The following is a 242500-nucleotide window of genomic DNA, read 5'->3' as shown; positions in this document are numbered from 1 at the left end:
TTCGTTAGTCCAGTGTGGCGAGGAGGTGTTACGTCACTAAACATACTCTACCTCCTGTTTCGTTAGTCCAGTGTGGCGAGGTGTTACGTCACTAAACACACTCTACCTCCTGTTTCGTTAGTCCAGTGTGGCGAGGAGGTGTTACGTCACTAAACAAACTCTACCTCCTGTTTCGTTAGTCCAGCGTGGCGAGGTGTTACGTCACTAAACATACTCTACCTCCTGTTTCGTTAGTCCAGTGTGGCGAGGTGTTACGTCACTAAACATACTCTACCTCCTGTTTCGTTAGTCCAGTGTGGTGAGGAGGTGTTACGTCACTAAACATACTCTACCTCCTGTTTCGTTAGTCCAGTGTGGCGAGGAGGTGTTACGTCACTAAACATACTCTACCTCCTGTTTCGTTAGTCCAGTGTGGTGAGGAGGTGTTACGTCACTAAACATACTCTACCTCCTGTTTCGTTAGTCCAGTGTGGCGAGGAGGTGTTACGTCACTAAACAGACTCTACCTCCTGTTTCGTTAGTCCAGTGTGGCGAGGAGGTGTTACGTCACTAAACATACTCTACCTCCTGTTTCATTAGTCCAGTGTGGCGAGGTGTTACGTCACTAAACATACTCTATCTCCTGTTTCATTAGTCCAGTGTGGCGAGGAGGTGTTACGTCACTAAACATACTCTACCTCCTGTTTCGTTAGTCCAGTGTGGCGAGGAGGTGTTACGTCACTAAACAGACTACCTCCTGTTTCGTTAGTCCAGTGTGGCGAGGAGGTGTTACGTCACTAAACATACTCTACCTCCTGTTTCGTTAGTCCAGTGTGGCGAGGAGGTGTTACGTCACTAAACAGACTCGACCTCCTGTTTCGTTAGTCCAGTGTGGCGAGGTGTTACGTCACTAAACATACTCTACCTCCTGTTTCATTAGTCCAGTGTGGCGAGGAGGTGTTACGTCACTAAACAAACTCTACCTCCTGTTTCGTTAGTCCAGTGTGGTGAGGAGGTGTTACGTCACTAAACAGACTCTACCTCCTGTTTCATTAGTCCAGTGTGGCGAGGAGGTGTTACGTCACTAAACATACTCTACCTCCTGTTTCATTAGTCCAGTGTGGCGAGGAGGTGTTACGTCACTAAACATACTCTACCTCCTGTTTCGTTAGTCCAGTGTGGTGAGGAGGTGTTACGTCACTAAACATACTCTACCTCCTGTTTCATTAGTCCAGTGTGGCGAGGAGGTGTTACGTCACTAAACATACTCTACCTCCTGTTTCATTAGTCCAGTGTGGCGAGGAGGTGTTACGTCACTAAACAGACTCGACCTCCTGTTTCGTTAGTCCAGTGTGGTGAGGAGGTGTTACGTCACTAAACAAACTCTACCTCCTGTTTCGTTAGTCCAGTGTGGTGAGGAGGTGTTACGTCACTAAACATACTCTTCCTCCTGTTTCATTAGTCCAGTGTGGCGAGGTGTTACGTCACTAAACATACTCTACCTCCTGTTTCATTAGTCCAGTGTGGCGAGGAGGTGTTACGTCACTAAACATACTCTACCTCCTGTTTCATTAGTCCAGTGTGGCGAGGAGGTGTTACGTCACTAAACATACTCTACCTCCTGTTTCGTTAGTCCAGTGTGGCGAGGAGGTGTTACGTCACTAAACAGACTACCTCCTGTTTCGTTAGTCCAGTGTGGCGAGGAGGTGTTACGTCACTAAACATACTCTACCTCCTGTTTCATTAGTCCAGTGTGGCGAGGAGGTGTTACGTCACTAAACATACTCTACCTCCTGTTTCATTAGTCCAGTGTGGCGAGGAGGTGTTACGTCACTAAACATACTCTACCTCCTGTTTCGTTAGTCCAGTGTGGCGAGGAGGTGTTACGTCACTAAACAGACTACCTCCTGTTTCGTTAGTCCAGTGTGGTGAGGAGGTGTTACGTCACTAAACAGACTCTACCTCCTGTTTCGTTAGTCCAGTGTGGCGAGGAGGTGTTACGTCACTAAACAGACTCTACCTCCTGTTTCGTTAGTCCAGTGTGGCGAGGAGGTGTTACGTCACTAAACATACTCTACCTCCTGTTTCATTAGTCCAGTGTGGCGAGGAGGTGTTACGTCACTAAACATACTCTACCTCCTGTTTCGTTAGTCCAGTGTGGTGAGGAGGTGTTACGTCACTAAACATACTCTACCTCCTGTTTCGTTAGTCCAGTGTGGCGAGGTGTTACGTCACTAAACATACTCTACCTCCTGTTTCGTTAGTCCAGTGTGGTGAGGAGGTGTTACGTCACTAAACATACTCTACCTCCTGTTTCGTTAGTCCAGTGTGGTGAGGAGGTGTTACGTCACTAAACATACTCTACCTCCTGTTTCATTAGTCCAGTGTGGCGAGGTGTTACGTCACTAAACATACTCTACCTCCTGTTTCGTTAGTCCAGTGTGGCGAGGAGGTGTTACGTCACTAAACATACTCTACCTCCTGTTTCATTAGTCCAGTGTGGCGAGGAGGTGTTACGTCACTAAACATACTCTACCTCCTGTTTCATTAGTCCAGTGTGGCGAGGAGGTGTTACGTCACTAAACATACTCTACCTCCTGTTTCATTAGTCCAGTGTGGCGAGGAGGTGTTACGTCACTAAACATACTCTACCTCCTGTTTCGTTAGTCCAGTGTGGCGAGGAGGTGTTACGTCACTAAACAGACTACCTCCTGTTTCGTTAGTCCAGTGTGGTGAGGAGGTGTTACGTCACTAAACAGACTCTACCTCCTGTTTCGTTAGTCCAGTGTGGCGAGGAGGTGTTACGTCACTAAACAGACTCTACCTCCTGTTTCGTTAGTCCAGTGTGGCGAGCAGGTGTTACGTCACTAAACATACTCTACCTCCTGTTTCATTAGTCCAGTGTGGTGAGGAGGTGTTACGTCACTAAACAGACTCTACCTCCTGTTTCGTTAGTCCAGTGTGGCGAGGTGTTACGTCACTAAACAGACTCTACCTCCTGTTTCATTAGTCCAGTGTGGTGAGGAGGTGTTACGTCACTAAACATACTCTACCTCCTGTTTCATTAGTCCAGTGTGGCGAGCAGGTGTTACGTCACTAAACATACTCTACCTCCTGTTTCATTAGTCCAGTGTGGTGAGGAGGTGTTACGTCACTAAACAGACTCTACCTCCTGTTTCGTTAGTCCAGTGTGGCGAGCAGGTGTTACGTCACTAAACATACTCTACCTCCTGTTTCGTTAGTCCAGTGTGGCGAGGAGGTGTTACGTCACTAAACATACTCTACCTCCTGTTTCGTTAGTCCAGTGTGGCGAGCAGGTGTTACGTCACTAAACATACTCTACCTCCTGTTTCGTTAGTCCAGTGTGGTGAGGAGGTGTTACATCACTAAACATACTCTACCTCCTGTTTCATTAGTCCAGTGTGGCGAGCAGGTGTTACGTCACTAAACATACTCTACCTCCTGTTTCATTAGTCCAGTGTGGTGAGGTGTTACGTCACTAAACAGACTCGACCTCCTGTTTCGTTAGTCCAGTGTGGTGAGGAGGTGTTACGTCACTAAACATACTCTACCTCCTGTTTCGTTAGTCCAGTGTGGTGAGGAGGTGTTACGTCACTAAACATACTCTACCTCCTGTTTCATTAGTCCAGTGTGGCGAGGTGTTACGTCACTAAACAGACTCGACCTCCTGTTTCGTTAGTCCAGTGTGGTGAGGAGGTGTTACGTCACTAAACAGACTCGACCTCCTGTTTCGTTAGTCCAGTGTGGTGAGGAGGTGTTACGTCACTAAACATACTCTACCTCCTGTTTCATTAGTCCAGTGTGGCGAGGTGTTACGTCACTAAACAGACTCGACCTCCTGTTTCGTTAGTCCAGTGTGGTGAGGAGGTGTTACGTCACTAAACATACTCTACCTCCTGTTTCGTTAGTCCAGTGTGGTGAGGAGGTGTTAGGTCACTAAACATACTCTACCTCCTGTTTCGTTAGTCCAGTGTGGTGGAGGTGTTACGTCTAGGGATGCACCGATCGATCGGCACGTGACCGGAAATGGCCTATTTTCACGTGATCGGCCTCGATCGGTGATCTGTTCCGGTCACTCTAAATAGCCGATTCTGTGAGCCGATTTTCACATGACGTGCGCGCACCCCAAAGCACCGAGACAGGCACCCAGCCACCACACCACACACGCCAGCATACCTTCCTCGTTGTGGATTTTTTTCACCGTCAGTGAAGTAGACAAAGCTCGCAGTTTGTCACACATGCAAGTCGAAAATAAGCCGTGGAGACAGAGATGCGGCCGAGTCCCGCTCGGCTGGAGTCCAGTCTGAGCGGCTCGCTTCACCTCACTGGCCCCCCTCTCTCTGCTCTCTCTCCCCGGGAAGCGGTGCTCCAGCAACCCGCCACCGCGCACAGCCGGCTTGGCGAGGTGAACGCGAGCATTGTGTCCAGTATGATAACCATTCCCCGACCTGCTTTTCCATTCCACATCAGCGCTGCTGCCTCAGCCTGTCAAGTCATGTTGTAACGTGACGTGGATACAGGAGAGACTATTTGTTTCGTATTGCAAATAGAACGACATGAGAACGACGGACATAATAAAAATGCATCGGACTCACAAGTGTGCAACGTTTTCTGTGCGTGACGATATTTTTTCGGATGGCAGATAAAAATACGCATACCAAACTTCGGACTGTGTGTAAACTCCGCCTGATATTCAGACTGAAGATCGTTACTGTAACTCATAAACTCATTTCCCCTCTACTCAAGAGGACTGGTCTGGAGCCAGTCTATAAACTCCTTGTCCATGGATCATTTTGATGTTCTGTTGCACCTGTTTTCTTTTGGAAAAGTAAATGCATGATAGCTGTGGGATATAGGCTATTGGATTTAATTTAATTTTTGTATTCATTGTATTTGCACAAAAAAGCTCTGTCCAGTAGCCTAACCTGGAACACTTTTATTTTGAGATGTGTTTGAGTGAGAAGGTCCTACTTCATGCAAATGATAAGAATTGTTTATTTGTTTATTTGGATCCCCATTAGATGTAAGAATTGTTCTATGAATCTTAATTTTTAAACAAAGTTACAAAAACGTTTGTGTAAGCTGTCAATTGTTGTTTTTAGAAAAAAAAATCGGAATCGGCAAAAATCGGTATCGGCAAGTCAGACTATTCAAAAATCGGAAATCGGAATCGGCCAAGAAAATGGCAATCGGTGCATCCCTAGTTACGTCACTAAACATACTCTACCTCCTGTTTCGTTAGTCCAGTGTGGCGAGGAGGTGTTACGTCACTAAACAGGCGAGGTGTTACGTCACTAAACAGGCGAGGTGTTGCGTCACTAAACATACAAAATGAATACGAAGACAGAAAAAAATCCCTTGTATGAGTGTGAGTGAGCAAGTTTGAAATTAGAACTCTAAATTTATTCACACACAGTACTTGATTCTCCACACAAAATGCTGTGGCACTCAAAATGGGTCAAAACAGCCCGTGGCAGGTAAAACCAAAAAGTTTATTTTAGACAATTAAGTTCTAACCTACAAAACACTTGTTTTATAAAGCACATGTGGGCTCTGTCAGCTGGGCTGCAAGTCCCAGTGGAGCGCCGTGAGTTCAATCATTCAGACTCTTAGGTGAGGCTTTCTTTATCCAGCTAGAAGCATTCGATGATGGACCAAAGAGTTGAGAGAAAAATAATAGGCCCACAAGTTAAATCTCAGCTTTACCCATTAGCTTGTAGCTCATTGAGCTACCACAGTTAAGAATGTGCTCTCACTGCTTCTCAATCCAGTTAGGCCATAAGACATGTGATCAAATCATACACAAATCAATATATTCTGAAACTGGCAAGACTGGTTTCTGCTACGCCCCCCCCCACCACCACCACCACCCTGATTTAAAAGCAATGGCACCCATCAACACATGTTTTATGATTCCTTTTTATACCTTATGTGCCCGTATGTTGCTGACTGTTTCACCATTGGAACATATGACTGAATTGTATTTGTGTATTTTCTTTGCCTTGTTTAGGAATGCTTTCTGTTCTCTGGCCACTCTTGAAAAATAAACCTTGATCTCAATGAGACCACCTGATGAAATAACAGATTGAGAAGAAAATGAGCTGTAAGTGGGCAGGATGTGACAAACAGGCGACAGGCATTATTTGGGGACATTGCAGGGCTACAATACTAATGACATTGGAAACATCTTGTCACCCTGATCAATTCTGTTGTGTTTTGTTGCGTGTCGCAGTTCACATCCTCCTGTCAAAAACTATCGCGGCTTTTCACAATATTATTCCCCACCCCATTTTAATTAAACATAGATATGGCCCATCCAAAAAAACAACCTTTTCAAAATAACAGCTTTTCAAAATAACAGTCCAGTGGTTAGTTTGTCAATGTGGAGGTAAATGACAGAATTGAGTGCTTTATTGTTTGAGGGGGACATTTTAACCATCTTTTAATATCCCCCTGTCCCCCATGCTTCCTACACCTGTGCGTTGTGCTGACATGATCAGGTAAGCGATGAAACACAACGTTTCTTGTTTACCGGTATATGCTTTACTCTCAGGTGTGTGAATTGACTGGATATGAAGCGTCTGTTATATAAGGTTAGTTTCTAAAGAAACATAGCAGGTGAATGCATATAGGGCAAACAGTGAGGTGGCAGATTACTGTATGAGAGAAGGGATGGAAAGAGACAGCATGCGAGCTCTCACAGTTAGACTGCACCTCATAGAGATGACTCTGGAGCGACGGCCCATCTCATTCTCTTAACTGACAAATTATCTCGAGGAAATTATTAAGAGGCAAACACACAAACAAAAAAACGCTGGACTAAATGAGACCAGTCTCAGCCACCGAAGTCACGTGTGGGATTGTTAGCAGACCAACCTCTGCTTTACATGTTGACCCGCGTCCCGCGAACTCAACACCGCGCTCCGCTAACTCAACATGGCAACGGAATGAAACTGCGCCCAGCTGTACCCATGGCCTTTCTCCCAATGCCAGTGAAACAGCAGAGCTGCCAGTGAAACAGCAGAGCTGGGGAATGCACAGTTATTATTAACACCAGCATGTCAGAGGCTAAATGACGCTCTTGCATAGCACCAGGCACGAGCCGCGGCCATCAAGAATAGCCGGGGACACGCAGACGCGGCCGTGACACAAACCCTGGACTCCTCCTCCGTGGCAAAATGTCACAGAGAGAGACACAGATGAGCACACGTGTGTACTATGGACAACACACAGAGAGAGACACAGATGAGCACACGTGTGTACCGTACTATGGACAACATAGAGTACTAGCTACACACATCACTGAGACAGAACAAGCCTCATGACTGGCAGGCTGCCTTCATCAAAGTGTCATAAAGCCATATTCCATTTCACAATCAGACGTGAAAAGCTGTCATTTTAAGTTTATACACACAAATAACTAAGACTTCCTGCAGCATGTCAGTCAGGGGAAAAGGACAAAAAGGCTCAAGGCTCAATCCATATTTTATATAATTTATCAAATGCTAGTAAAAGTAGGCTGTGGCTGCTGCTAAGTTTGTCTCTGTCGTCTACTAGCCACTTTTGCAGGTGATCAACCACCATTTGAAGATATTGCCAATTCTCAAACTCTAGCTGGCTGGGTGACCAAAAGGTTGTGTTGCTGGCCTGTTTCCAAGGAGTGTCTGTCAACAGGTACTCTTTGATAATCCTGCCTCTAAATAGCAATCTAAATTCTCAGGGGTGGAGTCATCCAACATGGCTCCTTTCTGACAAGGAAACCCCCCAGTGGACAGCTGTGAGAAACAGCGAGTCACAGTCAGTCAAAACCATAACAAACCTCACTTGCGTCAATCCCTGACAGGCTTTCCCTCCGGCAGTTGTGTAACAAGTTGAGACAATGAAAGCGCGCGGCACCACGGCCCACCACCTGCTCTCTCAGTTTCACCTGATTCATCACACAATCTCCACAGAAACAGAACGTCATTGTGTTATTTATAAATGTGATGTTGCTACATGGCTAATTCTATGGCTGGTAGTTCTGCAGGCACTTTGTTGTACCATTGGCTTACCTCAAGACCCTTCATACACATTTTGCTTCAAAGTTACTTTGCACAAACTTAGCGAGTGAATCTGTAGAACAACTTTAAAATGTCCTACATCTACTTTGCACCACAACAGAGCCCTGCCCACTTCAGGCTGTGACCCCCTCTTCACCTCTTACAAGCCCCAGCCACATCAGGACAAAATGTGTGCTTGTGGGTCTCATCGGAAAACATTGTGGGTATATATCCAGGGAACAAACCTTGTCTTTTCAGTTAGGAGGCTGTAGCAGTGATTGATTTATACCTTTTTGAAAGAACACAGAGCCAAAAGGTTGAGAAAACAGAAAATAAAAGTATCAGGGATTGAGGGTAGTTTTGTTTTGTGCTTTCGCAACAGGTGATGCAAGAAAGGGGAAAGAGAGACAGACGAAAAGCCTATTATTGACTAAGGCTATGCAACTGAAAACGTTTCTTGCTTTGAAAGCCTCAGTTAGGTTTGTGAGGATGAGGTTGCCTCCACTTGGGGAGGGGGGGGAAACCTGACGTCAATCCAGCCTTAAACAGCTGCACTGGGTCTCTGCTCTGCTAAGATGAGACATCGCTGCTGCCATAACCAACGAGGAAAACATCAAGTGATCGGCAGCAATACACACATTGCTAATGATGACTGACAGTGCATTTCATCTACAGGAAGAACGCAGTCCCACGACAGCTTCACTAGAAGAAGGTGTCATCTTGACTCAGGCCCGCAACTTAAAAGACAGAAGCAGCACAGACTGGCACAGTATAGCTCAAAGTTATGCAACACTGTCAGTAGTTCAAGTTACTGTAGTGTACACACTGGTTACAATTAACCTACTTCTTCAAAAACATGATGGGAAATAAAGCAGTAGAGGGAAGTTGGGGAAGAGACTGTTGAGAAAACAGACGTGTTACACTGCAGACGGCCACTGAAAAGAAACAACCGTTTCAACATGGGTAAAGGTCTGTTGTCATCAAGGGCTGCTTGTGTGGGAGGTCTTGTTGTTTTGACAACACTGGTTGAGGAGTGTATGCTTACTAGCGATAGGAGAGTGTGAGTGTGTGTGTGTGTGTGTGTGTGTGTGTGTGTGTGTGTGTTATAGATAGTAAGGTGCCTGTCAAGGAAATCAGTGCCCCGTACCATTCATTCCCCAGTATGGGATACGTGTATAAGATGATTAGATATGCGGCTAGACTTCAAATGCTGATTAAGGTTAGTTTGACAACAACTCCCCCGTAATAAACAACGTGTTGGCGTTTACCTTTCGTAAAGCTTGCACGAAGAGGCCTCTCCATTTGTGACTGTTCTCGTCACTTGAAAAGTCATAGATCTGCTGTGGCTGCATGGCTGTGGCGGCTCCTGGCGTTGCCGTGATCCGGGCTGAGTTGTCAGCATCGGCCCCGGATAGTCCTTGTGGGTGGGTCAGTCCAGGCACAGTGAAAAAGTCCACTAAATACAGTCTCACTAAACCAGACGGCAAGTCCGGGTTCGAATCAGGTTGACTAGCGAGCTGTTAACGTTAGCTACATGGGGGAAAAGCACATGTATTAAGTTAACTCGCTAGCTTGGTAGCTAGTGGGGCTAGCCCGCTGCTGTAAACAGAGGACAGCAGCTAACTAAAAATGGCTAGCTAATTAGCCAATAACAATGTCGCTAAATGTTATACGGCTAGGGTTTACTTGGCGTTTGGCTTTTTACGTGACCAGCAAACGAGCTAATAACAACAGGCACACTCACTCCAGCTCGATGTCACGCCATGGAGAGCACAAGTTGTTGCTAACTAATTAAACAAGTTACGTGTTGGTAATCTCTCGCCCCAACACCTGTAACGTTAGCAGGCTATCCTTAGCTAGCTAGCTAGCTAACTACTGCTACAGGCTGCTGTTGGCCTTGATGCACTCCCGAGTTATGTTGTGGCACACGACCCATTCAATTCCAAAGAAGGCACACTTTCTCCTCCGCTGTTTACTTCAAATTCAGTCATCTTCCCCGCAGCGATCAGCCGTGCAATCCAACATAAATCCCAAATATCGAAAAGTCCAAGGCATATCTATCCACGGAGACGCAGCGAAGCGCAGTTGAGATGTGTTTTTTTGTTGGTTGAGTTTGTCAAGTCGCAGATGTCCGTACCAACTCTCTGCTGCCTGGCCTGGCCTGCCTCTCTCCTCTGACGGCTATGGGCCTTCCCCTCTCTCTCGCTCCTGCTGCTCTTTGCGCGCAGCCAGACAGCTGCTGTCACGCACGCTGCGCGCATGCGTCATTTCACATTTTATTGGACAGAAAAAAACAACGCTGGACTTTTGTAATGTGTTTGACTGCGCTTTGTAGATATAAATATGCTCAGAGGGATTCTAATTATAGAAATACATTTTCGGGACGTTCACGTTTAATTTGTCAAGCATTTTATGTTGGAAAAGGAAAGAAAGGGGGGGGGGGAAACAGTAGGCTATGTAGGCATAACCGGTATTAACAAGACAAGTAGACCAAATTCATGAAAAAGTCATTTTATTTTCATGCCACTGTATAAACATCAAGTAGACGTAGTTAGAAAGGATCGAATTTTGATATATACTTTTTGCTCATATTTGTTTCTGTGGGTCTGCCCCCTTCCGGACATCCTGTATAAGTGCTTTGTTCACATGCAAAATAAATGATATATATTATATTTTTTGCTCACTCATTTGTTTCTGTGGGTCTGCCCCCTTCTGGACATACTGTATAAGTGCTTTGTTCAAACGCAAGATTAAAAAGTAACCCACACAGTGCAAGAGACAACAGACCAAGGAGTCTACATAAAAAAAAAACATGGCATAAAGCAGACATTGGTAAATTTGTTATTCAAAAATACATATTTATGGCAAGAAAAACCTTCAACATTCATGTGTCAATGAATGGGCTGTCAAAGAATGACGGTAAGACAAGCTAATGATAATATTTGACTATTTGTAACATCTGAAACTAAAATATAGTAGAATGCAGATGCAGAATTACTGTACATGAGATTGACCCCTCTAAACACACGCACGCGCACACACACAAAGCATATAAGACTATAACGACCACACCCCGGTTTATACGTCCGCCAACAAGTGCGACATCCATGTCTGTTCAGACTTTGACGTTTGAGCCAAATGTAAAGAAATTCCGTCAAGGTGTTACTGAGGTATGGCATTACCAAGCTTGAAAATGGTGTTCGTGAGGTCACAGTGACCTTGACCTTTGACCACCAAAATCGAATTAGTTCATCCTTGAGTCCAAGTCAACATTTGAGCCAAATTGGAAGAAATTCCGTCACGGCATTCCTGAGATATGGCGTTAAAGAGCTTGTAAACGGGGTTCGTGAGGTCACAGTGACCTTGAACTTTGACCTTTAACCACCAAAATCTAATCAGTTCATCCTTGAGTCTAAGTGGACGTTTGAGGCAAATTTGATGAAATTCCATCAAGGCATTCCTGAGATATCGCGCTAACGAGCATGAAACAAGCGGTCGTGAGGTCACAGTGACCTTGAACTTTGACCACCAAAATCTAATCAGTTCATCCTTGAGTCCAAGTGAACGTTTGAGGCAAATCTGAAGAAATTCCATGAAGGCGTTCGTGAGATATCACGTTAACGATCATGAAAATGGTGTTCGAGAGGTCAGTGACCTTGACATTTGATCACCAAAATGTAATCAGTTCATCCTTGCATGCAAGTTGACGTTTCAGCTAAATTGGAAAAAATACCATCAAGGCGTTCCTGAGATATTGCGTTAACAAACTTGGGAATGGTGTTCGGGAGGTCAACTTTGACCACCAAAATCTAATCAGTTCATCCTTGAGTCCAAGTCACGTTTGAGGCAAATTTGATTACATTCCATCAAGGCGTTCCTCAGATACCACGTTAACGAACATCGGACGGACGGACAACACAAAACCATAATGCCTCCAGTCTGGCTATCGCAGGCGGGGGCATAAAAATCTAATATTCTTAGTTTATCATAACAAATGTCAAATCACAAAATATATTTCATGATGAAATAACTGTCAAATGAACTTAGCACAACCCGTATTTTTGTCTATTACTTGTAAACTGCAAACGAAATATTCAAAACCACAGATCATTCTTACACTTCAGGGGACTTTTACTGTCCATTATTTACCTCTGGGGTAAAACTACCTGTTGTCATCCAGTCAGTGGTGGAAGAAACACACAGATCTTAAATACAACTAAAAGCCCTTTCCAGACATGCAGTGAACTTCTGAAGATATCCAGACGTTACTCAGATGGGGAGTATGTATGAACCCAATTGTCTGTTGCGAGCGCGCGGCCGGGCAAACAGATCTTAACCACCCAAGCCCCTATAGTACAGGGCCTATACTGTCCATGTCGCTCGGAGAGCAGTGCATGTTTGAAAACGACAGCATAATGTCCAGAGCGAGCAAGTGGGCGGGTTGATGACAACTTGTGATTACTTCTGTTATATTGTTAAATGGCACTTTTACAAACCATTAATGTTCCAGTGCTATTTCATTTCATTTCATGAACATATCGTTACATGGCTGGATTATTTGGAAGAGAGCCAAACTGGTGAGTAAAAAAGTGCAAGTTGAATGGTTTCTTTTTCTCCCGGTCTGTCTGTTTGAATCCTGAAAATGCAACAAGAAAATGATAGTGCTGCAATAGGCTATATATTCGAGAGATAAATTTTGTGGGGAGAAATACATTGAAAACGGGTCAGATATGACTTGAATGCCACTTGTAACATCACCTTTTCCAGCATTTAATGTGACCGCCATCACTATTTGGCAGTCGACGTTTGGGCGATGTGCAAGCTTTTTGACACATCGCAAGCCCACGTTTTTTAACCCTGAACAAAACAAAGGTTTTTTCATGGGGAGAATTGCTTTCTGAAATATATCTCTGATGTCGTCTACATTGAAAAATGTAATTAAAAGTCTGCCCCCCCCCCCCCCCCCCCCTACCTCTCTCTCTCTACATACGGGAGGACTTCGCCTCCCGTGTGTGAAAACAACAATGCCTCTTGTATGAAACTTATGAAAGGGTAACTCTGGGGAATGTCCAGACCGGGTGATTCAGTGGACATAGTCCAGAGTTCATGTCTGACACTTTCTGTCAGCGATCTTATGTTTGGTTGGATGCTTCATATTGGTAAATTCAATTAGTAACTTCCCTTTCTTTAAATGTAGTGTAGAAAAATGTAGTGATGGAGTGGAGAAAAAGTATAAAGTAACTTAAAAAGGGGCTACCTCACAGCTGCAATTGAGTAAAGCAGTGACGTAAAAGATACAGTGCATTACTTTATCCTCCTGAATTAAGGTCATGTCTGTTGTGAGGTGGCCAGGGAAACGGAAAACAGCGATGCTGAGGCAGTGTGACAGTACAACACAGCTTTGACGCTGGGATGTGTGCTGTTCTCTTTCCCTCCGTTTCTCTACAACGAGAAGCGTTTCTCCACCTCGTCTGCGACCATCTCAGCGATGGCGAGGGAGGAGGTGGCTGCCGGCGAGGGAGCGTTCCGCACATGGAGCACGCGGCTGCCCACGTCCCCGACGCCGCCGTCAAACACAAAGTCATCCACCAGGTTTCCATCCCGGTCCAGAGCCTGGGCTCGGACCCCCGCAGGGCCCCTGGGAGAGAGAAAACAACATGAAATCATCTTAACCAATACACACATACCAATACACAACTCACACATGACTTGGATTTGAGTGATCATTTTGATTGCTTGAGACTTGACTGTCTTGACTTGTACTTTGATGACTTGAAAATGTTTCTAAAGTCTTGACTTGAGATCTTCCGTTTGTGTAAATGACTTAGATTGAAAAGTGATGGGATGTGTTCCACCGGACAACTGAATTTGAATTGTGTTTTGAGAATTTCTATGGAATGATTGAATTTATTGAAGTTGAAACTGATTATAGAAATCAAACTCATAATGAAAAGTCCTAGATATTTCGTTTTTAAGATATTAAATTGATCCTGGAATCTTGATTTGTTCCGCCTTGACTTGGTGTTCTACATTTAGACTTAAGAATGACTTGCGACTGATTTGGTCCCACCTCTATCACAGATGTTTGGTTGAGTTAGACCCACTTCCAGATAATAACACCTTAGAAGAAATATTACAATTGTTTCCCAATTCTCCGCCATTGGCGTCTCTAAACGTTATTTAAAGAAAAAACGCTTCCCCGCCATTGATGTCATCGGACGGCAATAAGTGTTTTCACCGTCATGTGATAGATGGCTCTCTTACTCACCTTGTGAAACATTACAGCACGTCTAAAGGTGTTACAGGATCGACCACGATTGTCTAACAAAACCAGGAAGCAGAAAAAAGCAACAATCTCCCGTCAGCCTCTCACTCAAACGTGAAGGATTTTCTTTTCACCACGCTGCAGGCGCTGACAGTAATCCAGTTCCTAAACTCTTGACACCATGTAAATTTCAGCCGGTAGATTGCTCCTGACATACAGTAGGCTACACAGACAACCAGTAGCCCCCCCGCGCAAGACGAACACGCGACCCGGGCTCCCCTCTCTCATAGCGGGGTGAATCTCTTTCTCACACCGGTGTTACAGTGAAAGCTGTGCGCACGGGCGAGTTTGACCGGAAGGGGAAACAAAATCATTATGGGGATCATAGTTGAGTGTAACACTGGCCAGTATCTGCCATCAAAGGCATTTATTCGGGTCAGGAGCCATGAAGATGACTTCATTTACAAAAATGACATTTCCTCCACTTTCTGGTCACAGAGTGGTGTTTTTGGTGAAAACAACCTACATTCAGGTGTCGATAACTAAAGAACGGATGAAGGTAGAATCAAACTTTTTTTTTCATATGAAAGTCGAGGCTCTCTTCTTTCTTTTGGGATATTCAGTCTTTACGTAGTCATAGATAAAATATTCTGTGGGTCTTGGAAAATTAATGAAAATGATCAAAAACCCTGGCGGTGGCTAGTGACTTTTTCTGAAAAACTCTGGCGGCTAATGAGTGAAAGACATTTTGTGTATTCTGACAGCATACTGTATGTGCATTTTGAAATCCTGTTTCATTGCTTTACCTGAGTACATCACTCAGAGAGAGTTTGTTTCATTGCTTTACCTGAGTACATCACTCAGAGAGAGTTTGTTTCATTGCTTTACCTGAGTACATCACTCAGAGAGAGTTTGTTTCATTGCTTTACCTGAGTACATCACTCAGAGAGAGTTTGTTTCATTGCTTTACCTGAGTACATCACTCAGAGAGAGTTCAGGAATGTACTTCTGCAGGATTTTAACCTGCGCGCTAATGAAAACGCCTCTGTACATTTCCCCGACTCCATAAGAAATGTTCTTCATCACCAGCCTCTGCAAGCCTCTGTAAAATAAAGACAGAGAGAAATATATCAGTCATCTAGCATGTCTGCATCTCCATCACCAGCCTCTGTAGGCATCTGTGGAATAAAGACAGAGAGAAATATATCAGTCATCTAGCATGTCTGCATCTCCATCACCAGCCTCTGCAGGCCTCTGTAAAATAAAGACAGAGATAAATATATCAGTCATCTAGCATGTCTGCATCTTCATCACCAGCCTCTGCAGGCATCTGTAAAATAAAGACAGAGAGAAATATATCAGTCATCTAGCATGTCTGCATCTCCATCACCAGCCTCTGTAGGCCTCTGTGAAATAAAGACAGAGAGAAATATATCAGTCATCTAGTATGTCTGCATCTTCATCACCAGCCTCTGCAGGCATCTGTAAAATAAAGACAGAGAGAAATATATCAGTCATCTAGCATGTCTGCATCTTCATCACCAGCCTCTGCAGGCCTCTGTGAAATAAAGACAGAGAGAAATATATCAGTCATCTAGCATGTCTGCATCTCCATCACCAGCCTCTGTAGGCCTCTGTGAAATAAAGACAGAGAGAAATATATCAGTCATCTAGCATGTCTGCATCTCCATCACCAGCCTCTGTGAAATAAAGACAGAGAGAAATATATCAGTCATCTAGCATGTCTGCATCTTCATCACCAGCCTCTGTAGGCCTCTGTGAAATAAAGACAGAGAGAAATATATCAGTCATCTAGCATGTCTGCATCTTCATCACCAGCCTCTGCAGGCCTCTGTGAAATAAAGACAGAGAGAAATATATCAGTAATCTAGTATGTCTGCATCTTCATCACCAGCCTCTGCAGGCATCTGTGAAATAAAGACAGAGAGAAATATATCAGTCATCTAGCATGTCTGCATCTTCATCACCAGCCTCTGCAGGCATCTGTGAAATAAAGACAGAGAGAAATATATCAGTCATCTAGTATGTCTGCATCTTCATCACCAGCCTCTGCAGGCATCTGTGAAATAAAGACAGAGAGAAATATATCAGTCATCTAGCATGTCTGCATCTCCATCACCAGCCTCTGTGAAATAAAGACAGAGAGAAATATATCAGTCATCTAGCATGTCTGCATCTCCATCACCAGCCTCTGTGAAATAAAGACAGAGAGAAATATATCAGTCATCTAGCATGTCTGCATCTCCATCACCAGCCTCTGCAGGCATCTGTGGAATAAAGACAGAGAGAAATATATCAGTCATCTAGCATGTCTGCATCTCCATCATCAGCCTCTGCAGGCATCTGTGGAATAAAGACAGAGAGAAATATATCAGTCATCTAGCATGTCTGCATCTTCATCACCAGCCTCTGCAGGCCTCTGTGAAATAAAGACAGAGAGAAATATATCAGTCATCTAGCATGTCTGCATCTCCATCACCAGCCTCTGTGAAATAAAGACAGAGAGAAATATATCAGTCATCTAGCATGTCTGCATCTCCATCATCAGCCTCTGCAGGCATCTGTGGAATAAAGACAGAGAGAAATATATCAGTCATCTAGCATGTCTGCATCTTCATCACCAGCCTCTGCAGGCCTCTGTGAAATAAAGACAGAGAGAAATATATCAGTCATCTAGCATGTCTGCATCTCCATCATCAGCCTCTGCAGGCATCTGTGGAATAAAGACAGAGAGAAATATATCAGTCATCTAGCATGTCTGCATCTCCATCACCAGCCTCTGCAGGCATCTGTGAAATAAAGACAGAGAGAAATATATCAGTCATCTAGTATGTCTGCATCTCCATCACCAGCCTCTGTGAAATAAAGACAGAGAGAAATATATCAGTCATCTAGTATGTCTGCATCTTCATCACCAGCCTCTGCAGGCCTCTGTGAAATAAAGACAGAGAGAAATATATCAGTCATCTAGCAAGGATGTGTTATTAGTGGTTCTTCTGTTATGCAACAATTACATGGTAATTAGGCGATTACCGGTAGATGATTTCAGAATCTGTGAGAGTACTTAGCAAACTGTAACACTTTTATAAGCATCATAGAGCCACAGAATCTTTCATTCTTACATTAAAATGTACATATTTTATTTCTATTTTTGAGTAATGATGTTCATCTGAGCGTAAATTAAGTTACTCTGATTCAGAGAGAGTGGCAAGTGCTACAAGGTCTTCTTTGTACTAATCATTGTGTACAGCACTTCTCAAAACACAGTTCCAAAATGCTTTACTAAGGAATACATCAAAATAGAGATGACTTCCATACCTGAAGGACAGTGCGTCTGCAAAATCGCGGAGGTTGAAGTCGTAAACTTTGTAACCTTCCCGTTTGAAGGCCAGCACGGCGTTGGGGCCGAGCCAAACGCTGCCATCCATCCGCGGGGTGAAGTGAACTCCAAGGAAGGGGAACCGAGGGTCGGGCACCTGCAAACAAATGTGTATAAGAATCAAATAGAGCAGCAAAAACTAAGTACATATGCAGTAACTGAATCCCTCCAAGAACCAAATAATTGAATGCTTTTTCAGTTTGAAGATGGCCTGCTTATCTCCTGGGTGCTTTGAAAAAGACCTAACTCTCAGCGCTACCTTTTTTCTTTACTCTCAGCACTACCTGGGTTCGACAAAGTGTCCCTAGTGCAGTTTTATGACAGTAGATGTCGTACACTTTTAACTAGAGACCATCTTGCGATGGGATTACATGACGACCATGACGCCCACAACTTGAGGGCCAGGGCTGTCAAGTGTGTGTGTGTGTGTGTGTGTGTGTGTGTGTGGGGGGGGGGGGGGGGGGGGGTTAGTGGGCGGCTTCATTTTTTTCTGTCACCTACACACCTGTAAAGTTTCATGACTGCATCTTGCACGGTTTTGCTGCTATCGTGCTAACAAAATCTGTCCGCAGACAGATATAGACAATAGGTGTCTCCATGTCTCCAGGACCACATTTTTCCATGACACTGATTTTTTTATTTTATTTTTTTATTTAGCCTTTATCAGGTAAATCACATTGAGACCGAGGTCTCATTCACAAGTGAAACTGACTCACAAGGTGAAAACAATACCGACCACGTGGTGTTGCGGCTGGTAATTATTTAGGTTTACTACACTACACAACTGATCACATTCTAAATGGACTGTTTATGGGAGGACTTACCGGGTAGATATTTCCCTTGACCAGATAGTGTTTCTCTGGCTTCAGGACCAGGTAGTCTCCTCTGAAAGGCACAATCCGCGGCTCCCGGCTGCATCCAGATATCTGGGACAGGCGGTCTGAGTACAGGCCCCCGCAGGTCAGGACGTACCGGCACCGCACCTCGTTGCCCTGCCAAAACAATGCCATGCAAACACTGCAAACAATGCAAGAAATGGAAACAATAGCCTCATTCACACCGGCCTTGAAAGCGGTAAATGTTACGGAATATGTGATCCGCGTCTCCGATGTGAAAGTGATGAAAGCGGAGTCGTGGATAATTGTGTTACGCCTTTTGTTCCGCCAGTGGAGGTAGTCATAGCGCCGGATCAGCCTCCACTCCGCCTCCACCTGAAAGCGTAGGAGCGGCGACACACAACACAGGTGCGAATGGTCAGATCATTCATAAAAAAATTACAGGGGAAACCACCTCACACAGCAAGAAAGGCATAAGTGAATGTAAAAAAAAGTAGCCTATACAATCATGACTGCAACAGGGGCACCAGGAGGAATGCTCTGTGCCTAACAGTTTATGAGTAAGTAGGATAGGCTATTTATGCTCAAACGATGTTGACATTAGTAGGCAAAATTAACGGATATAATAATAAGCTTCAGAGGACGTCTCGTGCATCTTGTCTGTGGTGAGTCGGTCTGAGGATATTATTCCCTCTGTTCTTCAGTCTCTCCTCAAAACAATCCCAATGTTTGGGAAAAGCAGCTCCAGACCTGCGATCTGTCTAGCCTGTTGTGCGTTCACTTACGAAAAACAACTAACACTATAGTAGGTTATTCATGTGCATTTATACTATTCCCCCGACGACGAGTAACGTTATGCAGACTGCAGCTGTTTGACATGCGGGCGTCCGCTTTCAGAATGGACGCCAATTAGGCTACTTCATGGGAATAATTTGCTTTACAAAAAACTGGAACCAAAAGGTAAGAATGAGCCTTGTACCTAAAACATGATGGTGCATCTGGGATCCATAAAGTCGATCAGATGAATATTGAAAGCCATGTGTTACCATGCTGCCTTGTGGAAAACACTCGTCTTTTGTCCTTTGATCTTAACGACCAGCTGCACGTTGAGAGCTGCGGGCGTACATCGGTGATGTTTGGTTGTTGAATGAATTCGTAGCCTACACTATTACCTACTTATGAAAATATTCATTTAGGCTACTAGGAGGAGCTGGGTGGAAATGCCTCCCCTCGCCTCATTTAAATCCGGGAGGGGTGGATGTAACCTGAATGCACACCCTGGGGCGGAAATTTGGTGGTGCTGCTTGGTTTTGTGTGAACGCAATTTCTGTCGCGGGCCTTCTGAACGGCAATATTGCGCGAGCTCTGTGTGAAAGTGGCTAGAGTAACACAACAATGTGCAGTACAAGTGAAAGGATCAGCATGTTCAGATCAAAGATAGCTTTGTATCTTGACCACATCTCTTTCACACACAGGCATCTTACCTTTGTGTCTCTGATTGCTATTGGATACTTCATTCCTGAAACGTGATTAAAAAAAAGAAGAAGGTGATAATAAGATGGATGTATAATAACTCTAAGGGGGCTGCATTACGCAGTAGAGCACAGAAGCTGTTTGTTACCTTCAGTGCTCCCGGCTTGGCTCTCCTTGGCCATGGTGATGTCGTTCACCTCGTACGCCGTCACCACGGTGCCACCCGCCTCTTCGTAGTCTTTGCCGTACCTGAGAGCGACCATTCGCCAGTCCACGATGCCAGTGTAGGGCGAATCCAAGGCCATGATACCCTGGAAGGAGGAATTGACAGTAAAGCCTTCACAGCGATCTTCTCTCTTGTCTGATGTCTGCCTGGCTCTACAGCGCTAACATTTTGCTAGCATAAAAGGTAGGGACGGGCATCTTGGCGCGTCTTACCTTGCAGTACGGCTCTCGTTCTCGGATTCCCTTGGCGTCGATGATGGCCAGGTTGCGCACGTTGTTCTGCATGCCGCGCTCGTACAGAGCCTTCAGCCTGGGGATCTCCTCATGCTCGAGAGCAACAATAAGCTGTCAACACAGAAATACCTCTGATTAGTACTGACTTCGAACACAATGATCCACCTTGCAGACCTGTAAAACATGGCACTAACACTTCCAGGGTTATGAGTTTGGGGCCAAGCCATACTAAAACTGTACCTACTACCGGTAATCATACTAATTTAGAAACAATTATATTTTGCCTTCCTAGTGCTGCATGTAAAACTATTAATATATGCATAGATTGCATGATACAGGGGGAAAAATACATATCTATATCTATATCTATACATTTATAAAATACCCAAAGTAAATGTAATATAACAGCATAAAGTATTGGGCTAAAAACACTAAAGCACACCTTTCCACATCTCTTGTAAGGGAGGTGTTTCTTGTCGCAGTACTCGTAGGCTAACGTGGCTCCTCGCACACACAGACGGGCCTTCAGCGACCCCGGGGTGTAGTAGATCCCACTGTGAATGACTCCACTGTTGTGCCCACTCTGGTGCACAGCTGGTGGATTAAAACAGGAGACACACAGATACATTACCGTAATTAAAGGAGGAGGAGGAGGAAGAGGAAGTAGAAGAAGGAGGAGGAGGAGGAGAAGGAGGAAAGAGGAGGAGGAGGAGGAGGAGGAGGAGGAGGAGGAGGAGGAGGAGGAGGAGGAGGAGGAGAGAGGAGAGAGGAGGAGGAGGACCCTAACAAGTCCATTAAGTAATGGTCTGCTAAAATAATTTAGAAAGAGCACTTGTACTTCTGGTGCCATAAAGATCCACACCATTTTTTATTTTTTTTTAATTATTATTATATATCAACTGTGATGATCAATCAGATATTTTTGATCAAGTATTGTAATTGGCTATTTTTTTGTTTACATACTTTCCATATTCCAAAAACCAAACCATATTAGACTCCCAACAAACAAAGTAACCAAATTACCTCAGCAGCAAAGTAAAACAAACTCAAACAAGTCAACCCCCCCCCCCATTTCAGATGTTGATCAATTCCTCTTTCATTGCATAACGAGTCCATATCCGGGGATGCAACTCGTTACAGACTTGCCAACAATGCTCACAACAGGAAACAGCTTCAATTTGGGAGAATGGAAAAACCGACATTGTCAGTCCTTGCCGATGCCAATGCTCAACGCCTGTGTGCAGTTTCAGGTTGATCGGCCAACCGGTTGGTGATAAATGGATGCAGACAGGCAGAGTTTTCCTTATTCTATAGTAGGATATAATTGGGTTTCTGCTCTTCTATTCTCTCTCGCCACAACATAGCAGCAGCAGCCTCCTCCCAAAGCACAACTCACAAACTCACACAGCTCCTTCTCCTTCTCCAGCAGGATGAAGCTGAGGGTGGGGTGTCTCAGGATGAGCTCTCTGGCTGTAGCCAGGCCCACGACGCCGCCCCCCACCACGGCCACGTCATACGAGCTGCAAAACACATGGGAGGTTAGGCTTCAGCCTCAACATATAGGATCTGCTAAGCGACTAAGCGTTTGGCTTCACAGGTTCATTGACTCTAACAGGGCAGAAACCAGTAGAAACAGTAATCATGTAAAACCAGTTTTAAACCAGTTGGTGTGGCCTCATCTACGTAGCCCGTGCAGTTTTAGTCCCACAAATTGATCACTATTGAAAACCATGTAGTTCAGTGATTCTCAACCTGGGGGGTCGCTCGCAAGATAATTGTTGGGGGTCACAATATGATTTAGGGGATAGTATTTAAAAAAAACATTATACAAATTTATTTTCATAATTTTTGTCAAATGTTTGCCTTTTTCTTATCATAATGAATAGGTTCCTGCATCTGTCAGGCCTCCTCTAGTCTCACTTACCAGACTCTCCCAGCAAAGGGGCGAGGAGAGTCTGGCTGGGGACGCTTTCTATTGTGGACTAGAGGGGAAAATGGCTGTTTACAGCCATCCACCAAATGTACCATGCAGGCTGCTTCATTGCATAATCCACATCAATCGTTTTCAGCGTGTAGCAACTAGGTAGCGATTAGCACTGCTGTTGTTATTGTTTCAAAGGCAGCGGCGCAGGCATTTGAGCTCGGCAGATTCAACACTACAGCAGCAGAGGCAGACAGATTCGACACGGGGGGGGGAGGCGTGGAAAGGAAATCCAAATGTGGTCGCAGCCACAGTCAGAGTGGGTCGGAGCCAATGCAGAGCTTGCAGGGAGCGGAATGGGATTTCCATCCGGCACCGACTGAAATGGTCGACACCAATGAGAGAGCTAAGTCCACCATGCTGCTTCAACGGAGTCAGACTAGGCCTCCTCTGATAATGAATCTAATGAAGCAACCTGAGAAGGGAAAATCATTTGTTGTCTAGTTGTTTGGGCTGAGTATGCAGCCTGTAACAGGGTTCTGAATAGGCATTGCTTCCTTTTTAAGAAGGGTCAAAATGATCCAAAAAGGTTGAGAACTATGCAGGTATACAGAGAATACCAAGCTGTTTCACTCACTGCATTGTTTACTAGCCTATAAAGCTCATTAATAGAAGAGGTGAAAGAAAGAAAGAACATTTTTACTGCTGCACTCACAACTCCGCAGGACCTCGGGAACAGTCAAACATCTTGCTTTCATTATCTATATAGGCCTAAATTATCTATAACCGCAAACAGGCAAAGTATTTGGGGAAACACACCTCAGTCAACAACACAGTATGGAATGGTATGGAATATTGTCACCCGGTTCCCAGTAACCTGACGCTGTGTGATCTGATCTCATGATCCCGCGTGAATCCAGCTGCCTTGCAAGGTTAGAAGAACCTAACTGGATTCATCATTTCTGAACTAATTTCTGAACTTTTTTCTGAAAAAAGTGAAAATGTTCTCCTAAACTGAAATATCGCTTCAAGGGCTTTGGAACAGGCAGAACTCGCAACGACTTGCTCATGATTGCTCTTTCTTAAACCGGAAGAATAAATAATCTGTCAAGTTTCAACCATGTGACCTCCATACATATGTTACAGGCATAGTCTGTGACGTCACGTTGAAGGCTGGGTTGACCCAGGCTAGGGCTCGTGGGCTGCATATAGAAGGTTACAGACAGACAGGTGAATGAAGACAGTTATCCTGATTGAACTGAAACAATACTTCTGAGATCAAACATCTGGGTCACCTTAAACCTGGCAGGAAATTCCCAAATGGCCCCAGTTATGTAAGCTGAGCTCCATACCATGTTCCTAGAAGGGACTGTTGTTTGAACGTACAGCTAATGCACAACACACTTGGAACTGTATGGGGCATGCATTCCCTCCTAAAGGTGCAGTTCACCCAAAATCAATTGTATTTTTGGTCACTGGCACTACTATGGAAATGCAATTTGTCAAACTAGAGATGATTTAACTCGAAAATAAATAACATTCTACTGGTAACCCTCCGAATCTCCGATAAACTATAAAATACATTGACTGAGAAGTTTGAATGCATGCAAACAGCACAGAACAGCAGGGCAACACACAGATAGGGAGACATTATGTTATCACATATTTGTGAATGACTGAAACAAAGTGGTCCAGTCCAACAGAGAGAGAAAAAATACTTGAAGCAAGAAAATTTTTGAAATTCAAAAGGTTCTTTAACGCAACTTATTTTTGGTTTGTTTTTCTTATTTATGTATACATTTGGTTAACGATATTTTTACATATTATTATTTTACAGGTTTAAAACAAATGAATTACTTACAAAAAGTTGTAACTGAGGTTACAATAATTGTTGTTTCAGTTACAACTTTTTCTTTTTCCAACTCAAACATATTGGCCTTGATTTGGCAGGAATTAGGATGAAATTAAATGAGGTAAAGCTAGATGAGTAGCTCGTTATGCAAATGTAGAAATGTAAATGCAATATCTGCTTCGTGCTGGACTGTCCTTGACAATGGGATCAACAGCAGTTAGCCTAACTCTCTTTGTCTTTTCTTAACATTAACTATGCAAACTAAGTGAACCAGGCACACGTGCAGCTACTATACACATACTGTCAGTTGCAAGCCGTTTTGTTTTGCTTTCGGTATTGTAATATTTAACTTACCTGTGGAGGTTTCTGGCTGTAATGCTCCTCAGCAGTTTGGGCTGCACTGCAAAAACAGCCGCAAACGAAGCGCGGCTCAACATCTGGACCATTATCACAGCGTTGATCACAACGACAATAACAAAACGCACCTTACATTAGTATGGACATTGTACAGAAAGCGAATTCACCCTGAGTTGTCTTCGATTGTCATTAGTCTGAGCCATCCTGCTGCTACTTCGAAGTGGAGAGGTTACCCCCGCCCCCCTCGACGCGTCACCACGTGGACGTTCGCCGGTAGAACCAATGGGAGGGCACGTTTTCGCACGTCGTAGGGTCGAAGGTCACACGGAAGGACGCATTTCTAATGTAAACAGACTGGAGGATAGGTGAGAGTTTGTCTCTGTATTTATCTAGTTTGCCGCTGTCGCTCCTGTCTAGTCTCAACAGACTCGACTGGTTTTGTGTCGATACAAAACTAAAAAGTCAGATGTTTGTTTTTGTGTTTTTCAGCGCTGAGACATGAGGCTTTTGTCCAAAGCTGCTGCTGTGTGTCAGAGGAGGCAGTTCTGGGGCTGGCTCAATGCAGTCTTCAACAAGTGAGACACATCATTAACAGATTAGCTACACCTGACCTGTGTGCTGTAGCTGTAAAACTGTAGCAGGCCATGCATGAGCAGACAGATGTGGAGTGACTTCAATACCAGAGAAATAACACACCCTGAAGAATTGTATGTTGATTTGGTCGTTTAGAATACATGGTCATTGACGTCTAGCTTAAAATTTGCTACCTAGGGATTAAAGGTTAAAGTTTAGAAGTCTATATATAGTCTTGGGTATAAGACAAACATAATAAAGCCTTATCTTGCACATAAGGACTTCTCTTGTGTGTATTTGTGCAACTGGACTATTAATGGTATTCCCATAACATATACATTTGATTATACCTGTTAATTTATCACCTGTTGATTTCTTACCAAACTGGCCATGTGGTGATGGAACAGAATACTATGAATATTAGGGCTAAAATCATGTCTAGTGCTCAGATCACATTATTAATGCCTTATCGGCGTGCTCAGTGGGTAATCATGAGGTAAATGTCAAATATAATTTTATAAATGTATTTCAGGTTAAACAAGAGGACAGGTGGGCATGTTAGTTTGACCCACATTTCCCTGTAGTTAATTATTCTTTTTATAAACCCTCTTTATAGGCCCATTTCACAACAACCATTTTGAGGTGGTAAAGCAGGAAGTAAAGCATGTAGCCAATAACATTATTGAGGGCCCTGGCACTGGAACACTTAAATTCATTCATAATACCATCATTAATGGCATTGCTTACAGTTACACCTGCTTTACTACCTCAAAACGGTTGCTGTGAAATGGGTCTATCTATGGCCCCCTCCTCCTGCCCTCTAATCAACCACCAAATGTGACCCATAATATTACATGTTATCGACTCGGCCTGCCCTGCAACTAACGCCTATTTCCGTGATCGATTAATCATTTAGTCTATAAAATGTAAAAAAAATAATGACAAATTCCCATCGCAAGTTCCCAGAGTCCAAAGTGTTTTTTTAAGCGTGTTTACTTACCAGAAGCCAAAAAATAATAAAAATCTTAGCATCAAAATTAGATTCTACGAATTTTTCGATTATTTGACTAGTTGTTTCAGCTCTACTATCAACATAATTTACATTAGTTCAGTAGTTGCTGCTAAACTCCCTCTGATCAGAACTTCTCACTCTGACTGCAGGGTGGATTATGAGCGGATCAAAGCGGTCGGGCCGGACCGCGCGGCGGCAGAGTGGCTGCTGAGATGCGGAGCCAAAGTGAGGTTTCAGGGTTTTGACCGCTGGCAGCACGACTACAACGGCCTGCCCACCGGACCTCTGGGCAGATACAAGATCCAGGCAATCGACGCCACGGAATCCTGCATCATGCACAGAGGGTTCGACCATCTGGGTCAGTGTGGAGATTATCGTGACTTGGCCTTGTGACCCGTCCCATTCTCATTTTCATTCTCTTCCATAGTAAAGTGTGTTCATGTTTTTCCTCAACTATTTAAAAAGACAAGATTGTTGTGAGAGACAAAATACATACAGGAGAAGCCGGCTAATTATTAGAACATAAAAGGGAAAACTGTTTAAAAAAATATGCAGTCTGCCATCTTTTCTGGTGTGCTTTGACATGTATATGACTATATTATATATATATATATATATATATATATATATATATATATATATATATATATATATATATATATATATATAAACCGCAAATATGTCAAAATGACTCTGATTTTGCATTTACAGTCTATTCTTAACCTAACCACAACTTGACTGTCAGTTGACTTGTCTGTTCACCTGAACGTGATACCTGCCCATGTTAACAAGAAAGGAAAGGTGAGGGTGAGACTCAGACTCATTACCTAAATGCGATGCAAGTGGCAGGGATGTTTTACACCGGGCAGGGAGAGATAGCACACTGTCTGTCTGAACTCGATGTCCGCTGCACTTTCCAGAGTCCACACTCACGTTTCTGTTGTTGTTTTTTTGGTTGGGAGGGGGGGGGGGGTCTTTTTCTATGTACATGAATTGACCAAGACGTTGCTAATCACTGCTTTTTGTTGTGTTCCCACCTTTTCTAGACGACTTGAAATACCTGGAAGAAATAAAGTTCCACAAGTGTATCTATATTGAGGACATCTGCATGGAGAGGTTGAGCTCAATAGAGAATCTGCAGGAGAGTATGTCCACAATGGAGATAGTGTCATGTGGAAATGTGACAGATAAGGGTGTCATCGCCCTGCACAAACTCAGGTGGGTTTTTATTCCCAAAGGTGGTTCATTTCAGACCGTCGCTGTCCTAATCTGGAGTCAATCATGTCATTGTCAAATACCGGTATTTCTATTCATTCCCAAAGGAATCTGGAGCATCTGTTTCTCAGCGATCTGCCTGGCATCAAAGACAAACAGAAGACAGTTGAAAGGCTTCAGACGGCACTTCCTCGTCTGGACATCACACTGGACCTGGAGTGAAAACAGCTTTCTGTTCAGGAGTGTTAGATGTTTTTTAAGTATGGCCGCCTTCGAAGGTTAGAAGACACAAACTTGAACAAGGAAAGACTTTAGAGCAGGGGTGTCAGACCCATATTAGGTAGAGGGCCGGATTTGTTCAACTGAGACCTCATGGGGGCCGGATTTTTTTTTAAACTAAAATCAATTCGACTCAACACATGGATATTTAGGCTACACGTGGATTTATAATTTGGAATCATTCAAGAACGCCTGCGTCACAGATACCCATCAATAACAAAGTACATAAAGCAGAGAACTGCAAAAAAAGTGCAAGATGCAACATATTGACAAGAAATACTGCTCTTTCCATTTCTCTTGAAACTGCCTGCATTCCGTGTCAACCTTTCTCTTTTTCGACAGCATCTTGTTGATTCCTTTGTTTTTTGGTAGGTAGCCGAATGCGCGATTCAATTTCAGCGTGGCATCATGGCGGCTTTGTTTATACCTGATGACCTACTGACATACTTCCTTGTAGTGCAGGTTAATTAACTTATGAATGAACTCTTAGCTTGCTTATTAGCCACACGTAGTTCATGATAATGGGGTGCAAATTTAATAATAATATATATATATTTTTTTTTAATATTCCAAAACATCTCGCGGGCCGGATGAAACCTGCCGGCCGTATCTCTGACATTCCTGCTTTAGAGCATCGCAGGACTTTTTGTTGTTGTCAAACATGCAGAATCCTTTGCTTGAAAGGTCCAGTTTATTTCCACGTTTATGTGAAGCCTGCTTGAGTCTTTATTTTTCAAATGAGTGTGCAGCACTATTCCCATTATGGGAGCTACTAAATGAAGAGGCCAGTTGATCTTGCAGCTTTGAGCTTTAAGTAGAGTCGAGGCTATAAAGAAATAGAGCAAGAGCAAAAGTTGAACAGCACTTTATATTGTTGACATCAAAAAAATGTTTCAAATAATTATCTATTCTATACTTTATTATATTCTCAACATTCAGGGTATTAAAGGTTACTCATATATGGGTATAGAGAGAAAAAAATATGTTGAAAAGTTGAGGAATTCAGGAGTCTTTGAATTATTTCCCTATAGATTAATTTGGCATTCGTAAAACATAGATAGATGGCTGTGAACATCCTTAGCACCAACGTTCCAGAGATGATGAGTTTTGTTTTGTTTCTACTGGGCATACTAGTCAATGTGGGTACAATGTATTGTTAAATGATTGTTAGGTACTGTATTCACTCCTGACTTCACATAAATATTATTTTCAAAAATGACAATAGCTTCTCTGTGATTTCAAGCTGCTCGGCTTGCTTTTCATGTGACAAAAGGTGCATCCTACATTATAACTTAGTTGAGACAATCAAATTGACAAACAAAACAAAAAAACTCTACCAGACATGTCACTCGTACAGAGTCCATCGTTATATAAAAGTACATTTGGCAAACCAGGCAAGGCAGTGTCATCGTTTCATCCCCAAAGTCTACTCAGCATCTACAAGCAGAGCAGCAAATCGCTCCTTGTCTTTACACAAAGTCAAACAAAATACAACAAAATCAGCTTGAAATATAGGCAACATACATAAACCAGCTGTCTTTATATAGGCAACATACATAAACCAGCTGTCTTTATATAGGCAACATACATAAACCAGCTGTCTTTATATAGGCAACATACATTAACTTTAGTCTTTAGTCGACATTGAGAATAGTGCATAGACTGACATGACAATCTGCTGCATTTCCTGAGATTTCCAGAAAACGTTGATTGTTGGAGTTGAGGAGCGCTGCGTTTAGATGTTGGGTAGGTGATAGTTGAACTTGCGCAGGTTGTTGTAGTACTTCTTGTTGTCCAGAGCTGGAAAGATGCTGCTGCCGGTGAGCTGTGGCAAATGCTGGAGCGACAAGAAAAAATTGAACAGGTTTCAGAGACAATTTTAAGAGCAATCGTTAATTTTCACATGAATCAAAATGATTTAAAATGTACAAAGCAAATTAAATGTCGCTGCAGTTTTCACAGTGTTTTTAATCATTTAAAACCAAACCTGTACAATCGATTGGATGTGGGATTAAGTTCACGGGGTGGGAGAAAAGTGTCTTTTCAGATCAACCACTCACACTGTCAATGTTGCTGTTACATTATATTCACTCACACTGTCAATGTTGCTGTTACATTATATTCACTCACACTGTCAATGTTGCTGTTACATTATATTCTTACATAGTTTATTTGAAGATTATTTGTTATGTCCTGTCTGCTGCTGTTTTGTTTTATTTTTTGCTTGGGTGTGCACACCCAATTGTTAACGGCACTGAACCGATGTCTGAAAAAGAAACAATAAAAAAGATGAAATTCAAAAAGACTGTTTTAGGTGTGATTGACAGGTCGCCTGTCCAATGATCGCGCAGATCACCGATCACGGACCAATAGCAGGCGGAGCTGCGGCTCTGTGGGAAACCCCTGGGATAGTGCAAGCTGCGTGAGAACCAAGATGGCAGCAGCCAAAGCAGATGCTTTAAAACAAGAGATCACAAACCAATGGGTGACGTCACATTCACTCCATCCATCTCTTTTAGACAGTCTATGTTCTGATCTGACTCATAGCATATCATAGCAGACTGGACTATTGGCCTTGGCGGAGGTCTGCACTCTCTGAGTGTCCTTCTAGTTATGTAGCTGTGATCATGGAGGAACCTCCACCATACCAATATCTGATATTTAAAAACACAAAGAAACATATCTGTCTAACCCTCATGGTTCATAGTGGTGTTGCTCACCCTGTGAGGCAGGTGTTTGCTCACCCTGTGAGGCAGGTGTTTGCTCACCCTGTGAGGCAGGTGTTTGCTCACCCCATGAGGCAGGTGTTTGCTCACCCTGTGGGGCAGGTGTTTGCTCACCCCGTGGGGCAGGTGTTTGCTCACCCCGTGAGGCAGGTGTTTGCTCACCCCGTGGGGCAGGTGTTTGCTCACCCCATGAGGCAGGTGTTTGCTCACCCTGTGAGGCAGGTGTTTGCTCACCCTGTGGGGCAGGTGTTTGCTCACCCTGTGGGGCAGGTGTTTGCTCACCCTGTGGGGCAGGTGTTTGCTCACCCCGTGAGGCAGGTGTTTGCTCACCCCGTGAGGCAGGTGTTTGCTCACCCTGTGAGGCAGGTGTTTGCTCACCCTGTGGGGCAGGTGTTTGCTCACCCTGTGGGGCAGGTGTTTGCTCACCCTGTGGGGCAGGTGTTTGCTCACCCCGTGAGGCAGGTGTTTGCTCACCCCGTGGGGCAGGTGTTTGCTCACCCTGTGAGGCAGGTGTTTGCTCACCCTGTGGGGTAGGTGTTTGCTCACCCCGTGAGGCAGGTGTTTGCTCACCCCGTGGGGCAGGTGTTTGCTCACCCCGTGAGGCAGGTGTTTGCTCACCCCGTGAGGCAGGTGTTTGCTCACCCCGTGAGGCAGGTGTTTGCTCACCCCGTGAGGCAGGTGTTTGCTCACCCCGTGAGGCAGGTGTTTGCTCACCCCGTGAGGCAGGTGTTTGCTCACCCCGTGAGGCAGGTGTTTGCTCACCCCGTGAGGCAGGTGTTTGCTCACCCCGTGGGCCAGGTGTTTGCGGGGCAGGCGTGTCCTCTTGTTGGTGGAGCGCTCGTGCTCTCTGGCCGGGCTCTCACTCTTTTCCCGCAGGCTATCGAAGTACGGCTGCTGAAGGAGCTGCTCACAGGTCAGCCGCTCCGCTGGGTCCATCCTCAGACAGCCCTGTAGGGGGCAGTGTGGGGACATAGCGGGTCAGGGCTGACATCTACTATTTCCTTGACAAGGCTTAAAAGATCGACCAGCGGCTGCCATGAAGAATTATGCAAGTGTGGAAAGAGTCAACTTCAAAATATTCATTATTAATAAGTATTAGTTCTGGTTATTTACATTACATTACATTACATTACGTCATTTGGCAGACGCTTTTATCCAAAGCGACTTACAATAACACACTTTTTGTCAGCAATAGAGAGCAATCAACTATGGAGCACAGTCTATGACAACTACAAATTCTGAAGGAACAGTGGTACGAGTTTAGTTTAGGATTTTTTTTTTTTTTTTTTTTAATAGAAAGAGAGAGAAAGAAGTTAGATCAAGAAGGGCCCAGATGGAGCCTGAAAAGGTGTGTCTTTAGTCTTTTCCGAAAGATCGGCAGTGATTCAGCAGTCCTGACCGAAGGTGGAAGCTCGTTCCACCATTGAGGTGCCAGGGACGAGAAGAGTCGAGATCGGGATGAGCGACTTTTGAGCGCCCGTAGCGAAGGAGGGGCGAGGCGCCCTGCACTGGTGGAGGAGCGAAGGGAGCGGTGAGAGGTTTGGAACCTGCCCATAGATTGCAGGTACAGGGGAGCTGACTGGTGTACTGCCCTGTAGGCCAGTACCAGTGTCTTGAATTTGATGCGAGCTGAGATGGGAAGCCAGTGGAGGTCCCGGAAGAGGGGAGTGACATGAGAGAATTTGGGTTGGTTGAATACCAGACGGGCTGCAGCGTTCTGAATGAGCTGAAGCGGTCGGATGTCGGTGGCAGGTAGGCTGGCCAGGAGCACGTTGCAGTAGTCCAGGCGAGAGATGATAAGTGACTGGACCAGGAGTTGAGTCGCTTCTCTTGTGAGGAAGGGACGGATTTTGCGGATGTTGTAGAGGGAGAACCTACAGGAGCGTGCTGTCGCAGCTACTGTATGTTGGCTGAGCAAGACAGCTGGTTGTCGAGGATCACCCCAAGGTTCTTAGCTGTTTGGGAGGGCAGTACAGTGGTGTTGTCGATGGAGATGGAGAGATCTGCGAGAGGACAGTCTTTCCCTGGTAGGAAGAGTAGCTCTGTCTTACCAAGGTTGAGCTTGAGGTGGTGGGCAGACATCCAGTCGCCAATGTCCTTGAGACATGCAGAGATGCGAGCCTCGATTTGAGTGTCGGAGGGGGGGAAGGAAAGGAAAAGCTAGGTGTCATCAGCATAGCAGTGATAAGAGAAGCCATGAGAAGAGATCACATAGGCAAGAGATCTGATATAGAGAAGGAAAAGTAAGGGGCCCAGGACTGAGCCCTGGGGGACACCGGTGGTAAGAGGACAGGATCTGGAGAGGGACCCTCTCCATAAGACCTGGTATGAGCGGTTCGAGAGATAGGAAGCAAACCAGGAGAGTGCAGAACCTGAAATGCCGAGGTCAGACAGAGTGGAAAGAAGGATTTGGTGATTGACTGTATCGAAGGCAGCAGACAGGTCAAGGAGGACAAGGACAGAGGAGAGGGATGAGGCCTTAGCAGTGTGAAGGGCCTCTGTGACAGCAAGAAGAGCTGTCTCAGTGGAGTGAGAAGCCTTGAAACCGGACTGCAGAGGGTCCAAGAGGTCATTCTGGGAGAGATAGAGAGAAAGTTGTTCGGACGCTGCTCGTTCGAGGGTTTTGGAAAGGAATGAGAGAAGAGAGACAGTGTTTATTTTATTATTTATTTTATTTTATATATTTACAGAGGAAAATATGCCAATTGGTATTCAAAATCTTAATGAAGAAAACACATGTACATTATGGGAATCTCAAAGGACTGATTATAGCATTTTCTCCAAAATATTCTAAAAATCAGTTGAGACTATTAACTTTTAAATTGACTGGGAACTCACTGGTTCTCACTGCTCAATTGTTTATCTGACTTAAAGAATTAAAGCCCCATTCTGTAGTTTTTCTATTTGGAGAAACAGCGCCCCCACCTAAATGCTACACTTCCCTGTTTGTATGTTCAGATATCAGCCTTATTTTACTGTTTCTGTGTTTAGAACTGGTTCGCTGGGGGGAAAAGTTGAGTTTTAGGGAGTTAATCGTGCTAATCGCTAATCTGTGCAGGAAATGGACTTAAAAGTTGCAGGCAACTTGACACCGTCAAGCCGCTCCGGGACACAGACATACATCAGATCGGCAATATGTCATTTTGTAGGTGGCTCATGGTCCCGCCCCCTTTTAGGGGGAAAACACAAGCCACTCGCTGTTGACTTCAATGTAAAATAGCAGTACCAAAAAAATTATAGAAAAATAACAATTAATGACCCAAAGACACTATGACATGACAATATATTACAACTCAGCCGGCCACAGAATGCGCAAGATACATCGGAAATATTACTTTTAATATTACTTTGAATCATGTGACATGAGTCACATGATTTTAGATGGGTCAAAGTAATATTTCCGGTGTATCTTGCACATTCTATGGCCAGATGTGTTGTAATGTATTGTCATGTCATGGTGTCTTTGGGCCATTAATAAACAAAATTAATTCTGTTATTTCTTTTTTGGGTACTGCTTTTTTACATTGAAGTGAGTGGCTTGTGTCTTCCCCCTAAAAGGGGGCGGGACCATATTGCTGATCTGATGTATATTGTATAGTGCAGGAACAAGGCGGTGTGGGCATGACAGAGCCGCTATGCTCCCTATTAGGAGTCACTATACCATCAAAATGTCTATCAAAATGTGTATTGCACTTTAATGATAAACCAAAAATTGTGGAGGATTGGGCTAGTTATACATACAACTTCATTACAATTGAATTTTGTTCCCCCTGGTGCTCACATGATCATATTCTATATTACAAATGAATTCACAGATAAGCTCTCTTACTCTCTATCCTGCTGCATGAAAATGGAGCCAGATCTTTCAAGATATATTACATCTGCATACAGCTTCACAACATCAACTCCAGCACATTTGAGGTAAAAACGATGACATTACCTTCATGAGACTTAGTGCTTGGTGTGAGAGATTTGGATATTTCTGCTCCAGAGGTTCCTACAGAAACACAAAATGACAAAGATATATACTTTTGATTGTACTTTTTTAAGATCAGTTTGACTATGTCTATTTACGTTACTTAAACTGATTGAAAACCAATTTCAGAAATGGAACAAGGGGTCTTCTCAACTGGTGAATCAGCTAGTTTTCGCAATTCCAGAAAAGTGTCATTTTGGGGGACACAAGATTATTATCGGACAGTATCAACAGACAAATAATGTAATTTAAACTATATTTGAGTAAGCGAGAACAGCTACAGCCTCTGATAAAAGGAATAGAGATTTCAAACTAATGACAATATCAGTCCCTGTGATTGAGATACATGGAACACAACTGCATTCTGGGTCATATTTCCTCCTTACCATCTCTTGTGGCTCTGGGATGGACACTCCGCTGAAGAACTGGTTGTTACTGAAGACCTGCTGGTGTCGAGGGATCAGATCTCCTGCAGAGGAAAAACAGGAAATAACTTATTTAGATATTTTACTTAGTTTCAGTCAAACAATTGATTTGCTCTCCAACTGTGCTGCTGAAAAGCAAATTAAATTAGTTTCTATAACTTGTTGTAACCAAGGAGCTATTTAGCAACTTTTCTTGCCTTCTCTGTTTTATATTGCAATGTATTTATGAAGACGACTGCAAAGGAAACTTTTCTTAAACTAGAAGGGTTCTCAGAGAGCACAGTCCTCCACCAACTTGCGCCAAGGCTAAATAGTTTGTGCTATTATTGCTTGTTGGGATCCGGATCCACTCCTAAATGTAATGGGTTCTTCCTTGGCCCAATACACCCTTCCAACAAGTTGAATGAAAATTGGCACAGTAGTTTTTACGTAATCCTTTTTTATTTTATTTAACCTTTATTTAACCAGATAAGTCAGTCAGACTGACTGACTGACTGACTGACTGACTAACCAGATAAAAGCTTGAGATCAAAGAACTCTTTTTCGAGCAACACCCGGCCAAAAATGGCAGCATAAAAACAAGAAACAAAAAAAACAAAAACAAAAAAACAGACCAATAAAAAACACAGATGGACAAAACATCAGGATGGACAGTGAACACAAAAGTAGGGAGGTAAATAAAATGGAGCAAGCAGAAGCCAAGTTTTGGGGGGGGGGGGGGTTTAGACAAAAGGGATGAAGGGGGGGTTATAGGGGACGCCGTTGGAGGGAGGGTCAAGTTGGATTAGCAATTACACACTCCCAAGTCAGCTGTTAAAAAGTCTGTGAGTTGTGCTTTAAAAACGTGCACTGTTACAAGCGACTGAAGCTTCAGAGTTTTTTGAAGTCCATTCCAGGAAGAGGGAGCAGAAAATGTGAGGGCCCTCTTCCCAAACTCAGTGTGAGTTCTGGGGACCGTGGCGGTTAGATAGTCCTGAGAACGCAGCAGGCTATAAGATACATTCAATGTGGGGGTCAGATGTGAACAGAGATATAAGGGTATCCTGCTGACAAACAAACGGCACCGAATACATAAGCACCTTGGTGGAGGTAAACACACAAGCTTTGGTAGTTGTTTGTTTTATGAAAGCAGTAATCATTTAAAGACCGTTCTTCTCTGTGATTATGAGTGAAATTAACATCGTGATACTCGATTATTTCAATATATCATAGTAAAGTTGGTGTTAATTGAATTGAACACCAATCATTATTTTCAGATCTAATTTTGTAGGAAATGATTAGTATTTGCTTCTTATCTAAATAATTTAAGGGTTTCATGATGTTTTGGACATTATATATCAATTTCTGGGAAGAAAAAAAATGCTATCTGAAATTCATCAAGGAAAATTTGAAAAACAAATCTCTCCTCAAAAACTGAAGGTTCATAAGCAGATGTCTGAAGATGCTGCAGTCAATACGGAAGAGAGGGTGTCTTTTCTTTCTTTTTTCAAAAAGGTAGATATCTTATTTTGGGATGAAACAACAATTGTGTATCGCGATAACTCCATATCATTATTTTATCATGATATGATTCTATTGAAAGACGATAAACGATAATATTGATTACTGCCCAGACCAAGGTCTCACGTATAATCACAGTAAATAATTATTGTTCTTACATTCAATTATTATGAAACAAAGTTAAATATTTTCCACTAAGTGAAACTGCCAACATGCATTTCCTTCCTTCTAGACAGGACTAGCGCTCTGCTCATCCAGTCTTACCCAGAGTCTTCCTGATGAGATACAGCTGGTCCATGTCAGACTTCCCGGGCCAAACCGGGATCCCGGACAGCAGCTCGGCGAATACGCAGCCGATCGCCCACACGTCCACCGGGGGGCCGTACTGAGTGTCACCCACCAGCAGCTCCGGGGCGCGGTACCAGCGGGTGGCCACATAGTCCGTGTAGTAGTCACATGGACCGGCTGGTGTCACACACAACACAGGGACACAGCACTTCATGGAACAGCCAAATGAGCTTTCATGTTAAAGGTACAGAAAAATAAAAATTTGTCACAAGATGAGATGACAATAAGTTGATCTTTGATCTTTTTATACAAAGCACATAAGCAATTGATTGTACGCTTATTGGTAGTGGGGCTTCCAAGGTATATAGAAATATTGGTTTGCTAATATTGGCCTTTTATTAAACTAGGGATGCCGCCCGTCCTGCAGCTCGCATTCGCAGCTCGGCCGCTGTGCGGCTTTGCCCGCAACTCGGCTGCTTTGTGGCCAATGAGACCAGCATCACTGATGATGTCATCAGTGGGATTTATGACATCACTGATGATGTCACAGTGGGATTTATGACATCACAGTGGGACAGAGAAACAAACAAACAGAGAAACAAACAGCCCCAGCTCCCATTATATACTGATGATGCCAGATGCCTAAATGTGATGTCCTTGTCTCTGTTCTCCTGTGCCACTCTTCCCTTCCTCTTAAATGCTGCTAAGCTACCAACGTCTGCTGAGGAAAGAGCAAGAAGCTGACCAGGGGCAGGCAAGCCGGAGAAAATGAAATGTGTTGTGTTGTTAAGCTTTGTGTTCACTCTGCTGGCCCTGTGTGTGTGTTCACTCTGCTGGCCCTGTGTGTGTGTGTGTGTGTGTGTGTGTGTGTGTGTGTGTGTGTGTGTGTGTGTGTGTGTGTGTGTGTGCATGTGTGTGTGTGTGTGTGTGTGCATGTGTGTGTGTGTGTGTGTGTGTGTGTGTGTGTGTGTGTGTGTGTGTGTGTGTGTGTGCGTGCGTGTGCGTGTGTGTGTGTGTGTGTGTTGCTGTGAAAAGGGCCTATAGGTCTAGCACAGTCTATTGAATGGCCTTGAAGGCCCTTTTTCACAGCAACTGTTTTGAGGTGGCAAAGCAGGAACCAGTACTCTGTCTCATATACATACATGCACATGTCACTTTCCCCCCACAATTTATGACAACTTGAGTTTGTGTGTGTGTTGGATAAACCACTGACAGGAAGAAGCACACTGACAACACACAAGCGTTTCAAAATAAAAGCCAATTTGGGTCATCTCATTCGATTTTCCTAGCTTCAGAAGTAAAATGGTGTGGTTTGTAGACCTCCCGGGCCAGGCAGAACCATCAAGAGGGCTGGTTCTGGTCCCTGGTCATATAATTCCCAGGTCTGGTCTAAATGCTGGTTCAAGCCTTTTCCACCCTGACACAAATGTAACGTCCTGGGGAAAATACTGAATCCTTGACTTTTTTGTGTGTGCATGAAAACGGACAAATTTGCGCTAACGAATATCGGCAGCTTCAACACAAAAACATTGACCTTCCAAAACTCAGTTGAACCCTAGCATTTCCATACCTCATTGGTATTTGATGTAGTGTATGTGCTAAATGATTTGGGCCTTGAAATACTCAAAATGAGTGAAAAAGTAACAGGACAGCAGTGTCCACCAGGTGGCACTGACGAAAATGTGAAAGCAACGCTTGGTCCATATCAGATCTGATTCAAACTCACTGAGTATCCTGGCAAAGCCGAAGTCACAGAGCTTGATGACTTGATGCTTGGTGATGAGAATGTTCTCCGGCTTCACGTCTCTGTGAATACACTGTCGGGGAAAAGAGAAGAGTCAAGTCAAGTCGCTGGGATCTCTCTGTGTTTGGGGAGATGCTGCTGACAAAGAGGCTGCAGACAGTGAAACCTGGACTTTAGCTCAACACCCAGTTAAAAAGGAGGCCCTGCCGTGCTTGTTGTGTCTAGGTGATACATTAACTGCTGGTCAGCGAAGGGGGAGGAATTCTTGTTAAAAGAAAAGAGCTATAAACCAGTGGCTTGGGGACGGGGAGGAGACCATAGGAATTCAAAAACACGTGGGGAGAGAGAGGGTAAGAGACAACACTACCACTTTTAAAAGAGACTTCCTGAATTTTATAATATTCTCTTGTGCAAGGGACAAATAAGAAGAAACTCATGCAAGTTGTTTAAAGCAGTGGTTCTCAAAGATTCTCTACCAGGGTGCCCCATCTGATAAGACTTTTGCTTTTAGATGTTTTATTACAGAAAGTGTATGAAACCCATGCCCAAAATAGTCATACATTCTATACATTCATACATTTTCTATAGTGGAAAATAAATTATTCTCCTTTTTGGGGACCCAGGTCCCGGACCCCACTTTGAGAATCACTGGTTTAAAGGGAAGAGGAAATGTTATGAAACAGGATGTCAGTCACTTACGTTCTGTTTGTGACAGAAGTTGACGGCTTGGAGCGTCTGCCAGGTTATGCTTTTTACAAGATGCTCAGGAACGCTGCAAGTCAAGGAGGAAATCAAGTTAGATTTTCACATATTTAAGATCCATAATATATGCAATTTAGGGGTCTATAGGTCAGAGACAAAATGTGTCTAGCTGAAAATCTCTGGAACAGACTTTATTTCACTTATTTTAGTTTGATCTCGAGTCTTGTCTGTATTTCTCTTATCGAGTCGTGTGTATTTCTCTGATCTATGCGTCTGATTTCATTGCCTGTCTTGCCGTTATCTCACAATTTCTATGAAGTTTCTCCTATATTTCTGTTGTTCCTCATGTTGTTGTGAAGCACTTTGTAACCCTGGTTTCGAAAGATGCTGTTTAGACAAAGATGTAATTGCTAAAACTGGATCTATTATAAAGAGCATCTTCTTTTTGGATTATGGGGAATGACCCACTTTGAACTGCAATTACAACAACAACAAAGAGCCTCATGCTTGGAACAGGAAATCACTCTGTTCTTACTCTTGTTGACTTCCTGCCTGCCCTTCTGTTTCTCCTGTCATCTCTACTCGTCCCTCTCTGCCACTCGTGCGGCTCTAGCTGACAGTGGAGCGACCTGCCTTTTCTACGCTCAACACTGGGCCTTTGTTGCTTCAGCCACCATCTATCAGTGTTGCCGGGGAAATGGCTAAATCCAGCCTTGTGACCGGCAATTAATAACAATCTCCACCCCCCCTCCCCCCCCCCCTTCTCTGAACCCTGTGTGTCCAGGAGGCTGTGGGCCAGGGTGAGAAACCAGACAGCAAAAAAACACTCCATATAAAAAAAGAGTCCCGACAACTGGCTGCGCAGCAAAGCATGCTGGGAGTGCATCACTGTAAACATTCCATGATGAGCAGGTCAGCTCGCCCCGGAGACCAGCGCTGTGCCCATCAGGGCCCAACAAAGCACAGTGTGTAGCGGGGCATGGATGTAATGTAGGAATAATAGAATGTACACAGCGCTTGGTTTAATGAAAAGTGACCGTACAGAGATTTATGCTCCTAGTATCTCAGTGAGCGACTGTACACAGACACTCGGTGAGCGACTGTACACAGACACTCGGTGAGCGACTGTACACAGACACTCGGTGAGCGACTGTACACAGACACTCAGTGAGCGACTGTACACAGACACTCAGTGAGCGACTGTACACAGACACTCAGTGAGCGACTGTACAGACACTCAGTGAGCGACTGTACACAGACACTCAGTGAGCGACTGTACACAGACACTCGGTGAGCGACTGTACAGACACTCAGTGAGCGACTGTACACAGACACTCTGTGAGCGACTGTACACAGACACTCAGTGAGCGACTGTACACAGACACTCAGTGAGCGACTGTACAGACACTCTGTGAGCGACTGTACACAGACACTCTGTGAGCGACTGTACAGAGACACTCAGTGAGCGACTGTACACAGACACTCAGTGAGCGACTGTACACAGACACTCAGTGAGCGACTGTACACAGACACTCAGTGAGCGACTGTACACAGACACTCAGTGAGCGACTGTACACAGACACTCAGTGAGCGACTGTACACAGACACTCTGTGAGCGACTGTACAGACACTCAGTGAGCGACTGTACACAGACACTCAGTGAGCGACTGTACACAGACACTCTGTGAGCGACTGTACAGACACTCAGTCAGCGACTGTACACAGACACTCAGTGAGCGACTGTACACAGACACTCAGTGAGCGACTGTACACAGACACTCAGTCAGCGACTGTACAGACACTCAGTGAGCGACTGTACACAGACACTCAGTGAGCGACTGTACAGACACTCAGTGAGCGACTGTACACAGACACTCTGTGAGCGACTGTACACAGACACTCAGTGAGCGACTGTACACAGACACTCAGTGAGCGACTGTACACAGACACTCAGTGAGCGACTGTACACAGACACTCGGTGAGCGACTGTACACAGACACTCAGTGAGCGACTGTACACAGACAATCAGTGAGCGACTGTACACAGACACTCGGTGAGCGACTGTACACAGACACTCGGTGAGCGACTGTACACAGACACTCGGTGAGCGACTGTACACAGACACTCGGTGAGCGACTGTACACAGACACTCGGTGAGCGACTGTACAGACACTCAGTGAGCGACTGTACACAGACACTCAGTGAGCGACTGTACAGACACTCAGTGAGCGACTGTACACAGACACTCGGTGAGCGACTGTACACAGACACTCGGTGAGCGACTGTACACAGACAATCAGTGAGCGACTGTACACAGACACTCTGTGAGCAACTGTACACAGACACTCTGTGAGCGACTGTACACAGACAATCAGTGAGCGACTGTACACAGACACTCAGTGAGCGACTGTACACAGACACTCAGTGAGCGACTGTACACAGACAATCAGTGAGCGACTGTACACAGACACTCAGTGAGCGACTGTACACAGACACTCAGTGAGCGACTGTACACAGACAAAATGTCCAAATGATATCGGCTCATCATTGTCGGTATCGGCCGATAAAGGCGTTAAAAATGAAATGTCAACATCGGCCCGAAACAAATATTTCTGACGATATGACAGGCCGAAAAAATTACGCTTTGATTATGCCCAAATGCTCAATGCTTGACTAAATACTTGAGTACTGAATGCTCAACGGCATGTTTTACATAAGTTTTCTTATTTTGCCCAGTGAATGTGTACATTTTGAAAAGCATTGTTTTTATGTCTGCATCTGCCAGACGATAAGAGTAGGCATAATGATAATGTGTTAATTTCACTACAGGAGAGAATTTATGTTCTCGGAAATTAGGTGGGAAAAATGTGTGCATACCGTATATCGGTATTGGCATCGTCTAAGAGTTGTAAAATATCATATCAGTTATGGCCAAAACATCCAATACCATGCATCCCTAATCCCGAATACTTTCCAAATATTGAGCTGCAGCCTCTTTTTTCATAATCTGTCTCAACGATTTTCTGTAATTAATCTCTTGTCCTTCATCCTCATCTCTCCTTCATAACTGAAGTAGATTTAAAAGGTGAAGTCAATTAGGAATAAAAGCGTTTAACTGGATTATTATTAGGGGTCTCCTAATATTTTGCGCACTTAGTACATATCATCAACTAAAACAACAACAGAGTACATCAAACTACCAGCACATGCTATCATATAGTACTAGGAATAGGACGATATAGGGGTGTCACAATATATCGTCCCACGAAATTTCGCGATAGTAAAACGTCACGATATGTATCGTTGAGATGAAATCTCATATCGCAATTTTTTTTTTTTTTTTTTTTTTTTCTCCAAAAAATAGACAAAGAAACGTCTTTGTTTGTTGAAGTTCAATGTGTGGAAAGTAGTTCAGTTGAACAAGTCTCTGAAGAGACACATGAGAAGTTATACAGGAGAGAAACCATTCAATTGAGTTTCTGGCAAAACTGTTTACTTGACAGGAAAAACTGAAGATGCATAAAAAATAGATTAAGAAAAGTCTTGTTGTTTGAGTTTGAAGAAAAACTGAAGATGCATAATGAGAATTTATACTGCTGAGAAACCTTTTAGTTCAAAGTAAATCTAAGTGACGGTGTAACTCATTCTATTTCAAGATAAGCCTTATCTCCAATCTCATGTTTTTTCTAGTTGTTATTGTAATAACAATTTCCCACAACAGCATGTTTTGTATTTGTGCATTTCAAATAAAATACTACTTTTCCAGTCATATATTGTCATTATTCAAGTTTAAAAAAATATTGTTAAAATCGTATCGTATCGTATCGTTATCGTGAACCCAGTATCGTGATACGTATCGTATCGTGAACTGAGTGTATCGTGACACCCCTAGGACGATATATATCAAAATTCAATACCGGTATATCACAATAGAGAAATTTGACAATATATATTGTGGGGAAGAAAAATGAATGGTGATATTATCTCCATTTTATTCTGCTGTAGTAATCATAATGGAGACACTTGATCATCACACTTTCACAAGCTCTCCATTTAAATTATATTATTTGCACTTTGTAGTGACATTTTGAAATTGCTGTTTACCTTCTAGCGAGCCAATACCACTGCTGGAAAGATTGTGGCCCAGAAATAAACATAATACTGCACAGTATATGTATTACATTGTATTGTGGTTGTATTGAATCCTGAACCTCATATCGCAAATCATATTGTGAGACCATCACATCGTATGATACAGCTGTCCACATGTGTAGAGCACAGACTCAGAGGGACACCCACCCTCGGGGGTAGCGGTCCAGCTCGTTGAGGACGGTGTGGTCACAGTACTCAAAGACCAGATGCAGCTTCCGTTTACGCCGAAATACCTCCATCAGATTCACCAGGTTGGCGTGTTTCAGTTGCTGCAGAGACGGAGCACAAAGAAAAGATGTGCCCGTTTGTAAATGCTGCACGGTATCAGGGACACATCCAGTCATATCTGCTTCATACACAACTGTACAACAGCCATGTGTCTTATCAGACAGAAATGCACCAGCAACAAAAAAAACAATCTGAACAGATGGTAATAAACATGTTGTTGCCCCTGACAACCAGTCCTCATCCTATCCTATTTATGAGGCTGGAGGCCTGGTCGGTGTCCAGGACACCACTGAGGAACACGCCCAACTACTGCATGACTAACTCAACCACTCAAACTACTGCATGACTAACTCAACCACTCAAAACTACTGCATGACTAACTCAACCACTCAAAACTACTGCATGACTAACTCAACCACTCAAAACTACTGCATGACTAACTCAACCACTCAAACTACTGCAGGACTAACTCAACCACTCAAAACTACTGCATGACTAACTCAACCACTCAAACTACTGCATGACTAACTCAACCACTCAAACTACTGCATGACTAACTCAACCACTCAAAACTACTGCATGACTAACTCAACCACTCAAAACTACTGCATGACTAACTCAACCACTCAAAACTACTGCATGACTAACTCAACCACTCAAAACTACTGCATGACTAACTCAACCACTCAAAACTACTGCATGACTAACTCAACCACTCAAACTACTGCATGACTAACTCAACCACTCAAAACTACTGCATGACTAACTCAACCACTCAAACTACTGCATGACTAACTCAACCACTCAAACTACTGCATGACTAACTCAACCACTCAAAACTACTGCATGACTAACTACACCACTCAAACTACTGCATGACTAACTACACCACTCAAACTACTGCATGACTAACTACACCACTCAAAACTACTGCATGACTAACTACACCACTCAAAACTACTCCATGACTAACTCAACCACTCAAAACTACTGCATGACTAACTCAACCACTCAAAACTACTGCATGACTAACTCAACCACTCAAAACTACTGCATGACTAACTCAACCACTCAAAACTACTGCATGACTAACTCAACCACTCAAAACTACTGCATGACTAACTCAACCACTCAAAACTACACCACACATCTTTGTTGACAAGCATGCACATTTGAAAAAACTTTTGAAAAACGAACCCCAGGGGGGACGAAAAAATGTTTGTGCCTTTTAGACAAACTTGAAAATACACATTAGAAGAGACAGGACAGCCTGAATATTTTGATGACTTTATCTAAGACAAAATAATGACAAAGCTCAAATTCAAGGACTTTCCATGCCAAATTCCCTAAATTTCAAGTACCCTACACAGCTTACTTTGAGACACGGATCAAGGTTAATTACTGTTACAACCCTGAGAATTTTATAATGAGAACTAGCTGGCCTTACAGAAGCTCACAGACAACAATTTGTCAACAGATTGAGAGAGAGGAAGCATGGTGCAAGTCTTGGCTCTCCCGATTTGGCCAAGTACAAATGGGGAGAAAATAGGGAAAAATTCTGAAGAAGAAATAAATAAAAAAAGAGAGAGAGTGATGAACACCTCTCAACTGTGCTGTGCTACATGTTAAGTAAAAGAAATATCAAAAGAGCTTCAATTTCAATTATTGCACAAAATATATAAATTAAAGTAATTTGGTATTAAATTTAACAATGAGAAAATCTTATCATATACAAGTATGGCCTTGCATTTCTGACATTAATTAAATTATTATAGCATCACTACTAACAAAATGACTGGGAATGATTTCCTAATAGGAAATATTTTTGTTGGGTGTCTTCCAGGATGAGAAATCCTCACCAGCCAGTGATTTAAGATCATTTAAAACAACATTGAAATGACTGATTACAAGAAGACCACAATTACAGTCACACAGTTAAAACATAAATAGACATTATGACAAGTGTGACAATGGTGTTAACCTGCCGCCAAAGCCTTCTCTCTTCTTACTGAACATTGTTAGATGATTCAGAAACATTCCTATACAGTCTATGAAGAAATGATTGAGAATGCAAAATAACACAAAGTGAGTTCTATTGACATTTCACATTTTCCAATGAGGTACTTGAAAGCAAGTGGGGCTCGACCCTGCGGGGCTTCTCCACACCGTTTGAATCCTGCTGGTTTTTGCTCCGCTGATCCTCCGCCCCTCTGTGGGGGTTTCTGTCCACAGCACAATGGAGTGCTATAAAAACACTTCCCATTGTCTGTAGAAGTAGTTGCACGGTGTCACTCCCACTGAGACAAGACTGGATATTTCATGCCAATTAGAAAAGCATTTGCATTTTGTATTTTTAACGCACTAAAGTCTCAAAATGAAGCATGAGACAAGAAGCTTTTCCTTGAGAGACCGTACCTACACATTCACTCATGTTGAATTTTTGCCCAGGTATTGAAGCCCTGTTTGGATGGGTTTTGCATTGTCCTCATCACATCAATTGTGAGACCTTTGTATTCCACTTGTGAGATTAGACTGATTTTTCTATAAAAAAAAATAATAATAATTTTTAAACTTTTCCATTTCTACTACTGTCAAATTAAATTTGATTATTTAATCGAATTTTAGTAACCTACTGTCTATTTAGATGTATATTGTTGGGGTAACCACCTACACTGTGATATTATGTTTCCCTGATATTAACTCTAACATTTGGAGAGACACTGCTTTGACAGTGAGCGGTTACCTTGAGCATCCTGATCTCTCTTAGGGCAATCTTCTTGATGATGGGGTCGTCCTCGGACTCCACAAACTTCTTGATGGCGACGATCTGTCCTGTGTCTTTGTTCCTGCACTTGAACACAACGCCGTAGGAGCCTTCTCCGATCTTCCCGATCTTCTCATACTTCTCCATCCTCAGCAGTCAGCAGTCATCAAGAAGAAGACACAGTTTCCAGTGAACCAGGACTGCTTTTCAAACCTAAAGACAAGCAAGGGAAGGCAGGTGAATGGCTGTAAACACTCCATTTTCCCACTATTTTATTCTCTGGATAGAGTTCACCCCCTTGAGTGAAATATTCAAACCCATGAAACCTTTTTATATCTGCACCATTACAGCAAATAGGGGGGGGGGTCTAGATGATTGTATAGGACATTTCCCTGTAATTCAGCATGACATATTTGGTATCCTTAGAAACCTTAGGATCTCGACTAGAATATAAAATAAAGTGCTGACGAGAGACATTGGGGCAGAGGGGGAAACATATTATATACATGAAAATATAATTTATTTGTGTTCATATTGCTGCATGTTTGTCTTATGATGATCACCCACTGCACTGGAGATCAGTTCACACATTTACTTAGGCTACTACATCATTACATTACTGACAGAGTCATTATGTTACTGTATGGAAAACAGAACAAACAACCATATCTGAATATGCTGAAAAGGGATTACTTACCTGCTACAACTTAATCTTAAGTTATCAAACGTCTACATCAAAGCACAGAAGTGGTCTAAAAACAGGTGGACAAAATGACCAAACTAAACTCCTACTGTAAACTGCCTCCCAAAGGAACACTACACCTGTCTCCCAGTTACAGTTAGATTGCGTAACGAAAACATTTGCAATGCAAAGTGTATTAGATCATTTCCCTGAGGAGACACGGGCGAAAACAAATAACGGGGCCCAGTAACCGGGCAGGGGAGTAGCAGGGGAATACAATCAAAGTGCAGCATTGAAAACAATGTGGGAATCACATCCATGGTGGAATAACTGGTGGTGAGGAAACATGACAACCAGGAATATAAAAAAAATAAGTTTTGTAAGTTATTAGGCTTATATATCAAAAACCACACAATAGCAACAAGTTGCCTCCTGATCTTAAAAGCAGAATCATGTTATCATGTTTTTAATTTTTTATAGGAAATCTTTCAGTAACAGCAGCCTATCTAGATAGTCCCAGTTTGTCCTCCTCCTTAGATTATCTTTATCAAGTTACTTACAGTGAGTCGTCCTCAGATGTTTCTCAGTAGGAGAGGCAGGAGAAAGCAAAATTGCATCCAAACAGCCTGCAAGGTGGACGATCTGCTGCACACAGACAGACACAACCCTCACAACTCCCCCAGTCAGTCTCCCTGCAAATCCAAGGCTCACCCGTTAAAAACAAAAGCGTCAATCTATCAGAAAGACGGCACAAGACATCACTTCCGGGCACAACTTTCAAAATAAAATCCAAGCTAGCGAGAAAGTACCCTACTGTAAATAAATTGATTATATGTTTTGTTTGACAGCACCCAGAAACAAGGATAATTTACCAGGAAATATGAACAATAATGCATATATTTTATTATCCATTATTTACACTAGATTCGGAATTTATATTTAATGCAATGATTGCACTGAACATTATGAATTTTCACCATCAATATTTAAAGGCCTACATCAGTGGTCAGACATTAAAATCTTTCTTTGTGCAATCTAAATAAAGGCTTTTTAACTCTATCCCACCTTAGCACCTTTGCTGTTGAAGCATTAGTTTTTCAATAATCTAAACCCCTTTTATTGTGAAAAACCAAATCGCCTAACTTCCCATCTATCGGTTTGCTTGAAGCGGTTCTCTCCATAGATATAAACATGGTTCTCTTCCAGGCTGGTCCTCATAGGAACTGCTAGGCTGACTCCACCCGCAACACACACACACACAGGTTGTTGTTGATGGGCTGTACACTGCACAAAGCAGGTTGTTGATGGGCCGCTCCATCCTTTATTTTGTAGAATTATGGATGTGCTGTTTTGTTTGTTTTAGAATAAATATGCTGTAATGGTTGAATCAGTGAATGGATAGTGTAAATAGACAGTAAATATCAAAAGGGAAGCATCCACCAATGTAAACAAAAATAAGCATTAATTTGCACTTTTCCACCTTGAAGAGACACTATCATTATACATCTTATATCAGTTTCACACGACTTAATATTGATATACTATAAATTCAATGAATCCACGACTTGACAAAGGCCACCAGGCGTTACCTATTTGACGTTATCTGTCAAATAAACGTTATGTCTTTGCATCTAAGCCAGAGTGCGCGGTTACCTCTTTTTCTCATCATACTATAAATTCATGTCATGTACATTTGTCAGCCAAATGAGTTTGTGTGGTTTCATCCTGCACTAAATTGACAGATACATTTGTAATATTCATGAATGTATAATGGCTTAAGCTGAATATCATTAAGGTTGTAATGCATATGGATGATTTCTAACAGCGTAACCAACCACTGACACCCAAATTCACCATGTGTTTGACATCATTGAGCATGTGACAGTGGCCTGCACATAGGAAAAGACTAAACTGACAACTTGATCTGTCGCACTGAGACCAATTAGTGCTGGATGGTGAAGTGAGAGGAATGGCAGGCAGACTAAACCCAGAGATCACGTCAACTAATCACTGCTCTCCCCTGTTCATCTCATCAGAGACTCATCAGGAGAGCAGCGGCCAATCCCATCGCTCCATAAACACAGCAGCAACACAAACAAAAATCACGCTCAGGCCATTGCCCTCATCTTGTTAACAATAGCCTTTTTTATTACAAAAAAACAGCATACATTAAAAGTTTTGCGAAGGGAATGCAAAGATGTTATCAAAACCAAGCATTGTCCCTCATATTGTCATTTTAAATTAAAAAAAATGTACAAAAGTGCTTACACGGTGCAAATAATAAGTAAAAGGTCTATAAAAGAGGGGGTAAAAGGAAAAAAAAAAAACATTTGACATTATATTCAACTTGTAAAAATGCAGCAGAGCAGGAGCGATGTGACTATATTACATAGCAGTAAAAACAACCCAAAAGCTGCTCAGGAAAGCTTCACTAGCTAATCCTGTTGGGGAGCGGGGGTCCCGCTCGCAGCAGGGCCGCACCTGTCTGTTAACACAGTCTGTAAATCCAACATACCCTAACGCTTAGAGATTAATAAATAATGCTTAAATAACCCACGTGGAACATGGGTTTCTGTTTAAACTTGATCTATTAGTCTGACTATAGAGCTTGTACATCTTCTCCCGTCGAGCCTATTGACGTTTCAGCGACGTGCTATAAGACTTGGACATTAAAATCTCCCGTTATTTGCTAATACTAACGATCACAAATACCTTGTGAATTTAATTTTAATGGCACTTTACCCCCCAATAACACCTCTAGATACCACATTTCTAACAGTCCACCATCTGTGGAAAAGTGGGGGGACAGGCTGAGTTAACGATGTTCATTTGAGCTTTTATTGTTTGTTTTTCGCAACATTGGGCTCAAGAAAAGTTCCTCAGCGTTGCAGTGAAGGTGTTGCTGGTGTAAGGCGACTTATAGATCCGTACTGAACAGAGAGCTGCTTGGAGTAAACCCCGTCCTCTTTTACTGACCTGGGCATCCTGTGATCGGTAACAAACGCTCTCTGTAACTTGTTCTCCAGTCAGTTCCCCTTGACGCAAAGCTGCCTTCTTGGTGCAAGGCTGTCATACTCTCCCAAAAATCGAGTCGTCCGTCAAAAATCTCTGAGGAAGCTTCCAGTCTTCTGGGATAGGATCAGTAACTGTTCTCATCTCTGGGAAGCTTCCAGTCTCTGGGATAGGATCAGTAACTGTTCTCATGACCTGCTAAAATGTAGAGGTTGCTCAGGGCTGTGGGGTTGTCCGTTGGCCGGCTCTCCAGGACCACCACCCTGTCAGAGAAAAAGAGGTGCGAGGGTCAGGAAAAATCTGTTAAGACGTACACAAAGAGGGCGGCTGTGTCACCATTACAAATGTAAACCAAAGTTGGAGAGACTGGTTGCACCTGGATAAATATTCACTGTTAAATTGGCAGTAGAGCTGAACAATTACTTTAAAAAAAATCAAAAAACTTGTCAAGAAAAACTTGATGATATGAAATGCAGTTTTAACTCGTAATGACTAATGGCCAACTTTGGTATTGTTATTTGTAGAAAAGTAATCTGCTTTGCTCTTCAACAACAGAAAGTGTTTCAGTAGGAAACCTGCTGATCATTCGATTGCATTGAAAGCAAATCAGGAAATTTAAGCGTATTAATGGACATGGAAAGCCTGCGGACAGGGACCTGCAAGCGAAGCGGCACGTTACAGGACAGTGAGATGACAGCGAGTTCATCTCCAGATGCCACCCAGCTCATGGAGGTGACAGATGAGCAGGGGTGAGGAGAGGAGCTACAGTCCTCCATACTGTCCCGTTCCATCAGATGAAATTACAGAGGCATGGAGAGACACTCAAACCAGGCTGGCAGTGCCCAGGTGGCGGTGAATAAAACATGGGAGGCTGGGCAGAGCGCGGCGCCGCTCCGGTGCCACGGGCTGGGCCGGGTCCAGGGACCAGCACCCAGGGGAACCCATCTGTAACCGGGCTGGTGAGAGACTCCTTCTCCAAGCATGCTGTGAGTGTGTTTGTGTGTAGGGAGCAAATCATAAAAAATCACAACCATCGCACCTTTCTGCCTGCTGGGATGACAAGCAATCTGTGCAGAGGCAAAGCTGATGTTAACTACTCCCTAAAGCGTCCAGGTGGCATCTGCACTTCTGTAAATACATGTTGGGAAAATGTGTCCTCACTGGAAACGTGTGTCATTCTATTATGACAAGTGTCAAATGGTTAAAATCGTATCTCCCACATTTGCTGCTTTGTAAAAGACAGAACTAAGTGCCAGGGAAAATGTATTTTCTGATATTGTGAGAACGGAGAGAACGTGTCAAAGATTCCTTCTTTCTCAAGTGACCTTGAAATGTTGCAAACTGGGAGAAGTGCCTGCAGAGAGAGAGGGGTCTAGCTCGAGGAGTGACCAGAGGGACATCAGGGGATGATACGTGTGAGACCCAGGTGAGACCCAGGAGGGTCGTAGCAGCCTGGGTAAACCCAGCCTTCAACGTGACATCACAGGCTATGCCTGTAGCGTAAGTCTTCCGTGACTGATAGTACATAGAGGTCACATGGAGGCTGGGTTTACCCAGGCTATCCTCTGTAGAAGTCTGAGGATTTTGGGCCTCAGCCCAAATGTCTTTAGGCGTCTTGAGTCCGTGTAGTCGCTGTTGGGCCTTTTTGACGACAGTGGCGGTGTGGCTGGCCCACGTCAGGTCCTGGTGGATGTTGACTGCCAGGTACTTGAAGCTGTGCCGTTGATGGTGACTGGAGGGTGAGTCTCCCTCCTCTTCCTGTAAGAAGATCTGGGATCTTCTTATCTAAATCCCATTTCTCTGAGATCCCATACTGGGATCATTCCTTCCACAATGACCTCCTTGGTCTTATAATACACGAGTAGTAGTGCTGATTTCAAAGACAGTTAAACGAGACAAGTGATGGGTGTGGAGAGAGCCTACCTACCCAGTTTAGTTCTTGATTTTTCCCCCTTTGTATCTTACGAGATGAGATGTTTTAGTAAGTCTCTTTGTTTTGTTTTCATCTCACCTTCACTCTGTGTTTGATTATTTTGTATGTGCAATAGCTTATCATGCTGCTGCTCAGCGGCTCTCCCTCTCCTCTCTCGCATGCAGGCAGGCAGAGTGAGTGAGTGAGTTGCTATGGTTCCGGGGCGGGCTCTGTGTTTCTGCCCCAGAAGCCGCACTTCAACGTGAAGTCAAAAAGGAACTTGTCGTAATAGTTGTCAAACTAGGCGAGAAAATACCAAAAAGACTGGCATGCTAGTCTTTTCGTCGGGGCGTCGTGAGGCGTCCCAGATGCCAAGATGCTGGTCTTTGATGATGTCACACTACAAGGAGGTAAAGACGGCGTTCGTCGTTCCCGACGTTCATATATACGGGCCCCGACGCTGTAAATGTGTCGCCGGCGACCAAATCATTTGAATATAGGTCTGACTTTGTGTCGTCTGAGTCCGGCATTAGCTCAACTACAGATGGAAATATTGGTACCAACCTGTCAGATCCAAGGAGGCGGAAGACTCTGCTTGGATCAGAAATCTCCTGGGTCACCTATGAATGAAGAAACACAATTTGCTTGAGGCTGGGTTTTCTGAATCAGAGGTAGTGATGGTGATGGAATGTTGAAAAGCAAGAAAGATGACATCATAGATATTACAAATGTGCATTCTCAGGGCTGTACATTAACTTGTTTTTACACATACTGTAGCATGGGTGCTACAGAGGTTGATAGTTAGGCCATCAAATTGGAGCACGCATATAAAATGTATGTTGGCATGTCTAAAAACAACCACAAGTAGTGACTTGATCACTTAAACAGGTCTGTGACTGGCAAAGGAGATTCATGTTGCATACAGGGCTCACAAAATCCAAAAATTAACAAGAAATGCGTTTCAAAACAGTATCGCACGTGTGCTATTGCGCTAAATTAATTCATAGCACGGAGCGATTTTTTGGTAGCACGGTGTACATGTATGTAGCACTGTACAGCCCTGATTCTGTTCTTTTAACTAGAAAATAATGATTATATTCCTGTAATTGGGAGCCTAATCCAACAGATATATTTTTTTTAAGACTGCAGGTGACTGAGTGTCGTCTCCAGGGACTCCGTTACTGTGTGTACAACCCTGGAGCTTACCTGTCTAAGTCACAAGATGTGGATGATAATAGCACTGACACTTCCCGAGAGGAAGGAGGAAAAAAGCCCCTTGAAAAACCACTCCGTCACGTGATGACAAGTCACCAAACCACTCCGTCACGTGACGACAAGTCACCAAACCACTCCGTCACGTGACGACAAGTCACCAAACCACTCCGTCACGTGACGACAAGTCACCAAACCACTCCGTCACGTGACGACAAGTCACCAAACCACTCCGTCACGTGACGACAAGTCACCAAACTGCACCAAAACGTGTTGACAAAGGGCAAGGTCATCCACGTGCAAAACACCTGCTAGGCGTGAGTCCTTGGCGTCTGGGAGAGATCTGATCCGTTTAAGTCCCGTGGAGAACAAGACCTCAGGTGTTCAGAGAAGCACCCACCGAGGCAAGCACGGATCAATAGGCCCGCCCCCCTTGAATGCCTCGGCTTTTCAGAGGAATCATAACGAGACGTGGGCTGAATTATTTAGCACTGCTGCCTGTTGTGCCACGCCTCTCATTTATGATCACGCATTAATTTTTCATGGCAGCTGACATTTCAAAAATCCACGCTGTGGGGGGAAACTGCCAAGCAGGGACTCGGCCAGCAGACCTTCTGTTTCACCCAGGACCAAGTCCGACACGGCGAGCTTTGAAAAGGGTGGCCCCTATCGCCGTATCACTTTTCATAAAAACAACATGCTTCACCTCCCCGCGGTCTCTTGAACTTGTATTGTGCTGCCGAGCGCGACGCATGATCGGGTTAAGGTGAAATCCCCCCATGAAAGGTGGACAAATTCATTAGCTCGGGTCGGCACACAGACACACTTTGTCTAGCTCCACCTGAGGAGCTAATCTCCTGGGCTCATCTACAGCATGTAGCCATGCATGTAAACAGCCAGCACACTCAGGGTCAGCATTGACAACAGCACGTGTAGAACAAACACTCCTGTATTCAGGAGGTGGGAAAAACTGCATTCACCGGGGCCGGTAGACTGAAAAATGACACCTACCTATTTTTGGTGTCAATATTGTTTTTCAAGCATCAAAAGCTGTTGAAAGGCTTAGAAAAGCTTGACCACGTTGGATTCTTATAACGAAAATACATTTTCTATGAGTCTAATGACAAAGCCAGTAGAGTGTAGTCTGATAAATAGGGCACCCTAACCCTAGATATAAACTTAGATCACTGACCACTTTCTCCATGTGCTCTTGTCCATCACAGATTCATTCTATTATTCTGACTCACTCCCCCCCCCCCGCCCCGAGAGACTATTGTCTCTCGGGAGACTATTGTCTCTCGTGATTCTGAATACAGCTGAATCGCGTGTTCGTCCAAGTAAAACTCTTTTTACAAGGATTTTACAAAAACATCTGCGGGGAAGTGATGGGAATGACATCCCGGAAGAGGGCGTGACTTAGGCACACTTGACCTGGCTTGTTGGGCGTGGAGCCGGGGGTAGGGGAGGGGCTTAGGCTACATCCTCTCACGCTCCTCTCGTACTCATCCCGTGCCAGAATGCACGGACCCACGTCACTTAAAGGTCCCATTCCGTGCAAAAGCTGTTTTTACTTGTAAATGCATATATACTGCTGTCAGCCCTCCCTGTAATGAGTGGTCACACGCTCAGAACTGCCACAGTTGGATTTGTCCCTATCCAGCGTCCCCCTGCAGTCTCCTCCAAGCCACACCCCCAAACGCGTCGTTTGCCCAGAGAGGAATCTGGAGAGAATATCGACGTCACTAGCTTCCTCCTGCATACTGCGCGGGTCCCTCTCACACAAGCTACCTGCACCATTTAGTCTATAGCCACAAAATTAACACTTCTAGCTGGAGCGACGCCAACTGTACGTGATCCAGCAACTGCAGAGGTGCATTCGGTAAGCCTAGGCATTTTGAGATGTCCTCTTTAGCGTAGTAACCGTTAAGTTAACGATAACTCGCAACCTAGCGTGCTGGTCCACAGACGCTAATCTGATTGGCCGCTGGGAGCCTGGGGCGGGCTCTCCCTCAGCGGCCAATGGGAACTGTTAGTTCTGAATATATTATAGAAACAGGCCATTCTTGGGAAGCGACCAGATGAGGAAGTGAGAACTCCGTCACAACAAACGGGGTTGCAATATTTTCGACAGATTAATCCAGAATCATGTTTTATGGACCAGAGACACACGTTTTTAAGAGGTTACAGCTGCACGAATTGGGACCTTTAAAGAAACGGCGGCACCACTTAAAAAAAAAAAAAAAAAAAAAAAAGAGGTAATCTCACACAGAAGATCATTTACGGTACTTCCTTGCACACGCAAAAAATGTAAGCAAAGAAACGTATCAGGGGGATTTTTTTTTTTTTTTTTTAGTCAGTATGTCGATTGAAGTATTAGAACCAGCGTTTGTATAAAAAGCATTTTGTAAGGAGTGGACACAGCATGCCATGGGGTTATGGGCTATTTTACCTCGTTGGACTTGAAGCTCTTTCCCTGCATGCCATGTTTCCAGAAAGCCAGGACGCTGTCCTGAAGGCACACTGTCACACAAGAGAGGCCATGTGTCAGAAGAGAGGCCATGTGTCAGCACACAGAGAGAGAGAGGCCATGTGTCACATGTGTCAGCACACAGAGGAAATCAAACAGCATTCAAAGCAGTCACCGGAAGACATCCAACTCAATGAACAAGCACAGTATGTGTAAGCAGCACTATGCTATATACAGTAGGCTGAGTTTTCACAAGCCCCTTTCAGTTTCATAAACAGAATAAGCAAAATTACTGGATCAATTTCCCACCAAATGTAGTGGTCCTCCAGACTTGTTGATCATGTGATTATGTAGAATATGTACACAGTATTTTTTTTTTTTTTCCCTTTAAAAGAGAAGGGATTACAGTTTCTGTTGTCTGGTCTCATTCTGCACATGAACAGGATATATACAGTGGGTTCAGGCAAAACGGCAGTCTTCATGCATACTAGAGCTGCAACGATTAATCGATTAGTCGATCGACAGAAAATTCATCAACAACAATTTTGATAATCGATTAATCGTTTTGAGTACAATTTTAAGAGAAAAGGTCTAAATTCTCTGGATCCAGCTTCTTAAATGTGAATATTTTCTGGTTTCTTTACTCCTGTATGACAGTAAACTGATATTATCTTTGAGTTGTGGACAAAACAAGACATTTGAGAGCATCATCTTGGGCACTGGGAAACACTGATCATCATTTGCTACCATTTTCTGACATTTTATAGACCAAACAACTAATCGATTAATCGAGAAAATAATCGACAGATTAATCGATTATGGAAATAATCGTTAGTTGCAGCCCTAATGCATACCAAAAATTGTCTGAAAGCTTACCAACAGATCCAATGCAGAAATCAAAGCTGAGCTCAGATGCCAGTTTTTTGTTAGACTTCAGTTTGCCCTGGAGATTGACAATCTTCAAATTTTCTGGAGGAAACATGCAGAAGAGAAGAAGATTTGTACATGTGGAGTAAACACAAACTGAGACAGAATTGGTTCTGTTAAATATCGATGTCATTGGAATAGCAGCTTACTTGCTACCAACAACAACCGTCCTGACAACTACAGTACCAGAGATCGGCATATGATAAAGCTATATTAGCAACTTTCCCCCGCAATACAATACAGACAGTTGGTACATGTGGAGTGTACTTTCATGTCCTTAGCAACTCTGAGGTTGTACTTACGGTCCAAACACACCAGAACTGTGTCTCTCTCCAGCTGGGTGACATGGATTGCATCCACCTGCTGATTGGCTGTGGGAAGACATGTCCAAACAGTCAGACCCCCTGCTCGGTAAAGTCCCATGGAATGTACCCCTTTCTTTACGGTTTCATTCATTACAACATCTTTACTATTATTACATTTGACCCTCAGAGAGAAGGTTCTCTGTGCTTCTCATGTGGAGATGGAGACCGCAATAGTGACAGCATATTTCTCAGGTTGAGAAAAAGTTAAGAGTGGAGAGAAAACAACACTGTGCCAACAGTGTTGAAGAGTCTTAGTATGGAACGTTCCTAGATAGTACCCATCTCTCCGTCTAAGTATGCGTGTGTGCACTGTGACTTACTTGCTCCCATCTCTGTGAACCAGGAGGAGCAGGAGTTGAGGTTGATGGTCTCGAAGCGGACCACCTGGCCTGGCTCTGTGCCCTTGCTGATGGCCACACACACCATGGGGTACTCCTGCTCTGGGACCACCAGCATCTCAAACACCTTCAGCGGGCTGGGAAGAGGGAAGTCAAAGTGCTGCAGCAGGAAGAGAGGGCACACATCACGCTTAGTGTCAAGAGGTGTTCTGAGGGAAGATTCCAGCCTTAGACATTTCTTTTCATTGTGTGTAAAACAGTACAAGATTCTACAGTCCTATGTTTTAGTAGCATAAGCTTGTAAAGTTCTCCTTCATATACAGCTAGAATGTGCTCTTTGGGGGCAGGGGGGGGGGGGGTTGTATGGTACAGACTTGCAGTACAAAAGAAAAGACATGTAGGCCTATGAGGACATTTGCTGGAGTAAAAATAGTTTTTATCCCTTTGAGCAAAATAACAAACTGACCTTGATGAGCATAAACCTCTGCATGGGCTCATACCACTGCAGCAGGACGATGCCAGACTGCAGCGCTCCACACAGGTACTTGTGGCCTGTATAGGGGTTCCTCACTGTGAAGTAAAGATGGGAAGGCGGGAACAACGTGAGTGAATTAACAGTTGATATCGGAGGAGACATACATTTAAAAAAAACTGAACTAGGAGAAACTTGATCCGTTAACAAGTCCGAGTCTTTAACTTCCGAGTCCGAGAAGCTTGAGTCCAAGTCCGAGTCATCAGTGCTCCTGTCCGAGTCGAGTCACGCATCCTGAACATGAGTCCAGGATCGGCCTGGAGTCGTACAAACCTGCTCCAAACTATGTTTGATTAGTGAGGAGACGATGGCCATAGTGTATTGACTTAGCTCACAGACCATTGATAGAGGAAAAAAGAAAGATGCAAACAAACAGCGGTTGGGAAGGAGAAGCCACTCACCGATGCAGCACTTGTGACAGCCCTTTGTGTCCGGGATCTTGGTTGTCAAGGCAAACCTCCTGGGGACAGAAAACAGTCAACTTGTGACCACAGTCTTCAAAGAGCTGATGACGTCTAGAGTCAGGGAAGTGGGCCAGTGGCTCTCATTTTCTTCCTGATTTTCCATTCTACCTCAGTAGTTACTTGGTTGTTCCTTGTTGCACAGTTTGTCAAGTATTTGACAGTATACAAGTAAAGCAGGTTGTTGCTGTTAAGGTATTTGACAGAATACAAGTAAAGCAGGTTGTTGATGTAAAAAGAGCATGCATGTATTTGACAGTATATAAGTAAAGCAGGTTGTTGCTGTAAAAGGAGCATGCATGTATTTGACACTATACAAGTAAAGCAGGTTGTTGCTGTTAAGGTATTTGACAGAATACAAGTAAAGCAGGTTGTTGATGTAAAAAGAGCATGCATGTATTTGACAGTATATAAGTAAAGCAGGTTGTTGCTGTAAAAGGAGCATGCATGTATTTGACACTATACAAGTAAAGCAGGTTGTTGATGTAAAAAGAGCATGCATGTATTTGACAGTATATAAGTAAAGCAGGTTGTTGCTGTAAAAGGAGCATGCATGTATTTGACACTATACAAGTAAAGCAGGTTGTTGCTGTAAAAGGAGCATGCATGTATTTGACAGTATACAAGTAAAGTAGGTTGTTGCTGTAAAAGGAGCATGCATGTATTTGACAGTATACAAGTAAAGCAGGTTGTTGCTGTAAAGGTATTTGACAGTATACAAGTAAAGCAGGCTGTGGTTATAAAAGGAGCATGCATGTATTTGACAGTATACAAGTAAAGCAGGTTGTTGTTGTAAAAGGAGCATGCATGTACTTGACAGTATACAAGTAAAGCAGGTTGTTGCTGTAAAAGGGCCACCCCACCTACGCACATGAATGAGGGGGAAATAAAACGTGTATATATATATATATATAGCATATATATATTTTTTTTATGAGTGAGGTGAATATTAGATAGTGAGTAGCCTATATAATCTGCAATAAATATGTAGATTCATAATGATCTACATGTGTACTGTTTTGGGTCAACTACTTTCTGCCACGGACGCCGACGGGCACTTCCGGCTTCCACCAGTGCTAAGCCAGGATCTGTGTAAATTGCACATGCGCTGTTCGCTCTCAAAACAAAGGGATTCGGGGCGATTCGGGGCGCTGGTAACTAGCGACCAGGTGGAGGTGGGGCCAGGTAGAGCGACGGCAATGCATTCTTGAGGACTCTATTTGCATGCACGAACGTGCTTTCCTCATAAGTAATGTAATGTAACTCATTCACATGCTGTGGCAAGTCCTTCTTCCAAAGTGTTTATGCCATGTGCTTTTCAAGTAAATATGGATGCTAAAGGGAAGTTTGATGTAGAGATCAGAGGGCTGCTGACCAGGTTACTGTCTATTTCTGTAATCTGCTCCGTGATTTATATGCCTACTAATCTGTTGCCCATATGATTCAGAAGTAGGCTACTAGTAGGCTAACGTCCGTTACTACTTGCTTGATTTAGGGCTGGAGTGGATGATAATTCAATAGCCTATTATTGTTTGTTGTCTTTCAGTAGAATCATCGTGATGATATGAAGTTATTTTAATAATGACATTTCTGCTGTCTAAATTGATGATGACAAGCAAATGTTACTTAGGTATGGCAGGAATATTATTTGAAAATGTAAGGTTTGTTTGACATCACCATTCAGTTCAATGAGATGAACACTGATTTTGAATACGTGAAACATATGATATTGATATTGAGAATAATCCTTATGATTATCATATTGATTTCAACCCCATTGTCCAGGCCTATATTTGGTATAGCCCTCCCTGGACAAAAATGCACCAGCCACTACAGTATACAAGTAAAGCAGGTTGTTGCTGTAAAAGGAGCATGCATGTATTTGACAGTATACAAGTAAAGTAGGTTGTTGCTGTAAAAGGAGCATGCATGTATTTGACAGTATACAAGTAAAGCAGGATGTTGCTGTAAAAGGAGCATGCATGTATTTGACAGTATACAAGTAAAGCAGGATGTTGCTGTAAAAGGAGCATGCATGCATAGAAAACCTTCTAGCCAAGACTCTCAGCTGGGATCTCAGATCTCACCTGGGTAACATTCTGTCTGGGAAGCGGTGAGTCTGGAACTGAGCAGCCAGGCCGGGCTTCTTCAGCTGCTCAAACAGACCGATGAGATTGTGCGAGTATAGCTGAAAGGTTTTCCCTGGAGCGGAGTAGAAAAATCATCAGTTTCATGCATCAACAAACACATTTAACACAATTAGTAAGACAGACAGACAGACAGACAGACAGACAGACAGTACTGACTATTCCTCAAGTATTTCCTATTATATGTTTGTGTGATTTGATCAAAGACAGAAATAACACATTTAAAATTGTGACAAACACCTTTATGGAGAAAAAAGATTTAGATGATAAAGATGCAAATGATAAAGGCAGGGATTTGGTAGACAATTTGGGCAAGAAATAATTGAGGCAAAGAATGAAAATGTTGATCATGTTACAACAACAAGAAGACAAAATGGAGATATAACAGAAGAACCTCTGAAATAGAATTGCTCAAATTTGCCCAATAAAACCTGGAACCCCCGAAGCAGCGTTCATGTTTAGAAAGGTTAGAGGTGAACAGAGGGTAAAAAAACAAGTGTGATGATGTGAAGCATGATTACCTTCTGATGAAGCCAGTTAGTAGAATATCAAATCAAGCCAGACCAGAGGAGGATGGACAGTGTCCAAGGGAGAAGGAGAGGAGAACAGAGGTTAAGTATACCGAGGGGTAAACTGCTGAAGGTAAAACCCAAAGTAGACCTGAAGCTTGGTAAATAACCCCGTCCCAACTGAGAAAAGGCTTGGGCTCTTAGGATAACTCGGGTTAAGACAGCTTGGAGCAGATGCTTTGCATCATCAAACACTGAACTTGTAAACAGGTTTGTCTTTTAGTGCAGCAAATTGAAGACAGCTCGTGTGCAAATATAAGAGGATTGCAAAGCTTTCCGCTCATCTGTCAAAACAGAAGCTACGTTTGGCTTTTGCAGCAGCAGGCAGGTCATCGTAACCTACCAAGATCAATATGTGAGCCCTTCTCCGGCGGAAGAACAGGCTTTAAAGACGGATGTGTCACTCACCAGTCAAAGGACAGAGGTTTTATTGAGGCTCAGACAAACAAACTGTTCTTTTATTGCCACAGATATGGAGAGATTGTGTTGCAGCAAGATAACACAGACAAAGAAGCAGCAGGTTATGGCAGTGGCCAGTGAAGCAGGCGGCAGGTGATAAGTCCCTCACTTACCCGATAAAGACATCAGGTTGTTGTTGATAATGTACAGCCATGTACACTTCCTTGGGAACAGCTAAAAGGGGAAGTCAAAAAACAAGCTGGGGAGTCAGAATACTCTTAGGCACAAGTTCTTCCTGAAAGGGGGTGGGGGGTAGGTGGAGGTGAGAGACTATAGATTTGACAATTGCAAGTGTGTGTGTGTGTGTGTGTGTGTGTGTGTGTGTGTGTGTGTGTGTGTGTGTGTGTGTGTGTGTGTGTGTGTGTGTGTGTGTGTGTGTGTGAGGGTGAAGGGGGAAGGGGGCTTAGGTAATGTTGGCAAACCCTGGCCAGATCAAAATGTGGGTGAATGATGAGTCTACCTATTGAGTTTCTTTCTGCATTTACAACTGTATAGTGATTCCTATTGGGCTGATTACAAATACAACATTTGATGTTAAAAAAGGCCCTTCAATTCTGTACAGTGTAACAACAGAATCAGATGGAAAACATCCTCCCATTAGATAAAAAAAACAACAACAAAGACACAATGACAATGTTTATTGTCGTCAGTGACTACATTTACATGCACACAATATTCCACTATTATTGAGAAAATGACAATATTCTGAGTTGATAAGGGTCATGTAAACAGCATATTCCAGTTGCATTTTCTGAATTTGGCCTTTTTCAGAATTGAGCATTTTCCGATTAAGACATGTGGGTTATTCCAGTATTATTCGGGTTTTAGGAGGATTCTTTGATCATGTATACAGCGCATTCGGAATATGCATCTCAATCAGGGTTTTTACTGCAGTTTGCGACGCATGTTGCCTGTTTGCAGTCAGCTGATGTGTGCTAGAAAGCTCTAGAAGAGGCGATATAATCATATAATCCATCATCTCTGGGATGCGAAAGAAAAGCCCACATATCTGATCGGGAGGAGATGAGAAACATCGATTTAAAGAGAGATATTTAAAGAGAGAGTGTTGGCGAGTCTGCGAGGTAATAACATAGGCTACTAGCCTACTTTTTATCAAAGACTTGGATGTGCAATTATCGCAACGCCAAACTTTGTAGCAGCAAGCTCCTGAAATGGACCAAGTGATGCTGGTAAGAATAGTGCTGCTCTGTTTATTTTCAACAGAAAAACTCTGCCTACCTGCATCTTTCTCTCTCTCCCTCACGTGTCAGGGAGGGCGAGCTACGGCTGCATGTAAATATTAGTGGATTATTCATTTAGTCGGAATAGTCATTTTCCGAATATGGGCAAAAACCGGAATATTGTGTGCATGTAAGTCAATGATTAGCCCATAGGGGGCAGTATGTCATTCATAGGAACCTTGTTGCTCTCACCTGCTCCATTGTGGCCTCATGCAGCTCATTAAGGTTCAGCGTATAGATGCCATCCTCCGTCCCAAAGATTAGGTATTGGTCTGGGAGGAAACGCAAACAAAAACAAAAACTGTGTGGTTATGCTGTGTGTGTGTGTGTGTGTGTGTGTGTGTGTGTGTGTGTGTGTGTGTGTGTGTGTGTGTGTGTGTGTGTGTGTGTGTGCGTGTGCGTGTGCGTGCAGTGAGTGTGTATTTTGAGTACAGATGGTGGACTTTACCTTTGGTGTCTGGATGAATCCATGATGTGGCACAGTTGATCTTCAGCGGGCAGCCGTCAAAAACCTTCGAGAAACAGGCGCCCATCTGCAACGACAGGCAGACTGATTAGGCAAACTGACTAGAATGTCAGGCAGAGGTTTTATGAAGCTGGAGCTGAGCACAATGTTCATCAGACCACAGGCACCAGAAAGAGGAACAAGCCAGCAACTTAGTGGATCTCAAACTTCTCTGCTCAGCAGCAGTTAAGAGAAAGTTTCATAATAACGTCCATGAAACAGTCCACCAGGAATGAGTGAGGAGGAGTGTGAGGGACAAGACAGCAGAATCACTCACCAGTACTTTAGGAGTGGGTGGCAGGCCATTGATAGCTGGTTTCTAAGGAGAGAGGGGGGGGGGGGCATTGAATACATGCAGAGCACATTTGCAATTATATTAACATGAATTGGCTTATCAATGTTAGAAACAGCTCTAACCTAACAATGTACCAAACAAACAAAACAATCTAAACTGTGTGTGTGTGTGTGCGTGTGTGTGTGCGTGTGTGTGTGTGTGTGTGTGTGTGTGTGTGTGTGTTCTTTCAAAGTCAATTAAATGTTTCAAAATGTATGGATGCCAAATCCCCCTCTTTAACTGTCAGTTTCTGGACCAAACAAAGGGAAAAAACATCATACTTGAGGTTTCAGTGCTCGGTCAGCCAGTTACTTGGACACCGTCCACATATAAAATACAGGCTTCCAAGACCACAGATGACATTTTCCTCCCACAAGCCCCAATGAAAGTGAAGATGAGACGTGTGGCTGGCTTGATTGGGACGCATACTGCACGGTCCCGTAATGTTATGGAATGTGTTCCAAACTCACAGGGAAGTCCTTCTTCTCCTTCCGGTGTGGTCGGTTGGGCGGCGGCTTGGGACTGCCTCCGTTCACACTGCCGTCTGAATCGTTATCTGTGGAGAAAATGAGCAGGCGGAGGAGCGTCACATTGCCAGCAGCCAAAGCATCACTCATATTGTACGATAACACGAAGCATCTAAAGAACAGACACATTTACACATCGGGCTCCCTTACCTTCGCATTTAGATTTATTGGGAGCTTGGAAAAATAAAAACAAGATGCTCATTTAGAGAAATATACTTGATTCAAGAAAACAGAAAGCAATATGAAAAAGGTCCTCGCATGTACAAGTCAATCTAAGACACTACGGGGGAGACGAGAAGCACTGGGACTCACCAGGGTCTGAAGCGTGAGACAGAAGGCCAGGGCTGCTGACGCTGGCGGAGAGGAAGTCTGGGGACGCGTGCTCCTTGTGGCCCTGCTCGGGACTGCTCTGTCTGCGAGGCGCCGCCGCTGCGCTGGGCCCGTTCTCGGAGCTGGGGAACCTCCGCACCGTCAGACAGCTCTCGTCGGTGAGGCCCACCTCGTCTGACGAGCTGTTCAGTCGTGGCTGAGAGGGGATAGAGGTGACGACCAAGCCAAAGTATGAAAACAGAGAGAAACACGGCAATGTACACAGTATGTTTCCCATGTCTTTATGCTGCACCTGAATTGCCCTTCAGGGAGCAGCAGAGATGTATTCAATTGAACTGAAGTGAACATTATGCCATTTGTTTATCCGAGTAGCTACAGTGCGCATACACTTCTAACACGGGCAACCTCTATATGGAATCAACCTAACGCTGGCAGTGTTAGTAATATGTTAAAAACACACATCTAATAAAGCAGTAAGCCCTGAGAGGCCGTGCATTACAGTTCTTAGGATCGAAACCCCCTTAGCTGTTGTAAAATCACTGTAAAGCACAACCTCTCGGGGCTTATTGCTTTTATACAGCCGCTTTTAGATTGGCCAAAAATCCCACTAATATCCACAAAGTACTGGCATTTTTTTCAGTCTAAAAGTTGCCAAGCCGCGCCGTTTAGCCGATAGAGCGACCCTGCAAGTGAGGCGGGTTTTAACGCAACGGCTCTGCACACCATGGTGATGTAAAACTTGACGGTGGTCCAACACATTATTTTCCGACCCTGTTTCTCCTTCTCTTTGAGTTTCTGCCCCTTTTCCAGCATGAGTCAGTGAGATTCAGTGATTCCCACAGGCTGAAATTGGACTTTCTTAACAGTTAATGACTTTACATTGACGGGATATGCCGTCTCTCATGCACAAGTGCAGCCCACACAGCCCAGGCACGTGGACTGCGTCAAGTCATCCAGAATCTAAGTAGGTCGTCCGTTTTAGCGCTTTCAAAATAAAACTAATTCGAGGTCTCACCTTCGGAGGCAGAGGAGGAGGAATTCCTGGCTTGAGGGTTGACCTGAAATGGAAGTAATTGTTTTTTTAGAAAGCTGTGAACTACAGCGACGAATGTTCAGCATGACATTTGAATGTGTAAACATTACTTACAGCTCGACGTCTTCAAAGGCATCTTCCAGGTGGGCGATGTGTCCCCTGGAGGAGGAAAACATGACACTCAGCAGGGAAAACAACAGTCATCAGAGCCAAGCAGACCAAATGTTTATGAAGCGTCCCTTCCTTAGAGAGAAAGGGAGGATGAGTCAGGGGGGGGGGGTGTACTGCTAAATAAAAGGGTGGATCAACTAACTACTCCAGGTGGTGATCACCACATTTTTGTCCATCTCTGATGTCTGCAATTGTTTTACGTTAATGCTTACTATGAGGTTATTATAATATAATAGTGTTACGTTTTACATCATTTTTAAATGGTGGCTGAACCTTAAAAAAAAAGAAAAAGGTTTCACTGTGCCTACTCTCCATTACATCTTTAGGAGGGAGGATTCAAACTTTTGGGATGATTAATTTCTTTATTCTAAAAGGGTAGAGGATCAGATACATGCACATTCTCATCATCAACACTCTCTTACAGGTGCACAAACATTTGCATCGGGACAAAAAAAAGGTAAGTGGACACAACCCTCAGAACTGTAAATGCCATCTGTTTAGCACTATAACAGCAGCAGAGCAGACTATTCAGTAACACATAAAACCAAGCAAAGCTAGCAAACGCTTTGCTTCAAGTCGGACTTGAAGCAAAGTGTTTGCTAGCAAAATCCAGACTGTCTGGTTTGCATGGTTTAAGCCTGCATGAACACGTAATTTTTACTTCAGGTTTGCATTAACATGAGTTGAAGGGCATGTCTGTCTCTTCTTCTAACCCACTGCCTTTCTAAGACTACAAGCATGTATGTACCCCAGCATGTATGCAGCGTCTGGGACTACAGCTATATCACATGCTTCACACCACACATAGCAAATGGAGGGGAGCCAGAGAGGGATACTCATGAATATGACGGGCATTGAATGTCCCGGTGAACAGAGCCGGGGCCCAGTGACTGCCAGCTCTGACACACACACAACCAGCAGTGGAGGGGTGGGTGGAGTGGAGTGGATGGCGTACTACTACAAGATACACAGTGCTAGTGTTACCGTTGGAACAATTCATCCTCAACGCTTTTGAGAAGGCTCCTTGGAGGGATGAGACAAGAGAGGGACGGAAGAGGACAGAGACAAGTAGAAGGAGAAACAGTCAAAGCACAGGGACAAGTGAAGAGGACCTAGAATAGGCTCAAGTCAGCTCATGCATTGGACAGGTGAGATCCAGTGATGCCAGTTAATGGACAGTGAGTATAAAAAGTGTTCTAGTAGGAGTGTTAACAGATTTTCACACAGAAATCACACAATCACACAGAAATACAAGCTCAAACACAGTACTTAAAACGTACACTTTATAAAAAAAGTCTCACCTTTTTATAATATACTTTTTATTTACATGATTCTATCTTTCACTATACTGTATACTAGAGCCCGACCGATATTATCGGTCGATATTGGCCGATAACCAATATATCGGTATCGGCCGATATGTTGGCCGATATTGCAGATATTTTTTATTTTTCGTATTTTTTTAAGTTCTAGACAGCATGTTGTGTATTTTTGATATTTTTTCTTAACTCAAGTTATACTTTATTTATTCTATTTGTTTTTTTGTATTTCTAGTTATTTATAATTAAATTCCCAGTGAAGTTTACCGTTTCATTGCATTGATGTCATTTTGGACAATAAAGTTTATTGATAAGCTGTAAACTATTGTCAAGTCATGTCAAGTCATATTTTTGTCAAGTGTTTGATATTTGAGGGATCATCACAAAAAAATGGTGTAATATAATGTGTATTATATAATACATATCGGCCTCGAGATATCGATATTGGAAATGTTTTACTCCCTAATATCGGTATCGACATCGGCCTTAAAAAATCCAGTATCGGTCAGGCTCTACTGTATACTTTAGTGTGATTCTATGGATGTTTGGATTTTGCGACTGCTTTTAACACGAGTCCACACACTGAGGGAAATTCCTACCAATTTTTTTAGATCAGAGCAATAAAACTCAAATCATGCATCTGTGCTGTCATCTCTGGATATTTATTTTCACCAAACGATCCTCCTTGCAAGCTTATGTCTGTGCGTGCGTCACCGTTTCCCCCAAATCTCTTAAAGAACAGAATTCAGCCAGGTGAAGAAAATAAAGCAGGAATCTGTTCCCATGACAACAGTTTCCATGGATTATTTACCTGGCTGTTATTCCTCCGTCTGCAAAGGGACTCCAGGGGGAAGGGAAGTCATTCTCTTTACTCACATCCTGTGGAAAGAAAGAGAAAGAGAAAAACAATCAAAAAAAGAAAAAGGTGCATTCTTTAATGTCAGTGTATGAATGTTTGTTCCACATAGATGGCAAATTAATTTGATACACACGGAGAAGGGAATACTTGAGAAAAGCTGTATAAAATGATGGGGAGGATTTCCCTCAAATTGGGACTAAAGATGATCACCATTTCAGAATGAGCCTCGGTTTCCTTCCGGAGTGGAGGTTCAAACTGGACCTTGTCGACTGTGAATGACAAACATTGTGCTGTTATTGATTGATTTATTTTCCCACACACATCTTTGGCACTAGAGGGCATCAGTGCCCACAATTTCAAGACACACCACGCTTTAGGTGTATCAGTCCCAAGAAGCAGCCGTGGCTCTTTGCCATGAATCCAACAAGTGGCATGAAAGAACAGGTCTGTGGCTCGTCTTGAGATTTGTACTGATTTATGATGCTTCCATTTGAATCTTTGGTCTGGAGGATGCAGAGCTTACCAGAGACTAACACAGATCATACGTTGACAATGACCAGAACCTTTCACTTTAGGAAAATATTGGTGAGAGGACAAGAATTATTAATACATGACGGAACACAGATTCCCTCTGAGTTTAGGTTTCAGGTCAAGGGCTGTCAAACAGTCGGTCCAATAGGGGAGACTGGTTCAGTGTCTACTATAAACATGATATGCTGCTGATCCAATAGAGGAGACTGGTTCAGTGTCTAGTATAAACATGATATGCTCCTGCAACTCACCAAGGCAAAAGAAACCCAACTGCTAATAAATACCCCCACATAATCAGCTTCTCATTTGTTTCATTAACAAAGGAAGTTTGTGTTTAGGAATTAGAGCACAGATTTATGTCACAGTCATTTCTCTGCTTGAGGTATGCTGATAATGTGGATGTATTTGCAGTGCTTAAGGTGGCCGTGAAAGTGTGGCTGAGTCACAACCAAGTTTAGTGAAACCAACGCACAGTGCAAACATTTCACAAAGTCAAGTTGAGAAATCACTCGCTTGTTAGTGTTCGATTAATCACCGACAGCTTGAGATTATTTCGGTCAGTCTGACAGGAACCCGGACATCACAAATACCAAATTAGTTAACCACTGAAGCCAAAGCAGGTAGCCACCCCCATGCTGCGCTGCGGAACCAACGCTTTAATTTTCACTTCATTATCAAACACAAATATTGTATTTAGTGTTACAACATTATGCTATTTCTCAGGGACTCTTTAGGTGTGAGATTGAAAAGGTATGCATACACATACTGTCTCACTACACTGTCCCACTAACCTGGGTCCCCCCTGGGTCCCTCAGTGAAGCTAGGACTTGAGCATGGCCTTCCTTGGTCTGTCCCATTGTTTGCTTCATGTGGGGGAAAGTCAGACATAACAGTGAGAAATAGCAACAAAATCAAACAGGAGATACTCCAGTCGAAAAACGATCACAAAGACTCGTACAAACACACGCACATATAACAAGCACACACTATAAAGGATGTACAGCTACAAATGAAAACAAAAACTAATGTCCGACACAGACATTTATCCTACCACTGGACTATTACTACATCATCCCAAGCTAATTAAATTACCAACAGTCACTCACAGCCTTCTGAGAGGACAGTCACAACACAACACAACACAACACAACACAACACACAGCTGTATCCACAACTACTAAGTACAACACAAAGTAACACATAACTTACCTGAAGGGTTGCAATCAAAATAAATACACATCATCTATTAAGTTGAATTCTCTGTGATTCTGTGCTAACAACTGTTGGTTTAAAAACAAATTCCACAATAAAGCTCGAGGCCTTTCATTGACACTTCAGACAGCTATTTGACGCGTACTTGCTACAACACATGCTAGGCCGTGGCAGCATGGTAGACAGCACTACAGCTAGCATTCTAGGCCGTGGCAGCATGGTAGACGGCACTACAGCTAGCATTCTAGGCCGTGGCAGCATGGTAGACAGCACTACAGCTAGCATGCTAGGCCGTGGCAGCATGGTAGACAGCACTACAGCTAGCATGCTAGGCCGTGGCAGCATGGTAGACGGCACTACAGCTAGGATTCTAGGCCGTGGCAGCATGGTAGACGGCACTACAGCTAGCATGCTAGGCCGTGGCAGCATGGTAGACGGCACTACAGCTAGCATGCTAGGCCGTGGCAGCATGGTAGATGGCACTACAGCTAGCATGCTAGGCCGTGGCAGCATGGTAGACAGCACTACAGCTAGCATGCTAGGCCGTGGCAGCATGGTAGACAGCACTACAGCTAGCATGCTAGGCCGTGGCAGCATGGTAGACAGCACTACAGCTAGCATGCTAGGCCGTGGCAGCATGGTAGACAGCACTACAGCTAGCATGCTAGGCCGTGGCAGCATGGTAGACAGCACTACAGCTAGCATGCTAGGCCGTGGCAGCATGGTAGACAGCACTACAGCTAGCATGCTAGGCCGTGGCAGCATGGTAGACAGCACTACAGCTAGCATGCTAGGCCGTGGCAGCATGGTAGACAGCACTACAGCTAGCATGCTAGGCCGTGGCAGCATGGTAGACGGCACTACAGCTAGCATGCTAGGCCGTGGCAGCATGGTAGACGGCACTACAGCTAGCATGCTAGGCCGTGGCAGCATGGTAGACGGCACTACAGCTAGCATGCTAGGCCGTGGCAGCATGGTAGACGGCACTACAGCTAGCATGCTAGGCCGTGGCAGCATGGTAGACAGCACTACAGCTAGCATGCTAGGCCGTGGCAGCATGGTAGACAGCACTACAGCTAGCATGCTAGGCCGTGGCAGCATGGTAGACAGCACTACAGCTAGCATGCTAGGCCGTGGCTGCATGGTAGACAGCACTACAGCTAGCATGCTAGGCCGTGGCAGCATGGTAGACAGCACTACAGCTAGCATGCTAGGCCGTGGCAGCATGGTAGACAGCACTACAGCTAGCATGCTAGGCCGTGGCAGCATGGTAGACAGCACTACAGCTAGCATGCTAGGCCGTGGCAGCATGGTAGACGGCACTACAGCTAGCATGCTAGGACGTGGCAGCATGGTAGACGGCACTACAGCTAGCATGCTAGGCCGTGGCAGCATGGTAGACGGCACTACAGCTAGCATGCTAGGCCGTGGCAGCATGGTAGATGGCACTACAGCTAGCATGCTAGGCCATGGCAGCATGGTAGATGGCACTACAGCTAGCATGCTAGGCCATGGCAGCATGGTAGATGGCACTACAGCTAGCATGCTAGGCCGTGGCAGCATGGTAGATGGCACTACAGCTAGCATGCTAGGCCGTGGCAGCATGGTAGATGGCACTACAGCTAGCATGCTAGGCTGTGGCAGCATGGTAGACAGCACTACAGTCACTTTCTTCTCCGCCAATCCCCGGGCTATTTTTAGACGCAGCACGACATGCTGTGGCACTGGAACTGTGCCAGCACAGGATTAGTCAGATGACCCACAGACAAGCCCCTAGAAAGCTATCGACCTAAACTGCTAGAGGACGACGCACTAATCAGCCAATGAAGGGACAGATTCAGAGCGGTGATGCGTCCTGGGAGGGGGCGGAGCTTGCTGGCGGTTGTGACGGCTGTGGGCTTTTTTGCTTTGCTGACAATCAGTGAGGGTAGAAATGGGCTGGTCACTCACAGTTGATCTCTGAGCGTGTCCTCTCAGCTCTGGCTTGTTTGTTGGTGGAGCGGATGGTGTGTCTGACTGCAGAGAGGGGCTGGAAGAAAGAAAGAGTGGAAGAGATCATTTAAAAGATGGGTAAAAAAGTAGAGGCTATCTTGGAATGGGGGGAGGTCTACTTCCGGCCCCCTTGCTCCTATCACACCCATCTTGGAACTCTGCCTTCAATGTGATGTGAACTATTCACACCTGTCAAGTTTTGTGACGGCATCTTGCACGGTTGTGACGCCATCACATTGTCAAAATGTGGGCCAGGGGGTGTAAAGTGGGGGCCAGGGGGTGTAAAGTGGGACCAGGGGGTGTAAAGTGGTGGCCAGGGGGTGTAAAGTGGGGCCAGGGGGTGGGGCCAGGGGGTGTAAAGTGGGGGCCAGGGGGTGTAAAGTTGGGCCAGAGGGAGGCCAGGGGGTGTAAAGTGGGGCCAGGGGGTGTAAAGTGGGGGCCAGGGGGTGTAAAGTGGGGCCAGGGGGTGTAAAGTGGGGGCCAGGGGGTGTAAAGTGGGGGCCCTACTTCCGGCCCCCTTGCTCAGACCACACCCATCTTCAAACATGGCTTTCATTTCAATGTGAACTACACGCCTGTAAAGTTTCGTGGCTGCATCTTGCATGGTTGTGAGCGCTATCACGTTCACAAAATGTGTCCACAGACAGACAGACATAAACACCTGGGAAGAAAGCACTCAAAACGGCTTCTGTGGTAGTTCCTGCTACAATAGTCAAATTTTGCCTTGATGACACACACACACTCTCACACACACACACACACTCTCACACACACACTCTCACACACACTCTGACACACACACTCACAAGGTGAAAACCACACGTCACGGCTGGTAGAAAATCGATCAGCAACACTTGAGATTACCAAGTTTAGGTGGAAGTGTTTTGATCACATTATACAACACTGAAGTAGCATTGAGCCATTTGGCACAATGACTCCTTATGTCTTTCAAAATGATCTGTGGCAACAACAACAAAGTGAAGCAGCGCATGTCAAGTCAAAGTACAACCCAGAGCTACTTGTGCTACGTGTGTGCATCATCACATTACTATGCAGCCCAGAGGCTGTCTGGAGAAAGCAAGCTGCCTTCCTTGTAGTCAATAGCCTTCAGGGTTTTTTTCATTCATCGTGGCCAAGACAGTGCTACTGCTGTCAGGGGGAGAACAGCACAATGGTCTTTGAAAGGCGCTGGTACCACCTCTTTGGCTGCCACATACATGTGATGTTGATGCCAGTTGGAATAATAACTTAGAGGGAGAAAATGAAGACAGGGAAGACGCGAGAATCATTTCAGAGGAACATGAGAATACACTGAAGCTGAAGCACTTGTGTCACTCCAATCCTGGCGTTCTCCTATGTCGCGTGCATGGTTGCGTGTTGCACAAAAAGATCGTATATACGGAAGATGAACACTCCAACTTACTTCCTTGACAGCTAGATCCACATTTTTCTTCTCGCCAATTCTCAATGGCTTCCTTGTTTTGGAGTACAAAAAAACTTTAACTGGCGATTTTTTCCATTTGTTGTCTGCGCAGCCCACCACACAACAGCTTTTAGCTATGTTTAATTCAAGGAAAATGACGCTGGTGTGTGGAAATGAACAGAGCTTTTCCCCCGTGATGGGCGTGGCCTATTTCATGCAGTGTCTCTATGCTAATATTTGCATTCAGCGCTGATGCAGAGGCACATGGGGTACGTGTTTGCGTAGAGCTCTTTTTTCATACAATGTTTGTATCATTTTGAACTGGGACAACAACAAAAAACAACTGCCTTTTTGTTTAAATGTCATGTCATGTTTTCGCCCCCGTTGGTCTGTTTGTCCACAAGATATCTCCAAAGGTTATGAACGGATTTGCACAGAACTTTGTAGAAAAGTAGGTCATGGGCCAACTTAGGACTGATTCACTTTCCAGGGCCACTGGCCAAATCACAAAACATCAACAAGCAAACCACATATTTCTCAGATCTAGGTATGTACTCCTAATATTATTCATATTCATATTTTTGATGACTTCCAGTCTCCAATTTTTGATTCCCAAATATAGTTAGATTTTTTTCTGGTGTTCTTTTTGACACGTATACCTAATGGAATGGGCCATTACCTCGAGGTCGTCGTCATCCACCTCACTGTAATGCTGGTGGTTGTCTGGGTTGTTCATCTTATCCAGGAGGTCGACGGCGAGCCTCCTCGTCAAACCGGTCTGGGCCACAAACACATGCTACAGGGAATACAGCAGGGTTACAACTTGTTATAAGTTAGAATGTCACTTGAGAATTGTATTGTTATAAAGTGTTTATTGATATTAATAGTCTGACATCCCTGACATAATGCGACATTCATGCAAACTAGGTATTAAAACTTTGACATCCCTGAAGAAAGGGAGATGAGAGGCCTGGTTTCACTGACACAGACTCATTAAAACCACTGTATTGATCAACAAGATCCTGGATCTTTACGCTGAGAAAACGAGCCCCAGAGAAATGCAATGTGTTAATGATGATTTTTTTTTTATCGTTGAGTTTAACGGTAGAATTGTTTTTAAGAACTGTGTTTGACAAGTAGTTTGTGTAGTTTGACTGAGGCCTGCAAATGAAAGCAAAATGGTGACCTAAAATCAGTTTCCGCTAAATTATGAGGCAGATTCTAACTTGTAAATAAGTAAGAAAGGTTTTTGAGCAATATTTTTGGACCTGACTCTGACCCAAACAAATAGAAATTCAGCAAAACCTGGCATAATATAAGCCTATTGGGCCAGTTCGGATCCTGCTCTCATGTGGTCAGACCCAGCATCTTACATCAGCATGCTTCCAGTGAGTGAGGGTCTGAATCACAAGTCAGCATTTCCGGATTTTGCCAGGAGAAATCCCCTGGCAAAATCTGATTGGCTGGGCTGTTACGGAAGGCCGGCTCTCTGCGTGCATTGGTGCATCGTTCAACATGTACTGCCCCACGAGTTGAGTGATGCAGTCTGTGGTTGGTAAATTCACATGTCTGTCACGCATTTAGTTTTGGTCTTAGCGGTCGTTAACCACTTTTCAAGAGGTGTGCACCAGACGTAGATATTTATCTACATGTGGCTACTGCAAAACTAGGTCCTGCAGGACTTAAGCAGAATGTCTAACATGCTCTACTTGTTTGTCTTCAGGATTCAGAAATTATCATTTGATGAAATTGGTACAATAAGCGAAAGATGGAGCAATGTAATTCCAATAGAAGTTAGAAATTACTGGAATTAGGTTGTTGATAAATTGCAAATAAAGACTAGATACAGACAGAGAACATTTGAGAAGTTGCTAGCACGCACATTTGAATACGTTCTGGTCAGGAATGGCAATGAGCTTCTTTGTTTCAAACATTTAATTCTCCCAAAGACCTGGATCTAAACGAGATCCTAGCATACTTCTAACTAAGACAGAAATTAGATGTATTACTGATAGAAGCTTCTCCGCAGTGGGTCTCTTCTTTGGGTTCTTTGTCAGGGACACTTTGACAAAGTTATGGAAGGCCGTGGACCTGGGGGAGGAGATCATCTTGTTTTAATACAGTGATCATTCATTCTATCCTCCAACAGCTAAATATGTTAGAACCATACCCGGCAATCTCAGAATGGCAGCAGACTGAAAGGCTTGCAGCACTCACCACTTGGTTTTGTCTTTTAGCTTGGGAGGCTGAAAGCTGCTCTTCGACATCAAAAACAAGGCCCTGTGGAAGACATATATTCAGTGTTAAAATGTCAACAGAATGCAAGAGGAGAATTTGATCAACTTCCTTGAATAAGAGTAAGCCAATAATAAGGAATGCAAAGGCATGTAACCCTGCACCCAGATATTCCTGTATCCCTAGTCTGTCCATGTTAAAACAAAGAACTTCTAATTATAGCCTGAGCATATTTTCCAATAAAACAGGACAGCCTTTCAAGTAATCAAAGGACCCGACGAAACATTACAGGAACACAAAAGGAGGAAGTCAGCCTAAGAGTCATCTGAGGAAGCTCTTATTCATGGAGGAAAGTGAAGTGTACCTCATTGGGTGCAGGTCAAACATGAGGAAAGTGAAGTGTACCTCATTGGGTGCAGGTCAAACATGAGGAAAGTGAAGTGTACCTCATTGGGTGCAGGTCAAACATGAGGAAAGTGAAGCGTACCTCATTGGGTGCAGGTCAAACATGAGGAAAGTGAAGCGTACCTCATTGGGTGCAGGTCAAACATGAGGAAAGTGAAGCGTACCTCATTGGGTGCAGGTCAAACATGAGGAAAGTGAAGCGTACCTCATTGGGTGCAGGTCAAACATGAGGAAAGTGAAGCGTACCTCATTGGGTGCAGGTCAAACATGAGGAAAGTGAAGCGTACCTCATTGGGTGCAGGTCAAACATGAGGAAAGTGAATCGTACCTCATTGGGTGCAGGTCAAACATGAGGAAAGTGAATCGTACCTCATTGGGTGCAGGTCAAACATGAGGAAAGTGAAGCGGACCTCATTGGGTGCAGGTCAAACATGAGGAAAGTGAATCGTACCTCATTGGGTGCAGGTCAAACATGAGGAAAGTGAAGCGGACCTCATTGGGTGCAGGTCAAACATGAGGAAAGTGAAGCGTACCTCATTGGGTGCAGGTCAAACATGAGGAAAGTGAAGCGTACCTCATTGGGTGCAGGTCAAACATGAGGAAAGTGAAGCGGACCTCATTGGGTGCAGGTCAAACATGAGGAAAGTGAAGCGGACCTCATTGGGTGCATGTCAAACATGAGGAAAGTGAAGCGGACCTCATTGGGTGCAGGTCAAACATGAGGAAAGTGAAGCGGACCTCATTGGGTGCAGGTCAAACATGAGGAAAGTGAAGCGTACCTCATTGGGTGCAGGTCAAACATGAGGAAAGTGAAGCGTACCTCATTGGGTGCAGGTCAAACATGAGGAAAGTGAATCGTACCTCATTGGGTGCAGGTCAAACATGAGGAAAGTGAAGCGGACCTCATTGGGTGCAGGTCAAACATGAGGAAAGTGAAGCGTACCTCATTGGGTGCAGGTCAAACATGAGGAAAGTGAAGCGTACCTCATTGGGTGCAGGTCAAACATGAGGAAAGTGAAGCCTACCTCATTGGGTGCAGGTCAAACATGAGGAAAGTGAAGCGTACCTCATTGGGTGCAGGTCAAACATGAGGAAAGTGAAGCGTACCTCATTGGGTGCAGGTCAAACATGAGGAAAGTGAATCGTACCTCATTGGGTGCAGGTCAAACATGAGGAAAGTGAAGCGGACCTCATTGGGTGCAGGTCAAACATGAGGAAAGTGAAGCGTACCTCATTGGGTGCAGGTCAAACATGAGGAAAGTGAAGCCTACCTCATTGGGTGCAGGTCAAACATGAGGAAAGTGAAGCGTACCTCATTGGGTGCAGGTCAAACATGAGGAAAGTGAAGCGTACCTCATTGGGTGCAGGTCAAACATGAGGAAAGTGAAGCCTACCTCATTGGGTGCAGGTCAAACATGGGCGGCTGCAGCTCGGCCAGCTCAATGGACGTGATCCCGACCGCCCAGATATCACACAGCTGGTTGTAGCCCCCGTTCTTCTCCACTGCTGCTACTTCTGGGGCCATCCTACACAAATGAAGGGCTAGGATTCAGTGATTCTCCAAAAATGAGTGAAAGGTTAGGGAGGAGCAAAAACATGGCTGGTTCATCCAAAACTACTACTAATAATGGGATACTTTGTTCATCCCTGTAGGCCAGAGGTCTTCAACCTTTTTCAGCCCAAAGTCCCCTTGGTTGATAGAGACACAGAGCAGGGACCCCCTACGATTTAAAAAATAAGATTGTGCTGCATTTTAAGCATGGCCTATAATAACACTTATAATCCACCACACACCAGGATTGACACTTATTTTTATTAATGCTTGGAGTTTACTCAATATTATTTTTAGTCTAAAAAAAAAAAAAAAAAAACATTTCACAAACTACTTTGACAAAACGTTGGCGGAGCCCTGTTGAAGAGCACTGCTGTAGGCGGCTGCTAACTAGCTACTATTAGCTAAGATACTGTGATACAATGCACCGGGCAGCAGTTGATTGCAAGATGTCCTTGAGTCTGGTTGCATGTGGCGCTCTGAATCAGACTAACCCTTAACTGACTAGTAGTGATTATCACAAGTATCCTGAAATGAATAAGAGAACACGGTTCCTTCAATCAATTCAACAAAGCCTTTCACATGCCCACTGGCTCATTCCATGAGGGTGACAGACTCACCAATAAGGTGTTCCGATGAAGGACTTCCTTTTGGCAATGGTGGCAGTTATTTTGGCCGCAACTCCAAAATCAGCTGCAACAAGGAGTGACAGACGGGGCTTTTCAGATGCTGCAATCCACACACAAGGCTGAAAGCTGCGAAAGAGTTCAACCCCTTAGAATGAAGATGCTGTAGAGCAGCTTACCTAACTTCACATCGCCGTTGTCTGATAGAAGTATGTTGGCCCCCTGTTGAGAAAAACACCACAAATCACAAAGGCCTACTTACCTATACAGGCTTGCATCAGCCACGTATTATGCTAAGAATTTACAGAGCAGAAATGTGTATTTAAATGAGAAGAGCATGTGACTATCATGAGACCAATAAGGTTTATCAAATTACTATTATCATTTGTTGTAATGCCAAATAGAGTCACCCGCTTGAAGGGTGCTAATACATTAGGCACTTCTTTTAGGGCAAAGGATGTGGGCAATACCTCGGAGCAACAGGCAGCACAGTCAGACGCACTTTAAATATATATTCTGTGACAATAAGACCTTCTTGTCTGGTTAAAGAATTCATTGTTCATAAGGTTGTTGCATGTATCGTGTATCACTGCTTTTTGACAGTTGCACTGACGGTGTTTCTGTTGGCCATGACTGACAGTCTGTCTGTTGGCATCCTGCGGTGAGAGCACAGGAAACAGGAAGTGCACACTGTGTAGCACAGAGTAAAGATAATAGGCCCAGCCCTGACCTGCGATAACACGAGACACCGAGGCTACGGTCTATGTGACTACAGCAGAGATGTGACTACAGCAGAGATGATCAACTGTGGCTCAACCTCAAAACTGCCATTGGTCACATGCTTCCGTGTGAGCACATCCCCGGGCATCCTTTTCCTCTGACTTCAGTTCACACCTCTCTGCAGCTCCACTGCATCAGAGCAAAGTCACACCTCTCTGTAGCTCCACTGCCTCAGAGCAAAGTCACACCTCTCTGTAGCTCCACTGCATCAGAGCAAAGCCACACCTCTCTGCAGCTCCACTGCATCAGAGCAAAGTCACACCTCTCTGCAGCTCCACTGCATCAGAGCAAAGTCACACCTCTCTGTAGCTCCACTGCATCAGAGCAAAGTCACACCTCTCTGTAGCTCCACTGCCTCAGAGCAAAGTCACACCTCTCTGTAGCTCCACTGCCTCAGAGCAAAGCCACACCTCTCTGTAGCTCCACTGCATCAGAGCAAAGTCACACCTCTCTGTAGCTCCACTGCATCAGAGCAAAGTCACACCTCTCTGTAGCTCCACTGCATCAGAGCAAAGCCACACCTCTCTGTAGCTCCACTGCCTCAGAGCAAAGCCACACCTCTCTGCAGCTCCACTGCATCAGAGCAAAGCCACACCTCTCTGCAGCTCCACTGCATCAGAGCAAAGTCACACCTCTCTGCAGCTCCACTGCCTCAGAGCAAAGCCACACCTCTCTGCAGCTCCACTGCATCAGAGCAAAGCCACACCTCTCTGCAGCTCCACTGCATCAGAGCAAAGCCACACCTCTCTGCAGCTCCACTGCATCAGAGCAAAGCCACACCTCTCTGCAGCTCCACTGCATCAGAGCAAAGCCACACCTCTCTGCAGCTCCACTGCATCAGAGCAAAGTCACACCTCTCTGCAGCTCCACTGCATCAGAGCAAAGTCACACCTCTCTGCAGCTCCACTGCATCAGAGCAAAGCCACACCTCTCTGCAGCTCCACTGCATCAGAGCAAAGCCACAACTCTCGACTGCTTTCAAGTCAACCGTGACAATTGTGGTGGTGACATTCATTGTTTCAGGGTTGTGAAACTGTTTCTCCTTTCCGTTTGTTGAACACTTTTTTTTTTTTTTTATCTGCTGTTCTCTTTCTCTCATATTTTTTCACAGATTAGGCCTATTAGGGATGGGAATCGAGAACCGGTTCTTGTTGAGAACCGGGTCCCAGTGGATCAATTCCTTGGAATCGTTAGCCAAAATCCTTAACAATTCCACTATCGATTCCATGCGCGATGACGTCACACGCTGCGACACGCACGCAACGCAGCCTTGTTTTGTTTAGACCGCAGCCACCATGGCGTCTAGGCAGAAGCAAAACGATGACCACAGTGCCACTTGCAATGCTTGCAAAACCTCTATTTCGTCAAAGGGGGGAAATACTAGCAATATGCAGAAACATTTGTCCACACAGCATGCAATAATTTTGGAGGAATATCACGTTTTTGATGTGCTACGGAGTGACGATAACGTGGCTAACAGCAGCGCGGCTAACAGCAGCGTGGCTAACGTTAGCGCGTCATCTGTTAATATGGAGAGTAAACTCCTCCAGACCCTGTCTATTGTGTGTTTAGTGTTTGTGCCACTTCTTTCATTGTGTAAACCAGATTTCACCGATACTCCATTTCCATCCATTTAATTAAGAGGATGATGACGTTCAGAGTCAGACTGGTTCAGAGGCTGGTAGTCGCTCTGGGTCAGAGGCTGCAGCGAGTACTTCTTGTGCTGCGCACTTCTAGCCCCTCCATTCACCCAGGCAGGGAAGAGTAAAATGACCGAGGCGAGGGGAAACGAATGTCATAGAGCAGTGACTAAGTTTGTCTGACATGCCAGCTAAAGTAAAATGTCAAAGTTGCATGTTGTCATTCTAACCACTAGTTCTGTTTCCTTCATTCCCACTATATATTTTCTATAGGGAGATGACAAAGATGCTCAACCCAAAATACAAACCCCCAAACAGAGCCAGTTTAACAGACACACTGATCCCTGCTTGGTATGGGATTGAAAAGAGCAATCTGATCTCAGAGCTGAATAATAATACATAATTATAATTATAATAATAATAATAATATAAAAGACAATTAATGTTAATAAACCCGTTTGTACTCTTTTTTCCCCCTTGCCCAATGAGAATCGATAAGGAATCGGATCGATAAGCAGAATCGAAAATGGAATCGGAATCGTTAAAATCTTATCAATTCCCATCCCTAAGGCCTATATGACTTTTTTTTTAATCTGTCTGTAATGAAAGGAGCTGCTACTCTCTTAACCTTGAATCAGTGAGAACCCGATTCTCAACGTTACTAACCTGGTTCAATGAGAAAATAACAAATGACAAAGTGTAAAGATGTGGTACCTTGATGTCACGGTGCATCTTGGCCTTCACGTGCAGATATCCCAAACCCTGTGAATGACAGCTCGTATTCTGTCATGGATTCATTCAACACTGGGCCAACTTTGAAATATTCATTTGAAATATGAAGGGCAATTCATTACCTGTATGGTCTCTCTGCAGACATAGGCTATCTGAAGCTCTGAGAGAGGGCCCGTCACTGTGACACACACACACACACACACACACACACACACACACACACACACACACAAGGTCAGGATTACCGTAAATTCCGGACTATAAGGCGCACCGGTGTATAAGCCGCACCTTCAAAGTTGACTATTTTTTTCTTATATAAGCCGCACCGGACTATAAGCCGCGGGTGTTTTAATGGTTTTTTTTTTTTTTTTTTTTTTGTGTTTTAATGTTTAATTACCGTAAATTCCGGACTATAAGGCGCACCGGTGTATAAGCCGCACCTTCAAAGTTGACTATTGTTTTCTTATATAAGCCGCACCGGACTATAAGCCGCGGGTGTTTTGATGTTTAATTACCATATGTAAGGTTTCGTGCAGAGGGGATTGTCGGGAAAGAGATGGCTGTTTGGGGAAGCTCCCATTTATTAACATTTCAACAAAACAAGTTGCATATTTGCATAACGTATTCAAGTGTTACCATTTAGTGCAATAGTAGCTACAGAACATGTACTGTGCTGTGTAAATTTAGGGGTCCTTGGCATGAAAAAGGTTGAAAACCACTGATCTACATTATAGCCTACAGTAGTACCATAACAAAAAACAAAGCCTACAGCGCTTGACGAGGCAATATCAATGGCTAAATTAAATGTGTTTTTTTTAAAGTGCAAAATAAAGTGCCTGTAACACGACAGTAAGCGCGTAAGCCTAAAGTTGCAGTAACACCGCTGCTTAAAATATACGGTAATCAGCCTACCAGAAAAGTCATTAATCCTCGTCTTCATCTTTTAGGCTAAGGTGCAGTACACGGCTGTAACCAGAAAAGTCAAGTCATTAATCCTCATCTTCGTCTTCTTCCTGCGTACTAAAACCACCAAAGTCCTCATCTTCAGTGTCGGAAACGAACAGGCTCAGGGTGGCTTCGTCAGCCACTCTCCTCTCTCCTTCGTTGTCGCTCTCAAAACCAACGAACTCCTCTTCGTCACTGTCGGAATCGAACAGCCTCTGAAGGCCCTCAGCTGTGGCGGCGTCCTCCTCTTCATCACGCAGCAGTCCAGCCTTTCGGAACCCGTTGGTGATCGTGGATGTTTTGACACTCCTCCACGCTGTCAGGATCCACTGGCAAACTTGAGCCTTCAGTCGGATCTGAACGGCACCTCGGCCGTCTGCTCTCTGTGTCAACACCCTGATGCCAAGGTTACGTGCTGCTGCTCGATTTCCTTCTTTCCTTCTTCTTCTCGCCGCCATCGTCGTAACACAGCCGTAACACAGCCATCTTTTGAAGCATGATGTTAGATTACAACGAGCTAGTTGTGTGGCTTAGCCTTCCAAAATGTTGCCGTTAGTTTTTTAGAATGTAATACATAGAATTGGGAATGTTACATTCAATTTCATTCAGACTGTCTTTCAGGCTCAATCCCTGCCATTTTCCCCCCGGAGCGAGGGAGGAGGGAGGGTGTTTTACCGTAGTGGCTGAGAGAGAGTAGTGGCACAGTGCTCCAATCAGGTCGCGAGGCACATTTTTTGCAACATCATCCAATCAGGGTCTCGCTCTCGTAATGTCTGTCTTGCTCTCGTTCTGCCTCATACCAACATCCATAGATTTTGGAGGTTCCCGAGTGGCCGTTTGCTGAAAAAATCCATAGATAAGCCGCACCGTTATATAAGCCGCAGGGGCCAAAAAAGGCCAAAAAACGGGAAAAAAGCCGCGGCTTATAGTCCGGAATTTACGGTACCATATGTAATGCTCCCATTTATTAACATTTCAACAAAACAACATAACACAACACCACCTGTGTTGTTATTTACAGTGCACACAGTGTCATACAGTGTCATACAGTGTCATACAGTGTGGTGAAAAGAGGGCAAGAGAGGAAATTAAAACAGAAGTGGATTTATAGTTAGAAAGAGTGCTAAAAAAGAGAGTTTTTTTTTTTTTTTTTTTTTTTTTAAATCCATAGATAAGCCGCACCGTTATATAAGCCGCAGGGGCCAAAAAAGGACAAAAAACGGGAAAAAAGGTGCGGCTTATAGTCCGGAATTTACGGTATTCAAAGTAATTCAGCCTAGTTGCCCAGACTTGCCACTGCCTGCAGTGTAGTCAAACAATAGGGATGGATTTAACAATGTAAACAGTAATAAAACGTGTTATGACTGCAGCTGACCACTTATGAATAAAGACAAAACAACTCACCATGATAGATGTCCTGCAGAGATCCTCCGCCGCAATACTCCATACATATCCACAGCTTCTCTCGACTGATCAAAGCATAGAGAACCACAGTTAAAAACTGTTGCTTTGGGCCAGCTGGCTTAGATACGGTTATATAGCTTAGTCGCTAAATATTTGAACAAGTAATACGATATAATTGTGCTTATTAAGATTCACATCAATAGTAGAAGACAAAGAAATACAGAAAAACAATCACAAGATTTAAAGTGCAGTCCTTTAAAGTGACATAATGATGATGGGGGACCAGGAGGGGGGTAGGATCATGTCAGTGGGGGGGGACCCCAGCCCGTTACCAAGCCGGCTGTGCTCAGGGGGCATGGGGGGGGGGACCCCAGCCCGTTACCAAGCCGGCTGTGCTCAGGGGGCATGGGGGGATAAAGTCCTTATTCATGGGGGCTTTCGGGTCTCGTTGAAGAGGCGGATGGCAGTTGGGAAGAAGCTGTCCTTGTGACGAGAGGTTCTGGTTCTGACAGACCTCAGTTTCCTGCCAACTAGGGGAGTGCCTCAAAGAGTTTATGGCCTCGGTGATTTGATACGATTTTCCGAGACCACTTCAGCATCCTGGCAGTGAGCAGCTCCTGAAGGGATGGCAGACTGCATCCGATCACCTTTTGTTCTTGAGGGCAGGAGCAGCGTACCAGACGTGATGGAGGAGGTGAGGATGGACTCGACGGTGGAGGTGTAGCAAAGCACCATCGTTTGGCACTTTGAACTTCCTCAGCTGCCACAGGAAATACATCCTCTGTGGTGAGAGCTCTGATGTTAAGCTCCCATTTCAGCTCGCGGCTGATGATGGACCCCAGAAAGCGAAAGGACTCCACAGTGTTGACTGGGGAGTCACCCAGGGTGATGGGGGAAGGTGGTATTACACAGCCTTGTTGAATACTCGATTCTGATTGGTCAATCATTGCATCCTATGGTCTGGTATTTCTGTATAGCAGACCACTGCTAGGTATGACAGACCATTGCTATTATGCATGCAGTTCTGTATGATCACACACTCTGGAGCAGAGATGGGGACTTGAGACTTGGTGACTTGGACTGGAGTTGACTCGAGTCCCTGGTTTGATGACTTGCAAGTTGACAAAAAATAAATGACTTGAGATTTGACTTGGAAGTTAAAGACTTGTGACTTGACTTGACTAGAGACATGATGACTTGTTTGTGTTCATCAATTTAAATATTAAATATAACATATTCATTTGTTTAATGTTGTCTGTAAGTGTCTGTAAAGTTATCCGGTATGCGAGTGCAAGCTGGAATTGGCATTGTCATGACTGGATGTCCGTCACGCTTCTCTCGCTGGATTGTTTGCTCAAGGAGAAGGCACTTACGTTAGTCATTAGTCATCGTTACTCGAGTTGTTCTAACATTAGACTATTTCATATTTCTGGTCGGACGTTAACGTTGATACACAGTATTATCATCAGATCTTAATACGGTCTAAGGTTCAGATCACATCATCGTCATGGCATCACTATCAGACAGGTCCTAATAGTTTATCTTTTTTTCTTTATAAAAGGAAGGTAAGACTGCAATATCTTGGGTGGAAAAAACTGACTTGATTGGGACTTGACTTGCTTTAACTAAGGACATGACATGACTTGACTTGACATGATCTGTGACTTGACTTGCCCAAAACAAAATGACTTGGGACTTGCTTGAGACTTGGATCAATATCAATCCGCTTCAATATCAATATCAATCCAATTCTTAATAATCAAATTAAGAACAAGAGCGCCTCTCCTAGTTGCCTATTGATGGATTGAGTAAGTAACCATGTAATAAGTGGGATAATGTACAGCAAGCCGGTCATTGTTGCTAAATGAATTACATGAAAATTAAATGAAAATGAATACATTCTGACATGGCCAGTAAAAGTGAGGATATTGCAGACTGCAACACAACACAGTGTGTCACCTTCTTAGTGGGCACGGAAGCAATTTTTAAATCAGGAAACCAGTTGAAAGAAACTCCGAACTTCCGCAAATAAAGGTGTGGTTCTTTTGATACCATTAGTATAGTTTTTAAAATCATTAATGCGCGGCAGGGCTGCTTTGAGCAGAAACAGTTTACAGTCAGTCACCATTTGTGCTTTGTGCAGTGAGACGTGCCTGCTGCGAGAAGACCTGCGTCTCTCTGGAATAACAGGCATATAAAACAGATCACAGGCTCATATTCCAGTTAAACCTGCTGGAAGTCAGCAGGCAGCGGGGTGGGCGTACTGCTTCCTCCCAGATACCAGCCACAAAACATGGGCTCCATTAACGCTGGAGTGCTGCATCCTGGCACTGAAGGGCCTCGTCAGCACCAGGCGGCCCTGCTTTGACAGTTTGACTCATACGTTCACACACACACACACAGGTGTGACTAACTTGTTCAATAAGTCATGTGACTTTCAGGAAGCTGCTGCTTAAAATGTAAAAACCCTCGTGACGGAAAGATATGAATTCATATTTGTTGGACTGCCTGCAAGAGAGGAGGAAACGTAAGAGGATAAAATGACAAAGACAGCGCGAGCATTTGGAGCTGGCTCTTACCAGAGGTAGCTCCCAAAGTAGGCCACGATGTTGTGGTGCATGCATTCCTTCACCATGAAGATTTCCTGCTGTATGATGGAAAAGTCATCCCCTAGACGCAGAGAGAGAGAGAGAGAACACACACACACACACACACACACACACACACACACACACACACACACACACACACACACACACAGTTTCATTTTCACTGCCGGGGAGTATTTAAAGAGTGTAATTCCAAAATGAGATACCTAAAATGTGGGTTAATCGCTGGCATCAAATTAAAGCATATTTTGGGTCACTTTGGTAACATGGGTCATCTCTTAAGCCCTTTGATTACAAGATAGTTGTGTTTCTTTGTGCCTTTTCAGTTAATGAGATTTTCCAGAAGGAATATGTGGTATTTTGGAATGTAGCCCTTCATTTGTAGAGTGGATTCTACTTGTTCTCCATGTGTGGAAGTGAAACGACACTACTGAAGCTCATTTGTATCATGTATGAAACGTGCCTTTAAGTTGAGGTTTTAGGGAGCACTTTGAGCACCTTGAGGAGCACCTTGTGATTTATGTTATGTTATGTTATTATGTAGGGCTCCTTTCCAGTTGAGCAAAGCACTCAACACATCGTATCGGTAGGAAGTTAGAAGACAAAAATATGTCACCCAGCTGCTTCCAATTGTGCCTTGAGAGTCTGAGACAAGGCCCTGGATACATTAACATGAGGTTAAGATCTATCAGATTGTGCCTGTTCTTATTGCCCCATCATCAGATTGTCACCACAGGCATCAATCCAGATCTAGCTCATTGAAGGGATACAGCCTGGCCTAAGTGCCCTTAGCCAGAAAAACATCCTCATCCAAACACCAGCCTAGGTAGAACCTGGGTGGGACACTACATCAGCCTAGGTAGAACCTGGGTGGGACACTACATCAGCCTAGGTAGAACCTGGGTGGGACACTACATCAGCCTAGGTAGAACCTGGGTGGGACAGTACTAGCAGCTAAACAATGTGTTTCTCTCTGTGGCTGGTTAAGTTTGGCAATGCTAACAATCCACTTTGGCACGTAGACAAGCATCATAAGGTCTTATTCTGTTCCAAAAATCTGGATGACAAAGCAACTGGCAAATGTTGGAATTTGCTCTGCACATTACCGCATCACTCCTGATACTTGGTAGCAGGCGGTTCTACAGCCTAATTAACACATTGAGTGCCACAGCGCTTCAGTAAAATTGTCTGGAGCCTGTGCCAGATTCACTTCCATTCAGTTGAAAACAGCTATAGAATTTTTTCTATTAGGGCTATATGAACAGGGTTGGACTCTAATGAAACATTGGACACTCCTACTTCTTTCAAAGAAGAAATTTTGTTTCTAGACAGTTCCATTATGAAATGACAGCCTCGGAAAGAAGCGCACTTTCAAGGGTTTTCTGCTGTCTTTTTTTACTTTTCAAGATAAAGTCACTTTTATGAATACTCTAATTTCAAGCGCATTCACTGACTCTGGCTGGTGTTTTCTGATGTAGTGACATGGTGTGGTTCTGTGCAGCCTGCGTGACCCCCCCCCCCCCCCCCCCCCTCCACCCCGGAGCTGCGGGCTCCTCCCCACACGCTCAGTCTGTCTTCGCAGCCTCAGTTTTTGCCCCGGGCGGATTTCAGTGCAACAAGGAAATGGCAGGCGGGACTGAGGGAGAAGGTTTAGCCGTTCGGCTTCGGGTGCTGCCTTTCTGGCGGGTGGTCGTGTGGAGGGGCTGTGTGGAGGGGCTGTGTGCAGGCGGATAGACAGCGGCGGAGGAGCTCAGTTGTGGGCTCGGATCGCAGCCAACTGTCGGCTGCGGACAGAGCAATCTGTGTGGCTCTGGCTGCAGCATGCGTCGGTGTCTCTCTGATCACGGCTTTCTCCGTTTTCTCCTGCACAAAGTAAAGGATCTGAGGTGGGTGGCGCAGCTCCCGTATAGAGTTTTAAGGTGGCGCCGTGTGATCCCTTGAAGGGATTCATGCTCACTGGCTGGGTACGACCTTAAACAGCAGAATTATGGAATAATATGAATTATGATTTTAGGACGTCCACAGACGTCCTTGGCACTCAATGTGTTAAAGTGGGGGATTCATAGTTATGCGATGTGAAGTTATGCTTACTGCCGCTAGGGGGCACTGCGTGAGCAGCACTGCAGTTACGCTACAGTTAAGAGATGGTAGACAAGACACTGAAGAAGACTGTTCTGGGTTGTTGCATGTTTGAGCTAGCTAATGACAGAAGCAGCACATTGAGCTCTCTGTGACTACTCAGCCTTACTAAAGAGTCAAGTTAATAACATGACCGTTTGGTGCTCATGACATAGGGTGGAGACTCTGGACTGGAGAAACAACCTTTTCCCCAACTCAGCCTTGTCCTCTTCTCCCTATACTCCCACCACCACATTATAGCCTCGGCCAGGAAGGATTGATTACATCACGACATCACAATTGCTCAAGTGACATCACTAATGACATCACAATTGCTCAAGTGACATCACTGATGACATCACTTCCAGTTGAGTGACATCACCTCCGTCACAAGTCGTGACAGACACCGCTCAGCCAGACATTTGGCCAGTTTTAACTATGATGATGATGCAGAAAACGTGTGTCTGTCAGAAGCTCATGTGAGAATGTCAGACATGTAAAAACAGCATGTATCTGCATCCCTCTTGAGTGAACAGAACATTAGAAGTGAAAGTTGTGATCTCCTGGCTTGGTTTCACCTATTGAACCTACTTCCGTCATGAAGGGCGGATGCAGGATGCAGGCCTATCAAGGGCAGAGGTTGCGTTAAGACTTACTTGTTTATCATTTTGAAAGACAGAGTCATACACATTCTGTCATCATCTATTATTAGCTGTGTTCAAATGACAGAGAGACTTCAGATGTTTCAGTCATTGTAAAAAAAAACAGTAAAAGATGCGACAACTGATCAAGAGGAAGAGACGGGAATATTTTCAATCAAGCCTGAAGCAACTTGAGACAATGTTTGTGGAGTGAGAATCCAACAGGTTTTTAACTTGGAATGCTGCCAATAATGGATGGTTAAAAATAGCTCAGGGAAAAATACCACAGGTCAAGGAAGCTTGACAAGACAAGGTGCCAAGATGATTCACTTCATGATTATTTGTGTGATAAAAAATGTCATTAATCTTCCGCCATTTTCTCACAGATGCTTCAGGGCTTTAGCAGTCAGCTTTAATGATCACAAATGTGAAAAGAATGATTTCCCCCCCGGTTTGCCTGTCTTGCCGCCATTACAACGTGGTAACACAGGAAAATCACACTTTAAAGGCACTCGCAAATTAGGTGGTAATGATGCGTTACTGCATCTGTAACTGCCGTGTTACTCATTCCCGAAGTCACTTCACATTGGGTGGGAGGTTACTGCTGCTGGTCAGAAAGAGACGTCTTCACATATCTTCACGTATCTCTGACACCAAGCAAATGGTACAGGGAGCCACAAACATTTGAGCAAGGATCACTTCAGCATGCGCCCCCCCATCCCCCCCCCCACCACACACACACACACACTCTATCTTCTGATGCCCCCCCCCCCCCCCCCCCCACACACACACACACACACACTATCTTCTGATGGTGACTTGAGGCCTCAAAGCGTAGCCACTTCCTCTCACACTGAACACTTCCCTCTGCTCTCTGCACAGCAACACATTCCATGCAGGCTTCACTTCACTGTGCTGGAGACATTCAGATCATTTCACCAAGCTCATACCAAGACCTTTTGTTCCCAGTCACTTTAGCCTTCAACAAAACACAACAACAATACACAACAGAGAACTGTCAAGTGCACAGTACAGTACATACATTAAAAGGAGATTCCGGATTTCTAAGAATACTTTCCTCGATCATTAACCAAAGCCCCTCTGGAGGACGTTTCAAAACTATTTCTGAGATGGCTATGACTTACAGCTGTTTCTGCGATGGCTATGACTTACAGCTGTTTCTGCGATGGCTATGACTTACAGCTGTTTCTGTGATGGCTATGACTTACAGCTGTTTCTGAGATGGCTATGACTTACAGCTGTTTCTGTGATGGCTATGACTTACAGCTGTTTCTGTGATGGCTATGACTTACAGCTGTTTCTGTGATGGCTATGACTTACAGCTGTTTCTGCGATGGCTATGACTTACAGCTGTTTCTGTGATGGCTATGACTTACAGCTGTTTCTGAGATGGCTATGACTTACAGCTGTTTCTGTGATGGCTATGACTTACAGCTGTTTCTGTGATGGCTATGACTTACAGCTGTTTCTGAGATGGCTATGACTTACAGCTGTTTCTGTGATGGCTATGACTTACAGCTGTTTCTGTGATGGCTATGACTTACAGCTGTTTGGGATGCTATGACTTACAGCTGTTTCTGAGATGGCTATGACTTACAGCTGTTTCTGTGATGGCTATGACTTACAGCTGTTTCTGTGATGGTTATGACTTAGTTATTTCTGCGATGGTTATGACTTACAGCTGTTTCTGAGATGGCTATGACTTACAGCTGTTTCTGAGATGGTTATGACTTAGTTGTTTCTGCGATGGTTATGACTTACAGCTGTTTCTGAGATGGCTATGACTTACAGCTGTTTCTGAGATGGTTATGACTTAGTTGTTTCTGAGATGGCTATGACTTACAGCTGTTTCTGAGATGGTTATGACTTACAGCTGTTTCTGAGATGGTTATGACTTAGTTGTTTCTGCGATGGTTATGACTTACAGCTGTTTCTGAGATGGCTATGACTTACAGCTGTTTCTGAGATGGCTATGACTTACAGCTGTTTCTGAGATGGCTATGACTTACAGCTGTTTCTGAGATGGCTATGACTTACAGCTGTTTCTGAGATGGCTATGACTTACAGCTGTTTCTGTGATGGCTATGACTTACAGCTGTTTCTGAGATGGCTATGACTTACAGCTGTTTCTGAGATGGCTATGACTTACAGCTGTTTCTGAGATGGTTATGACTTAGTTGTTTCTGAGATGGCTATGACTTACAGCTGTTTCTGCGATGGCTATGACTTACAGCTGTTTCTGAGATGGTTATGACTTACAGCTGTTTCTGAGATGGTTATGACTTAGTTGTTTCTGAGATGGTTATGACTTACAGCTGTTTCTGAGATGGTTATGACTTACAGCTGTTTCTGAGATGGTTATGACTTACAGTTGTTTCTGAGATGGCTATGACTTACAGCTGTTTCTGAGATGGCTATGACTTACAGCTGTTTCTGAGATGGCTATGACTTTACTTACAGCTGTTTCTGCGATGGCTATGACTTACAGCTCACGGAAGTAAATGGATTAGCTTGCATGCTTATGTTGAGTAATTGCTTTGTCATAACACAGTGGCTTGCTGACACAATGCTACCAGGCTGTAGGTGGAAATTTCTCTGAGACAGACAGACCAGCACAGAGTTGTAGTGATATGGATGCGGTTACGTGTCGCCCGTATCTAACTGTGTTCTCTGCAAAGACAGGAAATGCTGCTACATAATCAAATGAGTCTTTGAAGATCCCTCTCTAAATGAAAGTGGTGAAGCTGCCCCTCAATAGTCCCTGAGTGAAGACCAACTGTAATTGGCTTTATGATAATGGTCATTCATTGCAACGTGTCACAGCGGTGTGCTTGTGCCTCAGAGTCACTGAACCCTGAGGGTTAAAGCACTCCTAGAGCTCCTTTCTCTGGCCTTTCCTTCATAGCAGCCTCGCTCCTCCTGGTCCAACCTGTTTGATTCCAGGCTCCGCCCACAGCTCTTTACCTGAACCATACGAGAGAGTCACGCTTGCAGGCTCCGCCCACAGCTCTTTACCTGAACCATACGAGAGAGTCACGCTTGCAGGCTCCGCCCACAGCTCTTTACCTGAACCATACGAGAGAGTCACGCTTGTAGGCTCCGCCCACAGCTCTTTACCTGAACCATACGAGAGAGTCACGCTTGTAGGCTCCGCCCACAGCTCTTTACCTCAACCATACGAGAGAGTCACGCTTGTAGGCTCCGCCCACAGCTCTTTACCTCAACCATACAAGAGAGTCACGCTTACAAGAAGAGAAGAGTAAAGAGTCCGGCTCAAACAGGATGCCCTGGCTGGCTTTCTCAAACACATCTTGAGACCAAGTTCATCTTTGTTCCATCTTAAGTGAATAGAGCAAATATGAACTTTGTCTAATGCTTATGGGCATGGGACCATGGGTCTATTTGGACTAGAAAGTCTTCCCTATCCCCCTCAGCAGCGCCCCCCTCTATCCATTTTAAACCCAGTTATACTAGAGGAGCCATTTTTCACTGTCCATCTATTTATCATTTCTGCCCCCCTTTTCTTACCCGATACTGTAAGTGCTCAGAGATTCAGGCTTCCGCAAATGATGAGCACTATAATGATAAGCTCTATGAATGATGAGCACTATGAATGATAAACACTATGAATGATAAGCACTATGAATGATAAGCACTATGAATGATAAGCTCTATGAATGATAAGCTCTATGAATGATAAGCTCTATGAATGATAAGCTCTATGAATGATAAGCTCTATGAATGATAAGCACTATGAATGATAAGCACTATGAATGATAAGCTCTATGAATGATAAGCACTATGAATGATAAGCACTATGAATGATAAGCTCTATGAATGATAAGCTCTATGAATGATAAGCTCTATGAATGATAAGCTCTATGAATGATAAGCTCTATGAATGATAAGCACTATGAATGATAAACTCTATGAATGATAAGCACTATGAATGATAAGCTCTATGAATGATAAGCACTATGAATGATAAGCACTATGAATGATAAGCTCTATGAATGATAAACTCTATGAATGATAAGCACTATGAATGATAAGCTCTATGAATGATAAGCACTATGAATGATAAGCACTATGAATGATAAGCTCTATAATGATAAACTCTATGAATGATAAGCTCTATGAATGATAAGCTCTATGAATGATAAGCTCTATGAATGATAAACTCTATGAATGATAAGCTCTATGAATGATAAGCTCTATAATGATAAGCACTATGAATGATAAGCTCTATGAATGATAAGCTCTATGAATGATAAGCACTATGAATGATAAGCACTATGAATGATAAGCTCTATGAATGATAAGCTCTATAATGATAAGCACTATGAATGATAAGCTCTATAATGATAAACTCTATGAATGATAAGCTCTATGAATGATAAGCTCTATGAATGATAAGCTCTATGAATGATAAGCTCTATGAATGATAAGCTCTATGAATGATAAGCACTATGAATGATAAACTCTATGAATGATAAACACTATGAATGATAAGCACTATGAATGATAAGCACTATGAATGATAAGCTCTATGAATGATAAGCTCTATGAATGATAAGCTCTATGAATGATAAGCTCTATGAATGATAAGCACTATGAATGATAAGCACTATGAATGATAAGCTCTATGAATGATAAGCTCTATAATGATAAGCACTATGAATGATAAGCTCTATAATGATAAACTCTATGAATGATAAGCACTATGAATGATAAGCTCTATGAATGATAAGCACTATGAATGATAAGCACTATGAATGATAAGCTCTATAATGATAAGCACTATGAATGATAAGCTCTATAATGATAAACTCTATGAATGATAAGCACTATGAATGATAAGCTCTATGAATGATAAGCTCTATGAATGATAAGCTCTATAATGATAAGCACTATGAATGATAAGCTCTATAATGATAAGCTCTATGAATGATAAGCAGGGCTCCAAACTCGTTTTTTTCCAGGTAGCACTAGTGCTACCTACTGTTTCATTAGGTAGCACAAAAATAAATTAGGTAGCACCATATTTTTTTACCGTGTGACAATTAACACATAACCTTTTCATGCCATGATGCCGATGATACATTTATATTCCAAATACCGTAGTATTGCCGTGATCTGATGTAAAAATTGACTATGACTCAAACTTGACATTTATCAAATGTTTTAATCGATTGATTAAACACTGCATGAGCAGTTGACACAAGGTCTTCTTATATGAATAATAAAATCAAACCATAAAATAACATACATCATGTAATGACATGAGGAACTAGTGCTGGAGATGGCGGAGGAGATGAGGAGGTAGAGAGAAACAGACAAGTCGATTCTGAGTGTTTCCACAGCACAGACAGCATCCTCAACTTATCCAACAGTGCAACAGCCAACTTAAAGTGACACTCCACCTGACCACAGCAGCATTAACACATTCAGTTCAAATAAGCTCCAGTCAATAAAACTGCACAACTTACAATAAACATAAACAGCAGCATACATTTACTCACTGTGTTTTGGATCACATTCAACATGTGTTCTATGGCAGCATGTCAGAGCCAAAACAGACAATCTAGAGCTTACAGCTAACTGTGAGCCTGTAGATTGCCTGTGATGCTGCCATTTCTATGAGATCCAAAGACTGGAATCAGTCCTGGCCTGCATGGACACTGGCCAACTCTTAAAGTTAGGCCTCCTGGGGGCCTTTCCCTTGGAGAACCACACCTTAACATCCTGCCTGGCATCATAGTCCTCCAGTGCTGGACCCTCAACACTAATACGTAGAGATGCTCCGATCAGCTTTTTTGAGGCCGATCACCGATCACCGATCACTGGAAGCAGTATCTGCCGATCCCGATATGGCCGATCACCGATCACCGCGTCAAATCCATCAATTCAAGCCTTCTATTTATTGTGTCGCATTATTCATATATTTAATTATTCTTAACAACATCGACATTGTATATTAAGTATTAAAATTAGGAGATGAGAAAGTATCATGAGTTGGCAACCGTTTTATTATTATTTATTACAGAGTAGACTGTATACTGTAACTTTCCTGTGGAAAAATAAATAGTCTTATAAAACAAAAAATATAATACTATGTACACAACATGTGCACCAACACAGCTTGGAACATGTCTGTGAAAGCTGCAGCGATAGCCTCCGCGGTGTGTGACCCAGAAAACTCTTGTGAGTGAAGTACAACTTTGTTCAGGTCGAACTTTTCATCAATAAACTGCGCAGTTAGGCTCAGCATGGACATAGGACAGACACTCGAACTCCAAATGTCAGTCGTGAAGCTGATTGACGTGGTGTTGTCTTTCATAAGGCTCTCGATGTGCTTGTAAACAATTTGGTATAATTCCGGCAGGCAAACGTCAGTTAAATATTTACGTCCTGGCAGCGTGTAACGTGGATCCAAGCAGGATATGAGGCGTTTGAACCCGAGGTCTTCCACAACAGACAGCGGCTGCTGATCAAGACATATGAATTCCATTAGCTTTGCATTTATTTCTTTTCGTTTCTTGCTGTCGTTGCTGACTGTTATTTCCATCAGTCTTTGTGTTGCTGACTTCGCCTCTGGTGAAATAAAGTCGTGGCGGTGGTTTCAATTGTTTTCAGAGTGAAAAAAGTCCGCTGCTCAGCAAGCTCCTGTAGTTAGTTGAGCTGCAGCGCTCCGCTAGGCCGCAGGGTGTTTGGTGAAGCCGCGGTCTTGCCTGGTGAGAGGCCGCGGGGTACAGGGCAGGCTTCACTCTGTTGCGCCTCTTCCCTCCGTGCGCAGCGCAGCGCATGCCTGAGTTTGACTAACTACAAAGTGATATCCATTCTCCTGGCGGATTGTCACATTCGCCCATGCGGTATCTCCTTTGAGCACACAATGCAAACGGCAACAAGTTGTAAAATTGCCAGACAGGCGACGCCATGTTAGCTGCTCTGCTGTTTGTTCTCGCCCAAGCTGCTTTCGCTATAGAGAGAGTGCAACTTCCAAACACTTTTTCGCCACTACCCGGTGTGTGTATTGTGAGTGAGTGACGTAACCGCTGTCTTGCAGCACAGAGGCACGCGCAGGCAGACGGGGAGCAGAGGGGACAGAAAGATGCGATCTGAAGCAGGCGATTGGTTGGGGGGGAAAAAAATATTATCCTCTCTCATTCTCCCAAGTCGCACGAGTGCGACCTGATTGCAAATTAACTCGCACATTTTGAAATTAGGTGGCACATGCGACCTAATAGGTCGCACTTTGGAGCCCTGATGATAAGCTCTATAATGATAAGCACTATGAATGATAAGCTCTATAATGATAAGCTCTATGAATGATAAGCACTATGAATGATAAACTCTATGAATGATAAGCACTATGAATGATAAGCACTATGAATGATAAACTCTATGAATGATAAACACTATGAATGATAAGCACTATGAATGATAAGCACTATGAATGATAAGCACTATGAATGATAAGCTCTATGAATGATAAGCTCTATAATGATAAGCACTATGAATGATAAGCTCTATAATGATAAGCTCTATGAATGATAAGCTCTATGAATGATAAGCACTATGAATGATAAGCTCTATGAATGATAAGCTCTATGAATGATAAGCACTATGAATGATAAGCACTATGAATGATAAGCACTATGAATGATAAGCTCTATGAATGATAAGCACTATGAATGATAAGCTCTATGAATGATAAGCTCTATGAATGATAAACACTATGAATGATAAGCTCTATGAATGATAAGCACTATGAATGATAAGCACTATGAATGATAAACACTATGAATGATAAGCTCTATGAATGATAAGCACTATGAATGATAAGCACTATGAATGATAAGCTCTATGAATGATAAGCACTATGAATGATAAACACTATGAATGATAAGCACTATGAATGATAAGCACTATGAATGATGAGCACTATGAATGATAAGCACTATGAATGATAAGCACTATGAATGATGAGCACTATGAATGATAAACACTATGAATGATAAGCACTATGAATGATAAGCACTATGAATGATAAGCACTATGAATGATAAACACTATGAATGATAAGCACTATGAATGATAAGCACTATGAATGATAAACACTATGAATGATAAGCACTATGAATGATAAGCACTATGAATGATAAGCACTATGAATGATAAACACTATGAATGATAAGCACTATGAATGATAAGCACTATGAATGATGAGCACTATGAATGATAAACACTATGAATGATAAGCACTATGAATGATGAGCACTATGAATGATAAACACTATGAATGATAAGCACTATGAATGATAAGCACTATGAATGATAAGCTCTATGAATGATAAGCACTATGAATGATAAGCACTATGAATGATAAGCACTATGAATGATAAGCACTATGAATGATAAGCTCTATGAATGATAAGCTCTATAATGATAAGCACTATGAATGATAAGCACTATGAATGATAAGCTCTATGAATGATAAGCACTATGAATGATAAGCACTATGAATGATAAACACTATGAATGATAAGCACTATGAATGATAAGCTCTATGAATGATAAGCACTATGAATGATAAGCTCTATGAATGATAAGCTCTATGAATGATAAACACTATGAATGATAAGCTCTATGAATGATAAGCACTATGAATGATAAGCACTATGAATGATAAACACTATGAATGATAAGCTCTATGAATGATAAGCACTATGAATGATAAGCACTATGAATGATAAGCTCTATGAATGATAAGCACTATGAATGATAAACACTATGAATGATAAGCTCTATGAATGATGAGCACTATGAATGATAAACACTATGAATGATAAGCACTATGAATGATAAGCACTATGAATGATAAGCACTATGAATGATAAACACTATGAATGATAAGCACTATGAATGATAAGCACTATGAATGATAAACACTATGAATGATAAGCACTATGAATGATAAGCACTATGAATGATAAGCACTATGAATGATAAACACTATGAATGATAAGCACTATGAATGATAAGCACTATGAATGATGAGCACTATGAATGATAAACACTATGAATGATAAGCACTATGAATGATGAGCACTATGAATGATAAACACTATGAATGATAAGCACTATGAATGATAAGCACTATGAATGATAAGCTCTATGAATGATAAGCACTATGAATGATAAGCACTATGAATGATAAGCACTATGAATGATAAACACTATGAATGATAAGCACTATGAATGATAAGCTCTATGAATGATAAGCACTATGAATGATAAGCTCTATGAATGATAAGCTTTATAATGATAAGCACTATGAATGATAAGCACTATGAATGATAAGCACTATGAATGATAAGCTCTATGAATGATAAGCTTTATAATGATAAGCACTATGAATGATAAGCACTATGAATGATAAGCACTATGAATGATAAGCACTATGAATGATAAGCTCTATAATGATAAGCACTATGAATGATAAGCACTATGAATGATAAGCACTATGAATGATAAGCACTATGAATGATAAGCACTATGAATGATAAGCTCTATAATGATAAGCTCTATAATGATAAGCACTATGAATGATAAACACTATGAATGATAAGCTCTATAATGATAAGCACTATGAATGATAAACACTATGAATGATAAGCACTATGAATGATAAGCACTATGAATGTGGAATGTGTTAATGAGTATTTCATAACATTCTCGTATTTCCAAGAGCCATGAGCGCAAGAAAACAACCTGTCGTGTCCCTCTCAGGCTTCCTTCCAAGCCCCCTGATCTTCTGCTTCAAGTTCATACAGATACACACGGCATTAAAATATCATCCATAGGCTACTCCTGCTATATTCCAGCTAGCAGACTATATTTTGGGTTTCCATCCAAAAGGTATCGCAAATTTTAATCGAATTTTCAGAAAGTCGGCAAAAGAAAAGGCAAAATAATACGCGTTTCCATCTGTTGCTATTATGCGAATTATAGAGCCGTCAATCACCTGGTGTTTGAGGCTGTCTGCCTCTGCTGATCTGCTGCTAGACCCGATACATGCGCCGTCTTGGAGGCAGGCAGCGACCAAGCTCTATTAAACACATCTAACGTTATTCATTTGAAAGTTTCTTGATGATCTACAAAGGCACATACAGTACATAGACCATAAGATGCCATTTCTGGATTGCCCAGGTGCCACTCTTCAACTGCAAGCATAACATTATAATCCATGGATCAATTAACAGTAATCCCAGTCTTCTGTTTAAACACACAACGGCGGTCTAACAATTGTACTGCTTATTTACCATTATTTACCTTACAAGTGTAGCCCTATTTAGTGTGGGCTGACATGTCAACATGAAACTGTGTGCTTTTTGAGACAACAGAAGATTCGCTTAATCTGTTTCCACTGCATTTACCTTTTATCTATACACCCAACTTTTCCACCTTCCCCGAAGCATGAGAATTCTTTTGCGATATTTGGAGGTTTTTTAGAATTTTGCAGCATTCCACTCAGGTTTTTTATGCACAAATTGAAAATTTGCATAAAAACAGGTGGACGGAAAAACCCAACATGTCTAGGCTTTATGTAACGCTCAAGGCCTCTTCTGAGTGATCAGGAGAAAGAAAAGAACAGAATCAGTGCAGTGATGATATCTTCATCTGCCTCATGTTGAGTTGACAGCTCAAACAGAGGAGAACACTGGAGGAAATAAGCACGTGTGTGAACTCAATAGAAAAACACAACTCTAAACCCCCCCGCAGCGTAACAGCAACAGTGACACGGTGAATGAAAACAAACAAGAGGGAAATCTCTTCCTTCAATGACTGGTAATCATCTGGGCTTTGTCTGCTTGCCGGTGGTACAAAGCCCTCTCGTAATCCTACTAATCTGGATCACACCAACTCATCAGCAGTCCAGACCCCCAGCAGAGCCTGCTCATAAAGATCCTCCTCTCCTGCCCTCCCCGCCCTTTTTTGAGAAAAAAAAAAAAAAAAAAAAAACGGACACGAGCCACAGCTGACTGCTGCCTCAGTAGTAACGTGTTGAGTATCACTTTAACACACGTGAGTCTCTCTCTCTGCCTGGGAGGCGGTGAAGCTGGTGGTGACATCGCCGTGAAGAGTTTCACAGTTTATTGTATTGTGTTTTCCTGTGATATGGCCCATAATATGGATTTTTTTCAAGACCTTAGGGTGTATTCACACCTGTAGGTCGTTTGCTTTGTTCCGATTCAGGTACTTAATTGATACAATTGTTGCATTTGTGCCTTGGTTCGTTTGTGTTCACACAGCCACAAATCAAACGATCCAAATAGTATTGTCAAACTTCCTGGATTGGCCAGCAGACACTCTGATAGGCTAATAGCCTCTCGGGATGGACAAAATAATTCCCAGAGATTTTCCTATATGATTATAAAAATGCGTTTTGTTAGACCTACATTGTAGGCTATGTCGGGCGTGCGCCGTGCGAGGAGAGAGAGAGAGAGAGAGAGAGAGAAAGAAAGAAAGAGGGAGGGATCGGGAGAGGGAGAAAGTTCTTTATTTATTTATTAATATATGCTATGTAGCCTGTATGTATTTATTTAGCCTATTTAGGCGATAGCGATAGAAGATCAAAGACCCTCGCAAATTCTGCTATTAGGCTATCACGGATATGAGGATTAGCCGAGACATATAGCCTACCGGTAGGCTATATTAACACCTGTCCTGTCAGGAATAAAATATTAATAAATAATTTAATAATAACGGACATTTCGAGGAAGACATGCAATCAGTCTCATTGTTTGATTGAACCAGACAATCTTATCACAAAGAAGGCTGGCTCTGATTACCACGATTTGTTTTCATTTATTGAATGGAGACCAGAGAGAGGGAGGGAGCAGCACCCGCTGCGCAGCAGCACACCGCACACAAAATACAGGCAAAATCCGTAGAGATTCAACACATTAACGTTGCTTCCCATGGTCCGAGGTAAGTTGATTGAGTTCAAACTGCTGATGTGATGATCCAAAAATCCCCCAAAGTTTATCGATGCAAGTCACAAGTCGCCAAAACAGGATCTGAAAGATGTTGTTAATTTTAAACGATAAAAATGCTCGTTCTTCAGGGCATTACGCACAGCGCAGCTGACTACGGCAGCTGGTTTATCCAAAAATGCACACCGTTTACTGCAGTTGTGGCGGATCGAGGACGGATCACGTTCTCACCACAAACGAACCGCACCAGAGTTCGTTTGGAAGCAGACCGAGACCACGCTTTCTTGGCGATCTCGGTCCGCTTGTTTTGTCCCGCATCCGAGTGCGATTGCTGTGTTCACACTCCCCCAAACGAACCGCACCAAGGGGGAAAATGCTCTCCGTTTCGGAACAACTGCTCCAAACGAGATAGGTGTGAATACACCCTTAATCTCTCAGTGGCTTGGGTATTTTGATTACTATTCAATATGATGATTGCTAACAGGCGGGCTGGACAGGGACAACCAGGCCCTAGCAATCTATAAACAGAGATTATTCTTCTCATAACAGCAGATACTGTCACTATACAACAGCATATTTTCAATATTTGTAATACTTTTTGTGCATTCCCAGATTTTTCAAAACCAGGAAATGATCAAATTTATTTTCCTGACTTTTCAGTCGCCACATCTTAGGCTAGGCATCCAAAAACAGGCTATTTGTCCCAGTGAGATGTGAAAAACAGAGAGAATGAGGTAAGCATCTTACCTGGTTCCAACTTTATAATCTTCACAGCAGCAAGCTCTCCTGTTTGTATGTTTCGAGCCTGAAAACACAAAACACATCACTTTGATGCAAGGCTGAAATATCACACAAATGTTGCTATCAGACTAAATCATAGCTTGCTGTTCAACTGGTCAGTCAAACCATTAACATGATGCAATACTGGGACATCAGTTAAAAGGAGAATTTCTATATTTTTCAAGCTGGACCCTATTTTCATAATTTTGTATGTATAACTGAGTAATGTGAACAGAAAAATCTTATAAATTGGTGCAGTATTGACCAATATGGCTTCAGTTGGCACTTGGCAGCTGCTTTTCCCACATGCGCCCCAGCCGCCCCTAGCCCTACTGCACTAAAACAAGCTTGTTTTGACTAACTGACAGGATCAGATGATTCCATCGTGACATTATTATAGAGAATTATAATCTATTAATCATTTACCTTCTGCTTGATCCAACTCTCGCGAGAGTCTCACGAGAGTCTCACGAGAGTTGTGTTGTTTGCTTGTTGTTAATTTTCTCTCTCTCTCTCTCTCTTTTACAATAACAATGATTATGAACAGTGTTGATTACATTGTAGCCATTGCAGCTGCTGCCCGGCTGATGCGATCTGGCTCAATACTGCACCAATTTCAAAAATGTCTGCTCTGACTAGTTAGTTAAACATAAAAAACAAACAAACAAATAAATAAATAAACGAATAAATGAATACCGGTAAATATAAAAATAAGGTCTAGTTTGAAAAATATTGAAATTCTCCTTTAACAATGTAGCCTACATGGGCATGAGAGCGATGAATGTCATCGGGACGATCAGAGTGGAAACGATCCATTACACTCAATGGGAGAACATGTTATTATCATGCTGCTCTATTTGACATGTTCGACATTATATTCACACTGAGAGAACTGAAATCAAACCAAAAGGCCTCTTTACTGAGCATCATCAGCAGAGTTAATTAAGTCAAACCATGGCCAGAGAGTTAGTCAGCAAGAAGGGACTCAACACACTCTATTTTATTATGTCAATGACAACGCCTCAATTTACCCAAATAGATTTAAAATGTATCTCTCCATCATCTATGACATTTGTGAAAGTAGGTTGCTCTGACTTCTAAATCCAGGTCAAGAAGACTGCATGATGCCTCCTAAGCCGTGAGAGTGATGCATCATCAGGCTGAACAGCTAAATCATCTGTAAACCAGAAAACCCTCCAGAAAAACCCACCACCTTCCAACACTGAGACTGTGCTGTGGTGACTCAGACATATAAACAGTCTCCCACACACCGTTTGGAATTGTCCGGCCACTGATACCGCACACACACAAGCACATAAACACATAACAGACAATTTTACAATAATATTTTACTGTTGGCACGCTCACTACTATGCTGCATCATAACATAGCACATATATTGGCCTTGGAGCTTTTCAAAATGTGTATTTTCAACTTAGGAACAGGAAGTCAGTGAATCTAACTACGGTATGTTCAGTTATCAGCTAAACAGTTACTCACAACCTGGTGTCGTCGAGGCCTACATTTCTCAAGATAGCTAAACCAAACCTGAGAACTCAACCTAAAAAGGAGAAGTTCAAAAGACAGTTTAAGAAAAAGTGTTAAACTACCAGACAGCAGAGCTTTAACAACCTTAAGCAACCTTTGGCTAAAGTCTGGCATGCTGCAGAGTACAGACCACTGATACACAGTGCAAAGAGACAAGATCTGGCATCAGATCAATCATCTTGTCAGGAGTAAACAGGTGTGCCTGATGTTGAGGTCTACTTAGTGAATGCTCAACTAATTGTCGTGAGGATGTGGGCACAATTGAAACCAACAGAGTTTGCAATGCATCCAACTTTGACATAAATACTAGGCTGCGACTGGTATTGGTGCTCTGTGCACCTATATTGGCACAATGAACTAAAACTTCAAATTTTAACACACCCGTTAAAAATTTGAAGATTGAAGAATTAAACAAGATTCCAGACTACATACGAATTATTGTTGGAAATTTGATTGTTTGGTTTAGAGGGGAATTACAAATTACATTGAGTACGAATGATATGACACAGTGAGTAATGAAGAAAAATCAACAACAAATCTAATTTTGCATGTGATTTCCAAATGATAGTATTTAGATCATCTCAGCCAGGCCCTAATATTGTCATGCAATGAAATAAGGTTAAGATGTCACTCATGATCCCGTCAAACATAGTAATAGACAATCAGCTACATTAATCCGATGCAAGGAATGCCATGCCTATTCAAATTCAACTATGCAAAGCAGGCCAGAGGAGGACTTTTCCCAATTTCAAGTATTTCCGCTGTCAGTGCGGCACAGAACACACCCATAGCCAAACGCATGTTTGGACAGGGGCCTGATCGTATTTCAGCCCGCCGCAGCCCTGAGCCTGTGTGCTCTGGGAGAATACCAGGCGCAGCATTCCACCAGCGGCCTGTCTGGAGGGGGGCTGCTTGCCAGAGATGGCTTTGTGGGGCGAGGAGCCATGACAGGCAGCCTGAACTATCGCACATTACATCAAACTGGCCGCCTAGTCATCTGTGGCGGATGGATGAACAAGAAAATTCTCCAGCAACACAATACACCTCACTTGATGTAGTCTACACTTGATGCAACAGACAGGAGAGAAAAAGCCTTTTTCTCTACAACTAGTTTACTTTTTGATAAGTGATGCTAAAGACAGGAGAGCAACATGGCCTGCTCTCCAGCTCCATGTCAATGAAACATGAGTAACTTTCCTCCAAAATTGCAACCACCTGAGATCAAAGTGGATCAACAGCTAACAATGCAACATCACATCAACTGCAGTTATTTCAGCCAAACACAGTTTGTTTTTAATCTCACTGAAGGAGGCAAGTAGAACGGATGTGTGGAACTTGGTCCTCATTCAACAGCTACTGTCAAATATGTTAGCCTATGCTGTCATGCCTCAAACAACACTCTGCCTTCAATTCGGATTACAGCCCGGGGTTGATTAGTCATGTGATGCTGGTATGCACATGGGTGAAGATACCTGAAATGAGACTGACAGGCTGTGGAAGCCAGTACTATACCTTGTACACGTCTCCATATGTGCCGCTTCCCACCCGTTGAATCAGCTCAAAATCGTGCTGAGGGTTTCTTCTCTGAATTTCACCGCTTGGCCGGGGAAAGATGTCCATGGCAGCTCGATGGTTTGTTGACACAAATGATCCTTTACATTTAGTTGGCTTGATCAAATGTGGCGAGAGTGGTTTGATGAGGGGAGGGGGGGTCTTTAGTAACTGTTACATAGACGGTTCTTCCCCTGTTCCATGTCCTGATAATGAGACGCATAAGAAAAGTTTAGAAGGAAGCATTGTGTAAACACTCAAAGGGAACACGCTCAATCATAATAGCACACATAAAAGTTTGGCCTATTTAACAGGAGAAGTTAACAGACACGGGCACGGATTATTATAATTTTATGGTGTTTACGGATTATATAATCTATACAGTAGCTTCTGTATGGCAGAGACATCAATTCCAGCAAATAGTCCGAGCCAAGTGTGGACAGGGTGAGTGAGGGGCTTTTAGCCTTCAGGCTAGAAAGATAATGCTAACTAGCTAACGTTAGCTTCGTAGCTACTGGTTCTAAATTCCAAGTGAGCCTACCTTTCACAGCATAAACACGGCGGATGAGTAGGTCTTGCATGTTAAATGTTGTTTGAAGCATGTAACTATATTATGGCGTCGAACAATCATCCAAAACAAAAGCGTCCCTTTGTTCTCGAGGAAAGTGTAAACTTCACTTGGCTGCTGCTGCTGTTCACTCTCTCTTCTTCTGTCCCGCAGCGGCAGACGTTGCAATTGAGTTGACTCGCAAGAATTCCAGCATCAGGTTAGACGTTGACATGTCATTTCCCCCTGCTGACAGGTTTAGAGAAGCTAATCAGAGGCGCTTCTCTAAAACATCAAGTGGAAAACCACACAATGATCAACTCCGAAATCACTCTATTCCAAATCACTCCAAAACACAACAGTCTGCGACTAAGCTTTTTGAGTCGCAGTTCCAGCCAGGGTTCTGCTCCTGCTATGTCCAAGTACTCCTCGTAAAGTTCATGTTTTTTTTGGTAGCATGTTATTGAATTAAGGTCAGAAACAATAACACATTTGAACTGATAACAAATGTGTTTTTGGTATAGCATCAATCAGTTAAATGCTCTAGCGGCAGAATAAAGATAACAACATCTGCAGCATGTTGTAATTAGTTAACTCGGCCATCAACCAAAAGTTGTTGTACACCTCACTTTTGTTGCTGACAGGTCCATCCCATAAAATGTGAACATTGAGTATCATCATAGAACATTTCAACGTTCACTACCCACTACCCAGTCCTATTTACCACCATCGGGCCATTCATGCAGCAGACCGAACTAACAAATAGGAAATTTCCGACAATACACGAAGGCAGCATGTTATGTCTATGGCCAAAATATGTGCAGCTACCGCCACCTACCGATAAGAGTTGATAATAGCTTTGATCTATTTTCATATAATCGTAAAATGAGTGGCCAATTAGAACAGCTATGCCCAACGAAAATATATTTAATGAAAAAATATAGATTTCACTCATTGTAAGTAATAGCACAATATGACTGTCTGTGTCTGCCTCACGTCGCTGTACAGCTGGGGAAAACAACATACAACAACGCCCCCTAGCGGCAAGCAGGCTATAAATCCCGCACACTTGGAATAAAAGCTCCATCATCCTCCTGATAACAAGAGCATCGTTTTAGATAAGGCAGGCATCCTCCCTATCCCGACATGACTACCGACTAGGGTCGTTCATTAGCAGCTATAAGAGGGATAAGGATATAGCATTATGGCGAAGCACCGTAAAGACAGAGACAGCTGGGGTGAGTGTATGTACAACATTTTATTTTATTTGACGCGCATACGTTACAGTTTTATTGACGGTTACTGGCGAGGCAAGGGGTGTAATGCAGCTAAATTGCACATTTATTTTTAGCTTCCATGATGAAATAGTTGTTTTCATCGGGCTTCATAACCGTTGAATTGCCCCGATAATTTACGATATTAGAAGGAGATAGAACGCATTTTTGGATTTCTGTTGTAGTATGTAGCCTACATTCTATAGGCACACATACATTTTAAATTATTTTGGACCAATAACAACCATACAGTGCTATGATTTTGAATAGCTAATGGCAAATAAAAGGAGCAGCATCCTGGGATACATTGGAGTACAGGCCCCAAAAAGGCCTGGAAATAACCTCCTGATTTGTGTGTTTGCTTATAACATGGAATTATTGATGGTACATCTAGCATGATGGAATGATATAACGTTGCATCAGTAAACACCCCATTGTTATTGTCCTCCTCCTCCTCCTCATCAGTACCACTGATGATGATGATGCTCACCTACATCCCACTTAGCACTTTCTGATGTCTTCTGCTGCTTACGAGAGAGCAGCAGTCTCTGTGCTGGGCGTGTTGATGGGCAGCCAGCAATATGATCAGGTTAACCAGGCTCAAACATGGAGGAGAGGCCTTGAGTCAAACTGACAGTCCTCTCCTCCACGTCTCTCAGCTGACCCTTCCTTCAATGATTCACCAGTGCATTCTGAGCACCATGCAGTCATCTTTAATGCACCCCCAAATGTTGCCTGCAACACCTTAATCTGTCACAGTGCCTTGACTTTGTGAGACTTGTTAAGACATCATTTGCAGCCACCCTATTGAAATCATACTTGATACTTCCTTTTCTCCAGAGACCCTATTTTGAGATTGCAAGAGTTATTAGTATAATGTGCATCCATGGTAAGCGTTGTCTCTGTGCAGGAGGCTCATGCAGCGTGCAGGCTCTACATGAGGCAGCAGAGAGGAGAAACAGACATGCAGGCTCTACATGAGGCAGCAGAGAGGGGAAACAGACTGAGTCACTGCCCAGAAAGAGCAGGATCTACTGTAGCTGATCTCACTGGATATGGACAGATGGCTTAGCATGGCATCATTCATTAGTATTAACAAGCTCTTCCGGCCTGTGCTAACATCTAGCATGACTAGATAGGCATAATGGACTCATCTTCCCTGTTTCTTTGTTTAATGGAGATGAATTCTCCCATCAGCACTGAGAAGTTGTGGCTATATACACACGCACACGCACACACACACACACACACACGCATGCACGCACGCAAGCACGCACACACACACACACACACACACGCACGCACGCACGCACACGCACACACACACACACACACACACACACACACACATAATGTATGCTACAACACATTATTGTATAGTTAAATTCCCAGTTATAATTACTTATCCATCAAAAATTCTATGAACTTCAGGTTTTATTATAGCTGTTCTGAAAAAGTGTGATTACAAGTAGTGACATAGAAATGGATCATGGAAGTATCATTATACAAAACGGCAGAGGTCGTGACCTAAAAAGTCAACTTTGCTCGAGTCCCAAGTCAGTCTCAAGTCTAAACGTAGAACACCAAGTCAAGTCAGAACAAATCAAGAGTCCATTATCAATATAATATCTTAAAGAAAACTATCTAGGAATTTCCAATGCAATATGGGTTCAATAGGATACAAATGTAAGAGTATCAAGAGTTTGATTTCTATAATCAGTTTCAACTACAATAAATTAAATCATTCCATGCAAATTCAGAAAACATTTAATTCAGTCGTCTGCTGGAACTTTTGTCAAGACTTTCGAAACCTTTTCAAGTCATCAAAGTACTAGTCCCAAGTCACCAGAACACTAGTCAAGTCTCAAGTTAAGCGACATCCTGAGTGAAGGCTCTGTTTGTTTCAGATTCTTCCCTCTCCATCTCCTGAGTTCAGACCTGTTTCATTCTGGTGTCTCTCTGACTTGTCCCACAGTCTCCTGAGTTCAGACCTGTTTCATTCTGGTGTCTCTCTGACTTGTCCCACAGTCTCCTGAGTTCGGACCTGCTTCAGTCTGGTGTCTCTCTGACTTGTCCCACAGTCTCCTGAGTTCAGACCTGTTTCAGTCTGGTGTCTCTCTGACTTGTCCCACAGTCTCCTCAGACCTGTTTCAGTCTGGGGTCTCTCTGACTTGTCCCACAGTCTCCTCAGACCTGTTTCAGTCTGGTGTCTCTCTGACTTGTCCCACAGTATCCTGAGTTCAGACCTGTTTCATTCTGGTGTCTCTCTGACTTGTCCCACAGTCTCCTCAGACCTGTTTCAGTCTGGTGTCTCTCTGACTTGTCCCACATTCTCCTGAGTTCAGACCTGCTTCAGTCTGGTGTCTCTCTGACTTGTCCCACAGTCTCCTGAGTTCAGACCTGTTTCAGTCTGGTGTCTCTCTGACTTGTCCCACAGTCTCCTGAGTTCAGACCTGTTTCATTCTGGTGTCTCTCTGACTTGTCCCACAGTCTCCTGAGTTCAGACCTGTTTCATTCTGGTGTCTCTCTGACTTGTCCCACAGTCTCCTGAGTTCAGACCTGCTTCAGTCTGGTGTCTCTCTGACTTGTCCCACATTCTCCTGAGTTTAGGGCTGCAACTAATGATTATTTTCATAATCGATTAATCTGTCGATTCTTTTCTCGATTAATCGATTAGTTGTTTGGTCTATAAAATGACAGAAAATGGTGGCAAATGACGATCAGTGTTTCCCAAAGCCCAAGATGACGCCCTCAAATGTCTTGTTTTGTCCACAACTCAAAGATAATATCAGTTTACTGTCATACAGGAGTAAAGAAACCAGAAAATATTCACATTTACGAAGCTGGAATCAGAGAATTTAGACCTTTTCTCTTAAAATTTACTCAAAACGATTAATCGATTATCAAAATAGTTGTCGATTAATTTTCTGTCGATCGACTAATCGATTAATCGATTAATCATTGCAGCTCTACCTGAGTTCAGACCTGCTTCAGTCTGGTGTCTCTCTGACTTGTCCCACAGTATCCTGAGTTCAGACCTGTTTCATTCTGGTGTCTCTCTGACTTGTCCCACAGTCTCCTCAGACCTGTTTCAGTCTGGTGTCTCTCTGACTTGTCCCACATTCTCCTGAGTTCAGACCTGCTTCATTCTGGTGTCTCTCTGACTTGTCCCACAGTCTCCTCAGACCTGTTTCAGTCTGGTGTCTCTCTGACTTGTCCCACAGTCTCCTCAGACCTGTTTCAGTCTGGTGTCTCTCTGACTTGTCCCACAGTCTCCTCAGACCTGTTTCAGTCTGGTGTCTCTCTGACTTGTCCCACAGTCCCCTCAGACCTGTTTCAGTCTGGTGTCTCTCTGACTTGTCCCACAGTCTCCTCAGACCTGTTTCAGTCTGGTGTCTCTCTGACTTGTCCCACAGTCTCCTCAGACCTGTTTCATTCTGGTGTCTCTCTGACTTGTCCCACAGGGTCCCTCAGCGACAAGAACGTGTACGACTGGAGCTCGGAGGAGGAGGAGCCAGACGGACGCGCCCGGCCGGTCCAGGTGCTGCTGGTGAAGGACGACCACACCTTTGAGCTGGACGAGGCGGCGCTCGGACGCATCCTGCTGGCCGAGGAGGTGCGCGACCGCGAGGTGGTGGCCATCTCTGTGGCTGGGGCCTTCCGCAAGGGCAAGTCCTTCCTCATGGACTTCATGCTGCGCTACATGTACAACCATGTGAGTGAGGCTGCTGTGACCTTTGACTCTGCCCTCAGAAGTGCACCTGCAGTTTATTCTAGCTGTTTGAGGTCAACTGTAAAGTGTAGCTGTGGTCAGGGAGAAACCTCCATCTCCATCAGATCAACTGACCAATATCCAATATTTAATAAAAGGACAACAATGGCCTGATATAGGCTATTGGCAGACTGATATATCTGTCTAACGTTAATGTAGTGATCATTCTTTTGTAACTCATCACAGAAGCTGACCCTGTAGCAAGGAGCGTTACAGGAGGTCTTTCGTACCCACCGCAATAACAATTTACAATAACTCCTGGACACGCAGAGAGAGGAGGGCCCTCCTCTCCCTACCGCCCCCTCCCCTCCCGCCCTCCTGAACATTGAATCCTATGCACTGTACACATGCCCACATTGCACACTCACTATGTATAGTATGTATAGTCATATCAATCATTATATAAATAACAAACTGTACAGCTTTAGTTTAGTTTGAGAAATAATATAAATATAAATAATAGTATTATTCAATACTATTTAGGAGTATTTTTTAGTTGATTTAATTTAATTTACCTACAGTTTCTGGGAAACGTAAGATGTAAAGGCGGTATTAGTAAAGTGGTATATATTGTATATTGTATATTTTCGTATTGGTTTGTTTCTTTTCTTATTGCAATATTTTAATACTGCTGTTTCTGCACCTTACCTTAGTTGTGTAACTTTTTTTATTTTATTTGTGTAACTTTTTTATTGTTTAATTGTTTAATGTCATTGATGCTCTTGTCATTGATGCTCTTGTCACTGTCATTGATGCTACTGCTGCTGTAACGCCAGAATTTCCCCTCGGGGATGAATAAAGTACTCTATCTATCTATCCATCTATCTAATGGCTCATGTAGTGACCGTTGTGACTCCTTTGTGTTTAGGCGTCTGAAACCTGGCTGGGCGACCCGGACGAGCCTCTGACCGGCTTCTCCTGGAGGGGCGGCTCAGAGCGGGAGACCACCGGCATCCAGATCTGGAGCGAGGTCTTCCTGGTGGACAAGCCAGACGGACGAAAGGTGCAGTCTTTCTACCAGTCTATAGTCGGATAAAGTAGAATGTCGGTGTGTCTATAGTCTCTCAAGCCAGACTGTCTCTTCTGGCCTCGTCGGGGCGGCTGTGGCTCAGCAGGTAGAGCAGGTCTCCACTAATCGGAAGGTTGGCGGTTCGATCCCCGGCTCCTCCAGTCCGCATGTCGAAGTGTCCTTGGGCAAGACACTGAACCCCAAATTGCTCCCGATGGCTGTGCCAGCACGCAGCTGGCCGCCCTCGGTGTGTGGATGGGTGAATGTAGGCACATTGTAAAGCGCTTTGGATAAAAGCGCTATATAAATGCAGTGTATTTACCATTTAGCATTCTACATTCTGCGAATGCATCATATACACTCTGTACTTCACGCCCACAGAACCTGGGACATCCCCCCTATATCACTCATTATTTTCCCAGAGTTTCCCTTTCTGCTTTGACCAAGTTTCCCCTGCTTGAAGTACAGACGTGTAGCAGAAGCATTTGAAAATTGCGGGAGCCAACTCGTCTGTTTTAAGAGACTACTGAGTGTCAAAACCCCACGAGGTACAACATGACATGATTCAACGTGACACTGCTATACTCTCTTCCACCTGGCTTTGAATTGCCTGTTCTGTGTGTGTGTGTGTGTGTGTGTGTGTGTGTGTGTGTGTGTGTGTGTGTGTGTGTGTGTGTGTGTGTGTGTGTGTGTTGTACCTTCATCCAGGCAAGAGTTTTGCTGAACATTAGGCCTTTTTCATATTTCATATTCACACTTAGCAGCTGTCCAGGAAGACCATCGTTTCTGACAGTGATCTGAATTTGGAGGATTGGTAGAGCGGTCCTGCTTATTTCAGCTAAGGAACATGTTAGATATCAAAGTGTCTTTCTCCTGGGTTGGCAACTTGGCATGCAGAAAGTCATTCATGCTTCTATATCATATTGTCTCATTGTAGCTAGCTCTCTTTGCACCTGCATCAGCTTCAGCCTGTACAACAATGCACATAGGCCTGGGCGATATAGCCAAAGAATGTATCGATATAAAATATGTCATATCGGTCGATATTGATCATTATTGATCATTTTTAATTACCTATGTTTTTATAAAGACCATGAGAAAAAGGGTTGAATTTAACCACTATTTGAACCGTTGCTTATTTATCAAGGCACACAGGTAATAATTTTAATGTTAACACAAAAATTTAAAATACACAAATTGAGTGTTGCAGCTGTGTATTAAATATGCTCGGTTGGGAACTTTAGTATTTGTCTGTTTGATTGGTTGTTTGAGTGTCACTCGTGACACACTCCATTATCAAGGGACATATCGATGAACTATTTTCTTATTGTATTGATGAATTGTCTATCACCAATATATATTGCTATTGATTTATTGCCCAGCCCTAATGCAGCAGCAAGGATTTAACCTGGTGCTAAACGCCAGACCACAATTTTAGCATCATTCCTCTGACTAAACTTTACCTAAGGTTTCATGCAAATCCCCCTAACAGACAGACAGACAGGCAGACAGACAGACAGACAGACAGGCAGACAGACAGACAGACAGACAGACAGACATGCAGGCAGACAGACAGACAGACAGACATGCAGGCAGGCAGACAGACAGACAGACAGACAGACATGCAGGCAGACAGACAGACAGACAGACAGATAGACAGACAGACAGACAGACAGACAGACAGAATATCTTATACTCTCTCTCCTTCCACAGGTTGCCGTTCTGCTGATGGACACCCAAGGCACTTTTGACAGCCAGTCCACCCTGAGGGATTCAGCCACCGTGTTTGCACTAAGCACCATGATAACCTCCATGCAGGTACAAAGTCATCTCTGCCACAGATTGGATTTAGATTCAAATATTTAAACAAACAAACAAATAAATAAATAAATAGCCCTTGTGTATATTGTGACAACCCCACCTACGTTGTTTGCGTGTTGGCGGCTGTGTCTAACCAACTCTGTGTCCTGCAGGTAGGCAGAGGCCTAGTTTACACAACCACGCTCCCTGCATAAAAGGAAGTGATTGCACCTGAGCTGGCTTGGTCAAAGAAGCTGCTCAATGCTCTCTTTCTCACTCTCCCTCGTTCTGCTGCAGGGCACCTGGAGCCAGGTGTTCTGCTGCAGGGCACCTAGAGTCAGGTGTTCTGCTGCAGGGCACCTAGAGTCAGGTGTTCTGCTGCAGGGCACCTAGAGCCAGGTGTTCTGCTGCAGGGCACCTAGAGCCAGGGGTTCTGCTGCAGGCACCTAGAGCCAGGTGTTCTGCTGCAGGGCACCTAGAGCCAGGTGTTCTGCTGCAGGCACCTAGAGCCAGGTGTTCTGCTGCAGGGCACCTAGAGCCAGGTGTTCTGCTGCAGGGGAACCTAGAGCCAGGTGTTCTGCTGCAGGGGAACCTAGAGCCAGGGGTTCTGCTGCAGGGCACCTAGAGCCAGGTGTTCTGCTGCAGGCACCTAGAGCCAGGTGTTCTGCTGCAGGCACCTAGAGCCAGGTGTTCTGCTGCAGGGTACCTAGAGCCAGGTGTTCTGCTGCAGGGCACCTAGAGCCAGGTGTTCTGCTGCAGGCACCTAGAGCCAGGGGTTCTGCTGCAGGGCACCTAGAGCCAGGTGTTCTGCTGCAGGGTACCTAGAGCCAGGTGTTCTGCTGCAGGGAACCTAGAGCCAGGTGTTCTGCTGCAGGCACCTAGAGCCAGGTGTTCTGCTGCAGGGCACCTAGAGCCAGGTGTTCTGCTGCAAGGCACCTAGAGCCAGGTGTTCTGCTGCAAGGCACCTAGAGCCAGGTGTTATGCTGCAGGGCACCTAGAGCCAGGTGTTCTGCTACAAGGCATCTAGAGCCAGGTGTTCTGCTGCAGGGGAACCTAGAGCCAGGTGTTCTGCTACAAGGCACCAAGAGCCAGGTGTTCTGCTGCAGGGCACCTAGAGCCAGGTGTTCTGCTGCAGGGCACCTAGAGCCATGTGTTCTGCTGCAGGGCACCTAGAGCCAGGTGTTCTGCTGCAGGGCACCTAGAGCCAGGTGTTCTGCTGCAGGGCACCTAGAGCCAGCTGTTCTGCTGCAGGGGAACCTAGAGCCAGGTGTTCTGCTACAAGGCACCAAGAGCCAGGTGTTCTGCTGCAGGGCACCTAGAGCCAGGTGTTCTGCTGCAGGGCACCTAGAGCCATGTGTTCTGCTGCAGGGCACCTAGAGCCAGGGGTTCTGCTGCAGGGCACCTAGAGCCAGGTGTTCTGCTGCAGGGCACCTATAGCCAGGTGTTCTGCTACAAGGCACCTAGAGCCAGGTGTTCTGCTGCAGGGCACCTAGAGCCAGGTGTTCTGCTGCAGGGCACCTAGAGCCAGGTGTTCTGCTGCAGGGCACCTAGAGCCATGTGTTCTGCTACAAGGCACCTAGAGCCAGGTGTTCTGCTACAAGGCACCTAGAGCCAGGTGTTCTGCTACAAGGCACCTAGAGCCAGGTGTTCTGCTGCAGGGCACCTAGAGCCAGGTGTTCTGCTACAAGGCACCTAGAGCCAGGTGTTCTGCTGCAGGGGAACCTAGAGCCGGATGTTCTGCTACAAGGCACCTAGAGCCAGGTGTTCTGCTGCAGGGCACCTAGAGCCAGGTGTTCTGCTGCAGGGCACCTAGAGCCAGGTGTTCTGCTACAAGGCACCTAGAGCCAGGTGTTCTGCTGCAAGGCACCTAGAGCCAGGTGTTCTGCTGCAGGGCACCTAGAGCCAGGTGTTCTGCTGCAGGGCACCTAGAGCCAGGTGTTCTGCTGCAGGGCACCTAGAGCCAGGTGTTCTGCTGCAGGGAACCTAGAGCCAGATGTTCTGCTACAAGGAACCTAGAGCCAGGTGTTCTGCTGCAGGTCACCTAGAGCCAGGTGTTCTGCTGCAGGGGAACCTAGAGCCAGGTGTTCTGCTGCAGGGCACCTAGAGCCAGGTGTTCTGCTGCAAGGCACCTAGAGCCAGGTGTTCTGCTGCAGGGGAACCTAGAGCCAGGTGTTCTGCTGCAGGGCACCTAGAGCCAGGTGTTCTGCTGCAGGGCACCTAGAGCCAGGTGTTCTGCTGCAAGGCACCTAGAGCCAGGTGTTCTGCTGCAGGGCACCTAGAGCCAGGTGTTCTGCTGCAGGGCACCTAGAGCCAGGTGTTCTGCTGCAAGGCACCTAGAGCCAGGTGTTCTGCTGCAGGGGAACCTAGAGCCAGGTGTTCTGCTGCAGGGCACCTAGAGCCAGGTGTTCTGCTGCAGGTCATCTAGAGCCAGGTGTTCTGCTGCAAGGCACCTAGAGCCAGGTGTTCTGCTGCAGGGGAACCTAGAGCCAGGTGTTCTGCTGCAGGGCACCTAGAGCCAGGTGTTCTGCTGCAGGGGAACCTAGAGCCAGGTGTTCTGCTGCAGGGCAAGTGAGGGATCCCGGGGCTCATCCGGGATCTAAGTTGGGACAGAGAAAGGGGATTCAAAACATAGCCCCAATGGGTGTCCAAGAGTGGTGCCTTTCTGGAGTGGTCTCTGTGACAAAATACGAGAGATCTTGAAATTACAAATACCAAATACTTGCCTTACCCTGTGCCTAGGGGACATTCCGGATGACATCCCGAGGAGTGATGCTTATTTACTGAAAGTCTTTATAGTGGCAGGGAAAAAGGCCATCACACGTAAATGGCTGCAAATGAAGCCTCCAAGCTTGGAAAATTGGTTTCAAATAGTCACTGACATTTATCAAATGGAAAAGCTCACTTTCATCTTAAGACTAAATGCAGCGGGATTTGAGAAGAAATGGGGAAAATGGATCGACTATGTAGAAGAAACGACTAAGGGCACTTAAAAAATGGGGGCCTCTCCCTCCTCTTCCCCTTCCCCCTTTTTTCTATAAATCTTATTGTCTTAAAGCCTCTACCACCTTTAAATGAAGAAAGCTAATTTAACCATTATTTGTAACTCATGTATAAAACTGGAACTGTATATGTGAATGAATGCTGATATGTTTGTACAAAAAATACCATCTGTTTTTATGTTATCTATGTTTTTTGTTTGCTTTATATGTTTATTGAAAAATCAATAAAATCATAAGTATAAAAAAAAAAACATAGCCCCAATGACCAATTCAACATTGAAAAGAGAATGGAGTGTGGCTGTCTGTGGTATCAGTAGTGAGGTGCAGCATGGTTGTTTGTGGTATCAGTAGTGAGGTGCAGCATGGTTGTTTGTGGTATCAGTAGTGAGGTGCAGCATGGCTGTCTGTGGTATCAGTAGTGGGGTGCAGCATGGTTGTCTGTGGTATCAGTAGTGAGGTGCAGCATGGTTGTTTGTGGTATCAGTAGTGGGGTGCAGCATGGTTGTTTGTGGTATCAGTAGTGGGGTGCAGCATGGTTGTTTGTGGTATCAGTAGTGGGGTGCAGCATGGTTGTTTGTGGTATCAGTAGTGGGGTGCAGCATGGTTGTCTGTGGTATCAGTAGTGGGGTGCAGCATGGTTGTTTGTGGTATCAGTAGTGGGGTGCAGCATGGTTGTTTGTGGTATCAGTAGTGGGGTGCAGCATGGTTGTTTGTGGTATCAGTAGTGGGGTGCAGCATGGTTGTTTGTGGTATCAGTAGTGGGGTGCAGCATGGTTGTCTGTGGTATCAGTAGTGGGGTGCAGCATGGTTGTTTGTGGTATCAGTAGTGGGGTGCAGCATGGTTGTCTGTGGTATCAGTAGTGGGGTGCAGCATGGTTGTCTGTGGTATCAGTAGTGGGGTGCAGCATGGTTGTTTGTGGTATCAGTAGTGAGGTGCAGCATGGTTGTCTGTGGTATCAGTAGTGAGGTGCAGCATGGTTGTCTGTGGTATCAGTAGTGGGGTGCAGCATGGTTGTTTGTGGTATCAGTAGTGGGGTGCAGCATGGTTGTCTGTGGTATCAGTAGTGAGGTGCAGCATGGTTGTCTGTGGTATCAGTAGTGGGGTGCAGCATGGTTGTCTGTGGTATCAGTAGTGGGGTGCAGCATGGTTGTCTGTGGTATCAGTAGTGGGGTGCAGCATGGCTGTCTGTGGTATCAGTAGTGGGGTGCAGCATGGTTGTCTGTGGTATCAGTAGTGAGGTGCAGCATGGTTGTTTGTGGTATCAGTAGTGGGGTGCAGCATGGCTGTCTGTGGTATCAGTAGTGGGGTGCAGCATGGTTGTTTGTGGTATCAGTAGTGGGGTGCAGCATGGTTGTCTGTGGTATCAGTAGTGAGGTGCAGCATGGTTGTTTGTGGTATCAGTAGTGAGGTGCAGCATGGTTGTTTGTGGCATCAGTAGTGAGGTGCAGCATGGTTGTTTGTGGTATCAGTAGTGAGGTGCAGCATGGTTGTTTCAGGTATCAGTAGTGGGGTGCAGCATGGTTGTCTGTGGTATCAGTAGTGAGGTGCAGCATGGTTGTCTGTGGTATCAGTAGTGAGGTGCAGCATGGTTGTTTGTGGTATCAGTAGTGGGGTGCAGCATGGTTGTTTGTGGTATCAGTAGTGGGGTGCAGCATGGTTGTCTGTGGTATCAGTAGTGAGGTGCAGCATGGTTGTCTGTGGTATCAGTAGTGGGGTGCAGCATGGTTGTTTGTGGTATCAGTAGTGAGGTGCAGCATGGTTGTCTGTGGTATCAGTAGTGAGGTGCAGCATGGTTGTTTGTGGTATCAGTAGTGGGGTGCAGCATGGTTGTTTGTGGTATCAGTAGTGGGGTGCAGCATGGTTGTTTGTGGTATCAGTAGTGAGGTGCAGCATGGTTGTTTGTGGTATCAGTAGTGGGGTGCAGCATGGTTGTTTGTGGTATCAGTAGTGGGGTGCAGCATGGTTGTTTGTGGTATCAGTAGTGGGGTGCAGCATGGTTGTCTTGTCTGAAATGAGTGCGAGGTGTTGGGAGGGTGGAAAGTAGTCATCAGGCCACACAGTCCAGGATGGTGCTGGACGCTCTGGTGCCCTGCAGCAAAATGAGGCAGAGAAAGAGAGGAGCGAGCAGCCTCTTTGAGCAAGCCAGCTCTAAGAATCACTTTATTAAATTGAACTGGATGGGAATTATGAGCATGCATTTGGGTTTTAAAGGCCATGACAAAGGATAAAAATGGTCTATTCTGGGTTCAAAAGAAAGTTCTGGATTCATTCTCAGAATGGCTTCAAACAAAATTAAATGTGGATTTTTTTTTAGGTATACAACATCTCACAGAATGTACAGGAGGACGACCTTCAGCACTTGCAGGTAACTGTGACATTACCTGAATGCACAATAGAGGGCTTTTAGGGCAAGATCCAAATTGGAATAAAGAAATAAATGATCCCTGATAGAAAAAGCTGTATTATTTATAGATGATGATTTTGTCTTGATCGGTTTTATTTCAGCTCTTCACTGAGTACGGCAGACTAGCAATGGAGGAGACTTTCCTCAAGCCGTTCCAGGTATTTTATTCTCATTTCTTGGATTTGCAACAATTGGGTAAAATAATATCTAGAAATGATTCTTAGTGTTTGTTTTAACCAGCTTGGTGTATTGGATAGGTGAAAGTTGTTATAAAGGACAATGTAATGAGTACTAGAATGTTTAGACAACCACAGAAAATGATTTAAAAGTGAATTTATTCCACTTTTTCTGTGATTGAAAATTTACCTGACACTAGTCTGTCAAAACAAATGCTGAGCATTACAGGAATCTATTGTAACATCAGATGAAAACTATCCTTTTGCCTAATTCTGGCATATTTGCAGCAATGTTCATTAATATGCACTGTCCCTGTCAAAATAAATAAATAACTTTCAATAGCCTATATGTATATTTTTCAGTCCATGATTTTCCTAGTTCGAGACTGGAGCTTTCCATATGAGTTTCCCTACGGACAGGAAGGAGGCATGAAGTTCCTCGAGAAGAGACTCAAGGTCAGTTCACTTTCAGTTAAATCGGCAAGTTATTTTTTCTAAATCCAGTCCATAATGACATATTGAAGATCAAAGAGTGGATATTGCCGTTTCAATTAGCACTCATTAAAGTACAATTACCGTAAACGTCCCTCCCTATGTCAGGATATTAAATATCACACTACAAACAACAGCATGACAGTGAAATGAAGCTGAATCTGATGTGTCATGTTTGTGTTGCAGATCTCAGAGAACCAGCATGAGGAGCTGCAGAATGTGAGGAAACACATCCACTCCTGCTTCACCAACATCTCCTGCTTCCTGATGCCTCACCCCGGCCTCAAAGTGGCCACCAACCCAAACTTTGATGGAAGACTAAAAGGTGCGCTCTCTTACAACATACAGCTGTTTTATTTGCCCTTTCATGAATGCAGAATAGCAGTGTGTTCTTTGGCAGCATTCCTTGGTTAATCGTCCAAATTAGGGGGCGTCTGGTGTGGGTAGCGTAGAGGTAAAAGCACTCGCCTTAGTCGCCTACCTACCACCGCCGAGACCCCCAATTAAATTCCTGGCAGCGGTACTTCCGGTCAATGCACTAGTGCCTCCTCTGGTCGGTTGGGGCGCCTGTTCGGGGGGAGGGGAACTGGGGGGAATACCGTGATCCTCCCATAAGTCCAGCCGGTGAAACTCCTCGCTGTCATCTGAAAAGAAGGGCTGGTGACTGCACATGTATCAGTGGAAGCATGTGCTAGTCTACGGCTCTCAAGTGTTAAAAACTGTGATAAAATTCCCAAATTGTCCCCTGGGGATCAATAAAGTGCAATCTTATCTTATGTATAAAAACAAATCAAGAAATAGTTTTGTTATTTGTACAGTCAGTGGCCACATGTTTCTCTGTCAGAGCCTGACTGATTTGACTGATAGGAAGCTATATGGAAGCTGGTAATAGAAACAAAGAATAACATTTTCTTACACAGATTTATAAAGCTCTAGAGAACACTGCCCTGGTTGGGATCCAGAGTATAAATATGTAGCTATAGAGCTGAGTATAGAACCACTGTGCTGGACAGCAGCAATACAGTGCTGTTGTCCATTGTGGTGCAGTGGGGCTGTGTTCAGAGGGCCAGCGCTCGGCAGAAGGAGCTGCTTGTTTTTCTTCACATTGTCGGGAACCGCTTGTCTTAGAAGACATGGTGGCTGGCTGGAGTGTCAGGTTTTGGCGATGATCTTTCCCACGTGCTTCCCGGACCACCACACACCACACCACTGCACGGACCACCACCACACACCACACCACTGCACGGACCACCACACACCACACCACTGCAGTTGGGGAAAAGATTGTTCACTGTTCTTGTTTTAGTACAAGAACTTGTTTTAGTACCCTTTAGTCTAAAATCATCTTATCTCCATCTCCCATCTTCCTCCTTGTCTAGAGATCGACGGCGAGTTCATAAACAACCTGCAGGTCCTGGTCCCCTGGCTGCTGAGCCCTCGAAACCTGGATGTGAAGGAGATCAACGGCAGCAACATCACATGCCGAGGCCTGGTGGAGTACTTCAAGGTACTTCAAGGTTCAACTGTTGCTGTGTGAGATGACAGATGAGGTGTGACCAAGTCAGCTCCACTCCAGTCCCAGGCCAGTCTCACGTCTTGAGGCACAAGTCTCAAGTCGAGTCAAAGCGCTATTCCTTTTAGCATGAGCATCATGAGTTTGATTTCTATCATCAATTTCAACTTCAGTAAATGCAATCATTCCATACAAATTGAGAAAACAATTTCAATTCAGTCATCTGCTGGAACAAATCTAATCACTTTCAATCTAAATTATTTACACAAACACAAGATCATTTGTCAAGACATGAGAAACCTTTTCAAGTCATCAAAGTACAAGTCAAAGTCAAAGTCCCAAGTCACCTGAACTAACCAAGTATTCTCTTCATGCATCAAGTCAAGTCTCAACCAATTAAAATTGTGATGAAATGTTTTCGATGCGATGGCCTATATTATTAAAACCTTCCATTTAAAATGTATTTTATATTGCTTGTATTTATATAAGCTCAATCACGTCTATAAATCAGACTTCCACTAGTAAATACTATAGCAGTGATTCTCAACCCTTTTCATATCAAGGACCTCATAATTTAGTCTCCATTAGAGCCACGGACCACCAGTTACTACTATTGTTAGATATGATTTTTGTCCAGAATCCCGTGACTACCACGTCGAGAGATAACAGTGAAACTATGATCACAACAGTCTTTCTTCTACACTCTCCAACGGTAGATGAAATAGTGATGAAGTTGAACAGTTCATGCATTTGCTGGGGACCCCCTGGAACGCCCTCACGAATACAGAATATTACATGTTGACTTGTATATTTTAACATTAATATGTACATGTACATTCTACTGCCATCATATTCCCTGTGCTATCCCTTTACACTGCATATGAGGTCTTGTTTACATTTGATCATGTCTATCAGGATGAACTGTGAAACTCTGAGTTGCCAGTATGTCTCTGCACCAGGGTCGCCAAGACAAAGTTCTATACATTTATTATACTTACCGATTTAACCAATTCCGATTTTTCAATGTCTTAATTTCAGGCGTACATCAAAATTTACCAAGGCGAAGAGCTGCCGCATCCAAAATCCATGTTGCAGGTACATACCTTCCTGTTGTATTCATAATGTAGAGCATTGTGTCTAACACAGTGCGTCCTTATTGCTGACCTATTCCTCCTATTATTGTATGTACATGTATTGTATTCACATATATATATTTCCTTCACATATGCAGATTTCTTCCTCAGGAACTACTAGTACCACTTTGGAACTCACTTAAATTAGCAGCACAATGCATTTGTGAGTGGTCCTGCTTTATCTGCTACTTATGTATTACCTGTATATTTCTATTACTGTATCATTCTGGGTAGCTTTGGTGTATGCCTATGCCCAGGCCCACTTTTTGTGGGGGATGTGTGTTTCTTTCATGGCCACAGACTTGGCTCCGTCCACACGAAAGTTGGAAGTATGGCTAATTTACCACTAACTGTGCTGACTTCACTTTTGATTATTTTGTGCTCACTACGTGTAATTGTATTTGTATGCAACTTTCTTGATTCTAAGCTTTTCCTGTCACATGACCCTTACTTGACTGTGTCATGTGACTGCATCATGCAGGTATTTAAAGATGGCGTCTTTCCTATGTCAAATTGTCTGAGGAAGGGCAGGGTGCTGCCCGAAACGTAACCTTTTTAACCAGTGTAAAAATAAATACACTCAACTTGGAGCCTTGCACTGTGCGAGTTTTCCTTTTCTCATCTTATGGCTGACCAAAACATGTCCTCTCTCTCTCAGGCCACAGCAGAGGCCAACAACCTGGCAGCAGTAGCAGCAGCGAAGGATCTGTACAACAAGAAAATGGAGGAGGTGGGTGAAATGGCAAAAGGAGGAATCCAGGGAAAGATTACACTGATAACCAGCTGTATAATCCTCCTACATCCACCCTCCCACCCCATCTTTCTCCAGATCTGTGGGGGCGACCGGCCCTTCCTGTCCCCCAGCGAGCTGCAGGCCAGGCACGGAGACATCAGAGAGGAGGCCCTGCAGGTGTTCCGGGGGGTGAAGAAGATGGGAGGCGAGGAGTTCAGCCGGCGCTACCTGCAGCAGCTGGAGGGAGAGGTGGACGAGGTGTTCGTCCAGTACATCAAGCACAACGACTCCAAGAACATCTTCCACGCCGCCCGCACGCCGGCCACACTGTTCGTGGTCATCTTCGTCATGTACGTGGCGGCGGGCATCACGGGCTTCGTGGGCGTGGACATCATTGCCAGCGTGTGCAACATGATCCTGGGCCTGTCGCTGATCACGCTCTGCACCTGGGCCTACATCCGATACTCCGGGGAATACCGAGAACTGGGCGTCGTCATTGACCAGGTGGCCGGCGCACTGTGGGATCAGGTACAGTGGTTTAACAAAATCCAATAGAATAGAAAACTTTAATGTCCTGATTGAGGCGATTTGTTTTGCAGCTTAAACCGTTACAGCAGACACCACTTATTTCAATATTCAGCACACAATCAGCATGGAGTCAAACACACGATCTGACCTAAAGAATATTTAAACCAATCAGCCAACCAATCAAATTAATCGGCGGCAAAAAAGAAAAAAAAAGAAAAACACACACAAAACCCCAGCTAGACTGATTAGAGCAGGGGGGGGTCAGCAACTTCTGGAATATTTAAACCACTAGGTGGCGACAATCGCTTTTAAATCAGTAGCAGAAAAACAATTCAGGGAACCAGTGCAGCAACAAACGCATTGTTTTGGAAGCATCTTTTATATTCTTACTTGTTACATTATTGTGTGTGTGTGTGTGTGTGTGTGTGTGTGTGTGTGTGTGTGTGTGTGTGTGTGTGTATGTACTTACATTGTCTATGTATTTCCCCACTTCTATGCCTTTCTACAGGGGAGCACAAATGAGGTAAGCGTGCCGACCCAAAGGCAGCAATTGTTGGACAGCTTGGATGGCAACTGTGCCTCAGCCTTTCCTGCACATTGTTACTTTACTTCCCCATGAAATTAAATTAACTCCCTTTATGTTGCTTCATGGAAAACATGGTGACCTCATGTTGCATTATTGGACATAAATATACATTTCTTACCAATGAAATTGACCCTGAATCATATTTCATTGGTTTAAGACTTTTGAATGATCCCTCACTGCTTCGTTCCTCCCCAACATCTTTCTTTCATAACAACGCATCAAATCAAAGATGAAATTATGCCATTTCATTGGGTCTTCAATGAAACTAGAAATATTGTGCGCTTTGCGCAGTCATTTCTCGCGTGCTCGTGCAGCTCGCATGCTGCGCGTGCAGCTCGCATGCTGCGCGTGCTCGCCTGCCCAACTGGCATGCGCAAAGTTGAGCAATTGTGCGCCGTGAGCGGAACCCCTCGCCTTATTATAGTAGTGAGATAGGAATGTCTGGTTGCCAGGAAAGATCTGAATGTATTTTTCACTGTGTGTGACTTTGTTGCCTGTTTCCCATCAACTTTACCCCCCCAAAAGTGCCTAATTGTAGCCCTATCCTAACACTTTCTGCAGTGCCATTCCAGTGATTGTGCAGAACAAAAACCCCTCACTGTCGCCCCTCCACTCCACAGGCTCTCTACAAGCTGTACAATGTAGCGGCCAATCACAGGCACCTGTACCACCACGCCTTCCCTGGCCCTCAGGGGGGCGAGCAGCCGGACAGGAGGAGGGACTGACAGAGCGGGACTGGACCAGACGGGACGCGAACACAGCAGGGACTTACTTACTTCCTGGTGAGGCAGCGTAGCATGATGGGACAGAGACGGGACGGAGAGGCGGAGGGAACATCCTCACCTATCTGGCACTCCTTTATTCTGGTATTGGCTGGCACGGTCCACCAATGCATTCACTACTTTAACCCATTGATACCTGATGCAGCATTTGTGTGTGTATCCCTTTAAGACCGCGAACCGCGTCAACGCGGTTCGCGGTCTTAAAGGGATACGCACACAAATGAGGGATATACACGCAAACGCTGCATCAGGTATCAATGGGTTAAAAGCTAAATATGGGACTATATAATGTTCATGTAGAGGCGATGCCAGGGTATCCCCTTGGTGCCAGGGTATCCCCTTGGTGCCAGGGTATCCCCTTGGTGCCAGGGTATCCCCTTGGTGCCAGGGTATCCCCTTGGTGCCAGGGTATCCCCTTGGTGCCAGGGTATCCCCTTGGTGCCAGGGTATCCCCTTGATGCCAGGGTATCCCCTTGGCGGGAGCCTGCTTCCCTAGAGACGGCTGCCATGTTATCATTGTCTTTCACTTTGACGTTTATTTGTCTGTGAAAAAGAAAGCACCTGTACAGATAAGCGCTCTGACAGAGACCTCGGCTAACACAAACTCCTGTACTGTTTTATCCAACCTCCAGTCAGCTGCCTGCTGTCCTATCGGCCGCTTTTCATCATTTGTTATTGAAGAAGATGATTTAAAGTATAGCCAAATCTGTGCTCCGTTTGTGACGATTGTTCTGTTTTTTGAAGTTCAGTGCTGTTTATAAGAATATCTACGCCATGTTTGAAAGCCAAACTATGTACTGTATGTTAAATAATGAAGCATACACGCATCATCAGCATGGTAAAAAGATTAGTGTCTTGTCATCTTAAGCTCTTGAACCAGGGTACACTTTTCTTTAAATTGAGCGTGTTTTGAGTTTCAATGGTTGTGACGAAGTGGTACTGTGCCATAACATGTAAAAAAAAAAAAAAAACATTTTTTCCACATCTGTAGCAAGCTGGCTACATGCAGACTTGATGGCATAGTGCACACATTTATTAGTTGTATAGCAGTATTTTGTGTTTTGTTTTGGAGGTTGGTGGTGTTACTTTTGACAGTGTTCTGGATCAGGGAAAGGTTTTGTGCTGGCATGTATTTTGAAATAATAGCTCCGGGCGGGCAGCAAGATGTAAGCTGCAAAACAGTCAGAGCAGGGTTCAAAGTTTACACACAACATAGCTGACACGAGCTCTCGCTTCATAGCCTGCTTGCACAGTTTTGTAACGACGCAGTCGAAACCGGTCCCGATGATGCTTTCTATGTGTCCGGCCTTTATGAGGGTGAGGGGGAAATGTGTCTTGTTTCCATGGTAACACAGAGGTGGGTGAAGCCATTGTTGCGTTTTTCTCTCTGAATGTTCGAGCAAATCCGTGGAATGTAGCTATTCTGTGGCCAGCGAGATGTCATTAGGCGGCGCTACGAGCTTTGCTGTGGAGAGAGGGGTCTTCATACCAGACCTTCCTCATCTGTGGAGAGAGGGGTCTTCATACCAGACCTTCATCTGTGGAGAGAGGGGTCTTCATACCAGACCTTCATCTGTGGAGAGAGGGGTCTTCATACCAGACCTTCATCTGTGGAGAGAGGGGTCTTCATACCAGACCTTCATCTGTGGAGAGAGGGGTCTTCATACCAGACCTTCATCTGTGGAGAGAGGGGTCTTCATACCAGACCTCCTTCCTCATCTTTACAAACATTTCTTTCTATTTATGCATACGGGGAAAAAGCATCGCATGGTGAAAGAGGACAGTCCCAAATGTGTGTTTCCAAACGGCTTGCATTTGTAAACGAAAGGCTTGTGTTGGTGGCAGCGATCTTTGTTTGAATACTTTGGCCTAGTAGACTTATTACTGTACATTTGTATAACTGCTTGTTGATTTGTTTTGTTTTTTAGTTCATTGAATAACAGCAGGATCATCATTATAGTACTCAGTGTAAAATGCTTACATCACATACAACTGCAGTATCAACATGTCCCCCCCCCCCCCTCATGTTGATCATGGTCATCTTCAGTACAGGATTACGGTTATTGATACTTTAGCAAGTTTCTACTGAGGTTTGACCTTAATGATTTGAACTTTGACAAGACAACACTGCAGCCGAGTGGCTTCTCTAGTCTTTCACAACGTTGATCGACATCAGTGAGGCCTTCAGACATAGAACCATGTAAGTCCATTTGAAGTGACTACGTTGGGGAGCGTTGTGTGCATTCATTGTTCACAGGAGTTGCATATGTATTAAGGTGATGTGCTGCATTCACACTCCAAATTAATTGAACAAAAAAAAAGTTATTTAAGTCACACTGATCAACGTAATCTGTAATCAGATGTGTCAATGTGTGGAGCCTCAGTGTACTGAAAGGTCATCAGATGAAGCAACCTCTCAAGAACAAAGAGTTCTCTAAGTGAAGACTAAGTTTCAGCACACGCATTGCCAAATTTCAGTTACAAACCACTAATAAAGCTGGACCAAATTAATTAAAACCAGACTTGAGTAATTTATTAATAAGCCTAATACTAGTTAAGGAAAATTTAGTGGCATATGCAAAAATCTACAATATGCATTTTCAGTATTTTTGTTCTATAAACTCAGTTTAGTACAGCTGCTATTTTCCATGAGAAGCTCTGTGTTGTCAGGAATGTGTAGCAAGAGGCAACAGTAAGTGGCATTCTTCACAGCAGACTTTATTGCTTATGTCCGGTCATGTATCCACAAAATTCGATATGTACAAAAGTCGTGACACCATTCTGAAAAGATGTGATTGAGATCTTCTTGCATAGCAACAGACTCATTAAAGAGAAGGTTGAGGGCTTTTACACACCTATTCTGTTCCTCACCAATCGGTCAATCTTTTAGGACATTCAAACATATTTGGATTTGCAATCGCTCACATACGAGTCCTTTAAAAATGTATATTCTTGCCATGACTATAATTATGAAAGCATACAGAATGACTTGCATGTAAATTTGAGATTTGAGAGTAGTGGTTTCATAACCCATTGAAATTCTGCAACACTGCCAACTGCTACTATTCTCTTCTAGAGTAAACACTTTTTGAATATCTGAACAGGGGAGTGATTAGTGATTAATCGAATATGCTTGTAAAATCTGAACCTTCCCTTTAAGCTCAGAGGAGCCCATGTCAATCCATAAAAATAAGGCTTTACATACAAATCCAAGAAATATTCAGACAGAAAAAATAATTGCACTTGTTTGGCAAAATCGATGCATCTTCTGAAGTGTGAAATTGTAACTTAAAAAGTTCCAGTAGCTTATTGATGTTTCATTATACATAAAAGAATATTCCTGACTTAACAGTATTGTCGAGAGCCAAGAGATGCTCAAACCACTGCATCAAATGTGATGCTTCTTCCAACAAGGTCTTTAAATAAAGACATTTTTCATATATCAAAACTTTAAATATCTGTTAAAAGTTTTGGTGGATTGTCTTATAAAGGATATGTCATAAAAAAAAGAACAATACACACTTGTTGAATGTAGAAGAGTATTCTTTCAGTTTCTGGAGGTTACAAATACCAACAAAGCATCTAAAAAAATCAAGCAATTCATACAGAAACAAATTAGGAGAAGCTGGCTGTCTTTTTATCCCATAGGGAAAAAAATGACAGCCGTTTTCTACGCGATATGAGCAGATTGTACAAATACTGCCCTTATGATGAAAAGGCACAATTACAGGATGCTCTTGAACGGTCAAACAGAGAACCAGAGCAGGGTTTTCCAGACTCCTTACCTCTCCAGTTACAACAGAGATCCATACAGGAATTCACTTTTTAGGAGCGTGGCTGTAAATGGCACCGAAAACACTCATTTCTGTCTCTCCCCAGATACAGCACATCATATTCTCTTTTTCTGGTCTTTTTTCAGTCACATGGTCATTCATAATTGGACTGTCACAAGGGGGGGGGGAGGGGCCTCTGCCGAACCCGCAGCCAATGTGCGTCTCGACCCCTGGCTGATATATTTGGATCAAGCGAAGGCACAGATGTGTTTGGTAAAGAGGCAATTAAGAGTCAATCATGATTTCAAAAAGAAACCCTGACCGCTCCCAAACTGTGGAAACCTCAAGAGAGGTGTGGCCAGACTCCATATAGGCAACGAGAAATCCCCGCTGCGCATAACAGATCACATGTTCCCTGTGAAGTTCTTGTTGGGCTGCTGGGAATACCACTGCTGCCGCTGTTTGCGAGCGTCCACCTCCGACAGCAGGGCCTGCCGGTAGGCCTCGTAGGACTTGACGATGTGCTCCAGCTCCTTCATGAACAGCAGCTTCAGCATACCCTGGTATGTGTCCAAGTCCACCAGCTGGAACAGCTCCCACTTCAAGATGTGGTCATACCTGATTTAGGAGAGATTCATGGTGTCTTAACGTAAAACAGGTTTGCGAAAGGAGCCGCGAGTAACGCTGTACAGCGGAAGGAAGATGAGCTTGTAGGCCACATCTGGTGTGTTAGCGTTAGCCATGCCAATGCAGATTCTCAGCGACGCAAGATCCAGTCTGCATTGCACGCAAGCCATTGAATGATCGACATTTAGCATGTCCAGTTACATCGTACCCTCTGTTCACTGACAGGAGAGTGAGCAGTGTTAAACAAATAATTAAATCACATGGTTTGTTTTTAAAACTTTTAGAAAAACGTAACAAATCTGAATCGTAACGAATCTGTCTTATGAGAACGTTTTCCAGATGTGACATTGACTTCAGGGTAACCTGGATTACAAACAAAGCCATAACAGGGGGTTCTGTTTAATACTGGATTGCAGTAAAGGCTCATATAGGTGTTGTCGACGCCACATGCTCAGTACTCACTTGAGTGGTGCGCGGGCATACACCTGCAGCCAGTCTGGGATCTCAGCTGTGTGATAGGGGTTCGCTGGCACCAGTACAGGATGGTTCCTGTCCACGGGGCGGGGCTGATAGGTCACCGGAGGAGGCAATGGTGGGGGATGATCATAGCGAGGCACGCTGGAATGGAGAAAGATACACATAGTATATATCCACCTGCAATATCTAGGATACATTTTGCCAAGTTTCGCCATTCAAATAAAGAAAGAAAAAAAAAAAAGTCAAAAGACTGTGCTGATAACCTAATGTCAAACTCTTTTTCTGAGAAGCTTCCTAGTGGCACAGAGGCTAAACTGAAGCCAGGACGGTCATTTGGGTGGAACAAATGGACCAGTGAGTCTATTCTACTAATACTTGAATACCTTGGGGCACACGGGTGATGATATTGTGCTCTTTTGTTGATGTGATCCACGTAGTAAACCCCAAACTCGACTGACTCCACCTTCTCCCAGCCAGGAGGGAGCCCCTCCCTCTCCAGAGGGTGGCTCCAGTGAGTCGTGTTAGTGTTGTGGTCGATGTAGTACTTCCTGCCACGGATGGTCCAGTCGAGGGTCCAGCCGCCCGGAAGGGGGACGTCCTCTCCCGTCAGACTGGAGAGGTTCCCCAGGGACTTGGCCTGCATTTGACCTATGCCTGAGCAAACAAACATTTCTTTTTTAGAAACCTTGCTGGAGAGAGAGAGAGATGTCTGACCAAACATACAGTGGACCGGCCGCCAGCAAACTGTGCCTCTGGGAAAGAGAAAAAATGTTTTGGGAAAATTCCTAAGAACGGCATGGACGGTATGGGAAGATGTCATTTATAGGACAGAAATGTCCAGCATTTAAAAAGGTCAAGGGAGAGATGCAATGTCTCGCAATTTAAAGCACTGCTTAAATATGCAGTTTTAAAAATGACTATCTATGATACCATGACTACTTTTGATTTGGATTACTATGCCTACTTTGATCAATTTCAGACAAATTATGGAAAATTCTCTTCTGAAATATCCATGTTTTAGACTATTCCATTTTTATTAACAAATTCCATGATCCCGTCCGTACACTCTGTAAGCACAGTCAGCAGAATAGGCTCATTCAATTGGTTCTGTACTTCTTGTTCCGATGGGGAAGAATGTGGTGGAGGAATGTCAGGCCAATAGAGTTGTGGATTCATTGAACTGAGTGAGGAATATCAAGTGTGCCGACTTCAAATGAATGAGCCAGAAAGAGTCCAGAACTGGTTCCACTTCCAACTGCTGCAGCAGCACATATTAGCAACACAAGAGAATGTGTGGGAAATGGAATATCTCAGGAAAATGGCGGGTCGAATCTGATAAATTCTGCATGAGAGTGACAGCAACAGAACTGCACTTCTTTGCCAGCTGGTGAGTGAAGGGCTGGAATGTGCGAGTGAGCGTTCCACAGAAATGCACTCCTCCTCCTCCTCCTCCTCCTCCTTCACCTCATCCTCTCTGCCCTTTTCAAAAGACAAATGCCTTGAGCCATACTCACTGCACTGCTGAAACTCAACGCATATTGAGTTTATATATATATATATATATATATATATATATATATATATATATATATATATATATATATATATATATAAAAAAATATATATATATATATAAAACATTTAACCAGGATTGAAAAACCTGGCTAAGAGAGCAACACAAAAACATACGGTACATCGTTTGCCTGGTTCTTTAAAAACATTACAAAAATGTAGGCTAACATTGTACTAATGCTGACTGAATAAATATGGGGGGAAAAACAATGTTTCGATATATATACGGTATATATATATATAGATAGATAGATACAGAACAGATATATAATAGAAAAATCGAACATTAATTTTCATATTTGAATATTCTTTTAATTTGAATATTCAAATATATATTCGAATATAGAATATTCTTTGACAGCCCTACTGCTGAATCTCAAAGCATCAGAGCCATACTCACTGCAGAAACTCAATGCATCAAAGCCAAAGCATACTCAGTCACTGCACTGCTGAAAGTCAATGCATCAAAGCCATACTCTCTCTGCACTGCTGAAAGTCACAAGACATTTCTTCACTGGAGGCAATCAAGAATAGTCAGTCTGCTGTGCTGTGCTCAATACCGGTGAGTGAGTGGTGACAGTGTAGGAAATTAGCCAGGGGCAAGGTAAAAATGCCCCAAAGAATCTCTGAATGCCACTAAAAATACACTCTGCACCCAAAAGCTTGTTGCTAGGGGAAGACGACAAAGAACACACCCACTACGCTCTAGCAACTTTATGCACCAATTACTACTTTTTTAAAGTGCCTCCAAAATTGTGTAAATCCTACACTGAATGGTGTGATGATGCAGCGCAGCAGTTGCTAACAAAAGTGGGTCAACTAATGCAATAGTCAGTCAGTGATCAACAAAAACAATAACCACCACCAACACCAATTATTGACAATAAATTGTGAAATAGTTATATAGTGTTGGGAGGGAGTAACATTTAATTTGTTTAATTTCTTGTAAATACTATTTTTGTGCAACATACTTGTGTCATAGGCAGTTACTGTACCTAACTAAAATGCATGCGATGCTATGATTTTTTTTCTTTTTTTAATGAAAACATATAGCTGCCTATAAAAGGGGAAAGTTACTCATCCACTACAACTCTGCTTACAACGCAATGCATTAGGCTAACGTGTGGCGTGCATTAAGAGCAGTACCTAACTTAAGTACACAGATGATTCATAGTGGTGAGTAGTGTGAGGTTGAGACATTTGACAGGGGGCGGTCTGTAAATTGCTAGTTTACCACCAGAAAGATTTAGCAAACAGAGAGGCGAAAAATGCAGCCCCCTAATGCTTGTTTAAGTTCAGTCCAAACACAGCTGTATGTTATGTGATAGGCCGGCCCAAGAAGACACTAAACCAGGGGCACTCAATTAAAATTCAAAGAGGTCCAGTTAGAGAAAATTTCCTCAAGCAAAGGTCCGGAACATTGTAACGTAGCTTGCGCTATGATTCAGTGCCATTGAACTCAATGATTGAAGTAGCCTAATGGTACAATGTCTGTATGTAGTCAACAACTGACTGTTAAATCAAAATAAACATCAACAATGCTTATTTACAGTTTTCATATTTAACTGGATTAATTATACATAACTAGCCTACTATAATAAATAAATTCTCTTTTCTCATTTCAAGTAAAATAATGCATTTAAAAATAACATACAACAGAGTGCTTTGGAAAAATGTGCATCTTAAAATGAAGTGCTTAAATTTAAGAGAAATAAGTTTCCCCTTTTCTAAACTCCATTTCACATTTAACACTCTCAGCCAACAAACAACCTTTTCTCTTGAGAGAAGTGAGCTCCCTATACCTATCTATCTATCTGTCTATCTGTCTGTCGGTCTGTCTGTCTGTCTGTCGATCAACCTCGCATGCTGTTGCGTTGGGCAGTGAGTGTGCCCTGGTGTGTGTATGTGTGTTTGCTCATGTGTGGCGCTTCCATAGACCGGTCAGGATCGCACCGCACTTCACACGAGACATACTGGTTTTTAATCTGCCCGTAAGAACAATGAATGGACATGTAAGAGTGGTTTCTTTTGAGCACACCATGTGAAATTACTATCTCAGTATCTCTCGCCTTGCGTCGCCTCCCCTCCGTCCGTGTGTCTCGCAGCACCACTCGAAGCAAAAGAGAGAAACGATTCGCTTATTTGATTGGCCGAGTAGCATCACGTGTGATGATTTACAGCGCGTGCATTGGTCTGTGAGCTTCCTGGCAGATAAACCAGTAGTACCGTAAATACTATAAAAGCATGTGCCGGTTAAAATAGAAACGCTCCGTGAAAATGTAAGTTATCAATGATTTGTAGGTTATAGGGCTCGGTCCGGATAGGAAGGTGTCTCGGTCCGGATGCGGACCGGAGTCCGGACTTTGAGGATCGCCGCACTAAACCATATACACCAAGTTGACAAGTCAGCCACAAAATAAAAGGTTCTCCCTCTTTTGGGGTGGGTTAGAAAATTCCTGTGAGCCCTTTACATTTAATCTCATGGAAATTGTACACACACATCATACTGATGTTTACTACGTAGTGGACTACATAGAGCGTAGGGATGCACCGATTGCGATTTTCTTGGCCGGTTCCAATTTCCGATTTTTGAACAGTCTGACTTGCCGATACCGATTTTGGCCGATTCAGATTTTCTTTCTGAGAAAAATAATTTGATAGCTTATGTAAACATTTTTGTAACTTTGCTTAGAAAATTAAGATTCGTGTAACAATTCTTATCATTTGCATGAAGTAGGACCATCTCACTCAAACACATCTCAAAATAAAAGTGTTCCAGGTTACTGGACAGAGATTTTCTTTTTTGTGTGCAAATACAATGAATATTAAAAAAAATTATTCCAGAATATCCAGCAGCTATCATGCATTTACTTTTCCAAAAGAAAACGGGTGCAACAGAACATCAAAATGTTATCCATGGACAAGGAGTTTATGCCCTGGATCCTCCAGACCTTCAAAGCCATGGCCACGCTACAGTTGTAGATTTGGCTGTTCTGAAGAGGAAATGAGTTTGAGTTGACGATTCAGTCTGAATATCAGAGTTTACACACAGAGTAACCGAAATTTTGTATGCCTTTTTTTAATCCGCCACCCGAAAAAAAATCTGTCACGCACAGAAAACCTTGAACACTGAGTCTGATGCGTTTTATTATGTTCGTCGTTCTATTCGCAATACGAAACAAATAGGATTAGTCCTCTCCTGTTTACTGGACACAGGGCTCCATCAATGCTCACATTCACCTCACCAAGCCGGCTGTGGTGCGCTGTGGCCAGGTGCTGCAGCACACCACTCCCCGGGGAGAGGGAGAGGGAGCAGAGACGGAGGTGAGCGAGCGGCTCAGACTGGACTCCAGCTGAGCGGGACTCGGCCAGTTGTTCCTCCGCGGCTTATTTTCGACTTGCATGTGTGACAAACTGCAAGCTTTGTGTCTTCTTCACTGACGGTGAAACATTTGCAAACTGAGGAGGATATGCTGGCGTGTGTGTGGTGTGGTGGCTGCCTATCTCGCTGCTTTGGGGTGGTGCGCGCACGTTACGTGAAAAAAGGGGGGGGGAGCCGACCGGCACACAGAATCGGATACGTAGACTGACCGGCGCAGGTCACCGGTCACAGCCGATCAATCGGTGCATCTCTAATAGAGCGCAACACAAAAATGTTTCGTTGCTCAGCCTCAGACTGAAATAAAGTTGCTCTTTTGTGTTGGTTAGTAAGAACCAGCAGCCTGCATTGTTTTGACTGTGGCCTCTGTGTGGTTTAAAGGCCATCCACAATGGTTTGACATTTAAAAATAGCAATCATAGTTATATCAATTTAGTTCAGCTACAGTTTTTTCTGGGGACTCAATTTTCATATTACGGACCCCCAAAGTTGGAAAAGTTTGCCAATAACCTTTCCACCTGAAAAATAACATTTCCATTTAGAGCTGAAATGTTACCGATGTAGACTAGCCAGTGTGATTTCATCACCCTTATCCTCAAACACAGTTTCTACCTCTCTCTTGTCACTGTCGTAACATCTAATAAAGCAGGAACCTCTTAATCCTAATCATCCCTCCATATCCAATTGCCACATTCAGTCCTCAACTCTGCTTAATTATACCTCAGAACCTCTCTCTTCTTGTCACTCTGTTGTCACTATCTATAGGGCCATATGATTTGCACAAAACAGAATCATGGACTTTGATACTAAAATTAGAATCAACTATAAAACATGGAATAGTCCAGAATTTTTCATAATTTGGTTGAAATTGATAAAAAGTAGGCCTAATTATCAAAATCACAAGTAGACTTAATTATTGTAGTAACCTAAATGATCAAATACAAATAGGCCTAGAGAAATAATTCCGTTTTTGATAGGGGTGTTGTGAGGGGGGGTCAGACTTGCGTGGGACCTTTACATCAACCCACAACTTGGTTGTCACTTTGAGAAACAGGTCGAAGAGGCTGTATGAGACAGCCAAGTCATAAAAAAATAGATATATCGATCTAACCCCTTAAAATTTAAATGGAAAATAAATAATTTGGGGGAAAATAAAACAGAATTTGGGAAAAAAATAAAATTAAACAGATTTCATATCGTCCTACTATCTAATAAAGTAGGAACATCTCAAGAATAATAAAACACTGATGAACTAATACTGTAATATTGATCTTGCTACTAAAACACATTTCATGTTTACCTGCAGGGGGTCTGCTTGGAGCTGGGGGAGTGTGTTGTGGTGGTAGTCTTTGGAAGTTGTGTTCGCTGTGCTCATAGTATCTATAGTCCTCAGGAAATCGGTCCGGGACCCTCCTGGGCTGGCGCTGTGGTTGGTGCTGCTGGTTGTCATAGTAAGGTTCAGGGGGGTAATAATATCTAGCAGCATCCCCGTTCTCAGACATGGGGCTCACGTCTGTAAGGAAGGACTGTGAGGAGCCTCCATACTCGTGGGGCAGGTCTCCCAGACTACGGGGCAGGTAAGGAGGTGCTGACATGCGGTGACTCTCTCTGCGGGCCACCTCGTGAGGAGGCCTCTGCACTGGGGTGCGGAGGAAACTCTTGTTGCGGGCCACCACTGGCTCCCGGCTGGGAGCCACAGGATAGGCAGATGGTCCCATGTCTGGCAGAGGGACCTCAGTGCGTCTGGGGATAGTGGGTCCATGGCGGATGAATGAGGGCATAAGATCTGTAGGTGAATAGGGTAACTGTCAGTGCCAGTCTACAGAAAAGAAAAAAAATGAATGGGACATTTTCACAGACTATTTGTCAACACAAACAGGCAGACAAATGTTAGGTAAGAGGTGAAATTGTTTACTTAGTTTGTCCAATTGACAACAGAATAAAGGAAAACCATCACAAAACCATCCAAACAGTCAACAACAGATGACAACACTCATCTCAGCTCTGCCCATGGACAAATCAAGCTAACGTTAGTGACAAACCTGGCTCTTTGGTGAATCACACTAACGTTACTGTGTTTGTAATAATTAACGTTTTTAACATGAGTGAAAACCTGGTGTGATGTCGTTAATATAACGCTAACATTTTATTGTTTTGCTTGTATGCTATCTATCACAGCTAACGCTACTTTAAAGCTCAGCACTTTCCCATAGGCTACCGAGTCTATAAAGCTAACGTTAGCAATTAGCATTCAATTGTAACGTTAACGACACTATCGGTACACACAATCACGCTTATAAACCGGGTCTGGGTCCATTAGTGACGTTAGTGTGGCAAAAATGTGTCCACAAATGAACTTTGTCTGCTGGCTATATTAGTTAGCACTGAAGTTAACTTTAGTTTAGCATGCTAAGCTAACGTTAGCTCGCTACTTGTTGCGCTTACTTCTCAGGAGCGGTGATGTTTCCTTCTTCACATATTTCCCGTGTACCTCTGCTGGTTTCGACGCTTCGTTTTTACTTTTCTTTCGTGAGAGCATAACTCAAGCCTAGGAAACATCAATAACACGGCGCTGTCATTTCATGGCACATTCCTTGAAGTTTGCAACCGTCCCTTTCGATCTGTAAAGCGTAGAAAGGGTACATTTTAGGCTTTAAATTGGCTAGCAGCTAGCTAGCTAAGCTAACTTTAGCGACTGGATGCGTCTCTCCTCCAGCAGCCCAGCCCAGTCGGGTCCGTATATATATAGGGGGTCCGTCGGCTGAGCCAGAGGTCCCTGAACCACTGGAGCGTCTGTGGAGGTGGGCGTTGCAACAGAAATGGGTGGGTCCAGAGTAGTCGTCACCAGGCTCTGGAGACAGAGAGCCTGGCTGGTACTAGCATGAACTATAGCATTATGTGATAATCCTATCACACTTGGGGAAATTAAAGAGGCAATTAATCTTCTAAAAATCAACAAATCACCAGGTACTGATGGACTGACTTCAGAATTCTACCAATCATTAATGATGAACTAGCTCCTTTTTTACTTTAAGTTTTTGTAGAAAGTAATTTATAAAAGAACATCTTCCAACCACCATGACCCAAGGGTTGACTATTTTTATTCAGTACACAAATTCCTTTGGATAAAAGTGGCCGGTGGTTCGATCCCCGCCTCCTCCAGCCTGCATGTTGAAGTGTCCTTGGGCAAGATACTGAACCCCAAATTGCTCCCGATGGTATGCCAGCCATGATGCCAGCACCCTGTGTGGTAGCGTGCCGCCATCGATGTATCAATGTCTATGTGAATGGGTGGAATGTACCTACTCATTGTAAAGCGCTTATCATAAATACAATGCTTTTGAAAATGTACACATTCACTGGCAATCACATGTCCTTAGTTAATTGTTTGTGTGTGAGCAGGTATCATGCCCAACCTGGAGTCCAAGGTGCTCCTGGTGAAGATCTTCGGGGAGAAGAGCCACCCTATTAGGTACAGTATTTCAATAAAATGCTCTGTTTCTATCATAAAGGGCTTTAGGATAATTTCAGCCTTGAATGCTGCTTCATTACAGAGAGCATTTGACATGTTGTCTCAAAGGCCACACTTGATAATTTCAGGAAGGGTGTAAGAGCAAAAGTGGGGAACTATGTACAGTACACCCAGTGGTGTAGTGGAGGGTAAACACGGGTATACAGTCTACCCTAACCCACTTATTTTTAAACAAGTAAATGTAGAGGTAAAAAAAACACTAACACTATATACGCTGTAAGCTCCCATCTCCCATCATGTTTTGCGGCTGCTGGCTGAAGTGCTCTCGCTCAATACTGGACCAATTTCAAAAATTGTTGTCCCGATTACAGACATAAAAGTTGGGGTAATAGGACCCAGGTTGAAAAATACCAGCTACCCTTAATAAACCCTTGACTAAAGCGGAAGAGGTTGAAAAGTTCTTCCCAAAACCCAAAAGAGACTGAATGAACCCAACAAGAACTCAAATGAAAGGGGTTACGTGTATCAAAAGTATTTATTGTTACCTGTAACACAAACGCTACCCTGTATTCAACTTTAGTGCTTTCTTTTTAAATTACAAATTACAATTACAAAGGGAAGGTCTTTGATTTGAATTTGGGACATATAATGGCACATGGAATCTTCAAAATACAGTTTTTGAAACTTAACATATTGCAACAGATCATTGGATTTTACTTCAATCCAATATATTCATTTACTCATACAGCTTGTTCTGTCATTTCTCATTTGACAGACATTTAAAGTGAATGTCACTTTACGTAGTGTTTTCCTTCACAACGGCATATATCCTGAAAAGGTCACGATTATTTGATGATGTTCAAATGGCTAATCTCTTAGCAAACAGATAAAAGAACACTGAACACAGAAAGTGCACTTCAGTATGGACATCACAGTGTGAGTAATATTTTTCTCTTTGGAAAGAGAAATATAGTGTTACTAGACATCTCGCGCGCCCGATGCCTAGGCTCGGCAGCTCACCTGCCGGAAAGCGCAGGTGTGTGTTGCTCACTAAATGTTATTGCATCAGTGATGTCACAATACCTCCTTGTGTGTGCCCCATTATGATATCACTGATGGCATCATCAGTGTGTGTGCCCCCCTATGACATCACTGATCAGTCTTGTCACAATGCTCATATTAAAATATCAATACTAAACTTCATAGTAACTTATGATAGCATGTGTTCTCACATTCAGGTCTCTAGAGCAGTGGTTCTCAAACATTTTCACGTCAAAGACCCCTAAGACAAATTATTATTAGACCACGGACCCCCATTTGATAAAATTTTGTCCCCAGGGCCACACATCTGAAAAGATTTTAGCTTGTAGATGTTTTATTACAGAAAGTGTATGAAACCCATGACCAAAACAGTCATACATTCTGTCATTGTGTTAGCCTACTTATGGATGGAATTATAGACTAGTGAAAATAAATTATCCCCTTTGTGTTGGAGACCCCCTGGAACCCTCTCAAGGACTCCTGGGGGCCGCTGGCTCCTGCAGCCCAGTTTGAGAAGCACTGCTCTAGCCAATTATTGCCTAGATAAGACAAAAGACCAAATAAAGTACTGGTGACTCAAATACAAAAAATGTGGTTAATACTTCTTAAAACACGAGGCATAAAAGGTTTTGACAAGATCGTGCATAACTGAAGATGAGTAGATGTAAAGTATGGTCTTCTTTTAAAGTATTTGTCTTGTACACTACCAGTCAAAAGTTTGGACACACCTTTTTGTTTTTGTTTTTTTACTATTGTCCACATTTTAGAATAATAATAGTAAAGACATCAAAACTATGAAATAACTAATTAATGGAAGTATGACCAAAAGTGTTCAACAAACAAAAACTCTTATCTTATATTTTACGTTCTTTATTAACTCATTCACTGCCAATATCTGACTGGCATTTTTGGCACAGGCCAAGTATTTCCATAATGTTTGGTCATCTTTCAAGACCCACAGTAAATTCTGTACTAGGACTACAGTGATGTCCAATACCTCGAAATGAAGATCTAAGTCTCTACTTTCACCCCCAAAAAGAAAGTTAGCTTTTAGCATGTTCTGTACTCTACTTATAACCCTTTTTATACACCCCATGTTCACCAAAAAAGCCTGTCTGGGAAGAGAAAAGGGAGAAAAAAGCATTTTTGTAAAAGGGCACAATCTCAGGCATAACTCACTCTCAATTCTTTTATTTTGAACTGTATTGACATCAGACATGTAAATATTATTCGTTAGGACACAAATGACAAAAAAAAAAAAAATATATATATATATATATATATACACACACATGAAGTGCTTTTTTTTTACATTCAACAATACAGTTTACTCGGTGTGAGTGTGCAGACAGACAGACAGACAGACAGACAGACACACACACACACACACACACACACACACACGCACACACACACACACACACACGATCCCCCTTTTAGATTTCTAACCCAACATAGGATAAGCAATAACCACGCCCTGTGGCGCTGGGATTGGCCAGGAGCAACACTGGAGGGCGAGCAGCCCAGCGATTTCATGAATCAACTGAAGAGCTCTTGAGAAGGACAGCGGGCTGCTGTGAGTGCCTTCTGCCCGCTGCTGCCTAGCTGTTCCTGTGTTTATTTTGATTTGTTCTGGTACACCGTCCTCGTCCATGTCTCCCTGTCATATCTATGATCGTTCCCGTTTTCCCCTCGGCTATTCAACACGTCCTCACCGCCCTCGCAAACTGATCGATCATTTCCTCATTCCTCCGATGATCAAACACATCTCTTGATTACTTTCTCCCGTTTTCTCCTGGCTGGCACAGAGGAAGGCGACTCCAGCTCGCTGTTTCAATGGCGTTTCTCCTGTCTGCACAAGGAAGCGTTACCCGTTCTCTGCTTTCCCTCTTGCTCAATTTCAAAACAACAGCTGCGGTATGTGTTTGATCGCGTGCTGTCGGCTACCCTTTGAAGGCAGGGACCTGTGTCTGTGTGACAGGCTGGGCAAGTGTTTGCTGCAGGCGCTGCACCAATAAAAACAAAAACACGTCAAACACGTCCTTGGCGGGGAAGGCCATTGCTGATAACACGTCAAAGACGTCATTGGCGGTGAATGAGTTAAAGTCACCCTTTGCTTTGATGGAAAAGCATTGAAATGCTTTGGAAATAAATTCATACATACTGTAGGCACTATATCGATTTGTCATTTTGTAAAAAAAAAAAAAAAAAAAAAAAAAAAAGCAGAGACTTTGACTGGTAGTGTATAATGTGCATTTGGCTGGATGAATTGCACTAGGGTTCAAACAAAGAACAGAATTATATATTCCGGGATATCAAAAAAAATAAAAGTTAAAAATGTACAAGAGTTTTCAATAAATAGAGCTGTAATGAGCATTGGGCTATGAGCATTTGAAGTGGTAAGGTACCGGGGAAAGGGTCGAGGGGTTCAGGTCACGCACAATCTTGTTGAGGCTGGAGATCTTCTCTTCAAGCAGATAGTTCTTCTTCTCTGCGATTTTCTGCCGCTGCGTGGTTGTCTCCAGCGCCTCCAGCAGGTGGGAGTTCCGCTGCGTGGTTGTCTCCAGCGCCTCCAGCAGCTGGGAGTTTTCCATATACAGATCTTTGATCAACATGTCCGCTTTGCCGTTCCTGTGCAGCTAGACAGGACAGAGTAAAATCAGTGATTGGTGTTTGATCATTTCATTGAATAGAAATCATACAGCTCGCCTGTTCCTCACATTTCATGAAGGCTACAATGTGAAAATAAATCACTGCTTTTGTGTGAAAACATAAGTAAGACTGGGTTCATTTCCATTTTTTAACGAGGAGAGCGTAGCTTGCAGCATGGGAACAATGGCAATGTCAGGTGATACGATAGAACGGATAATTGGGGACGGATACTGGTGGCCTCTAGAGGGCGGCATAGACTACGGTAGTCTGTGGCTGTACCATGGCTGCCTGGTGGGCACCCCCAGCATGTACAGGATCTGTGCTCATTGATTTCAATGAAAGTTACGTGGCCATTCATGCAAGATACTTTAAGTTCCATGACCTTAATGCTGTTGAATCCATTTCAATTTCAAACCAAACCATTTCATGCAGTTTCAAAAAGGCATGATCAACAATTAAATGAATTTGACTTTTTAAAGTCCCTGGAAACCAAAATCCACAAAAACCTTCTAACTATTAAATTTAGGGTCTTATGTGAGTAATTGTGTGCCTCAGAAAAGAGAGAGAATTACTTTCAACCCTAACCCCAAAAATCAACACTTTTCTACAAGGTCTGGATTTCCATTTCCTCATTGAAGAGAGCGGAGCGCGCGGTGCTAAAATGCATGATCTTATCACGTCATAAGATTTAATCGAATCACACACACGCATGCACGCACACACACACTGACACACACACAGTAGCTCTGTGCACTCGCAGCGCAGCGGCGAGTGTGTTCGCCGAGCAACGCGCGAACACACACACACACTCCATCTCTCATTCCTTCTCTCTCTCCTCCGAGCAGTCTGCTCCGAGAGAGAGAGGAAAAGACCTGCTGCGGACGGGACATGCCCACACAGTCCGCGGGAGAAAATACACTCTAAAATCGAATTGATTCTCATTACTTTTGCCATGACTGTCAAACCTAAATTTATATACTTTGCGACGTTCATCATCGTTCAAATTTGGCTGGTGGCTTATTAACATAGGTTCCTGTGATGTGATGAACTCAAAATGCTAAATAATAAAAAAAATATTTCTGGTTTCCAGGGACTTTAAGTGTTTTTTTTTTTAACTGACCTGGTCTTTCAGCTGAGTAACCTTCTCTCTGAGCAGCAGCTTGACATTGTGCAGCGACAGTTCAATTTCCTTCATACGCCCCTCCATATTCCTCATCTTCCTCTCCCTGTCATCCTGGTGAGAAGAAGGTAGAGGGTATCATGAAATTGCATTCAACAAGCATGGCTATGTTACAGATTATTTAATGAATTTAAAAATAACGAAAATTCTGGATTTTTTGCCCTCTGCAAATTCACAGGAAAAACGATATTTCTTCTTTGAGCTGTTGCAAATCAAAATACAGAGACACACATGCTTGTATACTAGATGCTTTATTTGACCTCGATTACAGCATAAAATGCTTTCTGGGGAAAGGCCACTTCGCTAAAAAAAATAAATTAATGAAAAATAAATAGGTATAAAATTGTGCTATGTGCTATAACCTCTACAAAAAATAATTTAAAGAATAAATAAAAATAAAATTAAACCATAAGATAATTCTATTAAAATAGAAGAAACAAACATGACCAAATAAAATAGTTTACAGATTGTACAAAAAAAGACAATCCCCAAAAGACAGAAAAACACATGACACTAATGACTACTGCAGACAATCATTTTCTAATAATAAATATGAGATAAACGATGAAAGCTCAAAGTTGTGTAAAGATGTGTTTGAGCAAACAAACCCACCTAGAATCATGTATGACAACATGCGATTCACTTTGGTCGTGCAGCAGCAAAACAAAGAGCAGCAAAACGCAGTCCCAACATTACAACACAGGCTGCAAAACTGAACTTTGGTGGATTTAAGAGCTTAAAGAAACGTGTGTGTGTGTGTGTGTGTGTGTGTTAAATGAGGTGTAATCAAACAGAAAAACAGGCTGGTTACACTGAGAAGTGAACATTTAACTAAGAACAATCTGTCATTAACAAATCCCTATAAACCTTGACTGGTGGACACATGGATAATCGGCAGTAACGGCTTTACCTACAGTATGTAGACATTTTATTCGTCACATATTTGCCGATTGGCTCAGAAGGCTGTTAGGCACTGACCTCGCCCAAATGTAACACTCTTCAGTTATCATAAGGCAAACTATCACACAAGATTGAGCCTCTAATGACATTTACCCTGTCTCAAACATTGTTAATTTGTGCAAGTGCATAATAGAACATTCCCAGATATACATTCTGTTAAAATCATTCCCTGTAATCAAGACAGCTACTCAAACTACAAACGCTTTTAATGCATGGAGCATTTTATATATAAGAAAACGCTTTTAATGCATGGAGATATATATATATAAGAAAAAAAAAGTTTGTCAGAATATCACAGTATAGTCAGTGTAGTGGGTGTAGGGCTGGACGATAATTCAATATTATCGTATTTCAGTGGAATAATATTGTGATGATATGAAGATATTTTGATATCGTTCGTGACATTTCTGCTTCTCTGAATTGATGACAAGCAAATGTTACTTAAAACTGATCAAATGAGGTATGGTAGGAATATTATTTGACAATTTCAGTTTTGTTTGACATCACATCACCATTCGTTTCAATCAGATGAACATTCATTTGATTGGTTAATGTGATTTTGCATTAGTGAGCCATATCATGTATATTGATAGGGATAAATCCTTATGATTATCATGATATTGATATCAACCATATCTCCCAGCCCTAAGTTTGAAATACGGTATGTCTAACAAACTTAAGATTTTCTGATGACAACGATAATAATAACATCATTGTTTTGATCAAACTCCCTTTAGGAAAATAACGGGAGGCTTTTCTGTGTTTTCCTGCCACCTAGCGGCAGTGAAACACATTACGCATTCTTGCCTTTTGAAATATAGACAAGACTCAAGATCTTGGTCACATTTGACCAGGTTTCACAATCTCCTATGAGGATTCAGAACAGGGCGGCTGTACATGTACTGTACAGCGCCCGGCATTTTCACTCCCAGTGTTCAAACCCAGGAGAGGAAGGGCAGAACGGGGGGAGCAGTCTCGGAGGAAAGATGTTAAAGTGGAGAGCAGGGTAAGACGCGGGGTGTTACAGTCCACCGATCCGCCGGTAGCTGTCCGCGTGAGCCGCCCTCTGCTCCGGCGCCGCCTCCTGGAGAGAGAAGGCAGGTACACTTCACCAAGGCTCCACCCCTCTCCTCTCGTCCTTACCACCCACACAGGCCCACTCACATAACAGGCCTTTACATGGGTATTTGTGCAGGGCAGGGGTCATTCATGGCACATTCCTGGAATTGGAATGTCACAGAATTCTAACTGTATTGGAATGTCAGGAAACAGAATGGAATTCCATTCAATTCTATGAAATGTCATTTGTAAGCGTGGTTGTCTTGACTTGCTAAACATTATAAATAAAACATTATGAATGAAATAAAAGATCATAGCGTATGCATTACAATTGCGTTATGCATCAAATACTACCTGAAAGGTAAGGTACCTTTAATATTTTATGATATTCAGTAGTGATAATACATAATACTATGTGAAATCTCAGTGTGGTAAGTAATAAAAAAAAGGGGGGGAGGGGGGGACTTCACAGAATTAAATACAACTTCCAATTAAATTTCCTGTAGGTTATTTCAAATTCCAATTCCAATTCCTCAGTCTACGGTAATGGTAATTGAGGAGCTAATTCATGAATTGACCCAAACCCTGGTATTTTGGGCCTTTACATAGATCTGCCTTAGGTAATTCAGTCACTGATCGAGCTTCAGTCATGTAGTGGCAAAGGGAAAGGTGGGTAAACTCAGACTGGCAGTTGGTGACCATGATAAAGCAAACTTTTTTTTAAACATACTGTGATGTTTATACTGTATGTTATGTTATAAAAAGGAGGATATTTGGATGAACTATTCCACAAAGAAAAGTGTGGCTAAACCTTGTTTAGGTGGGTTTACCCTCCTGCCACTACATCCACTGGTGACATACTACAAAAGACAACAGCAGCAGCTCAACAAGTCAGCTATGACTAAAAACATGGTGGGATGAGGCCATCTACAGCTAAAGCAGGACAGACTACAGTGAGCCTCAGTAGTAGTGGGAAGGAAGAGGAGCTTTCTGACCCTGTCACGCTGTGGAAGGTGACAAGTGGAAAACCGTCGCCAAGGCCACACCCAGGAGACACACACCACTTCAGTCCCGACATGGAAAATGTAATACGTAATGGTGGTGAACTCAGAATCACAAGGAAGAGAGACACACAGGAGGCACAGTCTAAATACCAAACCCAAAAAGTAAACAGTCTAAACACACATGGCATTAGGACACAAGGATAGACGGGTGTCGAGATGAATTTGTGACAAGCAGCAAAAGATGGACCAAAGCAAACCCAGCATATAGATGAGAAGGTGTCATGGATGGAAAGGGCAACACAAATGAGGATTGTCACCCTCACGTGTAACTCAGCTCAAGTGTTGCAAAATGATGTGAAAACAAGACCGACAACACATCCAATGAAAAATCCATTTAGCAGCACCTGAGTTGAGTAATTCATTTGATTTGAGTGGGTACATTCTCCACCAAATTGAAAGTGAAAGAATTACAATGGGTGTATTTATGTTGACATACCATTATATTCCAACATATTGCCAATTCGATATAGTCAAGTATTCTCTTCTTAAAGCTTTCATGATTTATGCATTTATAAATCATGACAACAAAGCATTACGTGAGCAAAGAAAGAAGTGATGGAGATAGAGAGATGGTAGGAGGACTGCTACTATACTTACCTCCTACCATCTCTACGTCACTCTCACCTCTAGTCCATGGTAGGATAAAGCGAGAGATGACCAATGGCGTAATGGCACCAAGTACTAAGCTACTGTTTTGGGTTTATAGGTGTGAGTTAACTAAAGCAGACTTGGGCAAAATAGTGGTTGAGAACGTTCCAAACTGATTCCAAACAAGAAAAGCGTTGAAAAGCGGTAGTAGGAGCTCTTCATTTGTTTATCTTCGTGATAATTTAAATTTGGCAGACCTTCATGTGAAAGGTTTAGTCACACATATCTCAAGTACGGTAGTTTAAATATTGACAGATACTTTTTTGCCCAGGTCTGCTATGAGACAAGGCTGTGGATGTTCTGTACCTGCATGTTGTCTGGATCTTCACCATGATGCTGTCTGCGAGGCATTCTGTGAGGCGACGGTGGCAGAAGTCCAGCAAAGTGGCCGTGAAATGTCTGACAGCAAGAAAAACGGTGAGGAGAGAGGAGTGAAATGTCTGTGTACACAGCAACAAAAACAAACAATCTGAAATGTCTGTTCACAGCAAGAAAAACAGTCTGAAATGTCTGTTCACAGCAAGAAAAACAGTGTGAACTGTCTGTGTACACAGAAAGATAAACAGTGTGAAATGTCTGTGCACACAGTAAGAAAAACAGTGTGAACTGTCTGTGTACACAGAAAGATAAACAGTGAGGAGAGAGGAGTGACACCTCCAGGAAGGAGGGGTGCACAACAATATTTTTTTATTTAACATTAATCTAATCAGACAGTCCCCACTTGGAGAATTACAATGTGGGTTTTCCAAGACACACTTGGCCAAGAAAGTAGGTTAAAACAAAATCACTCAATATACATAAGCAAACAGCCAATTTAAATCACACAAGTGCAAATTGAGGCATTTTCATTGAAAGAAAGAAATCAAATGAAAGCTGAAAATTGGTACCAGGACTGACCTCTATCACATGTGTAGACAGATGGGCTATTTGGTCCTTTAGGTCCTCATTTTCTTGCTGAAGGCTCTCCAGCCGTGCGTGTCCTTCCTCACCCTCACAGCCCTGAAGCAAATACATCAAGCCATGAGAATACACAAGGACAGCACATCATCAGCGTGTTCAGAAAAGCACAGGTATCTGGTTTAGGGATGCACCGATATGAAAATTTTGGCCGATGCCGATAACCGATATTAACATTGCTGTTATGGCCGATAACCGATATTTACCGATGTCGATATGATCTGTATAAAACCACATTTTTATGATCATCACATTTTGTACATACTGAAAAACACATGTTAACTCATTGAGTGCCAGCCACTTTTGGAGAACGGACGCTCCCAGTGCCAGAGTTTCAGAGCTTTTTTCAGTGATTTCTCGAGGCCCACAGAATATTGTGTGATATTACTATGTAAACACTGAACACGCAAAAAGAACGATGAGACTCTCTTCTATCATCAGCAAAAACAGGTTTATTGATATAATTTTCCGTTCTTTAGTTATCAGCCGGAGAAGATAGCTTGATTTAACCAAAAACAGCCATTTTTTTCTAGAAGCTGAGATAATGACCCTTTTGTGAAATTAAACATTTCAAACACATCACTGACTCTGAAGCTAATTTTCTGATGTAGTCACACCTCAAAAATAATTTCCTTCAATAAAACAGTGAAGGCCAGGGAATTTTGTTTGGCAGAATAATATTTTTTAGCTGCAACCAGCAGCGCTGGCCCCTGCGTGTGCTGCTGGTTGCAGCTTCTTGCTGGTCTTGATTTGCTGCTGGTGGGCATCGGATATTCTGGCTTGCGTTTGCCAATCCTGTCCTGCTGTCTGGGTCTGTCTGGGTGTTGTGTGCTGCTCTGCGTGCCCCACCCCCCCCCACCCCTCAACTGCACACTCCTCCTCCGTATGGGAGTGTCTCTGGTGGCTCTCTGCTGAGTTTGCTGTGCACAGTGAAGGGTGCGCGACATCCAGCTTTTTTACAGCGTTCCGCGTGTGTTTGTCACCGGCTCCCATGCTTCCAGTTGAGAATAATAACAACTCCACGGCTGATCATGCGGATGGGCTGTCACAGCGGACACGGAGGAGCTCAATTGTGGGAGCAGATTGGCTGCTGCAGGCACAGCTAACGTTATGCTTCAGCATATCGATGCATACGGATGCGATGCGATTTCCGTTTCCCCAACGACTTCTTCTCTGTTTTTCTCTGCCTTTCTGTTATCTGGAGAGCACTGTCGCCACCCAAGGGTTCTGTAAAATAGGTTATAGACCTCCAATAGCTACAATATTTGTACAGGAGATGCAGAAGGCTTTGATCGACGTCCCACCATCAAAAAACGCATTGGACGTCGAAAGACGTCCTTGGCACTCTACGTCACTATTTAATTGGACGTCGAAAGACGTCCTTGGCACTCAATGAGTTAACACTGAATTTGAAAAAGTTATGCATTTCTTTATTTGCAAAGCCTTTGGAAAAGCCCATAAATCATAGAGTTACTGCATTATTTCATATCAATGTGAAGAATTTGGCTGATAATGATAACCGATATTAACATTGCAACATCTGACCGATACCGATATGACCGATATGTTAAAAAATGACTAACATCGGCCGATATCGATATGATTGCCGATATATCGTGCATCCCTAATCTGGTTAGATTGATACAACTCGTACCCTGGCCAGCTCTAGCTCCTGCTTCAGAGAGATGTTCTCCTGCTCCAAGGCCTTGACCAGGCCAGACTGACTCTGCTGCTTCAGGGCCACGATGGTCGCCTCAAGGTGCCGCACCTGTAGACACAAAATAAAGGCGGAACAATTTAAGGTAAAAGATATTGAAACGCTAATATTATCTATATCTATCCATCTATCTATCTATCTATCTATCTATCTATCTATCTATCTATCTATCTATCTATCTATCTATCTATCTATCTATAAAATTGAGTATGTGGGCACTGGGCAATGTTTGTTTGTTTCAAGTTCTGTGTTCGGCCACAGCTAAAGGGCACCCTGACCTGAAGGAGCCGGATCTTTTAATTAGGCTAATTAGCTAGCAGCTTGCCAAGCTGGCCCTGCAGCTCGCATTCGCAGCTGGGCCTATGGGCCTATGTCGTTTTCCGTGGGATCGGGCTGAAACTTTCAGGGGGTGTAAAGAGCACCCATGTGGGTGACCTGACGGAGCCAGATTTTTTAATTACGGCAGATTTATTTCCCTAATTGGCCTAAGGCTGAGGCTATAGTTCAGTGATGATGTCATCAGTGACACACACACACGAGAGAGACTGAGGGAGAGAGAGGAGAGGGAGAGGGAGACTGGGAGAGAGACTGATGGAGAGAGAGGGAGACATTGCGCGCACGTCAATAGGGCAGGCGAGGCCACGCAGCAGCCGAGCTGCAGGCGAGGACGTGTAGCAGCTGAGCTGCGTATGCGAGGGCCAGCTCAGCGAGCCTAGGAATCGAGCCCGTGAGATGCCTAGGTTAGAGGATACTACTTAGTTGTCCCCCACCAAAGAGGGGGACTATGGATTGGTCTCGATCCGTTCGTTAGTCAGTCACGCTGTAACATTGACAATGCCTTGGGACTGACCCGAGGCTGGATCGATCACTGTTGGGGGACATGTTCAAATGAGAAAATAGCTCATTATAGAAAGAACAGTTAGGCCACCAATTGGGCCATCAGAGCCATCATGGCTATTTACATCACTATATTTGAAAGCTAGCCAATTTGGCTGTAGCCATAGTCTGCAGCTCACCTTTTCTTTGGAGTGCACAAGGTCTCCTCTGCTGTTGTGCCCCTCCGCTTGAAGCCTCTCGTTTTCCTGCCTGAGTCGTTGCTGCTCCTGTTCCAGCAGTCGCGACATCTCGTCCCTGTACAGCTTCTTACTCGGACTGTGGAATCCTCTGGAGTGCAAGGCCAGCTCCAAAACATGGCTCTGAGACAGAGGGAAAGGTTAGTCTACTGAAGAGACATGCACGATTCAATGATCTTGTTTGAAAGACATTTGAACAGCTTCAAACAAAGTCACATTATTTCCTTTTTCTCTGTGGTGTTGTACTTGACCATTATTATTCTGTCAAACTCTGCTAAGTGCCACAGGTCGTAAATGGCTTACTTTATCAGTGGCATTCTGCAGTTGTTTGCGTAGCGAGACAACTTCATGTTTGAGGGCATCCCGGTCTTGCTGCGACACAGACAGGTCTGCCTTGAGAAGAGCACTTTGAAGGTTGACAGCCTGATGAGTTTCTTCCATTGTCTTGGCCTAGAGTGGAAAAAGGGGTGAATGCTGTATAAATAAAGGTTTTATTGAGGAAAAACCACACTTTGGTATTATTTGAAAAAATTCGTATTTTTAATTACAATTAATCGATTGATTGATCGTTAACGTTACCAATGATCGATTCCAGAATTTGTGGAAAATGTGCATTCCTAACTGCCATATATCAATTTCAAGTATAGTTGACTGCAAACTCCTGCTTTAGGGCTTACAGTATATTATTATCTTGTCTGAATATTATTCCAGCCAATAAGTTAGGAAGTTCCCTTTTGATTTAATTTTACTGTTGTTTTCAAAGCAAATGTTACTTTAGTTGAGTTCTCCCCTGGAAGTGATTTTGGTATATGGATCATTGTATTATTTAAGCAAGCAGAATTCTACCATATACCTGTATGCAGAATATATATATAGGGAGACAATTATTTTTTCATCATTGTAAAGCCACAGAACAGTAAAGAGGATATTAATGTGATGTGTGTAGTTCTTCATAGATCTAGTCTCTTCATTTTGATCTCAAAGTGCACCAGATTGATCCATTTTTACTTTAAAATGTACACAATGTTCTCACGGGGGGGACTGACGTGTCCACCAAATGGTAAAATGTTTTGTAATTTCCCCCCACAAATTAATTTAATAAAACTGAAAGTTAGACCAGACTAAACAAGAGTAATTCCAACAGCAAATATGGTGAAATGTAAAGTTTACTTTTACTTTAATCCCAGTTCCTAAAGAAGCCTTTTGTCTTTCACAGGCAGTCAATGGAAATAAAAATGTATTATTAATTGAGCCTCCTGGATTTAATAAAGGCTGCAGCACAATGAGAATCCTCAGCAGGTTGCGATAAACTCTTACCCTCTCGCGAGCTTTGGCCAGCTGGCTGCGCAGGCCCTGAGTCTCTTTGGCCAGCTGGCTGCGCAGGCCCTGAGTCTCTTTATCCATGCTCGTCCGCTCCTGCAACAAGTGGCTGAGCTCATTCTCCATAGTGTCCATGTCGACCACCTAAGGACAATATCAAGAAAACAAACAATGCTTAAAATACCTGTACTGCTGGCAGTTGATCACACCAATTATACAAAATATGAATCCTGATTAATTAATCATATTTTAATTAACAAACTTTCATTGAGAGCCACCCGGTCATTTAATGAAAAGAGTAGGTGGTCTTAATACTTTGGGCACTTAAGTGTATGTACCATGCATTGATGTACAGTATGAGGTTCATATTAGATTCATCGTGGTGCCCATGACCTGCTCACCTTCTCCCTGAGGCCAGAGAGCTGCAGTGTTAGCAGGGTATTCCTCTCCTCCAGCTGTGCATTACCCTCCAGAGCTTTGGTCAGCTCTGCCTCCAGGTCAGACACACAAGCTGCCATCTAACACAAAACAACCACTAATTAACTACCCACCATGGCCAGCACCAGGGGCAACCATCAGCCTTTCAGAAAACATTGTTTTACCTGGACTCTTTCTTCAGCAGACAGCGCCTCTCTCCTGTCCTTCTCCTTTGTCAGCTCAGCCAGCTGCTGCCGTAGCTCCTTCCCTCTGGCAGCACTCTGGGCATGTTTTGCTGTCAGCAGCCGGTTCTCGTCCTGCACCTTCTGGCTCCGTGAACGCAGCTCTGAAATCTGCAGAGGAGGAGATACAACGGTGTCTCTGAATGAAGGAAAAAATAATCGGGTGGCAAAAATAGTTTTACTGGTTTATTTATTTTAACAAAAAATGTTACCTGTTTCTTGAAATTCTCTGCCACCTTTTGAGCTGCGATCTTCTCTTTCCTGAAGCGCTCCAACTTCTTTCTAAGATGACACGAAAAAAGAAAATGTCAATTTCACATTAGAAAAACAATGCGTGGAAACAACATTTTGAAACGTGAAGCTCCCTACAGCAAGTGTTCCTGTGCCTCTTTCAAGTCCTCCTCCTTCAACATGGCAATCTTATCCCTGAGGATGAGGTTTTCTTCGGCAAGACGACTGGCCTCTGATCTATAGAATATAGAAGATAAAAAGTCAGACAAAATAGATTCCTACAAGGTATTAGAAACCATAATACTCACAATTTATGCTTCTAATTAAATGCAAAGTTTCGAAATAATATTACAGTAAAACAACAAATTAGATTTATAACACATCCAAGGGTAAAGGCAAACTACACCACAGACTAGATTCAATGTCACAGTGAACTAGCCGTGTTGTTGCTTTACAAGGGTGATCTACGGGGATCGAAGCGGCTCAGCCACAAAAGTGTACAAGATCTGTAGCATCACACAAGGTTTCACAGCCTGAGGTGACTAAGATCTGTAGCATCACACAAGGATTCACAGCCTGAGGTGACTAAGACCTGTAGCATCACACAAGGATTCACAGCCTGAGGTGCCTAAGACCTGTAGCATCACACAAGGATTCACAGCCTGAGGTGCCTAAGATCTGTAGCATGACACAAGGATTCACAGCCTGAGGTGCCTAAGATCTGTAGCATCACACAAGGTTTCACAGCCTGAGGTGCCTAAGACCTGTAGCATCACACAAGGATTCACAGCCTGAGGTGCCTAAGACCTGTAGCATCACACAAGGATTCACAGCCTGAGGTGCCTAAGATCTGTAGCATGACACAAGGATTCACAGCCTGAGGTGCCTAAGATCTGTAGCATCACACAAGGTTTCACAGCCTGAGGTGCCTAAGATCTGTAGCATCACACAAGGTTTCACAGCCTGAGGTGCCTAAGATCTGTAGCATGACACAAGGATTCACAGCCTGAGGTGCCTAAGACCTGTAGCATCACACAAGGATTCACAGCCTGAGGTGCCTAAGCATAGGGTGGACAACAGCACTATCTTCTGCTTGGGAACAGTATGAAGAGTCCTACTGATAAGCAAATCATGACAAGAGGGATGGGATAACAGAGGCCACTGCAGACAAGGAGGGGTGGGATCCTACAGTCGTTTTCCTCCGTGTTACCTATGGGTCTGCATCCTTTCACTTAATGCCAGCGACTTGTCTTGTAGCGCTGCGATGGCTCTGCGAAGTTTGTCATTCTGCTTCTCAAACTCCACGCAGCAGTCCTGCATGTCGGTCAAAGCCTGAATCTTCAGCTCCTCCTGGAAAGATTCCTCTGTTGGCGTCTCAAAGGGTCCAGCGTCTGGCTCCATGGCCGAAAGCATCTCATCCTGCCTCTCCAATTCGCTGACGAACTCTGACAGCTTGGCGTTCTCCAAGCTGTCAGAGTTCTCCAAGCTGTCAGAGTTCTCCTCGCGCACCCTGCCGAACTCGTCCACCAGCATGATTTGTTGATCTTGGAAATCGTGGATCATGTGCATTCTGCTTTCAAAGCCCCAAACCCTCTTGTCAAGTTTGTCGTTTTGATGCTTCAGCCTGGCGTTTTCACAGAGACAATCTTCATATCTAATCTGAAGATCTGTTGTCTGTAAGGCCTTCATCTCCAGCTCTTTGGCCTGCTCCATTAAAAACAGCATTTTAACTTTGAGATGATAGTTTTCCTCTAATATCTGGTGGGCAGTTTCTCTCTTTTCATTGTTGTGAGCCAAAATATTCTCCAGCGTGTTTGTTTTCTGCTGAAGCAGATACATCTTCTCAAGCAGGAGATTGTTCTCTTCTGTAGCATTGTGATACAGGGCCTGTAGTTTAAGGAGAAAACTGCCCTGGTCACAATCACCATTTTGCTCCAGAGGTTCCAGATAATAATGGGCACAGTCAGCTCGCTCCTCGTTCATTTGAACTGTTTTCTGTTCACACTCCGGAGAAACTAGCTCAACATGAGAGTTTGGTAAATGATTAACCTCAGCATCCTCTGGGATCAGATCATCGGGGTCACCCGTCTCCTCCAGGGCTGAGGGATCAACCGCAACCTCGATGCACCACTCCTCTTCATGGGACAAGGTTTCATTTCTCAAAGCTAGGACGTATTGAGGTTTGTAGTTCTCTTCATATGATTCAAGAGCGATTTTTTTCTCACAGTCCGTTGCATCTTCACGTTTTGACGGCGCAGGTGTTGAGGCGGATGCATTACATTCACGTAGCCTCTCTCTGGAAAAATCCTCTTTTTTCTCATCATCTACAGCATCAGCATATTGATTCTCATCTGGAACTGGGGATTCTGGGCCATGGTCATAAGAGGGTTCAGGAGGACAAGAGTCTTCTGGAACAGCGCTAACTTGATTATCAGATCCATTTTCAGGGAATGTGTCATTATTTTTTGCCATCCTATCTTCTGCAGCAGCTTCATCATCTTTTTCTTGGTTCTCAATGGCACCGGTCTCCGCAGGGGCTTCATTATTATATTCTTCAATTATATTCTTCTCTACATCATCATCATCTTGTTCGCTAAGGTTGGGTGATAAACAAACTGCTTCCCTATTAGAGGATTTGGTATCCATAATATCATTTTCCAGACAGACTTCACACTGGTGGTCATTGCAGTCATCTGAGATACCTACTGCTTTATCATCTTTATCATCACAAGTCTCACAACAAATTTCACTAGGTTTTGGCTCTTCCTCCATGAGCGTTTGTACTTCATTTGACTCTTCTAAGCGCTGACCGAGTTCCTTCTCTATCTCCTTAATTCTGATACTAAGCAGGTCTCTCTCTGCTATAAGCTCTACTCTCTCATTATCTTGCGCTTCACAGCAAGAAAGATTATCCATTAACTTTTCCTCAAGTAAGGCTATATTTTCCTGAAGCTCTTGCCTTTCAAGCTCAAAGTCCACCGCTGCCTGTTGAAGAAGCATCTCCGCCTCTTCAATCTTCATCTTGAAATCATCGCGCTCCGTTAACAGTTCAATCCTCTCCTCAATCAGACGATCAGACATGGAAAGCACCTCTGTGTATTCTGCTGCAAGTTCTGAAAGGCTATCCTGAAGTTCTTCCCTCTCCAGTTTAAAGTCTTCCACAGTTTGATTTAGCAGAAGCTCAATGTCAACCGCTTTCCTCTCAGACTGGGCCAGAAGCTCATCTTTGGTCTTCAGGTTCTCCTGAAGCTTGTTGTGGAGATCATTCAGCTGTCTACTCAGCTCTATCTCTTTGGTCTGGGCTGAGCTAACAAAATGATCCAGCTCCTTTTGCAGCTCCTGGTTCTTTTTCACCAGTGCTTCCATCTCTTCCTTGCGGCAGCTTTCTAGCTCGCGCTGCTCTTCTGTCCACACCTGATTAAGGCTCTTTCTTTCTTGCTCCATGACCTCCTGCATCATTCTCCTTTGTTCCTCGGCCTCGCCAAGGGCCTCCTCCATCACTGCCTCCCATTTGAGTCTGTGCGTGGCATGGCTTTCAGAAAGAGCCTTCAGCTCACTTTGGTAGTGCTGTTCGACTTTCAACACATCAGCCTGAAAACGCTCTGCAGCAGATTCTTGATCAACTGAGAAACGATTTTCCACTTCCTTGATTCTCCGGGTGAAGTGGATCTCGACTTCCCTCCTGTACACGGTTAATCAATGACGGTTATGGAAACAGCATCCGACTCTTAACAGTGCAACAAATGTTAGCTTTCTTGATCAAATTTCCTTTTTTAACATGTTATCATATTCTTAAATATGCACCTTTCGAGACAAGTTTAATTGATAAAGATGTTCCTGTGACATGAATGCAATCAAATAAATATAAAGAAAATTACAATACGCATCCCTCAAAAGTAAAGTATCTCACCTCTCCTGAGCGATGTTATCTCGTAGTTTGTCCAACATGCTGCCGAGTGTCTCCCTCTCCTCACTGTGCTTGGCGGTCAGCTCCTGCATGGCCTCCCTATGGCTCTCCTCCAGGTGAACCTTCTCCTGCTCCACTAACTGCTCCAGCCTCTTGTCCACCTCTTCCTTCTCAGCTTCAAGCTTCTCCCTCTCTTCATTCAGTCTATCCTGGAGCATCCCTTCGTAATCCTCCTCGAGCTGCAATCTTTCCCTCTCCCACTCCTCCTTCAGCCTTCTCTCCCTCTGCTCGTGCTGTTGCTGTAACTGCGACCTTTCTTCAGCGGCTCTGGTCCTCAGAGCTTCCTCTTGACGCTCCTGAAGCTCAGCTCGCTTGACCTCCCACTCTTCCCTGAGCTGGCTCTCCCTCTCTTCATGCTCTTTGACAACTCTCAACATCTCTCCCTCGAGTACCGCCTGCAGAGACTCATTAGTCTGCTCATCCATCTCAGCCTTCTCCTTCTGCCACTCCTCTGTTAGGCTCTTCACTAGCTCATCACGCTCTTCTTCAAACCTCACGCTTGCCTCCTCTAGTCTGGCCCTCAATTCATCCTCATGGCTTTGCTGCAACTGCTCCTTCTGCCTTTCCCAATCCTCTAACAATCTCTTCTCCAACTCTTCCTGCAGTCTCATCCTCTCCTTTTCCAGTCTGACATTCAACAGCTCTTCATGCCTCTCTTCTACTTTCTTTATCTCCAAGGCATGCTGTGTCTTAAGTTCCTCCATCTCTGTTTCCAGGTTCAGTTCGGTCTCAGCCTGCTGGGCATCAAGGGTCTTCATCTGCTCCTCCAGGTCGGCGACATGGGTGTGGACCTCCAGCAGTTGTTGCCTGAGGGTTCCCACTTCCTCCTCTTGCTGGTTCTCGAGCTCTTCCCTCTCCCCGGCCTGCCGCTGCACCAGACGGGCCCGCTCCAGCTCGACCTGCTCTAGCTGGCTGTGGAGCTCCTGTGCGTGGCTCTGAATGCTGGCCATCTCCTCCTTTAAAGCCTGAACCTTCACCTGGTACTGGAGGGATAAGGCAACCTTCTGTTCCTCACGGGACGCCCTCTGCTCTTCTACCATCTGATCAAATTCAGTGATCTGTGATGACATGAGAGAGTAGCCATGTTACCAGGTGTTAATGGACAGAAGATTGTTCAGCGTCCCCTCTCTAGTACTTGCAGGTGGTATGTATTGTCGAACTTGTAATTCTCTGTCAAAACGGATGTCCTACGAACACTCCCTTCAATTTGGTTTGATGTTTTTGTTACAATCACATACATTGTTTGCAGAGAAACAGTGGATCTGCTACACTCACCTTGCTTTCCAGCCGAGTTTGTAAATCCTCCATCTCCCGAAGATGCTGCTCCTTCAGCTGCTCGAGCATCATCTCTGCCTCCAGGCTCATGTGGAATGGCTGAACCTCCTCTGAGCCTAAACCTGGACAAAAAAAAGAAAAATCCTAAGTTAGAAGGTTTGTGGGTGGTGAAAATTGACACAAGGTTGACTTGTTTCTGTACAAAATGTCCATGTGCCAAGTGTCTTCATGATCATGAATCCATGTAGTTAGTGTATTGTAATGAATTCTCCAGTGATTGATTCTGTACATAATCATCAGGCCTACCTGGATCGGACTCCATGCCAGGACTCTTGCTCTCCAGCTCCTCAGACAGAGGCTTGTTGCAGAGCAAATGAGCTCGACCAAGACTATGGAAGTCCTGCAACTCTGACTGCAGCTCATCAATACGATCTTGAAGTTCCTGCCAAATAAGAATACTTGAGGTAAAACTATGCAAATGCTATATATCCATTTCCAAAAAACATTTATGACCTGAGGTTCATCTGGTCTAAAATGCAGAGAACCTCATCTGGAACGCTTACATCATTTTCACCTTATCTTACATGTTCCATAAAAAGGGCTAAGTAAAATCAAATCAAAAACATTCCAGAAAAACAGAGTGCTTTAGTGATTGAATTGCCATTACCCTGCACTGCTCCTCGTAGCTGCTGCGTAGCTGTTTGATCCGTTCCTCTTGGAGGAGGAAGTCTGCACTACCAGGGTCCAAGTCGCCAAACTGAAGGAAATAAGATCATACATAATAAGATCATACATAGTTTATGTATGTACTGTAGCTGACCTAATCAAGAAAGACTTGCAATGAGAGCAACACTATAAAAAGTCTGTATTTTATTAAATAAAAGGAAAATGAAGAGCAAAGTGCAAATACAATATAATAACATCCTGTACGTCTTTGTACCTTTTCTTTCAGAATGTTGTCCAAACTCGCTTGGAGTTTACAGATTTGGCATTCTGCCTCCAGTAATTTCTCAGTGCTGTCCAGCAGCTCCATTTCAAGACGTCTATTTTCCTGAGAGACACAGAAGCCAATAACATCTCAATCATCTGTTCTATTTGATGAAGTGGAAGATGATTTAGTGAGAAATGTCAAATGTCAAGCCATGTCATAGTACCAGAATAAACACCCGCACACTGTCTCCACATGCAATCAAACGTTTAATAAGAATAACGTTTCGGTCGTGAGACCTTCATCAGATTCTCTTACAGAAGAAGAGGGTTTTGCCCTTCTCCGACGCACCTGTTGAGCCTAGGTGTGCAAAAGCTTTTTTCCTTCAAGCCATGTCATAGTAACATTTATTTATATGACATTTTCTAATACAACATGTCACCAAGTGTTTTGTGGAGCAACAACAAACACATGAATACTGTATAATTTAGATAAAAACAAGAGAGAACAAATACAGCAGAAATATTAAGATACTGTATGAGGCTTGTGTGTGTGTGTGTGTGTGTGTGTGTGTGTGTGTGTGTGTGTGTGTGTGTGTGTGTGTGTGTGTGTGTGTGTGTGTGTGTGTGTGTGTGTGTGTGTGTGTGTGTGTGTTTTAGAGTTCATTACAGGTTTGAAAGACCCAGACTCTTGTTCACATTCAAGGTGAGAGGCTCGGTAGGACCTGGTTGGTCGAAAGGCAGCCAGGGAACCATCATCAGATCCAAACAGCGTAGAGTCTTTCTCCACCTGTGGCGATCAGGCTTTCCCTCTCAAGGGTTTGCGAGTTCAGCGAACTCATCAGCTCTGAGCCTGGCTCAGTTCTTGAAGCTCGCAATGTCGCAGCCACACTGGCAAGAGTGTGATGGAGGCCCATCTTACCCATAACCCGCTGGCCAACTGGGTGTTGACCAGCACCTCCTAAGCTGTCTTGGGCTGAAGCCCACCTTGGATTCCTGTTCCATTCATACTGGTTGTCCTCTTCCCTAATCCTGGATATCAAAGACGTCTAGCATTGTCTAGCTGATTATGACATCGTTGGTCAGGAACACCAATGCTGTCTGAGGTCACAGGCAACATTGTCAAGGAGAAAACACGCACATCCAAGTCCGAAATGGGCAGGTGCTGAGCTCAAAGGTGAACAGTGAAAAAAATAATTAACAAGCTCGCACACTGCATGGGCTCCAGTTTCCAGTGATTTTATTTTAACACCCAAAACGTGACATTTCAAGCATGAGACACTTCGAGGCGCCTCCATAGCTTAGTCCCACCCGTGATGACGGCCTTTTAGCCTGACGGTGGTGTCTGGGACACCCTAGTGAGGGTCTTAAGTTTTATTTTTACTCTCGTCTATTCACATTTGAATGATACTCGCTGTCACTGAATCTCCTATGTAGTACTCTTCTTACTCTTTATCATACATGGTTACACTATGACTGTTTTGTACATGGTATCTTATACCAAAATGTATTTATTTATGCAAAGAACAACCTTGACATTTGTCATGTGTTATAGTCTTAAGTTGTTTTCACATTTGTGTATTGTATACTATTAGTTCTCCTGAGAAGTTCTATTTGACCTTTGGCCATGTAACCACAGCTGTAACCCATCCTGCATGATTGCATCATGTGATTGTATCATGTGACTTTGATATATGCATTTAAGATGGCGTCTCACAGTCCTACACCAGTCTGATGAAGAGCTTGATGCGCAAAACGTCACTTTTTGGGTGTTAAAATAAAATCACTGGAAACTGGAGCCCATGCAGTGTGCGAGCTTTTTATTTATTTTGTCACAGACAACATTGTCATGTCATGATTGTCTATGACATCATCGGACAAAACATCACATCTCACATGATGTCACAGGCAGTATTGTGATGTCATCCACACGATGACGATGTCATGACCAGAATGTCATCCAGGTATAGTTTCCAGGGACCTAGCTGGACCCAGAAGCCCAGAATCTGCTCCGGGGGCCAGCCAGCCTATAGGCACTGACGCAAAGCCTTTATAACAGTGTGTGTGTGTGTGTGTGTCTTCCTTAAGGTACCTTCACAGAGATGGAGAGGTGGTCTCTGAGAAAGGTTTCGTCATCCCTGATCTTCTCCATCTCTGCCTCCAGCTGCTCGCGCTGCAGGCCGGCCTGCTGCTGCATCTGCTCCATCTCTCGGATCATCTCCGACCTCACTGCTGCCAGCTTCTCTCTGTGCTCCTGCTCAAGCCTCCTGTACACATGTAGGCAGAGAATACAGAGTAGAAGAGTTCAATACTATGAGATAAAATACTCTTCATTTAAACCGTCATGTAAAGTTAGTACCAGTGAGTGCTCGGGGGAGCTCCCAGCTCGCGTCTGTGGACAGTTCACACTTAACAAGCGAACGCCGATTTGCGAGCGTCGAGCCAACGTGATTTGCCTCTGATCAGGAAGGGGGTTTGTCGCCGAGCTCCAAAAACAGCTCGCCGAGGGCTCGGAGCGCATAGTCTGAACTAGGTTTTAGGCATTAAAAATAAATGAATTTGTGCATTTCAATCATGAGAGCATATGATAGAAAAGTTACCTGATATTGAGGTTATTTGTGCGTTCAATGGCAGAGTGGTGCTCATCCACCTCAGTTGCCAGCTGACTTTTCAGCTTCTCTGCTTTTTCCAGGTCAGAACAGATTTTCTCCTTCTCCCTGCGCTCTCGGTCGACACGCTCCCTGTCAAATAAACACATTCAAACACATCCATGAGCTAGTCGAAATGGTCAAAACAAACAAGCAACAAACCAGCGTGCAAGTGTGTTTAGACAAATGCAAACAAACAATGGATATCAATTTAGCTAATCCATTTTCAATGAATGTGTTTAGTTCTGACTGAGTGGCATTACAGTCACAGACTCATGTACTCACAGGAGATATCTGATCTCAGCTTTGAAGCTGGCCAGTGCCGCTTGGTGAATCCCATTCTTGGCAACAAGTAACTCATTCTCCAGAGCCATGGTGAGGTCACTGACATTCACTTTTCCATTCAAGCTGAAATCCAAGGCCTACAACAACAAGAACAAACACAGCTAAGTTTTTTGAGGTGTTTACAAGTTTTCTTTCCAATCTCACCTGCACAATCGATAACTTTGTCTCTTCTTCCTGTCTTTCATCGTCTGTCTTTTATTAATTCGACATAGCCTATAAAGATGAAATAAATTTACAATATTCCAAATGCTAAATTTTTTTAGAGTAACGGCTACAGGTAGCCTGGAAGAAAGAAGGTACCTGCAGGATCTCAGTGCTATTTTCAATGCCCTGCTCCATCCAGGCATCTAGGATGTATTCGACTGGCGTGTAACCGCTCCCATCATCCAGGCTGGAGAAGAGACGCATGCCGATGGTGCTGGTCATGGCAGAGGGGGTGGTCATCCTGCGCCCTCCCTCATCAAAAGGCTGTAAGGAGAATTAGTGTCTGTAAACTGGATAAATGCAAATATATGGAGGAAATATAATAACGGATAAAAAATAAAACGGTTACAAAACATACACTTTTACGGGGAAGAAATTTGTTTCTGATATTCACCTTTAATCTCTCTAAAATATCGAGGAACCAGTCTGGAACAGTGTTATGATTTTGCCAAACAAGAACTCAAGTTACATCAAACTTTTCACTTGGTCACTTCTCTCACAAAACTGCCTATGGAACCAACATCTATGTTAATAATAAATATTATTATAACTAAATAAAAAAATATAAATAAACAGAGCAATAAAGAATTTAAATTACCTGAGTGGAGTGATGTCTTTTAAGCTGTCTGTAAGGCGTGAAGGCAGAGGGTGTGGGGGGGTTGATGTGGTTCACAACTCTGGAGACAAATTCCTGAACATGCATCACCCCATCACCACTCAGACTCTGGAGTACATCCCCGTTTATCTGAGAAAGACATGCATGAGTCAAAAAACACAAGTGTTATTGAGACTTACTCCACATCTGACTCTCCATTAGGGGAAATTATTTTTCTGAAGCAGCAACATTCTCTTTCACGTCTTGTGTGGAAAATGTAGTCTTAACTTGAGTCTCATTTGCTTTCATTCGTTGACTTATTTATGCAAATTATGTCCAATTCAGTCATCAACATAAATATAAGAATTTATAAGCAGAAATAAAACATGGATGTTGACAGATGAGAGCTGTGGAAATAGCTGAGGGCACGGTAATAAAAATCTGGGAGGGTGTCATAACCGTTACAGCAGGGGTTTTCCAAAGTGGGAGGTGGGACAAACAGTTTCAGGGGAGGCTCAGTGAACAGAAGTGGAAGAAAATATTACATTAGTTATCTAAACGAGATCACTTAGAATAGCCTAAATGTGTGTGATTTGGTTAAAGAGATAGTTCAGAGATACAGTAGTTTTGAGGAAGTTTACTGTGAAAGAAATTAATGACCTTCAGACAGACCTTTTTTTATGTATTTGGTGTAGTCTGAAGCATGTCAACAGCAAAATCAGACTACTGTATCTTGGCTCAATTTGTTGAGTTGCAGTGGGATCAAATAACATAATCGTGATATGGGAGGGGGGGTGCTTTGTCCGAATGAGGAGAGACCCACAGTCTCAGACTTTGAAAATCCCTGCGTGGCAGTGTTTTACTACGATATATAATCATCTTGTCTCATCCCTACCTCCAGGCCCAGGTGTTCACAGAGGTTGAGCAGCTCAGAGTGAGTGGCACAGCCGTCCCACGGCATGACCAACTCATTGCAGGCGTCCCGCAGCCTCTCCTCCAGCTGGTCCGACAGAGGAGGGAGCGATCCCCGAGGGGTGCCGGGCTCGTCTGGGTTCCACAGGTGCATCTGGCCTGCGCACAGGTAGAGAGAGTAAACACACAGGTGCATCTGGCCTGCGCACAGGTAGAGAGAGTAAACACACAGGTGCATCTGGCCTGCGCACAGGGAGAGAGAGTAAACACACAGGTGCATCTGGCCTGCACACAGGTAGAGAGAGTAAACACACAGGTGCATCTGGCCTGCACACAGGTAGAGAGAGTAAACACACAGGTGCATCTGGCCTGCACACAGGTAGAGAGAGTAAACACACAGGTGCATCTGGCCTGCGCACAGGTAGAGAGAGTAAACACACAGGTGCATCTGGCCTGCGCACAGGTAGAGAGAGTAAACACACAGGTGCATCTGGCCTGCACACAGGTAGAGAGAGTAAACACACAGGTGCATCTGGCCTGCACACAGGTAGAGAGAGTAAACACACAGGTGCATCTGGCCTGCACACAGGGAGAGAGAGTAAACACACAGGTGCATCTGGCCTGCACACAGGTAGAGAGAGTAAACACACAGGTGCATCTGGCCTGCACACAGGGAGAGAGAGTAAACACACAGGTGCATCTGGCCTGCACACAGGTAGAGAGAGTAAACACACAGGTGCATCTGGCCTGCGCACAGGTAGAGAGAGTAAACACACAGGTGCATCTGGCCTGTGCACAGGTAGAGAGAGTAAACACACAGGTGCATCTGGCCTGCACACAGGTAGAGAGAGTAAACACACAGGTGCATCTGGCCTGCGCACAGGTAGAGAGAGTAAACACACAGGTGCATCTGGCCTGCACACAGGTAGAGAGAGTAAACACACAGGTGGATCTGGCCTGCACACAGGTAGAGAGAGTAAACACACAGGTGCATCTGGCCTGCGCACAGGGAGAGAGAGTAAACACACAGGTGCATCTGGCCTGCGCACAGGGAGAGAGAGTAAACACACAGGTGCATCTGGCCTGCGCACAGGTAGAGAGAGTAAACACACAGGTGCATCTGGCCTGCGCACAGGTAGAGAGAGTAAACACACAGGTGCATCTGGCCTGCACACAGGTAGAGAGAGTAAACACACAGGTGCATCTGGCCTGCGCACAGGTAGAGAGAGTAAACACACAGGTGCATCTGGCCTGCACACAGGTAGAGAGAGTAAACACACAGGTGCATCTGGCCTGCGCACAGGGAGAGAGTAAACACACAGGTGCATCTGGCCTGCGCACAGGGAGAGAGAGTAAACACACAGGTGCATCTGGCCTGCACACAGGTAGAGAGAGTAAACACACAGGTGCATCTGGCCTGCGCACAGGGAGAGAGAGTAAACACACAGGTGCATCTGGCCTGCGCACAGGTAGAGAGAGTAAACACACAGGTGCATCTGGCCTGCACACAGGTAGAGAGAGTAAACACACAGGTGCATCTGGCCTGCGCACAGGGAGAGAGAGTAAACACACAGGTGCATCTGGCCTGCGCACAGGTAGAGAGAGTAAACACACAGGTGCATCTGGCCTGCGCACAGGGAGAGAGAGTAAACACACAGGTGCATCTGGCCTGCGCACAGGGAGAGAGAGTAAACACACAGGTGCATCTGGCCTGCGCACAGGTAGAGAGAGTAAACACACAGGTGCATCTGGCCTGCACACAGGTAGAGAGAGTAAACACACAGGTGCATCTGGCCTGCACACAGGTAGAGAGAGTAAACACACAGGTGCATCTGGCCTGCACACAGGGAGAGAGAGTAAACACACAGGTGCATCTGGCCTGCACACAGGTAGAGAGAGTAAACACACAGGTGCATCTGGCCTGCACACAGGGAGAGAGAGTAAACACACAGGTGCATCTGGCCTGCACACAGGTAGAGAGAGTAAACACACAGGTGCATCTGGCCTGCACACAGGTAGAGAGAGTAAACACACAGGTGCATCTGGCCTGCACACAGGTAGAGAGAGTAAACACACAGCTACGAAGGAGAGGTGTGACCAAGTCTACTTTGTTCCAGCCCCATGTCAGTCTCAAGTCATGAGGCCCAAGTCTCGTCTAAATGTAGAACAAGTCACAACAAATCAAGAGTCCAGTATCAATTTAATATCTGAAAGAAAAGAAAATATCTAGGACTTTAATTAAATATTAAAATATATGTTTTTTTGACCCCCCCCCCATTTTCTCCCCAATTATACTTGGCCAATTTTCCCCCCTCCTGCCCCGGTCACTGTGCCACCCCCTCTGCCGATCTGGGGAGAGCCGTAGACTAGCACCATGCTTCCTCCGACCTTCCTTCCTTCCTCTTTTCACCTGACAACGGGGAGCTTCACCGGCAGGACATAGCACGTGGGAGGATCACGCTATTCCCACCTAGAACAGGCGCACCGACCGACCAGAGGAGGCGCCTATGCAGCGACCAGGACACATACCCTCAATCCGGCTTTCCACCTGCAGACACATCCAATCATGCCTGCATGGATGCCCGACCAAGCCGGAGGTAACACGGGGGCGCGAACCTGTGACCCTCGTGTTGGTAGGCAGGGAATCTACCGCTACATGACCCGGATGCCGAAATATATGGTTTTAATAGGATAAAAACTGCATCATGAGTTTGCTTTCTATTAATCGTTTCAATATCGATAAATTCAATCATTCCATACAAAAATTTTTTTTTAATTCAGTCGTCTGGTGGAACAAATCTCATCACTTTCAATTTTCAAGTTATCAATGTACAAGTCAAAGTCAAGTTCTCAGTCACCAGAAGAACCCACGTCACTGTCAAGTCAAGTCTCAAGTATTTAAAATTGCTACTCGAGTCCCCACCTTTGAAGTGAATTTATACATACCTTCTGCCTCATACTCCTCTGTGGATGTTTCGTGAGCATTCCAGCGCTGTCAAGTGGAGAAAAAACAGAAGTTCAGACTAATAATATTAGTATTATTACTACATTATTATTAGAACAATAATATTATTATGAAGAGCCCATAATATGGCCTGCATTTATATGTATAATAAACACTTCAGCAGTTTAACTACAGTATTAATTAAAATACTAACGGCAACAAAACCATCTTCCTTTAGCTGCAATACAAGGGATCAGCCGAGCAGCATTTTGGTAAACAAACTGCGTCACTGCAATGGAACCCAATGGAGCCTGAGCTTTGGGAGGCTTGAGGGTCTGACTCTAGCCGGCTGACCCCGTTTACATTTTAAAAACAGCAACAGTTCACACAACTTTAACAACGACATGCATATATTATACATCAAACTCTTGAGCTAATTCTGTTCTCACTCAGAATGTCAAAATATAAGCGATGTGATGTATAGTTTTTGAGATATTAACGTTTGTTTGGCACAACTCATACTAGTTAACCGCCGCGGGGTTCCTCATTTCTGGGTGGCAAGTGACGTCACGCTGATTCGTTCTATAACAAATTATGAAAATAAAAAAATGGGAAACCACGATACAATCACAGCATTATGTGTGTTAAGTCAGCTGCTTATAAAATTAAACACGTTTTTGAATTGGCCAAGGGTGCGAAGGGGGTGGGGTATGGGGGAGTGAAGGGGGTGTGGTCTGGGGGAGTGAAGGGGGTGGGGTCTGGGGGAGTGAAGGGGGTGGGGTCTGGGGGAGTGAAGGGGGTGTGGTCTGGGGGGAGGAGGGGCAGCTGACAAAAAACACAAGAGAAGCATTGTGACGGCACGGGCCCTAGGGAGGGTCAGCGGTCAAGACCAGGAACGGCGATTATAAAAGACAATCAAAATGTGTGACATCACACACTTTCCTTTATTATCCTCCTCTCTGACGTGTTCATAGAATAACTCTTACAACCAGTGCAATATTGATACGAATGAGAGCAGGGTGTTGCTGAAAATGAGAAAATAAACAAAAAATGTTAGGAACCTTTTCTAGGTCAATAAAATGTTAAAAATATGAAAACGTATTTTGGATGCACTGCAAAATGCCAATTTGGGAAAAAAAAAATACACAAAAATCTTCAAAAGCTATCCCCACAACACGTTTGCTTCAACTTTTCTGTGCTCGTCTAGAAATATGAAAGGAGGAGGAGGGTTCAGTCGGGTGTGACCCACTGTGATCCAACCCAATCCCGGCGTGGTCTTCTATTGTTCGGGAGGCAAACAGTGAGGGAATGAAGAACAGATGGGATTCTGCAATGTGGGTTTTGGGATAGGGGGTGCTGCCTGCATAGGCATCTAGCAGGGTGGGGGTAGCAGGGGCCTTATTGTTCCTCTGTCAGACTCCTTGTCAGTCCTCCTCCCAAAGCAGCGAGCCTCCGCTCACTCCAGCAGAAACCCCTGACCCATCCCCATCTGCTGCTCGCCAGGCCGGACATTGTGCCATTGTTGCAACCTAGATTAGTCAAAACCAAGACACGCTTCAGTTCAGTGTCTCAAATAGCGCTCTGGCATCTGGGGTCCATCCATCCATGTAAAGGCAGAGCCAGGCGTCATGATACCGCTTCTGTGACCAGTTGGGCACTTTTGTTTTGTCGACATTAATCCCGACGGCGCACATGCATTCACGTTCATGGCTCGGCTAGCTTCTACGGGTAAAGCTTTCCATGAGTGAAAGAAATTAACCTTTTTGTCAAGAGGCCACAGCAGCTGGTAAACCAAACCTCACACGGCACTTCCACTGCTTTGCCAGCCAACTCGATTTTTAGAATAGAATAGGAGGACCTCTAATGGTTTTTTTGCTACCTGCCAAACTGGCTGATAGAGAGGACATGTCACTGGTGTTCATTTTCCCATCCTGATTTCATTCATTTGCAGGCCACAGATTGAGAAAAGTGAGTGCAGGCCAGAAAGACATCAACCTTAAAGACCTCCCTCATCTCTGAGTGCAGGCCAGAAAGACATCAACCTTAAAGACCTCCCTCATCTCGGAGTGCAGGCCAGAAAGACCTCCCTAGTCCTACTTTCTCTCCAGTCAGCAGCAGTGAGAGCAGGATTATCCAAGAGAAGATCAAGCTGATGAGCACGGCTGAACCAGCGCTACACAAACCTGTGACACAGAGGCACATCGCACTTAAAGGCCGGGTTTACCGTGGGGAATATGAATTTTTTTTCATTTATTTTTTTCTCTGGCTGTGAACAAGCAATTTCAAAAATTTCAACGGATTCGAAATTTAAGATTTTTTAAGAATTAATATATATTCATATTCCCCACGGTAAACCCGGCCTTTAAGCCACTGCAATCCTGTGGAGACCAAGCTAGGCACCTACTGTAAACTCCAACTGAAGACGCATGTTAAAAGAAGATTGAATAGCAATCACTGGAAACTAGGGATGGGCATTTCTAGCAAAAACACTATTCGAAATTCGCTGGCCAAAGTCGACTTTTAATCGAAATTCGAAAATAAAAATAAAATGTAAAAAAAATAAAAAATGTAAAAAAAAATTTTTTTTTTTTTTTTTTTTTGTTTTGTTTTGTGAGTGAAATGTTGCATTGTCTCCCCTGATTCTAAGTATAGTCGAATCGCTTGGTTTGAGCAAGGGAAACAATTTTTATAAGCATTTTAAGCAAGGTTTATGGAAAAATGAATGGCGGATGAAATCCCATGAAGAGGGAGAGGTTGCTTATAAAAATTGTTTTACTTGCTCAAACCAAACGATTCGACTATACTTAGAATCAGGGGAGACAATGCAACATTTCACCCACCAAAATTTTTTTTTTTTTTTTTTTTTTTTTTTTTTTCAATAAACGAATTTCGAATTTCAATAAAAAAAGTCGACCTTGATAATAACAACGATTATTCGAAAATTCGAAATTCGATGCCCATCCCTACTGGAAACATGAGCATTGTTGGCAAACGTAGACACTTCCTGATCTGCCTCTGCCTCTCTCCTTATCTACTGAAGGCTCTGGCCTGCCTGGACACAATGGTGCTGCGCTGTTGCCGTGACCACATCACTGCCAGCACATACACTGAGGGCAAAGTTCACTGAAACCATTCAAGTCCATTTTCACAGCCTGATCATCACGCAACATTAAACTGACAACATTGTAACATTGCTGCATGAATTGTGTCTTTTAAATACTGAAACTTAACATCAAGACTGAACAAGCCATGCAAGCACGCACTGGGTCCTATCTTGGTACAGGTGATATCCCCTATTTGCGCTTGCGCAGCCGTTTGCGTGCCTTAACGATAGCAGACCGCCTTACGCAGGTGTCCAGGTGTTACGCCGAGTTTTGCACCCCCGCCCGGCAGCAGCTAAACGCATCCCCACCTCACGGGAGCATATTGTAATGATTTATACAAAAACATAACATTTAAAAATTATATAATTGTTTGGGTAGACGTGACCTCCCTGTTTTTAAGTTAAAACAGCCCCAAAGTATGGTGGAGATGCAATTACTCGCGGGGGAGCATAACTCATCACAACAACGGGCGCAAATGCAGATTAGAGGCGTGCCAAATCATTTATGCACGGTGCAAATGGGATTTGGGCGGTGTTAACCACCAGAATTATGGTGGTAATTAAAGTGTGGCCTGGAAATGCCTGCGCGTTACATCAATCAGATTCCCGTCTTGCAGTCCATGTAATACAGTTTGCGTGGGGCATGCTGTAATTCTCCTCATGTGTAATTTGGATAGGTGTAGGCCTACTGTATTGACTGTATATATTATCCCTATCTCATAACGACACCATCCCATCATATACCTGTTTAAAACATCTGTGTTTTGATGCAATTCGGGTTATTTTGTTGACTGGGGTGGAACAATAGAAACGTGTTTGAAGCAGGTAAACGGCAGAGACAAAAGAAAAGATTGGAGCATTTACAGTGGACTCAATTCAAACACTGAGCAGCCGACTCGTGCCGAGGACAGAGAGAGATGGAGAGAGCTTGTGACAGATCGGCTGTGGTGCCAACGACCCTCTGGGTTATAGCAGGTGAAGGTGAATAGCCTATTGCAAGTAGGCTACAATGTACAAGTGTTCTCAATTAATTTACCATAACCCCTCCTTGCGATGTGATAAAAGTTTCTCACTCAATTATAGTTGATTGCCTCACCAAATAATCTGCTGGTGGTTACCCAATTTTAGCAGCAGAATTGTATGTTCTGTGCGTGGCACGTCCGTGCGTAATGACGTTTCTGCGCTGCGCAGCGTGGAGATTATGGTGCGCTCAAGCGCAGCAAGTATTTTAGCGCCTAAGGTGCTTTTCTAAAGCTCTTAGCTTAGTAATTGCGCGCTGCTGACGATAGGATAATGCCATCTATCCCCACATTTTTGCGCTGAAACGTCTGCTTTGGCATGTGGCACGCCTATATCCAGTAGGCCTACAATTATAACAGCGCTTGTGCACAGGGGCGGACTGGGATCATAATTCAGGCCGGGCATTAGATACCAAGCAGGCCAGGCCGATACGGGCCGACGTGCGTGCCGGCGTCCGAAGGGCGGCGGCGAAAAATTTGGGCCGTTTGAAGCTCAATTTGGGCCGTTTGAAGCCCAATTTGGGCCGTTTGAAGCCAGATTTGGGCCGTTTGAAGCCCGATTTGGGTCGTTTAAAGCCCGATTTGGGCCGTTTGAAGCCCGATTTGGGCCGTTTGAAGCCCGATTTGGGCCGTTTGAAGCCCAATTTGGGCCAAGTCCAATTTTACAATGAGATGCACCCACTTTAACCCTGAATAAAGTAATAAAACCACTAGTAAACCAGTAGGCGGCGCCTGGCCTGCTGTTCAGTGAGTGGCCTGGCCTGGCCTGCAAAAAAAAAAAAAAAAAATTGCAGGCCAGGCCAGGCCAGGCCACCGGGCATTTGCCCGACGTGCCCGATTATGCAGTCCGCCCCTGCTTGTGCACACCCCCAATTTGCCTTGTGCGCGGCGTTAAGCGCTAAATTACCGCTTTTGCGAAGATAGGGCCAGTGTCCTCTAAGGTTGAAATGAACAACCTATTAACTACATGCATGTGCATTACCTACGGTAAGGTCTGTTAAACAATACTTAATATGCACACAATGTTATTTACAGAGAGTAAGGTGATGTTATGCAATGAGCAGAGCCATGTGAAACCTGTGTGTCTATATTACATTTCAGGACCTGCCCTGCATACCGCTAAGCTGATTAGCTAAGAATAACACCTTGCAACCAGTGTGTGGCTGCTGATAGATACAGGACATGCACGGCAGCACGGCAGGCCAGTAGGAGATAAGGACAGCTTCCTTGTGTCTGGCAAGGGCCCTAAAAAAGAAGGATAAGACATCGCTCACGTCACAGCGTTCGAACAGTTCTATTGAAGTGAATGGGGCGGGCATGGAAAGTCCCACTATAAACCATCATATCTGTGTGGTTTCATCTTGGATTGAAAAATGCTTCAACCAGATGAAAGAAAACACATGACATGATGTTGACTGATGCATCATGATGGAGTTTAGCTAATCCAGCTCTATTTTGGACCAATCAGGGGCTTGAGTTGAGCTATATGCAGCTGCTGGACAGAGCCATGATCTGTTTGGAGACTAATAATAAGAAAACAAATGCACATATTTACATAAGATTAAAACATCAGTCAACATCACATAATGGAATCATTTCATCCATCTGGCAAAATATGTCTTCTCTAAAAAATTACAAAAAAAGTTTGAAGGAACATTTGATAATTACATTGTAAACTCCTGTATTATAATGTATCTTCTGTAATCAGTGTTTGGTATTTTAACCTGTACTCTCAAGCTTTTACTATACACTCTCTCTCTCCCCCGCACGCACGCACGCACGCACACACACACACACACACACACACACACACACACACACACACACACACACACACACACACTTACATCATTCACATCCTACCTATAGACGGTTTTAACTTGACAACAAAAACATTCTAAATTGAACCCCCGCTCACTTCCTGTTGCAGTGTTTGCTATGGACATAAAAGAAAAAAAAACATTCAAGTGCAGGACTGACCATTCCGTGAAAACCGTCTATACAGCTGAGCAGTGAAAACAAAAGTAACAATGTTGAGTGAATATTTCTGCAGGTTGCCGAATGCTGAGAAAAAGGAAGTGCTGTGGGGTTGCGCTCTGGTGAAAACCGTCTATACTTCCTTGACTACTATGTAATGTATATTTTTGTTTATTTAGGTGGAGGTTCCCTATAAGCCCCCTGGGCTTTTTTACCTCTCCCTGCACAGTATCCTTTGACAGTTGTCATTGCTGTGTATATTTTATTGTCTTGTTTTTACTGTGCGAATAAATAAACTAAACTAAACTAATGTATTTTCTTTAATCTGGTGGGGGGAATCAATCAAAGGTGAAACGACACAGATGATGGTTTATAGAGGCGTTTACCATGCCCTGGTGTACAGGAGGGTTCTGGAGAACAACTCAAGAGAACAGTCTACCTCACCATGCCCTGGTGTACAGGAGGGTTCTGGAGAACAACTGAAGAGAACAGTCTACCTCACCATGCCCTGGTGTACAGGAGGGTTCTGGAGAACAACTCAGGAGAACAGTCTACCTCACCATGCCCTGGTGTACAGGAGGGTTCTGGAGAACAACTCAAGAGAACAGTCTACCTCACCATGCCCTGGTGTACAGCAGGGTTCTGGAGAACAACTCAGGAGAACAGTCTACCTCACCATGCCCTGGTGTACAGGAGGGTTCTGGAGAACAACTCAGGAGAACAGTCTACCTCACCATGCCCTGGTGTACAGGAGGGTTCTGGAGAACAACTCAAGAGAACAGTCTACCTCACCATGCCCTGGTGTACAGGAGGGTTCTGGAGAACAACTCAAGAGAACAGTCTACCTCACCATGCCCTGGTGTACAGGAGGGTTCTGGAGAACAACTCAGGAGAACAGTCTACCTCACCATCAGTGTTGGGGGTAACTCATTACAAAAGTAACATATTACATGTAATATATTACTTTTAGCAGTAACTCAGTAATATAACTTATTACTTATAGGATGTCAGTAATATTATACCAGTTACTTTGTCAAGTAACTCAAGTTACAAATTGAGTTACATTTTTATTAAATCAAAGCACATATTTAAAAAATTTCCTAATCAAACTGTGTGTTTTTATGCAAATAACCACTATAGATGACAATAACAAAGGAAAAGAATAACATTTAGAATTTTGGATTGTTTACACTGACTTCAAGGCGCTTGATTATTTTTCGGGATGGTTCTGTGGCGGCGATGTCATTCTGCTGCTGCTGTTGTTTTGGTAAAAGTAATGCAAAAGTAGTGAAATAAGTAACGAGTTACTCTACACAGAAAGTAATATTGTAAAGTAACTTATTACTTTCAAATGAAAGTAACTAGTAATATGTAGTATATTACATTTTGAAAGTAACTTGCCCAACACTGCTCACCATGCCCTGGTGTACAGGAGGGTTCTGGAGAACAACTCAGGAGAACAGTCTACCTCACCATGCCCTGGTGTACAGGAGGGTTCTGGAGAACAACTCAAGAGAACAGTCTACCTCACCATGCCCTGGTGTACAGGAGGGTTCTGGAGAACAACTCAAGAGAACAGTCTACCTCACCATGCCCTGGTGTAAAGGAGGGTTCTGGAGAACAACTCAAGAGAACAGTCTACCTCACCATGCCCTGGTGTACAGGAGGGTTCTAGAGAACAACTCAAGAGAACAGTCTACCTCACCATGCCCTGGTGTACAGGAGGGTTCTGGAGAACAACTCAAGAGAACAGTCTACCTCACCATGCCCTGGTGTACAGGAGGGTTCTGGAGAACAACTCAAGAGAACAGTCTACCTCACCATGCCCTGGTGTACAGCAGGGTTCTGGAGAACAACTCAAGAGAACAGTCTACCTCACCATGCCCTGGTGTACAGGAGGGTTCTGGAGAACCACTCAGGAGAACAGTCTACCTCACCATGCCCTGGTGTACAGGAGGGTTCTGGAGAACAACTCAAGAGAGCAGTCTACCTCACCATGCCCTGGTGTACAGGAGGGTTCTGGAGAACAACTCAAGAGAACAGTCTACCTCACCATGCCCTGGTGTACAGGAGGGTTCTGGAGAACAACTCAAGAGAACAGTCTACCTCACCATGCCCTGGTGTACAGGAGGGTTCTGGAGAACAACTCAAGAGAACAGTCTACCTCACCATGCCCTGGTGTACAGGAGGGTTCTGGAGAACAACTCAAGAGAACAGTCTACCTCACCATGCCCTGGTGTACAGGAGGGTTCTGGAGAACAACTCAAGAGAACAGTCTACCTCACCATGCCCTGGTGTACAGGAGGGTTCTGGAGAACAACTGTAAGAGAACAGTCTACCTCACCATGCCCTGGTGTACAGGAGGGTTCTGGAGAACAACTGAAGAGAACAGTCTACCTCACCATGCCCTGGTGTACAGGAGGGTTCTGGAGAACAACTGAAGAGAACAGTCTACCTCACCATGCCCTGGTGTACAGGAGGGTTCTGGAGAACAACTCAAGAGAACAGTCTACCTCACCATGCCCTGGTGTACAGGAGGGTTCTGGAGAACAACTGTAAGAGAACAGTCTACCTCACCATGCCCTGGTGTACAGGAGGGTTCTGGAGAACAACTGAAGAGAACAGTCTACCTCACCATGCCCTGGTGTACAGGAGGGTTCTGGAGAACCACTCAAGAGAACAGTCTACCTCACCATGCCCTGGTGTACAGGAGGGTTGTGGAGAACAACTCAAGAGAACAGTCTACCTCACGCTTCCTGGGAACAGCCGAGTCATCATTGTCCTCCTCCAGATTCTCCTCCTCCACCGGGTTTGTGTTGGCGACCTCGCGAACAGGCTCGATGAACTCTGGGTTGGAGCGGCGGCCGTAACGTTTACTTCCCTTCACAAACTTTGGTTGGATCTCTGTCGACTCTGAGTAGGATAAACAATGAGAATGAACTGTCAAACCAAATCAATGACTGAATAGGATTAACGATGAGAATGAACTGACAAACCAAATCAATAGCCACAGGTTCCATTTTATTTGGATTTAAATCACACAGATAGGAAACTACTCTGTCACAGTGTTTCACAGGGAAACCGTTGGCACAAATGCATCCCAGACATTCACTGGAACTAGGTACAACACTGACTAACATTTTAATTTGTATTTACTTGTGATAACGAGACCTAAAGAATAAAGATTGACAGTGCAGCATTTATTTACACAATGATTAGTTTGATTTAAAGCCCTTGCTATCTCTTGCACCATGTACCAAAGTGTGTCTTCTTATTTACCCAGTATGTTCTGAGTGTTGACTTGTGTGAGGTGTGACACTCAAGAGGTCAAATAACTCGATGCTAAAAAGATCGCTGGCATAATCAAATCAACCAAAACAGTCATTTACGCTTTCAAGAAGATACCTAAGAAAATGGACCAAGAGTTGTTTCCATGACAGCAGTACACAAACAAACATTTGGTGGTAATGCCATATGAAATAAAACATGACAGTAGCTGAGTTTCCATTTGACTGTTTTTATTCACATTTTGAATTTGCGCATCAAAAAAGTTAATGGAAACGCTTCAATTTGCGGGGGAAATCCTCTGATTTGCAAAAAGGTTTTATGCTCGTTTGAGGTGGATTTAGAGACTAATGCGAAAAAGAGTTAATGCGCATAATCTTAAATGGAAACACCTTTTTCGAATAAACTGACATCTGCAGTCTTCCTCATCAGACTGCAGATGTCAGTTTATACGTTGTCAGTTGTTTATACGTTGTCAGTTTATACGTTACGTTGTTTATACGTTGTCAGTTGTTTATACGTTGTCAGTTTATACGTCAGCCATTGACGGCTGACGACGTGTCAACAGCTGTTTTGAGCAGTCTGGCCTGGCCTGTCAGATCTGTCAGGCCTGACACAACGACAACTGGGCCAAGTTAGAGAAAACGTGTTAAACCAGAATACGGGACTATCTGGAGAAAACAAAACGTATTCACCTACGTCACGTAGCCTACGTGCATTGTTTATTTGCGCTTCAACCCATTTAATGGAAACCTGATAGAAAAATGCACCTAATTGGCATTTTAAATGGTAAACATGGCTAGTCGTGCTAACAGTCACTGAAGTCAATTGACTTTGCAGGCCTGCACTTTTGGTGCTGAGCCTCAGCATGTAGATTTATGTCTGAATTAGCATGGAGGTCATTCCACTTATTCAGCTTTTCCTTCTCAGCTTGGAGGACTTTTTGAATGGAGAACACCTCCTGCAATTTCAATCATCATAAACTGATGCTGACATGAATGATGGAGGTGGCTAATGTGATGGCGTCAGTGCCATGGCTGTGTACTCGTCTCCAGCGGGACACAGCAGGCATCGTACAGACAAGATACTTGACTGTGTGTGATGATGTCTTCTAAATATACAACGCGAGTGTCAACAATGTTACCTGGTTGAGGCGAGGTCTCCTGTTCTGCTTGGAGTTGGTTGATGGTCGACGACAAAACCAGAATCAGTGCATTCTTGAACTGGTCAAAGTCAACCTGTAACAAGAAAGAAAGAAAAGAGTCTGGATTCTGCATGCAAGTACCACAGTCCATGTGAGGATTCCTTGTATAGAACTCTCATAAATGTCATGTTTGGTATGTAGCAAAGCAAAACAATACTGAGATTGAATTAGACAAACAGGTTGGTGAAATTCCTCAGACTGGATGCAGGGTGCAGGCTGGGCGTCCCTGAGTGGCTGGGGGGAGGGGGGGGCACACTTCAACAATCAACAGCTGCTAACCCTGAATATGGAGATGTTCTTTGTGCTCTGAGGCTGCTGGCTGATGGAGAAGTGGGGGTTTCTTCTTTTGGACTTTATTGTGGGGTGCCATGGGTAGAAGGCAGAGGCAACAGACTTTATTGTGGGATGCCATGGGTAGAAGGCAGAGGCAACAGACTTTATTGTGGGATGCCATGGGTAGAAGGCAGAGGCAACAGACTTTATTGTGGGGTGCCATGGGTAGAAGGCAGAGGCAACAGACTTTATTGTGGGATGCCATGTGTAGAAGGCAGAGGCAACAGACTTTATTGTGGGATGCCATGTGTAGAAGGCAGAGGCAACAGACTTTATTGTGGGATGCCATGTGTAGAAGGCAGAGGCAACAGACTTTATTGTGGGATGCCATGTGTAGAAGGCAGAGGCAACAGACTTTATTGTGGGATGCCATGTGGGTAGAAGGCAGAGGCAACAGACTTTATTGTGGGATGCCATGGGTAGAAGGCAGAGGCAACAGACTTTATTGTGGGATGCCATGGGTAGAAGGCAGAGGCAACAGCCATCCATCCGTCCTTATGCAAACAAACCTAATGCGTTAAAGAGTTTGGAGGTCAGCAATTCTGAGTACAGCTCCTCTTTCTACTAAAAGGCTCTAAGCCAAAGACCTACATACTGAAGACCCACTGATGTGCAATGCATAAAAAACCCACTGGAGTCCATTTGTATAGATTTTAGACTGTGTCTTCACAATTTGCTTGACACATTTCCGTGCAGAACCTTCATACAAACGTATTTGTGAATGGTGAGTAGCTGGCTTGGTTGTCCCGACGACAGACACCTGGGATGCGGGACGATGGGGCACTCGACAAGATGGCTAACAAAGAGTCAAAAGCCTAGAGACACAAAGACCTGAGAGCTAGAGTGACTCAACATAGACCTCAGCCAAATTCAAAGGACAGCCAGCTTTTACCAGCAAATTATTTGGTTCCAAAAGTTGCAATTGCATGCACACAATTTTTCCCATCGCCATAATTTGTCAAACAGAATCTGTTGAATCCAGGGCTGGGTATTGTAAATTACAATACCAGTTCCCTTCAAGTCATATTGTGCCGATACTTCATTGGACACATTTTGGCAGCATCTCGGCACGCTGAACTGCCAACTCCGTCACATACTGTACACTGCGCTCGACTTCGCTTGCTGTGATTGGCTGCGAGCAAAACCATACAAATAAATCCCATACCATAAAAAAAACATAAAAAAAAATTCTAGTTCTGTGTACAAAAATGGTTGAATGCAGGTATCATTTGATTGGGGAAATGTTGATACTACTTGGTACTGGGTTATTTCAGTCAATACTAAAAAGGTATTGAGTACCGATACCTAACCCTACTTGAATAACAAGAGTGCAAAAAAATGTACAAGAATTTCCTCGGTTTTAAAGTTGATTAGAGCAAGGTGTGTTTGGTGGCGGAGCAGGAGGCTTACTTACCCTGTGGGTGAGGCAGTCGTGGTTGTGCAGCAGGGCGTGGGTGAGGGCGGGTGTGGCGTCGCCCAGGTGCAGCGACTGGCACAGTTCAGACAGCTCCTCCGGGCACAGCGAGCCTGAGCCGCTGGCATCAAAACTGTTAAACACTTCTTTCAGGCGCTCCTCGTGCTGGTCCTGCTCCTGGCCTTCATCCATCCCACAGGACAGCACCCTGCGCGCGCGCACACACACGACAGCAGAGTGAGAAGAGCAGCAACAAGGAATAGCAACTTAGCCACTAAAACATTTGCCAACTGCCAGTGCCAACACTGCAAGCAAAGGTCACAGCCCCTTCACCCTAAACTACAGCATCGATGTTATAAAGCAAGACACTCACAAGATAGAGTGGAAACAGCCATCAGACCAGTTGTTTTTTAAAGTGAAATGTATATTTTTTATGTTATTTGTGTGTATCTATGTATTTATGTATGTATGTTTTTCTATGGACCATGAGTCTGCAATAAAGCAATCATTCATTCATTCATTCATCTCAATAAACAGTCTCAACAAAACCCTATGACTGAGCGTTTGAGCTACCGCCACACTGCATCACTGTCATGTGTGGTGGAAAGGGAGGATTTAGGCTAATCCAGTTAGGATGATGAGAGGATAAATTGATAGTCCCAAAGCCAGGTCTGCCATTGACCATGAGGAGTCTTTTATTCAGGCTTACTGACATTTCATCACTGCGCTAATATGGCACTTGATGCGTGCATTGAGAAAATATAGTTGTAGTGACTTGAATCTAAGAATTGTGACTTTATTCTCAGAATTCCGACAATAATCTCAGAACTCAAATACATTGTTCACACGTGGCCCTAATCCTCTTGCGTAAATTGCCTACGACATGCAAATACATTTTGCTACTTGACTTTGTTCAATTCTGAGGGTTGATAGTCTGATGTTAATGTAGTAAAAATGATTACCACCCACCACCAGCAAGCAATGTGAAGTTTTTCAACTAAATGTCATTCAAACAGGTGATAAAGACCAAGGACAAAAACAACAACATTTCACTGCCTGAACCAAGTGGAACATTCCAGCAAGGGACTCATTGAGAAGGTTATTATGAGACAAAGCCTTGTGCCAACTAGTCACTGGCAGCATCAGTTACAGAGACATGTGTTTCTCTCCATTGGGGCGGATCATTCACATCATTGGAAAACAATAGGAAGTGCTCACAGTCTGAGAAGAAAGGCCGTTTCTGAGGTCCCAAACACGTGTATATAGAGTTCAGTGCACATCGGTCTCAACTCTCAGCCCATAATAGAAATACCAAAAATGAATCCTGCCCTGGTGGGTAATCATGTGGGAGGCTGATCCTTTTTTAAGAGAGGAACGCTCATTTTAAAAAGAAGGGCGGAGTCAAACTGACATAACCGTAATAATGACATAACTCATACGCGCAACAACCGCTGCACCTCGGCCATCCACCTGAAGCTTAGGGCAGGTAAATGTAAGTTAACATGACTGGAAATAGCAGTGTCACTGAAGCCTGAGCGGAAAGCACATTAGATTGGCTTATAAATGCACTACACAAATGTAATGTCTGTTTGCTGCACTGCTTTTTCCTCGGGACACATTTCTACACAATCTACTGTAAGTGTTGAAATTGTCTGTAGTTTTCCTCCATATAACATCAATATGGACCCCCACTAAAAACATGCAGATCATCTTCTGACCCGCGGCGGTTGGAAGAAGTTGGTCTCGGGGCGCTTCACTGCAGCTGCCCAGTGCTCCTGGCCTGAACCATGGAGGATGAGCCAGGATGGGTCAAACAAGGACACATTTCACAGCGCCTCCAATTGCATGTGTGTGTGTGTGTTTTGTGTGTACTGGCTGCTGTGGCCGTACACATGTATTGTGTACATGATTTGTGTGTCGTCTGTGACTAAATAAAGACGGGTTTTGTCCGTCCGGTTTCTTCTTCTTTGTTGCTCTTTTCTTAGGCCATGTTCAGACTAGGAGGCCAAATCTGATTTGTGAACTTTAGTGACCTATTAATGACTTCATCCAGATTGGTTTTATGAGTCTGGATGCTCCAAGTCTGATTTGTGTCACTTGTCCCAAACCACATATGGAGGTAGTTTCCAATCTGCTTCAAATGTGCTTTTGACTGATGTGACTTGAGTGCGGACGCGCAGATCCACCAAATCCGATTTGAACGTCACTCGCAACTCGTCATCAAATGCTTCTGCACAGGAAAACCACGTCACCAACATACGTATTTACTGATGCCCACGTCGTTACCATAGCAACCCATGCAGATAGGCTGTTTAGGTCTGGACACACAGATCCGACTTGAAAATCAGATTTGTGGCAGTGCGGACACACTCCCAAATCAGATTTGGGAAACCAATCAAGATAATGATGATTAATGACTTTATCAGCAAATCAGATTTGCCTGTAATGTGAACATGGCCTTCCCCCAAAAAATGAGCCTATCACAACACAGCAGATTACGGCCTGCTCTAGTCATCAGCCTATCACAATACTTTGAATTTGTTGAAGCAAAAGATACCCACCAATGACAGGGAGGGACAAATCAGTGCTATGTTTGATTTATCATTAAGAGAAAGCACTGCTGATATTGATACAGTTGCAAATGAGTATTGTATCAATTTCAAATTTTTTGTATTGATACTTATCCATACTATCGATACTTTTGACAACCCTACATCTTACCCCCTGCTGTTCAGTGAGTCAGACCTACACATCTAGCTCCCATCTTAACCCCTGCTGTTCAGTCAGTCAGACCTACACATCTAGCTCCCATCTTACCTCCTGCTGTTCAGTCAGTCAGACCTACACATCTAACTCCCATCTTAACCCCTGCTGTTCAGTCAGTCAGACCTACACATCTAGCTCCCATCTTACCTCCTGCTGTTCAGTCAGTCAGACCTACACATCTAGCTCCCATCTTAACCCCTGCTGTTCAGTCAGTCAGACCTACACATCTAACTCCCATCTTACCTCCTGCTGTTCAGTGAGTCAGACCTACACATCTAGCTCCCATCTTACCTCCTGCTGTTCAGTCAGTCAGACCTACACATCTAGCTCCCATCTTACCTCCTGCTGTTCAGTCAGTCAGACCTACACATCTAGCTCCCATCTTACCTCCTGCTGTTCAGTCAGTCAGACGTACACATCTAACTCCCATCTTACCTCCTGCTGTTCAGTCAGTCAGACCTACACATCTAGCTCCCATCTTACCTCCTGCTGTTCAGTGAGTCAGACCTACACATCTAACTCCCATCTTACCTCCTGCTGTTCAGTGAGTCAGACCTACACATCTAGCTCCCATCTTACCTCCTGCTGTTCAGTCAGTCAGACCTACACATCTAGCTCCCATCTTACCTCCTGCTGTTCAGTGAGTCAGACCTACACATCTAGCTCCCATCTTACCCCTGCTGTTCAGTGAGTCAGACCTACACATCTAGCTCCCATCTTACCTCCTGCTGTTCAGTCAGTCAGACCTACACATCTAGCTCCCATCTTACCTCCTGCTGTTCAGTGAGTCAGACCTACACATCTAGCTCCCATCTTACCTCCTGCTGTTCAGTCAGTCAGACCTACACATCTAGCTCCCATCTTACCTCCTGCTGTTCAGTGAGTCAGACCTACACATCTAGCTCCCATCTTACCCCCTGCTGTTCAGTCAGTCAGACCTACACATCTAGCTCCCATCTTAACCCCTGCTGTTCAGTCAGTCAGACCTACACATCTAACTCCCATCTTACCCCCTGCTGTTCAGTGAGTCAGACCTACACATCTAACTCCCATCTTACCCCCTGCTGTTCAGTCAGTCAGACCTACACATCTAGCTCCCATCTTACCCCTGCTGTTCAGTCAGTCAGACCTACACATCTAACTCCCATCTTACCTCCTGCTGTTCAGTCAGTCAGACCTACACATCTAGCTCCCATCTTACCTCCTGCTGTTCAGTCAGTCAGACCTACACATCTAACTCCCATCTTACCTCCTGCTGTTCAGTCAGTCAGACCTACACATCTAGCTCCCATCTTACCTCCTGCTGTTCAGTCAGTCAGACCTACACATCTAACTCCCATCTTACCTCCTGCTGTTCAGTGAGTCAGACCTACACATCTAGCTCCCATCTTACCTCCTGCTGTTCAGTCAGTCAGACCTACACATCTAACTCCCATCTTACCCCCTGCTGTTCAGTCAGTCAGACCTACACATCTAACTCCCATCTTACCTCCTGCTGTTCAGTCAGTCAGACCTACACATCTAGCTCCCATCTTACCTCCTGCTGTTCAGTGAGTCAGACCTACACATCTAGCTCCCATCTTACCTCCTGCTGTTCAGTCAGTCAGACCTACACATCTAGCTCCCATCTTACCTCCTGCTGTTCAGTGAGTCAGACCTACACATCTAGCTCCCATCTTACCCCTGCTGTTCAGTCAGTCAGACCTACACATCTAGCTCCCATCTTAACCCCTGCTGTTCAGTCAGTCAGACCTACACATCTAACTCCCATCTTACCTCCTGCTGTTCAGTGAGTCAGACCTACACATCTAACTCCCATCTTACCCCCTGCTGTTCAGTCAGTCAGACCTACACATCTAGCTCCCATCTTACCCCTGCTGTTCAGTCAGTCAGACCTACACATCTAACTCCCATCTTACCTCCTGCTGTTCAGTCAGTCAGACCTACACATCTAGCTCCCATCTTACCTCCTGCTGTTCAGTCAGTCAGACCTACACATCTAACTCCCATCTTACCCCCTGCTGTTCAGTCAGTCAGACCTACACATCTAACTCCCATCTTACCTCCTGCTGTTCAGTCAGTCAGACCTACACATCTAACTCCCATCTTACCTCCTGCTGTTCAGTCAGTCAGACCTACACATCTAACTCCCATCTTAACCCCTGCTGTTCCAGCTGCTCTTTGTCAGTGAGCTCATCAAGCACTTTGAGCCAGGTGTCCCCCGGCCACAGCTCAGACTCGGGGTCCCCCCCCCCCCCATTCAACACAGACAATGGGCCGTCCACACAACAACCAAATTATCTGCATCTGCACATTTTAGCGGCTAATAAAATCCAAGAAAGAAAAAAAACATGGCTCAGCATTATGACAGCCAGTCATATGCAAGTTAATAGTGGTGTCAAGAAGCAGCATCAAAGCCAAAACAACAAATATGCCTAATATAAATGACACAAAGAAATAAAGGAAATGCATTTGATCACAGCTCCTCCCTCTCCAGCATTTGACTAAACAAGTGTTCACTGCACAGTGCACACACTTTGCTTATCGAAATGTTGTCACTCCAGAATCAGAATCAGAATTATTTTATTTACCAATGTATGTTTTCACATACTAGGACATTGTCTTGGTGTGATTGGTGCTTATGTAACATTGATAAGAACAAATAATATGAGACATAAAACAAATAAGATATAAAGAATCTAAAAAGATTCAGTTTGCTTTCTTGTAGCAAGCCACTTCTCCTGTTGCTGTGGACTGACAGCTGCTGTGGACAGAGAATCGGACCTGTGCAGCCGGGTCATGAGAAGGAGGTTCATCCAATTCCCTGCACCATCCCAGTTGATTATCATTTGACAGCTGCACAACACTTAAATTATAAAACGGCTCTCTCAAATCAAGCAATCTGATTGGTTCACAGCCATTGTATAATTCCAGTAACCGAGTTCAATAACCCATGGCCATGGGTTATTGGTTGCCATGGCAACTCTCTTACTAAGAGAGTAATAATAAGGCTTACCTCAAATGACAACGTAGAAAAAAAAATGGCGGAGACAGCTGTCAGATCCTTGTGAATCGATCTTCGCTTATAACTTTACTAATACTTCGCAGAAAATGATGTTTTGTACAAGAATAGATGCGGGCTAATGTCTTCTTTGCAAAAGAAAGGCTGTTAACCCCGCTTTTAACCCCGCATTTAACCCCGTAACGTTAGTTGGTGTCGGGCTTTGCAGAAAGCATTCAGCTTCTCAGCAAGCGCTGAGAATGCAACGCTGCGCTCGAGCTGCCTGTCGGTAGCCTGTCGGGGTTTCCAGAAAGCTCTCAGCTACTCAGCAAGCGCCAGGATTGGCCAATGTCAACTTCAGTCTCCAGAACGATCCAATCAAATCACCCGCATGTTCTTGCGGTCCCGCCTTACAGTAGTGTTTCAACTGACTCTATCAGAATGACATGCCAGTCGGAGTCGGACTTATAGTATTATTATTATTATTATTATATTATCATACTTGGAAACCGTTTTATAAAAGCAATATAGCACTCGAGCTGCGTGTGTTGTGGAATATATCCCCCTGCTCAGCAGTTATCCCACGAGGCCGCAACAGCTGATCAGGGGGATATATTTGGCACAACACACTGGCTCTCATGCTATATTGCTTAAATATACATTTTCATCACTTTGCTTCTTAGCAATCGGCCTGGCCTGGATATGTTTGGTCTGGCCTGGGTATGTTTGGTCTGGCCTGGGTATGTTTGGTGCGGGAGAGATTATGTCAAGATTTCTTCAGATCTTGCATTGTTATGCATGTAAATTAACAGAAAAAAAACATTTGGAAACTTTGTGCATTGTACAATGGGCCAGACGACAGCCCAAGTTATCATTACTCTTATCCCCATTTCTACAGTAGGCCTAGGCCATAATAATGATAAGATGATATCATGTGAAGTTTTGATCCCATAAAGAAAGGTCCAGAGAGACAGATGAAATTGACTATCTGACTGTCTTATGTTAAGTCAAGTACTTGTTTCAATGAGATCGATTCATTTTCAACAACTTCTCCATATTATATTCTCAAGACAAGGTTTTCAATCAATGAGCTTCAATGTGAACAGGAAGGATAAAAGTCAAAACCCTGCAGAAGTGAACAGGGGATAATTTCCATAATGTTACAACGAGATTATCGCACGATAATCATTGGAAAGTGAAACATTGTAACAGTTGTCTCTAATGCCTGAATGCAGTTTGATACTGTAGCCCGCTACGATCATCATTTGTGAAAGTGAAACATTGTAACAGTTGTCTACAACAATGCCTTAATGAATGCAGTTTGATACCGTTTACAGCCCAATAAACTGGAGCCTAAAAAGTCTGGGACCTGAAGAAACCTAACTAACAATGAAGCGATCTAGTTAAACGAATCAGGTCATCCATATGAAAGTAATGGGCTAGCTAGGCTAAATGGGCTAATTATCCATGCAGGCAGGCAGGCGTGCTGGGAGGAAGGCTGTACGCTACCGTTAACTGATTCTCTGGTTTAATCTCATCTTTAAACACAGAAGGCACAACACTAGGCAGGCAAGTAAAGAAATATGATTCATGTTGAGAGACAATACTCACCAAAGTCTGGAACCTGGAAGATACCCCCTTTTTGGTTCCAATCTGGTGATTATACGCGGGTATTAAAAAAAAAAGTTGTACAACATTTCCATAATCACGTCGTGCTTTCCTCGCAGGTATCCTCTCTCCGGGTAAGTGGAGTTGTGATGTAGACAAGTTGGTCGAGGCTTTTGGAGATGCTTATTTTATTGTATTTTGACTGGTAAACATCCTGTTTGTTACGAGGCTCGGTGGGAATTGCTTTGTGTGTCCTGCGGGCGCGGCGGCGGCTGCATCTTCTGTCTTGTAGCGGATTTTGAAAAGCGCTTGGCGGAGGAAGGGGCGGTGACCAAGATGGCCACAGTCCGGCCCACTGATAACATCATCACCATCATGTATTCAGCCATGATTTAGCCCAATAACTCATATAACTCAGATAACGTTTTTTTTTGTTGCCTCAAACAAGAGACAGTCGTGGTAATTCATACCCAGGGATGGGGCCATTCATTAATTGAAATCATATTACATGATGGTAACCAATTTCTGCTGGAGCTGGAATTGCAATTGCAGCCAGCTCTAAGGAAACCAAATTGAATTGAATTGAATTGAATTGAATTGATTTGAATTGGAATGACAGTAAACTGAATTGAATTCCCTGTAATTCCAAGACATCTAGGACATCTAATCTCTAATCTCTAATCTCTAATCTCTGATGAGGAGAGGAACGGTAATACTGATTGGCCCATAGGGGGCGCGCTATAATCTTCTGCTCTTCACAGAGATGTGAATATTGATGAGCTGGACACATGCATGCTGGACAGCTTTGCCTTCGGGATAATGTCTGCCATTTATTTTTTATTTATTTTTACCTTTAAAACTATTCTCATGAATCGCAGGTCAGAATTAGTTGAAATAATATGGTAGTAGCCTTAATTCCGTCTATAAAACATTCATTCAATGGAGCAGCCACTGATTTTTTACATCACAGTGACATCAAAGGGATCATTCCAAACATGGTCAAGCTCTTCTAACATAGCATTTTTCATTCAAATCAACAAACTTGAAATTCACAACAAAGTAGGCTAATCAATTGACTTGAAATTCGACAGTTTGTTCAGAAACATAACTTTAAATATATCTGCTTCGCCATGTGTCGATATGTTGAGATTTGTAGAAATACTTTTGAACTTCTGTTGCGTTGTGATGAACAAAGACTCCAATGCCCACAATGCACTGCAGGGGTGAGATGACAAGTTTCCTGTATTTGTATCAGGTTTCAGGAAACGTCTCCATGGTTTATTAGCCTAATGTTGTTAGCATCAGTTGTACAGGCTTGTTGGACAGTTGTACTGCATCACCCCCCTTTATTTGTTTGCATTTATTTATTAGTATCCATTTTTGGGTTATACCACTTGTAAAGACTTGCACTTCCTTCTCTTGCAATGCATGTTTGAATCTCTGGTTTGCATATGAACCAATAGCAGCAGCAGCAGAGGATAAGGTTAGCCCCACTTGTCTTGAACATTGACCTAATTTCTCTATATTTCACAACGCTCATGTTGTCAGCAGGAAAGCCCAGCTGAATTCCTCTTTGGTTCACACTTCAAGCAAGGAAGCGTGAGTCTTCAGGCAGCAGAGCCATTTTCTTGTGCTGAGACAAAAAAAACCATCCTGCCTGTCCCAAGAATGAAGAGGGCTGTGTTATTTCTGATCAGTGTCTATGTCTCTGCACCTGTCCTTCTCTACCTCTTCCCCTGGATACTGGGCCATGTCATATATGCCCACTTTGGTAAGTAGTGCTTTTCAATCTGTTTCTTTTTAATGTACAATCACTGAACCTCAGATCAATGTGAATCAATCTTTATATTTTATCCATTAAGTGTCAAGAAAGACACAATGTTACATTTGTTCCATGTGAAAATAACAGTATTATATGTTATAATATACTATTATCATGCAAACTATGTACTGTATACTGCAATATGTGTATATTGCATTATTCACTATGTATTCACTAATGTTATGTGCTATATACTATTCTTGGCCTATAGCCTTTCACTTTGCACTGCTCACTGGCACTTTAAACTGCTACTTTGTACTTCTATTGTGTTTAACTTTGTCTGCACTTTATGTTTATGTTTGGATCCTTTTATGTTTTTATCCAGGATGTTGTGTGATGTTATGCCTGTTTTCTATGTTTTTATATCTTGCTGCAACCCAAAGTGCCCTTCTGGGACATACCAATAAAGTTGAACTTGAACTTGAACTATTCCCATGCAAAATCGGTATGTGTCATGTAGCGTTTGCTGACCATGTGTATGTTTTGTCTACTGTGGCTGCAGTGAAGATTCCCTTCTTGGTGCATCTTGACAGACCTGAAGAGCTGCTGAACCACACCTGTAACTTCTACCTCACTACTGAGGAGGGCATCTCAGTGGGAGTATGGTAGGTTATTTCAGAATCAGAATCACTTTCATTGCCACAATATGCAAGATTACATGTGTGTGCAGGGGTCTCTCTCTGTTATGTCTATATACCTTACAACACCATGAGCAGGTTTGGGGTCAATTCATGAATGAAGTCGAATTGGTATTTGAAAAAAAAAATGAAATAAACAATATCAGAAACAGAATTGGAATGTAATTCTGTGAAATTCCATGTTTTTCCCCCTTCCCATTTATCTGAAATTACCCATAGTGTTTTACATGATCAATACTGAATATCATTAACAACAACATATTCAAATGAGCTGCGAATTGATCATGCATAACATGTAATGTTAGTTAAGAACAAATTCTTATTTACAATAACGACCTGGCAATTACGACTGAATTCATTTGATTTGCTTAACTGTCTTTTATTGGATTCATAACGTTTGATTTACAGTGGTCCAGCAAGTCAAGTCCAGTTCAGTTCCATTTCCCCACCCTGACTTCTTCTTCTTCTTTTCGTTTCTTCAAAGCGATGTTATACGACAGTCTCCCATTTCTTGACACAGATCTTTGCGTGTGTGAATTCTGTAAGGTCTTTTTGGCTGCAGGCGTTGGGTAGTAGAGGGCAGATGAGGCAGTGCTCCGTGGTGTGGTCTGCTTCACCACATTCACAGGTGGTTGGTCCAGTCTTGTAGCCCCATTTTTCCAGAGCAACCCTGGATCGTCCCGTTCCCACCCTGACTCATCTCCAACCCTACTCAAGAAGACATCTCTCAAGTGTTGTGCTGATTTCATCAGGGATTGTAACATCTAGTCCTATTAAGCATTCATTCAGTATCAGTGCATGCATACATTTGATGTATGGGTGGCCCCGGAGTGAACATGGCAACATACAAGACCACGCACATCTCTATCTCATCACACACTCTTTGTTTGTGCTATGTGTGTGTGTCTCCCAGGCATACGCTCCCTGCCAGCCAATGGGAGGCGTCCGCGGGGAGAGGCCCTGAGTGGTACCGGGAGACTCTGGGAGACGGCAGCCCTGTCGTTATCTATCTCCATGGCAACGCAGGCACCAGGTGGGACGAGTGCAGGGAGGCTAGAGACCCTTGAATACCCCCTAATGGAGTCTAGTGGGTATTACATGATCTGTCAGGCCCCTGGGTTCATATTATGTACTGTCAATGGTTCATCCATATAGGCACAATGCACACAGGCAGTTGTGAGTCACAATAAATGAGCCTGAAAGCCTCTTGTGTGTTTAAATTCACTCCTGTCATTTCATTTCTACAGGGCTTTTCATCACAGAGTAGAACTGGCAAAGGTATGGTTTCTATTCTAATTTCTAATTCTATTTTAATCTTTTTTGTATTATGTGTATTTGACTGTATTTTTGTATGGACCTTGAGTCTGCAATAAAGTCTATCTATCTATCTATCTATTCTAAAACATGACAGATTTTCAGCTTTTGCTTAATATAACAGTTTTCACTTTCAGTGTTGGATGAGATGTTAAAGTTTGTGTTCTCTCTAGATCTTAAGCGCTGTGGGGTATCACGTCTTGATTTTAGACTACAGAGGTAAAATACCCAACATTGCTTTTCAAGCGATTATTTTTCTACTAAACAGATAACATGATTAGATTTCTAGAACATAACAGGTGGAAAATAATTATAGCAGTAGATAGATGCTTATCCAGAGCTGAAATACAGTAAATATAATTTTTATTTACATATTGTCTTCTGTGTCTTTACATGTTGTGATGTGATTCTGGTGAGGTTTCTCTTCTTCTTCTTCTTCTTCTGAGGTTTTGGAGACTCCAGTGGGGAGCCCAGTGAAGCTGGCCTGACCACTGACACCCTCTATCTGTACCAGTGGGTAAAGACACACAGCAGTGGGAGTCTGGTCTGTCTGTGGGGACACTCCCTCGGCACGGGGTCAGTCAGTCCCTGCCCGCTGTCCGGCCTCGTTCTGTTAATGAAGCATGTCTGCTGTCCATCACACTAAATATGTCCTTCTTTTTTGTACAGTGTGGCAACCAATACTGCACTGAAATTACAGGAGCAAGGTCAGTTGAAGGCATTTGTAAATTATTATACTATAAATTGAGTGTAAATTAGCCCACAACAGCCCCCTCAGTGTGGCGTGTGGTCATGAAACACTGACTTCACAAGTCTCTCAACTTAAATTAAATAACTCCCATATACTTGTTGTTTTATACTCTGCCTTTTATTCCACTGTCTTTAATATCAGGGTCTTCTGTGGATGCTTTGATCCTTCAAGCTCCATTCACCAACATTGGAGAGGTGGTAGCCATCCATCCAATCGCTAAGGTGAGGCCGTCTGTGGCATTTCTGTCGTCTGCAGCCCTCTGGGTGTTTAGCAATATTCTGCTATTGCACTGAAACACAGCTGTCTCAATTTAGGCTTCTTCTTCTTTCAAAAGAGGAATGTCTTGTGCAAATGGTTGACAAACAAAAGGGATATGACTTTTTTTCTTCTTTTTTTTTTACTTTTGTTCTGCAAGGGGTAAGATCAGCAAGTCAAGTCAAGTCAAGTCAAGTTTATTTATATAGCCCTAATTCACAAGCATGTCTCAGAGGGCTTCACAGAAAGTATGTCTAGCTGATTCTAGCTGACACAACAGTAACAAGAATATACAGAATAAAGATAACATTTGAACAATTGATAATATAGAAAATATAGAAATGAAGAGAGAGCAGAGGAGAGAGCAGGAGAAGGGGGAAGAGCAGGGGGAATGTGAGAGAGTGATGGGGTGGGGAGGGAATGGGAGATGTTGGAGGGTATAGGAGGTGGGGAAGGAGCAAGAGGAGAGAGCAGGAGAGGGGAAGGGGGGGGTGTGGGGGAGAAGAGAGCAGGGGGAGGGAGGAGGTGGGGAGAGAATGAGAAATATAGACGCACATCTTGCAAACGGACATATGTCAATTTCTAAGCAACCAAACTATGCCTAATTTAATTGGCTGCAAGCCTTTAGTAGTGAGTCCTTTTGCCAAATAAGCACATGTTCACATATAGAGCTTATGGGTGCCAGCATGATTTTATTCGGCGTGTGAAGTGTGAAGCGGCTTTCTATATCTAGAAAAGCGCTACATGTATATAAGTTGAATGTATTATTATTATTAACTTTTATTTGTTACTCTGGCCTCTGAGGGAGGGCCACCGCTCGACCCAGCCAAGTCTCGGCCAAGGTGCTGGAAAAATAACTAGAGTTACAAGTGTGCGGAAATTCCTTTTATGTTTGTTACTCTGGCAAAATAAGTGTGAATTTATTTGTAAGAAATATTTCCTATGCATACATAAGGTTAGGGGGCATGAAAGTAAAACACTTTCTGTAGCCAATAGACCCTTCTCACGGGGGCCATTTTGTGTCGAAAAGGCAGGGTAAACACAGGTGCAAGCAAAACACTAATGAGGGTTTCCAACTTCCATGATTGGAATTTGGAAACCCCCATTAGTGTTTTGCTTGCACCTGTGTTTATTCTGCCTTTTCGACACAAAATGGCCCCCGTGAAAAGGGTCTATTGCTGCACCCCAGCTCAAGGAAGTAACAAAAGGAGGGAGTCACACATGCCAGAGTAAGAATTTAAACATATAACTAATAAGGTCTAAACAACACAAACTACTACAAAGCAAAAGAACAGAACAAAAAGGTGCACACAGGTGAGGAGGGAGAGAGACACGGAAATAATACTTACTCACTCACTGACCACTTTCTCCATGTGCTCTTGTCCATCACAGATTCATTGTTATTGATTTATTTGCATGTTATTATATGAGGTGATTTCTAAACAATTCTACATAATTTCTAACGTCTTTTTCCCCAGATGTATATGTTCTTCCCAGGATTTGAAAGCTTGCTTTGGAACATTTTGGAAGTGAACAACATAGTATTTCCTAATGATAAGAAGTAAGTACAGCAGGACTATGAAAACATGCCTGTCCTGTTGAAGAGAACCATGGCTTTATGCTAGTTGGTGGTGCATTTCTCTAACCCAGGGATACTCAACTTGCTTTGCTCGGGATCATGTCTATGTTCCCCGGGTTCTATATTCCCCGTTTTTCACTAAGAGGGTTCTATGTTCCCCAGGTTCTATGTTCCCCGCTTTTCACTAAGAGGGTTAGGGTTAGGGTTAACCCTAACCCAAAGAACCCTTTTGCTGAAAAACGGGGAATATAGAACCTGGGGAATATAGAACCCGGGGAACATAGGGATTGACCCCCTTTGCTCGGGGGCCACTTTTGTAAAATGATAGGAGGCCAGGGGCCAGTTAATAAACAAACAAACACTATTATTTTTTTCCTGTAGCGGATTGTAGGTTTTTGGGGTGTCAGCCAGAGTTTAGTATGATAATTTTGTGCAAACAGGATAGTTAGTTAGGTTAAGTTAAGTTACGGTAGTTAGGTTAAGTTAGTTAAGTACATACAGTATACACTACATGGGTGGCGAGCAGACGGTGGTATTTGACAATTTAGCTGGAGCTCAGTCAAACGTTATTTCACGTTAGTTTTCATTGTGAATTAGAAAATGGTCGGGGGGCCACTCTGCATCCTATCGCGGGCTGCATCTGGCCCCCAGGCCGCAAGTTGAGTATCACTGCTCTAACCGTTATCAGCTTTAAAAAAAAATAACTTATACTTTGAATACAATTGTGCCTCATGAATTTTATACAGCTTTATTGACCAAAAACGGTGGTGCTCATATAAACTAGCCTGGTCTCATATAAGCTAGCCTGAGCTCATATAAACTAGCCTGGTCTCATATAAGCTAGCCTGGTCTCATATAAGCTAGCCTGGTCTCATATAAACTAACCTGGTCTCATATAAACTAGCCTGGTCTCATAAACTAGCCTGGTCTCATATAAACTAGCCTGGTCTCATATAAACTAGCCTGGTCTCATATAAACTAACCTGGTCTCATATAAACTAGCCTGGTCTCATATAAACTAGCCTGGTCTCATATAAACTAGCCTGGTCTCATATAAACTAGCCTGGTCTCATAAACTAGTCTGGTCTCATATAAACTAGCCTGGTCTCATATAAGCTAGCCTGGTCTCATATAAGCTAGCCTGGTCTCATATAAACTAGCCTGGTCTCATATAAACTAGCCTGGTCTCATATAAGCTAGCCTGGTCTCATATAAACTAGCCTGGTCTCATATAAACTAGCCTGGTCTCATATAAGCTAGCCTGGTCTCATATAAACTAGCCTGGTCTCATATAAGCTAGCCTGGTCTCATATAAACTAGCCTGGTCTCATATAAGCTAGCCTGGTCTCATATAAACTAACCTGGTCTCATATAAGCTAGCCTGGTCTCATATAAACTAGCCTGGTCTCATATAAGCTAGCCTGGTCTCATATAAACTAGCCTGGTCTCATATAAGCTAGCCTGGTCTCATATAAACTAGCCTGGTCTCATATAAGCTAGCCTGGTCTCATATAAACTAACCTGGTCTCATATAAACTAGCCTGGTCTCATATAAGCTAGCCTGGTCTCATATAAACTAGCCTGGTCTCATATAAACTAACCTGGTCTCATATAAGCTAGCCTGGTCTCATATAAACTAGCCTGGTCTCATATAAACTAACCTGGTCTCATATAAGCTAGCCTGGTCTCATATAAACTAGCCTGGTCTCATATAAACTAGCCTGGTCTCATATAAACTAGCCTGGTCTCATATAAACTAGCCTGGTCTCATATAAGCTAGCCTGGTCTCATATAAACTAGCCTGGTCTCATATAAACTAGCCTGGTCTCATATAAACTAGCCTGGTCTCATATAAACTAGCCTGGTCTCATATAAGCTAGCCTGGTCTCATATAAACTAGCTCATATAAGCATAGAAGCCTGGTAAAACCTCCGCTCGCAATTGTGTCCACAGAATGAAACCGAATGAGAGTTCACAGATACAGATGGTTTTAAACAGGCTACATATAAGCTACTATGGTGGTGTATGTTTTGGGTTTGTTATCCATTTGATCAAATCCACTTGTAAATTTGTTTTTTACCTCAATGTCTACACAGTTTAAAGACTTTGACCAGTCCCCTTCTCCTACTGCATTCAGAGGATGACAACATTGTGCCCTATGACATGGGGCTCAAGGTACAGTAGATGCATGCTTCTCTCTTGAATGCTCAAATGCTTTGCTCTGCTTCCATGTTGAATTTCTTTGCCCACTTTCTTGGTCCACAGCTGTACCAGATATCACTGCAGACTCAGAAAGAGCGTAACACAGAGGTCCAGGTTCAGATGATCTCCTACAGTGCAAGCCTGGGATACTTACACAACAAAATCTACTTGGATCCCAATCTGTCAAGTGTGGTTGTGTAAGTTATTGATCATTAAAATGTCTACTTTTTAAAAACATCTTAATGTATTGTAGTGGGTTAGGGTTAAAACTAAAATCAAACGTACAGGACATATACTGTATGAATCAATATAAATGTGCTCATTCCCCCCCCCCCCGACCCATGGAGGTTATATTGACTCAGTCTGGTTGGATCAAATGAATGTTTGTCCCCATGGTATATGTTGGGATTTGTTATGTTTTGTTGAGTTTGTGTTTTTTTATCATCTAAACCATATTTCCTTCAGCAAACACAAGTTTAAAAATGGATATGAATTGAATAATTCATCTGCTTGTCATTGCAGGAAATTTCTACAAAACCTGAGCCAGTGAAGCAGCATTCCAGAGAAGTGAAATCTGTCGGGACAGTTTTCATATTGGTTTTATCTCATCTTCTCCTGTTGGCCCTACATATTGCAAGACAAACTTAGACATTCTGATGTATCTTTCCACAACATAGTGCATGTACCTCTAAAACCTGAAACAAGAGCACTTCACATTCCACTATGCATGCAGTCTTATTTTTATTAACACTGAGAAGAGATACAGCACAAATGAAGTAAACCAAGAGACATAGTGGATAATGATGTCAAATATTATTTCCAATTCATTCTTGATGTTTGTTTTAACTTGCAGTGAGTAAAGGATGGGTGGGTTTTTCTACATGACATGAATTTGGTTGTCAAGTCGACTAAATTGATTTTCAATTGTTTTACTGTGACTAAACTTTCTTTTAGCAAATTGTCCTTGGTGACAAACCCCATCCATACTCCTTACACAGATTAAAACAAATTCTATAATTTATTCTGAGATCCTATATGACCCTGGTCTGGCAGTTCCTCGAATGGCCACTTGAGGCTGGCTCCAAAAGGGAGTCATTCCCCTAGACCCCCCCCATGTTAAAATACCCAACTTTACAGTATAAATAAACATGTTTACAGCCTGGTACAAAACACAGTTTTGGTCTCTATAGCTAATTTCTCCATTGATGACAACTGTATATGGGGGGGGGGGTGTTGTTTATGTGTGCGGCTGCACTGTCTTTGTCTGACAGTGAACCAAGACAAATTCCTATCAACTATGTTGACATGGCAATAAACTTATTGAATCTTGAATCAATAAGTCAGATTGTATAGAAGTCAATGGGAAAATGACCCTACTTCTCTCTTGATTTATTACCTCAGTAAACACTTTCCTAATGACTTTATGGTCTCTCAATCGCTAGTTTCAAGTCTTCTTCAATACAACATGATTTTAATTTGGTAAATGATGGTCCCATTTCGAGGAAAATAAGACTAAACAGACTATGTTTTGGGGCGTGATTGACAGGTCGACTGTCCATTGATCGCGCAGCTCACCGATCACGGACCAATAGCGCGTGGCGCTGCGGCTCTGTGGAAAACCCCTGGTCTTGTGCGAGCTGCGCTAGAACCAAGATGTCAACAGCCACAATGCAAAACTCAAGGCTTCAAAACGACCAATGGGTGACATCACACTCATTACGTCCATATTTTTTCCCTTTTTTAAAAACAGTCTATGGTCTGGTCACATCTTGTCTTTTTTATTATTGATATAACTTGAAGGCAAACTTCTGACAAACGTACTGTTTATGTGTCAGCGCTGAAAGACTGTAACAGACATGTATTGATGCAAGTGATTTGGCTGAAATGCCTTGAAAATAAAAAGCGTGCAGAAATGAAAGAGCTGTGCAAAGAGGGTGTTTCTCATTGTCAATTGTAAACCTAAGCAGTGCCATTTGGTCTCCAGTCAACCTCACATTTTCTTCAAAGCCCTGGCGGTCTCTTCGATGGCCTCTCGGGGTTCGCTTGGAAGCGGGATCTTCAGATCGGTTGGCTCCACCCCCCACACCTCCGTTGCGTAATCTGTGATGGTACGGTCGCTGGAGAACTTGCCTGTGGCCGCGATGTTCCTGATCACCATCTGCGTCCACGCCTTTGGATTCTTTTCAACCATAAAAATAAATGCATGTAAGCAGACGTTAATTATGCACAGATTCAACATGTTTCTGTGAAGGTTTATGTGAAACAAGTTCAGTTTCCTCATAATTCTTGGCTTTTGTAACCTGCTTGGAGTACCAGATTTGGGGGGGGGGGGGGGTGATGACATCCGGACAATTAAGGTCAGCTAAGTTGTCAATCATGTCAAATATAATACTGTAACGTTACAGGCGAGGCTGCTATCCAACCCGGGTCTCATTTACAAGTGCAACACATTAACCATCAGACCCATTGCATCAGACCAAAGGGACAATCCCGATCGCTACAATACCATTAAATGCTCTCCTGTGGGTGTCTAAAGTTTCTGGCACTCTTTGGCAAAGCCCACCCATCTGGCACCAAAGAAGACTTAATACAAACCATAAAAACGATTCGATTCGATTCATGTCTGTGTTTGAGGCAGTTGTTACCTGATACAGTTTGCTGACTTTCTCTTGGCTTTTCACATAGTCTTCGAAGTCTGCAAATACTTTGAACCTGAAGAGAGAGCAGGGGGAAATGAGCGAGCTCAAGTCAAATACAACAAAGACCAAACATAGAGATCCACCATTTTAAAAAACAAAACAAACTGACACCTAAGGCAAACTGAATGATTGATGACCTCACAGTAAAACATAGATAAAAAAAAACTAAAGGAAACCCTAACTAAGTAAACCCTAGAACACTCATGTGGTTTTGCTCCCATCCAACTGTTCAAATTGTGCTATTGCTTTGCAATTGCCATCTGTTATTGGCTGATCTTTGGTGACAGGTGATGTCACCTTCTAATAACAGATGGATTTGCAATCGCATGTTTTTACCCATTAGACGTTAGCAAGACCCAAAAAGTAGTCTAACACTTTTTGCGTAAATGATAACATTTTTGGAGATGGAATTGAGTGATACATTTCAAGTACATTTTTAAATATGGATACATAGTATTTTGAAATGGAACCGAACCAAATGCGGAATTACAGTAATTGGCTGCATGTTGCTCACCGGTCGTGTTTGAAGAGCATGTCGGTGACGTCATTGAAAAGCTCTGGATTTTTGGGGCTGAAAAATCCACTCGTGATCTGGTCCATGACTTGTTTCAGTTCTGGAATCTTATGGTAGTATGTCATGGCATCATATCTAAGGGAAAAGATTCGGGGTATTTTATAAGATACAGAAAAGATTATTACAAAATTACAAAACTGTAATAAAAAAGATCGGAATAAAAGTGAACCCTTTACCCCTTTTTGTCCAGCTCAGCCACGTCCTCCACCCTCATGCCGAAGATGAAGAGGTTTTCCTCTCCTGCCTCCTCGGCCATCTCCACATTGGCTCCGTCCATGGTGCCGATGGTGAGCGCTCCGTTCAGCATGAACTTCATGTTCCCTGTTCCTGAGGCCTCAGTGCCAGCAGTGGAGATCTGCTCCGATAGATCTGTGGCAGGTATCACTGTAGGAGGAGATAATCACAATCAATGTGAATGATTTTTATCTAAAGAAAATACTCACATCACAACAAACAAACAAATCAGTTACGTCCTACTGCCAATAATTTGTATCCGACTACCTGTCTATATGATTACCTGTATTACTATTAGTTTATAATACATCATAATTAAATATTATTGATCAGATCCTATCAGAAGCAGGTAATAAGGACGGAAGACATTGTAGGAATTAATTAATTAGAATTGGGCATTTTCAGGAAGATTTTCTCGTAGCCGTCAAGCCAACAAATGCAGATTAAAGTAAATGGGTCAACATGTACTTGTTTGTGGTCTTGTTATGGACAAAGAAAAGATGCATAATGTGAAAAAGTGTTAAAGTCCATTCGTGGCATGGTACCTTTCTCTGCAAGGGAGACCCTGTAGTTCTAAGTGTTAAAGTCCATTCATGGCATGGTACCTTTCTCTGCGAGGGAGACCCTGTAGTTCTAAGTCTTAAAGTCCATTCACCGCATGGTACCTTTCTCTGTGAGGGAGACCCTGTAGTTCTAAGTCTTAAAGTCCATTCACCGCATGGTACCTTTCTCTGCGAGGGAGACCCTGTAGTTCTAAGTCTTAAAGTCCATTCACCGCATGGTACCTTTCTCTGCGAGGGAGACCCTGTAGTTCTCCAGGTAGATGACCTTCAGCTTGTTGCCCACCGCCGGGTCGTTGTTCACCACATCAGCCACAGAGGTGATCAGCTTGATGATCTTCTTCGCCATGTGATACCCAGGAGCGGCCTGCAGGGGGAGAAGGTGGATAGTTCAAAAGACTAAAGAAAAATCACACTCTTCCTGACACAGTATTTTGGTGTCTCTGCAAAAGCTTTTCGATCATGTTTGGTTGAGCTGCTACCTTGCCACCGATGATCATCGTCCGTGGTACAAAAGGTGCAGACGGGTTCTTCTTGATACCTTGAAAAAAGCGGGGCACACATTGATTATGAGTCATAGTTAGTGTTCATATTTGTTCAACACATTTTGGGGGAATATTCCCAGCAAAAAGAAATAGATTTATATGCGGAGAAAGTCTGTACCAAAATACCAAAGCTCAGTAAGATAGATAAATAAATAAATAAAATAATTGTAATTATTATACATTATTGCCCAGACCTGATGTGCTTATAACAGTCTGTATATGGGGTTGACTGTTGTGGAGAAAATGCCACACCTGACTGAAATGGCAGTTGCAAATAATGTTTTTGTTTTAACTTGCTTGGAGCACCAGGTGGGTGGGGTTTCCCACACCAGAGGACATGTCAGATGGAGTCAGGTAGGTTATCGCTATCGACCTGCAATGACTTGTGAAACTCTTGTGGCCTGATGTGATGCTGCGTGAGCAGTTGGCCTGATGTGATGCTGTGTGAGCAGTTGACCTGATGTAATGCTGTGTGAGCAGTTGACATACGGTTGTACATGACGATGATGTGCAGGCAGTTGAGGAGTTGACGCTTGTACTCATGGATTCTCTTCACATGGACATCAAACATGGAGTCTCGGTTGATTTCTACCTTGTACTCGTTCTCCAGGTACTGGGAGAATTTCACCTTGTTGTCCTATTGAGAAAAAATGAGAAATACACTGGATAAGGCGGAGCTTTGGCTTGTGACCTGTGCCGACATGTACTGGCTTTAACGCAGCAAAATGCAATGTTACAATCCACTTTCCACTTTGCCTGTTATGACGTGCAGAAATATCAATGACTGAGACATATCGTCATGTGTGAAGCGATGTGTAAAGAGACGCACTAGTTACACTCTCAGGGTTAAGAGGATTATATTCCCACCAAAGCCTTCCATGTTCCAGATGCATGCATTCATGCCACTGCAGGGCACTTTGGACAAGGCATGCACCAAATGGCACGTGCTATAATGTATAGACATTCATGCAGCCATAACAGACACCAATGTGCTACGGAACATTTATTCTACCAATTTGGCAATTTATCAATGCATTGCTCTAATTTCATAGCAAGCCTTATTTTTCCTGCTGGGCAAAATACAATTCCACCGTGTGGATATTGCCCTATTCTCCTCACTGCAGAATTGTTGGTGTCCAATTAATTTGTGTCTTTGTTTGTCATCTGGATTTTGAGGTGGGCTATTTTCCTGCTGGTCTTTTTCTTGAGTTTGTATTTCTTTCATTCATCTCCTCTCTTTTTGTTTTTGGCATGTGTAACCTGCATTGTGTTGACAGTCCGCACTGGGAATCGAACTCGGAACCTTCGGCATGGGAGGTGGACACTCTAACGAGGGGGCTACAAAGCCATTATGTTCTCTAGCATCTGTCGCTAGCGCCCTCTTAAGGCGGTGGGAGGGAGGTTTACTCACTGCACAGCACGACCACTGGCTACTGTTACACTCACCCCTCTAAACCTACTCTCATCCGGGTCACGGCACCAATGTAACCTGCGTTGTGTTGACAGTCCACACTGGGAATCGAACTCAGAACCTTTGGCATGGAACACTCTAGTGAGGGGGCTAAAGACATCTGGCTCTAGCGTCTGTTGCTATGGGTGCTAAGGGGGAGGGAGGTTTACTCACTGCACAGAATGTCCGCTGGCCACCGTTACACATGTACAAAGGAACTGAGCCTGAACCCTACCTGTTTGACTTTAGAGACATCCCAGCCTGAACCCTACCTGTTTGACTTTAGAGACATCCCAGCCTGAACCCTACCCGTTTGACTTTAGAGACATCCCAGTCTGAACCCTACCTGTTTGACTTTAGAGACATCCCAGTCTGAACCCTACCTGTTTGACTTTAGAGACATCCCAGTCTGAACCCTACCTGTTTGACTTTAGAGACATCCCAGCCTGAACCCTACCTGTTTGACTTTAGAGACATCCCAGTCTGAACCCTACCTGTTTGACTTTAGAGACATCCCAGTCTGAACCCTACCTGTTTGACTTTAGAGACATCCCAGCCTGAACCCTACCTGTTTGACTTTAGAGACATCCCAGCCTGAACCCTACCTGTTTGACTTTAGAGACATCCCAGTCTGAACCCTACCTGTTTGACTTTAGAGACATCCCGGATGAAGGCAGCATCATCCACAAAGTCATTCAGCTTCCTTAGCTGGCTGAGGTCTTTCACATAATCCTCTCCGATAACCTAAACAAGATATTAAAGGTCACAAATAAATCTAGATGTGCAAAAGAAACCTGCTTTTTAGAAGGTGTGTAGTTCATTCTACTTCATATATATATGCTGTATACACACAGAGCTCTTAGTGCTCGATGAATGTATATATATTTGACTGAGATATTTGGAAAGCTGAGTGGAACAGACTGTAAGAGACACAGGAGAGAAAGCTCGTGTGTTTGTTGCTGTGTCAGTGTGGTCAGACCTCGGCTAGAAGCTCGGCCAGCCCGGGGTTGCAGAGTAGCAGCCAGCGTCTGGGAGTGATGCCGTTCGTCTTGTTCTGAAACTTCTCCGGTTCCACCTCACTGAAATCACGGAATCTAGACAAGAAAAACAGGAAAATGTTCTGGTGCAGGAACTTCAACTGATAACGTAGAGGGGACAAAATATTAGAAACATCTTTATATATATATATATAGAAGAAGAACTAGATGGACAATATATGTATGAATCTATTCAATCACATATATATGAATATCAAGTAGCTGATAAGGAGTGGCTGACCTATCAAGACCATAAAAGCTAAAACCTTTAAAGCTAACAGATACTGCCAATAGAGTGCCGCAGGGATAACATTTTTGTAGGCCAACCTGGAACTTAGCATTGCACTGGGTTCCCAAACTCAATTGGGTTTGGTTAGATGCCTATAAGTAAGCAAGTAATACGTTTATGATACTTTGCCCTTTTGTTCAGCAAGATCATCTTCACAAATGAACCTCACTTTTATGATTTTTGAAGCTTAAATGTGATCGCCAGAAATCACAACCATTAGTTAGTAGACTGTGTTTCTGTTATTCCTGTGTTTCTGTTATTATTATCTGTTGTCCCCCTCTGTATGTCTTTTTACCGCGGTGCTGGACCAGCGGTCCCGCCGGGGGCATGAGATGGAAAAGTCAGGACAGTCAGTCAGTCACTCACTCATGGGTGTTTAGTGAGTTTAGTGGGAAAATGGCCGTAGCTCTGGATAGGAAGGTGATAGAGAGTCAGGATTCGAGGGGTGGGTAGGAATAGTGGCCGTGGTCTAAGAGGTTTGTGCTTGTTAAGCTGGGTGTGGTCAGCAGCAGAGGGCTTACTTACACATCAGTCTTGATGATGTTGGAGTGGATCTCAGCGACTCCGTTGACAGCGTGAGATCCCACAATGCACAGGTGAGCCATGTTGACCCTCTTGCATCCATCTTCCTCAATCAGAGACATTTTACGCAGCTTCTCCGTGTCGTTTGGAAAGAGGGTTGCAATCCTCTGGAGTGAGAAACCACACACACACACACACACACACACACACACACACACACACACACACACTTGGATTTAGATTAAAAATAAAAACATTCTTGGTGGTGTTATTAATCATGACGACATCCAGACTTAATTTTCACCATATCATCTGTTACTGATTGTACACGATATCAGGCTTGCCTTCCTGACAGTGAGTTGCATATTTATCAGTTGTCTCAAATCTTAAATCCTCTCCACATACAGCTACATGAAGGCATGGCTGAATTAGATCTAACAGGTGAGAGGACATGGCCTCCACTTGTCTGATCTGTTTGAATGAAAGATCAAGTCAAGTGTTTTGTGTACCTACGCTAGGTAACAAAACCAATCCTCTCATGTTTGAGCTAGAGAATTATTACCTTGCTCTGCCACTGCCAGCTTATTATCTTACCTACTCATCAGCTAAGAGTTACAGATAAACAAAACCACATGATAACAACAGTACCCACATCTACAGGAAATGCATATTCAGCATTACTGTTTGTACCTCCTGCAATAAAATCATCAAATTTGTCAACAATATCCACAAACTAGAGACCATCTTGAAATGGGATCACACCAGCCTCGATTCCCTCAACCTAAAATGAATGCGGACCAGGGGTGTATCCTTGCTTCCTACCCCCTTCAGGCCCCCTTGCTCTGACCACACCCCTTTTTGAACTCTGCTTTCATGTGATCTTAACTACATGCGTAAAGTTTCATGCTTCTATGCATGAAACTAGCTTCTATGGTACTTCCTGTTACAGGTGTCTCCAGGATCACATTTTGCCATGACACACACACACACACACACACACACACACACACACACACACACACACACACACACACACACACACTTGGATTTTAGATAGTAGTTCTTAATCATGACGACATCCAGACTTAATTTTCAGTCAGACTTAGTTATCATAAACATTTATCTTTACTTCATTCATTGATTGAAATCAGTGTTATCCCACTGAGGAAGTTTACATTGATTAGCTAAATGGTTATACATGTTTAAGCTAAAATTGGTTACATAGGACTTAAAAGTGAAAGTTTAGTGAAAGTTTAGTAGACGCTCACATCTTGAGACGATGTCTTCTGAGGTATCAAAAATAAACCTTATCTTTTACACAGACTCCTCTGGAGCATCTTTAAAAAAATATATGTAATCATGTCTAGGCTATTTACTGCTCGGTCTAAACCTCGACTACACATCACCAAAAACGTCTTGGGCCATACGAGACATCTAGTCTCGCTATACACTTTCTTATGGTACTTTTTTAATTGGTGCAATGAGACATTACAAAAAAGAACAGGACAAGTGGATGGAGTTAGAACATTTCTTCCGGGCTATAGGTGCTGAGATGACAGAGTGTGTGTATTAAGCTGCAGTACGTACATCAAGGTGGTTCTGGTTGATCTGGTAGATGATCTGCAGGTGTCTGGGCAGCAGAGTCTGCAGCAGCTCCACAGGCCAGCGCTCCAGCGCCTCTGGCAGGACGGTGTGGTTGGTGTAGGCAAAGGTGCGCTTGGTGAGGTCCCAGGCCTGACGAGGAGGGAGGAGTTTAATTACTCTCCCATTTGTTCAATATCAGTATCAGTCTGAGATATGAAGTTCATTACATGTCAACAATGAAAATGCAATGTTATGTTATATTTTTTATATTGAACAACCTTCTCTCTTATACATGAAAGTATACAGAGAGGAATGTTTGTTATATCATCATCTTGGCACCATGGCTTCTAACCTTGACCTCCTTTGTGTTGGTTGCTTGCGATAGCGGTAATGTAGGAATTTAAGCCTTTTCTACTCGTGTGCTCATTCTAAATCTCTCTGGATAAGCCTGCCAGCTAATATATGAATATATAAAATATAATATAAAATATAATGCAATGTGCCATATCCCGTTCTCACCCACCGTGTCCCAGTCGAGTTTCTCGATGTCCACAAAGATCCTCATCAGTTCAGGGATGGCCATGGCCGGATGAGTGTCATTCAACTGGATGGCAACCTGTAAAATACAATATCCTGTATAGTGACTGGGTCATCAAACAAGTATACACAGAATAGTTTCTGCCACTTTACCCAAGAACTGACATTGCTAAGAGCTGAAGGCTAAAATCTGCCATTTTGGCCTGAAGGAGACTAACTTAATGACGCCACGCCAGTAAAACGTCCCGCCTACAAAGTGCTATACAAAGGTGCCTCTACCTAAATGGCCTGTGTTCTTCCTTGTCATGGCGAGTCTCTCTGTCATGGTTCTGTGCTGTTTCCCATTGGCACAAGGAGGCGTTTTCAAGCCAAAATGGTGGCAGCTGTCAAAAAGAGCACCAGAGTGTCGACTCTTGGCTTCTATACTCTTTGACATTACTAGTCTGGTCATTCGAGGTCAGATTAGTTCTCATATCCATTTGAAACAGACATTCAGCTCTTCAGCCTCCCTCTCACTGCCCAGGTAACTGTTGGAGCTCACTGTATATATATATATATATATATATATATATATATATATATATATATATATATATATATATATATACGGTATATATATATATATATATATATATTAAAAACTGTATATATACAGTATACTTGACTCTGAAGCCTACTTTTTCTGGGAAGGTCTCAAATGAGTTGCGGCCGGCGGTGCCCTTCTTGGTGGTCTTGAAGCGACGGATGATGTCTTGGAGTGTGGCCGCCACCACAAAGTACTCCTGCTTCAGACGAAGCTCCTTTCCCTCAAAGAACTACAGCACAGAGGAGAGAGCACAGTGAGGGTACAGGCTGAACTACAGCACAGAGGAGAGAGCACAGTGAGGGTACAGGCTGAACTACAGCACAGAGGAGAGAGCACAGTGAGGGTACAGGCTGAACTACAGCACAGAGGAGAGAGCACAGTGAGGGTACAGGCTGTAATACAGTAGGCAACCTTTTGAGTAACACAGATGATCAAAGTTCCCAGCAACAGGGGAAACATGAGACATTGGATAAAAATATGTACGGTACTGTATTTAATATTAAGTAACTGATGCAAAAATGCTTAGCCGTGATTATTGCTGCTCATTGGCATCACCCAAAAATCATATATAAAATCATAAAAAATCATAAAAATATAAAATCATATCACTGCCTTTAGAAACACATACACACCCACGAGCTGAAGGAGTCAATATTGAACTTACATTGTCATTGGGGTAGAGCACGCGAGAGATATTCTCTGCCAGATTTCTGTCCAGAACAGCCTGGATGTAATCTCCAACATTAACTAGAGACAGTTAAAGTACATGTCAGTTTCCTTGATACAGCAGGGATCTGTCTTTCATTCAAGTGAAACACTAGAAACTCTGCAGGAGAGGAGGAAACTGCATTGGTGCCATTTTGCAACTCAGACTCATGCTGCAAGGGCAAGGTTGCAATGGTTTCCTTCTCGTTTAGCTTTTTGAAAATCATCGTGAAATTCGTCATTGCAAAAAAGTGAGGTTTGGGTGACAAAACTGGCTTCGGGGCCACTTACAGTCTTTCAAGTTGAAGTCATTGGGAGCACGAGCAGACCACAGCCTCATAGTGTTCACAGTGTTGTTCCTGTAGCCGGGGATAGGGGTGTCGTAGGGCATGGCCAGAACCACCTGCAGCCACAACAACAACAAACAAGAACGAGAAGACAAAGCATAGTAAGGAAGGACACACAAGGTGATCATACAGAAACAGGAGGAGAAAACGGACTATTTCTCTTATTGATATACTGACACAGTGTTATGACAAATAGACAAAGCTTGCATAGAAATGCCCTGTTTTCAGAGCACAATTGTTTTTTTGGAGCACCGGAAAGTTCTGCCAGATCTGCAATGGCCATTTCTACTTTTTCAACCGGATGACCAGCTTTTGGCCCCAGACTAGTTGTAGACTAGCACCATGCTCCCTCCGGTACATGTGCAGTCGCCAGCCGCTTCTTTTCACCTGACAGCGAGGAGTGACCCTACTTTTCAAAGTGATATTCACAGGGTTACAGTAAACTTGCCTATCCATGCCTAATTAACATACATTACCTGAGTGTCCACCCATTTGGGGCCTTCTTTTGTATCCTCTACTCGTCCGTAGAAGTGAACTGGTAACATGTACTCAGGACGGGCTTTCTCCCAGGGGTTTCCGTGCCTCAACCAATCATCCGCCTCCTCCACCTAGGTCAATAAAGGGTATGTTTCAGTACAATGTAGCACTTTAGACACTGTGCAGTACTGTAGCACTTTAGACACTGTGCAGTACTGTAGCACTTTAGACACTGTGCAGTACTGTAGCACTTTAGACACTGTGCAGTACTGTAGCACTTTAGACACTGTGCAGTACTGTAACACTTTAGACACTGTGCAGTACTGTAGCACTTTAGACACTGTGCAGTACTGTAACACTTTAGACACTGTGCAGTACTGTAACACTTTAGACACTGTGCAGTACTGTAGCACTTTAGACACTGTGTAGTACTGTAACACTTTAGACACTGTGCAGTACTGTAACACTTTAGACACTGTGCAGTACTGTAACACTTTAGACACTGTGCAGTACTGTAGCACTTTAGACACTGTGCAGTACTGTAGCAGTGCTGATTGGATGTAGGGATGCAGCGGTATGCCGTTTGAAGGTATACCGCGGTTTGAAAAAGTCACGGTATCAAAACCACTAAGATTTGCCGTCATACCTTCCCCACGGTATCAGCTGTTTCCCCAAAACAAAGTGCCCAGGTCGCTTGTAGAGTGCAGCTTACACGGCCACTCCCCCTGGCATGGCTGCATGCCTACCTAGACTAGAGCACAGTAGAGAGGAGCTGTCCCTGACTGTGTTTACAACAATGTGTGTGATACTGGCTGAAGCAGGAGAACGCAAGGACCCCCCTGAACTTTCCCCCATCTAAAAAGATGACGTCGGCTATATGGGAATATTTCGACTATTGTAAAAACAGAAATGGTCCGCAATACCGCGATACCGTGAAACTGGGTATTTTTCTCCAAGGTTATCATGCCGTCAAAAACTCATACCGCTGCATCCCTAATTGGATGTGCAGCTTCAGCCATCACACAGAATGAACGATGAACATAAATCCAGTTCAGTGTTCAAAGGTGCATGTTTACACTGAGGGGTTGACCTGCAAATAGCCAGCTTTAGTTGTGGGAAGTCTTATCACAAAATACGCAATCACGTTTCTTTTTTCTAAAGTCAACCGCCACCAGCTAATGCAAATAAAATTGCGTCACTCCACAGTGCTAAAGGGGGCACACCACAAGCTAACTTACTGTTAATGATTAGATTGTGATGTAGTGTCCTACCTCATCGGTACTTATGGTCCCATTTAAGCATGAACATAAGCAGAGTGGAAATCATTTCCATATCCATCATTTCATAATTAAAGATAAAAAAAAGCATGAATTCGCAAGAGCTGCGAACGTGTATGCAGATGCATCCACATGTTCTCCACATGCATTCTCACACCTACAGTATAGAGCTGCTGGTATAGAGCTGCTGGTCCTATAGAGCTGCTGGTCCTATAGAGCTGCTGGTCCTATAGAGCTGCTGGTCCTATAGAGCTGCTGGTATAGAGCTGCTGGTCCTATAGAGCTGCTGGTCCTATAGAGCTGCTGGTCCTATAGAGCTGCTGGTCCTATAGAGCTGCTGGTATAGAGCTGCTGGTCCTATAGAGCTGCTGGTCCTATAGAGCTGCTGGTCCTATAGAGCTGCTGGTCCTATAGAGCTGCTGGTCCTATAGAGCTGCTGGTCCTATAGAGCTGCTGGTCCTATAGAGCTGCTGGTCCTATAGAGCTGCTGGTATAGAGCTGCTGGTCCTATAGAGCTGCTGGTCCTATAGAGCTGCTGGTCCTATAGAGCTGCTGGTATAGAGCTGCTGGTCCTATAGAGCTGCTGGTCGCAGCTAAAAAGGATATGACCTTAAAAAGAGAAGTTGTGGTGTTTGTTTGTAACTGAGTTCGAGCTAAACCCTTGCAGCATCATATACATTACATTACATTACATTACGTCATTTGGCAGACGATTTTATCCAAAGCAACTTACAATAACACATTTTAGTTAGCAATAGAGAAATCAACTATGCAACAACAGTCTATGACAGCTACAACTTCTGAAGGAATAGTGGTAAAGTTGTTGTTTTTTGAGAGAGAGAGAGAGAGAGAGAGAGAGAGATAGAGAGAGAGAGAGAGAGAGAGAGAGAGAAAGATGTTAGTTCAAGAAGGGCCCATATGGAACCTTAAAAGGTGTGTTTGATTCGGCCGTCCTGACCGATGGTGGGAGCTCGTTCCACCATTGAGGTGCCAGGGGACCAGAAGAGTCGCGAACGGGATGAGCGACTTTTGAGCCCCCGTAGCGGAGGAGGGGCGAGGCATCATCATAAACAATGACAATGACAAGCATGACAACTAAACTGCGACTGATGGTCTTTGGGGTTTTGAGCTCTATGGGAAAAGGGGGATTTAGCTGCAGTTACCTGCCAGCCGTCTCTAATGGTTTGGTTGAAGATTCCATATTCGTAGCGGATGCCATAACCGTACGCTGCAAGACCCAAGGTGGCCATCGAATCCAAGAAGCATGCTGTGTTGAAAAAAGAAGTCACAATCAGATATAGAATCTAAAACACATCAGCTATTAGTGCAGTGGTTCCCAAACTGGGGTACGTTGCCCCTAGGGATATGTGGAGGTACTACAGGGGGTACTTGGGAGAAAGGGGAAAATTGAAAAATGTAAGAATAAATCATGAAAAGACATGAAATGTTAAAGTAAATCTGCTCAGGAGGCACTAATTGAAACTCTTTCACTACATTTCTTATTTTGTAATGTTGGGTCATATCATTCATTCATTGCATCATATCCTTTCTCTTGTAGTTTTCTCAGCCAAATGTTATAGTCGGGTAAAGGGGGCACTTGGATTCAGAAATCAAGGAAAGTGGGTACTGAAATCAAAAAAGTTTGACAACCACTGTATTAGTGCTATAGAGTCCCAAACTGGGCTATGTGTACCCCTAGGGATACGTGGAGCTACAACAGTCAGGGGGTACTTGAGAGAAAGGAGAAAATGGAAAAATGTAAGAATAAATCATGAAAATGAATAAAAAGTTGAAATAAATCTCCTCAGGAGGCACTAATTGCAACTCTTTCTTATTTTGTATTGTTATTCTTCTTCAAAAGATGGGCTATCATTCATTCATTGCATGCGCTAGAGTTTTCTCTTGCCGTTTTCTAAGCAAAATGTTATAGTTGGATGAAGGGGGTACTCGGATTCACAAATCAGGGAAAGGGGGTACTGAAGGCAAAAACGTTTGAGAACCACTGCGATAGAGCAATGAACAAGGATGGTTCATAATGGGGAAATCAGTGTGCTTGTGCCATTTCACACCGACTCTTGCAACATTGCCGTGACTAAGGAGTGCAAGTTGCTACAAATGTTTGCACACAGAGCAGAGTATTTGATGAACAACTGCCTGCCAAGTTAGCTGAGGAATTCTTCAATGGTGCATTGTTTTAATGGAGACAATAAAGTGTTTGCCTTCAAGCAAAGTAACTGGTATACATTTCCTGGTTTGCACAGTAGCTACTTTCCAGTGTCAATTTAAAAAGCATGTTGTTTTTTTCTTCTTCTCCATTTTCTCTATCCTCTCTACTGTGAGCTGGAGATACCATAAAACTCACTGTCTCTCTCACGGTCTCATGCATGGGTTAAAAAACGTGCAGCCAGATACCTGCCAGTCTGCCCAGACCTCCGTTCCCCAGACCTGCATCCTCCTCCATCTCCTCCAGGTCCTCCATGTCCAGGCCAAGCTGCAGCAGAGCAGAAGAAGAAGGCAATGCTAAAGTCTACTACTGCTTTTCAGAGAATGGACAATGACCGCAGCAATGGTTTTCTGTGCAGGGAGCGCTGGTGGTTTGTGGCTTCTGTGTTTGCAGTCTGGTTGTTCTGTCTCACCTGGTAGATGGCCTCATCACAGGCGTTCTGCAGACCCAGGTTGATCATGGTGTTTTGCAGCGTCCTGCCCATGTAGAACTCCAGAGACAGATAATACACCCGCTGGGCAAGGAGAGCACCATGTAAAGACAGACACACACAAAACAAACCTTTTCATTCAGTCAGAGAATGGAGAGAGCTACTTCTCAACAAAAATAAAAAAAGATTGGGCACAAACAAATCTTTCTGCTGTTATTTTTGGATTATGTCTTTATTAAATGGAGTTGCAGATGATGTAATACAGAATTCATGAATATATGTGTTGGATTAAGTCAACATTTTCCTGCAGGAAATAGCTGTGTACACATTATGCAACTACCTAGAAATGTCTCAGCAGAAACTTTGCGTGTAACTAAATAACAAAACAAAAACATGTCACATATAGCCTACTTCAGGATATGATTAGGGATATGCCTCAATATACAAACACTGGCCAAACACGTAGGCTATGCATGTAGATGGCATTCATTTGACATTTGTTTTGAGTGGCCAAAGCTTATTTGTATGTATACTTGCAGATACCAATTCAAAATATAGTTTAGAAAATGTATTTCCACGGTCCAAAGCATATAGATATATATTTAAATAGTGAAACATCATACTCTATATTTTACAGTAGGCTATATTTGGCAGATAGGCTACTAGATAGATTGCAATGACAAATCAAAAGAATGCCATCTACATAAACATAACTTTTATAACAAACTTTATAAGGGCGTGTCTAATGACCATTTTTGGACATTTTGGAACACACCTCCAAGTCCCTTCTAAAAGTAGGAAATGGATTTTCTATTTCTACAGTGTGTGTTGACCTGCAGAGCAGGATTCAGCTGTGAACCTGTCTGGACTGGACCATTGACAGTAATGTATTGACTGGCTGGCTGACGGGTGAGCCTTTACCTTGGGGTCTGCTTCATAGTAAAACTGCTGCGTCCTGATCCAGCGGCCCACCAGGTGATCTCTGACCGTGTGCGCCAGGGCGAAGTAGTAATCCCGGGGCGTCGCGATGTTCCTGTCCTTCACCAGAGTGAAGTGCAGATGGCGGTTGAAGCCCTTCTTGATCTCGGCGACATTTTCCACCCCGACTATCCCCCTGATGCTGATCTGCTTGCGCTTCTCCTGGTCGCTCAGTGGGGTCGCCATGTCCTGCAGGTTGCCCGCGTTGACTGGGAGTGAGTGAGGGGGAGTGAAGTTGAAGGGTAACGTGGAGGCGGTTTTGATGCGGGAGTCTCCTCCTCTTTCAAGTTGTGAGAGCAAGGGGGAGGGATTTCCCGTGCCACTTTCTGCTAACTAAATAAAGGATAAACCCAACTAAACACTCTAAAACTATTATAGTAAGTAGGCTATATAGCACTCAACTAATGTGAGTATTATGAATATCTTAAAAAGATCTGAAAATCTAAAAAAAAAAATCTAAAAATCTAAAAAAAAAAAAAAAAAAAAAAGCTTTTCTGAATTTTTGGTTGTTTCAGTTTTATGAATGGGAATAAATAGATAGATAGATAGATAGATAGATAGATAGATAGATAGATAGATAGATAGATAGATAATTCAGGCACCATGACACCTTGTTGACACCTATTTATTGAATATTCTCACATACATAAAACACAGAGGCTCATATTACACGTCAAATAATCATAATAATAGCAGTAATGTGGTAATGATAGTCATATAATTCATAATCATAGTAATCATAATAAGTGTCAAAAAACATGGTAATAATTTCATAGTCTCCATAAAAGTCTCCCTAGACATAATATCTGAGTAGCATTGTAAATAACAGAACATGACATTCCATCCTCAAACAGGGCAACAATTCAACAAATCGCTTTGGAGTTAAAATGAGGTTATAATGTAAATAACACACACACACACACACACACACACACACCTGTTCAGTGGGAGAAATAACATCCTGCGTCGCCCAGCGACTATGTGTAGCTTTCTAATCATTCATAAGAGTTTGCCAGGTGCTTATAAGCTCTATGACTTCAGATCTCTCTCACTAGTTTGACCGTTAACAACATTAAGGTGTTTTTGGCTGGTTCAGAAAAAAAATTACAATCACACTGTTGGAGAAAGATAGGACTAGGAGGATTCTTCAAATAATTTCTCATTTTCAGCTCATCTCTGTGATTGGAACAACACACAATTATATTATTTTCCAACAAAACAAGTCAATACCATCACATATTAACACAGAATGTATCGTGTGAGTATACGTATACAGTATATTGAGTTGAAAAGTAACAGAAATGTGTGGCACCCCAAGCTAGACATACTGTATATGGATTTTGAAAATTACAACCCCCCCCATTAATTGTTGTTCTGCTGTTGGATTGAACCCAGCGTGTTTTTGTCCTGGATTCTTGTCCTGGTTGTGTAATGCTGTGATAATGGCTGCACTTGTCTCGTCTCGGTATGAGGAAGCTCCCTGCTCACTGACCCGCTGGTAAACGGCCTGCTTTTGTACTCGAAATATTTCAGAGAGAGAGTCTAGTGTTTTAATTGCAATCAGACAAAAGGCTTATCTTGGAAAAACAACCAATTAACTGTTACATACTTTGAATTCAACCTTGCAACCTGGGCAGCAGCCTTTAGCAACATGCACTATACTAGAACATGTGATATAGGTTACTGTGCACAGCCATTTGACCAGCCATGTGGTATCAGTCCCAGATGATTTACAATCATTGTGATCCCAAAGGAAACAAAATTCACAGAGGAATCAGAAAATAAGAAGACCTTGCCACACCTGACTGTATATTCTCTCAAAGGGCCACTTTGCCGATTTGTAAGCAGCTTTGTATCATTACGAAATGAGTAGTTTGTGTGCAATAAACAACTTCCCTCCATCTTCTCTGGACCGAGAGCTCCCCATTCATTCACAGAATGATGTCCTGCTCTAAATGATGTCATAACGATGTCATTTTCTCCAGGGAATTCTACAAATGAAGGTAGAAAGAGCAATAATGATAATGATAGTGATAGTAAATGGTGACAGTAGCCTAATAGTGACACCATTATGACATCATTTGGACCAGGAAGTTCTGTGAATGAACAGGGACCTCTCGGTCCAGGCAAGATGGAGGGTTAAACATTGTTCATTTGCATATAATACCTATTTTGTAATGATACAAAGCCAGTTGAAAATCCGCAAAGTGGCCGTTTAAATACTGTGGTTACATCCATAGGAAACATAATTAGCGTTGAGTTTTGCCCTTTACTATAGTAAAAATATGTAGCAGCAGGGTGAAGTCAGGCATCACAGATGTTACAGGAGACTCTGCTGAAGCAATGAATCTAGTTTGTAGCAAAGTGATATTAGTCTATGGGGTATTGGTGGGAAAAGGCACACCCATGAAGCTTCAACACAGGATAGCACCTTAAGTATATGTTGGACATGTAAGTCTCAGGGCAGCAACACACACGGCAAACATTTCAGCAACTCAGATGGTCAACAGCCATTTGTATTTTAATCACTTTGGGACATTTGGTTGCCAACATCTGCTGCCTGTTGCAGGGACTGTTGCCCATATGCGTTGCCACAAACATTGCTTCACACATCACTGTTCTGGCTGTTGCTTTTGGAGAACATAACCTGGTTCTCACGATAACTGATATTACTCTCCAGTTTGAGAACACAATCAAAACTACTTCCGTAAGCATGTACATAAAAAGATTTCATTTGGACCACATTTCTTTAATAACTATATATCAAATAAAGTAACAATGATGAATTATCATTGGGGGAAAAAAACGGAACATCAATAACTTATTTAGCTATACACCTCTTTGCAATAGATTCATTTCAATAACAATAGTACAAAACTACCAGGAATCAGTCACCTACAGTAAAAGAGCTATAATAACTAAGCAAGTTGCAATAGCACCTTATTCAAACAGAATATCAATCCAATCAATAATGTCAATCATCACATTGTCACCATATAACCTTCATCACCGTCGTCATTCACACTGTTCATAATAAGCAGGATACTATAATGTATATTAAACAAAATGACACCCTCTCCTTTTGAGAGCTGCTCTGGTCTTGCTTTCCGGTTGCATTTATACACCGATGCTGTATTTTTTTACAAACTATATAGAAGGTTCACACAAGCTAAAGCCACTATAAGAGTGCCTCACTGACACTGACGAGAATACAACAGGAACACAGTTGAGGGACTATTGCTCTCTTCCCAGGATCAGTGCAAGCCGCTGCCCGCTCCTCCTCTGCACACACCAGTTAACAAACCATTTGTTTTCAAGTTGTGCTCGCCTTGGCGTTTGAAATATATGACAATGTTCGTGAGCAAATGTAAGGAAGAAGTACGAAAAAGAAAGAGTAATATACAGGATATTGTGTTTGTGTGTGTATGAAAGAGAGAGAAAGCAGTAGAAGAAGAGATACGTGTGTATGTGGATGGTCTGACGGTGGCTCATTTCAACTTAGTCTTGATGTCATTTGCCAAAGGAAAGGAAAGATCCTTTAAGCACAGCGGTTCTATCGCATACCTTATTTTCAGGAATAACGTTCACAGTCCAGTAGTTTTGTGTCAAGAGGATTTTATCTGGTGGTTGGATGCACTATAGTATCTTCAACTATAGTTGATGTGTATCGTGAAGATACGACGTACAGATGGCAAAGCAGTTGGTTTTGACAATGACCTGCAGATGGTCCGTGTGTCCAAGGTTTCCTTTCGGTATGATGAAGGCATGGATCAGCGCTGGATAGGCCTCAAACAGGAGTCAAGGTGTCAGTTGGTCAGGAGAGGGCTGGGATTTGGTGTTGGGGGGGTTCATAGATCAGCACACAGAGCCAGTAGGGTCGGCCTCTCCTGGGGTGTAGAAATCGGGGATGGGTAGACCAGTATGCAGAGTGACCTACAGAGCATGAGAGAAATGCACAGTGGTGGAAAAAACACTCCCGATTCTTTACTAAAGTACAGTAAAAGTAGCAATATCATAATGGAAAAATAGTGGAAGAAATGACGACTCTGTGTTAAAATATTGATGCATTAATATAACCTGTCAGAAGTATTTTAATGTTGTAGTAGGTGGTCCAGGTGTAACTAGGTCTAACTACTCCATACCATAGGCGGATGCATAAAGGGCCCCCCTCACAGCGCACATATACCCAAAATTAAGGCCAGAATAATAACTAAAATTCACCTGCATCTCAACAGGATTTACAGCACAGCCACCTGAACTCTCAAAGCCAACAGCACAATAACAAGAAATAAACTCACCTGTATCTAACACAGGATTTACAGTGCAGGTACACTCAATTAAAGCCAACAGCACAATAACAAGAAATAAACTCACCTGTATCTAACACAGGATTTACAGTGCAGGTACACTCAATTAAAGCCAACAGCACAATAACAAGAAATAAACTCACCTGTATCTAACACAGGATTTACAGTGCAGGTACACTCAATTAAAGCCAACAGCACAATAACAAGAAATAAACTCACCTGTATCTAACAGGATTTACAGTGCAGGTACACTCAATTAAAGCCAACAGCACAATAACAAGAAATAAACTCACCTGTATCTAACACAGGATTTACAGTGCAGGTACACTCAATTAAAGCCAACAGCACAATAACAAGAAATAAACTCACCTGTATCTAACAGGATTTACAGTGCAGGTACACTCAATTAAAACCAACAGCACAATAACAAGAAATAAACTCACCTGTATCTAACACAGGATTTACAGTGCAGGTACACTCAATTAAAGCCAAGAGCACAATAACCCTCTAATTATCCATAAACTTATGGAACACTTTGTCAAAAATAAAGGGTTGGGCCCTACTGTAACATCCCTACACATCACATCCTACACATCACATCCTACACATAACATCCTACACATCACATCCTACACATCACATCCTACTGTAACATCCTACACATCACATCCTACTGTAACATCCTACACATCACATCCTACTGTAACATCCCTACACATCACATCCTACACATCACATCCTACACATAACATCCTACACATCACATCCTACACATCACATCCTACACATCACATCCTACTGTAACATCCTACACATCACATCCTACTGTAACATCCTACACATCACATCCTACTGTAACATCCTACACATCACATCCTACTGTAACATCCTACACATCACATCCTACACATCACATCCTACTGTAACATCCTACACATCACATCCTACTGTAACATCCTACACATCACATCCTACACATCACATCCTACTGTAACATCCTACACATCACATCCTACTGTAACATCCTACACATCACATCCTACTGTAACATCCTACACATCACATCCTACTGTAACATCCTACACATCACATCCTACTGTAACATCCTACACATCACATCCTACTGTAACATCCTACACATCACATCCTACTGTAACATCCTACACATCACATCCTACTGTAACATCCTACACATCACATCCTACACATCACATCCTACTGTAACATCCTACACATAACATCATACACATCACATCCTACTGTAACATCCTACACATAACATCCTACACATCACATCCTACTGTAACATCCTACACATCACATCCTACTGTAACATCCTACACATCACATCCTACTGTAACATCCTACACATCACATCCTACTGTAACATCCTACACATCACATCCTACTGTAACATCCTACTGTAACATCCTACACATCACATCCTACACATCACATCCTACACATCACATCATACACATCACATCCTACTGTAACATCCTACACATCACATCCTACTGTAACATCCTACTGTAACATCCTACACATCACATCCTACTGTAACATCCTACTGTAACATCCCACACATCACATCCTACTGTAACATCCTACACATCACATCCCCACACCAGCTGAATAAAACTGGTGCTGGACTAAAAGTGACTCAAAGTAAAGCAAGGAATGTCCGTCCACACCAGTATTGAATAACTAAGTACCGTAAATTCCGGACTATAAGACGCACCGGTCTATAAGCCGCACCTTCAAAGGTGACTATTTTTTTCTTCTATAAGCCGCACCGGTCTATAAGCCGCGGGTGTTTTGATGTTTAATTACCATATGTAAGGCTTCGTGCACAGAGGGGATTGTCGGGAAAGAGAGGCTGTTTGGGGAAGCTCCCATTTATTAACATTTCAACAAAACAAAAGTCAGGTCACTAATCCCCAGACAAAATCACACATTGTGGTATTTTTTGTTTTTTTTACAGTGCACACAGTGTCCGCGGTGTGGTGAAAAGAGGGCAAGAGAGGAAATTAAAACAGAAGTGGATTTATAGTTAGAAAGAGTGCTAAAGAAGAGAGAATTCCGTTTTTTATTTTTTTATTTTAGTTACTCACAGTACTATTGACCAGTCCAACTCAAAAGATATTCGGCAGTTTCACTTTGAGCTCTTGTTCCGCCGCTGGGCACACAGTGTCCGCGGTGTGGTGAAAAGAGGGCAAGAGAGGAAATTAAAACAGAAGTGGATTTATAGTTAGAAAGAGTGCTAAAGATAGTCCGGTCTGGTTATGACGAGTCTCGCTGGGTACAGTACGCCAAAGCGATATCCATTGACTCGATGATGCTGTTGTATGTTGCGCGTTTCTGTTGCACCAACGCGGAGAGGTCCTGCCGACGAAAAAGCGCGTACCCTCCCAGGTGAGGGGCTTCTTCCCCGCAGCCTGGAGGATGAGTTGACGGTCGGGCCAGCGGAGTAGGCAGATGAAGATGGCCCTCGGTGGCAGGCCGGGGTCTGGACGTGGCCGAGGCGCCCGGTGTGCCCTGTCCACCTCTGGTGGTTTCTCGCCTTCCTTCAGGTCCAGGATGTAACACAGGATTTTGCCACAAAAGCGTCCATGTCACCAATCTCAGCTCCTCTTTTACATTGATCAGGCGAATGTTATTTCTTTTACTCCTGCTGATTAAGTCATCAACCTGCGTGTGCAGGGTTTCGATTTTGCATTTTATCCATTTTCGGACTCACTGTGTTGTTTTTGTCCTCCAGTGCGCGGATGCGCTTTTCCGCATTATAAACTCTGTTCACGGTTGCCTTAGTTTCTTTAGTGAGTGAGTGGATGGACTTCTGCACGTTTTCAAACTTGTTTTCAAGCTGCTCAAAACCTCTGAGCGATGTCGGACTTAATCGATAGTGTTTCACGGAGTAAAAGTTTAGCCCAAGCGTGTATCTCCAGCCTCCAGCAGGTGAGTCATTTCCTCATTCATGGCGTGATTGCTTCGTCTTTTTCTTTCTGCTTACCTGTGTTGTGTTATGTTATGTTATGTTATGTTGTTAAAAGAGGGCAAGAGAGGAAATTAAAACAGAAGTGGATTTATAGTTAGAAAGAGTGCTAAAAAAGAGAGATTTTTTTTTTTTTTTTGGAAAAAATCCATAGATAAGACGCACCGTTATATAAGCCGCAGGGGGCAAAAAAGGCCAAAAAACGGGAAAAAAGCCGCGGCTTATAGTCCGGAATTTACGGTAGCTTATTTAGTGTTTGGTAGCGTACAGTTATTATAAAGTGTTCCTGACAAATATTGTTTCTCAGCAGTAATTAAGGCACTAATGAGAAATACACCAATGCATGAAAGGTGTGACCACATGCCCTGCTCTCCCTTACATAAAACAATCTTATTTAACCATTCAACTTCCTGTGTAATGCCTTGTCACTACTGTATACAAGGTGACCATTAAGACACAGTCAGACAGTTTCTGGGTTGATTTGTCTTACCGCCTGGCTGTGTGCCAGGGTGAGACCTAGCCAACTGAAACTGGAGACTCCTGAGACATGTGTGTGTGTGTGTGTGTGTGTGTGTGTGTGTGTGTGTGTTTGTGTGTGTGTGTGTGTGTGTGTGCGTGTGTGTGTGTGTGTGTGTGTGTGTGTGTGTGTGTGTGTTTGTCAATGTGCTATCTGTGCACGCAGGCAATGTGTGTCATAATATCCGGAGGATGATGAGAAGCAGATAGAGGAAGGAGAAGAGGCCCTAAAGTGTGACAACTCATTTATCAATCTCCTTTCTTTGTTACTTCTTCTCATCCACCCTTCCTCTTTTTAAGTTCAACCCCTCTGCTTGAAACCCTCCTCCCTCCGTTCATACTTGCCTCCTTTTCTTTTGCACCACAGGTTTAAAAAATGTATTAAACATGGGTAATTTACAGCAGGGCGATGTGGGGATTTAGGACTTTACTCATGAGAGAGATGAGATGAGATGACATGATGAGATCAACTTTATTGTCCCCTGGGGGAAATGTGTTTTGGGCAAAAAGTGCACACAGCCTCATCACAACATTACAAACAACGTCAAACGACCACAAACAAAGTGACACAGAGACACTACACAGGATTGCTCTAAAATCAGTGCTAAATGCACTGCAAGACGTGATAATTGAACAAGCATCATTGCACAATTTGTTCAACTCAGTTGGATAAGAAAAGACATCTCAGTACAGTACCCGGGCGAATGATCCCGTTCATGTCCAAGTACAAATTGAACTCCACCTTGTTGGGGTTTGGCTTGCTGGTGTCAACATGAATACGGACCCCATTGCATTCGTTGGGCCGCTCCTCAGGCTAGCTCCTCAGTGCAGTGCAGAATAATAGATGCATATTTTCAACCGAGCCAACGGAAAAACGCTGGGACTCCAGCAAAGTAAGTTATCACTTAATGCTCAGCTTATGATTTTTTTTTTAATGCGTACGAAAGGTAGTGTTTAAAAATAAGCTAGAACACGACAGTTGAGGATGGAGCTAGCAGTTTGGTTACATGCTGCTCGCCATGGCAAAACCGAACCCAGTGTGTTTTTGTCCTGGAATGAGGATGTGTGATAATGACTGCAATTGTCTTGGTATGAGGAAGCTCTCCCTGCTGTCAAGTTACATGTAAACCTTATTCTGCAAAGTAACTACAGCTATCAGATAAAGTAGAAATGTGCAGGCGAAGGGTGGGGACTCTGGAGAGCAGTGGCAGACTAGGATCATCTTTCAGGCCGGGAGTTTGACTCCACCCAGCAGGCCAGGCCAACACACGCGGACACACACATGCCGGCAACCTTTGGTCGCCGGCGAAACATTTGGGCTGTTTGAAGCAAGTTAGTGAATATAATGCTAACGTGATGTTACATGTTACCTATTTGTTCACTAATATAATTCAACATTGCCTAGATAACTGCAAGTATAATATGAAGACATAAAGCAAAAACATGCCTCTGTACAAAAGCTTCACAGCAAACTTACGGTAATTTAAGGAAGAGTGCAGTGTCCTGTCTTGTCTGAGGTGAAATGCAAATAGAAAAATAATAAAATCAAACTGCTTCATCTCCACTTTGAACTGTATTGTGCAGTCCTACTGATAATCTCATAAAGCACATTAATGTGAAAGCAATAAGCATTATGCTTATATTTATGTTCTGAAATTGTAGCCTACCTGAAGATTCCTGATTCTGATAAGTTCAACACCACCTCCAGCTCTGCAGGAGCACCTGCTGCAGTGCTAGTGCTGCTTCTGCCTCCTTCTCCACTTTTGTGAAGAAAATCCCAAAAGCAATCCAACCCATACTTTCAGTTTAGCCACTACTGTTTACATTTGACCAATGGGATTTTTTTAAATATAGCCTAATATAAATAAATAAATAAATAAATAAATAAATAAATAAATAAATAAATTAGTGTTATTAATTTAATTTCTCTCGAATATTCTAGAGGCAATAGACAATTGTCTACCACTGTAGTTTAGGCCAAGACACAACATAGGCTCCTCTCTTTCCACCTCTCTGCACCTCTTTTCTTCTCCATTTTGCCAAGCCCCGCCCACCAGCGCTGGGGTCTCTCTCTCAGCAGCTTCTGACCAGCTTCTGACTGACAAGTCAACTCATTCCTACCTGCCTGGCTGCCTGCAGCCTGCCTGCCTGCTATCCGTGCAACTAGGAACACTTATACATACTGGCCTGCCTGGCCTGCTGTTCAGTGAGTGGCCTGACTGCGCTGCGGGGAAAAAGAAATAAATAAATACATTTGCAGGCCAGGCCAGGCCACCGGGAAACGGCCCGCCGCTCCCGATGGTGCAGTCCGCGCCTGCTGGAGAGGATGTGCCATGGGCGCACTTTTTTATGACCAGACTCGTGCAAACTCATGTGTTTAGCTTTGGACGCTCAAACCGGTGTTTCTCTGGCTTGAGCATGTTCTTCTTCTTCTTTCCGGCAGACTGGATGCCTTGCAGCACATTACTGCCTCTCACAGGTGGGGAATATTCTTCTTCTTCTAATCTCTTCTTCTTCTTCTGATGGCTTTCCGGCAGACTATATGCCTTGCGGCACACTGCTGCTTCTCACAGGTCTGGACTATTACTGTTCATGGTGTTTCTACTTCCACAGGAGTAATCCTGCGGCGGCGACAAATTCAAGGATTGCTTTCACAGTCTTTGCCTGATTCTCGGGGGGATTCAGTAACTCTTCATTGAGACAGTCTTTGTGCCCATCCAGGCTTAACACACTGGCTTGAGCATCAGTGATGTCACTTGAGCAATTGTGATGTCATCAGTGATGTCACTCAAGCAATTGTGTGCCGCGTGGAACCGGGCCGCCTTATTATAGCAGTAAGATGTAGAGGAGTAAAAAGTACAATATTTACCTCTGAAATAATATAGTACTGGTATATGAGTAAAAGTCTCACAAAAATACCTGAAATACCATACCTGAAAACTTTACTTATGTAGAGTACTTGAGTAAATGTACTGGGTTACTTTCCACCTTATATAGTTAAATACAAATATAAAGTAATTTTATTGATCTATTACAAATACATTTACTTTAATAACTGTCTATCTTTATTTTACTCATAGTTTTAATTTTACTCGCTGACTGTGAAATACTGTAAGTTTGCTTTTGAACTGATTGTCAGTGTGTTTAAAATCCCTCTTGCTGCCTGCAGGTGGAGATGTTGAGCCATTGTCTAGTAACTGAAGGATTTGGAGCATTGGATAGTAGGCACCAATATAAACGTCATTAAACATAAGAAAAATGGACAAGGGCAACAATAAATTCAAAGCTACTAACTGTTAGCTGACTCTTTGAAAGTCTTGTTTTTTCAAGGTTTATTCTACCGTACTCACATATTTGTAAAACTCACAGTTGGAATGCAGACTTGAGGCCAAATTAGCAACTTTGACCCAAATAATAATATTAATGTGATACTTTATTGATCCCAATGGGTAAATTCTGTTTGCTCGCCCTCCTTCACACGCCACTCCACTCCAGACCACTTGCTGTGCTGTGTTGTGTTGTATACTGTGATTAAATGATGATAAATGATGATAAATATGATACAATAATAAACACAGTGTCTTTGTGTACCTGGACGTTTCGGTTGAGGCTGATAGCTGGGTAATAGACGCCCTCCAGGGCTTCGAATGCCACCGGCCCCTGCTGCTCATCGTTGATGAGGAAGATGAGGATCCCACGGCTGAAGTCAAGCAACACTCCTATTGTAGCACCTTTACTGATGCCGCCATCCGTCCTTCATCACACACAGAGACACCAAAGAAAGAAGCAACCCTTTAGCAATAGACCCTTTTCACGGGGGCCATTTTGTGTCAAAAAGGCAGGGTAAACACAGGTGCAAGCAAAACACTAATGAGGGTTTCCAAATTCCAATCATGGACGTTTGAAACCCTCATTAGTGTTTTGCTTGCACCTGTGTTTACCCTGCCTTTTTGACACAAAATGGCCCCCGTGAGAAGGGTCTATCCATGTGCTACCCTCAATAATAATACAATAATAATAACTTTACTTATAGGGACTTAAAAGTTACAAAAAGGACACCACTACATATTAAAAGCTAATTTCTGTTATGATTCACATTGAGAAACACAAAGAGACTGACAGCACTCTTAATAAGTTGAGTAAGCTGGGGGAAGGGGGGGATTCTCCATTTCCTCCCCAATTGTACATCGCCAATTCCCCCATGCCGAGGTGTCCTGGTCGTTGATCTGGGGAGAGTTGTAAACTAGCATGTGCTTCCTCCGATACATGTGAAGTCTCTAGCCGCTTCTTTTCACCTGACAGCGAGGAGTTTCACCAGCAGGATGTAGCGCACGGGAGGATCACGCTATTCCCCACAATCCCCCCCCCCCCCGCCCGAAGCGGTGTCTGACCACAGGAGGCGCTAGTGCAGTGACACACCCCATTAATCCGGCTTCCCACCCGCAGACACGGCCAATTGTGCCTGTATGGATGCGATGCCCGACCAAGCCGGTGGCAACACGGGGCGTGAACCTGCGACCGTTGTGTTGGTAGGCAGGGAATCTACCGCTGCACTACCCGGACGCCCGCCAAAAGGTGAGATGTCTGCTTTGGTTCATGGAAGCAAGATGATGAAGCATCAATTCCCTCCGTTACCTGTTGGTGTGCGAGTTGTTGTGCATGAACCAGGAGCGGTTGTTGTCCACGTACATGGCCCAGGCCTTGTCGTCCTTCCCCAGCATCACATCCTTCAGGACGTCGGCCCGGGCCACCCCGAAGGCGGGGTCCGGGTGGTTGTCGTAGCGGTCGAGGGTCATCTCCCAGTAGTGCACGCCGCGGGAGAACGCCGTGTTGCCCATCACCACCCGGTCGTCGTAGCTGTTGCACGTCACCGTCTGGTTGTCGTTGGTGAACATGATGTCCGGGTGAGCAGAGGCCGGGTCAAACGTGAACCAAGCTACTGCGGAGACACACAGTTTAGCATCAATAATGACTTATGAGCAGGATACAATCAGAAGGTTATTATGAGCAGGAACTGTGGCGTGAATAGACTTCACAAAGGTGATGTGAGACTAGAGGATCAGGTTGAATGAGGTGAAGTTACGTCGGAAAAAAATCATTTTAATGTTAGGAAAAAACGTGACTATTACAAACGCCTATGATTGACTATAATTGTTAGCAGCATACTAATGGTGATAACTATTCAAATGTTTCTGTAAAATACCTCAACTGGAAACAGTCTGCAAATGAGTATTGTCATTTGTTTGACATGTAAACTGCTTGGAACACCAGATGGGTGGTGTTGATCACATCAGGATCATTCGGTTAGTGCAAAGTACATTCTCAATTACAGAAAAGATAATAAACTGGCTTTATGATGATTATCTTACATTTGTGGGAGTATATAACATCCAAGTAGACTATTTTGCAAATACTATTTCACCCAGGGTTTGGAAAATATAATACCAGCATAAAAACGACCATAGTGTGGGCGCTTCCTAGAGGGGCATTGGCTATTTATATGGGCTCCACTACACTTACTTATCCAAGGCTTTCATTGTTGTCACTGTGTCCCGTAAAGTTTCATTACACAGCTTTATTTCCCCAGGGAAATAAACAAGGTTTATTAGAAGGCTGTAGTGAAAGCTTCATAATGGAGTAACGAGCTGCCCACTAGACCACATGGATGAAGCAGGCAATGATGGCCAGGAGGGGGTTGGAGCAGTGCAGACAGTACCTGTGCCTATAGATTGCATATCGCATGGGGGGAGTCCAGCTGAAATGTGAAATGAAGGGTGGGGTAGAGAAAGAGAGAGAGGGAGAGGGGCAGAACGGAGTGAAGCGGTAAAGCGGGGGAAGGGGAGGGTGGCAGAGAAGGTAGAAGCAGGTTTGATCAGGGAAGCTGGTTCAGCTCAGTGGCCGAATGACCAGAGAGGAGATCCCCCCCCCAAAACAAGAAGACTGAGATTCACTGTCCAGCCAGAGAGCTCCTAGAAAATAGACCAGGGGGGAATGGGGGGGGACTTCAAAAGAACAAGGCATGTCAACGCCCTTTCTGATCAAGAAATTCATGCTTGATTTACTTGAGAAAAAAACATTGCCTTCTTTGGGGGATAAAGCTCACAAAATCCATGTACTTTACTGTCAGTGTCAGAGGCTGTCAGAGCTCTGCAGAAAGAAAGAAAGAATCCTGGGGGGATGCTGGCTTTCAGGTCCACTGATGGATGACAAGCTTCCCCCTCTATACAGAGCAGCATAAGTAATGGGAACGCAAGCACATACATGGGTGGATTATACATACAACAGATTATACAACAGCAGCTGTTACTGTATGCACTGGTTTTAAAGTGAAAACACACTCTCAAACAGAATTCATATCCAGTACCACAGATTTTTTTTGGGGGGGGGGGCAGCTTGTAACTTTATGTTGGTGATGTTGATGTTTTTGCGTGAGCTGAAGGTTACATGCTGCTTTATAGGTTGTCAATGTGACATGAGCTTGTTTTTCTACATTGCTGAGCAGTTGACTTTTTGTTGACACAAGGCTTTTCGTCTGGCAACAGCAATATATTCTTCTTATGATCCTCTGGAGTTTAGTCCAGATGTGTGTGCTGTTAATGACCTCATCTCTCACAAAAGCACAAGAGATTGAGCCAAGACTCTCTTCTGCAATGTCATCAAATGGGCGCTTATTGGAGCGACTCACTCCACTGACAATAACTAAGAAAGTGACGTTGGGGACACTTTGTGATTTTCCCTTATCAGCACTGCTATCAAATCATCGTCAACTGTTTGCTGCAGCACAACAAACGATCTAGGATCCCCCCCGTGTACCTTATCATGGGAGATATCGGCTTGTATTTGGATCGAGCTTCACTGCATACAACAAATCAAAGTAAATGCACCCAAGATGCTTTGAAGATCTTACATTTAGAAAGTCTATTTGAACAGCAACACAGACTAGAGTCTCATCTCTCTGGATTCTAACTGTGGGGAAGAAAGACATTCTGTGCTCATAAATACTGAGCCGACTATCCCAGATCACATGGAACAAATGCAGAGATTCTGTTTGAGGATGGGTTTTCCCTTCAGATCCGCAGCCATACGAGGTGGAGAGACGGCGCTGGACCTACTCTCGGAGGTCTGCATGATCAGTGTCTTGCTGTACTGGCCCACGCCGCTGCCGTTGAAGGCCTTCACTCTGGAGCTGTAGGTGCTGTTGAAGTGGAGCCCGTCCACTGTGCAGATGCTCTCCGGCCCCACGTACACCTCCTGTAAAGAGACCAGTGTCCAGTGACCACACAGGCAGACATGTGTCACATGACCACACCAAATGGACATACTACATGTACTGTACGCGTTTCTTTGTCAACGCGCCAGGCTCGTTCCAGCCGCAGGCTCGTTGCAGGCTCGTTACAGCCGCAGGCTCGTTGCAGGCTCGTTACAACCGCAGGCTCGTTGCAGCCGCAGGCTTGTTGCAGGCTCGTTACAGCCGCAGGCTCGTTGCAGCCGCAGGCTCGTTGCAGGCTCGTTACAGCCGCAGGCTCGTTGCAGCCGCAGGCTCGTTGCAGGCTCGTTACAGCCGCAGGCTCGTTGCAGGCTCGTTACAGCCGCAGGCTCGTTGCAGCCGCAGGCTCATTGCAGGCTCATTGCAGGCTCGTTGCAGCCGCAGGCTCGTTGCAGCCTCGTTGCAGCCGCAGGCTCGTTGCAGCCGCAGGCTCGTTGCAGCCGCAGCCTCGTTGCAGGCTCGTTGCAGCCGCAGGCTCGTTGCCGCAGAGAGCGCGCCCCATTTGGATTAGTGAGTGTGAGTTTGTACAATGGAGCGTGGGTGAGGCAGCCATGCTGTGGAGTATAAATAGACGCATGCAGGCTCCTCTCTGTCAGCGCAGTGTGCTGCCGATCCACAATGAGTCAGATAGGAGCAGAATCAAACAAAACATCCCTCACTATTTGGACTATTGTTCAATTCTTTCTTTTTTCTCCAAATTGTACTTGGCTAATTTTACCCTGTCTAAGCGGTCCCGGTTGTTGCTCCACCCCCTCTTTCTGGGGAGGGTCTCTAGACTCTCAAATGCCTCCTCAGATACATGTGCGGTCACTTCTTTTCATCTGACAGCGAGGAGTTTGTGATGAGTGGTGAGTGTGCGGAGGAACACGTTATTCCCCCCAGTTCCTCTCCCCGCTAAACAGGCCGACCAGAAGAGGCATCAGTGCAGTGACCAGGACACAAACTCTTGGCCGGCGCTTCTCCCCATAGACACGCCACACGGCCAATTGTATCTGTAGGGATGGCCGACCAGGCCGGTGTTGCTAGGCGAGGGAGTAGACAGCTACACCACCCCGCCGCCCAACACACAACATAACATTTCTAAATGTATTTCATGCTTCTGAGATGCTGTATGTTATTCTGGATTGGTTTTACTTCTGCATCACTCACTCAAATATGTGACCAAACTGACTCAATATGTGACCAAACTGACTCCAATGACTCCAAGCTGCGCAGCAATCATGCTGTCTGCCAATTAGCAGTTAACAGATACAGCCGGTGAATCTGCCGCAGATTGTACTTTAACCCATTGATACCTGATGCAGCATTTGCGTGTATATATCCCTCATTTGTGTGTGTATCCCTTTAAGACCGCGAACCGCGTGGATGCGGTTCGCGGTCTTAAAGGGATACACACACAAATGCTGCATCAGGTATCAATGGGTTATGGTAATGGCCCTCAGATGCAACAGTTGTGATGAAGACAGAGAGATATTGCACATATACAGACTATTACAGTCGAGGGTGGAGGGGGAGAAATGACGGCCAGTTGACTTGACTTTGACTACTTTGGCTGGCAGTGAGTGAGCCTGCTTTCCAACTTAAAGCTGAGAGCGTGCCTCTAGATCCTAGTTCCTCATTGCGCGGTTCGCGAGACGCTGGCGGCTCTCGAAGCTTTAGTTGGCGGCTCTAAGAAATTGAAAAAAATAATATATATATATATATATATATATATATATATATATATATATATATATATTTTTTTTAGATTTTTTTAAAAGATTTTTTCCCCCCTGCTCTCCCCAAAATTTCAATAAACCTTTATGGCATATTATTACAATACAACAATACTGGTGTTGACAGTAATAGAAGGTGCCAAATCATTCAAAACAATAATCATTTTGCTTTTAGGAGTATTGTGCCAGCGTGCAGCGCTGTTCCAAAACGTGTCAACGTGTGTCGTTGCCTGGGAAACGCACATCCCATAATACAACTAATCGCATCCCATAATAGTATGATGATACTTGGGATGCCATTGCCAACATAGATGCGAACAGGTTAGCTAAAACTTCAGCGTCGCCAGCGACGGGCCCCCACCGTTGCAGACGGGGTACGTTTCGAAATCCCTCCAGGCCTGAAAGATTTTCTAGGGGAAACTGGTATATATATGTGTGTGTGTGTGTGTGTGTGTGTGTGTGTGTGTGTGTGTGTGTGTGTGTGTGTGTGTGTGTGTGTGTGTGTGTGTGTGTGTGTGTGTGTGTGTGTGTGTGTGGAAAACAATAAAACAAAAAAATGGTAGGCAGATGTGCTTGGTTGGGGTGGCTTTTGGTGTTTTGCGGTAAAAGTGGCTCTCCTATTGACTTTGTCCTGCCAGTGCGGCTCTCATCGAAGAAATAGTGAGGATCACTGCTCTAGATGCTACACCATTCACTTTACATTAAGCTGAGAGCGTGTCTCTAATGCTACACCATTCACTTTACATTGTCAGCATTTTAGCTGACTGAGCCGTCTACTGTATAAGTCTGCAGGGGGCGTTAAAGGAGTAGGTCATCCCAAAATGAAAATGCTGTGATTATCTCCCATGTCAGTTGAAACTCCATTAAAGTTAGTAGGACCACCAAACATCACCAAATCCTCCTAAACTAGGTAATGGGGCCATCGTTTTACAGCTCCAAAAACAGCATTTCTCCTAACAATCCAAGTGAGTGAATAAAAGACTGTTGGATTGATAGTTGGGAGAGTCTTTACAGGTTTAAGGCTGACACAGATACTGCCCTCACAGACACCCCCCTGCTATTGTAGCGAGGGCGTTGTTCAGGAGGAATAAGTTGCTGCTGCAACAAAGCCAGAGGGCCCCGCAGTGTGGGGACCCGGGGAGGGTCTTAGGAGGATGGATTACATGGCTAACCTCTGGGTGGGTACGCATGACGCTTTGATCCCGGATCACACATCCCGCGGGATCAACCCAACGGACAGCTGCGTTACCGCCCGCACCCTCCCTCCTGACACGGTGTCATTCAACTACTACTGCTATACCACATCACATGACCCGCTACCATGTCACATGACCCGCTCTCATATGGAGTCAGCAGACACACATCCACCCCAAGGGAGCTCCATGACAATGCCCTGCTTTCACACACCCACCCGCCCCCCCTAGCTGTGCTGGTGTCCTCCCTGGCACCGAGTGAAGGCATCTTTGTCGAGCCAGTCGCCAATCAGAGAGAGGGCTTGTGTTTGGTAAAGGTGACTTATTACCCTGGGCATTCCTGTTTTTCCCACAGCGCTGGCAGTATAGTAGGCCAGGGGGCAGAAGACACCAAAGTCAGGACACTCAGTCAGTCAGTCAGTCAGTCAGTCACTCGACGTTTAGTGAAGGGGCGGGGCTAGGGAAGAGATTAGGGCCACAAGTGAAAAATGTAATCTGAATTTAAAATCAGGATTCTCAGAATAAAGTCTTAAATAAAGAATTCTGAAAATAAAATGACCATACTGTGTTAATGTCAGAGTCCTGAATTTAACGTCAGAATTTTGAGGGCGAAAAGTCTGAATTCTGAGGAAAAAAAGTCAGGATTCTGATTTTAAACTCAGAATTCAGAGAAAAGAATCTGAATTCTGATTTTAAAGTCAGAGTTCTCATATTAAAGTCAGAATTCTGAGGGGAAAACATGTGAGATCATTGATGATGTTACTGATGATGTCATGAATGATATTATTGACTGATGTACTAAAATTTGAATGTCTGGATTCCCTAAGATCTTTGTGACGTCACAACGTGGGGTCACAAGCCAAACAAGGTGACTCCTGGGTTAGGGGGGTGTAGGTGGTGGGAGGGGAAGTGGGCAGGGCTAGGGGAGAAGGGCCGTAGCTGGTGATAGGAAGGTCGTAAAGAGTCAGTCAGGATTCACATTCCTCCTCGCTGTGCTGGTGTCCTCCCTGGCACCGAGTGAAGCCATCTTTGTTGAGATCATCACCAATCAGAGAGAGGGCTGGTGTTTGGTAAAGGTGAGTTATTACCCTGAGCATTCCTGTTTTTCACATGAATGTCTGTACATGTAATCTAAATGCAAATCTAACAAGGGTCCCCCACCAGGGAAAATAATGTTGGACTCGACAGCAGACCGATAAATCCCAAGCAGGGAGCAGAATACCTGGAGTGAGGGGGAACCTAACTTACCCTGAACTGGCCCCCGGTTCCATCGTCCAGCTCCAGGATGTACCCGTCCACCACGATGGTGGAGAGCGGTGGCTGTTTCCATGACAACGTGGCGCTGTTGTTCTGAGTGCAGCATTCCTCCAACTGGAGCATGGGAGCAGCTGGGACTGAGGAGGGGAAACCAGGCCAAATTACAGCCCACTGAGATATATGCACAAGGCACGCACGCGCACACACACACACAGGCACGCACGCACACACACACACACACACACACACACACACACACACACACACACACACACACACACACACACACACACACACACACACGCACACAGGCACGCACACACACTCCCACTGGATACGACTCTGCAGTACAGGAGGATCTTTTCAATAAGTGGGATTTATAATTTATTAATTCCGCTTATATATTTATCTAACGCATTTATCAATGTCTTGTACTTCATGAATATTCATATTGTACATAATCATATTGTACACCCTCCAATATCCACACACCTCCCACCTTTGCCAGTATATTTGAGTATTTCATAGAATATATTATAAATCACCTATCTAATTGAAACCATAAAGCAGGTACAGAATTCCACAAACCAATGCGTGAGCAGAAACTGCTGTCTCTATACTGCAAACAAAAACTCATACTATAGGCTGCTGCTATACCAGACCTGCTCATACTATAGGCTGCTGCTATACCAGACCTGCTCATACTATAGGCTGCTGCTATACCAGACCTGCTCATACTATAGGCTGCTAGATTTTTACGGATACAGTTTTTGTGGTACTCTATTAGAATTCATCGTCTTGCTCACGGACATTTTTGTACCCATGACCTCCCCGGGCCGGGCCTGTACCTTTCATCTGCACAAAGTCCAGTTGGTGGATAGTCTGCAGGAGGGGCCCACTGTCCAGCGTGAGGTCAAAGTCACTGTTCATCCTGGGGGTCAGGGTCCCCTTCCCCCACTGGCTCTCCGTCATGTGGACCCTCCGGATCAGGGCATCAGAGATCTGGGAGGAGCACAGGACCGTTCAGCGTTAAAGGGAACAGACTGAGCTGAAACTAATATCAACTTTATTTATATAGCACCTTTCATAACAGAAATGCAACTCAAAGTGCTTTACAGAAAAAATGATTAGTAGTTTTAGTAGCAGTAGTAGTAGTTTTAGAAAGATAATCCTGGTGCATTACCTGCTATGCTAAAAATACTTGCAGAATAATTTTTATTTGACTCAAAATGTTCCATTTCACTAAACAGGCAGTGTGTTTGCTCCTCATCTCCTCAGCTCTTCAGTCAGAGAGTGTCGGAGAGGCACTGACACAAGAGGGAGACTAGCTGACACCAGCTCACTTTCTAGATGTAGACACTAAGACTCAACTCAAGATGATGAATAAGCTAGGGCCGGGCCGTGGAAACAGTTTGCATTAGGAAAAGTCAAAAGTCAAAAACATTTCTCTCTCCCAGCAACACATCTACAGTACTGTCACTTTACTGTCTTATTTATTTTTCACATGACAGTTTTTCACATCACAGTAAAGGCAACTTTATCTAAAAAGTGTGAAGTGTCTGTGAGCAGAATTGTGCTCGGCCACAGCTATGCCATTTTGCATGCGATCAGGCTGAATCTTTCAGGAAGTGTAAAGAGCACCCATACGGGTGACCTAACGGAGCCAGATTTTTTATTCGGTAATTAGGGATTAATTGCTGATTAATTGCCAAATGTGCAACTTGCTGTACAATGGCTGCGCAGCCTCCATCGCGCGAATCAGCCGGGGGCGGAGCCTCTGCAGTCTGGCTGCCTGTTGTTGAGGTGAGTTGAGGAGCTGTCAGAGGAGCAACCTGCAGCTCCACGGAGAAGGAAATCATGATTTTTTTAAATGCGTGTTTCACAAATCCGGTTGCGGCAGTTCTTTGTATGTACATCAAACACATATGCTCATGTTTTTGTATCTGTTGGGGAGCTATTTTCGATGAATTTTACGACATTTATGGAGCCGGGGAACAAACAAGACGCGGAAATGTCTGTCTGCGCTGGCCAGCCTGCAGCATAGGGGTTGGACACTCGATACACTGCACGGGATGGGTATTCCGCCAGTTATATCAAAAGCACAAAACTCAAAAGCAAACATAACATTGCCAATGTGAGCGTCAGCTTTGATTTTGAAGACATTTTGCCTCCCTACTCATACGCGTTCAGTTGAATTAACTCGGGGAGGCAAACTGGGGGGATTTACTGTGGCTACCCATAAACGGAGAGACGTGACTCATGACTCTGACCTGCAGGAACCCGCTGGGGTCATTCTCCTTGATGACCTCCAGACAATACTCCATCAGCCCCGTGGTCTGACGCAGCTTCACCGTACAGTGGGAGATCTGATCCCGCACCACCTGGGACTCAGGTGAAGAAGACAGAGAGGAGAGAGACCAGGGTGGAGTCGGGGTTTAGGGGGTTATGGAGGGAGGTAAAAGGGAGAGGAAGGTAGAAGAAGAAGGAATCAAGTTACGCATGTTTTTCAACACCTACACAAATACATCAAGCATGCAAAAACCTATGCTCAGATTAACATAACCATATCATATTGTAATCTTCACCCATTTCTAGCACTAGAATCACTCTAGACTGGACCATCAAGGAAATGCAGAAACATGGTTTAATAATGAATATGGTCAGTATCGAGTGCTGCACAGCACAACTGACTTGCAGCATAAACGGATCTGTAGTGTGACGACCCTCCCACTCTCCTGACCCTGTCCTGCAAGAGCCTGCTAGTTGGGGCCATTAGTCTGAAAAGGACAAGATATCTGCATAAAAGGAGTTCAAATGAAAAGGAGACGGAGGCAGAAAAGGTTGACAGATGAGGGAAGGAGAGGAGAGGAAGAAAGAGAGAATGAGAAAAGAGATAAGAGGAGAAGATTGAGGATGGAGAGAAGAAGACAAGAGGGGGAGATTAAACAAGGATGTTAATGGGTGAAGGGGAGGGAAACCAATACTGTGATTAGCAGCAGGATTATAGCATTGATAAATTGGTTTATTTGACTCTTGAGAGTTGGACAGATTGGGGGGAAGAGGACCAGAGCCACGGTTAGCAGACATCGGTAACCAATTGTGTTATTGACGTCAGTCGAAGTAAACAGGCCGTGTGAATTTGAAAATTCGTCAGCATCGCCGGTAGCATGTGCCAGCTTGTTTCTCAAAGGTCAGATGAATGGATCAGAGAGAGGGATGAGTCGAGCGCTTTAGTGCCAGATTGCTCCAAGATGTCCACTTCACACTTATCCAGCATCCATTGAGCGAAAGGCAGGTAAACACCGTGTACATCACAGAGATGATCACAGAGAAATCACTAGCGCTGATTTATGGGGAATTTGGAGTCTGCAATCCACCTGACTTGCATGTTGTTTCAAACGCAAACATGCAAACTAAGGCTGCCACTAATGATTATTTTTGTTATCGATTCATCTATTGACTATTCTATAGTCTATAAAATGACAAAAATAATGACAAATACCCATCAAGTTACAGCAGCCAACTTTTATCTGTTTATCATTTTAATTATGTGAAACAGAGGAAATCAACAAATCCTGTGCATTTGTGAAGCTGTAAGCAGCAAATGCTTGGTATTTGATACAGTACATGACGACAAGGAGTAATCGATGATCAAAATTATAATTGTTAATTTTTCTGTCATTTCAGCACTACAGTACAAACTTGACAGAAAGGTCTTGGACTGAGGATTGAACCCAGATGCTTCTAACTGTGAGCCATGCTGTCCCATAACAGCACCGCACCTGCAATCCATCACCTACAACAAACACAGTGGAGGGAAACATAGCTCTATATTGACAGCAAACATCCTCCTTATTGCATTCAGAAGCAGGCCTATGTCAAGCTGATGTTTAGGTAAAGCAGAGGTTAGATTTGGGAGATTCCCCCTCCCAAGGCTGACGCTGTAGACCTGCTGATGTCCACAGCCTCAACAACAGTCTGAAATGTGCAGAGGTGCTGGACCGAGGGTTGCTAGGTAACAGTAACTTCACTGCTTCTATCCAAAGGGTTTCCAAGGCTGAGTGGAGAGAGAGGAGAATCCTTTCTGCAGCCATTTACAGCCTGGCAGTACAGTATACATGTATACATGCACTACAGTATACATGTACTACAGTATACATGTACTACAGTATACATGCAGTATACATGTACTACAGTATACATGCACTACAGTATACATGTACTACAGTATACATGTACTACAGTATACATGCAGTATACATGTACTACAGTATACATGCACTACAGTATACATGTACTACAGTATACATGTACTACAGTATACATGCAGTATACATGTACTACAGTATACATGCACTACAGTATACATGTACTACAGTATACATGTACTACAGTATACATGCAGTATACATGTACTACAGTATACATACAGTATGCATGTACTAACTACAGTATACATGCAGTATACATGTACTACAGTATACATGCAGTATACATGTACTACAGTATACATATATGTATTGGCCAGAATGACATGAACATTTGGACACTCATTCAGCGGGTATCTTGTATGTTGCGTTCAGGTAAACTATAATCTTTTTTGCACACAGGGGGCGCTCGCGGGGGTGCCAGTTGCCCTGGTCTGTTATAGACCATTATGGATGAAGCTACTGGTATTCCAATCATTGCCCTTTTCAGAGATGCAATCTGGACTAGAGCCTGAGGGGAGTATCCACATATGATGTATTAATGATGTCTGACTGATATGTAGCATTCATACACATACACAGTTATTTGAAGGGCCATAATCTATTTAGAGCATGAAGGAAGTACATGCAGATTTCATGATGATTGAAAGATATTGTTCCAATGATACAGTGTATCATAAAGATCTGGAGATAGATACAGCTAATTGATACAGTGTATCATAAAGATCTGGAGATAGATACAGCTAATTGATACAGTGTATCATAAAGATCTGGAGATAGATACAGCTAATTGATACAGTGTATCATAAAGATCTGGAGATAGATACAGCTAATTGATACAGTGTATCATAAAGATCTGGAGATAGATACAGCTAATTGATACAGTGTATCATAAAGATCTGGAGATAGATACAGCTAATTGATACAGTGTATCATAAAGATCTGGAGATAGATACAGCTGATTGATACAGTGTATCATAAAGATCTGGAGATAGATACAGCTAATTGATACAGTGTATCATAAAGATCTGGAGATAGATACAGCTGATTGATACAGTGTATCATAAAGATCTGGAGATAGATACAGCTGATTGATACAGTGTATCATAAAGATCTGGAGATAGATACAGCTGATTGATACAGTGTATCATAAAGATCTGGAGATAGATACAGCTAATTGATACAGTGTATCATAAAGATCTGGAGATAGATACAGCTAATTGATACAGTGTATCATAAAGATCTGGAGATAGATACAGCTAATTGATACAGTGTATCATAAAGATCTGGAGATAGATACAGCAAATTGATGCAGTGTATCATAAAGATCTGGAGATAGATACAGCAAATTGCACTCTAATCCTTGACCCTTTTCAGGTTGTAATCAGTCTTGACTAGAACACAAGGGAAGCACATGTTTCAATCATGCTTTCTGTCAGAGTGGCTTCAAGTGTTCCAGCACTGTGCCACACTGACACATCATGATCGACATACCTTGACACAGTGATGTTCTAATCATCATTAGCCCTTTTTCAGTAGGCTAACGCAAATCAGTTAGGACATTAAGGGCACTACATCAAGGATGACTGCTGAGCTTTATTCAGATTCCGGAGCGTTGACTTTAGTTTGGTTTGTTTGAGCCGGTGAGAAGAAGAACAAGGCCAATCGACATCGAATGCCACCAAAAGACTGAACCAAGAGGCCTGGAAATGCAGGTCTGGGTTTCCAGGTGACCTGTGGTGCAGTTTGTTCACCTTGAGAATGTGCATGTAAACCTACCCAGCAATTACTGTGCGTGAGATGACTCCAAAATCCATGGTTTGACGTGTATAAGGAAACAGATGCTGACATCTGATAGCCAGCAGTTACTCATGCCTGGACAGCCTAGCAGAACAAAAACAATCAAGGGCAAACGGCAAATCTCCTCTGATCCTCATATTGCTCAACACTTTCCTCACGTGTCCCTAACGAGTCTGAACACCAGAGAAGGTGAATCACGGTAAAGATGGCAGACAATTTGACTCTCCACACTGGCAAAATCTGTGACGTCAGGTTACCAAACCTCTGGCCAATAAATGTGAGAGTCCATATGCCTTTTGTTTACAAGCTCTGGTTCACTTGTATTAATTGGGCAGCGTGAACCTGAATGAACCAGATAATACACACGCTAAGAGGATTCAATACCTCCTGCAGTCAGAATAATATCAAGCAAGCATTGAAGACTTCCACAGAGACGCGACTAATCGTATTCTAATTATTCCCCCTTTAGCGCTGCAATCGATCTAGACCTGGAGTCAGCGTGAAGAGCGTGTTTCACTGCTCTGCGGGGGGAGACCTGTGGACTGACCTCACCCCAGCACACATGAGGGGAGACCTGTGGACTGACCTCACCCCGGCACACATGAGGGGAGACCTGTGGACTGACCTCACCCCAGCACACATGAGGGGAGACCTGTGGACTGACCTCACCCCAGCACACATGAGAGGAGACCTGTGGACTGACCTCACCCTGGCACACATGAGGGGAGACCTGTGGACTGACCTCACCCCAGCACACATGGGGGGAGACCTGTGGACTGACCTCACCCCGGCACACATGAGGGGAGACCTGTGGACTGACCTCACCCCAGCACACATGGGGGGAGACCTGTGGACTGACCTCACCCCGGCACACATGAGGGGAGACCTGTGGACTGACCTCACCCCAGCACACATGAGGGGAGACCTGTGGACTGGCTTCACCCCGGCACACATGAGGGGAGACCTGTGGACTGACCTCACCCTGGCACACATGAGGGGAGACCTGTGGACTGGCTTCACCCCGGCACACATGAGGGGAGACCTGTGGACTGACCTCACCCTGGCACACATGAGGGGAGACCTGTGGACTGGCTTCACCCCGGCACACATGAGGGGAGACCTGTGGACTGGCCTCACCCCGGTGCACATGAGGGGAGACCTGTGGACTGACCTCACCCCAGCACACATGAGGGGAGACCTGTGGACTGACCTCACCCCGGCACACATGAGGGGAGACCTGTGGACTGGCCTCACCCCAGCACACATGAGGGGAGACCTGTGGACTGGCCTCACCCCGGCACACATGAGGGGAGACCTGTGGACTGGCCTCACCCCGGCACACATGAGGGGAGACCTGTGGACTGGCCTCACCCCGGCACACATGATTTGCTCTATATTTGCCTGGCTACGGGCCAAACTCTGCGGTGACAAGCCTGGACTGTCCACACTGCTGCAGTGGCCTGGCAGGACCACATGTTTCACACCGCTGTCACCGCTCACTGTCCCTGTGGGGGGGGGGGGTGCAGAGACACTGCAACAACTTGGACAGTATCTTGTCTCCCCCGCTCATCTTATCTCCCCACTCGACCCAGACAGCTTGTAGTCACGGAGCACTCTGCAGTTTCTCTCAGTATTCCAGTCACTTTTGCCTGAAATCTGCTGGAGAATAAAGATATGATGGCTGCTGCCGGCGATTTATCTCTTGATAATCGATTCACGGCCGATTCGTTCATCTGAATTTACCAACGGGGAGGGGGAGGGGCCGACAGTTTCACCTGGGATGGCCTCAGAGAGAATTCAATGGCTTCAGGTGACGTGTGGGGAAGTGGATAGAGACGCAGAGAGAGAGAGAGAGAGAGAGAGAGAGGGAGGGAGAGAGACACTGGAGGACAGTGGTAGAGGGCAGAGCTGGCTGTGTAACTGGGCCACGGTCTCTGCAGCAGCGGGGGAAACCAACTTCATCCTCTCTCCTCTCTGACATAATGTGGTTGTCATGGTGATTAAGCACATCATCACACCGACGATGGCACGGCTAAAACTATCCCAGACAGGGAAAGCAAAAAACAATATAGCCAAAAAGACCTTCAGAGTGCTGAGACATACAGTAATGTGGTCTTTGTTTGGCACAGGATGAGTTAGCCAACTTCTTCATCCCAGGAGCCAGGTGAGAAATGTATCCTCTCGCCGTGAGACACAGACTCATTAAAAGACATTACGAACTCCACCCGCTAGCTGCTACTGCTACTAGCTACAACTTGATAGTCTCTTCTGTGTTGTTGCAGTGAATCAGGCATAGCGCACAAACATGAACATTGTCCATTCATTTAATTGATTTATTTATTTGAGGGACAATGCACATGAATGAACATTACTGTAAATGTGCCAGCGTCCCTTGGAACTCGAGGTAGAATTGCCAGTGCCACACACACACACACACACACACACACACACACACACACTGACAGGAGTATTAACCCTAACATACATGTATTTGATGGTGGGAGGAAATCCAAGGGCCTGGAGGAAAGCCACACATGCAAACAGAAAGGACCTGGGACGGACCGGGGGTTCGAACCCAGGACCTTCTTGTTGTGAGGCAGCAGCGCTAACCACTGAGTCAGCCTTGACTGACTACAATATCATCCAATCCTATCTGTTTGTGTTGTAATGAGTAGGTCACTGCAGCACTCTCCTGGCATCACAGTGTGTTGTGTGGCTGCAGTCTACTGAGCCCTCTCTTTTTAGCAGCACAGGCAGACGACCCTAATATAAGATTGGGAACCTTCAGCTCATATCTCTACTGCTTAACCTGTGTTGTGTGTCACCTACAACTGGGAACCTTCAGCTCATATCTCTACTGTTTAACCTGTGTTGTGTGTCACCTACAACTGGGAACCTTCAGCTCATATCTCTACTGCTTAACCTGTGTTGTGTGTCACCTACAACTGGGAACCTTCAGCTCATATCTCTACTGCTTAACCTGTGTTGTGTGTCACCTACAACTGGGAACCTTCAGCTCATATCTCTACTGCTTAACCTGTGTTGTGTGTCACCTACAACTGGGAACCTTCAGCTCATATCTCTACTGCTTAACCTGTGTTGTGTGTCACCTACAACTGGGAACCTTCAGCTCATATCTCTACTGTTTAACCTGTGTTGTGTGTCACCTACAACTGGGAACCTTCAGCTCATATATCTCTACTGTTTAACCTGCTTTGTGTGTCACCTACAACTGGGAACCTTCAGCTCATATCTCTACTGTTTAACCTGCGTTGTGTGTCACCTACAACTGGGAACCTTCAGCTCATATCTCTACTGTTTAACCTGTGTTGTGTGTCACCTACAACTGGGAACCTTCAGCTCATATCTCTACTGTTTAACCTGTTTTGTGTGTCACCTACAACTGGGAACCTTCAGCTCATATATCTCTACTGTTTAACCTGCGTTGTGTGTCACCTACAACTGGGAACCTTCAGCTCATATCTCTACTGTTTAACCTGTGTTGTGTGTCACCTACAACTGGGAACCTTCAGCTCATATCTCTACTCTTTAACCTGTTTTGTGTGTCACCTACAACTGGGAACCTTCAGCTCATATATCTCTACTGTTTAACCTGTGTTGTGTGTCACCTACAATTGGGAACATTCAGCTCATATCTCTACTGTTTAACCTGCGTTGTGTGTCACCTACAACTGGGAACCTTCAGCTCATATATCTCTACTGTTTAACCTGCGTTGTGTGTCACCTACAACTGGGAACCTTCAGCTCATATATCTCTACTGTTTAACCTGCGTTGTGTGTCACCTACAACTGGGAACCTTCAGCTCATATCTCTACTGTTTAACCTGTGTTGTGTGTCACCTACAACTGGGAACCTTCAGCTCATATCTCTACTGTTTAACCTGTTTTGTGTGTCACCTACAACTGGGAACCTTCAGCTCATATATCTCTACTGTTTAACCTGTGTTGTGTGTCACCTACAACTGGGAACCTTCAGCTCATATATCTCTACTGTTTAACCTGCTTTGTGTGTCACCTACAACTGGGAACCTTCAGCTCATATCTCTACTGTTTAACCTGCGTTGTGTGTCACCTACAACTGGGAACCTTCAGCTCATATCTCTACTGTTTAACCTGTGTTGTGTGTCACCTACAACTGGGAACCTTCAGCTCATATCTCTACTGTTTAACCTGTTTTGTGTGTCACCTACAACTGGGAACCTTCAGCTCATATATCTCTACTGTTTAACCTGCGTTGTGTGTCACCTACAACTGGGAACCTTCAGCTCATATCTCTACTGTTTAACCTGTGTTGTGTGTCACCTACAACTGGGAACCTTCAGCTCATATCTCTACTCTTTAACCTGTTTTGTGTGTCACCTACAACTGGGAACCTTCAGCTCATATATCTCTACTGTTTAACCTGTGTTGTGTGTCACCTACAATTGGGAACATTCAGCTCATATCTCTACTGTTTAACCTGCGTTGTGTGTCACCTACAACTGGGAACCTTCAGCTCATATATCTCTACTGTTTAACCTGCGTTGTGTGTCACCTACAACTGGGAACCTTCAGCTCATATATCTCTACTGTTTAACCTGCGTTGTGTGTCACCTACAACTGGGAACCTTCAGCTCATATCTCTACTGTTTAACCTGTGTTGTGTGTCACCTACAACTGGGAACCTTCAGCTCATATCTCTACTGTTTAACCTGTTTTGTGTGTCACCTACAACTGGGAACCTTCAGCTCATATATCTCTACTGTTTAACCTGTGTTGTGTGTCACCTACAACTGGGAACCTTCAGCTCATATCTCTACTGTTTAACCTGTGTTGTGTGTCACCTACAACTGGGAACCTTCAGCTCATATATCTCTACTGTTTAACCTGTGTTGTGTGTCACCTACAACTGGGAACCTTCAGCTCATATATCTCTACTGTTTAACCTGTGTTGTGTGTCACCTACAACTGGGAACCTTCAGCTCATATATCTCTACTGTTTAACCTGTGTTGTGTGTCACCTACAACTGGGAACCTTCAGCTCATATATCTCTACTGTTTAACCTGTGTTGTGTGTCACCTACAACTGGGAACCTTCAGCTCATATCTCTACTGTTTAACCTGTTTTGTGTGTCACCTACAACTGGGAACCTTCAGCTCATATATCTCTACTGTTTAACCTGTGTTGTGTGTCACCTACAACTGGGAACCTTCAGCTCATATCTCTACTGTTTAACCTGTGTTGTGTGTCACCTACAACTGGGAACCTTCAGCTCATATATCTCTACTGTTTAACCTGTGTTGTGTGTCACCTACAACTGGGAACCTTCAGCTCATATATCTCTACTGTTTAACCTGTGTTGTGTGTCACCTACAACTGGGAACCTTCAGCTCATATATCTCTACTGTTTAACCTGTGTTGTGTGTCACCTACAACTGAGAACCTTCAGCTCATATATCTCTACTGTTTAACCTGTGTTGTGTGTCACCTACAACTGGGAACCTTCAGCTCATATATCTCTACTGTTTAACCTGTGTTGTGTGTCACCTACAACTGAGAACCTTCAGCTCATATATCTCTACTGTTTAACCTGTGTTGTGTGTCACCTACAACTGGGAACCTTCAGCTCATATCTCTACTGTTTAACCTGTGTTGTGTGTCACCTACAACTGGGAACCTTCAGCTCATATATCTCTACTGTTTAACCTGTGTTGTGTGTCACCTACAACTGGGAACCTTCAGCTCATATATCTCTACTGTTTAACCTGCGTTGTGTGTCACCTACAACTGGGAACCTTCAGCTCATATATCTCTACTGTTTAACCTGTGTTGTGTGTCACCTACAACTGGGAACCTTCAGCTCATATATCTCTACTGTTTAACCTGTGTTGTGTGTCACCTACAACTGGGAACCTTCAGCTCATATATCTCTACTGTTTAACCTGTGTTGTGTGTCACCTACAACTGGGAACCTTCAGCTCATATATCTCTACTGTTTAACCTGCGTTGTGTGTCACCTACAACTGGGAACCTTCAGCTCATATCTCTACTGTTTAACCTGCGTTGTGTGTCACCTACAACGAAACAGACTTGGGATCAAAGTCACAGCATCCAGACAAAAGATGCAAAAAAATTCAGAGAGGTTCTTTCCACTGC

General features: G+C 43.7%; 11 protein-coding genes across 21 annotated transcripts in view; 3 read left to right on the top strand and 8 right to left on the bottom strand.

Annotated features, from left to right (window-relative positions):
- The window catches only part of sos2 (son of sevenless homolog 2), a 98285-nt gene extending 88864 nt beyond the window's left edge, over positions 1-9421 (bottom strand). For both annotated transcript variants that reach the window (XM_083633494.1, XM_083633495.1), the window contains exon 1: positions 9308-9421. In XM_083633494.1, coding sequence (XP_083489620.1) covers positions 9308-9391 — 84 coding nt within the window. In that variant the 5' untranslated portion in view covers positions 9392-9421. The remainder of the gene's footprint in view (positions 1-9307) is intronic.
- Positions 9422-13136: 3715 nt separating this feature from the next.
- l2hgdh (L-2-hydroxyglutarate dehydrogenase) lies at positions 13137-21041 on the bottom strand. Its single transcript, XM_083632764.1, has 8 exons — positions 20915-21041; positions 20452-20583; positions 20162-20324; positions 20025-20059; positions 18529-18696; positions 17644-17801; positions 15275-15406; positions 13137-13677 (listed from the first exon to the last, which is right to left on the bottom strand). Exons 2-8 carry the CDS (start codon positions 20521-20523, stop codon positions 13482-13484), a joined length of 924 nt encoding a protein of 307 aa, XP_083488890.1. The 5' UTR covers positions 20524-20583; positions 20915-21041; the 3' UTR covers positions 13137-13481.
- A 3894-nt stretch (positions 21042-24935) lies between these two features.
- On the top strand, positions 24936-29869 carry dmac2l (distal membrane arm assembly component 2 like). Its single transcript, XM_083633392.1, has 5 exons — positions 24936-24967; positions 25092-25177; positions 26337-26545; positions 27234-27405; positions 27510-29869. Exons 2-5 carry the CDS (start codon positions 25101-25103, stop codon positions 27622-27624), a joined length of 573 nt encoding a protein of 190 aa, XP_083489518.1. The 5' UTR covers positions 24936-24967; positions 25092-25100; the 3' UTR covers positions 27625-29869.
- On the bottom strand, positions 28028-47529 carry cdkl1 (cyclin dependent kinase like 1 (CDC2 related kinase)). Its single transcript, XM_083633393.1, has 10 exons — positions 47429-47529; positions 46166-46399; positions 43342-43463; positions 39040-39112; positions 38323-38413; positions 36573-36773; positions 34770-34852; positions 34348-34404; positions 31170-31355; positions 28028-29518 (listed from the first exon to the last, which is right to left on the bottom strand). Exons 2-10 carry the CDS (start codon positions 46331-46333, stop codon positions 29417-29419), a joined length of 1083 nt encoding a protein of 360 aa, XP_083489519.1. The 5' UTR covers positions 46334-46399; positions 47429-47529; the 3' UTR covers positions 28028-29416.
- Positions 47530-49004: 1475 nt separating this feature from the next.
- Positions 49005-105215, bottom strand: map4k5 (mitogen-activated protein kinase kinase kinase kinase 5). Of its 2 annotated transcripts, XM_083634134.1 has the most exons (34): positions 104874-105215; positions 104294-104538; positions 101201-101258; positions 85645-85735; positions 83066-83130; positions 80839-80894; positions 80699-80746; positions 77744-77786; positions 77559-77631; positions 76781-76912; positions 74964-75026; positions 74756-74837; positions 73426-73542; positions 71282-71360; positions 68911-68982; positions 67799-67857; positions 67541-67608; positions 65354-65398; positions 65222-65264; positions 64189-64402; positions 63820-63905; positions 63293-63334; positions 62959-63043; positions 62703-62782; positions 61383-61443; positions 60182-60296; positions 58035-58093; positions 57568-57671; positions 57084-57261; positions 56701-56769; positions 56348-56440; positions 55454-55524; positions 52357-52412; positions 49005-50143 (listed from the first exon to the last, which is right to left on the bottom strand). In XM_083634134.1, exons 2-34 carry the CDS (start codon positions 104399-104401, stop codon positions 50056-50058), a joined length of 2703 nt encoding a protein of 900 aa, XP_083490260.1. In that variant the 5' UTR covers positions 104402-104538; positions 104874-105215; the 3' UTR covers positions 49005-50055. The 2 variants fall into 2 exon arrangements, with proteins under 2 accessions (XP_083490260.1, XP_083490261.1); XM_083634135.1 differs by lacking the exon at positions 68911-68982.
- Positions 105216-106083: 868 nt separating this feature from the next.
- On the top strand, positions 106084-124162 carry atl1 (atlastin GTPase 1; the record flags this gene model as incomplete). The annotated part of the gene is made up of 14 exons (XM_083634136.1): positions 106084-106123; positions 109618-109868; positions 110794-110928; positions 112648-112752; positions 118049-118099; positions 118240-118296; positions 118678-118770; positions 118993-119131; positions 120186-120313; positions 121358-121414; positions 122111-122182; positions 122282-122713; positions 123222-123236; positions 123920-124162. 14 exons carry the CDS (start codon positions 106084-106086, stop codon positions 124022-124024), a joined length of 1680 nt encoding a protein of 559 aa, XP_083490262.1. The 3' UTR covers positions 124025-124162.
- A 2626-nt stretch (positions 124163-126788) lies between these two features.
- On the bottom strand, positions 126789-136609 carry sav1 (salvador family WW domain containing protein 1). 2 transcript variants are annotated; one of them, XM_083633307.1, is made up of 5 exons: positions 136355-136609; positions 135210-135695; positions 129342-129612; positions 128944-129099; positions 126789-128472 (listed from the first exon to the last, which is right to left on the bottom strand). In XM_083633307.1, exons 1-5 carry the CDS (start codon positions 136446-136448, stop codon positions 128259-128261), a joined length of 1221 nt encoding a protein of 406 aa, XP_083489433.1. In that variant the 5' UTR covers positions 136449-136609; the 3' UTR covers positions 126789-128258. The 2 variants fall into 2 exon arrangements, with proteins under 2 accessions (XP_083489433.1, XP_083489434.1); XM_083633308.1 differs by having other exon boundaries at positions 135210-135728; positions 136355-136459.
- Positions 136610-140803: 4194 nt separating this feature from the next.
- On the bottom strand, positions 140804-178298 carry nin (ninein (GSK3B interacting protein); the record flags this gene model as incomplete). Its single annotated transcript, XM_083633179.1, has 29 exons — positions 178095-178298; positions 176288-176381; positions 174605-174771; positions 165762-165807; positions 162799-162974; positions 161907-162053; positions 161405-161572; positions 161045-161181; positions 160712-160852; positions 160204-160378; positions 158125-158235; positions 157852-157941; positions 157491-157626; positions 157185-157306; positions 155853-156967; positions 154753-155624; positions 153153-154308; positions 152081-152179; positions 151924-151993; positions 151655-151822; positions 151454-151570; positions 151050-151196; positions 150036-150182; positions 149676-149855; positions 148597-148710; positions 146883-146984; positions 146292-146384; positions 142195-142308; positions 140804-141061 (listed from the first exon to the last, which is right to left on the bottom strand). The coding sequence occupies exons 1-29, from the start codon at positions 178284-178286 to the stop codon at positions 140804-140806; spliced, it is 6654 nt and encodes a 2217-aa protein (XP_083489305.1). The 5' UTR covers positions 178287-178298.
- Positions 178299-186813: 8515 nt separating this feature from the next.
- Positions 186814-195390, top strand: LOC310773804 (lysophosphatidylserine lipase ABHD12-like). Its single transcript, XM_083633755.1, has 12 exons — positions 186814-187240; positions 187794-187896; positions 188843-188962; positions 189177-189207; positions 189417-189462; positions 189690-189819; positions 189913-189950; positions 190136-190215; positions 191728-191810; positions 193925-194003; positions 194094-194227; positions 194553-195390. Exons 1-12 carry the CDS (start codon positions 187138-187140, stop codon positions 194578-194580), a joined length of 975 nt encoding a protein of 324 aa, XP_083489881.1. The 5' UTR covers positions 186814-187137; the 3' UTR covers positions 194581-195390.
- A 397-nt stretch (positions 195391-195787) lies between these two features.
- Positions 195788-211325, bottom strand: pygl (phosphorylase, glycogen, liver). The gene is made up of 20 exons (XM_083633754.1): positions 211029-211325; positions 210090-210191; positions 209866-209944; positions 208617-208720; positions 206176-206307; positions 205644-205755; positions 205312-205394; positions 204739-204876; positions 204048-204140; positions 203528-203674; positions 201944-202107; positions 201072-201186; positions 200735-200836; positions 199132-199279; positions 198580-198638; positions 198323-198464; positions 197480-197687; positions 197244-197378; positions 196676-196742; positions 195788-196209 (listed from the first exon to the last, which is right to left on the bottom strand). Exons 1-20 carry the CDS (start codon positions 211269-211271, stop codon positions 196021-196023), a joined length of 2562 nt encoding a protein of 853 aa, XP_083489880.1. The 5' UTR covers positions 211272-211325; the 3' UTR covers positions 195788-196020.
- Positions 211326-214940: 3615 nt separating this feature from the next.
- Positions 214941-242500, bottom strand: part of trim9 (tripartite motif containing 9) — a gene marked incomplete at both ends in the record, with an annotated part of 71526 nt that continues 43966 nt past the window's right edge. For 2 of the 8 annotated variants that reach the window (XM_083632587.1, XM_083632588.1), the window contains 7 exons: positions 214941-215018; positions 222495-222657; positions 223539-223842; positions 226016-226154; positions 230327-230472; positions 231142-231337; positions 232606-232716. In XM_083632587.1, the coding sequence (XP_083488713.1) occupies positions 214941-215018; positions 222495-222657; positions 223539-223842; positions 226016-226154; positions 230327-230472; positions 231142-231337; positions 232606-232716 (1137 nt within the window). Of the gene's footprint in view, positions 215019-222494; positions 222658-223538; positions 223876-224619; positions 224659-226015; positions 226155-230326; positions 230473-231141; positions 231338-232605; positions 232717-242500 lie in introns of all 8 variants that reach the window. The other 6 variants (XM_083632592.1, XM_083632593.1, XM_083632589.1 and 3 more) reach the window with 5 other exon arrangements.

Source organism: Poromitra crassiceps, assembly GCF_964638095.1.
Source record: "Poromitra crassiceps genome assembly, chromosome: 3".
NCBI lineage: Eukaryota > Metazoa > Chordata > Actinopteri > Beryciformes > Melamphaidae > Poromitra > Poromitra crassiceps.
Note: the sequence above shows the minus strand (reverse complement) of the source record. Positions and strands in the feature narration are given on the sequence as shown.

What these genes read in the sequence shown, in the direction of transcription:
- l2hgdh (XM_083632764.1), bottom strand. Translation starts at nt 20,523, where the DNA reads ATGCAGAACAACGTGCGCAACCTGGCCATCATCGACGCCAAGGGAATC. An exon ending in CCAAGCCGGGAGCACTGAAG is followed by an intron (nt 20,060 to 20,161) that starts GTAACAAACAGC and finishes ATCACGTTTCAG; the next exon opens with GAATGAAGTATCCAATAGCA. An exon ending in TCTCTGAGTGATGTACTCAG is followed by an intron (nt 13,678 to 15,274) that starts GTAAAGCAATGA and finishes TCTCTCTCCCAG; the next exon opens with GGGCCCTGCGGGGGTCCGAG.
- dmac2l (XM_083633392.1), top strand. Translation starts at nt 25,101, where the DNA reads ATGAGGCTTTTGTCCAAAGCTGCTGCTGTGTGTCAGAGGAGGCAGTTC. An exon ending in CAGAGGGTTCGACCATCTGG is followed by an intron (nt 26,546 to 27,233) that starts GTCAGTGTGGAG and finishes CACCTTTTCTAG; the next exon opens with ACGACTTGAAATACCTGGAA. An exon ending in ATCGCCCTGCACAAACTCAG is followed by an intron (nt 27,406 to 27,509) that starts GTGGGTTTTTAT and finishes TCATTCCCAAAG; the next exon opens with GAATCTGGAGCATCTGTTTC.
- cdkl1 (XM_083633393.1), bottom strand. Translation starts at nt 46,333, where the DNA reads ATGGAGAAGTATGAGAAGATCGGGAAGATCGGAGAAGGCTCCTACGGC. An exon ending in GAGAGATCAGGATGCTCAAG is followed by an intron (nt 43,464 to 46,165) that starts GTAACCGCTCAC and finishes CCGTCTCTGCAG; the next exon opens with CAACTGAAACACGCCAACCT. An exon ending in TCTCATCAGGAAGACTCTGG is followed by an intron (nt 34,853 to 36,572) that starts GTAAGACTGGAT and finishes TTTCCTCTGCAG; the next exon opens with GAGATCTGATCCCTCGACAC.
- map4k5 (XM_083634134.1), bottom strand. Translation starts at nt 104,401, where the DNA reads ATGGACATCTTTCCCCGGCCAAGCGGTGAAATTCAGAGAAGAAACCCT. An exon ending in CTGCGGAGAAGCTTCTATCA is followed by an intron (nt 73,543 to 74,755) that starts GTAATACATCTA and finishes TATTCCCTGTAG; the next exon opens with CATGTGTTTGTGGCCCAGAC. An exon ending in TTTCTGCATTGGATCTGTTG is followed by an intron (nt 55,525 to 56,347) that starts GTAAGCTTTCAG and finishes CTTGTGTGACAG; the next exon opens with TGTGCCTTCAGGACAGCGTC.
- sav1 (XM_083633307.1), bottom strand. Translation starts at nt 136,448, where the DNA reads ATGCTCTCACGAAAGAAAAGTAAAAACGAAGCGTCGAAACCAGCAGAG. An exon ending in AACATCACCGCTCCTGAGAA is followed by an intron (nt 135,696 to 136,354) that starts GTAAGCGCAACA and finishes ATTCACCTACAG; the next exon opens with ATCTTATGCCCTCATTCATC. An exon ending in TCCAAGCAGACCCCCTGCAG is followed by an intron (nt 129,613 to 135,209) that starts GTAAACATGAAA and finishes TTGTTTGCTCAG; the next exon opens with GCATAGGTCAAATGCAGGCC.
- LOC310773804 (XM_083633755.1), top strand. Translation starts at nt 187,138, where the DNA reads ATGAAGAGGGCTGTGTTATTTCTGATCAGTGTCTATGTCTCTGCACCT. An exon ending in GGCATCTCAGTGGGAGTATG is followed by an intron (nt 187,897 to 188,842) that starts GTAGGTTATTTC and finishes TGTGTCTCCCAG; the next exon opens with GCATACGCTCCCTGCCAGCC. An exon ending in AATCTGTCAAGTGTGGTTGT is followed by an intron (nt 194,228 to 194,552) that starts GTAAGTTATTGA and finishes TTGTCATTGCAG; the next exon opens with GAAATTTCTACAAAACCTGA.
- pygl (XM_083633754.1), bottom strand. Translation starts at nt 211,271, where the DNA reads ATGGCGACCCCACTGAGCGACCAGGAGAAGCGCAAGCAGATCAGCATC. An exon ending in ACTATGAAGCAGACCCCAAG is followed by an intron (nt 210,192 to 211,028) that starts GTAAAGGCTCAC and finishes CTCCTTGCCCAG; the next exon opens with CGGGTGTATTATCTGTCTCT. An exon ending in AACATCATCAAGACTGATGT is followed by an intron (nt 201,187 to 201,943) that starts GTAAGTAAGCCC and finishes TTTCTTGTCTAG; the next exon opens with ATTCCGTGATTTCAGTGAGG.